Raw genomic sequence first — 288358 nt, 5'->3', positions numbered from 1 at the left:
AATAATGCGTTCACTATGCTGTTTGTAGTAGCTTACCCGCACTCCTATTTTTTTATTCATTATTAAACCTACTCCTGCATTACCCGTATTTGATTTTGTATTTATAACCCTGTATTCACCTGACCAAAAGTCTTGTTCCTCCTGCCACCGAACTTCACTAATTTCCAATATATCTAACTTTAAACTATTTATTTCTCTTTTTAAATTTTCTAACCTAGCTACCCGATTAAGTGGTCTGACATTCCACGCTCCGATCCATAGAACGCGAGTTTTCTTTCTCCTGATAACGACGTCCTCTTAAGTAGTCCCTGCCCGGAGATATGAATTAGGGACTATTTTACCTCCGGAATATTTTACCCAAGAGGACGCCATCATCATTTAACCATACAGTAAAGCTGCATACCTGCGGGAAAAATTATGGCTGTAGTTGCCCCTTGCTTTCAGCCATTCTCAGTACCAGCACAGCAAGGCGATTTTGGTTAGAAGGCCAGATCAGTCAATCATCCAGACTGTTGCCCCTGCAACTTCTGAAAAGGCTGCTGCCCTTCTTCAGGAACCACACGTTTGTCTGGCCTCTCAACAGATACTCCTCCATTGTGGTTGCACCTATGGTACAGCCATCTGTATTGCTGAGGCATGCAAGCCTCCCCACCAATGGCAAGGTCCATGGTTCATGGGCGGAGGTGGGCGGGGACTTCATCCCATCCCATTCCAAATATGTAAGTTCAAATTGCAACACACTTACCAGAGATCCCAACTCAGCGGCCTATTTTCTTTGCTGCTCTCCCACATCTTAAGTATTTAAGTCAGCCACCTGATTGGTTGAATGCGCTAACTGTGCTCGGATCCGACCCAACTGGCTGTCACTAGGTTGAGTTCCTTCTAAGAGTCGAATAGTGTCTTCAGGGCCCTTAAGAGCCTCACCGAGAAACTGGACTGCCGCATTTGTCTCGCCAATCACAGTCAAGGTGAAAAACGTCAAAGCTTTTAATGTTTATAATCAAAGGAGATAATTGCTTTTAAAATCAGTCATTAGTTTATTGCAATATATGAAGTGTGATGGAGGTGAATTATTGCGTCATTAAGCATCGGTAAAGGGCTATGGTTCTTCTCTTTGCAAACTCGGTACACTTTGTGCATGAAAGGAACTCTTCTGATGCTTTCCTAGCTGGGAAGGCCGGCGACCAGGTGGACACAGGTAGTGCCCTCGGGCGAACGGCGGTCGCGCGCCTATGTCGGCACGCTTCACAGAGGGCAGGTCCCCAGAGGATTAGCGACAGGCGAAGACGCCGCATACATCGACACGCTGCCAAGGGAAGCCGTGGACATTCGCACCTGTGCCCTAGGCTACAAACTTAGAACGAAAAACAGCTTTGTCACGATTCTAGGTAACGCGGACAGAGCGGCGAGTTGAATAGCAACAGCACGACTTTTGGGTGTCCAAGAATCTCTAGTGACCCGGGGAATTTTGGCCGTTTCCCGCGAGCAGAACACCTGGGAACGTAGCGGCAATACTCAGGGGGAGAACTCTTAATTTATTTGTATTGTCTCTTTTCCTCGTGGAATGCGATGGCAAGGAGGGAAGAAATTTTGAAAGGGACCTCTTCATTGGCAAGAATCTAATGTTCGCTTTGAAAAATAGTACGAGCTACGTAATTTGCAGAAGGGAGGAGACGAGACGATGGAGGGGAGCGGCTCTCTCTCTCCAGGTGCGAGGAGCACACTAGCATTGGGCATTCCGAATATTGCTTATGAGGAGGCAGGAGTTCACTATTGACTACTTCCGATAACTTGCAAGGATTCTCTTATCGCTTGTCTTGAGACAATGCATTTTGCATTCGTCGCAAACAGTGTAGAGAGCAAAGTTTGTTAGATCTAAGTAGGCGAGCTTCAATCACTGTGCGCGTTATCAAGAGCCTAACTCAGGATCACATTTTTATTTACTACATGTCCGATGACGGTAGTAGTGTTAAAACAGTTTTGAGCTTTGTTTAATACAGCTGCACGTAGGTCTGCACTTGCAGATGGACGCATACCGTCGTCCAGTAATGATAACTTTCAGTAGCAGCTTTCGGTCACTATTTTCAGCGTAGGGCATGTTAGACGCTATCAACTACGTCGCCGGCAGAGCGTTGATGCAGCCGCACTCGATCAGCCGATTCCACCGCCACGCCGAGCACGTTATGAACATGGTAATAAAGAAAACGCCCGCTTTCCTAGCTGCGCATTCTTCTTTCGCTTTTTTCAATTTCTTTGCAATGTGTTAGATGCCCATAAAGACGCAAGGCACAGTATTCACCGTTTGCCCGTTAAGAGAGTCATATGTTCAGCTGTTGTTTTCATTCCTTCCTCATTTATTACACCAGGTCAACCCGTCTCGTGTAATTTATTTATATGTTAAATAAGAATGAGTTCATACAATGTTCATGTTAAAAGACAAATACCTTAGCAGGCAGCTTATATAATTCACTCGTTGTGAGCTCTTGGTGCCAATTCAATTCTATTTGTTGCCTTTTTTTATTCTTTCTACAGTATCTGCCGACCCAAATTTTTAAATTTTTTTTATCATAATTTGAATAATTTGTGAGTGATTGTTAAATGAATTTCATAAAATTTCAATAAATATTGTATATGCAGTTTAATGCAGTTTCATTGAATAAGCCACTTACCTGTTGAACAGCTCTGCTTGCATTTCATTTATAGCATTTAAATAAAATTCACATCTCTTTCTCCCTCCCACACGAGGTATCTTGTATATAAATGTACGATCCTGCCAGGATACGAAATGACGTGGTTCCCTTGTGAAGTAGTCAGATTGCTGTTATACACAATTTTTTTTTTTTTTTACGGGAGTTTTCATTCATTCTAAAGAAATTAATGCAGCGACAACGGTGAATTACTGCACTCTGTTAATCTTTTAGTTTATCTTCACCTAGCACAGTGTACTAACTGTAAAATCTTCTCTTTCAGCTTGGACTATTGTAGGTTCTGACCTACAACACGTTGCTTTCCAGCGTTGAGGTTGTAAGTAAGTTGTTTTACTGTGTGCAAATCAGGCAACTTTTGTACATTCGAGATAGGTTTTGTTTTGTCTTCTGGGGGTAAATTCCTGCGGTAATTAGTCAATGTTCACTAGATGCAAGGCTAAACTTCTGGCTAATAAAGTAACAAATTCTCATTTCGAGATGTCAGAAACGGGCGACGTAAATGAAATCATATTAATAGGTCAGGAGCCGCTAACGCCGGCTGAGCTCGAACAAATGAAAAATCCTGACGTACAAAACACGGATGTCGACATCTCGGCCCCGATAGGCGCTCCGCAACTTCAGAATAAGGTCGTTATAACGGAGGCCCAACAACACGTTAAGGCTGTGGTTAATTTTGTAAATTACTGGGAAGAAGACAGCGAGGACGAAACCGATAGGGCAGTGTCGCCACGACAGTACCACATAGGTGTCCAATTAGACAATCGTGGTGAAGCGCCAGAAAAAACAGAAGCAGATAAATTTATGATACTGATGAAATGTATGCAGGAATTGAAAGGTGAACTAACAAGTCAAATCAAAAACGAATTAAGGACTGTGAGAGAAAGAAGGCCAAATGAAGGAAAATAACGAAAGCCTAGGACGGAAAATCAAAGGCGATATAAAGAACATCCAGGTAGGTACTGAACGTCAAATGAAGGAACATAATGAAAGCATAGAAAGCATGAAGATGGATCTGGAATGTAGGTTAAACAATTCCACAAGGAGATCACGGACTCTCATGAAGATATGTATAACAAACTGCGTGGGGAAATTGAGCAGCTCGACGGTCAGACTAGGAATAATGAGGCAAAGATCTCTAAATTAGCGGTATCCGTAGAGCAACTTCCGGTATTGCAGGGGAGGTAACGGTGATAGTAGGCGAGCTGTCGGCGAAATGGCCAAACTGGTTATTGCAAGCCAAACGTGCAACACGCCACAAGGAAAGGAAACCATTGTAGACAGCGCGAACTCGAATTCGGGAGTGCAAATGATCACCGACATGGATTACAAACACCTGCTCTCTGTGCAGAGTTTTCACCACTATAAAGACAGTGGAAACGTTCTGCATCCTCAGGCCTTTTACAGCAATTTCTAGTGCCAATTCCACCAAACTGGCTCCTCAAATTTAAGCTATCTTTCATTTGCGGATTTCTAGAGGGTAGCGTATCCGAGCGAATGCGAGGTGTCGGAGATAATTTCACCTCCTATGAGGAATTCAAGGAGATCTTTTTGGGCACTTATTGGTCAAAGGCGACCCAAGAACGTATCAAGCAGGAGATTATCCTCTGTAAAGACTTTGACAACTCGGGATTCACAAACCCTTTCAAGTTCTTCGAGGCTCTAATTAAAAAGAATGTCTTCCTCGATGCACCATGTAGTGATACCGAGCTCATCCGTTATTGCTATATGAAACTGCCATTGAATTACCAACAGTCGCCGATAGGACGATGCGGCAGTGATATTGAGGAGTTTAAAAACCTTCTCAGAGAATTAGAGTTTGCATTAGAGAGAGAGATGGGCAGAAACCGCAGAAGGCAACAAGTACAGGCGAACGGTCGGGCTGAGCAAACGGGAAGAGAGCAGCGCAGGGACCGTAGGCATGACAATAACAATTATAACAATTCTGTCGGAGGAGGTCCGCGCCAACAGCCGTACAGGCGTAATAGCAATTACAACGGCAATGGAGGCAATGGTAGAAACGGAACGTCGTATCGGAACAACGGCAGGCAATGGCGTCAGTCGCAAGACGGCGACGACGATACTAATAATAAAATTATACACAGTCGACCAGTTGCAATGGATAAAGAAATTCTTTACCTAGGCTTCGACAAGTATAAATTTGTCTTCTTCAGAAGGTAGCAATTTTACATTAGTAAGGGCTAATGTACCATCGCCGTTTTTACAATTGTCGGCATAGATCCATGTGTCAAAAATAGTCGTTTGTGAGCGCTGCAAGATCCATCAGCTATTTTATATCTACGCGACAAACCCTAATTCTAGGGTTATATTTTATTTTTGACACATGGATCGGATCACGACATACGTGGATGATATCATTATCGCCGAAGCTTCGTGGGAGAACCATAATGAAATACTGAGGAACCTGTTGAGCACTTTGAAAGCATATGGTGTCACGGTAAATTTAGGAAAATCATACTTTGGAAGGTCACAGGTAAAGTTTTTAGGCCACATAATCTCGGCCGAAGGGATCTACCCCGACCCAGAGAAATTAGATGCAATTGAACAGTTATCCACCCCCACCACCAGAAAGAAATTAAGGGGTTTTCTACGTTTATACAATTTCTACAAAAAATTCATAAACCCAGCCTGTCTGGCTACCCCTCGTCTCTGTGCCCTTATGGGAAAGAAAACACCTTGGGTGTGGGAGGAGACAGCTGAGAATGAGTTCCAAAAGCTAAAGGCTGCGTTAGTAGAAGCTCCCCAATACTATGGCATCTGGACCTCACCAGATGTTGTTGTATACCTACAGACTCAGCGAAAACAGGATTGTGCATAGTAGTGTTCCAGGAGTTCGAGTCCGAGAAGGGCACTGAAAGACGGACACTCGGTTTCGGCAGCAGAACCCTGTCGAAATGCGAAAGGAACTACTCGGTAACAGAACTGGAGGCATTGGCGGTTGTATGGGCGTTTGAGAAGATCAGGTATTTCCTGTTCGGGAGAAAAAATCGCGTCTACACTGACCACAAAGCGCTACAATTCCTGTTAACAGCCAAATTAAACCACAGGAGATTAGGAAGATGGGTACTTTATCTGCAACACCACGAATTCTCGATCGTACACATCCCGGGCTCGACTAATATTATCGCCGACGTACTGTCCAGATCCCCTATCGGATTAATCTCCACTGTACAGGACGACCTCGAGGAAAGTAATTTTAGCATCTTCTACATGAGAAAGGTTGCGTTCGAGAATTTCGTAACGGCCTCAATGCAAGATATTGCAAGAGAACAGGATAAGGACCCAGTCTTGCGAAAGATTAAGGAACAATGGAGAGATAAAGAACAGGTCGGAGCTCGACAATTTTATATCGTAAGAAAAAACATCATTTTCTACCGTAGGGAAATCGAGGATGCGCGTTGGGTTTTGTGCATCCCCGAAGAGACGATCAATAAAATAATATGGTACACGCACCTGAGCTATGCACTTTTCGGCGGCAGAAAGTGCTATGTAAAACTAAAAACGCTGTACAATTTTAGGAATATGGAGAGGCGCATTAGGAAGGTGTTCTACGTCTGCAAGTTGTGCCAAAAGTCCACGCACAACAACTAGAATTTCCAAGCTCCCTTGTATCGGATAATCCCACAAAGATCGAAACAATTAGGTGCCGCGGATCATCTCGTTCCATTACCAGGGGCGAGTCGTGGTTATTGTTTTGTGCTCGACGCGGTCGAGCTTACGTCAAAATACGTAACGTTCACCCCATTACGTAAGGCAACAGCAGCGACGGTATCAGAGGCAATCTGCAGGGGCTTCTCATCGCAAGTAGGTAAAGTTGAGAGCATCATTACCGACAGTGGGCCGCAATTCAGGGCGAAGAATTGCGTTGAAACATTGGAACGACGCGGTATAAAGCCGATTTTCATTTCAGCCTTCCACCCGTCTTCGAATCCGCCTGAGCGCGTGATTAAGAATTTAGGAAACCTTTGCCGAATGTACTGCGCTAAGCAGCACGCCTACTGGGAGGTTTTCTTATCTCTGATTTTCAACAGGTTATGAATGAGCTGCCTCACGGGATAACCAAGTTTCCGCCGTCTACGGTTTTAAGAAACAGGCACCCGACAGACCGAGTCAGGGGGCTAGTTGACTTCCCTCATCGAGAGCGGACGCAGCACAGAGCTGTAGTTCAAAAATGGCTCTGAGCACTATGCGACTTAACTTCTGAGGTCATCAGTCGCCTAGAACTTAGAACTACTTAAACCTAACTAACCTAAGGACATCACACATATGCATGCCCGAGGCAGGATTCGAACCTGCGACCGTAGCGGTCGCTCGTCTCCAGACTGTAGCGCCTAGAACCGCACGGCCACTCCGGCCGGCTAGAGCTGTAGTAAACATGGCATTGGAAAATATAAAGGCGGCGGCAGAAAAACGCAAAAGGTTCGCAGACAGAGGGGCGAAGGTCAGACACTTTGAGGTCAGACACTTTGAGTCCTATTGAAATCCCACTGACTGTCATGCAAGCAAATGCTCAGCCAAAATTTTTTTCTGTTTATATGGACCATTCAGAGTAAGAAGGGTGGCCCACCTGAACTCATACGAGTTAGAGTACTCTGCTGGTCAACTTCACTGTGCTTCATGCAACAGGATATTCAAAGCGAAATTCGGATTCGCGAGCCACATCCGAGCCTACCACAAGGACAGAGAAGACTGACGGAGTCGCTGTCGCCGGACACGGCGAGGAGGACATCATACCAATCAGAGAGCGGATAAAATAAGGAGGTTGCAACTGCAGGAGAGTGGAATAATTATAAATGGTACTGTGTGTGAAATTGTGGGCAAGGATTTCAGTCTTCCAGCATCGCATACGGGTGAAACAGCTTTAACTTTGTCACAGGGAATGTTGTTTTATCCGAAGGGGTTTCAGGAGATATTAACAACGCAGAATCTGACATATTTAAACTCCACGTTAAATTCAGAGTTTTCTGTAACGTTGCATTCCTTTATTAATGCACAGGAGGATCTATGGGAATACGTTCGAAAGTTACAACAGCATCAGAGCAACAGGATAATGACAGTGAGCATTTCAGCCACAGGGTCTGTGGTTTTTCTATTTTTCTTGAGTATAGCTGTGTGGAGAGTGTGGAGACGTGCACCAGTAGAGGAGGTGCCTACACTTCGGTTGCCTATGGCATGGGCAACCAGTGTGTATAGGCGTAGAATTAATGTTTTGATGTTCTCGTTAGTTTTATCTGTAGAATGTAAGTTTTGTGAACAAGGTATGTTACGCAGCCACAGGCCACAGGCCACGTCTGTTATATTTCGATTCGGGGCGAATCTTGTTCAGAGGTTGCTAGTCTCAGAGTGTTGTAACAGTCGACAACTAGTGGGCCAGGAAATGCAAACATGGCACTCGCGAGCGCGTTGCTGCGACGACGGTATTGCGCGCACGATTTACTTTCAATGAAGCAACATGAGGTAGCAAACTGTTGTGTTGCTTGAAGTTATGGCGATATGAGGCGAGGAATTAGGCCAGAGCCGAGTGAAGATTTGTAGACGGCTAAAATTTGAGATTTTATCCCTGTCATAGTTTCTGTCTCTCTCTGACACCACATCAGAAGCGAGGGGAAAAATTGTATAAAGAGAAGTGCAATTTGAGCTAGTGACAGTGTGTCCCAGGTCAGTCGAGAGTTGGGTCGCCTGTGCTGGTCTACGATTATAGGGGCCAGTCTGGCAGCGATGTTGTAAATATTCTATGTAAATCTGTAGTTTATTTCTATGTACATGTTCAGGTTGTATTCCACCTCTGGGGACCCAATACTGGGACGGAATGGCAGCCACGTACTTGGTGACTGCATGGTCTGCCTGAAGGAGGGCAGTGACAGCAGTCTGCAGCAGGTCCAGGACAGGCCATGTTAACATCCCACCTGAGGTACCGAGGTCCGGGCGAGGCGTACACTGCGGGAGGTGCAGCAGTGCTGAACAGCATTGGTGACGACGGCGAGTGTTGCCATCTGGCAGTCAGCACTAGCGGAAAGTTGCACCACTGCATCCAGGAGGGCGCGGGTTCGAGTCTGGCCCTGTCTTAGGAGCAGCAGCGGCCAAGGGCCACGGGTGACCAGTACAACCACCTTCATCCCATGGTCAGACAGAGCAGGCCAAATGGGGCAGAGGGCGGCGAGGACCAGGGACTGTAACAGTCTCTGAAAACGTGGGCACCAGCGCGGTGCAAAGCGCAACGCATGCCGGGCGGTGAGTGGACATAGCGTGGCCGACTTACAGCTGAGTGGCCTTGTTGACACCAGCAGCGGCGTCGGTACAGCGTCGGCACACCAGCAGTTGCTGAGCCAGCTGGATTCATGGAACAGCGTGCAGGTGGCACACTGAAGCTCTGCTGTGTTCATCAAAACACTGTAAATCAGGTGAATAAAGATATTCTACCAAATACCTCTGTATCACTCTGAACTGCCCCTGGATGCTATTGAACATGCTCGGCCTCCTGACGAGAAGCGGCGTGGTGGGTCCTGGCTTCAGTTCGGCCATTTAAAGTCCCAGGTTCGACCCCTGCAACCCTGCAACACTACTAACAGTGAATCATATACCTAGACGATATAATCGTGTATTCAAAGAGTATTTCTGAACATTTGGAGCGATAGCGCGAAGTGTTTCATCGTCTGTGTCCAGTATGGTTAATGTTCAGTTTAGAGAAATGTCATTTTGTATTGCAGGATGTTTGGTATTTGGGTCACATTGTAGGGCAGGACGGAATTTGTACCGATCCAAAGCTACTTGAGGCCGTTCAAAATTTTCCAACACCCACCATGGTGAGTTTCATAGGACAGCTAAGCGTGAGGCGTTTTCCAGAAGTTAAAAGATCTGTTGACGTATAGTCCCATCTTTGTCTACCTGGATTCACCAGAGCACAGCGTTATCCCTATAAGAAGTAATTTTTCGGTGCAAGATGCCAACGCCCTTTGAGTTTTGCAAAGCCCCGCCACAACAAGACATCTCATCAGTGAAGAATTTTGTTACGAGAGGGAAACTTAAATGGAGAAAAGTGCAAAATTAAATACAAACGCTTTAGAGAAACTAGTATGACAGCAGTGTTTCCTAAGTACCATGTGAGTCAGTGAGTTACGTTAGAATCCTTATGTGCCGAAGGGAAAAACTAAGAAGTTTGTATCACAGCATAATAGCCTCTACCAATTAACAGAGATGATGTCGCTGGTTAACTCTGAATTGCAGCTGCCCAACTGCCCTTTGATAGTCACAGAATCCGAATTCGGCTGTTTAGGAGGGATATGGACAATTTGCCTAGTCTGAACCTAGATTCCGTAGAATGGGGGAAAGGAACACTGGATGAGGAGAAGAAAAAGGAAAAAGCAAAGTGAAGGAAACAGGATAATATAACGATTTATCAGTATATGCTAAGACCTAGAGCATGGATGTGGGACTAACATTAGGATTTTCTTTTTGCTCACCAGCCGCGATAATGGGAACCATAGCCATAAGTATGATCCATTCTTAAATTTATGTACCTGACCTAATTACCTTCCTCAGTTTGCTCCCCAAAAATCTTTCATTTCTTAATGAGTCCATTCATGAGGATTTGCTCACTCGTCTGGATCAGATGACTGCCACCAATCATGGTCGTGTTAGCATGGAACACCTGTTACATCACATGAAAAGCTACAGAAGTAAGCAGAAGCATCAACAGGTGGTCATCAGTTCATTAACGCCAGCCACTTGTGTATTCCCTGTGGTTATTGGAGTTGTGTGTTTCTATCTCAAAAGAAGAGATGCCCAAATTCAACCCCTACCAACCTTCAGCCTACGATTTTGAACTGAACAGAACAACAGGGGAGTGTAATGAGTGAACATTCATGAAGGGAAGGACTAAGTATGCTCAAGGACCGCAAGGAACAATAGTTTATGTGAGAGAGAACTGTAATGTAGTTAGTAGTGACAAGCCATATTATGTAGTTTCAGAGGAAGTTGACTGTGTAAATATCATACAATTGGTAGACAGTTCAAAATGATGTAAATAGAGTCATGTGTAAATAGATGTAGAAGCGGAATGAGGAGGCGCATTCTTTCCATAGAGGGTGTGGGTGTAGATGGTCAAATGATTAAAGCGATTAAGTTGCATAAAGGTAGGACTTTCACAGTAATGAAGTTAGTGACAACGTGCAGAAATCTTGGGAGCCAGAAGTCATATATGTGCTGCACTCTTTTGCGCAGATTAGTGCTATGATACCACTGTGTAATTGGGTCGGAGGAGAGACGAGTTCAGCAACACAAAGGAGGATGCTGTGTAACCATCCAGCTCGCTGCACACCTGGGTGTCAACATCGAGGGGAGTAATCAGGTCAGTTACGACAGCCCAGCAACACCAAAATATTCCGCCGTTCCATTGGGGAAGAAGAACCGCAGATGTCAGTTGCAGAATGCCATATTTAAGGACAGGCACTCATCTCGTCAACATCGAACATCGTGAAGGGTTGGAATGCGTAGACTCTGTCACTTACTTCAGACACCAGTTCGGTGTCGTCACTGTCAGTGCGATCATCGTAATAGTCACGCCCATAATGCAAGTCGTCACCTAGAAGGCGCCAGAGTGACGCCGCCGGCGTAACTATCGTCAGATGCCGTCAACAGACAGGCACCTGTCATGGGAGTCATCACTTGGGGTACATTGTGGTAACGCACTGCCGACATGGTCCTGGGGCACTGCCACCTCAAACGCCGTGACCGGTGTCGGAGACAGGGACCATTCCCCACCGACACCAGACAGCTGCCACTTGGGATAGTCGCAGAGATGCAGAGATGGGACACTGGGACACTAGAGCACTGATCCATACCACAGCTGCCACGCCCCAGAACCACGATCAAAGAGAGGCCAATGGCATATGGTTCCAGCTGTCGCAAGTACAATCCACCTTGGCCGGAGCGCCGCTGTCGAGGCAGCAGATTCTAGTTACGACAGCGCCGCTACAGACCCAGCGTAGGGCGGCCACGTCAGTGGAAGCAAACCTCGCCCAGACGACCTACAACCAATATGTGGCAGATGACTAATAAATGTTGTTATTTTATCATCAGGAGCAATCTGTGGAGACACCCGATAATCCTCGTCTTTACCCCCAGCAGCAAACCCACGTTCGATCCTGGCAATGGGCAGTGGACTCCCACGCGTGTTAACATGGCCTGTTTACATTGGTATCTGATGTTTCCATTTACAGTGCTATAACCCACAAACATGTAATTTCTTGTGTTTAGGTACCCCACTTGATAATCAGCTGAATGCCTTTAAAATGATAACATAAATTTCATGTGACATGTTTTGTTACTCTTGAAGTGAGTATTGTGAGGTGGGAGGAATGGATAGTGCATTGAAAATTTTATGATGATACTTTTCTTCACGATTTTTTAAGGTTTTATGAAAATTTATGTTGTTTTAGGAGTTTTATAAAATGATGATGCTAACGATATTCAGGAAAGCTTTTAAAATGTTTTATAAATTGTTATCATAATGATGTTAAGATGAGTACATTCAGAAGTTATTGTGATCCTGAGGTAAATGCGAATCTTACACATGACATTACAATGAAACTTTGAAACAATTACAATCATTTCATTAAAAAAGCGATTTCCTGTACTACAGCACTAAATAACAACTATTATACTTGATTCCTTGGTTACAAATCATTTATTATTTAGTTTGCTTTTAAAGAAGTATTTTGTGGGTGTACCTTGGGCCTTTTTTTTAACAAAGATTATTTTGTGCATCTATTTGTGTTGTTATTTCAACTGTGATGGAGAGGAATACATGAGTACACTTTGTTTTTTTGCGCCCTAGTTCCATCTTTCATAGCAACTACCTCCTGCAACCACAGCAATCAAATGATGTCATAGATAGGTGTCTCAAGACCTCTCAAACACAGAGCATGCTGAGGCATGAACAGTTAGCTGGCGCAGTAGAAAACACCTCCCTGAGCCTCTGAAAAGAGGAATCACTACGTGTTATGGCACAGGCGGGGCTTCTGGAGGTACCGAGATGATGCGAAACCTGGGCCAAATAATGTCATGATTGCCCAACAGAAATTCCTGGCACCTCCAGCCTGTTCTGTTGTAGTGGCCAGGACCATTGTGGTTTCAAAAACTCTACCTGGTCAGGCTTGTTATTATACCATTTCAATTCAAACAGACATGTGGTCGTCACTAGCTGTTAGCTGTGAAGGAAGGTCTATTCCAGTCTTCAAATTGATATGAAACAGGGAGCTACCATTGCTGGAATCTGTCTACAATAGCCACATGTCTCTGCTCCTGCTAAATCTGGATGCTGTCCACTTGGTACTTCTCCACTTGTGGGACCCCCACTCGGTATCTGTCAACTGACGTTAGTTGCCTTCCTGGCGGCCTGGGGGTTTGAGACTGGGTCTTCTAGATGTCCTGCCGTCACAGCCTCAGCAGGAAAACAACATCACTGTTCATCATCCTGAGTAGGGACCCACCACTGCCGTCATCCATGCTGGGTGCCATGGTTTGACTCCAGCTGCCCCAGTGTGCTTCGAACTGAACAGCATAAACAGAGCAACTGCTGTGACTGCCTTTTCTGTCCACCACTGCCTGCTGCACATCAGCTGGCGTTAGCACTTCTGCTATTGTGCTGACCGCACCATTCCACTGGATGTCCTCAATGCCTGAGGGAACATGCAGTGCACTGTCTGTGTGATGGGCCACTGATGACACCAGAAGGCCTCTGCAAAATGAAGCACCATACATAACGAAGAATGGTTGCCACCTCTTCAGCACCATCTCTAGCGCACTAGCTCGATAGGAAATATAGGGATTATTCAACCAGTAGTGTTTCCATGATGAACCACCACGACAACCACCACCATCCCACTGGAACCAGGCCCAGGGTAGTGAACTGCAGACATCGTGACCTGTCACAACTAGCCACATGTCCACCATGGTGATCATGCACCCCAGCTGCTACAGTTTCAAGTTATAAATATATTTGAGTGGTGTCTGCTCCGTCAGACACGTCGAACAGGATAGACAGCACTGAGATATATACTTTTCTGTAAAAGCACGACGACTCCTGGACGTTTGCCTCAGTACAGATGCGCTAATATCATCCAAATTACTATGGCTATCCGTAATTTGTGAGTAGATGGTTAATGGAAGGGGGACACTGTGTTGCAGCGTGCGATAAGTCATAAATTTGAGTCGGTCAGCGACTGTGTCCGGATGGCCGAAGCGGTTAAACAACCACTCACACAAAACAGTAAATCTGGGTTCAAGTCCTGGTCCAGCGTAAATTTTCAACATTTCCCATTGCATTACCACAATATGCAGTGCAGCTGAAAGTCAGAAATTCCCACCAACCATTTACCTTTCTTTCCCCGTTCTCTGTTTCATATAAAAGTTTCAAGTTATTTAAGTAGCAACTAAAATACTTGTGCATATGCTTAGAAATCATTGTTTTTTTAGGTTACTCTTGCAGAAGTGTTTTACACATGTAGCCTTTGAACTTTTAAGCGCAAATACTACTTTGTTTATTTAGTTGCCTCCAATTCCATTTCTCGTGGAAGAGAATCCGTCAGTTTATTCTGTTTCAAAATATTTTTAAGAAGTTAACCGATTTTCAGATTCAATTTGCCAAACGCCAGTCACATATCGAATGCACCTCTTGTGCTGCGTTTTGCTGTTTGTTAGTAAGTATTTTACCTTATTGTAAATATCGAGGTGGCACATACCACAGGTAGTCCTTTTTTTCTGCTTTCTATCCTGCTCCTTCTGATAAGATGTTTGCTGAAACTCGTCTTGTGCTGGAAGTCCAATATACACTCCTGGAAATTAAAATAAGAACACCGTGAATTCATTGTCCCAGGAAGAGGAAACTTTATTGACACATTCCTGGGGTCAGATACATCACATGATCACACTGACAGAACCACAGGCACATGGACACAGGCAACAGAGCATGCACAATGTCGGCACTAGTACAGTGTATATCCACCTTTCGCAGCAATGCAGGCTGCTATTCTCCCATGGAGACGATCGTAGAGATGCTGGATGTAGTCCTGTGGAACGGCTTGCCATGCCATTTCCACCTGGCGCCTCAGTTGGACCAGCGTTCGTGCTGGACGTGCAGACCGCGTGAGACGACGCTTCATCCAGTCCCAAACATGCTCAATGGGGGACAGATCCGGAGATCTTGCTGGCCAGGGTAGTTGACTTACACCTTCTAGAGCACGTTGGGTGGCACGGGATACATGCGGACGTGCATTGTCCTGTTGGAACAGCAAGTTCCCTTGCCGGTCTAGGAATGGTAGAACGATGGGTTCGATGACGGTTTGGATGTACCGTGCACTATTCAGTGTCCCCTCGACTATCAACAGTGGTGTACGGCCAGTGTAGGAGATCGCTCCCCACACCATGATGCCAGGTGTTGGCCCTGTGTGCCTCGGTCGTATGCAGTCCTGATTGTGGCGCTCACCTGCACGGCGCCAAACACGCATACGACCATCATTGGCACCAAGGCAGAAGCGACTCTCATCGCTGAAGACGACACGTCTCCATTCGTCCCTCCATTCACGCCTGTCGCGACACCGCTGGAGGCGGGCTGCACGATGTTGGGGCGTAAGCGGAAGACGGCCTAACGGTGTGCGGGACCGTAGCCCAGCTTCATGGAGACGGTTGCGAATGGTCCTCGCCGATACCTCAGGAGCAACAGTGTCCCTAATTTGCTGGGAAGTGGCGGTGCGGTCCCCTACGGCACTGCGTAGGATCCTACGGTCTTGGCGTGCATCCGTGCGTCGCTGCGGTCCGGTCCCAGGTCGACGGGCACGTGCACCTTCCGCCGACCACTGGCGACAACATCGATGTACTGTGGAGACCTCACGCCCCACGTGTTGAGCAATTCGGCGGTACGTCCACCCGGCCTCCCGCATGCCCACTATTCGCCCTCGCTCAAAGTCCGTCAACTGCACATACGGTTCACGTCCACGCTGTCGCGGCATGCTACCAGTGTTAAAGACTGCGATGGAGTTCCGTATGCCACGGCAAACTGTCTGACACTGACGGCGGCGGTGCACAAATGCTGCGCAGCTAGCGCCATTCGACGGCCAACAACGCCGTTCCTGGTGTGTCCGCTGTGCCGTGCGTGTGATCATTGCTTGTACAGCCCTCTCGCAGTGTCCGGAGCAAGTATGGTGGGTCTGACACACCGGTGTCAATGTGTTCTTTTTTGCATTTCCAGGAGTGTATTTATGTCAACCTCTGCAATGCCTGTATACTATTTTCTGAAGTCTCTGTATTGTCAGACTTTTAGTTTGTCTTTTTCTGTTATCCCAAAAACCGTTAGATTTCTAATATTTTACGCATGAAGAGTTCTTATGGAATGAAAAACATGTGTCAAGTTTATCTTGCAAATTATTCCTCTGTGATGTCTGCTATTTATAAGGGATAGTTTTAGAGTGATGGGAATAAGTTTTCATAATTTTGCCTGTCAGAAGAATTTCGACGTTTATCTGCTGGGCTACCATCCCATTTTACATTCATTGTTTCATTTTTTGCCAAGTATCGGAGGTGGAGTCCACATTTCCGAACAGTTATTTTATTTGATTAATATGCAGACTACCAGTGCCTCAAGATAAACTGCAGCAAGCACCCCTTTGTGAACGCAATGCTGCGTTGCTTTGAAGTTAAATCCATTCTGTTTCCTGTTCCTATTTTAAAGCGTCTTGCACTGGAAACGAAAGTATTACACATTGCTTCGCATTTTAAAATCCTCCCAAATAGAAGACTATTTACTGGCAGCTCCAGTGGTTCTTTGTAACATTCACGCCCGTGTCATCTCCGTTCCTGTGCTTAGCGAAATCACGTGGACTCTTGCACTGGTGGCTTTGCCTAAGTGGTCCAATTTTACCTGACGACCAAATTGGTCTTTTCTCTGGCAATCCTTAGCACTTCACTGTATCAAATCATTTTTCTTTCCGATGTGTCTCCACTGTGTTTTAGTTTATGCAACAACTATCGAAAATACGATATTAAAATACCTGAGTTGTTCAGAAATACGATACAAAGCTCCTCTGGACATGTACACAAGTCCGTAGGAACAGGCACAGTAGCGACTAAAGCAGTTATGAAACACACGAAATCCATTCACAGTTGCAAATATGGGCAATCGTCAGCTGTCAGCCCAAATGACAACAGGGAAAATTTGTGACAGACCACGGCTCGAACCCGGATTTCCCGCTTATCGCAAGCAGTCGCCTAACAAATAGGCTATGCACGCACGAGTCATGGCCAGACCCAGGCTTCCATACGTCGTCAACCATGTGCCTACAATATGCACTCGTATATCCATGATGTGTATTCCCACAGAGGAGAGACATTTTTAATTGAAAGTCGCTGGCCCGGTTTCGGTCTGTGTTGTTTACAAGTACAATAGAAAGTGCAGACCACCGTCTTCTTGAATTTCCTGCTCACTGTGATTACCCGCAAAAATTAAGCCAGAATGTGCCTCGTTTCCGTCACATACCACTGCAAATCGTTGTAAAGTTACTAGTCATCGTTTGGCACAAATCTCTCCTGTAATTGGGATTATGCGCTCAAATAACTTATTTCTGTGCTGTAGGAAACCTGATTTTTTCTGTTTTCGTTATTGGCATTTCGATGTTCATTTTTATTTCAAAGAATTTCGTGCTTAATATCCCGTAGGCCTTCAAGCTCGAGAAATAGATAAATATGAAACAAAACATGAAACGCCTGTGCAATTCCTTAAGGTCAGTTTTGGATACAGAATAAGGTAATACTTTAGTTTCCTTTTCTTTTTTTTTATAATACATGACAAACAAATGACAATGGTTTATTCTATGACTACTACTGTAGTCATCTATTTGTTGCTTACTTAATTGGGTTACATTGTTTCTCATGTACCTAAATGTCACTATGTGATATATGATGGTTATGATGATCGATAGAGAGATTTACTGATTTTTCATACTTGTTTACATTTATAATGACATTTGCCTTTTACATAAATGCTCTGTTAAATTGTGCTTGGTCTAGTTTAAGTTGAGTATTAGGTCTTGCCCGTAACAGGGTTTGATAAAATGTTCACAGTGAGGTTAAGCTTTTTTTGTGCTGCCACTGGGCGGGAATAATTCTCTTTTTTCATTTCCAGGGATTTAATTATATGATGGTTATGTAGTGGCAGCTATTAAGGTCAAGAACTTTGGCGATACATACTCGTATACACTTGTTCCTCAGTTTCTGTGAACTCTCAGTAATAATTTCTGCTTTCATGTTAACGTGTTATGCACTAAATACCAGACAAAAAAAAATCTTAAAATTCCACCAATTTTTAAAGGTACTCTATCTTCTGGACAGTGTAAAGTATTCTCTTCACAGCCGCGCCGGATTAGCCTAGCGGTCTAAGGCGCTGCAGTCATGGACTGTGCGCCTGGTCTCGGCAGAGGTTCGAGTCCTCCCTCTGGCATGGGTGTGTGCGTTTGTCCTTCGGGTAATTTAGGTTAAGTAGTGTGTAAGGTTAGTGACTGATGAACTTAGCATTTAAATCCCATAAGATTTCGCACACATTTGGACATTTGTTTTTCTCTTCACAGTACGTGCCCTGATAGTTTTATGTTTGTTGTGTGGGTCCTAATTAGTTTTGATTAATGTTAATTCCCACTCTTAAAATAGAAATTGCTTAATATGCTTATTCATTGGTATTGACAAAGTGTATTTATTTGTCTTACAATTACGAATCTCATTATGATCATCCGAGTGTTTGAGATATTGTACCTTTTGAGCAGCTCACTTTAGAATTCACTTTAGAATATCATATTACCTAAGCCAGCTACTGCAAAGGCCAGGAAATTATTTTATTATGCACATATGTTTTTACATTTCTGTTATTGCAAAGTGAAGTGAACTGTGTCTGATCAAAAACAGTTACACTTTAAATATAAGTTACTTACAGGACCTATTCATCAATGTCTCATATGTCTTTTCGAAAGTGTGAATGATAAACAACTCTAGATGTCAGTCGAAACAGTGATTCCTTAAAGTTAATTTTTATCTTTTCGTTTCTCATTAAGTTTCACCTTCCGTGCCCAGTTGTTGTAGCGAGGAACATATGCCGCTACGTGAGTATTGTTTTGGTGTATCAAAGCTGAAGGGCAGCACTGAGACCTTACAAAGTTACAGCATAGGCCAGTATTTATTCAAGAACTAAACAGAATGGGTAGGGAGAACGCCTCTCATACCTACCTGCACATACTTGTGAGTTCTTCGTTTGTAATTTGATTCAGCTAAAGGGAAGATGTCTTACGCCAAGGGTTTTCAGATTAGCTAGTACCACAAGCCACAGACTCCTCACTGTGACTATGTAAGGGTCGCAGCCAGGGAAGGAAATTCGGTGTCATTTTAGTTGTTTTTTATGGTTTTCTTATTATAATACATGTTCAGTGGGCTAATGATTAGGGTGAAGAAGCTCACTGACACAAAACATGTACTGTAGAATACCCAACCCACTGACGACTAAACAATGTTGTTCGCCACAGACCCACGTGCAGCTCTTGTTACTGGAACTGCTCTGTTGTGGAAGTGTGCCACTTCAGAAATAATTTCCAGTAAAATAAGTTATTATTTCGAATATGGATCCCTCTGCCGTAGTTCCAGCTAGAATGGGGTGACTCAAAAGTTGCTTAAGGGCTGAGCCACTCCTTTCCAGGCAAGAGTGAAAGGTAGGTAAAAAGTTTACTAGAGTGTACAGTGAGCGGCGTGCCACCATCATATGAACTGTGAGAGCTGTGGTTTGTCCATCCCTGGTTTAGGCCATCTGCAACAGCCGCTTTCGTCTTTGTCTCTGTTATAGAGCAGAAGGCACAGCCTTGATGTTCATGAGATGGAGAACACCTTATGGAGTGTCCCAATGTAACCTATATTAGTGCTATAATCACAGACTATAGTGATAACTCTCAACTGCCAATGACACAGAATTCTTTGATTGTAATTATGTCTCAGTGAACCTCGTTATAAACAATAGTTCTGTTCCACCCTCAAGCCACTTGGCATGCTTTACATTGCAGAAACTCGTATGAACACAGGTGACAGCATTTCATGCTGAAGTTTGATGAGTTTTTCCTAAGGATACAATGTTTCATTGTTGGTATCACAATGCTGAAAGTCCGCTACTGTAGTGTCTCTTTCACAAATGATACATATTTCTTCTCCAGAAGTTATTATTTTAGACGAAGCTTTAATTCTGTCTGAAGAGAAAACGGTTACAGGTAGCTATGTAAAAAGCTAATGGATGTTTAACAATTTGCGTTATAACAATATCTGTTGAAAATCAACTGATCAGATGCTACAAAAAGAAGCTTAACTTAAATAACCGCTACAGTGGGATACTCATATACCCTGATCATATATTTTTACATGAAATGACTATATCAGATAGCTCTCTCATGTGCCATGAACTGTAACCAAAGACATAACACTACATAGACGTGCACCTTCACTGCTCGACCTTGCATAAATTTATACAAATAATAAATGCGTGGCCTATGTATGCAGCCTATGCGGTGCACAGCATTATCTTAGCCCTTACAAATGAAACACAATTAATTAATTGAATAATTAATTTAACCTTGTTAAATGGGCAACTACCTCATAAATATCAATAACAGGAGAATTTTAATAACAGGAACAACATTTATACACAAAACGTAAATGAGTAACATGCACCAGAAATTAATTTTCTATTTTTATATTCTAATTAGGAGCTGTGTTTTAACTTTAAGTGACACTTGTATCATCTCCCGGCAAACTTAATTCAATCAAGTAATTCCAAACAAAGCGAACTGCAGTTTTGCAAAGGACACAATGTCCGAGGGTAAGTCAAAATGATCCAAATCTTCCTAAAAAAAAAAAAAATAATTAGAAAAAGTATCTGAATGGTGCGAAAACTGTCAGTTGACCCCTAAAAAACGAAATGTGTGAGGTCGTCCACATGAGTACTGAAAGGAATTTATTAAACTTCGGTTACACGATAAATTAGTCAAATTTAAAGGCCGTAAATTCAACTAAATACCTAGGAATTACAGCTACGAACAACTTAAATTGGAAGGAACACACAGAAAATTTTGTAGGAAAGGCTAACTAGAGACTGCGTTTTATTGGCAGGACACTTAGAATATGTAACAGATCTACTAAGGAGACTGCCTACACTACGCTTGTCTGTCCTCTTTTAGAAAATAGCTGCGCAGTGTGGGATCCTTACCAGGTAGGACTGACAGAGTACATCGAAAAATGTCAAAGAAGGGCAGCACGTTTTGTATTATCGCGAAATACGGAAGAGAGTGTCACTGAAATGATACAGGATTTGGCCTGGACACCATAAAAAGAAAGGCGTTTTTCGTTGCAATGGAATCTTCTCACGAAATTCCAATCACCAACTCACTCCTCCGGATGAGAAAATATTTTGTTGACACCGACCTACATGGGAAGAAACGATCAACACGATAAAATAAGGGAAATCAGAGCTCGTACGGAAAGATATAGGTGTTAGTTCTTTCAAAGCTCTATATGAGACTGGAATAACAGAAAATTGTGAAGGTGGTTCGATGAACCCTCTGCCAGGCACTTAAATGTGGTTTGCAGAGTATCCATGTAGATGTAGATGTAGATGTCGACTCTGCAGTACGCTAGCGGAGGATGGAAGCCTTTCCTTATTTGCAACTATAGAAGAGTCTAGAGTACGTGCTTTAAGCGTTTAAGTCCTCAGCCATTCCCATTCACGTACTAAATGACTCAGCCTAGACCACGAGCCTGTGACACCCAGAGCAACATCCCAGAGTGCAGTATGGGGTCTGCTGTTCGACCACGACACAGGGCAGCCTGCCATGAGTCACAAGGGAGGCGCCAGAGATGTGACTGACAGCAGCATTTGTGTGATGTCATGCTCAGCCGCACTCTCTGCGCATTCAGCAATGATGGACGTCTATTTTTTTACATGAGAAGCAACTGGAGGCCTCCACCAAGCTGTTGCTGATGTACTACGGCCGAGGGCCAGAAAAAAGAAATTAACTGAAAAAATCTACTGTCATACTGATGTCTCATTTCACTCTTCATGGGAGACAATCTTAAGGGTCATTAAGCACTGGTGTCAGAACACTGATGTCACCTTCTCAGGCAATGTATGAACCTGCAATATTTTGTATAGTGATTCAAAAAAAATGAAGAAGAAGTTTGATGTTCATGCATTTTGTAAAGTAGATATTACTGCAAGTGTAAGACACCAAGGATGTGCAGGACTTTGTGGGAAACTTTCGAAATCTGGCTCAGATGGAAGGTTGGCCTGATCAGGAATGATAGAGTGTTGCAAAACTGAGACTAACAGGGGAAGCAAAATCTTATGTAGGGTATACAGAAGCACTTAAGGCAGCCACAACATTCGAAGGATTTCAATAAGGGTCAGTTCAAAGATATACGAAACGAAATAGTGCCAGACACTATAGAGAATAATTAGGGCTGGCAATTAAGAAGAATATGCAAATTGTGGAACAATTTGCATATGGGATACGAAAAATTAATGGATGTACCTATGAACTGGGACAGGATGCTGCACTTAATGAAATTGTTTTCCAAGAAACTGAGCAGACGGCGCTCGACACTTTTTCACGAAAGTTGCATGCAGATATATCAAGACATGTGTAGACAGGAGTAAGACGGATTTGTTCACAGCAGTTCAGTTAGCTATAGAATGTGAAGAGATAGATTTGGTGATTGGAATGCTTGGTAAACGGACAGTGTTGGCAGCAAATATGAAATGTTTCAGGTGTGGACAAATGGGGCATGTAAGGAGGCAATGTTGCCAGCCTCCAGATGATGTGAATAAAGTAAGAGAAAGTAATAGTTTTAGAAGTAGAAAACGAGGCAGCATGCAACACCTCGGTTCAGTTTACAGTGACAAAAGCCATAGAAAGAATAATTTAAAATTAAGAATAGAGTTTCTATAGGGGAAAATAGTGTAGAATCATAGTTCGGTAATTGCAGATGAAAATTATAGTGTATCAGCAAGTAGTTTAACGTCTAAGTACAGCAAAGCCATGGACGCTCCGTCATGGAGAAGGCAGTGACGTTAAATCCTTGTGATGCAAAACCTATAAAAAGGCCTGATCGTCATTATTGCCGCCTTTTTTTCCCTTGATTGTTTCGTTAATGGATGGGGAACCCGTGTCAGTCAGCGGGACAATAATTAGATTGGACTTTATTGTGTTAAGATTCACGATAAACTGTTAGAATATTATGGAGATTAAAAGTGTTGTAGTGTACGATCTCTGACTGTTGGTAGCAACAGAGTATTAAGGGGATTTTAGGACTTCAGTGCCAGATTGGAACTTTCCGGACATATAGACGACAGAAACAAATTATCTGCTGATACGAGTGAATTCAGAGGTACCATTATTCAGATATTAACGTGTGGACGTTTGAAAGTGTCGTGTGCCGTTAATTGCGAATCTGGACGTAGAGCGCGTGCATATCGGCATTTACGGGCTACTTAGATTCCTCCAGGCTAGGAACCTTTTAAATAGGTCATCATCCATCACCATCTTAATCCTTGAATATAGAGTGAAAGTGAAATACAAGAGTGTTGTACTTATTTCATTTACCTAGTACTAATCAGTGAAGGTTTTGCGGAACCAAAGCTATTCAGCAGTAAGTCAGCACCATCTACCGGAAAGCGTAAGCATTAACTGACACGCTAACTGAAGTGAACGTTTACGTGTTTTACAGACTGCTTAATATGAACTTTTGTGACTCTTTGATGTCCCCACTCCCTCCGAAAGGTGGCGCAGGCTGTCTTAATCATAAAAGGGGAGAGTTTTAGCCAGGCAAATTACTAAGTAAAAGCGATATTTACAAGACTCGCAGTAATAGCGAAACACAAGGCCCACGCCTCATCGAAGAGTCTTCGCTGTCACGTCGGGAAGTAAAGCCGGAAAACCTACCAGCGATACGTATCTACGAGCAGACGTCGCGGTGGAGTACCTAAAAAGGGAAACACAAGAGAGTTGGGGATGCTTCAAGGCATAGCCCCAAGCGCACCTACGATGCATCCCAGTAAGATTGAATGCTACGAAATCGTATGCAGAGGGGTAATAGTAGGAAAGACAGGTCGCAGGATATATTGTTGGACACAGGGGCTCATGTGTTGGTCGCCAGTAGTGATCTGGTGAAATGTAAGCGACACAGTACAGACTGAGTGGAATTGGCGTGAAAAGAAGTGACACTATTAGAATCGGTGGACACAGACTTCTGCCTAGATACAGTATAGTTTAAGCAATGTCTAGATACTGTGCCACACATGAGTGAGGGCTATGACAGGATTCTTGGATTAGATTTCTTATTTCAGCATCGCGCCATACCCGATCTCCAGCTACATAGGGTGGAACTTGATCGAAAAAATTTTCAGTTACATGAAGTCATTGTCAGCGTAGCGATGTCACGACAGAATTCTGTCATGAAAGACAAACCGAATAAACCACAGACGATCACACTGAAGCTTGATTAAGACGATTGTTTACCTAATGGTACTGCGAAACCGCTTTGGTTGATTACTGAAACTAGCTTGCCAGTAGGACTTTTGTGTGTGGTGCAACTGTTAGAAGAGAATGAAGTATTAGGTCAGGTGTGGTGCTTAGTCAAAAGAGGTATTGTACGCACTCAAGAAATAAAGCGTGAAGAGAAGAACCTGTTTCTACAGATAATTTCAGCGCATAGGACATAGGATTAACAAAGGGGTTGCTAATCGCTAACATGGATGTCCTGAAGCAAGAAGAATGGGACACGAGGGGTGTCTTCCACGTCGTGCACCACTGAAACTGCACTATGAGAAAAAGTGAAGCACCTAGAGAGCAGCTATGCAGAATGAATGGAAAAATTTCTTTTGGAATTTAAGGCTTTATTTTTTTCAAAAGAGTCATTAGCACTTACGCATATTACACAGCACTGCATACAAATGGGAAATAAATCACCATTCTAGTGAAAATCATTCAGGATAATAGCTGCTTGCAGCCAATTTTGGAGGAATTTATCGACCAACAGCTGAAAGATGGAATAATTGAAGAAACTAATAGTCCATGGGGTCATGAATAGTTGTCATGTCAAAAAAGTCATTGAATGGGTCGCAGAAATACAGGTTTTCCTTTGATTACAGACACCTAAATGCGAAAACCATAATGGACGCCTACCCTTTACCAAGCATTTAAGAAATCTTTGATCATTTAGCGTAATGAAAATTTCTTCAACAATGTATTTGAAGAGTGATTATCACCAGGTATAGGCTTCATCCAAGGATCGACACAAATCAGCATATTCAGCATAGTGTGGACAATACGAATTGAGACAAATGCCATACAGATTAAAAAATGCGCCTGCAACATTTCAGGGATTGTTGGACAGAGCACTCAGAGGTTTCAAACCATGGCGGTGCTTAGTGTATCTTGATGACACAATCGTGTGTGGGAGTAATATGGAACAGCATATTCAGCAACTAAGGGAAGTCTTCCTAAGGTTAAATGCAGCGTACTTAACATTGGGTACAGCAATGTGCAATTTTGTGCTTGAACAGCTGGCATACTTAGGTCACATCATAAATAAAAATGAGTTTCAGACATACCCAACATTAATTACGACTGTATGTGAATTTCCTGCACCAGAATCTGTAAAGGAGCTGCAGTCGTTCTTGCGACTAGCGAACTATTATCGGTGGTTCATAAAAGGATTTGTGGATACTACCATACCATTGACAGAGTTAAATTGTTAAAAATGGTAACTAAATTTATGTGGTAGGAAGAGTGCCAGTGAACTTTGAAGGAGATAAAAGAAGCTGTAACAACGAATCCGATGTTGATATTTCCGGATTTTAATAGAAAGTTTCTTTTATCATGTGATGCATGAAACCATACACTAAACAGTGTGGTGTCACAAGAGGTAGAAGGCGTAGAACATCTGGTAGCCTATGAATCAGGGCAACTAAATTCTGTGCAAAGAAATTATTCCACAAAGTAGAAAGAGATGTTAAGCCTTACTTAAGGAACAACATATTTCAAATGTTATCTGTACCATAAAAAGTTTCCAGTAATAACTGATAATGCGGCATTAAAATGGTTGAAATGGTTGTTGGAATTAAAGGATACTTCCAGTAGATTTTCACAATGGGCAGTAAGACTAAGTGAATTTGATTTTGAAGTTGTGCATAAATGTGGGAAGAACCACAGAAATGTAGAAAAGTAGCAGTATTTCATGTTGGGGGTCATAATCATAAGGATGGGAATCTGCACAAAAAGCGAATGAAGAATTAAGCAGTATTTTAAGCAATCATAGTTTTGTATGGAGGATGGGTTGCTATGCAGAGAAACCAACTTGGGGCTGCATGAGAAGCTGAGGAACAGAGTGCTACAAGAAGCTCATAATCACATATTAGCAGGACATGGAGGTTGCAAATCTACCAACAGAAGAGTAGTGGAGAAGTATTGATGGAGGAACAGGCAAATAGAAGCAAACCAGTACGCACGGAATTGCATACAGGGCACACAGAGAGCGGATTTGTGTCCAATGAGAGTACCATTGCAGGGGTTACCTGAAGCATTAGCACTATTCGTATTTCTGGGGATTGATGTTTTAGGTCCCTTCAATAAAACACCATCAGAGGATAAGTACGTACTCACAATCATACATCATTTTTCACGATACTTAGAAATGTTCACAATGCCAAACTAGCAGGCAGAAACAGTGGCACAAACTCTTTTGGATAATGGGATATTGAATTTTGGATTGCCTGAAACAATAACAACAGACCAGGGAGCGAACTCCATGTCAGACCTATTCAAGGATTTGTGTAAGTTACTGAATGTGAAGAAGTTAAGAATGAGCTCTCTCCATCAACAAGCCAATGGAAGTGAAACAATGCACAGGATGATTAGGAAGATGCCTGGATTCTACACTGACTCACATGAAACCAGCTAGGATTCCTATTTGAAGTACATCGTCTCCACCTACGACTTAAAGCAGCATACAAATCCAGGATTATGGTTATATGAAATAGCATATGGTCGTAAAACTACATCACCATTTTACATACTGGAAGTGAAAAAAGGAAGTCTAGAGTGTCTGTTAAGAAATTTGTCAGAGCGATTAGGGAAATTTGGAATACAGTATAGAGGGCAAATACACGAGCACTGGAAAACCAGGAAGAAGCTGTGGACCATACAGGAAGAATACCACAGTATAAGGTTGATCAGTGGGTGATGCTGTCAACTTCGTATACGCCAAAGGGAAAGATAAAGAAGTTTTTTTGCAAAGTATCAGGGGCTGCACGAAGTGCTACATACTACCTCTTGGAAATCGGGTTTTCTGCCGGATATCAGCGTCTTCCAAACACAATACTTCGATGTCATTACTTGACATCTTCATCAGGTGTTCCCTGAGACTGGCTGCTTGCTGGACCGGGTCGCATATTTATGCCTGCCCGGTGCCTGGTGTTCTGTTTGCCGTTCCCTAGTCAGTCCGCGCCTGCGAGTCGTGCTATCCTGCCGCTCTAGGTGTTCCCTATTCCGTCCGCGCCCCCTCTAGCCGCCTCCAACTGCGGTCGTGGCCTCCTGGTGTTGCCTTTTCGGTACGCGCCCGTGAGTGGCGCTCCCCTGCCACTTTGGACGTTCTCTATTCCGTCCGCGCCCGCTCTGGCCGTCTCTATCTGCGGTGGTGGCCTCCTGGTGTTCCCTTTTCGGTCCGCGCCCGTGAGTGGCGCTCCCCTGCCGCTCTGGACGCCGCCGTGCACCTCCAGTCTGCGCTGAGCCGCCCGCCGTAGCGAGAGGACGCTCTGGCTCATCGCAGCTGCTATTGTATCGCTCGCGCTATTGTTCTCGCGCGTCTTTATCTGCTCGCCTTTATTAATGTGCGTTGGTCAACGGCGTTTGCATGGCAGAAGCAAAGGCATGTCTCTCCTGCTGACCACTCGCAAGCGAGTTTGTTAGCGGCAGAATTGTCATGTAAACTGCTACCGGCTGTGGCACAAATCGATTCAGGAATCGATTTGCGTCATGCCTAGGGAACGTTACGGCACGCCGTGATCTAGGACCCCCTTCACGTGGGACCAGTCCGCGATCACTAGAGTTAGAAACCTCCTTCTATTCTCTCTCTATTACAGGTGCCTCATGGACCCGAAAAATAGCGGCCTAACCGCCATGGAGGATTCTGTCCCAACAGAGCGCGCTCTGACGGCGGTAACATCTGCCACACAAACCGCCTCTGGCGAGACTACGTCCTTAGTCGAAACTTCTTGCGCCCCCCCCCAGGCTACCGCCCCCTCTCTGACATCGAACTGTTTGCGATTATGAATCGCCTGACAAAAGCAACCACAGTTCCAGAACGAGAGGCCGCAGAAAAAGCGTACGAAATGTTCGTGCGCTACGAGCAAGCCGCCGTCAAGGCACAACAGCCGCAAACCGAGTCGCCCATGTTGCCGAGTGAACTGCTGCGCTCGGCCACAGAAGAGGAGTTTGTTCCGCCGGGAGTCCTGCCGGGTGTAGCAACTCAAGATGGTGTTGCGTCACCAGACCTGGCTACCCAAGAAGCCGGTGCGCCGCTGATCGCCCCAACGGACAATTCCAATCAAGAAGCCGCTAGTGCGCCAGTTCTCGCCGCGCAGGGACTGACTGACAGTGACTACCCAAACCCAACAGGGCCCTCAACAACTCCCGTTTCTCTGGAAATTCCGGAAGCCAACCTGGAGACGCTTCTATCGACAGAAGTGCCAATGGAAGTGCAACAGGCATCACGTAAATGGCTGGCCACCTCCGACTCCAACGAACAAACAACAGACGCCCCCACGGCACCTCCAGCAGTCGAGGAAGACGGTTTTACCGTACCGAACTGGCGGCACACCACCAAGCCCAAAAGGCTTGAAAATGTGCTTCCTCCACCTCCAGCCATGTCAAATCGATTCGCAGTGGCAACTGAAGAGGTCATGGAAGCGGAACCCGCCCCCCCCCCCCCCCAGCGCATAAACAAACACGCCCGCCACCGGTAGTCATGAAGTGGTACAACGACTACATGAACTTCCGCTGCATGATTATGGAATTAGCGGATATAAAGTTGTTCAAAGTTACCAGGAATGACCTCTATAAGGTCTTCCCATCATCCATAGACGGGCACAAAAAGCTCATGGAATTTGTTATGGATCAGCGACTCCACTGTTACACCCACAACACCGAGTCCCTGAAGCAACTAAAGGTGGTTATACGTCACCTACCAATCAAGACGGACCCCGCCCACTTTAAGCACGAACTCGCGGAGTCGGGTTATACCGCACGCATGGTAGAACTTATGACATCGCCTCGAATACACAAAAAGATGCCGCTGTTCCTCATCGTCCTAGTGGACAACGAGGACAACAGAAAAAATCTTCCAACTCGATAAAATTGCGGACATCGACGTTTCAGTCGAACTGCTCAAGGCCAAGGGCAAGAGACCTCAATGCTACTCTTGCCAAGGCCTAGACCATGTTGCACACAACTGCACCATGCCCGCATGATGCATGAAGTGTGCAGGTGCACATCAAAGCTGTGAATGTGCAAATAAGCGTGACGAACAATCCAAATGCTGCAACTGCAGTGAGCTCCACGTTGCCAGCTACAGGGGCTGTAGCGCATTCAAATCCCGCAGACGTGGCAAGGTTGCCAAGATAGTGCAGCCTGGAGTTAGTTTTGCGTCCATTGCCAGGGGACGGGCTGCTGAACAGCAGGCCCTGCCTCGCAGTGAATGTCGCCCACCCACCCGCAACCTGCAACTGCCTACCAACCCACAGCCGGAACCCAGTGCCGCTGGGCTACCCCCACCACCCTCCCCGACTCGCACCAAAAATGGACAGGCTGCCCCCACTGCGCAGAGTCCCGTTGCAAAACAGTGCCAGCCTAGTACTGACCCAGCGCCCCCCGCCCCCGCGGCCGTAAGCGCTATCACCGACGATCTGCAGATTCTACTGCAAACACTAAACAAAATCATGACCCAACTCCCCAATTCTAGTCTCCGCAGCTGCAACGGCCCTCCAGGCCATCGCCCAGCCCCCCAGTCATGGATAACGACCATACCCATGGCCTGACTATTTGCGTTTTCAACGCAAACAGTCTTGTACCCCAGCAGGGCGAATTTAGGGAATTTCTACACAGCAAGGCAGTGGACATCTGCCTCGTCTGTGAAATCTTCCTAAAACCTGGTGTACACGTCCAGGTCGCAAACTACAGCTGCTACCGCTCCGACCGGCCGACCCACGGCGGCGGTACGGCGGCATACGTCAGGTCGTCCCTGCAGCACTATCCCGTGCAACTGCCACAACTCGATCACCTTGAAGTCACTGGTGTGACCGTTAACACGTCCGTCGACAAGATCACTTTCGTGGCGGCATACCGGCCGCCGTGGGGTGTTCTGCCAGAAGCTGATTTCAACGACCTACTGTCCATGGAGGGGCGGCTGTTCATCGTGGGGGACTTTAACGCAAAGTCCGCTAGCTGGAACTCCCGCCTTACCAACGTCAGCGGGCGCCGCCCTCAGACACGGCGCCATCATTCTAGGGCCCAACGACCCGACCCACATCCCAGTGCGCGGACAACCTGACGTGCTCGACATTGCTATACTGAGGGGGGTCGATCGGTTTACGACTGCCGAGACGAGGACAGCTTTGTCATCAGACAACTTGCCAGTAATCTTTGACATAGACGTCGTCGGCGCGGCGGTGCGGGCTGGTCGTCCATCCTTCAGGAAAGTCAACGTCGAGCAATTCCAAGACGAGGTACAGGCGTACCTCACAGATGCCCCTGATCCGGAGGAGGCGGGGGCGGAAGCCGTCATCACCTCCCTAACTCAGGCGCTCCTGCGAGCTGCAGAGGCTGCCACACCTGGTCGCACTCGTCAGCCACAAGACAGGTCACGTCGCCTCCCACAAGAAATATGGGAGCTTATAGTGGCGAAAACCAGTCTTTTCCGCAAGTGGCAAATAACGAGCAATAACAGCATGCGTCGAGCCATCACTGCGGCCGTCCGCGAACACCGCAACAAAGTATGGGCCGACCTTGTCGAGTCCCTCGACCCAGATGATGGCAGTGCATCGTGCGTCATGAGGGGCTTCCTGCGCCGCAGGCAGTGCATTCCTCCCCTGCAACTCGGACAGGACCACGTCTGTGAGCCGGATGCCAAGGCAAGTGCCCTAGCGGACACTTTCGAGGCAAACTTCCAGCCCGTACAAGACGACATTGACGAGGCCCACGTCCGGCTCGTGGAAGAACGTCTCCCAGCCTTCCTCGGAGCATGAGAGGAGGGAGACAGCATAGATCCCATCACCGCCGAAGAAATCGCACTGCAACTCAGATCACTTAACTCCCAGAGGACAGGCAGCATCGACAGCATCCCAAACTCACTTCTTAGGAACCTCCCTCTGGAGTATCAGCCATACCTAGCCACAGTCTTCAACCAAATCCTTGCTTCGGGTGTCTATCCCTCGGTGTGGAAACATGCCGAAGTGGTGGCCATCCCGAAGCAGGATAAGGACCTCTGGTCGCCATCCAGCTACAGGCCCATCAGCCTCCTTTCATGTCTCTCGACGGTTTTCGAGAGACTTTACGTGAGGCGACTCCTACAGCACATGGACCAGGATCAAATACTGCCAGACGAGCAGTTTGGTTTTCGCGGAGGTCACTCCACGACCCACCAGCTGCTCTGTCTCGTGGAACCCGCGATGAGGGCGCTGGAGACGAGGGAATACCTTGGGGCGTTATTCCTGGACGTCTCACGCGCCTTCGACTCAGTGTGGCATGACGGCCTCGTCTACAAGCTGTTTGTACTCGGGGTACCAACGTCGCATGCAGTCCTTCTCAGTTCCTACCTCTCTGGCAGATCCTTCCACGTCCGAGCAGAACAGGGAACGTCCACCAACAGACTTATCCGTGAATAATCTATTCCCCCAACAGCATCAGGACATACACTATACCTTAGCATGGACCCCACAACCAGACAGGACGTCGTTCTAAACTTTTTTTTCAGGATCTGCAGGCACAGCATTCAAGTGCTTATCCTGCCCTCACACGTGCTTCAGGAAGGCACGACAGTATCAGAGTCGGAGTCGGACGCCGCCATAGCGTGAGGTAGTCTGCAAGCCGCACCGCTCCGCCACGCAGCAGCTGCAGGCGTTTCGGCCGCCGCCTACACTGCCAGGAACGCCGAAACAAGAGGCAAAATTGTCATGTCCAGTCAGGTCGCAATAGAAGACAGGCGAGATATTCTGGAGAGCCAGAATTATTAGGGACTGGATAGCATAGGGAACGCTGCAAGGTCAGGGCCCCTGCTGTGGCAGGACAAGCCCGCGCTTTGCCAGGCCAGGCTCAGAAAAGTAGGGCAGAAGTGAGTCTCGCGAACAGGGAAAGTAATTCTCCCACACTAACCACAACGATAGGAAAAATGCCCTCCCCGTAAGGTATCACCACCTCTACTAGCCAGGAAAATGGGGAAAATAGGATCCCACACAAAACTGGCAAACAACACCACCACACCAGACGCGGAAAAATGACAAACAGAAGGCACTACCGTGCCAAACTACACACCACCACGACTCCTCTTCCCCGCTGAGCGGCGGGGACGAGAAAAGGAGAGTGAAATACTAGAAAATGAAATGGCGAAAAAGAAAAGCGCCAAACTGATGATAGCCAAATACAGCACAGCTCGACAGAGCCGCCAAAACCGCGCTCTGTCCGCACCACAAAAAAACACTCGCGGCACCCGCGCCAGCACCTCGAAAGTCACACAAAAAAGCCCGACCAACCGCGTCGCGTCGACCTCCGCAACTGCGAGCAGACCGACGACGAACACACCAGAAAACATCACCCCACGACACCAGCAAGGGGCAGGGAAATGGAAGTCTCAGATCCCCACAAGGATACCACACAGCTTTCTAGAATCCCAACAGATTCGACGCCTTAGGGGACTCGGATGAGGAAGGCGAGACTACCGCCCCACTAGATGACAACCCGCCACCACAACGAACACCACCAGGGGATACACCAGCAGTCCTCACCGAGGACACCGCTACGTCACACGACGACAACTCGACTCCCGCCGTCGAGGGTCAACAACAGCCCACCGACAGTGGAGAGGACGAGACAAACCCCAGAAATGTACCACCAATAGCGGTCTGCCAATTAGAGGGGCAAACAAAACTCAACAGAGAGATAAAAAGTAGAATATCAGGCCCCTTAAAGGCCATCTTCCGTGGTGACTCGGTTAAATACAATTTGGAGTCCTTAAGTGACTACTATGCCACAGCATCCTTTCTAAGACAAAGGGATGTACCGCATTTTAACCACCAACCGCCTGAGAAAAAGGAACTAAATGTGGTCATCCAGGGCCTCCCAGCCGAAGTCCTAGAGGAGGAACTAAGAGAGGCCCTTGTAGAAGAAGGTTTCAGACCTTCATACATCCACCAATTTAAAAAACGAGCCCGAATGTCACGATGCCCATCAGAGAGCTAACGTACAAAGTCACCCTTCCCAGGGGCTTGGACGGTGAGAGGATATACGAAGTGCGGTACATCCTGCACACAAAGGTGACGGTAGAAACCTACTGTCCCAAGGAAGGTCACCTGCAGTGTCACCACTGCCAGTGCCTAACGCACACGGCAAACTATTGTAACATGCCGGCGAGGTGCGTAAAGTGTGCGGGCCTCCACGCCACAAAAGACTGCCAAAAACCAGAGAACGAGCCGGCAAAGTGTGTGCTGTGCTCCGGAGTCCACCCAGCATCTTGGAAAGGCTGCCCAGAACACCAAAAGTACATGCACCGCCACAGACAATGACAGAGGGACAGCACAAACAGCGCGCGCCCTCGGGAAACAGAAAACCCCAACAAAACACAATTAAGGGCGAAAGACAGACGAGGACAGACCCCATCCAAGAGTTACAATACACACCACAGACAGAACACGACCAAACAAACAGGGTGAACCCCCAGAAAGAGGCCCCACTCCTGGGAAAACAATACAAAAGGCGACGAATGACGAAACAGGAAGAACGTCATGTGCAACAGACAGACCAGACACACCCAACAGAGGGCGCACGCTCACCACGCTCCCAACAAACACAACCACAGTCAAGACCACAGTTTCCACCCCTCCCTGCACGACGACAAGTCCATCCGGACATTGCCGCAGCCGCACAGGCGGAAGCGGCAGGCACAGACACGAACACACCAACACCTCGCCGCCGCTCCTTCAGAGAGGCATTAACATCACCAACGACCGCTACAAAATCAAACAACAGCCCAACTAACACTACAAAACCAACTCAGATGCAAAAAGAGACCACACAAAACAAACAAACTGCCACACCACTCACAAATGAAAAAGTACTGCTCGTGGACGCCCTCTGGGAGATCAGAAACACGATTCGTACCCTCGAGCAGGACTCAAACATCATCACAACAATATTTAACACAGCAAACACGCTCCGTCAAACATTGGACAGGACGGAAAAAACACACATAATCCTACAGGGTCTGCTTAGTGCGTTCATGTAAAGATGGCGCAACGAGGCAGAGAAAACACTGACACAACACTTTGCATCTGGAATGTAAACGGCATCAGAAACAAGAAAACAGAACTACAGACGTTCATATAGGATCACAATGTGGACGTCCTGTTAGTCTCCGAAACACACCTCCGGCCCTGCTATACATTTAAACCGTGGAACATGACAGGTTACCGCACCGACAGACAAAATCAACGAGGAAGCGGTACGGCCGTGTTCCTAAAATGGACAATTCCGCACGATGTGGTGATCGCACCTCCAGTGCAGGACATCGAGGTCACTCTGGTTACAATAAACATGGAAAGAGGGAAATTGACGGTGGGGGTAGTATATCTAGCCCCAAACAGCCAGATGCTGGAAGAAGACCTCAGAGTGATCTTCGACAGGCACCAAAGGGTGGCGTTGGGAGGGGACCTAAACGCCAAAAATCCAGCGTGGAACTCCCGCGCAACGAACCCGAAAGGAACAAAACTCCTGCAACTGGAGGATGCGTACCACTACATCATCCGCGGCCCAGATGACACGACATACTTCCCAGTTATAGCCGGACACAGACCGGACGTCCTGGATGTACTGCTGACGAAAAACATCGGAGACGACGTCACGCTAGATGCGATCCAGGACCTAACGTCTGACCACAATCCGGTACTAGTGAGGCTCCTCAGGATAAACTCTCTCCCGGACGTCCCGATAAAAGTGATACAGATGAACTGGGAACAGTATCGCAGGGTCCTCATAGACACAATAAACCCAACGCTGACCAGTCGTCAGAGGAAAAGCTGGCTGGACGATGCTGTCGACTACCTGACATCCAAAATACAGGCAGCCATAAGGCAGACCAGGATAACTGCAATACTAGCGAAAGGACACGAGACAGAACTCCCCCCACTACTGTGGGAGCTCTGATGCCAGAAAAACAGACACATAAAACAGTGGCAAAGAAGCAGGGACCCGCGGGAGCAGAGAGAAATGAACAGACTGTCTCGTGAACTCGGAAAGCGTCTGAAAGAATGGCGCGCAGAAACCTGGGAAGACAGGATGAAGACCTTCTGCCTGCAAACCCAGAACGAGTGGCAACTGATCAAAAACATTCGACAGCAGCCACCAGCCAAAAGGGCAATGCTAGGACCCCAGGGAATCGTATTTGATGCCTTGTCGAAAGCCGAACTGCTTGCGGACACGTACAAGGAGCAAAACACCACAGATCGACCTCACAGCCGCTGAGCAGCTTGAGGAAGAGAATACCACACAAAATCTGCGAGATACACCGACACAAACAGCACCAGAACTCACAACACCGACACAAATAAAGAAAATATTAGCCTGCAGAAAGGGCAGATCCGCACCAGGACTAGACAAAACTTCAAACATAAACTTAAAGAACCTCTCTAGGAAACCACTAGTCCTGCTAACACGCATAATAAATAGCTGCATGCTGCTACAGGCAGCAAAAGTTATGACTATCCCGAAGGCAGGGAAAGACCCAAAACTACCAGCGAACCATCGCTCAATCAGCTTACTCTCCACAATGGGGAAAACGCTTGAAAGAGTAGTGTTGGACAGGATCAACAAATGTCTCATAGACGATGAAACTATCAGACCGGAACAATTCGGGTTCCAGAAAAAGGTCTCTGCAGAGCTACAAGTCCTTCGACTAACAGAACACATCACACACCATTTCAACTACACAAATTCCACAGCAGCAGTATTCCTCGACTGGGAAAAGGCTTACGACAAGGTTTGGCATGACAACCTGACCTTCAAGATACATCACAACACAACAATCCCCGATGTGTACACAAAATTGATAGACAGCTTTCTGACAGACCGGAAACTCCTTGTTAAGGTAGACGGAAAACGCAACTCAAGAAAGACCCTGAGGGCCGGCATCCGCCAGGAGTTGGTTTTATCACCCACACTCTTTAACATATATGCAAACGACATCCCCCTGTCACCACATGCCAGGATAGCCCAATTCGCGGATGACACAGCCTTCTACATGAGTGGCAGGCAGCACCACTCAAACATAGCACGCCTCCAAAGGCAGCTAGACGTGGTAGAAGACTGGTGTAGGGGAAAAAATGTCATTAAACGCAGACAAAACTACAGGTGTCTACTTGACAAGAAAGCGGCCAGTACTCAGAAACCAGCTATCTCTAAACGCCCAGGAATTACCGTGGAGAGACTCCGTGAAATACATGGGTGTAACATTAGACAAAAAAATGCTGTTTCACCTCCACATCAGGGAAAAGAGGAAGAGAGGTATATACCTCGCAAAAGCCCTCCTGCTCTTCTTCCTCAGCAGGGAGATGTGGATGGAAACAAAGAGAACACTATACAAGACAACAGTCCTCCCGGCACTAACGTACGGGTGTTCTGCATGGGTAATCACGTGCCAGACCAACCACAAGAAATTGCAAATGGTGCAAAACAAGGTACTAACGTGGATTCTGGACGCCCCACTATGGACACCCTTACGCGAGCTCCATGAAACAGTTGAAATCGAAATGATACAGGATACTGTTAAAAGATTAGTAAACACACTATTTGATAAATTAGAAACACTAAGAGAAAACTGTAGACAACTCAGGGACACAGGTACTGTGATACCCCAAACATGGCACAGGCAGAGAGTGCCATGCCTAATTGTACAAGACCCGGTAGATTAGATGAGTATATTAGTAAGAAATAGTGAATAGCTTAATTGGTTAATATGTTTTTTGTTCTAGTTTAGTCCATTAGTATTCCCCTTTGATATAATATACCCTTGTTTATTTTGTCCTTGCTAATCCTTGCTCCCTTTTTGGAACGAATAGGAAACAGATAAATGTTTAAATTGGTTTTGCTTTGGTTTGTAGTTACTTTGTCTAGCCGATTTTTGCTCCCTTGTTGAGATCCAATAGTGTTTAGATAAATGTTTAAATTGATGTACCTTGTTTACCGCTTTGCTCCCAAGTAATTACTAGCATAGGAACCCAAATTAAAGTAAGACGTAGTGACTAAGCCCACTCCCCCCCCCCCCCCCACTCTCTGTTGGCTGTGCGATCACCTTTAGCATCATAGATTAAACTAGAGTAAACCACACTAGACTAGATGATATAGAGTATATGTTAAAGTGTAGACGCAGACCAGCTGCAGACCTACGACTGCATGACGCCCATCCTCAGTGGGCAAGCAGCGGGAAACACCGTCCACACCAAGGTAGGGAGACCATCATCACGCAACAACCAGCACAGCGACCGCCACGAAACGACGACAACATCTCGCTGAGCGGCCGACTGGCGCAACTGTACAAAAGAAAGCAGTGGGGAAGCAGCACCCACTGCACCCACTGCACCCACTGCACAGAACCCAACAACCATAAACCCACGCCCCATAAATCGAGGATGGTCGGGGGCCACAAGGCCTTATTGTTGCCGACCATGCCCTCCAAAGCGCACGATTTGTTTTTGTCAAATAAAAATATAATCCCAGAGAACAACAACAGAAACCACACACAAGTAAACGTAGATTCGGTGAAGCCGAAGGAACTGTAAACACCACGTGACAAAAAAAAAAAAAAGAATGGACGTTCCCTATTCCGTTCGCGCCCGCTCTGGCTGCCTCCAACTGTGGTCGTGGCCTCCTGGTGTTCCCTTCTCAGTCCGCACCCGAGAGTGGCGCTCCCTTGCCTGAAGCCTCAGCCGCAGTCGGAGGCGGCCAGAGCGGGCGCGGACGGAATAGGGAACGTCCAGAGCGGCAAGGGAGCGCCACTCGCGGGTGCGGACCGAAAAGGGAACACCAGGAGGCCACCACCCCAGATGGAGGCGGCCAGAGCCGGCGCGGACGGAATAGGGAACGTCCAAAATGGCAGGGGAGCGCCACTCACGGGCGCGGACCGAGAAGGCAACACCAGGAGGCCACGACCGCAGTTGCAGGCGGCCAGAGGGGGTGCGAACGGAATAGGGAACACCTAGAGCGGCAGGATAGCGCGACTCGCAGGCGCGGACCGACTAGGGAACGGCAAACAGAACACCAGGCACTGTGTAGGCATAAATATGCGACCCGGTCCAGCAAGCAGCCAGTCTCAGGGAACACCTGATGAAGACGTCAAGTAATGACGTCGAAATATCGTGTTTGGAAGACGCTGATATCCGGCAGAAAACCCGATTTCCACGAGATGTCATCAAATCGCCGGGAAAGTCTAAGAAATTACATGGTACATACTACGTCACCAGGAAATATCTAGATTCAGTTGTTGATGAGACCAATAATTATGTGTGTAGGGCGGTTGAAAGCGTTTCGACTGAGTACGGAAGTTATTCCAGGGATACGAATGTGAACCAGAAAGGAAGAGTGGCGCAAAATGTATCAGAAGAGGAAAAAAGAAGTTGTGAAAGAAACAGTAATGAGGAACCCATATTGATTAACGCCTAGGAAACAGACATTAACATTTTTGCGGTTATGTTTACATTTAATGCATTTAATATAAGCAGCCGTGGAACAGTAAAGAATTAAAGGAGAGGGTAGTAATAGGTACTCCTGCTCATAGGTGAGGTTTAGAGAAGGACGTATTGAATAACACACGACTACTACAGCTCACCTGAGAAGTATATCAGTATGCCGGAGCTGCAGAAGAGGCACTTAATCAGAATACCAGGGAACTACAAACTGAAGTAGAACTCTTAGATACGGAAGTAGTGACGATAAAGTGGTTGCAGTTCGTAGATTTCAGTGTTTGGGAAGCATAAGGGAAAGAGACAGAACTATAGGAGGCTATGTAGCAGGCTGTAAAGGGTGAGCTAGGAGTAAATTTGCTATCGGCAGAGCAGTATTTAAAGGGTCTAATTAATGTACAGAAGGAACTACCACCGGAGTTGAGGTTAGTTTTAGAATCCAAGCGCAAAATGTCACCCTTTTATTTCAAGATAGCCACAGCATCAGTGAGAACTGATGAAGGGAAAGTTTATATTTCCGTTTCTATACCAGTTACCACGAAACAAGCACATTATAAGTGCTACATAGTTCATGCAAGTCCAGTAATGTGGGGGACATTGAAGAAATTTGTATGAGTAAAAACGCACCAACTGCTGTTAATTACAGAAGACAAGGAAAGATATGAACAAATGCAGGAAGGAAAATTACAAAAATGCCACTGACAGGAAATCACAATCTGTCCAAATATGGTAATAAGAGAGGGGCAGGATTCCTGCACAGTGAAATTGCTAATGGGACAAAAGGAAGAAAGAGAATGCAATAAAGAACGACTCGAGTCACAATTGCACTTTTAGCAGGTTGAGGCGCATTGGTTGTACCCTACCTTTAACAAGATGGTAGTAACAGCTAGTTGTTTCGATCAGGGGAAGCTTACACCAGCGAAGAGGCTAGAATTCTGGTGGGAGTGATGTGTCATTAAATTGAACAGCGTGCGAGATAATGGCGCCTACTTTCTGTCTGCCTGACACCATTTCAGGGGTAACTCAGCTGAATATTTCGGAGCCTCACATGTATTGGCCAGAGGAGCTCAAGGAACTGCTACCAGCCGGAAATCTTAGCAGTTCAAATCAAACTCTAGGGTCGGAATTAACGCAGACTATAAACACGTGTATAAACCAGCAGGAGGAACGAGTCTCCCTGGAAACCTTATTGCAGCATGTAAATTCATATCGGGAAAATTAGTACAGGAAAGAGACAATATTTACTATTGTTCTACCATCAACTACAGCAGCTCTTGTTCTGCTGTGTAGTCCTTGTTTTGGTACACGTAAGACGAAGCACAACACTGAGGTTGGACCCAGTGGCTTAGATACCCAGAGCATAAAAACAACAGAATGGAGCTGAACACACAGGAGGATAGTATTAAGAATAATTGGTTTAGTTAAACTTTTAAGTTTGGCATAGAGCATTAGAAGTAATTGTGCAAAAAGCATATGGAAATGTCGTGTGGCTAGGGCCTCCCATCGGGTAGACCGTTTGCCTGGTGCAGGTCTTTCGATTTGACGCCACTCAGGCGACCTGCGCGTCGATGGGGATGAAATGATGATGATTAGGACAACACAACACCCAGTCCCTGAGCGGAGAAAATCTCCGACCCAGCCGGGAATCGAACCCGGGCCCTTAGGATTGACAGTCTGTCACGCTGACCACTCAGCTACCGGGGGCGGACAAAAAGCATATAATGAAACAAGTTCCGAGGTATTTGAGTTAATAGGCAGGACAAGGAACCCTGTGGCAATGTGTAAGATTAAGTGATCGGAATAAAGGAAACAACTGTTAGAATAATTTTTAAGAGACAATACAGGGCTGACAGAATAAGGCGCCAGGAACTCTTGTGTAAAGGATAACCTAGCTTGGTTGGCTTGCGGGACGGGATTTGATAAAAAGGAGGGCAGTCTAGTGTATCACCCGAATTTGGTCAAGAAATAATCTAGAGCGGAAGTCATCTGCAACAGAGACAGCCGCAGGTAGGCGAGAGTGTTATGCGTTGTGTTGTGGCCACATGTAGTAAGCATTGCTTCACGCAGTGGAGAATGGCAAAACAGAGGCACGCTGGCGACTGAGGTGTTGCGAAGTAATCACACAAAGATAGCCTTGCTGACAGCAGCAGTCTACCAACAGGCTGGCGCAAGGACGCACACAGACTGAGTGCCGAGTGAAGCCTGGAGAGTGCTGAGTAAGGGAAGTGAGAGCAGCACGCTAAGTTACACTGCAATATACTGTGGGAGTAATAACAAAAAGCTACCACCGAGGGTAAAAAACGTCCTCCTGCCAGATACACTCCTGGAAATTGAAATAAGAACACCGTGAATTCATTGTCCCAGGAAGGGGAAACTTTATTGACACATTCCTGGGGTCAGATACATCACATGATCACACTGACAGAACCACAGGCACATAGACACAGGCAACAGAGCATGCACAATGTCGGCACAAGTACAGTGTATATCCACCTTTCGCAGCAATGCAGGCTGCTATTCTCCCATGGAGACGATCGTAGAGATGCTGGATGTAGTCCTGTGGAACGGCTTGCCATGCCATTTCCACCTGGCGCCTCAGTTGGACCAACATTCGTGCTGGACGTGCAGACCGCGTGAGACGACGCTTCATCCAGTCTTAAACATGCTCAATGGGGGACAGATCCGGAGATCTTGCTGGCCAGGGTAGTTGACTTACACCTTCTAGAGCACGTTGGGTTGCACGGGATACATGCGGACGTGCATTGTCCTGTTGGAACAGCAAGTTCCCTTGCCGGTCTAGGAATGGTAGAACGATGGGTTCGATGACGGTTTGGATGTACCGTGCACTATTCAGTGTCCCCTCGACGATCACCAGTGCTGTACGGCCAGTGTAGGAGATCGCTCCCCACACCATGATGCCGGGTGTTGGCCCTGTGTGCCTCGGTCGTATGCAGTCCTGATTGTGGCGCTCACCTGCACGGCGCCAAACACGCATACGGACATCATTGGCACCAAGGCAGAAGCGACTCTCATCGCTGAAGACGACACGTCTCCATTCGTCCCTCCATTCACGCCTGTCGCGACACCACTGGAGGCGGGCTGCACGATGTTGGGGCGTGAGCGGAAAACGGCCTAACGGTGTGCGGGACCATAGCCCAGCTTCATGGAGACGGTTGCGAATGGTCCTCGCCGATACCCCAGGAGCAACAGTGTCCCTAATTTGCTGGGAAGTGGCGGTGCGGTCCCCTACGGCACTGCGTAGGATCCTACGGTCTTGACGTGCATCCGTGCGTCGCTGCGGTCCGGTCCCAGGTCGACGGGCACGTGCACCTTCCGCCGACCACTGGCGACAACATCGATGTACTGTGGAGACCTCACGCCCCACGTGTTGAGCAATTCGGCGGTACGTCCACCCGGCCTCCCGCATGCCCACTATACGCCCTCGATCAAAGTCCGTCAACTGCACGTACGGTTCATGTCCACGCTGTCGCGGCATGCTACCAGTGTTAAAGACTGCGATGGAGCTCCGTATGGCACGGCAAACTGGCTGACACTGACGGCGGCGGTGCACAAATGCTGCGCAGCTAGCGCCATTCGACGGCCAACACCGCGGTTCCTGGTGTGTCCGCTGTGCCGTGCGTGTGATCATTGCTTGTACAGCCCTCTCGCAGTGTCCGGAGCAAGTATGGTGGGTCTGACACACCGGTGTCAATGTGTTCTTTTTTCCATTTCCAGGAGTGTATAAATAGTGGAGCGCAGGCAGAAACAGACAGAAGCCATTAGGAAGCAGATTGGATCTGAGGACGGACGTGGTCCATGTCCGAATGTTCAATCTCTGTAGGTGACGATTCCGGAAGTCTGTTCCAGATTGCAGGAGTCATCTGTTCACCGCCAGATGTCAACTTCAGCTCTGGAGGTCGGTCCGAGTTTGGTCGGCACCATGGCTGACTAACTACAGTGAGAACTTCCAGCAGGACCGACCTCAGCGTGGTCTTGGTCACAGGCGCCGCCGGGGACTGACGCCCAGACTTCACGGCAACCCGGCCCATGGTGTGTGGTCCATCCAGGACGGGACCTTGCAGACATCGCGACTGATGGCTTCCCTGCCGCCGGTGCAACAGGCGTCGGCAGCTGACCTCACGACGATGCGGTTCCGTGGGCGTGCCCATACTGGGACGCCAAGCGGCGACAAGTTCATCTCAACCACAGGGCGTCCTGGCTTCAGCGGAGCACTGGTGGCCTGAGGCTCCCGAGTGCGATCAGTGGCGCACGTTGCGTGCATTGTCGGAGAATCTACACAGCAGCAGCCAGGCGGAGGGATTCGCAAGGCTGAGCAGCGACGACGAGGGAGAAATTGTAAAGAAAGTTCAAGAAATAATTGTATGACTCCACGCCGTCTCAGTCTTTGGCGCAGCCACTGTGTCTGCTGCTAAGAAGTGGTGCAGAAGTCGTAACAAGTGGTGTCAGGCACACCCACGCCACGACTTTGACAGCACTGTGCGGAGCAACTGAGAAACACCGAATAGGGTGAGTCCAGCAACTGCCTTCTCTCTCTGTTTTCTGTGTAGCTAGACACGTCGAGGGTAACGTTACGGGATGTGAGAGTGTCATTTTAAAGGCCTAGCAGCCCTGTAGACTTACCGCAGTTTCGTGGGAATGATAGTCACGTTAACTTAGTACCATCTGAATGTGTAGTATGTGGATTAACAGGTCATGTCACTCCTTGCAATGAATTTGTACCAAGCACTTATGATGTGTGTGGCTTCTATGGTAATGTAACGGGGCAATGTGGTAAGTCTAGATGGCTTGCCATTAGATGTGCTACGAATTAACTTGCTTCTGGGTAATACAATTTTTTTTTGTGAGGTATACCACACGGAAAATGCTAGAGACACGTGCAACTGGGACAAGTGACGCCATAGTCGCATTGACAGAGCAAGTTAAGAAACCGATTGAAGAAAATAAGTTGCAAAAGCAGCACATGCAGGGGATGGAGCAACAATTGTTGCAAAATACTCAGTCAGGCTCGGGAAGCAATAATGTAGAATGCAAGGGGTCTTTTCCGGTGTGCAGATTGTTCAGCGGCTAATTTGATACCTTCCTTCTCGGGTGAAACATCAGAGGATGTGAATGTTTTCATTGGTGACGTATGTGCTACGGCTAGACTGTGTGGCTGTTCGGATGAAATGTGTTTGCAAATGGCGAGGTTACGGTTAGTAGGTGACGCGAAGACTTACGTGGCATACCACGAAGGGTTAAAGGATGCTACTACGTTCACAGAGTTGGCTGAGGGATTATTGCAAAGGTTTAGGAAACAAAACAGTGCCAGATTTTTTAGAGAAAAATTGGGGCGATGATGCAAAACACGGGTAAACGGTAGACGAATTTTCAGACAGAATTAGGAAAACGAATGCGCACACGTATGAGTTAACGCAAGATGGGAGTGCAAATTAAGTTCTATTGAAAGAAGCACAGAATAGAGCTTTAGACGCATTTTTGCGAGGGGTCTCGCGGGATTTTTCATGCCGGATACAGATGGAAAATCCAAGTGAGTTAGCAGCAGCATTGTGTGTAGCTAGACATTGGCAGGAAGTGGATAGCGCCACCAGAAGTCGCAATGACAAGATAATTTTTTCGTCTTCCAAAGAGTGTTACCATTGTGGGAAGCAAAGATTTGAGAGGAAACGATCGTTCGGGTATGGAAGCGTTACTACTAAAGTATAAAGCATTGTTTGAAGCACAGCATAAGTTACTTGCTACACCGATAACACATCATTGTATTCCAACAGGGAATCACGCTCCGGTGTATCGTAAGCCATGCAGACTACCGAAACAATTACAACCAGTAGTAGAGCAATTAATAGAGCAACAACTAGAAGATGGGATAATCCAGCACAGTATTAGTCCTTGGTCTAGTAGCGTGGTCCTAGTTCCGAAGAAGACACTGGACGGGGCGAAAAAATTTCACTTTTGTTGCGATTACAGACATTTGAATGAATGGACAGTGGCGGCCGTATATCCGAATATCACAGAAACGTTAGACAACGTAGGGCAGTGTAAATTTTTCTCCACTATGGATTTGCGAAGTCGTTATCACCTGATTGAAATATGTCCAGAGGACAGGCCAAAAACAGCATTTACGACGCGTTGTTGTCACTTCGAGTATAAAAGAATTTGTTTGGACTAAAAAACGCTCCAGCAACATTTCAGAGGTTGTTGGATGGAGTCCGCGCGTTGAAACCGAAAAAATGCATCGTGTATCTGGATGACATTATAGTTTTTTCAAGAGATATAGAGCAGCATGTGGAACGGTTAGAGGAGGTGTTTAAAAGATTAGAGGCAGCACGGCTAACATTAAGTTTGGACAAATGCCATTTTGTGCAAGCACAAGTAAATTATCTCGGGCATGTTATCAGTCAGGACAGGGTATGGACAGATCCTAATCTCACTTCTGCAGTACAGGATTTTCCAGTTCCACAAATGGTTAAACAACTGCAATCGTATATTGGTCTTGCGAGCTACCATCGAAAATTCGTACAGGGGTTTGCAGAAATAGCGAGGCCACTTACTAAGTTGCTAAGAAAAGATGTTACCTTCCAGTGGACGTCAGAATGCGAGAAAGCATTTCAAGAGTTGAAACTGATACCGACATCAGATCAAGTTTTGAAGTTTCCAGACTTTTCGAAGGAGGTCATACTACAATGTCACGCGTCTAATCACGCTCTTGGGGTTGTACTTGGGCAAGAAATTGATGGCAAAGAACATCTGATTGCGTTCGTGTCTCATCAACTTAACAAGGCGGAACAAAATTACTCCACGATGGAGAAGGAATTGTTAGCGTTAATATACGGGATTTCGTACTTTCGATGCTATCTGTATGGTAGAAGGTTTAAGGTTGTGACGGATCATTCAGCTGTGAAATGGGTATTAGGTCTGAAAGACCCAGCGAGTAGGCTAGTGAGATGGGCGCTGAAACTCAGTGAGTTCGAATACGAGGTGATACACAAGCCAGGGGCGAAACATGTCAATGCTGACGCATTGAGCAGGAAAATGGCAGTATTATAAGTAACAGGGGTGACTGAAGATGAGTGGAAAAGGGCACAAGCCATGGATAGTGATTGCCAATTGTTCAGAAAGCAACCGCAGTTCCTAGTACAGGACGGGTTACTTTGCAGGTCTACGAAATGCGACCTGCGCGGCGTCGGACCAGCAGCGTTAAGATCTGAAGTTTTGCAACAGGCGCTTGACCATTTTCTTTCAGGACGTGACGGGAGAAGAGCTACGGATAGGCGGATAGCGGAGAAATTTTGGTGGAGGACTCGACGTCAAGACATGGACAAGTACGTCAGGAATTGTGTGCCATGCGCACAGCATGTGGACTTGAGCCATCAAAAGATTCAGCTTCAAAGATTACCAGAGGCAGACAGACCTTTCCATCAATTCGGAATTGAAGTATTAGGCCCATTTCATAGGAGTGCAGCAGGGAATAAGCATGTGTTAACAGTGATTGACCACTTTTATAGGTATTTAGTCATGGTTGCATTACCAGATCAGAAAGCAAGTATGGTGGCACAAGCTTTAGTTAATAATTGGCTACTCAGGTATGGGATACCTCAGTCCTTAATCTAGGATGAAGGTACTAATTTCACATCTGACCTGATGAAGCAACTGTGTAAGTTACTAAAGGTAAAGAAACTACAAACAAATCCATTCCATCCCCAAGCAAACAGATGAACAGAGAGAGTGCATCGCACTATAGCTAAGAAGTTGAGTCACTATGTAAATAGTCAACACACCGACTGCGATGTGTACTTGCAATTCGTAACCAGTGCATATAATAGTAAGGTACATACGTCGACAGGATTGTCGCCGTGCGAAGTGGTGTATGGGCAGAAGATACCATAACCTTTTGACATGATTCGTCTAAGGCTGGGAGCGGAGGGCGAGCATGTAAGGCAGTTTGCGAAAACCATTAAGGAAGTATGGCAGAGAGTTAGTCGAGCCAACACGAAAGTGTTGGAACGACAAGAACGGATGGGAGGTACAACGAGGAAGTTGGCACAGTACAGAGTAGGCCAACGGGTGCTATTAGGTAATCCGTATGTTCCAAAAAGGAGAACCAAGAAGTTCACAAACAAGTTCCAGGGACCATACCAGGTAGTGGAAATGACATCACCTGTCAATGTAAAATTACAATTGCCTACCAAGACAACGGTGGTTCACGTTAGTAGAGTTAAGCCGTTCCAGGGGGCAGTAGATCCGTGTATATGTACTTCTCCTTCTGGTAGAAAGCGAAAAGAAGCGCCAGAAGCCGTCAGTAAACCGGGTATTAAGTATAAGTTGCGTTCGAGGGATGTGTAGTTTGCAGTAATTATTATGTGTGTATTATTTTTGTGCACGGACTAGAGCTATTTTATTGGTATTAAGGGGGTAGTGATGGAAGTTTTTTCCTTCTCTCTCCATTCTGTAGGTGACACGGGATAGGATACAAGTGGAAAGTATGGGGCGTAGTCCTCTGGCAGCTGACACAAGCTGGCCAGGTACAGGATATGCCGCTGCGAAGTGGGGTGCTGTTCGGGAAACAACCGGATGTGGTCCTCACGAGTCACATGTGGACACTTCGGCTGGAACTCAACAACTTACAGGTAAGGAACAATATGCTGCAGCTACTGTGTATCGACTGTGGAAACGGTTGCATCTAAGAACGGAATATTACGGGACGTGCAAGAAGAGTACGAGGCTTTGAACAGGTCATGTAAGGAAATAAGGGAATAACTGCGCCAAGTCGTGAGCATGATTCCAGGGAGCAGAAAGGGAGTAAAGAAGGCTTGGTTGAATGCAGGTGGGAAGTTGCTGAAAACAATTTTTGGAACAGCAGATAGAGACGATATTGAGGGTTTGAACAATTCTTTAACAGTTATTCGCGACAGGGAGGAAAGCATAGGGAAGTTAGTGGATATACACACAACAGAGATACGGGGATTAGATACAGAGTTGTTTAACGTGACACGCATGATGGAGTCTGAAGCAGCAAGAGGGAGAGTTTCCAGAGGAGGTAGAGCACGTAGTGCCGATAATTGAAGCGAGTATGTCTCTTTTTTATCACATGTCTAGAATTAAGGTAACAACGGATCTAGTTAAGATGTATATAGAGATTAGATTTCCAGTAACTAGTGTGGGGAGACAGTATCACAGTTACACAGTGCATCCTTATGCGGTCAGATGGGAGCGCATGGGGAAGGGTGTACAGTTCAGGACACAGGAGGTTTTATTAATTTCTAAGGAGGGAGACACTCATGCTACTATGTCGAGTTTAGAGTTGAGTAGATGTCTAACAGAGTCAGTTTCCATTTCTCCATCACGGGTTGTTTTCACGGGCAAGGGGTCGTGTGAGATCCAGTTACACGCCTGGAAATTGAAATAAGAACACCGTGAATTCATTGTCCCAGGAAGGGGAAACTTTATTGACACATTCCTGGGGTCAGATACATCACATGATCAAACTGACAGAACCACTGGCACATAGACACAGGCAACAGAGCATGCACAATGTCGGCACTAGTACAGTGTATATCCACCTTTCGCAGCAATGCAGGCTCCTATTCTCCCATGGAGACGATCGTAGAGATGCTGGATGTAGTCCTGTGGAACAGCTTGCCATGCCATTTCCACCTGGCGCCTCAGTTGGACCAGCGTTCGTGCTGGACGTGCAGACCGCGTGAGACGACGCTTCATCCAGTCCCAAACATGCTCAATGGGGGACAGATCCGGAGATCTTGCTGGCCAGGGTAGTTGACTTACACCTTCTAGAGCACGTTGGGTGGCACGGGATACATGCGGACGTGCATTGTCCTGTTGGAACAGCAAGTTCCCTTGCCGGTCCAGGAATGGTAGAACGATGGGTTCGATGACGGTTTGGATGTACCGTGCACTATTCAGTGTCCCCTCGACTATCACCAGTGGTGTACGGCCAGTGTAGGAGATCGCTCCCCACACCATGATGCCGGGTGCTGGCCCTGTGTGCCTCGGTCGTATGCAGTATTGATTGTGGCGCTCACCTGCATGGCGCCAAACACGCATACGACCATCATTGGCACCAAGGCAGAAGCGACTCTCATCGCTGAAGACGACACGTCTCCATTCGTCCCTCCATTCACGCCTGTCGCGACACCACTGGAGGCGGGCTGCACGATGTTGGGGCGTGAGCGGAAGACGGCCTAACGGTGTGCGGGACCGTAGCCCAGATTCATGGACGCGGTTGCGAATGGTCCTCGCCGATACCCCAGGAGCAACAGTGTCCATAATTTGCTGGGAAGTGGCGGTGCGGTCCCCTACGGCACTGCGTAGGATCCTACGGTCTTGGCGTGCATGCGTGCGTCGCTGCGGTCCGGTCCCAGGTCGACGGGCACGTGCACCTTCCGCCAACCACTGGCGACAACATCGATGTACTGTGGAGACCTCACGCCCCACGTGTTGAGCAATTCGGCGGTACGTCCACCCGGCCTCCCGCATGCCCACTATACGCCCTTGCTCAAAGTCCGTCAACTGCACATACGGTTCACGTCCACGCTGTCGCGGCATGCTACCAGTGTTAAAGACTGCGATGGAGCTCCGTATGCCACGGCAAACTGGCTGACACTGACGGCGGCGGTGCACAAATGCTGCGCAGCTAGCGCCATTCGACGGCCAACACCGCGGTTCCTGGTGTGTCCGCTGTGCCGTGCGTGTGATCATTGCTTGTACAGCCCTCTCGCAGTGTCCGGAGCAAGTATGGTGGGTCTGACACACCGGTGTCAATGTGTTCTTTTTTCCATTTCCAGGAGTGTATTTAGGGCAGAAGTAGAAGCTTCGGAGAATAATAGTGAAGACTACACGACATTTCCAGTAAGTTGGGAGGCATAGGTTGTATTCAGTATTCGCTACGGAGAGGATATAAGCCAAGTGTTATGACAATGGGAATTGGACAGCAACCACGGAGATGGAATTACGGGACAGTGTTTTGCTAATCAACGAGACAAATTGTGAAATAGTAGGGGGTCGTTTCAGCTTACCAGCGACAGTCACGGGAGTCAACAAGGTTACTGATACTCATGTGATGTTGTACTGGCCAGATGCGTCATTCAGCATCGCTCCAGGAGGAAATTTGACAGATATTAACAACACCTTGGATGCTACACTGTTGCAAACGATAGATAAACTAGTAGATATGGAGAAAGGTCAAATTTCAATGCAGCAATTATTAAGGCATGTGGAGGAGTACGATACCAGGTGGAAACGTAGCATAGTGACCATTGGTATTTCAATCAGTACCGTGTTGATTGTATTTATCGGTGTGGTATATGTCTTATTAAAATGGAGGATTCAGCATGTTAATGCAAGACTGCTCCATGGGATTCCTGTAGAATGGATTACCAGTAGGGCATGAGCCAGGGCAACCTGGATGTATATAGAAAAGAAGTAGAATATAGGATAGAACTACAGTTAAGGTATAGGGTAAATTCGGGGACGAATTTAATTTTTAGCAGGAGGCAGTGTTGCAGCCACAAGTAGTAAGCATTGCTTCACGCAGTGGAGAATGGCAAAACAGAGGCACGCCGGCGACCAAGGCGTTGCAAAGTAAGCATGCACAGATAGCCTTACTGACAGCAGCAGTCTACCAACAGGCTGACGCAAGGACGCACGCAGACTGAGCGCCGAGTGAAGCCTGGAGAGTGCTGAGTAAGGGAAGTGAGACCAGCACGCTAAGTTACACTGCAATATACTGTGGGAGTAATAACAAAAAGCTACCACCGAGGGTAAAAAACGTCCTCCTACTGGATATAAATAGTGGAGCGCAGGCAGAAACAGACAGAAGCCATTAGGAAGCAGTTTGGATCTGAGGACGGACGTGGTCCATGTCCAAATGTTCAATCTTCGAATGTGACGATTCTGGAAGTCTGTTCCAGCACGCAGGAGTCATCCGTTCGCCGCCAGATGTCAATTTCAGCTCTGGAGGTCGGCCCGAGTTTGGTCGGCACCATGGCTGACTAACTACAGCAAGGCAGGGCCGGCCGCAGCCTGGTCTTCGTCACAGGCGCTGGCGGGGACTGACGCCCGGACTTCACAGCAACCTGGCCCCACGGCGCATGGTCCATCCATGACGGAACCTCGCGGACATCGCGACTGACAGCTTCCCCGCCGCCAGTGCAGCAGGCGTCGGCAGCTGACCTCACAGCGACGTGGCTCCATGGGCGTGCCCGTATTGGGGCGCCGAGTTCATCTCAACCACAGGGCATCCTGGCTTCTGTGGGGCACTGGTGGCCTGTGGCTCCCGAGTGCGATCAACGGCGTGCGTTGCGTGCATTGTCGGAGAATCTACACAGCAGCAGCCAGGCAGAGGGATCCGCAGGGCTGGGCAGCGATGACGAGGGAGAAATTGTAAAGAAAGTTCAATAAATAATTGCAAAACTTCAGGCTGTCTCAGTCTTTGGCGCAGCCTCTGTGTCTGCTGCTAACAAGTGGTGCAGAAGTGGTAACAGTTGCAAAGCAAAACACGGCCAAGTGCCACTGTGCACAGTATAGCAACATGCGACTCTGCAGTACTCTAGCGGAAGGATGGAAGCCTTTCCTCACTTGCCACCACGAAAATGTTTGGAGTACATGCCTTAAGTCTTTAATTAACATAGTCTACAGTATGTAAGTACTCAGCCATTCTTGTCTTAGAATCACAGCCTAAACCACGAGCCTGTGACATCTGGAGCGACATCCTGGAATGCAGTATGGACTCCACTGTTCAACCACAAGACAGGGCAGCACAACCTGAGTCATGAGAAAACCGCCCAGTGACTGGAGGAAGTTCACCGCCATTATCAGCTGCGCTGTCACGCTGTCTTCATTATCACAGCCAGAGATGTCGCTGACAGTGGCTTTGGAGTGACACCAATCTTGGCCCCGTTCTTCATCACGTCAGAGTTGACAGATGTCAATTCTTTTGCATCAGAGCAACTAGACGCCTCCACCAAGCTTTTGCTGATGTATTATGGCCCAGGGCCAGAATAAAGGACATAATATAACAAATCTACTGTCATCCTGATATCTCATTTCACTCTCCACACTCTTAAGGCTCATTTAACATTCCAAAGATGGATTATGCCATGAAGTGCAAGATAAGAGTTTTTGAAAATGTGAACGATATTCCTCCACTTATGACACCTGCTATATATATTCTGAAAGAAAAACATCCAAAAAAGGGCAAGAACATAACCTGATGATGATGTTAGTAATGAACAGCTACTCATAATGAGATTCGTAATAGTATTATTCTCTAAATACCACTGAGGTTGCAAATGGTGGTGGTCTAGGGTCAGTGAAATGCATAATACAGGGCAGCTGGCTCGAAGCTATCAATGAAGTAACCGATTTGTAAATGTTCATTGTGTCAATGTAGTGCTGAATGGTGCTCATATTTCTACTGCAGATGAAGTACGATGGCCCAGAATCATACGCCAAACATGATAGTCTTTTCTCTCATTAGTGCCACATGGTAATCTGGAGCCCAGTCTTCTTATGACCATACATTCCCATGACCACTGATATCAGCAATCATGTCCAGTGGCAACATTCCTGTCAAGTCTTTCAGCAATATCACAGAAGGAACATCCGGCTACTCATAGCCCTGTCACATGACCTTGTTTAAACTCAGTGAGGTGTTGGTAACGGTGTCTTTGTCGCCTTAAAGGCATTCTTGACTAACATCAGCTCACCACATCCATCCTCAAAAGTACGTAACGCTCAAGACCATTACAGCGTGTATTAAAAACAAATTTGATTTTGATTCTCGTAGTGGCGCTACTAACGCCACTCTTTTGTGAGTGGCGTGAAAGGTGAATACACATCATCTTCCTGATGTAGAAACACGCTTACCAAATTTCGTTTATGTCGTACAACTCCTTCTTGGTATTGCGATCATTTTTCAGGCAGTGTACTATGAAACTCTAAGAAAAACGAAAAGAATTGTAGTAATACATTGAAAAGGATACCTCAATACATACATAATATACAAAGAGGTCATCTAAAACGGGGAAATATAGTGATTCTCTTTTATATGTCATGTAAGCAGAAAATAAATCTCATTCATTTCGTGGTTGCACAGAAAACCGTTAAGCGAACTAGGTCAATATAACGCACAACAGAGCCCCATAAATAAAAGATTGTAATCACGCCCACTGATATCATAACATGAACTAATTACGGTCAAACAACCCATAAAACCAATACAAACTTACATGCTCGTGGGTTAGCCTTGTCAGTAATATGTGCTCACACACAGTGAGGTAACCAGACTTCCACACACTAACATTATAAACAGAGACAGTACAATGTGCCTGCACGTGCAGGTATCAGTTCATACATGATAAAGATGTAAGGATTCTGATTTACCAATACTGCATTCATGTGCATACGGAACACCATACCAGCCGAACATCAAAATTAAAATGTCATATGATGGTCAACATACTGGGCCGAGTTCACAATGGCTGGCATCTCTTGAGAAAGCTGTAATCTTGTATCCCTGCTATCATCATATCTAAAACGTTATGGAAAAGCACTATCACTAACACACTAAAACAGCCCATGAACAAGAAATGCACTATTATTACATATAGCAACACCTGCAGTAAGCCAATTGCACTACTAACAGATGTGATAAAAAGTAAGTAAGTGGACATGTCTCCTACAACGCCAATAATAGGATTTGATACCACCACATAACACCAGTAGTAAGGGCAGATACCACCATGTAACACCACTAATAAGGCCAGATACCACAATGTATCATCACAGACAAAAGATTGTCACTGAGCTGTACCCAGTCTGAGCTTTCAGAAAGCTAATACCTCTAGGACACAAACCTTAAATGAAGTTTTTAAAACCACCAATCTATAAAGATCACTGCTACAATGGCAACATCAATAAAAATGCAGTTGACAACCACATATTAGAATCAATGTATGAATAAGAACATATTAACAAAGGAGAACCTTCAAGAAGGAAGCCTGTAAGCAACAAGTGAATAACTGTGCTAATGTGAACAAGTCCCCAACCCACTGTAATACTTACTACACTTGTTTAATTCATGCTAAGGAAAGCACGTGAACTCTACATCATTTGCACAGCTTAAAAAGCCAGTGGCTTTCTCATGTCAATATAATTTCACATCAACATACATGAGTGCCTTAGTGCGAGCTCCAGAGAAAAAAGTCGTGGCGGAAGAAAATGAAAAATATATGATAATGTAAATCTAAACGCAAAACGCTAAGATTCTTTACCCGGCGCTGCAGTCTGGAACCGCAAGACCGCTACGGTCGCAGGTTCGAATCCTGCCTCGGGCATGGATGTTTGTGATGTCTTTAGGTTAGTTAGGTTTAACTAGTTCTAAGTTCTAGAGGACTAATGACCTCAGCAGTTGAGTCCCATAGTGCTCAGAGCCATTTGAACCATTCTTTACCTTTTACAGAAAATAGGGTATGTCTACTGGGATACACTACCTCAAAATTAATACATATAGATATGAAGCATTCCGTAACGCCTTAACGCAGTTTGTTAACATCACTCTATGGACGGTTGATTTTACATTTCATGATTTCAGTTTCTTCCAAGATGCCAGTATTCGGCCTATGGGGCACTCGTGGTAGATATCTGAATCTTCGCTAACATCCTGTAAGTTTTGGTTATTGAGCGCTAGGTGGAAGGAAACGACTGACAGGATTATTCACTGCATCATGCTCCTTATATCTGATATGGAAGCTTGACTCATTTTGTCTGAGAATCTGCAGTCACACTGAGGTCTCTTAATTTTATGAACACCTGTATTGTCATAAGGTTAACCTATCGTTCTTCATGATGTATAAAATGTTGACCATTTTACTTGGATATTAAATATGCAGCTATGACATTTAAGACTCTCAGCCACTTACCCACCTAATCTGAGACTGGTCGACGTGAAGATACTCTGCAACATCTCTTCTTCTTATCGTCCACTTCCTGCTTAAGGAGGAACCACCTTCTGATCCCTTTTTCGTACCCCCTGTTATATTTGTCAACCATCTCCCAATGATAATCTTTTACCTGGGTCACATATCTAATGGTATCTAGTTCTCTCTTTATCTCTCTATCCCTCAACGGAATTTCCTGCATTCTATAGAGGATTCCTCTAAAGGCAACATGTTTAAGGGACATGGGATGTCCAGAAGAACTTTGTGTCAAATTATGTTGTGGTGGTCATATGATAAATACTGAACCGAATTTTTCATTCATTCAGAGAGATGCTTAAATCCAAATAGGGTGGCTTATCTTCCTGTGATAATTCGACAGTAAATTTAATATAAGGATATTGGCTATTAACCGCCTTATACATTTCATCTACCTGATCACTATTACCATAAAAATCGTAATTATATCATTAGTATACCCCTTGTAGCCCATTGTCTTGTCCTTAGACGTGGATGTGCAATAAAGAATCTTTGTTCAAAACGTACCATGTGAGGCAGTGGCTGCGGGGGAGCCCTCAGCCAACCCCATATTTCATTCGTAAGCTTGTTCCCCTAATTATAAATAGGACTACCAATTATAGTTTCATAAGATCAGTAAAGTTTGCAGACATCTTGAAAAGTAGTGCCTCCAATTTTTTTATTCTGTATCAATATCGGTTGATATTTTATATGTCATGCATAGTACTCAGTCAATCTTCCCGCTTTCCTCACACAAGCTGCAACCCTCTGCTAGTAGAGGGTTCCTAATTGTAGCGTGTAGCATGACACCATGTAACACAACTATGTCAATGCGTGAAGATCCCTAAAAAACAGGAAGCACGAATTCCAAGAGTGTGCCCACATATGGAGCATCCTCACATGGACCATTCTCTTCTTCAGCATGACACTCCCAGACCACACACGAGGGCTGTGGCATCTGGAATAATCCGACGCCTTGGGATCACTATCATCAATCATCCTCCATACAGTCCCGACTTGGCCCCATCTGATTTTCATTTGTTTCAAAAGTAAAAATACAGAGAGTATTACACACCTTCGAGGGCACCAATTTGCTAGTGATGAATTGCTGCAAGCATAGTGGGTTTGTGGCCCTGTCAACAAAGTATAACATTCTATAGTGATACAATCAATAAACTGGTCTCTCGTGAGAGAAATGTGTTCATCACCAGGGTGTCTATGTTGAGAAACATGAAGGATAAAGATGCATAATGTTAACAAAGTATGTTTTATTTAAAAAGCTTTAAGAATTTTCACATAAATTATTCTGAGACAATACTCTTCAGCACAACTTTTTAGTGATACACGAGATTACTCTAAGTCCAGAGATTGTTGCAGATTATTGCCTACGATCAAGAACTTCCTAAGTTCAGATGTTTCAGTAAATACTTTCTGTATCATAGGACTGTAGTACCGCTCCTTTAAATATGTTCAGTGCCTCCAGATGCTCAATAACTTCCTTCTGATTTTTAACTATATTCGATTCCAAAAGAAAAAAAATCCTCATTTAAGGATATCATTGAGGTACCTAGCCAGCTCACATCCCAGACTATCGGTGGTCTTAACAATAGGTCTTGAGAGGTGACGTCTTGTGATATACCCATTAATGTGGTTGCACTGATTGCACACTAATTGGATACATTTCATGCTCCATGTCTTTGCCAATAAGACCACATTTAACCAGTTATACATCGTTAGCCACAATAAACGGCTCTGGCTTCTGTTTATACTCAGCTTGAGACAGTACAACAGTGGTTATACCCCCGTCTGACCGAATACCGAGGGCCACGTTCTCACCTAACTTCTCGTTTATAATTTTAGCAAGATGTTGGTTATCGTTAGTACGATGATAAGAAAAGATATTGTAGACTAACGTATTGTAGACCAAATCAGGGTAAAGCAGATAGGTGAATGAGTGCCTTAAAATTCATACCTGCACATTTTATCCACAACAAAAATGGACAACAGTTTATACATAAAGACTGGCCGGTTCAGCCTATGGTAACATACGTGTTTATCAGATTAAGTGCCTACAGCATGATTGCAAATATGTAGACAAATGGGAAGAAGGTTGCGTACCAAATAGAAAGAGCACACTGTGGTGTATAATATTGCAAGCCCTTTCTCTGTACCTAGGATTTAACAACCACAGCTTACATGACATTAGGGAAGAAAACTCTCATATACAACCTAGAGGTCTGATGCTTAGCTTCTTGAAAGAAACTGAAACCATAAAATGCAAAACTATGTATCCAAAGAGTGCTCTTATGGAGCAATCTAAATTACGGCACTGAGCACTATGGGACTTAACTACTGAGGTCATCAGTCCCCTATAACTTAGAACTACTTAAACCTAACTAACCTAAGGACATCACACACATCCCTGCCCAATGCAAGATTCGAACCTACTAGCGTAGCGGTCGCGCGGTTCCAGACTCTAGCGCCTAGAACCACTCGGCCACCCTAGACGGCCGAAATTAAGGCAGTATGGCGTGTTTAATAACTGTATAAACTGTTTTCAGAGTATTGATTTCAAATAGAGAAACCAATACTCTCTATAAAACATAGGGGGTGTCAGTATGCGATTTTTAGATTTATATCAACATATTTTTACTCTTGCTTCTGCCATCTGTCAATTCCCTGGAGCTCACACTAGTTCTCTCTTCCACAATGGGGTGTGATAATATTTAAATTTTTTTAAAGTTTCGTTCTTTATACAACCAAACTGTGTTTCGCTGCAGAGCCATGCTTAGGCAGGGATTGCTGGTTTGGTACCAGTTACCACTGGATATCGTCACCAGTCCACACTTTGGTCACATTCATATCATTCTGACAGCGAGAATTCTGAGAGGATGATGCTTAGGTGAAGCGTTGCTGACAATGGAACTCTTCTAGAAAATCCTCCAGCAGCGAATCAGAGAACTGCAAATGGTAATGTGCGGTCTGACCTAACTCGCTCTTGGCGGCTAGCCTTCGACAGGATCATCTGTCCATCTCTTGAGTAATATGCTCCTCAGTTTGTTAGTCGCCTCCCAAGCGCCACTTGCATCCGTTAGATGTTGATTTCAGAAATAAAAATCAGACAGTAGTTTTGAATCACAATCCACTTGTCATTTTTGAAAAATTCCCTCGGTTTACATGCACTCCCCGACGCCCACATCCTAAAATTGCCTTGATCTCACCAATTCCTGTACGCAGATGACATCTGCAGGATTTGAATACATCGTTGTGGGTGCCAGTCCCGCCCGAGCCACCGCATCCGTCGCTATGCCTTCATTCAGCGAGAGTTCCAGTGAGCACCGCGGGTCGGTGCCACATTTTCGAGGGTCTCAGTCGTCGTCCTGCTGTTGACTTGCCGTTATTGATGTCGATGCCGTCGTTGGCGCACCTTTCCCTGCCGAGAAATCAAAGTAAGTCCCGCTAGCGATGCTTACTTATACTCAGTTGCTGCTTCTCTGTGAGTTGCCGTCGTTGTAAATCGTTGTAGTTACGACCTAATTTTCATTCGAATGTTGTGACATCATTCTTGTCAAAGTTACGTGGTTTTCAAGTAACTGTTTTTCCTTCTGGAGGGATTCGAGTGCAAGAAGCCGCTGCTGGGAATGCCAACACGGACCCTTTCCATACGCCAGCTGAACATATCAATATACTTACCTGGCAGAAGTTAGTGTTACAGAAATAATGTGAAGAACTGGCGCAAAGGGATGAAACTGAGCACAATGCCTGTCGGACAGCTGCAAGTTTTTCAGGAACCCCTACAGCTAGTTCTGCAGCATCTGTAGGAACCATTGCAAGCAGCTTCCCTGCAGTCTCTTTTACGCCTACATTTTCGGAAAAGCAGAATGGAAGTGTTACTGCTTTCTTAAAGAATGTTCACGATCTGTGGCATCTTTGGACTTGGCCGAATGAAATTTTGCTAAACATAGTGAGGTTAAAATTGTCATATGACAGACATAAGTACATGGAATATGTTGATGCATTATAAGATGAAATAAAATTTCAAACAATTCATTTCAATTCAGTTCATTACTACGAATTTTAGATCTGTTTTCTGGAAACTCTACACAGGTCGTACGTATTCGTTAATAATGGTGACACACATTGTTTCATATTATGTATGTAGTAGTAAATAATGTAACCAGCAACCATTGGTAATATTAACGTAGAATTGAAACAGAACAGTTGAAAAATAAGAATTTTTTTTAAAAAAATGAAATTAATGGGAATTAACACAAGATCCAAGCGAATGACTTCTGTCTTAAGAACGTCAGGTTTGCCAACTAACTACAGCTACACCTACTTCTGAATCTATCGTTGCTACACTATTCTACATCACCCGCATTGGTATGTGCATGACTCAACAATCCTCATGTCAATGCATAGCCATGTGGGTGGTCCCTTAATTACATTTGTATGTGCCTATTATTATCTATAATTGAGAAAATGCTTTTTGTCAACTGTTGACATTATTTTGATACTCAGAACGTCCACTTGATCTTGTAGACTGAAAGTTAAGCAGTTGCCTTTTCTATATCTGATGCGCTATCATACTGACTTTAGACCTAAAAATTTTGGTCGCATGCAATTGTTTGCAGATTGCAGTCTAATTTTCTGCAATCTCTCTTTACCTGAAATAGGGGACATCTGAGAACGACATGATCACCATAATCTTCCTTTCTACATTCACAGATTCGTGTGTTTCTACATCCCACACAGTGCAGACGTTTGGGATACAGACCGTGCCCTCAACCTCGACCTCGTGCCCCATACCTCCTCGTGCAATTTGAATATGTTCATGATGCTTGACAATATGCGTTAAACACTCCTTGTAGTGCTCCTAGTGTCCGAATCAGACTGCTATTCATCTAACACTCAGGCTCATAAATGTCTTTTATCAGTAATGTGCATTCCTGCGATCTCACACACATGATCATATTGCTCACACCCTAACCAAAACAGCGCTGCCCTGTAACGTATCACGACACCCATCAGACGTATCCGATTATCGCCAATAAACCCTCTACAGGTGTAGTGCGAAAGACACAGCGAGCTGCAGAAGTATGCTGTACTGAATTCGTCGCAGTATTGTTTTGTTGCTCTCTAGTCTAAGATGATTTGTCAAGATGCTGGCAGTGAAGTCCATAATAGTGCCGAAGTTAGCTTCGTGATATGACCACACCACATGACATGATAATTTATAGTCAGCACTCCAAGCATAGGCAATAATATGCATAATTTTAGCCGCAATCTGAGTAACAGATTTTTAGTGATCTAAACAGTTTCTTTCCTCGACTAGAAGAAAGCGTAAATATCTACTAGCAGTGATGCATTTTGCAGGTATTCCGTCAAGCCTCAGGGAAGGATTCCTGTTAGGAGAAAGCCTTCGTTTCAGAAATATGTATGTGATTTTATGAACAGCTATAGTCAGTTGTTGCTCTTGCACTGACGTTGCATCTGAGCAAGCACATCGCTAGCCTTTGCTTTAAGTCTTGCCCTGGAGTCTGCAGACACACCTACTAGGATGTCACCTGCGTATGCGACAACACCTTCAATAGCATCTGCCCCAGATGTAACGGAGTTCAATACTAAGATCCCAAACCAGTAGACCACTTACGGAACTTTCAGGACAGCCCTTGGTAATCTTTTTAATTACCTTTCTGTGAAGCCCAGGCCTACGACCTGGCAGAGCACTATTCTGACAAATGAGAAGTCAGCTACTACAGAGACCATTTATCCACTTTAAGGCACAAGCTAAATGAAGATTTTGCTGATCAAATACGAGCTGTCTTGGGTGGCACATATGTGTTAGGGTGGGATGCCACATGTAATGACATGTTAATTGAGGTAGCTAGAGCAAGAACAATTGGTGTTTTCATATGTGGAATAAATCTGCAGATATGTAGTGAAGTGAAGGTGGCCTCACCTACTTCACGACATGAAGCAGTAAGATTGACTCTTTTTTGCAAGGTGGCTGCGAAGCTCGTCTCTTCTCTGTCGCAAAGCAATAAGCTGCGCCACATTTTTGTAAATGACACGAATTCCAACCACTGATATACAAGTACTGCCTGCCAAAAACATCAGAGACAGAATCTACAATAGCGGAATTCTCCACGTGATAACAGACAAAATGTGAGTACACGCAGGGGAAATGGTCAGGAATCAGGCCCCACCACCCATCGTCCACGTAACGTGGGTAATGTATCCAGCCCAAGACTAAAGTGTAAATGAGGTGGGTAGCATAATTTTAGAGGCCAATATCAGAGGAAGAGATGTCGAAGTGTCAGTAGATACAGGGACACAAATTAGAGCATTATTTGTTTCTCTTAATGATAAGAGTGCAGTTAAATCGTTGCACTGTTACATTAGTGGATTAAGAGAAGAAGTAACACTGCCACAGGAATATGTTTTGTAAACCTGCAGATGCATGGTAAGAACTATGGTTTTGTTAGGAAAGTTGGGAGAAGACGCAGAAGGGATTTCAGTGTCATTCAGTGTCATTTCAGTGTTGGTAGATTATGGGACGCATATTGTTCGAATCAGCGAGGCAAGTATTTCGGTGGAACTCGCGACCCTCAATCGCTAGGAATTTGTGGAATGAGGCCTCTTCCACAACCTGCAACAGAACCACATACATGGGCATTTGAAATTTAAACAACTGGTAACAATCAGCGGTGGCACAGGACAGACTACCAAATGCTGCCTAGAGTGGACTTTCTCGTTGATACACTCTGTCTAAACAATGTTCTCTACAGGTCATTGATTCATGTGAGAAGTGTAAATAAAATAGAGATACTGGTAAAAAAGTTTTGTGCTCCAGTACTTACTGATGACTTTCGGTAAGGAGATATAGAGATGACACACGGAACAATATTTACTGGTGCTCAGGAAGTTGTAGAGGAAGAATTTCAGAGTGAAAATAAGAAAGTGTTAGAGCAGGAAGCAACTGACAGAAGAAGAGTTTGCACAGTAACGACCTTACTTAAAAATCAGGCTTATGAAAAGTTAGCACATTTGCCAGTGTCAGTGAAATCTTTTGTACTCGGTATTAAAGGAACATGCTTGGTTATTCGAGAAACCGCAGTATATGCCAGTCACTGACGTTGTTCGAATGGTTCAAATGGCTCTGAGCACAATGGGACTTAACATCTATGGTCATCAGTCCCCTAGAACTGAGAACTACTTAAACCTAACTAACCTAAGGACAACACACAACACCCAGTCATCATGAGGCAGAGAAACACTGACATTGTACAACACGAAATTCAAACCGAAGACATTAGGTCAATTGCTTAGAAACTAGACTGGCTCGGAACTGGACGGATTCCTATTTTATCTACAATCTGTTGTTCAGGATGTTGCACAACAACAGTTGGCTGCAGGGATAGATCAATCCTCTGTGAACCCCTGCTTGGTCCCTACCACTGTGGTACCCAAAAACCCTATCGCATATGCATTAACGTACAAGAAGAAAACAAGGTAACTACCATTGATACTTACCCTCTATCACACATCGAAGAAACATTGGACAGACTGGGAAACTATAGGTGTTTTACTACCTTTTACACATATTCTAATTACCACCAAATTCCGATTGCACCAGAATACCTAAAAAAAACGCATTTGTGGTTCCATGAAGGTTGTATGAGTTTTTACACATGCCTTTCAGCCTTATAAATGCGCCTGTCACTTTCCAAAGGTTCGCTGACTTGTTATTAAGATGATTAAAGCCTACAACGTCTTTTGTGTATTTTGCTGGTATCATATTTTCAAGGAGTACTGAGGAACGTTTGGTGAGATGGAGGTACGTTGTATCAAGGTTACAGTACACACATTTGAATTTAAAGCTTTTGTTCTGCACAGTCAAAGGTTAACTTGGGACATATTATCAGTTCAGATGAGGTTAAGACAGATCCACTGCTAACCAAAGCAGTTAAGACTCTTCCAGGCTCACTGTCATTAAAGAGATGCAACCTTTCTTGGCCTCACTAGTTATTACCATCTTTGGTAAAGGATTATGCTATGACAGCCGACGAAGTTGTTAAAGTAAGGTATAGTGCTTAAGTGGACAGAGGGATTTGAAATGGCTATGAGGAAACTTAAATATGATTTGAGAGGTTCACAGTAGTAATATACTGATTATGAAAAGCCTTTTATCCTTTTAACAGACACCTCAAATATGCTATCAGTGCTGTTCTTTGTCAAGAATAGTTGCTAGCACTTAAATTCGGAGTCAATTATTTCAGATGTTATTTCCATAGAAGAAAATTCTCTGTGGTCTCTGATTATACTGCTATTTTGTAGACGCTCAGTTTAAAGGACCCCAACAGTCATTTGACTCGTTGGGCATTAAAAGTATTGAAATAGGATTATGACGTATGCCACAAACCAGGCTGCTCACACCCGAATGCTGATGCACTGAGCCATAAGGTCAAAATGATTCAGACTGACAATGTTTTAATAGAAGAACTGAGACACGTACAGTGTCACTGGTACAATTATGTTCCACATTTTGTCACAGTTCATTATATCCTATGCCACATAAATCCCCCTGAGCAACAGAGTCATCATTGCAGAAAGAGTTGCAAGCATGTATAATAGCTCAGTATCATGACAGTTTGCAGGTGTGTCTTAATGGACAAAAAGCCATGAATGCCAGAAAAGACACACGGTATTGATGGGAAGATAGACAGACTGATGTTCAGAAGGACATAATAAACTACTTGCCTTGTGGCCCTACCATGAACTTAAATTGCCTTGCAAACACGTCTAGGCGCTACAGACATTACAACACCATTTCAGAATGTTGTCTTAGACTTTGTCAGACCGTTGTCACAGACCACATAAAATAATAAATATATCCTACCTATCACTGATCTTTTCCTAAATATGTAATTATAGTACAAGTTGCAAATATGACTACAGAAACAGCAACAAGTGCCTTTGTCAATAGTTAAGTTCTATCATTCAGAAGTTCTGATCATATTTTGACTGAACAGAGGATTAATTTTATGTACATCCTGTTTTTACAAGTGTACAAATTACTACGAACCAAACAACTGAGAAACACTCCTTTCCATCCAACAGGTAATACCCACCTCCAATGTGTACATCAAACAACAGTTAGGATTTTGTCTTACTACATAAACCACTCAGTGACTGGGACAGGTAGGTCGCCTATGTAACTTCTGCGTAAAATAGTCATATACACCAAGCGGTTCTATGCGCTACAGTCTGGAACTGTGCGACCGCTACGGTCGCAGGTTCGAATCCTGCCTCACACATGGATGTGTGTGATGTCCTTAGATTAGTTAGATTTAAGTAGTTCTAAGTTCTAGGGGACTGATGACCTCAGAAGTTAAGTCCCATAGTGCTCAGAGCCATTTTCTTCGAATGTTTTCTTTACAGCAATAAATATTTTTCTTTTGCCGAGCTTCGTACGAAAAAAAACATACACCAAATTTTCACTTATTATCATATTTCCACTTTACTATCAAAATTTTATTTAGAATTCATAGTTCTCTTGTCCACAACAGGCAAGTAAACTTCTTGAATGAGATTTTCACTCTGCAGTGGAGTGTGCGCTGATATGAAACTTTCTGGCAGATTAAAACTGTGTGCCCGACAGAGACTCGAACTCGGGACCTTTGCCTTTCACGGGCAAGTGCTCTACCAACAAATGTCCCGAGTTCGAGTCTCAGTCGAGCACACAGTTTTAATCTGCCAGGAAGTTTCATATCAGCGCACACTCCGCTGCAGAGTGAAAACCTCATTCTGGAAACATCCCCCAGGCTGTGGCTAAGCCAAGTCTCCGCTATATCCTTTCTTTCAGGAGTGCTAGATCTGCAAGGTTCGCGGGAGAGCTTCTGTAAAGTTTGGAAGGTAGGAGACGAGATACTGACAGAAGTAAAGCAGTGGGTACCGGGCGTGAGTCGTGCTTCGGTATCTCAGTTGGTAGAGCACTTGCCCGCGAAAGGCAAAGGTCCCGAGTTCGAGTCTCGGTCGGGCACACAGTTTTAATCTGCCAGGAAGTTTCACGTAAACGTCTTAATTAAATACATGAACAGACAACAGATAAGTGCATTCATTTATATAACAGTTAGGAACCAATCTCCCCCCATGAACCATGGATCTTGCCATTGATGAGGAGGCTTGCGTGCCTCAGCGATACGGATGGCCGTACCGTAGGTGCAACCACAACGGAGGGGTATCTGTTGAGAGGCCAGACAAACGTGTGGTTCCTGAAGATGGGCAGCAGCCTTTTCAGTAACTGCAGGGGCAGCAGTCTGGATGATTGACTGATCTGACCCTGTAACAATAACCAAAACGGCCATGCTGTGCTGGTACTGCGAACGGCTGAAAGCAAGGGGAAACTACAGCCGTTATTCTTCCCGAGGGCATGCAGCTTTACTGTATGGTTAAATGATGATGCCGTCCTGTTGGGTAAAATATTCCAGAGGTAAAATAGTCCCCAATTTCGATCTCTGGGCGGGGACTAATCATGAGGACGTCGTTATCAGGAGAAAGAAAACTGGCGTTCTACGGATCAGAGCGTGGAATGTCGGATCCCTTAATCGAGCAGGTAGGTTAGAAAATTTAAAAAGGGAAATGGATAGGTTGAAGTTAGATATAGTGGGAATTAGTGAAGTTCGGTGGCAGGAGGAACAAGACTTTAGGTCAGGTGAATACAGGGTTATAAATACAAAATCAAATAGGGGTAATCCAGGAGTAGGTTTAATAATGAATAGAAAAATAGGAGTGTGGGTAAGCTACAACAAACAGCACAGTGAACGCATTATTGTGGCCAAGATAGACACGAAGCCCACACCTACTACAATAGTACAAGTTTATAAGCCAACTAGCTCTGCAGATGATGAAGAAATTGAAGAAATGTATGATGAGATAAAAGAAATTATTCAGGTAGTGAAGGGGGACGAAAATTTAATAGTGATGGGTGACTGGAATTCGTCAGTAGGAAAAGGGAGAGAAGGAAACATAGTAGGTGAATATGAATTGGGGGGTAGGAATGAAATAGGAAGCCGCCTTGTAGAATTTTGCACAGAACATAACTTAATCATAACTAACACTTGGTTCAAGAATCATAAAAGAAGGTTGTATACCTGGAAGAATCCTGGAGATACTAAAAGGTATCAGATAGACTATATAATGGTAAGACAGAGATTTAGGAACCAGGTTTTAAAATGTAAGACATTTCCAGGGGAAGATGTGGATTCTGGCCACAATCTATTGGTTAAGAACTGTAGATTAAAACAGAAGAAACTTCAAAAAGGTGGGAATTTAAGGAGATGGGACGTGGAGAAACTGACTAAACCAGAGGTTGTACAGAGTTTCAGGGAGAGCATAAGGGAACAATTGACAGGAATGGGGGAAAGAAGTACAGTAGTAGAAGAATGGGTAGCTTTAGGGATGAAATAGTGAAGGCAGCAGAGGATCAAGTAGGTAAAAAGACGAGGGCTAGTAAAACTCCCTGGGTAACAGAAGAAATTTTGAATTCAATTGATGAAAGGAGAAAATATAAAAATGCAGTAAATGAAGCAGGCAAAAAGGAATACAAACGTCTCAAAAATGAGTGACAGGAAGTGGAAAATGGCTAAGCAGGGATGGCTAGAGGACAAATGTAAGGATGTAGAGGCTTATCTCACCAGGGGTAAGATAGATACTACGTACAGGAAAATTAAAGAGACCTTTGGAGAAAGGAGAACCACTTGCATGAATATCAAGAACTTTGATGGAAACCAAGGTCTAACCAAAGGAGGGAAAGCAGAAAGATGGAAGGAGTATATAGAGGGTCTATGCAAGGGTGATGTACTTGAGGACAATATTATGGAAATGGAAGAGAATGTAGATGAAGATGAAATGGGAGATACGATACGGTGTCAAGAGTTTGACAGAGCACTGAAAGACCTAAGTTGAAACAAGGCCTCGGGAGTAGACAACATTCCATTAGAACAACTGACGGTCTTGGGAGAGCCAGTCCTGACAAAACTCTACCATCTGGTGAGCAAGATGTATGAGACAGGCGAAATACCCTCAGACTTCAAGAAGAATATAATAACTCCAATCCCATAGAAAGCAGGTGTCGACAGATGTGAAAATTACAGAACTATCAGTTTAATAAGTCACACCTGCAAAATACTAACACGAATTCTTTACAGACGAATGGAAAAACTGGTAGAAGCCGAGCTCAGGGAAGATCGGTTTGGATTCCATAGAAATATTGGAACACATGAGGCAATACTGACCTTACGACTTATCTTAGAAGAAAGATTAAGGAAAGGAAAACCTACGTTTCTAGCATTTGTAGACTTAGAGAAAGCTTTTGACAATGTTGACTGGAATACTCTTTTAAATTCTAAAGGTGGCAAGGGTAAAATACAGGGAGCGAAAGCCTATTTACAATTTGTACAGAAACATGATGGCAGTTATAAGAGTGGAGGGACATGAAAGGGAAGCAGTGGTTGGGAAGGGAGTGAGACAGGGTTGTAACCTCTCCCCAATGTTATTCAATCTGGATATTGAGCAAGCAGTAAAGGAAATAAAAGAAAAATTCGGAGTAGGTATTAAAATCCATGGAGAAGAAATAAAAACGTTGAGGTTCGCCGCTGACATTGTAATTCTGTCAGACAGCAAAGGACTTGGAAGAGCAGTTGAACGGAATAGACAGTGTCTTGAAAGGAGGATATAAGATGAACATCAACAAAAGTAAAACGAGGATAATGAAATGTAGCCCAATTTAGTCGGGCGATGCTGAGGGAATTAGATTAGGAAATGAGACACTTAAAGTAGTAAAGGAGTTTTGCTATTTGGGGAGCAAAATAACTGATGATGGTCGAAGTAGAGAAGATATAAAATGTAGACTGGCAATGGCAAGGAAATCGTTTCTCAAGAAGAGAAATTTGTTAACATCGAGTACAGATTTAAGTGTCAGGAAGCCGTTTTTGAAAGTATTCGAATGGAGTGCAGCCATATGGAAGTGAAACATGGACGATAAATGTGGTGCTACAGAAGAATGCTGAAAATGAGATGGGTAGATCACATAACTAATGAGGAGGTATTGAATAGAATTGGGGAGAAGAGGAGTTTGTGGCACAACTTGACGAGAAGAAGGGACAGGTTGGTAGGACATGTTCTGAGGCATCAAGGGATCACAAATTTAGTATTGGAGGGTAGCGTGGAGGGTAAAAATCGTATAGAGAGACCAAGAGATGAATACACTAAGCAGATTCAGAAGGATGTAGGTTGCAGTAGGTACTGGGAGATGAAGAAACTTGCACATGATAGGGTAGCATGGAGAGCTGCATCAAACCAGTCTCAGGACTGAAGACCACAACAACAATAGTAACCAAATTTGCAACAACCAGAGGACCTCTATATCAAGTGTTTGGAGTTAACACTAAAGACTAATTCATGCAATGAGTAACCTACAGATATCATGTACTTGACAAACTCGCCTAAAATATGCGAACCACAGCTATTTGAAATTACCCAAGACTCTCGTAGTATACAGTACTGGGAAGTTATGTTGTATAAAACATTATTATCTGGAAGTTGTGTTAACCACTTGTAGACAAAGAATAACTTGCTCTGCAACATTTTACTGGTAGCCAGGCCAATGCATGCATATAGTGTGGCATACGTTGCTGTTTGGCAGCATCTTTGCACATCACATAATCTATATTCTTTGTATGTAATGTATAACACTACAAGAATAAGTTCTCGTCTTCGTAATAAGCGGTGAAATGTATCATAACTCACGTGGATTGATCTGGTGAAACAAGCGATTTATCGTTACGAATTTGGCCATATGTCATTATAGGAAATGTATTACTCCTTTAAAAACTACACTTTCCTCGATTTTCCACCTAATTTACAATAGACTTCAAATGTGAAGTCCTTAACGTAATAGGTAAGTCCATTGTCAGAAGATACTGTTACATGTCGAGACCCTAAATCCAGCATGTTAAAAATATAGGGAATCTATGGTTGGTACTAGTATGTGGTAGATTATCTTCCTTTAAGCTTCAACACAGTATTTCATTTGAAATACTCTTGATCAGTCAATGTGCATCATTCTTATGCAATAATGATTTTATTTCTTTCTTCTATGGGTAACTCCAGGGAAAACTTATTTATTACGCGCACTGCAGTGATATATGTTATCTCTCCATCCACTTTTGGTATCGTGAACTACACTGCATGAACTCTGGCCAAGTAATATAGTAGTATTTCTTAATTGTAGTTGCGCTTCTACTGCATCTACCACTATTCAGATGTCTAGTCAAAGTTAAAACAAGTTGTTCCCACAAGACCTGGTGGTATCTGCCTGTATTACAAATGGTTAACGTCCAAGTGGACATAATTTTGATACAACCCCGCAGATATGAATAAATTTATGCATGGATCCATGCTTGTACCATTTTGCCGTTAGTCCAATAGTGCTGGCACATCATACTGAGGATTATGCTAGCCTCTTTTAACCTGGTTATCTGTTAAAAAATCCATGTAGAGCCATTGGTTCTCATTCTCAGTAAACAAGGAGGAATAGGGACAACTTTTCAATGACATGGTTTCTTACACTACTGCTAATGCGTGACGAACAGTCATCCTCTACTTCTGGAGAAATTCTGTAGTCACACATCATTGCAGTTAGCTTCTTAACCTTCCCTGTTATTCCTGTCCCTGCTACCATGTCCCTGCTACCATGTCCCTGAATCTGTTCTGTTATCCTTCTTCCATTAAGAAAGGACATGTCTGAAAAAATCTTGCCCATGTCACTCTCTTAGTACCATAGCATTCATAGTTCCGTTTCACTATTCCAGCCAATAGTACAGAGTTTTCACTGCTACCTTGGTACAGTGTCCGCTTTAGCTATTCCCCAGAGATTTACTGCCTGGTATGTGCCGTCTCAATTGGTTAGTTAAGCAAGGAGCCAGTGTTATTTTCTAGAGGAATGATTTGGCACAGTAAGTGTTTGAGCAGTGACAGGAATACCGCTAAGCACTTCGTCTTGGCCCCCACTAATTCTATATATGATTTATTGACATCATCTTGGCAATTGGAATATGTATGCTCTGTTAATTATGGACTTACCACTCCCAAAGAGAACTATCTGGAACCTTGATCATTCTTTTAAGATATTCATACGGCATGTTTCAATTGCAACACCCACAAAGGTAATTCCATCTAGTTTAGAACTGCATCCTGTGTGCATCATAATCTGAAAGATAATAGCACTGCTCTCTCTTACAACCACTTACATTTAACGTAAGGATGTAAGCCCATTAAACAACGATATAGTGTGAGAAATGTGACATGCCTTGCTCGATGTACAGCCCTCCTGTTTATTCCATATTATTAACTGCTCAACAATTTGTATTTGACAGGAACCAATGGGACTCGCTAGACAGGCAGTTAGTGTCTTTTAACATCTACCCCACGCAGATGAGACAGGAGGATGTTGTTGGGCCTTCTGGTTCCTCCAGGGGCATAACATGGAGCGATTAGCGATCAAAGAGACCCTTGTCTAGTCATGTCCCTTATTTCTGATTCGTCTTTGTACTATGGTCCATTCTACCATCTGTCATCTTGATGTCACACAAAAACATGCGTAACCTACTTGCACACTGAGAACTACAGTACCTCAACTAGGGTTGTAGTGGCTCCAATCACTCACACCCAACTCAAACATCTATGAAACACAACGTTCGCTCTTAGACAATTAGCAGTGTGTTCCCTGAGTGCATAACTATCTTCAATTGCTACACTACTGTGTTATTTTGACTCAGTGTTTCACCTACCATTACACTGCTTTGAATACTATGTATACACAGGCAATAATGTTTCATATTGTTTGCAGTTTGAACACTGATCTATATTTTTATAATAATGGAACCTCCATTTGATGCTTATGAACACTTGTCCTACATTACTGGACGCCATTGTGCGAGAAGGGATCTCAGACATTATCTACTTCCTCCACCGAATAAAATGAGGCATTCAGCAGAACAGAACCACATTTCCCAAGCAGTTCCTAGCCGATGCACCTAGCATCACACCAATTTCAGCCTTGCTCACTGCTTCAAGAAGAAATATGAATAATGAAGTCTTTTACCAATGTGGCCACCACCAATGTTATAAATTACGCTCATACTCTAATTAAATACACACTAACCCACAATTTTGTGCATTTGTCCCTCCAGTAAAGTGTTTTACCTGCCAGTTAGGCTCTGCTATTTTGATGACGTAAATGCAAACTCATCTGATGATCACAATTCCGTTTATGGAAAGATTTTGAATGCTTCATGCAAACTGTTCAACTGCTCTGTGCTTCGCCATGTGTCACTAACCAAAATATCTGTGTATCTGGATACATTACTGATACAGGTTAATTTTGTGATCCTTTCATTTCCACTGATACGTACCACATTTTGCATTCACACATAGTACACTCTAAATAGCTATACCGTTGGACCCACCCCAGTGCCTTACACACCTAAAAAGTTAATGTACTATTTGCCAGCACTGCATCACTGAGAAAAACTTTAAATGCTTACCCTCTTTAAACTCACTTATCTCGCGTATCTATAGGCGTTTCTGCTCATTTCACCTTCCTTTACCACCTTTAGCTTTGACATACTTTTATAGCAGCAGAATAATCTTCTATGGCTTCATGACACAAATCGTGTATGCCAGGGGCACACTCACTTCGATTCCTACCACTCGTAGGTTCATTACACCTTGATAGGCTGACGAGATGACGAAAAACGTCCGATTCATCTACTAACAAGCTCCTGCCCTTCCTTTTGCTTCTCTTTATGATTAAATGTAAGTTTCAGTAATTGTAGTGCATGATGTCACCTCTTTTCCTGTTAATGTATTTCTGTTTTCCAATTCATATTGTCATGTTCTGCCATCTGTATTTACCACCTAATTTAATTAGGACTGGTATGGACCAGTTAGCTCCCTCAACAGTCACAAGACTACAGTCCTTTTCAAAAATTGACTATTGTGAACACCTGTTTTCAGTTCATTACATAGGCTATCCTGTGTGGCGCACAACATGCCAGTTTGCTTGAAACATCATGAGCCTAGACAGTTGATTGTGATTCCCTTCCTAGTTCACCTCCTATACTTATTGCACCATCCGTTATATTTTAATTCATTATAATTATAAATGTAACGAATAGTCTCAACTTTAATTTCGTTACAGACAATTGAAGCTGGTTTGGCCATTTCCCTAATAGCTAAGCCCTCTATTCTTTCCCATAGCTCACCAAGGAAGTTATCACTACTGGGTAGGTCTACTGCCTCCTATTGTGATATTCTTGTCCTAAATCTAACATCTCCATATTCATGCCAGTTTACATAATGGACACTTCCAGAATATGGTTTCATTCTCTCTAGATTTTCAGGAAAGTGGGGATAGAAACTCACATTTGGTTTCCTAACAAAGTATAGAATTAGCACAACTACAGTAAATCACACACTTTGGCCAAATGTTGACCTAATTCTGAAATATACCAGGCTATAACGTCTTGTGTTCTTTCTAACACCATGCCAAAAACAACTGGCTGTGTATTCAGTCCTCTCAACATTCAGCCCCACTTAACATAAACCATCACTATTTTTTCGAAAGAATAATAAACGACCAACTTATGCAAAGTTTCAAGATAACTAGCACCTGTGCCAGGCTATAAATACTGCTGATCAATCATTTTGACTGCAAATCCATTGAACCTTTGTACTTTGTTGCAATTGCCTCTACATGAGTGCTAACTCTTGCAGTATGTAAGCAGAAACAACCAGACAATATGTACTACCATCTCTGTATTTTCACTCCGATTTAATGCTCCTTCACTGAATTACACACACTGTTCATTCTGTGAACAACCAGTCACAGTACCACTCCACAATGCTATGCGAGTTTGGTTTTAATGGAAGTGCAGCTGTGCTGAAAACAAATTTGGTATCCCTGCTCGGACTAATGCTTATCGCTGTGATAAAGCTCCTGCGAGCTTCACTCTTTGTTATGCTGTATCACGAAATCCTAGTATGCTGGCATGTGCAGCTCAATCACACTGAAGCCAACATTTTGGCTACCAACTGACAAATTCATAATACAGCCACTGTGCTAATACTGCAATATAAAGAACTTAAAAACGCGACCCTGCGTGACTTAATACATACGGAACTGTGCAAACTGACTGCTACTTTGGAAGTAACCAAAGCCTTACAGATCTTGTTGTGTAACACCCACAAAACAGTTGCATGTTAATACCCTGCACACTACCATTCAGCCAAGACTGCAACAGAGACTCAGCCCTAACTTAGTGCCCACTGAAACCTTCCAGCAAACCATAACTAGTACTTCATTTCATGCATCAGTACACATGCAAATGATGTACTCCATGTAAGTGTCACCCTTGCCGTATTATTGCACTGCTGCTATTGTACAACTGTCATCGTCTATAGATGTGTTAAATATACAGATATCCTTGTCTGTAACTTACACCAGTTGCCGATTTGAGTGTTATCACCTCTTTCCCTGTCACCTGTGTACCTAATTATGAATGCCATGTTTGGCAAACTGACATTCTGATTGTTTGCAAGGGGTGTCCCATCACACTGTCATGTACTTAGAGATTCATCTGTGCTTTAACAATATTACAAGCATCCTACCTTATTACTCTGCGCTAGTGTCATTAAATGTGAAACTGAATTGATTTTAGAGGAAACTAAAGAATTCCCTTGCTCTCACACTGTTGAGGCAATGTACAAATTTTTGTTTAGGCCCATTGGGAACAGATTACCATATTTGATAGCACAGTCAACTATAGTAGGAGTTCTCTGCTGTGACCATGCATTAACACTTCAGACTTATTGAGTTTCTCTGATGGTAGACTTTTATTCAACATTCTTATTACATATGTATCACACCCACCATTAGGTTATCTGATCATTTAACTTACACATGCTACAGCTTTGAACTTTTCTGCTAATTTGCCTGAAACACCTTTCGTGGTGGCACCCAACCAACAGCCTGCCCACACACACACACACACAAACACACACACACACACACACACACTTTCTACAAACCACTCATGAATACTAGCTTTGGAAATTTGCAAGTTACCATTGACCACGGCACTGCACACATCACAGAGGAGTAAGCTGGAATACCTATACAGAGTGGTTGACCCAGTGTCATCTCTCTTCCAGTCACTGTACTTGTCCTCAGAATGGTTGTATGGATCATATGTAATCAAAGATATTGTGAACCATTCAGATCACGTGGTGCACGAGCAGCAGCCGTTGGGTAATTTAATATTTAAGTGGATTTTGGATCCTGGCAAAATTCAGTCATGACTCATTTACAACTAAACATTAGGAGATGAGATGCTGATATGTATTAGTTTGTTTCTATTGTGTAATTTTGTCATTTTGCAACATGTGAGAGCATTACATTCCACTTAGCTAAGGACCGAACCAATGACATTACTTAAAAATCAATATCAATTAAGTACATGAAATAACATTTAATAAAACAACGATAATGTTACAGTTTCTTAAGGATATTAGTTTATTATGAGTATATTATCAGTTTTAATGTATCCTTCAATAACTTTGCAATTTTAACTTTTGTACTACAAACTGCAGATTATAGGAAAAATAATGAATCTTCTAAATATTATTGAGCTAAACCTCCTTTTGTATTGAATCCACATCCTAAAATTGACTTATCCTTGACCATTCTAGTACAATAGTTTATTCTGTGATGATAAGCTTAGGTTATGATTTTATTAGGTGCTGTTACACTCTTAATTTATGGGTATCTATTGTGTTTATGTAGACTCAGTTCTTTGCCTAGTTTTCCACACAACCACTGAAGATGTTCATTTTCTGCTTACATTTCGTGTACCAGACAAATGCTACATGAACCATCTTTAGCTCACACAAATAGATATTCAGTCCATATTGTGTACCTTTTGAAACACGTTACTACAAATTTTACTGTTTTTCTTAGACATTAATGATATGTATACTCGCCACACTTAGTAGTGTATTTTCAGACTCATCAGAATATAAGCCTATTGTCCAGAAACATGGCTTTTCTTTCCTTTCATTGGAAAATAATATTTAATACAATGGTATGTGGATGTTGCCTATTATGAGTAATCTATACAGCAGTTGTGGATGTCCCATCATGAGAAAGATGGAATAAAATGTAATCACATCACTACAAATTGTCACAGCTGAAGTGTAGCAAAACGGAACAGTGCCAATCACTTACTTATAACTATCTCCAGTTGTTACACGTGTAGTTGACATACTAACCCACTTTCACCAATAACAAACAGGTCGGAAATCAAAAATAAAAACAATCGTTCTGAAACTAAAAATAAAGCATGAATACAGATTTCCAAAGACGTCATGTTTATTTACACAAATTAAGGAAACTATCCACATTGAAAACAACTTTGAATGAAATGCAAGAAATATTTAGTACTCATGTTCTGAGCTCTCCCAAGTGTTGTTCTTGTGTATACGAATAACTGGAATCAAATTGTAAGACCTAATGTTTGTTTACCTATTTCATTTTGTGTATAACTTACATGGTATTGAATGCTGAAAAAATAATTAAGAGCTTTGGTGCATAACACCTATCTACATTATCTCTATCACGTACAGAGCTTAGTAAAACAAAAAAATTCGCAAAAAAATATAGCTATTGTGCACTGGTGTACATGGCAACCACGAACAATGAATTTATTAGATTACACATTTTAACATCCGACCCATTTATGTAGAGATGCACTGGTGAGCAAAACTGTCATGAATACTGCCTGCAAGGAGTATGAATGCCCCATGTTGTATGCACATGATGCAATAAGCAGATTACAAGTATATAAGCAGACCAGAAATTAACATTGAATTGTTCTACCAATTAGATGGGTCACAGACATATAAATCCAATGACATAAGTGACTTTAGCAAAGGGCTGGTTACAGTGGGATTGTAGTTGGGAACAAGCACCTCAAAAGTGGTGAAGCTGGTAGGCTAGATCTATGCTACTTTTGTGAACATCTGTGGAAAGTGGCTTAAAGGTGATAAACTGATAAACTTATGAAAACATGTAATACACCTATCCATTACAAATCATGCAGGTCAGAGGCTTGCCTGCTCTGTGAAGCTTGACATGTGGCAATATGTCATATCTAATTAAAGAAAACAATGCTTGAGCAGCCATAGACGTTTTTGAACCCACAAATCAATGTATATTGTTGAACATGGGGCTCCACAAAAATGTTCAATTGCAACTGCAGTGGGCAAGGGATCATTGATGCTGGAATGAAGGTCAATGCTAATGTCAACTGCCAACTGTCAGGATATGTGACATTTCCTGTTACACCAGGTCAGTTGCAACATCCAGATATGCTATCATCTAGGCGAATGGCACTACGTGGTGGGCCCATTATGCTATGGGGACAGTCACTCAGGCTCCTTTGGGACATCTGGTAGTAATTGAAGGCATCATGAGAGTTGCCGACTATGTGGGTTATTGCTACTGCATAGATTCCTTCATGCCTGATATGCTCTCCCACGGTGAAGGCATCTTACAGCAGGATAACTGCCGATGACACATATGCAGAACGACTCTACAGTTGTGTTAGTAGTATGGTACCTAACATCTTGATCACACCATGTAGCTGATCTGAACGTGTGGAATGCAACTGGTACAACATACATCCAGAAACACATAAATGACATGCCAAGTCCATATCGTGTAGAACTGTCGAAGTATTGTGTTCCAAAGGTGGACAAACATGCTATTAAGCAGGTTGCTATATTTGTTGTTACTCTTACTAATACAGGATTAGTACTAACAGAACATAAATGTAAACTCTATTCATTTCACATACAGCAGATCTCTTGCGAAAACATACCTGACTAAAATAATTGTCATAATCATGTTTCTCCAGTGTTGAGTTTACTAGCCTTTGTGAAGGAAGTGCCATGAATATATTTTTGATGTCACTGTTTCTAAAATGCACAGTTACAAGTACTACATGATGACTATGTTTGGAATAATAAGCAGCAAGTCATCACCTATCCTTGGCCTTATACTGAATATTGCATGGTACTTATGATTCCTGACAAACAGGGATTTATCACAATACACAATTTTCTTTTCTCAAGAGCTATAGGAAAAAACAGCAGTGTTATTGACAAAAACACATTTGAGTCATGTTTCTCGAGTATTTAGTAATACAATTTCTTGACATCTCAAGCAGCAGATATGGATTTTTATATTGTCACATTATCTGTTACCACTCTATAGTACACATTGTTTCACAATTATACCATATTTGTATGTTATTTCACGGGCATTACAATTTATTCTCCCCTTGCTTCTTCCATTATTTTACACACCTTGAGGGCATCAACCAGGAAAACCTATTTACAAAAAACTAACACTTACTTGTAGTTTCTTTCTGATGTATCTTGAGAGTGCCCAACTGAGTGAAACTTTTGTCACTGGTATCACATTTGTGAGGTCCCCTTCCAATGTGTCCTAATGCATGTATCTTGAGATAAGCTGATCTAAGAATGATTTGCCACAAACATCACTTTTGTGAGGTCTCTTCCTGGCATGTATGATTCAGTGTCTTGAGATTGCCTGCTCTAGCAAAAGATCTCCCACGAATCTCACATTTGTGAGGTTTCTTTTCAGTGTGAATTAATACATGTTTCTTGAGATAACGTGTGAGGGCAAACGTTTTGTCACAAATCTCACATTTATGAGGTTTCTTTCCAGTGTGAAGTAATACATGTTTCTTGAGACCGTTTGAGAAAGCAAAAGATTTCCCACAAATCTCACATTTATGAGGTTTCTTTCCAGTGTGAGGAAATACATGTGTCTTGAGTTCCCATGAGAAAGCAAAAGATTTCCCACAAATCTCACATTTATGAGGTTTCTTTCCAGTGTGAAGTAACAAATGTTTCTTGAGACTGCTTGAGTAAGCAATAGATTTCCCACAAATCTCACATTTATGAGGTTTCTTCCCAGTGTGAATTAATTTGTGTGCCTTGAGATTGCTTGTCCTGGCAAAAGATTTCCCACAAATCTCGCATTTGTTGGATTTTTTTCCAGTGTGAATTAGTGAATGACTTCTGAGAGCGTCTGTCCTGGCAAAATATTTCCCACAAATCTGGCATTTGTGGGATTTATTTCCAGTGTGTATTAATTTATGTCTATTGAGAGAGCTTCTCCTGGGAAAAGATTGTCCACAAAGCTCACATTTATGAGGTTTCTTTCCAGTGTGAAGAACCATGTGTTTCTTGAGATGGCTTGGGAAAGCAAAAGATTTCCCACAAATCTTACATTTGTGAGGTTTTTTTCTAGTGTGAATTAATCCATGTTTCTTAAGATTGCCTGCACCAGCAAAAGATTTGCCACAAATATCACGTTTGTGGATTCTGTTTGCAGTAAGTAGATCACCCTGGGATCTGACATTAACAGTTGTAGATAGAGATCCATAATGATTTGTTTCCTCTGTATCATTTGTCATGTGTGTGTTACCTATGTCACTAGCAGCTTTCCACATTTCCTTGTATGAATTCAGCTCATTGTATTCTGCGATAGAAACTTCTGGCTCACTATCTGAGAAGATACTGCTTTGATGCTCTTCACTATAGCCATATTTTTCATGGTTTCCAGCAGTTAAGACATGATGATTCTCACTCATTCTCAAATGTTTTTTCAAACTAACATTACTGTGAAATACTTCACCACACCACTTACAAACATACGAAGGTGGTTGCATGCCATCAATGTGCATAAACACATGCTTTATGAATCTGTATTTTGAAGGAAAGCTCTGTTGGCAGAAATTACAGCTATATACATATAATTCCTTTTCCCTCGTACTACAGTTATATTGTGTGGCAACTGAGCAGTTCTTATCAACAGTCATATCTTTTGTATTGGTACCAAACTCATGTGTTGACTTCATGTCTATCACCAACTCATCCTGGACCACTCTATGGCGACTAGTTTCTTCACATGGTATGTCACAGCACCCACCAGCACACTGAGTCAATCTGAAGAGTAATGAGGATAATGTTAAATATTGATATACGTACAACAAAGAAATAATATTTAGGTGTCCATAAATCCAGTACTATAAGCGAGAATTCATAAAATTGCATAAGAAGTTACATATATAGTAACTGTTAGTGATTTAAAATTAAAATATTCCACCACAAGGAAGGAACTGATGAGGTAAAAATAATGATTAATCTGAGTCACTGCCAATTTGATTTGAAATTTTTAGATGGGAATTAAAATAATTCACTTGCAAGTGTTACAAGATCAAGACGCATCCAACACATGGCTAAGAAAAGGTAATATATACAGTGAGACTGAAGGATTCATGATTGCAATACAGGATCAAACAATAAACACCAGATATTACAGCAAGCATATTATTAAAGATCCCGATACCACAACAGATAAATGCAGACTTTGCGAACAACGAATAGAAACAGTAGATCACATCACAAGGGGATGTACAACACTAGCAAATACAGAATACCCCAGAAGACATGACAATGTAGCAAAAATAATACATCAACAACTTACCATACACATAAACTAATAAAACAACACATTCCCACATACAAGTATGCACCACAAAATGTACTGCAGAATGATGAATACAAATTATACTGGAACAGAACCATTATAACAGATAAAACACCACCACATAACAAACCCAACATCATACTCACCAATAAAAAGAAGAAATTAACACAACTAATCGAACTATCCATACCCAATACAACAAATATACAGAAGAAAACAGGAGAAAAAATTGAAAAATACATCCAACTGGCTGAGGAAGTCAAAGACATGTGGCATCAGGATAAAGTTGACATCATAGCAATTATACTATTAAGTACAGGAGTCATACCAAACAATATCCACCAGTACAACAACGCAATACAGCTACAACCAAATGTAGAAAACAGCTACATCCAGAAATCTGTAATTATTGATATATGTTCAATTACCCGAAAGTTCCTAAATGAAATATAATGTATACTGTATAGTTAAAAGGAAGGCATGCTTGATCAAGGCCGACGTCACTTTCCATTTTTAACCAGACATAACGTTTGAGACAGGAAAGAGAAATAATAATAATAATAATACAATTATAGCTATGATAGTAGTAGATGTCGTGAAAATATACTTACAGCAATGGATAAATAATTTGCTCACTTGTGACAAACATCAAAGGATAAGGATGCAAGTCATGCATCCAAAGTCCCTGTTGTGAGCCAGTTTAATTATTAATGCTGATGAACAGAGAAAATGAGCAAATAAGCTTCTAACGAACACTATATGCTTTCCTTGCAGCAAAGGTGAAGTCATTGCAGCAGCAGGCATCTGGTGTCAACAAAATGCTGTTCAATCAAACCTACTGTTTGAATACCAGTGGGTGTAAGCATGTCAGAGTGTGTAATATTGAATAGGGAGTTCTAATAAGTGGAATCAGTTGAAAACCATTGATTTAGTGATGACAAAATAATATTCTCGTTGGACGAATGACGTTGACCACGCAATATGTCAAAGTTAATTTCGGCCTTGTTCCACAGAAAAGTTTGCTCTCCCCTGCTGTTACCACGTGATCATACCATCTCTGTAGGGAGTCAGTTGATATAGTTAAAATATTTCACCACAGAAGGAGCACAGATCTACAGGAGCAGACTTTCAAGTTTAATGAAATGCAGTACAGGATGAGCTAATGTGTTGGCAAAGAAGGCAGTCACATATCCTCCAATTCTACAGCACGTTGTGCACTTATCTACTGTCCATAGCTTGCCAAACTCTCCATTCATTGGAAACTATAATAGCTCGACTCCCTGATGCATTCTGTGCATTGACTGCAGTGGAAATGTATGATTCAACATTACCAGATGTGGGCACTGAATTACAATTGTTTATGTACCCATCTGTAAGTAAGAGTTTATAAAACCTCTCTATTTCAATGTAAATAAACAGTTACCACCATAACCAAGTGGAAGAAACAGTCTCACCACAAGGGTCTTTAAATGACCGGTCCTGCTATGATGAAGGTAGAAACCAGAAGAACAAGGCAAATGGATCATTACTTCCTGATATTAGAAATGCTTTGGTTATTGGGGCTTCATGCTGCGGAAAATAATCTAGTTTTTACACTGTTGACACATCCTGTGGGAGACCACTTAGAGCATGTATATATTTTTCAAAAATTCAGTTTCAGTCAAAATATCAGCTACTGCAGGAAATTTTGCATGGCGTTAAGGGAGTAACATACTGAACAGCCAGCAAAAGCAGCGACATTCTACCACCTGAAAATGTAAAACTAACACCATATTCATATTTGGCAACATCTCAGTGGAAAATCAGGTTATCTGCAGGTATTTCTGATTTGCTCGCCACATGCAAGTCAACGTATTTTATTTCAGTGAGAAATACTTAAGCCTCCCAAAGCTATTTGTATGGGATACATCAATCTTATAACTTTCGAACAGGACTATCTAAATTTAAAGCATATTTTCAAAGTACATGTAGGAAATGACATGCCACTCAATAAATTTGTTACATGTGAGGATTGCTGGAGTAACTCTCAGTATAGCTTGCTGGTTACAGATAAAACTAGTAAATTGAATGAGAGTCAATAGAAACGGAACTTGAACAAATACCTTCAAAAAGGCAATGCACCAAAATGCACATGTGTCAGTATATTGTACACTATGTACAAATTTGAACATGTGTTGTACATTCATTCAGAGGATGCAAAGCACATGCATTTGACAAAAAAAAAAATGGAGGCAGTCAACACTAAATTAAGGGAACTGAAGGTCTTGTCAAGGGAGGTGCTATGAATGTTGAGGTGTTGAATGCTCTAATACAGGAATGTGAACTGTGTGTCAACAAGAAATTAAAGATGTGTGTGTGTGTGAATTCCTATGGGATCAAACTGCTAGGGTCATCGGTCCCTAGACTTACAAACTACTTAAACTAACTTACGCTAAAGACAACACACACACCCATGCCCGAGGGAGGACTCGAACCTCCGGCGGGCAAGAAATTAAAGAAGTCGATGCAAAACTAACGTATGTGTGGAACAAGAATGTGATGGCTAAGGCACTTTACTCCCATCACCACCCATAGTCTCAAAGCACATTTAGATTGTAAATTGTCTCAAAAATGCCTTAGTATACAGCAGGATGTTGCCGAAAAAGTGTAATGCTAAAAATAGAGGTGTGGAAGGCAATGTGATAGAAGTTACTTTTGTGAAAGTTGGGTCAACTGCAACAAGACCAGCATCTCTCAGTAACATTTAAGCCAGGAACTGACAGGCTGGAAGAACTGTCATGCACTGTAGATATAAGCAGAAACAGGAGGAGGAGGAGAAGTAGCAATGATGAGTTAAGACAACATATGGGGTCATCAGGACGAAACCATATTTGGTAGGTAAGCACTCAATATGCTTAACCAAGAAGGCCATAAGAATTGGGAACAAGGAATTTGAAAGATTGCCTAGGCTCTTACAGTTAATAATTCTGAAAATGTCAAATGTCAAAAATATACCCTGAAACTATAAAAACATGTAGTCCACTATTACGAATTACCAACACATGTAAAACCCCAAAAGGATGAATGGAAGTTTCATATAGTGACAAATACAGGATTTTAACTGTACCAGCAGTAGCAGCTCCACATAGTGCAGGTAAAATAACCGAAGTTTAGCCTGAAAGACTGAACAATCTACCTCTAGAGTATACAAATTATGGTAACTAAATGAAATCATAGCTCGATTACGACTGTTTACAACTTCAGCTGGTGAAGAGAATGCTGGTCACATGAGCAAAATATTATCAATCTTACCTGAGCTTTGAAAAATATGCATCGTCGAGTAATTGTGGAGGGAGTTGTTCATGAGCTTTACAGACCTGTATGCAGAATATTTCTGATAATACAAGGAATGGATTATGCGTGGCAGGCTGGTCTCAGATACGCAAGACTACTTAAAATGAAATAATGGTTTCAAGTACATTCTCATGGTCACAGACACACGTTCCAATTTTGCTTGGGCCTCACCTTTGAAAGTAAAGATAGGGAAGGAGGTTTGAGAGGTTTCTAAACAATTGTTGCAGACAGGACTAACTCGACTCCCAACAACCTTGAAGCATGTGATGGAAGTAAATTTTACAATAGGCATATCAAGGTAGAATTGGAATGATGTTGGATAAATCACTACTCAACATTCTCCCATTTGGAAACTAGCACTGCCAAATGGTTAAACTGGACAATCGAAAACCGAATGTGGAAGCAATGTAATCTTCTACGTATGTGCAAATGGCTGAACATACAGCCACAGATCATTGACAAGTATAATCGCATTATTCACCACAGAATTAAGAACAAACCTTATGAACTATGGGAAAGCTTTAAACCCGTTATGTTCCTCATAGAGCAGATCGTAAGATGTCGAGGGAACAGGGCTTTGATGAAATGGTTTAGTTTCTCATCGAAGCTCAACAGCTGGGTGAACAGTCGCAAATTGCTATGCAATACGAAAATCAAAGCTCAAACCATGCAGTAGTGTGGCACGAGTGATAGGAAATGTGTCAACAAATTTGGAGGTGGTATTCTCAAGAGTCTGCCATGCGAACTTTGTATTTCTGGATACAATGTCTGTGGAGCTGGAACAAAATTGAAATAGCACCTAGATTATGGCGATAAGGGCTTTAACACATTGGAAAATGTGTGCAAGAGCACATCATCATCACCTACACTACAAATAAAGATCACCATACTGCACACCAAATACTCATTGATAAGGCTGCGCAGGTATGTCAAGGGACGGATATTCATATAGGACAACCTATTCCCGCATATGATGTTGATAAGGCAATGTTTGCTCGAACTTAAATTGGGTACTGGACTAACCTTCAAGCAATACTGAATACAACTCACTATATGCTAAAGATGAAGAAAAACCGATGCGATATTTACAGAATTGGTGACAGTAGCAAAAGGTGCCTTGAGGCAGAAACATGGAAGGAAATGATGGGTTAAAACGCCCAGGTTCCTACCAATACCAAAGACATCTGGTGAAGTAATTCAGGTTCTGATTCCTACATTTGCTGGGCTGTCAGCCACTGGTTTCATTAGCTAGGAGAGCTGAAATATTTCAAGCAGTACAGAATGCCCAAAAAAGGGAAAAGTAATTACAAGCAACTAAAAGGTGTAATATGGCCATGGAGGCCGTCACTATAGGTAAAGGCCTGTATTTACAATACGGAAAATTGCTTGGGTTGTACATTAAAAAAAACTTCCACAGCAATGGTACTGGAAAGAAGGATTAAAAACATAGATCTGCTTAAACTCATCAGAAAATTTTAAAACACAAGATTTTACAGTGTGTTTATGTAGGATACTTTGCATGAGACAATGTGGAAATCCACAAAAGGTGGAACTGTAAATTTAGATGTTGTTCGGGGTATGAAGCTCTTGGTGATTTAAGGCCACCTGAAGAATTGTGTTGTCACTTCACCAAAAGGAATCAGCTGTTGTACAATGTTTGGTGCTACCATGACTTCAGTTCATACCTCTGAGGATATTTCTGAATGATATTTTTTCTGAAAATTGCTGAAAAACAAGCAGTATGCAAACCTCTGCATCATTTGAAGCTTTGATGTACTGACTTTCACTCTAATCCTAATTGGTCTAAATTTAAAGCAAACTACTTTCCTCCAATACACGAGCAGGGGGCAGTGACGTACAGCGTTGACTGGCTGGAAACACACGAAAGCATACCTAATGTCACTGAATTTAGGAGACAGGTTGATGTAGAACTGAAACTGATTGTAAAATCCTTGATGAAAAGGGAGATGAGATACCTGGTGGGAGAGTCCACATGGTTAATGGGGACAGCAAAGGCAATGATACAACGGGCATTCAGGCATCATGTTTTCCTGCATAAGTGTGTGTGTGTGACAAATCCAAACCATATAAACCTTGAGACAACTTTGTCTTTCAAAATTTCCTCTAGTAAATGTGGCAGATGGCCGCTGAAGCCCCAGATGTATGGACTACAGAGGATACCAGCCCTCCAGCAGATGTATCACGATGATGGTTCAAAATGTGGAGAGCACATCTCCGCAAGCAAACCACATTGCTGCATGCCTCAGTCCACCAGGGAACAGAACATGCTACAGTAAACATGAAGTGCATGGTATGGAACATACTTCGGCGGTAGGGATAACGTTTGGAAGATACTTTAAGTGGTCATCACAGCTGTGTAAATGTAGTGAGGGAGGGGTAAAGCCTGCAGTTGGCCTTGGAAAGCTGCTAATTGGATTTGCACTCAGGTGAGTTAGTAGTCGGCGAATGGATAGCACACAGAAAGTGATCACTTGAGTATGTATCAGAGGGAATGGGTCATTCAACATGATGAGCGAGCTGGACAGTGCAGAATGAGAGGTCCAAATGGTAATAAATGTGCATGGAATCTGAAAGGAACGTGGGTGCTCCAGTGCTAAGAGATTCAGGAAGTCAGCTAAGAGGGAACCTCTTGGACAGGTTCTCCCAGAGCACCAAAGCAGATGGTGTGCATTAAAGTCGCCCAGCAGCAAAAAGGCGTGAGGGAGCTGATCAATGAGCTGGAGTACGTCCAACTTAGTAACAGCAAATGAAAGAGGGGTGTACAAGTTATGAAGAGGAAAGGTGAAATGAGGGAGGAAAATGTAGACGGCAACAGCTAGCAGTCGAGTGTTCAATGAGATGGATGACCAGCATGGCTCCCCATGAGGTGGAATGCTGTCCTTGGGGGAAGATCACAGAGGACCAGAAGGAAACATGAGAGATCAAAGGGGTTGTGAGGACAATTTTTTTTTCTTGGAAGCAGAAAACAAGTGGACACTGCAATTCCAAGAGCAACTGTGACTCCTCCTTGTTAGATCTAATGCCACGAATGTTCCACTGGAGAAGAGTCATAATGGGGAATGGGGATTGGGGAGGAGCGAACACAGGATGGTTAGTCACCTAGGTGGCTGCTGAGTGCCAGCCTTCAAAAATCCACTACTACAGGGGGCAGATGCTGCAGAATACTGTTCCATGAGGTCTACAAACATATTAGCTTCCCCCCTGGGTCAGCCTGTGAATTCCATGGCAGAAAACCAGTAAGCAGTGGGCACCAGCAAAATGGAGGTCAGCCGGGTGAGGGTATATGTGGCAACACCACTGAAGAAGATCTCTAAGTCAGGGAAGGAGAAAACCGTTCGTTTCTGTTTGATTTCTTAGAACTTTCTAGTTGGCAGATGAAGACTATGGTTTTAACTGTAGAAAGTCTTTGCAGGAGTACAGCTTTTATCCTTTCAGCCTGACAGTTGTGTAGCAGGTGATTTCGCTACCAGGGGCAAAGATCTGAAGGCCTGTTGCACAGCTGTAGGAGACGGCTGTGCTACTGTGACCTGGGTGATTTCACTACTGCAATACTGAACTTGAGGTTGCAAGTCTGGGTGGGCATATTCTCCGTTATGCATGGCATAGCAAAATTGGTACTGTAAATGCCAGATGGTAAAATGCATGGATTTTGACTAGCTAACAACTGCAAGTTAAAGTGTGGGGTTTGATGTCCTTCACTCAGATCTCATGGATGGTTCAATCATTAAGACCCATTGGACATTCATGGGATTACGGTTGATACAGCAGAGAGGAGGCAAACAGCTGCCCTCATGAACATCTTTGCTGAGAGTAACGCATTTGGCTATGTTTTGACAGGATACATGTTTTATTATAATGTTGAAACTTGTAAGAGCTCATCTGGTTTGGAGTGCATGGTTGGACCGTGATGACTTCATAGCCTGCCTTAATCTGTGAGGCAATCACTACTTGAGCAGACGGTAGAAAGAGTGCATGTGGGCATTAAGTTCGCATCCATCTTCTTCATTACTCAATGGGTCACAGTGATGCCATGATTAGAGAGGTAAGTGTGGATTTCTCCCTCAGTGAGGCCATCTAGCATCAGAATGTAAAGAACACCATGTGAAGATTTCAGTGAACGATGGTCCTCAACACAAATAGGATAACTCTGGAGGAGTAATGCTGTAAGCAATTGTTGGGCTTGGAAATCACAATACGTCTTCAGAAGCAAAGTTGTATTACATAAATGACAAAAGAATTTCACAGGGTCTGCAACTGCTACAGCAACTTTCAGAATGTATGCATTAACAATAGAAAAGGACTGACCACCTCTGGTACATGATACTGTGAGGACATTTAGTAGACACGAACTACGATGGTGATTGAGTCATTGCTAAATAATAAGCCATGATTGCCAACATCTCCAATGGTATGCTCCTTCCAATTGGGGGTCCCCTCAAAGGAGGATTCACCCACCATAAATGACTTCACTCCTCAGGTCACACCTCCCAAACTCCTGACAGAGGGATCAATTGGCATTTGGGAAGGTAACAGCTTAGGCAGTCACCCCTGTCTGGGCCTGACCTGTATCAGAGGGTATGTGTGAACCCTACCTGTTGATGCAGAGCTGGGAATTAATCATTACCTTCTCACCTGTAATGTGTTTAATGAATGGGTCAGCCTTCAGGGAACACCGGGACAAAGGAGAAACAAAGAGAATCAGGATTCACCAGTTAAGTCTTCACAACCTTACTGAAACTGGCACCAGCTACTTACGGTTCTTCTTGATGGTGGCCCATAAACTGTCACCACTAAAAGCTTGTGTGTTTCCTGAGCACCACTGTGGTACAGCATTGAAAGAGCTGTTCAACACTATATGCATTAATCTGAAAGATTGGGAATCAGCTCCAATTTTTGGATATATAGCCACTCACCCTTTCTTCTTACTTGTTCTACTGCAGTATGACATTAGCTTGTGTCCATCAAGATGAATCTGTTGAATTTCAGTGATTTTCATGTGGTGATGTGCATTAAGCACACCACAGCTGCTGACATATCATCTGAACTTTTATTTTCCTGTACAGATATTAGATATTTGCTCTATTTATCTAGGAACAGCCACATAATGGTTGTTGCAGAGAACAACATTACTGACCATACTGCATTGTAATGAAGTTGCTTATCGGTAATATTGAATAATTACAGTAGTGCATTTTATTCCTTAAGTACTTTCACAAGTAATAAAAATTTATATTTCTCAAAATGTTCTGCAGTGAATTATGAAAACGTACCTTGTACTATCAGATGCATATCCTGTTGAGGTTTCCACCTGAAATATTTGAAGAAATGGCCTGTGACTTACAACTGATGAGACAGTAAATAAATATAATTCTATTAATGCCCACCAACATGTGAGTGGTCCAAAAAATGCTTTAAGTGAGGCTTGAAAATATCATTAAAGAGGACATGATAAATAGTTGCAGTTAATGAAACAGAATGTTAGTAAGAATTCACTCTCCATTTTCTCACTTTGTCTTCAGTACTGTAAATATCTACACAAGCCAGACACTTCACAAAGAAAATTGACCACAAACATCTTTAATCTGACATGCACCTACTACTTGTGTAAAATTTTCGTTCACTTTTCTTTTATTATGAAAAGTGACAGATGAATCTATCATCGCAAGTGACACAATTGGGCCTTTGTTCACTGGGCAGTCCAGACCAACTTGCAGAGATGAGGAGTGACTTCTAAACCCAACCATAAGTTCACTCCCAGAACTACATACACGCTTTGACCATTAAATATACAAACACTAATAAATATTGGCAGACTCAAAATACTTTCAGACATTGTAAATGGACAACAAGTTAAAATTGGCATTATAAAATAGCATGTTCACAGATGAAAAAATACCACATTCAGAGAACTATAGATTTTTCACAAAGAACACAGGGAAGAAAGTCATGAAACTACTCCAGAACTAGGCTCTGCATTCATAAATGGCAAATCTATTTTGCAGTCAGTACCAAATTTTTCATTACCTCCAGAAAGACTCTCTCCCTGCAATAATTCAACATTTAGATGAGAAGTACACAATAATTAATGGTCATGTACCAATAAATCAGGGTAACAAGAACAATGCAGAAAGCAAAACAGTCCTGAGAACAATGTTGAGAAGAATCTGATGAAGTGCTAGAGGAATACATAAAAATTTTATTAAATTTTTATCCTCAGACTGGCACAGGATGGAGATGAGAACATTTTCTGCCTCAACTGCTATTAACTGTATTTATTCACAACTGGAATTTTGACTTATGCCATTCTCCAGTGACATCTTACTACAAGCTACATCGAAGTTATTAAATGTCACACCTAGTGCTTGGGGAGTGGATATTAAGACGTGCAGTATGACATGACTGAAATAAATTAGTACATGAAGTACTACCATTGTCTGGACATACAGATTACGAAGAGTCCTATCTTGTAATGAATATGGAATTTGTGAACATGGTTAACACTAGGAAAGTAGTACCTCAAAAGGATTCAGACGTCACACTGGACTACCACTTGAGAACTGTACAGCTGCCAAATTAATTTTGAATACATACATTCCATAACCGTCCACGGAGAAAATGTTTCCATTTATGTCTGCCTGACTGTGGATGTAAGAAAAAAGGAAAAATGGTAAGAAAAAGACATTTAGCTAAATTGTTGGCAGATAACACCCCACCCACATACACCAGTATAAAGATATGAGGTCAACAATAATATGATTTGAGAATATCAGATAGCTTATGTTCCAACAACAAAGCACAATTCCAAAAAGGTGATGATTTCCAGAGTTGGACAAAGATACCTGTTGAAATTGACTATTATCACCGAATCATAAAAGTAATTTTCCTGGCCTGTAATAACAGATAGCCATGTTCACAGAAGATTAAAAGAAATTCCACAAAAAGTTCGAGGAGAAAACAACACTAACAATTACAAAATAGGAGATTTATCAGAGATAGCTTAGGACAGGATGGTCCTCTGAAGGGCAAATCGATAAAGGACTGAAGGAGCAAAATACTATTGGAATACATCTGTAAACCTTAGAAGGCTTATGACTATGAAGCAAGACTGCTTTTATTCAAAATCCTTACAGAATCTGTAATACAGAAGACAACACAAATCATCTTAAAGAACTACAGCCTCATTTGAGACAAGAACAGACTTTAGCCAAGGCAAAGGACTAACGCCATTCTTCTTTCAGACCATACTAGAAAAGTGAACATTCAACTGATGGAGCAGTTGTCAGAATCCAATACCAGAAGTTGAATACTGGGTGTCAAAATTGTCTGTTCAACTTTTGTACATAATTAAGCAATACTCATGGAGTAGAGAAAGCACAAAACAAAGAGAGAGAAAAACAGTAGGAAAAGCGTGACTACTTGTCTACTCTGGTAAGAAGCAGTAGTGGGTAACAACAGGACTGCAATATCCCAATCAAATAGTAAGTATGGGAGTATCAGGGGAAGACAAATTTAAGGATCTATGAGAAGTCATGTAGCCAAATGGTGGGGAAAATGGAGCCACAAAAGGTAGACTATGAAAGATGGTCTTTGCATTTCTGTTAACAAAAGATGTTTACAGTAAAAATTCTTTCTCCAAAATTACAGAACCTCAGACTTGCAAGGCAGTCATTTGGCCAGGATACACATCTGCATCACAAACACTAATTTTGGAATCAACAAACGATAGTGAAAATTATGAAAAACGGAAAGATATTAGGAAACAGGACACCAGTACAATCATTTAAATTCAGGAACAACAAAGAAGTATAGATAAATATGTAGGAAAATAACTGGAGACAAAATTTGGCAAAGAAGGCTAATGAATTTTATCATACTAAAAAGAAAAACTGTGCAACAGTACTAAAAACTTAAGAAAAGAACTCAATGGCTTACAGAACTGCACCAAGACCTACCAGAAACCAGTATAAATAAGCAAGAAATTTAAAACCAAATACAGAAACAGAATTGAGTTGATAAATTCACCACAGCAAAATAGTTCCGAAAAGACAAGACAGAAACTGGATGTCAATTGAGTGGAAACAAGAAAGCGTACAGATGAAAGAGTAGCATAAAGAAATGTAAAGCCTTAGCTGGCCTGTAGCTGAGAAGGAAAAAAAAATATTGTTCCACATTTCTAGTACCATCTCAATAAAGCACAGCAATTGTATACGTACTGCAAACACATTACAGCAAGGAGGTCAAAGAGTCTCTGCAAATATGCAGGGAACAGTATTTGGAGTGTTTTGTTATGCTACAGCAGTGCTCAGAAATGTTTTGCAGTTGTGTTATGCTGTCAGTACTGTTTGCATGCAGTCAAAAGAGAGCAACATGTATGTGTCACTCCATCAAGAGCTTCATGCTGCTGGGGTTACATATCTAGTGAAAGAGCAAGATCATACAACAATGTAAGTATGTATTTCTTTAGCTCAAAGTATGTAGCTTGCCTTGATGGTATGGTATTCATTAACTACTATGACTCATGTATTCATTCAGTGGTCGTTTACTTGTAGAGAACTAAAAGTATAGCAAAACGAAACACTTGCTTGATGTGAGACAAGCTGTTTTGCATGACTTCAAGATTGGGAGGTAGCAATTTAGCACTGCTAGAGACTATGGCATACCACAACTACTAAGAAGTGTGCAGTCAGCGGCCAGAATAGGAAATAACAGTAACCAGTAAGCCAAGGTCAGGTCATCCTTGAAGAGCAATGAGGAAGGGCAGAATGATTTGTAAGCAATCAGCTGCTGCTCCAAGTGAAAAACATCTCAACAAGTCAGGGATAATAGGAAGCAACATAATGGATTGAGCCAATGCACATCTACTGTAAAAAGTCACTAAGTAACAGATGATTTACATGATAAATGACATAAACCCACTCATAAATTCAAAAAATAAGGACAGGATAGAGTTTGCAAGGAAACCTCGAACTTGGAATGCCAAAGATAAGTCTAAGATATCATGGAAAAACAAAAATTAATTTAACATATTTATTTTCTGATGGTGTCCAGTGTACTGGATGATTCAGTAAGAATTGGCACCAAGAATAACTCTGGAAGTATGGTAGGAGTTGAAAAGTTTGTGGGAAAAAAGTTGCATGATAGAACAGGGGCCATAATATGGTGGTTTTTTTGTTGCTTCAGAGATATAAAGGTCAACTTTTTTTTTTTAATGGGATGCTATAGTTTGCTACACATTTTCTGATAGCGGCTATGGAGACAAATCCAATGATGAGTAACAGTAAGGGCTTTGAAGGTCAATGAAGGTGGCATTAACATCCATTTACAGAAGGTGTTCAAAGTGATGATCATTGGTATCAATGTAGTGCTGCGATTCTCTTATCATGGATTCAGTGGTATTCCGTATCACCTTGGCACATATTGAAGCACATGCGCTGAAAATTATCTCTCGCGAATCTTCAGGTGTAGTTGGAACGTCTTTATAAACAATGTCTTTTATGAATACCCACAAGAAATAATCCAAAGGCATCAAATACGGCAAACCAGCTAGCCACGAAATCACCTCCATGTCCAATGATTTGGGAATTCTCTCTGCAACTCACTTCTAGCCATCAGCGAAAAATATGCCAGACACCCATTGTATTGATACCACATTCTGTTCCTTGTTCCTAAAAGTATTTCTTCCAATAACAGGCCTAATGTTTCTTGCAGGAAATTGGTGTACTTCCTACTATTAAGACTGCCTTTGATGAAATAGGAACCTTTAATTATGTCTTCCAGAATCCCAAACTATACCATCACTGACCACAGTTTTTGGTGTGTAACTTGCAGCAATGAACATGCATTTTCAGTTGCCAAATAATCCATATTATGCAAATTAGTATTTCCATGGCTCACGAATGAAGCCTCGCCACTAAATAAATTAATAAATGTTTCCTCCCTCAATCTGAGCTTGAGCCATCAGCAGAATTTAATGCGATGCATACAATACGTACCAGTTAATTCTTGGTGAAGCCTGATATTGCATGGATGATATTTATGGTCATGCAGAACATGAACAACAGTACTCTGGCTCATCCCAAATTCCCTTGCAATTTGATGCAAACTAGCGCTAGAATCTCTAACCGCAGTACAACAGTACCAGCTCTCACTGAATTTTGTTGGTCTTCTCTGTAAATGAAAAGCATATCGACATTCTTCAAAGGACTACATCATTCACATTCACTTTATTTGATGAGACTAGTCTTTCTGTTCCTGTTAGTGTTGTATTGCAAAACTTGTCAAATGGCGTTTACACATCAATGACACATTAGATGGATATGGCCTATTTGACGGATATTTACTATTTGCACGAGTTATGAGAGAGAATTGTGTGCTTCGATAAGTGCCAATGTGATAAGGAATACCACTCAATGCATGATAAGATGGTTGCAGCATGGCATTGAATGGTCATCACTTCGAACATCATCTGTAAGTGGACGTTCGTGCCACCTTCTTGACCTCCTTTGACCTTCACAGACCTTACTGTAATGCACGATTTGATTCCTCTTGATGACCGCTATCAGAAAATGAGTACTAAACTATAGCATCCCATTAAAAAAAAGAAAAAGAAAAACTAAGTTGACCTTCATATCTGATGCAAACCCATCTAGCAACAAAACACCAACATCATATTATGGCCCCCGTTGTCCCATGTAACATTTGTCCCACAAACTTTTCAGCTACTCTAATACTTTCGCAGTTATTCTAGGTGGCAATAGTTACTTGCCCTATATACATAACAAAAAAGCTGAAGGGGAAAACAAGGATGAGGTATAGGTCACTAAGCTTGGTAGTAGAAGTGTCATGGTGTGGGGATATTTCCTGTAGTCACATTTTAGAAAAGAATATGATTCCATGTAGGAAAAAGAATATGTCACATAATTGCATATTTCAGCAGGTCAATGATTCAAAACACACCTCTGATTATTTTCTAAAAAATTCCTTTCAGACCAAAAACGAACTTGTTGAGTGCTAAGCCATAGCCTGGATCTAAATCCAACTGATTGACACTGAACGTTTCTCATTTAACATTGAAACAGAAACAAATATACATTTAATATTTTGCTCCTGTGAACTATGTTCCTCCCAAGCCAAGAGAAATGCCAATAACCTGCTATCCATTGGGAATACTTTTCTGTGAGAATAAGCTGATGACTGTAAGGCAGTATTTAAATTCACATTCATACAACTTTTGCACTATTATCTTTTAGGAATTTTAGGACTTTTCCAAGGTCAGTGCCATGATAGCAAGTAGAATTTTGGTCACAGATTTAAATATACTCATAAACTTACTGACGACCAAAAGATGAATGTGGTCAAAATAAGTGAGGAACAGCAATAAACAAAGGATTCAACAAATCAAATATTCTAACTCTGCTGACTGTTCTCTCAAAAAATCACATTCATAGCCAACTGCTAATTTGTCACTTTCCAGCTATAAAATATTATTCACAAATATTACATAGAAAAAACACTAAAATTGAATTCAACGCTACTATATCAAATTATGCATCTCAACTTCAGGAGTTAAATATAGCTCTGACTAGTTTTTCATTAATAAATTTTCATAAACACTGATTACAATAACGCTAAATTGTACTACTGGTAAGCCATAACTGCCACAAGCATAAAAAATACATCAAACTGTACAGTGAATACATATTTTGCCTGGAACTCAACTGGATCCAGGGTATTTGACTAAAACTTCTCAATTTGACCAGAGCTAAATATACTCCACACTTCCATACACAAAAAGACAGTATATTTTACACTCTTTATCCTTAGTGAATGTGTCTTAAGTACTTTTTTGACAAATTAACTATTATGCAGTGTGATCAAGATATGTCCACTTCAACTGGTTGTAATTCAAACTTGGTATGTGCTACACAGTAACCTAAAGCACCATGTAAATGAGCAGGAAATTACGATCTCACCTGATATGACACATTTGTCTGTATAGAAATATTTCCTTGTATTTACTTACTGTAACAGTTGCATATGATGGCAGTTAATCATGTTTTCACTGATATTTAATGTAATATTTATCTAAGAATATTTCGTAAGGTTCTAAAGTGACCAGCATGTGGAGGTGCTTATCTCAAGCCAGGCTTCACAAAATCCTCACTAGAGTACCAAGTAATCCAGAAGATATATTGAGGAAGGAGGAGGAGGAGAATATACAAAGACAGCACATGAGACACTGGAACTGCTCCACAAAACTTACTTTCCTCAATATGCTCTGGCTGATAATGTAGATCAGAACATGATCCCTAAAAGACAGTGGTTCTCAGGCACTCAAAGACAGGATGGGGAACCGGCCAAGGAGTGTGTCAATTTCAGTAAAATCCAATGTGCTGTGGGAACATTCTAAGTGGTCAAGTTACCTGCCCCAGATGGAATCTTTCCAGCTCTCTTGAAACAAGCAGAAGAGAATCTTATGAGTCCTCAGCAGGTTATTCAGGGTTAGCCTAGTAGTGGGAGTCATTCCCAATACCTGGAGGGCAGTGAAGGTTGTCTTTATTCCAAATTCAGGGAGAACTGATCATACCAAGGCCAAGGATATGAGACAAATCGGTCTGGTTAATGTACATGTTGGGGAAATGAGGCTAAATAGGGCTCCTCTACATACACACCAACACACATTTCAACCAGGTAAACCATGTGAGACCACTCTCCGTCAATTTGCTGGGAGGGTGGAGAAAGCACTTTGCTTTCAAGAAACAGCGCTCTGCATCTTCCAGGACATCGAGGGGGCTTTTAGTAATTCAACCTTCGATCCCATGGTAAGGGCAGCAGAGGTACATGATCTACTGACCACTATATCTGGGTGAACTAGGGCCACACTTAGTGGAAGGAGGGTAGAGGCCACAATGATGAATGAAATGATGGTAATGAACGCCACTAGAGGTTGTCCACCAGGAGGATTTTTGTCCACTATATTGTGGAATCTAGTGGTGAATGAACTCATTTAGGAACTAAATTCCAGTCAATGTTTTTACTAAGGATAATCAGATGACCTTGTCATTGTAATACTTGGCACAAGGAGTGCTTGACATTGTGCAAGATTGGTGCATTAAACAGGATCTAAGGGTTAATCCTAAGAAGACTGTTGTATCAGTCACAAAGAATCATATCCAATACTCAAGTCGGAATGTAAAGCTTTTCAATGAAACCCTACCTGTGAAGAGGACAGTGAAATATCTAAGGGTAAGTAACATGAATCCCTCACATTAAGATCATCTGCTCCAAGGCGAATTGTACACTAGTGAGTACCAACAGGGCTTATCGCAAAAACTGGGTCCTAAGACCCTGAGGTATGCACTGGATATACATCATGATGGTTTGACTTAGGATCTCCTACGGGGCCGTATTGTCATGGAAGAAGGTAGAACATCAGGTTGCAGCTAAGTATCTTGCTAAGGTGCAGAGACTGGCCTGGTTAGCCATAACACACACTAAAATAGTGAGTGAGGCAAATAGGGGAATGGCTGGGGAAATGCCGGCCGACTGTATAACAACTCCTTACTGCTTCAACAAGCCTTACAATATAGTAAATGGAAGTAGGGAGCAGTGGGAAAAACCAGTTCGACACCATATGGATAGAAATCAGACCAAGGTGCTGGGGTTGTGGTGTATGGGATTCAGCTAAGAGTGGAGGGCATCATCTCTCTAGGAAAACTGGCCTTGGTATTCCAAGCTGAAATTGCTGAAATCAGGGTGTGTGTGGAGGAGAATATACATAGGAGCTACAAGGACTGTAGCCACTATATCTATTCAGCCAGGCAGCCTTGAAATCATTGGCAGCTCTTGCAAGTAGATCTACGATTATTGTAGTATGTCACAGAGCTCTGGTGGAGCTAGGGGAAGCAATAGGGTAAACCTAATGTGGGTCACTGGCCACTCAGGGACTGGTGGCAATGAACAAGCCGAAAGACTGGCCAGGATGGGGGCAAAGACTCCACTCATTGGACTCTAACCTGTCCTTACAATCACCATGACTATGATCAAACTAGAACTACAGAACTGGCTTACAAGACAGTACATAGAATACTGGACCAAGGTCTATAAGCAAAACATGGTAAGGTAATGTTGCCAAAGCCATGTTTTAAAAGAAGCTCTATAATCCTAGAGCTTGAATGGGAAAGAGATTAAACTTAAGATTGGGCTGATGACCAGCCATGAGAATTTCAAAAAACACCTACATACCATGGGCACAACGGAAGAAGACCCTAAATGTAGCATCTGTGACGGGAGTGAAGAAACTGCATCACACCTAATCATCGAATGCATGTCACTGCACAGCAAGAGAGAGAAATTTTGGGGCAACTAGAAGTGGAGAAATTGTGTCTAACAAAGAACTGGTAAAGGGACTCCTTGCACTATCTAAGGACACTGGTTGGCTTTACTAGATACACAGGGAGCAATACCACACAAACTATTTTAGTGCAGGCAGAGTCAGGTTACACCAAAGCTGATATAGTTTCCCTGTCAAAATCAAACCAAATCAATCATCCTTCGTGAATTTGTGTTTAGGTATTTTTTTGACAAATTAACTATTATGCAGTGAGATCAAGATGAGTCCAGTTCAATTGGTCGTAATTCAAACTTGGTATGTGCTACATAGTAACCTAAAGCACCAAGTACATGAGCATAAAATTATGATCTCATCTGATATGACATACTTGTCTGTACAGAAATATTTACTTGGATTTGCTTATTTTTAACAGTTGCATATGATGGCAGTGTATCATGTTTTCACTGATATATAACGCAAAATTAATCTTAGAATGTTTGGTAAGCCTCAAAGTGAACAGCATGGGAAGGTTCTTATTTCAAGTTGTTTAGTTTCAACAAAAACAATGTACTTTTAATCACTGTTATTTCAATTTACTTTTGTAAAATGCTTTGAAGCTGACTAGCATTGTATGGTTTCTTGAGGTTTTAAATAAGCAGTGCTGCTGTGCCTCATGGTTTCTTTGGTAATATATTTGTGTTTCTCACAGTCTGGGCTGGTGAACAGTTTCTGTTAAGTCTGCGTAGGTTTTGACAGCAGTTGAACTGAAGCCTCTGGGCAGTCAACCAGTTGTGTCACTTCAGTTCTCTAAAATTGTATGGACAATATGACTTTGAGCAAAACTTGAGGATTTTCACATTTTCTCATTGTTTTATCTTTTTGTGACTGAAGAACTTTCACTTTGTGCAACTGATAGTTCTGTTTTGTGCTGAACTTTGATCAGACAGTGACACAGCATGAAAGATGAACTTATATTGACCCAAAGTTGGAACTTAGATTTTAGTTCTGATTTCAAAGTAGCCTATGTACTGGAGAATCTGTCAAATATTCTTAATTATTCACATAATTAAATTGCATTATATTCAGTCTGAAGAGTTCAACCTTGCTATGTGAACCTATAAAATTCAATTTAATGATTTTAAGTATGGCTATTTCTACTTTTGTGTCTTACATTGACAGTATACAACATTCAGTTTAACTTTGCCACTGTGTTTATATTTCCTTGTTTAGTTTTCATTGCATTTAAATTCCATTTAAACAACTTGCTTAAGTTTTGCAATATATGCCCAACTTCATACTTTTAGCATCATAGGACCAATTTCAAAACATTAACATTACATATCTTGAATAAAATTTCTCATTAAGGAGTAAGCTCTCAGTCTCAGTAGCTGGACTGAAATCATCATCAATGACCCTACTGGCACACAAACTCAAGGTAACAGATACAAGGCCAAAAAATTCAATTTGATCTTCCAATGTTATTTTACCATGGAATATTGTAATGGAGTTCCTCCTTTCAGTACCAGCATAAACATCAAAATGACAGATTTTGAGATGATCAACAACTGTTGATTTTCTACTAAGTAACCACTTAATAGAAAAAAGGCACCTGGACCATATGAGATGGCTGTACAATACCGCTCATATTAAAATGAACTTGTTCCTTCTCTAACAGCAGCATATCGTAAGTCTCTGAGCCCATGAAAGTGTCCTAGTTACTGGAAGAAGGCACCAATCAATCACATTCTCTATGTGTCACCTGACAGATGCACATAATCATAGCAAAATAAAGCACGTGCACAAATAATGCAGTAGGGCACATTTCGGAGTTTTTAGGAAATCAACAAAAAACATTAATAATAATGTTATAGCAGATATGTGTTGTTTGAAGATGCCGACTGTTGAAAATACCTGCTTGTGCTTTTTAAAATTGCACTAAGGGTCGGTTTTAGAAAATAAATAAATATTGTAACAGAAAAACAGTGTATAGCAACTGATATACAGCATTACTGCAGATCAAACAGATTTTTATTGTAAACTGATTACTTTGGTCTTAAAATAATAGAACATGAGTTTGTTATCAAGTTGAGACCCAAAGCTGGCACATTACCAGATGGTAGACAATGTTTTTATAAAATGCCTGTATTTTGATTCCATGTATTTCGTCACGTCCAATAGATCACTTTTCTGCTCCTTACAAGTTTCAGTACCCATTGTAGAGCAACCAAAAAGCAAAACACAACAGAATTTCTTTTACTTCATGTTCACACCCATGTTTCAAAATGAAATGTCTTCCACATGGATGAAGCATCCTTATGCCTCAAGGCATAACTTCAACCAGAGTACACCAGTAATTTTCAAAGCATGTGGTGTTTTGATAACCAGCTCCACAGATCCTATGCCCTTGAAGTCTTCCATCATCTCCTGAATGGTCAGTTTTGAAGGTTCTACAGAGGCCTAAGCTATGACATGCTTCCATTCTAAAGGAGCCATAACTTTTGATGCTTTCTTTTCTCAATCACTGCAAAGTTCCTGTCACAATGTAGGAAACTAATCCTCTAACATAAAAACCTTTTGTTTTTCTACATAGTACTTGCAGTTGACCAGATAGAAATGAAGTGCTAAAATTCTCCAGTTATTGTTCTGCCCAACATGGTGGTCAGGCCATATAATTAGTTTGCATTCCATACCTTCTTCAAGCATAACAAATTTAATCAGACCAGAAACTATTTTGCTGAACCAAATCTTGCATCAGATCCATCCCCTAAATTTACTGTGTTAGTTAAGTACCAAAGTCATGAACCATGAAATTATATGATGTCAGCTGTCTCTGGCACAATACCATGGAATGTGCCAATGTATGACAAAGTAACACCTGTTGTACGTCAACACATGTAACATACATATTGTTGTTCTTTTGTAGCCATTTCTGGGTTGTTTTTTTAGCAGTCTGTATGCTCAGTCTGCTTTTGCATGACAACTGACCTAAGTTCCATGTTGTGCATTTGTATCTCACCTGAAGCTGCGAGCGTAAACAAGCGACAAATTCTGGACAGATTTAGACTGTGGTACAGACATTCTTTTGAAGATTTATTCCTACTTTGAGAAACTCAAACTGAGTTCCTGAATATGAGACGTGTCTTCATTTGTTATGGCATGTGGCCTACACAAATACTTTCCTCAACCACCTTCAGGAGTTCTAATTCCACTTTCCAGTTTATGTTGAAGAGAGCTTTCATTTCGGGTGATACAGAATATGCCAAACAATGTTTTCTAACACACTTCTTTTGACTGGACTTCATATTTGAAAGTAGCTTGTTTCAATGAAGTACTGTCTTACCTTTCTTTCATCTGCCTGGCACACCTATTTACATGGAGTTTATCAAGTAAATTGACTTCATTGTGCATCAAGGCATGGTATTCTTTGTACAGCTTTAACTTAATTTTCATACTTAAATGTTCTAGAATCCTCCTTTTGTACACACTTCAGTATTGTGTACATGATCCTGAATCATGCTGTCAATATTACTACCCAATATTCAACTGAAGTATCATACCCTACATTGTCTTTTAATAATACAGCAATGTGTATTCAACTTTTACTATAATATTGTCAGAAGATGCACATAACGTATGTTGTTAGAGCCATGTACTCTACAGGGCACATATGCTGTCATTCAGGACATGTTATTCAATAAACATATGTCTTTTTACAAAACCAAAGAAACCAATCCAGCATTATTCCACTCACTTGCATTGGTGGCTGTTTCACAGGAACTACCTTACATTTTGTGATTTCTGTTCCAATCTGCCGTCATGTAGTCTTTCTCTCTTAATATCCTGCCAATTACTCGAAGTTAATTTTCCTTTTCTGTGCATTATTTGCCCTTTTTGGACCACTTACTGTAAGCATTACCTTCCGAAACTATGCAATACTTGTAACACCTTGCAAGCAGACAAGATTGTGGTCATCTCACACTGTGGTCACATTGTGTCCTCCAGTATCTAGTCTCCACTGATTCCACATCTGCCTCACTGTTGATGCAGCTTGCCTCATGTGAGCCACAATGTGACAGAATGACCAATAATTCTGCCCCATTTAAACACACACACACACACACACACACACACACACACACACACACACACACACACACACACACCTATTTCACCTTGTGAAACTGAAAAGAAATAGTGGCACTTGATTACATGTTGCTATTTCATATGACATCTCTGCATCCAGTGCTGTGTAACACTGACCTGTCCTATCACACAAAAGAGGGCAATACTGGGCCTATATGCACACAACCTCTCTGCCAATTAAATCACATATTATGTTTCAACTATTCTACAGTCCTCTTATCGTGGCATGGTGCAGACCACTGCTTCTGAATGTGTTACTTTGTAGGAACAGTAGTGTATTACATGGAGTACATAAAGTCCGGGAAAATTTTCTATTATTTATTGCATAAGAACCAAACATTGTACAGATGTCATACATATGTCATTCTGAAGAGAAACCCCAAAATGTTTTTTGATGTATACCAGCACAGTGCAGTTTGATAATTTGCCAATGATAGCACTACTTGCAAACACTGCAAGTTCAGGTGTGGAGCAAGCTTTCTGTGTGTTGAAGTTTGACAAAAACAAGTATGCTACAGCTCTTCAACAGATGTTTAGAACGAAGTACACTAAGAAGCCACCAACAAGGAAGGCTATTTACCACTGACACAACAAATTTGTTATGACAGGTTGCTTATGCCCAGCAAAGAAAAGTGTAATTCCAGTAAGAGTGGAGTGCATATGAGAGACATGCTGGGATGGATATGGCAAGAATTTGATTACCGCATTGATGTCTGCTGGGTCACTGGGTCACTCATGGTTCGCATATTGAGTGTTTGTAAAAAAAAAAACTTTCAGAGTTTCTTTTCAAACTGCAATATGTATATCTGTCAATGCTTAGTTGCTGTGCAATAAATAACTGAAAGTGTTCTTTGACTTCATGTACACCCTGTATTTTAACAATATTAATGTATCCATATTCTGGAGCTACATATACACACCACAAGATGATAATAAGTAACCTAGCAAACTTCAGAATTATCATGAAATTAAATTACCTATTTTTGATTTACATTTTGATCATGCCAATTATGTTAAGAACAGTGAACCTCCTACAAAATGTACTTCACTTTAATAACGCCAGCTATAAATTTCAAGGAAAAAAAAAAAACACAGAGTGAGACCTATACTACTACTATAACATGACCTTCATTCATTTGCACTGCATTTGTGCATTGCAACATAAGAATATTTGAAGGAGGAGATCTCTGTCTCCAGTTACAGGTTAGAAACCACACACTTACACAATGAACTAAACATAAAAGCAACACCAAAACAGTATTTCACAAACACTTTACCTACTCAACAGTGTAGTATTTGTTGCTCTGGTATTATGTGGCTCCAGTGGAGTGGAGTAACAGACAACTTAAGAATGCCTACCTTTAAAAGCTGTCCTTTCTCATAACTGCAAAATATTAGAATTATGGCCCAAATTTCAATGTCGCATCACCTACAGCACTGATGTCCTGCAAGTATAGAATCAAGTAATGGAAAACCTTGGATGGAATGTAACAATATTATGAAGAGCAAAGTTGATTGGTTGGTTGGAACCAAACTGCAGAGTCATCAGGACCCTTCTCCTGACAAGAAGGGCTCAAGGTACAAAAACACCCAACACCACACCTAAAAATAAAACAAATGGAACAAAAAAATGGGGAACACATATACCACAAGGAAAAGCAGAAGAAGATATTAAAACCACAGAGCATATGGTCTGGGTCAGCTGATCACAATAATAAAAGAGGATGAGCCAGCCACTCTGCAACACATTAAAATTTCCACTCCAAAAAGACAAGGCGAGATGAACACATGTAGGGAAAAGACGACCACAAAGACAAATAAATGCATAGAAAGTGCGACAGAAATAAAAATGGAGGGAGGGTGGCGACCTCAGAGAGATGACTAGACACCCACCCTAGATGGTACGATAAAACACCCCTCACGAATAAAAAGAAGAACTAAATCTGCTGTTGAAGCACTGCTGCCCAATACTGAAGGTAGGGTGCTGGGAACATTAAAAGTCGACCGCAGTGCAGCTAGATGTGGGCAGTCCAGCAAGATGTGCACGACAAGTAATATGTGAGCCACAGTGACACCGACGTGGGTCATCGAGACAGAGGAGGTGTTAGCCGCACGCAGTTTGTTGTGCGTACTGAGATTATGCCATTTCGTCTCCCAAAACTGAAAAACCTTGTGGCATAATAATCATCGCAGGTCAGTTACACGGATGCCAATCTCCAGAAGTGGTTTCCATGTAGCCTGTTTGGCCAGCCTGTTGGAAAGTTCATTACCTGGGATTCCAATGCGGCATGAGGTCCACACAAACAACAGGGATCGACTGGATCGTTCCAGGGCACAGATGGACTCCTGGATGGTCGCTACCAAAGGATGGTGAGGGTACGACTGGTCGATAGGTTGTAGGCTGCTCAAGAGAAGAAACAACTCACCAGGGCATGAGTGGATGTGCTCAAGAGCACAAGAAATGGCCGCCAGCTCTGCAGTCCAAACACTGCAGCTGTCTGACAAGGAGTGCTGTTCAATATGTCCTCCATGAACATATGAGAAGCCAACTTGACCATCATCCATTGAGCTGTCAGTGCCAACCACTTCATGGTTCCGGTGTATGTTAAGAATTGAGAGGAAGTGACAGCAGAGAGCTACAGGGTTAACTGAGTCCTTAGGGCCGTGTGAAATGACCAGGCAAAGATTCAGCCTCAGTGTACACCATGGTGGTGTACGTGAATGGACCTACAGCATAGTTGGTAAAAGCAAGAACTCGAGACAGAAGAGATCGGATGTGAACGCCAATCTTAAGCCCTGACATGGGCCCCCAATGCAGGAGAGAAACGCCATGGATGGGAAAAGGAGATGGTAATTCGGATGCTCAGGAGAACTGAATGTGTGCAAAGTAACTGGAGAGCAGTTAGGCACACCTAACCTTCAATGGAGGAACTCTGGCCTGGTCACTAGACTCATCCTGAAACCTCCTGCTGCCAATCGATCATCACAGTAGTACACTGGGTCGAGTAAACGTAATGCTGAGGGTGCTGCGAAACAATAAACAAGACTCCCATAGTCAAGACAGGATTGAAAAAGGGCTGTGTATAGCTGCAGCAGCGTAGGGTGATCTGCACCCCAGTTGGCGTTGCTCAGGCAGCAGAGGGCATTGAGGTGCTGACAGCTCTTCAGCTTCAGCTGACAAAGATGAGGAAGCCACATCAATCGGGCATCGAAATCCAGTTGTAAGAATTGATATGTCTCCATTATAGTGAGTAGACCATGATTAAGGTGAAGTTTCTGGTTCCGGATGAACAGTACGATGCAGACAAAAGTGCGTGACACATGACTTTGCAGCAGCTGAAAACTGGAAGCCGGGGGCTAGAGCCCATGACTATGCCTTGTGAATGGTTCCCTGTAGGCACTGCTCAGCAACACCAGTATTGGAAGATCAGTACGAAATGCAGAAGTCGTCTGCATACACAGGAGCTGAGACCAATGGCCTGACAGCTGCTGCAAGACAGTTAATGGCCACTAAAAATACAGATACACACAATACAGAGCCCTGCAGGACACCATTCTCCTGGATATGAAGTAAACTGTGGGAGGCACCAACTTGAACATGAAAAGTATGGAGCGATAGGAAATTTTGGATAAAAATCGGGAGTGGGGCCCGGAGACCCCACTCATATAATGTGACAAGGTTATGATGTCACCAGGCCATGTCTTAAGCTCTTCATAAATCAAAAAAGACGGCAACCAGGTGTTGGCGACTGGAAAAGGCTGTTTGGATGGCAGACGCGGGAACCTAGATTATCAATGGTACAGTGACCCTGACAGAAACCACTCTCGCATAGAGCCAATAGGCCACATGACTCCAGGACCCAACACAACCGCTGACTTACCATATGTTCTAACAGCTTACAAATAATGTTAGTGGGGCTGATGGGGCGATAGCTACCCACATCAAGTGGGTTTTTACTGGGATTGAACACTGGAATGCCATTGCGATGGAAAAACACCATTGCATCAGATCCAGTTCAAGATGATGAGGAGATATCACCTGTAGTTGAACAAATATGTTAGATCTGACTGTGGATCCGATCTGGCCCAGGAGATGTGTCAGGGCAATGTGCAAAGATGCTGAGGAACTCCCACTCTAAATGGAGCTTTATAGGTTCAATGTGACATTCATTGAACTAAAGAGCTTTCCTTTCCATTTGCCGTTTGAGGGTGTGAAATGATGGGGGATAGTTCTCTGATGCAGAGGCTCAACCATAGTGCTCAGCAAAGTGCTCAGCAATTGCCTTTGGATTGGTACAAACATGCCATTGACATTAATGCCAGTAACATCTGTCGGGGTGTCGTACCCACAAACACGTCTGATATTCGTCCAGACATGGGAAGGTATGTATGGCACCCAATGGTTGAGACGTACCTCTCCCAACATGCCTGCTTCCGTCTTTTTATAAGCTGGTGAACGTGGGCAGGACCCCTTTAAAAGCTATTAGTTGCTCTAGGGAAGGGTGCTGCTTATGTCGTTGTAGAGCTCTCTGATGCTCTTTAACAGCCTCAGCAATTTCCGGTGACCACAAAGGTACTGACTTTCGTTGGGGGCACCCTAAAGAACGAGGGGTCATGTTTTCTGCCACAGAAACAATCATTCTACTGACCTGCTCAACTACCACATCGATGGTACCATGTGGGGGAGTTTCAATGGTGACAGCAGAGGTGAAAGCTTCCCAGTCTGCCTTGTTTAAAGACCATCTTGGTAGATGTCTGTGGGAATGGTGCTGGGGGAGTGACAGGAAGAAGGAAAAGTGGTCATTACCATACAAGTCATCGTGGACTCTCCAGTTGACAAATAGGATAAGTCCTGGGATGCAGAGGGATAAATCAGTGGCCGAGTAAGTGCCATGAGCCACACTGAAATGTGTGGGGGGCCCTTGTATTTAAGAGGCAGAGGTCGAGGTCGAGGTGAGACACGAAAGTTTCGACATCTCTACCTTGGCCAGTAAGCACAGTACCACCCCACAAGGGGGTTATGGACGTTAAAATCTCCGAAGTAGGAAACGTTTAGGCAGTTGATGAATCAGTGCAGCCAATGTGTTCAGGGGTACTGCACCATCTGGAGGAAGATACACGTTGCAGACAGTTATTTCCTGTGTCATCCTTATCCTGACAGCCACAGCTTTCAGAGCAAAATAGACGAACAGGGATAGGGAAACAATTAAAAATTGCTTAAAAGAGCAAAGGCCGCTGGACCTGATGGGATACCAGTTCGATTTTACACAGAGTACGCGAAGGAACTCACCGCCCTTCTTGCAGCAGTGTACTGTAGGTCTCTAGAAGAGCGTAGCGTTCGAAAGGATTGGAAAAGGGCACAGGTCATCCCCGTTTTCAAGAAGGGACGTCGAACGGATGTGCAGAACTATAGACCTATATCTCTACCATCAATCAGTTATAGAATTTTGGAACACGTATTATGTTCGAGTATAATGACTTTTCTGGAGACTAGAAATCTACTCTGTAGGAATCAGCATGGGTTTCGAAAAAGACGGTCGTGTGAAACCCAGCTCGCACTATTCGTCCACGAGACTCAGAGGCCATAGACACGGGTTCACAGGTAGATGCCGTGTTTCTTGACTTCCGCAAGGCGTTCGATACAGTTCCCCACAGTCGTTTAATGAACAAAGTAAGAGCATATGGACTACCAGACCAGCTGTGTGATTGGATTGAAGAGTTCCTAGATAACAGAACGCAGCATGTCGTTCTCAATGGAGAGACGTCTTCGAAGTAAGATTTCAGGTGTGCCGCAGGGGAGTGTCGTAGGACCGTTGCTATTCACAATACATATAAATGACCTTTTGGATAACATCGGAAGTTCACTGAGGCTTTTTGCAGATGATGCTGTGGTGTATCGAGAGGTTGTAACAATGGAAAATTGTACTGAAACGCAGGAGGATCTGCAGCGAATTGACGCATGGTGCAGGGAATGGCAATTGAATCTCAATGTAGACAAGTGTAATGTGCTGCGAATACATAGAAAGATAGATCCCTTATCATTTAGCTACAAAATAGCAGGTCAGCAACTGGAAGCAGTTAATTCCACAAATTATCTGGGAGTACGCATTAGGAGTGATTTAAAATGGAATGATCATATAAAGTTGATCGTCGATAAAGCAGATGCCAGACAGATTCATTGGAAGAATCCTAAGGAAATGCAATCCGAAAACAAAGGAAGTAGGTTACAGTACACTTGTTCGCCCACTGCTTGAATACTGCTCAGTAGTGTGGGGTCCGTACCAGACAGGGTTGATAGAAGAGATAGAGAAGATCCAACGGAGAGCAGCGCGCTTCGTTACAGGATCATTTAGTAATCGCAAGAGCATTATGGAGATGATAGATAAGCTCCAGTGGAAGACTCTGCAGGAGAGACGCTCAGTAGCTCGGTACGGGCTTTTGATAAAGTTTCGAGAACGTACCTTCACCGAAGAGTCAAGCAGTATATTGCTCCCTCCTACGTATATCTCGTGAAGAGACCATGAGGATAAAATCAGAGAGATTAGAGCCCACACAGAAGCATACCGACAATCCTCCTTTCCACGAACAATATGAGACTGGAATAGAAGGGCGAACCGATAGAGGTACTCAGGGTACCCTCCGCCACACACCGTCAGGTGGCTTGCGGTGTATGGATGTAGATGTAGGTTTGTAGGGGCACAGGTTCACTACATACTGAGTTTGGGACAGACACGAACTCTACCTGACACTATTATAGTCACAACAGTTCTTGGAATATCCCCTACAGCCACAAAGCACAGGGGTCCGCATTACTGGGAACCAGGTTTCCTGGAGTGTAATGCAGAAAGCAAGTGTAAAGCCAAATAGTTGCTGTAGCTCAGGCAGGTGGTGGAAAAAACCACAGCCGTTCCACTGGAGAGCAACATTATCGTAAGGCTGGGAAGGTATGAAGCATGCAAGAAGGCAGGTTACACCTCAGGGTCACCTGTTGCCAATGATTGAGCATTTGTATCCATTCCTATTGTAGATGAGGCATCAGTGACATCTAGGTCCTCAGGAGATGCTGAGATCTCCACCTCATCCACAGGTGTAGATTTGGTACGTAGTGTTGGTGTTGAGGCCACCGGAGGGTTCTTCTTCTTAGCAGTCTTCTTTGTTTGTTTGACCTCTCATTCTTCTTTCGGTGTTTGCTGGGAGGACTTCTCGGAAGTAGCTTTAGGCACGGAGGAAGAATGTGAACCTCCTCATCCAGCAGCTTTTGGCTCCTTTAGCCACTGCCGAGTGCCCACTGTGGAATAAGTGGATACCTTGGAAGAGAGGGTCGCAAGGGACCTCTTCTGCAGGAGATGAGCGAGAGGAGGCTGTTGCTTCTCCCGCTTGGGGCAGGGGACCGATGTCCCCTGTGTTTGGGTGATCCTTGCTCCCAAAGTAGGTACTTGTGATGGCAATGGTAATGTAGCTGCAGCATATGTTGACATCAACTGAGTGGGGTGTAATCTTTTATTTATTTATTTATTGTTCCGTGGGACCACATTTAGGAGAAGTCTCCATGGTCATGGAACGAGTCAATACATGAAATTATAACACGATTGTAGAAACAGATAAAATGAAATATAAGAAACATATTCAGGCGACAAGTCGTTAGTTTAAATAAAGAAAATCAAGAATGTAACACTGGAATTTGCTTAATTTTTTATCTCTTCCAGGAGCTCCTCGACAGAATAGAAGGAGCGAGCCATGAGGAAACTCTTCAGTTCAGACTTAAAAGTGTTTGGGCTACTGCTAAGATTTTTGAGTTCTTGTGGTAGCTTATTGAAAATGGATGCAGCAGAATACTGCACTCCTTTCTGCACAAGAGTCAAGGAAGTGCATTCCACATGCAGATTTGATTTCTGCCTAGTATTAACTGAGTGAAAGCTGCTAACTCTTGGGAATAAGCTAATATTGCTAACAACAAACGACATTAAAGAAAATACATACTGTGAGGGCAATGTCAAAATTCCCAGACTATTGAATAGGGGTCGACAAGAGGTTTTCGAACTTACACCATACATAGCTCGAACAGCCCGTTTTTGAGCCAAAAATACCCTTTTTGAATCAGAAGAATTACCCCAAAAAATAATACCATATGACATAAGCGTATGAAAATATGCGAAGTATACTACTTTTCGTGTTGAAATGTCACTTATTTCAGATACTGTTCTAATGGTAAATAAAGTGGCATTTAGTTTCTGAACAAGATCCTGAACATGGGCTTTCCACAACAGCTTACTATCTATCCGTACGCCTAGGAACTTGAACTGTTCCGTCTCGCTTATAACATGCCCATTCTGTCTGATTAAAATGTCAGTTCTCGTTGAATTGTGGGTTAGAAACTGTAAAAACTGAGTCTTACTGTGATTTAGCATTAAATTATTTTCCACAAGCCACGAACTTATATCATGAACTACATTATTTGATAATGTTTCAATATTACACACAAGATCCTTCACTACCAAGGTGGTGTCATCAGCAAACAGAAATATTTTTGAATCACCTGTAATACTAGAAGGCATATCATTTACATAAATAAGGAACAGCAGTGGCCCCAGCACTGACCCTTGGGGAACGCCCCATTTAACAGTGCCCCATTGGGACTGAACATCATTACCACTCTCAATATTGCGGAGGATTACCTTCTGCTTTCTGTTCTTAAAGTAGGAGGCGAACCAATTGTAAGCTACTCCCCTTACTCCATAATGTTCCAACTTCTGCAGTAATATTTTGTGGTCAACACAGTCAAAAGCCTTCGTTAAATCAAAGAAAACACCTAACGTTCGCAACCTGTTATTTAATCCATCCAAAACCTCACAGAGAAAAGAGACTATAGCATTTTCAGTTGTTAAGCCATTTCTAAAACCAAACTGTACATTTGACAGCAAATTATGTGAATTTAAATGCTGCAGTAACCTTGTATATACAACCCTCTCGATAACTTTAGCAAACACCGATGCCATAGAAATAGGTCTATAATTGTCAACATTATCCCTGTCTCCCTTTTTATAAAGTGGCTTCACTACCGAGTACTTTAATCGGTCAGGAAACCGACCACTCCTACAGGAATAGTTACAGATATGGCTAAGTACTGAGCTAACATACGTGGAACAATACTTCAGTATTCTGCTAGATACCCCGTCATATCCATGAGAGTTCTTGGTCTTTAGTGATTTAATTATTAACTCAATCTCCCTCTTGTCAGTATCATGGAGGAGCATTTCAGGTAACAGTCTCGGAACACTTTTTTCTAAGAGCGCTATATGATTCCCTGTTGGGACTAGGTTTCTATTTAGTTCACCTGCTATATTCAGAAAGTGATTATTAAGTACTGTACATATATGCGACTTATCAGTAACACAGACATCCCCACTACGCACTGATTCTATATTCTCGACCTGTCTCTGCAGACCAGCCACTTCCTTTACGACTGACCATATGGTTTTAATTTTATCCTGAGACTTACAATACTGTTTGTAATAGGCTGCTGCATTTAGATTTTGACTGTTTCTAACGTTTTGATATAATTGCCACTTTGTTCTACAAGATATTCTTATCCCTTTAGTCAGCCACCCAGGCTGCCTGTTTGTGCTAGTACCCTGTTTTGAACGTTCTAACGGAAAGCAACTTTCAAAGAGCACGAGAAAAGTCTTGAGGAAAGCATTATATTTATCGTCTACTGTATCAGCACTATAAACATCTTGGCACTCTTGTTCCTTGATAAGGTTTACAAAAGTCTGTACAGCAACTGGATCAGCTTTCCTAAAAAGTTGGTAACTATATTTAACATGTGTTGCAGCACAAAAATCTTTTAGACTTAAAATTTGTGCATCATGATCTGAAAGGCCATTCACCTTTCTGCTAACAGAATGCCCTTCTAATAATGACGAATGAACAAAAATATTGTCTATGGTTGTTCTACTGTTCCCTTGCACTCTCGTTGGAAAGAATACGGTTTGCATAAGATTATATGAATTAAGGAGGTCTACCAGCATCCCTTTCCTTGCACAATCACTTATACAATTAATATTGAAGTCACCACATATAACTAACTTTTTGTATTTCCTATAAAGTGAACCAAGAACCTCCTCTAGATTTAGCAAAAATGTTGTGAAATCGGAGTCTGGGGATCTATAAATAACAACAGTAAGAAGTTTAGCTCCACTAAATTTAACCACACCTGCACAACATTCAAACACCTTTTCAGTGCAGTACTTTGAAACATCAATTGACTCAAATGGGATACCGTTTTTCACATACATGGCTACTCCCCCACACCGCAAAGAGCTCCTAGAAAAGCTGCTAGCCAACCTGTATCCTGGTAAAGGAAGCCTCTGAATTATCTCCTTATTTAAGAAGTGTTCAGATATACCAATAATTTCAGAGTCAACATCTATAAGCAGTTCACTAACTTTATCTCTAATACCTTGTATATTTTGATGAAATATACTAATTCCCTCATTAATCGGATACCCAAGCTTTGTAGAAAGTGGTTTCTTTGTTAGAGAGACTTCCCTTAAGCAGGAATACCTATCAGGTGATTTCAATCTAAAAAAGGTACAGCTCTAACACCCACAACTACCGGAATTTTCCCATGAGTGATCCCACCACCCCCACCTATGCTGTCACCTATAAGTTTTGCCAACCTCCCCTTCCCATACCTGTTGAGGTGCAGGCCATGTCTAGTGAAACCCGTCCTACTGATAGACTCCACCGACACCACTGAAATGTGACTCATGCCTTCTGTCATCAGCGCACCCCCAAGTCTCATGTTATTACGCCTGACGGCTGTATTAAGATGAGGCCGATCGTGACGCTGAAACAGTTCCACGAAATGCACATTCGTGTTGCCAGTCTGAGTGGCTATCTTTTCCAGGTCACCATCTATGTCATACTCCCCATCCCTATCAATACTATTACCAGCCCCACCCACAATCACTACCTGATCCTCTTTAGTAAAATCCCTACATAACCCCCCTACGTTAAAAGTCACCTGAGCCAATCCTGCATTAGGCTTCACAATGCTGGTGACCTGGTACTCACTCCCCAAAACTTCCTGCAACTGCTGGCCTACACCTCTACCATGAGAACTACCTAACAGCAGAACCTTCTTCTTTCTCTTAGACTTTGCAACTGTCCTAGCCACCGTAACTGCTGAGGTCTGCTGCATACTTCCTACATCTACAGCTACTAGAGATTCCTCTCCACTAGACTCTGACAGTTGGTCATATCTATTGCAAACACCAATAGTAAAACTATCTGAAAATCTCCTTCTCCTAGCAGATCTCTTGCCAACAGCCAGCTCCCATTCCCCATCCCCCTTCTCCCTCCTCATCCTATCTAGCTCCTCCTGTGCATTTTTCAACTGCACCTGAAGGGCACAGATCTTATGCTCCTGCTCCTCTATCAACTTACTCTTGCTACATAACCTGCAGTTCCAGGAGAGGATCTCACCAGAATGCCCACTGGCTTCCCCACTGCATTCCCCCCAGTGAAAATACTTCGAACAAGTCTCACACCGCAATCCACTACTCACGAACCTACGGCAAAGCCCACACTTCTCACTCATGGTAAAATTTTGCAATTATTGAAACAAGAAAACAACTTTATCTAAGTTCCGATACTACAATAAGAAGATGTTAAAAACTGACTACAATTATCACAAACTTGCTCTACAAGGGAAGTAACTACTACTATTGACAGTATTAATCAACAACAAATGAGAATATAACAAAATACTAACACAGAAAGAAAATCAAACGTCTAATGACAGTAACGAAACTGAAAGCAGTTCGCAAAAATTTCTTCTGAAGTTATTTCACCGGAAAACACCAAGAACACCGGTTGAAGACTACTAAAGTTCCTAAATAAACTACTATACACAAACAATTAATTAGTACTTAGCTTTCGATGCGCCGCTACAGCTGCAACTGGTCAGCGCGGAATGTAAACACGGGTAAGAGGTTAAGTTGCTCGATACGCTTGTTTAGCCTCTTGATAAGTCAAATGGTCCAGGGTCTTGTACTCCCATGACTTTCCACTCCTTTTAGAGTACTGTGCAGTCTGGTGAGCTGGGGGAGTGCTGCTCACCGAGTTGATACAAGTGGGAGGAGATGCAGAGACAGTATTTGGATGCAGTGGACATACGCAGTCTCAACATGTGGCATTGGAAGTCCAACAGGAAGACATATGCCCAAATTTCCAGCACTTAAAGCACCGCATAGGAGGAGGGACGTATGGTTTAATATCACAGCAGTAAACCATCACCTTGACCTTCTAAGGCCAAGATGAAGGCACCAGTAGCGACCCTTTTATCTTTGGGTCCCCTATAAACCTGCCAGATAAAATGAACCACCATTCTAGAGTGGCGTGGAGCTTGTCGGACTGAGGAGGTCGTGATGGAAAATAATCCCCTGGATGATGTTGAGGCTTTTATGGGGAGTAACAGAAACAGGAATATCACCCAGCTGGTCACAAGCAAGTAATGTCTGGGATTGGGCTGAGGATGCTGTCTGAATCAAGACTGCACCACTTCTCATCTTTGCCAGTGCTGTCACTTCCTCAAACTTATCCTCAAGATGTTCAACAAAAAATTGAAGCTTCATAGGTAGAAAGGAGTCCCTGACCATTCTGCTACAGACTAAATACCGAGGTGAATATGGCTCTCTTCTTTCTGTAGCACTACATTCATCCCATTGTGTAGCAAGGGAGGGAAATGATTTAGGATCATATCTGTCAGCATTTTACTGGATCTTGCCCTTCTTACAGACTGCTGGCGCCACGGTCACCAGCAAGAGATGACTTAGTCCGCTTCATTGTGGGTCAGCCACCCTGGTACCACCCACGCCAATCGGGCTCCCCCCATGGGCGGCACCCAGCCACAGCAAAAACCACCTGACATGATGGCCATTGCCGGGAGTCCTGATGCCCCAGGAAGACAGGCATCTACTCCTTGGCATATGTGGGCAGTTTACAGCTCAAGCATCAGCCCTGTGTTGTCAGGGGACTACCACTAAATGGGTACATGATGGCTCCACCCCAGCGAACTGGCTACCATACTGGATATTGGGCTCACAGAAATCTAATATTGTCATGGGGGCAAAAGAGTACAGGAGACAACGTAAGAAGATGACATACCCCCGAAAGTGTCCTCGCCCAAATAGTTGAATTGCAGGTGGAGATGCAAAGCCATGACAAGAGGCTCAGGACAGCAAATCAAGGGGCACTATGGATAACTCATGCACCACGTAAGGCGTCATTCCCCATATGGCCCGTGCTTATGTAGAATTTTGGAAGTGGTAGGTCAAACCATAAAACTTATAGGGCTGAAAAGTGAGAGACTTCTTTTAGTCACCTCTTATGACAGGCAGGGATACCTCAAGCATATTCTAATCCCTGGACTAGCAAGAGAAAGCAAAGTTGACACTTTTCATATTGCAGAGATGCCAAGTGGCAGATAGGCACAACAAAGAGTGTCTCACAAATAAAACTCTTGACCCATAAGTCTTTCGTCCAAAAAAAATCACACACACACACACACACACACACACACACACACACACGACTGGAACAACCACACAGTGAGCAGCAGCAGCAGCACTACTGCATGATGGGAGTGGTGATGGGGCAGGGGTAACGAGGAGGCTGGGGTGGGGAGGGATAGTAGTGTAGTGGTGATGTACAGTGCAGTGCTGCTGGGGAGGGTGCAAGAATGAGGTGCAAAGAAGGTAGGGCAGCTATCGGGGTTACATGGTGGGCAGGGGAGAGGTGGGGAGGGGGCTAACGGAAAAGAAGAGAAGTAAATATACTGGGTATGATGGTGGAATGAGGGCTGTATGGTGCTGGAATAAAACAGGAGGCTGAATAGGTGAGGACAATGGCTAATGAAGGATGAGGCCAGGAGGGTTACGTCAATGTAGGAAAATTTCCCACCAGCACAATTCAGAGAAGCTAGTGTTAGTGGGAAGGATCCATATGGCAGAGACTGTGAATCAGTCATTGAAATGTAGGGTCATGTTTGACAGCATTCTCAGCAACCACGTGGTCCACTTTTTTTGTGGCCATTCATGCGGACAGATGGCTTGTTGGGTGTCATGCCCACATAGAATGCAGCACAGTGGCTGCAGCTTAGCTTGTGGATCACATGACTGGTTTCACAGGTAAACTTGTCTTTGATGGGATAGGTGATGCTTGTGATGGTGGTGGAAGAATGTATGGCACAGGTCTTGCATCTACATCTATTACAGGGGTATGAGCCATGAGGTAATTGGTTGGGAGCAGGCGTTGTGTAGGGATGGATGAGTAGATTCTGTAGGTTGGTGGACAGTGGAGTACCACTGTGGGAGGTGTGGAAAGGATAGTGGGCAGAACATTTCTCACTTCAGGGCATGACAAGAGGTAGTCAAAACCCTTGTGGAGAATGTAATTCAGTTGTCCCAGTCCTCGGTGGTACTGAGTTACAAGAGGAATGCTCCTCTGTGGCCAGACAATGGGAGACTCTAAAGATAAGGCATGAGAGATTTGTTTTTGTACAAGATTGGAAGGATAATTATGATCAGTGAAGGCTTCAGTGAGACCCTCAGTATATTTTACAGACTAAGATGCTGCAGGCTATAAAGCATACAATCATTTTAACCACTTTTTAAAAAAGTAACATTGTTACAATTTTTAATATTAGATTGCAAAGCCAGGCTAAACAAAAAATTCTTAGTGTATAAAACCGAACTGACCTAAACGCCCCTGAATATCAAAATTTAACTTCTTCTCGTTCATGACCACTGTCTTCTTCATATAAGAGATGGTCTTCACTGCCCGCCAGAGAACTATTTGTACTGTACTTCTTGAAAGATTTGACCATAATGTCTTCTCTTACTCTACACCATAGCTGTCTTTTCCACTGACACACTAGTTTGACTGTAGGTCCTTTCAATGCTCTCTGGTGCGAGTGTTTGTTGGGTTTTGTCTGTAGCATGTCAACTGAATTTGGTCAGAAAAAACGCAAGAGCAGAACTGAGCCGCAACAGAGCCAGCCGCAGGTGGGTGGGAGTATCACATGCTGCAAAGCAAAACATGATTGAGTCAGTTGGGCATGGTATAGCAACAGCCAACACTGCAGTACATTAGTGGAAGTTCGGGAGCCTTTCCTTACCTGCCAACAGTCATATTAAAATATTTGCCTGAAGCCCTCAATGAACATAGTCAAATGTATAAACATTCAGCCATTCGTGTACTAAATGATTTTTCTCTCAACATCAGAGCGAACAACACCCACAAGCCTGTGACACCCAGAGTGACATCCTAGAATGCAGTATGGGGTCTGCCGTTTGAACACTACACAGGGTAGCCTGCTATGAGGCACGAGGGAGCTGTCTGCTCACTGGAGGAAATTCACGGCCATCATCAGCTGCACCACTGTGGGGTCATCACTGTCGCAGCCAGAGACTGCTGACAGCGGCATTGAGTGACCCCATATTCAACCATGCTCCTTGCACTGTCAGCAATGACAGATGTCTACTATTTCACATGAGAGGCAATTGGAAGCCTCTACCAAGCTGTTCCTGATGTACTATGGCTTAGGGCTGGAAAAACGAAAGGAATTAAACATATCTACAGTTGCCCTGACATCTCATTTCACTCTCCACATGCGACAATCCAAGAGTCATGCAACACTGATGTCAGAACTTTGTCATCTCTTTGTAGGCCTATGTTAGAACCTACACCTTATGTTACAGTAAATCAAAAACCAAAAAAAAGAAAGAAAATTCTTATATTTTGGTCATGGAAAAGGCATCTGACAGTCGTGAATATTATGAAGTAGATTTTATTGCAAATAGAGAACAAGTGGATATTTCTATGCTTAGAGGTAATAGAAGGCATGATTAGTTTGAGACTGTTAGATGTGCACAGTGTAACCTCAAGGGTTACTTAAGTGCAATGTTTGAAGTCACTTCTAGGAAAATGTTACACATGTAATCACTTGGGCCAAACAACTAGGCAGTGCTGGAAGTCAATACGGCTCATAATTACACATAAGAACAAAATTAATGTATTTTGTCTTCTTGTCTTGTGAATGTTAGTTCTCGAAGTGAGTGTTGTCAAGGACGAAGCTTCAATAGAACCAGACACATAAGGTGTGCCGTAACTAGAAGCAGAATGCATTTTGTTACAGAAGGTAGCACAATTACCAGCAGATAGTAAAGAACTTAGTCGCCTGACACGATCACAATCATTCAACAGAGTGTAAATTTGTCAGATAAAAGTTCAACTGTTTAATTGCTCCTTACCCCTGATAAAAAAACCAACAATGAGCAGGTCTTCACCTTCGATATCTGGCTCAGATGCAAGGTTGGTCTAATGAAGTATTATTTACTGTTCCAAAGAGACGAACAGGGGAAGTATAAACATATTTATCGTATACAGGAGCTCTGAAGGGAGCCACAACATTCCAAGAATTTAAAGAAGGGTTATTCAAAGATATATGGAGCAAAATATTGCCAAACACTATAGGGAACAACTAGCGGCAATAATTAAGAAAAATACAAAAACTGTGAAAGAATTTGCAGATAGGATGAGGAAAATTAATGCATTAGGGTAGGATGCTGAGGTCAATGATATTTTGCAAGAAGCAGAGCAGAGGGTCTCCAATTCTTTTTTATGTGGGCTGCATGCGGAAATGTCAGAATGTGTGTGGACAGGGTGTCCGAAAGATTTGCGCACAGCAGTGCGGTTAACTACAGAGTGTGAGGAGATCAATTTGTCGACTGGAATGCAGGGCAAATGGACAGTGTTTGCAGCTAACATAAAACATTTCAAGTTTGGGCAAACAGGCCATGTAACGACAAAGTGTCCCCAGCCTCATGGTGATGTGAATAAGTAACAGTTTTAAAAGTAGAGGAGCAGGGAGAAGTGAGGTATTTAACACTAGCTGGGACCCCTGGTCCACCTATGGTCTTCTTAGTAAGACTAGATGCTACAAAACTGTATGCAGAAGTGGATGCGATAAGAAGAATAGTAGGGAAAAAGGATTCCATGATATTATGAGACACAGGAGAACATGTTTCAGTCACCAGTAGTGATTTGGTGGAATGTAAGCAATTGGACCCACCACAGTACAGACTGCGAGGAGTGGGAATAAAGACATCACACCATTAGGACAGTGGACTTAGGCATCCACCTGGATACGGCTTAACTGAAACAATAATTACAGATTGTGGCACACTAAATTGAGGCCTATGACATGATTCTGGGATTAGATTTCTTTTATCAGCATTGTGCCATAATCAACTTCCAGCTACACAGGGTGGAAAGTGGCAGAAAAATGGTTCAGTTAGGTTAAGTCAAGGTAGAGAGGCGGCAAGGAGAGTGCTGCGAAAGGTGAATCAATTAAACCATGAACACCCATAGAAAGACTTTGTTCGCATGATTATGTATCTAAGGGTCCTGGAAATTACTTTGTGTCACTGTTGAGTCTAGCTTGCCGGTATGAATTTTGTGTGTGATGGAACCATTAGAAGAGAATGAAGTATTAGATCAGGTGGGTTGTTCATTTAACAGAAATATCATGCACATATCTGTTTCTATGTACCATTTCAGCACATAGGGCATATGATTAACAAACCATTTGCTAATTGCTAATATCTTGGAGGAAGAAGGATGGGACATGTGGGGGAGTCAGCCATGGAGAACTGCCAGACATCACTGAAGCTGTATGAGGACCAAAAGTGAAGCCTCTAGAGGGAAGCAATAGGGAACAGATGACAGAACTACTTCTGGAATTCAGTGATTTATTTTCTCCAAAAGGACTATTATCAGGTACGCTTATTACACAACACTACATACCTATAGGAAATAAATCTTCAGTCTACCACAAGCCATACAGAATAGCTAGGTACTTGCACCCACTTTTGGAGTTATTAATCGATCAACAGCTGAAAGATGGAATAATTGAAGAATGTAATGTCAACAGTGGGCAGGAATAGTTCTGCAAAAAATAGAGGTTTTGGTATGATTACAGACACCTAAATGTGAAAACCATAATGGATGCCTACTCTTTCCCAAACATCACAGAAATTATGGATAATTTAGAGCTATGCTAATATTTTTAACAAAGGATTTGACGAGTGAGTATCACCAGATAGAGCCTGCACCGCAGGACTGACAAAACAGAATTTCAGGCACCCTGGGACGACTACCTAATCAGACGGATGCCATCCTCATTAAAAATGCACCTGTAACATTTCAGAGATTGTTGGACGCAATACCCAGAAGTCTGAAACAATGGCAAAGCTCTGTGTATCTTTGTGAAATAATTGTCTATGGAAGTGATATCAAATAGCATATGCAGTGGTTAAGGGAAGTATTCCTAAGGTTAGATAGCATACCGAGGACATACCACAAGATGGAGTTAAGACAGACCCAAGATTAATTAGAGCTGTATGGGAATTTCCTGTACCTTAATCTGTAAAAGAGTTGCAATCATTATCGACTTGTGAACTATTACCAGTGGTTGATAAAAGGATATGCCGATATTGCCAGAAGGTTACACAATTGTTAAAAGAAGGGTACCAAGTTTGTATGGTCAGAACAGTGCCAGCATGCTTTCGAGGAGTTAAAAGAAGCTTTAAAATTGAGTCCAATTGTGCCGTTTCCTGATTTTAATAGCGAATTTGCTTTATTATGTGATGCATGATAACCATGCAACAGGCTGTGTCTCATCAGAAGAGGTGGAATGTGCAGAACATTCAGTAGCTTATGCTCAAGGGAACTGAATTCTGAAGAATGAAATAATTCCACAATGGAGAATGGGATGCTAACCTTATTTGCGGACTCACGTATTTCAAATTTTATCTGTACAGTAAAACATTTAGAGTAATAACAGCTCATGTGGCATTAAAATGGTTGTTGGGGTTAAAGAATCATTCCCAATAGGTTGACATGATGAACAGTAAGGCTAAGCGAATAAGATTTTGAACTTATATATAAAACTGAGAAGATGCATGGAAATGCAGATAGCTGAAGTAGAAAAGCAGCAGTATTCATATTACTCAGAATATCAGGGAACCAGAAACCCAAGTAGAGGTCTTGAATAGGGAAGTAGTTAATAAAACGGCTGCAGTCCATAGAAGATAGTGTTTCAGCTAGGGGTAAATTTGTTGCAAGAAGGGCAGTATTTAAAGGGTCTAAGGAAAGTACAGAAGGAACTGTTACTGAAGATGAGGTTGGTTTCAGAACCTGAGCACAAAGGCTTGCCCTTTAATTTGGAGTAGCTGCAGCATCAGTGAGAACTGATGGAAGAAAAGTTTCCATTTCCATTTCTGTAACAGCAGCAGGGAAACAAGCACATCATGAGTGCTACATAATTTGTGCATAACTCATCACATGGGGAATACTAAAGAAATTTGTAAGAGTAAAAACTCAGCGACTTATTAACTGCAAAAGACAAAGGAAGATATGTAGAAATGGAGGAAGCAAAGTTACAAAAATGCCACTGAGAGAATCATAGTCTGTCCACGTATGGTAATATGAGTGGGGCAGGATTCCTGTGCAGTGAAATTGCTAATGGGACAAAGGAGGAAAGAAAATGCAATTAAAAAGTGGTCCAGCCAGAATCGTACTTGCAGCAGGTCAAGGCACATGGATTGTACCCTAGCTTTGAGAACATGGTAGTAGCAGATAGTTGTTGCAAGAAATGGAGGGGTACATCAAGGAGGGTAGAATGAAAGGTGAATGCTTTCTTATTAAATGGAACAGTATTCAACATAATGGGGCCTACTTTCTGCCTGTCCACCGTGGCTGCACAGAGATAACTCACTTTAGTATTTCCCAGCCACATTTGTACTGGCCAAAGGAGCCCATGGAAGCGCCACATGCCACAAATCTGAGAAGCTTATATCAAACTCTAGAGCCAGAACTAATGTTATCTATAAAAACACTTCTGAATCAGCAGGAGGGACCAATCTCCCTGGAAACCTTATGCAGCGTGTAAATTCATATTGTGAAAATCAGCACTGGAAAGAGACAACACTGACTATTGTCATACTAACCACCACAGCAGCACTCGTTCTGCTGAGCCTGGTGGTGTTCCGGTACATAAAAAACAAAGAACACCACCAAGTTCAGACCCAGCCATAGTTCAGATTCCACCTCATTGGATAATTGAATCATAAAAGCAGCAGAATGAAGCAGAATTCACAGTGATATAATATGAAGAATAACTGATTTATTTTCGCTTTTAAGTGAGGAGTAGAGAGTATGAAATGATTGTGCAAGAAGCACAGTAACGAAATTAGTACCATGGTGTTCCAGTTAAGGTTCAGGGCAAGGGGGTCTATGGAAATGTGTAAGATTCAGTGAAAAGGTTCAGGTAACTAATTGTTAGAACGATTCTTAAGAGGGAAAATAACGCTGGAAATAATGGTCGCCAGTAACACTGATGTAATGGGTAGTTTAGTTTGGTCAACCTGAGAGACAGTCTTAATTAAAAGGTCAATGTAGTGTATCGACCATCAATGGTAAAAGAATACGCCAGAGCAGAAGAGAGTTGAAACAGAGCCAGCTGCAGACGGGTGAGAGTGTTATGCATTGTGAAGCAAAACATGGCCAACTTGCTTTGCAAAGCAGAGCCAGCTGTGCATAGTATAGCAACAGCCAATGCTGCAACATGCTAGTGGAAAGACAGAAGCTTTTCATCACTTGCCACCAGAATACTATTTATAACACATGCCTTAAACCCTAAAGAAACAAACTGGAGTGCCGAAGTACTCAGCAGTTTGTATACTACATGATTCTTGTCCCACTATCACAGCCTATGCCACATGACTGTGACACACAGAGTGACATCCTGGAATGCAGCATGGGTCCAGCAAAAAGAATGCAAGACAGGGCAGCCTGCCCTGAGTCATAAGCAAGCTGTCTGTTCACTCTAGATGCTGACTTCTGTGAAGATGTGTCAGAGCTAGACATACAGCAGTCTCCAACAATGAAGGCCACTCCGCCAAAGCCATATGCACACAGTTTACTTTGATACAACATGTCCCGTGGATGATGCAAGCTCATATGCCAGTTGCCATGCAGTTCTAAGGCAGTCTGTTGTGACCTTGCAGCAAAATAATGGTGCTCTCTTCTGAAGTCGCACATGGTCAGCCCTGCCCTGGACTTTGGGATATAGTTTCAGTCTCTATGAGCTGTCACCCCATCCAAGAAACACTGGAACAATTCACACAAATCCATCAGCCCACATTAACTTTTTACTGTCCTGCTTCCTTTCTTCCTACGGCCCTCCACTGCCGAGTCTGGTAGGCATTTTCTCTGTGTCATACTGCACTGTCTGTAGCTGTGTACACAGTTACTGTGGATGTGGGGTTACCCAAAAAACACTACCTCATTTCATACATGCCCTGACATCATTGGCATAGTTCTCAGTTGACCGGAATGCCATCTTCCATGCAGAACACGATCATACAGACATCTGGTTGACAGTATGTAGGACTGTATCATGAATTAAGCACAGGACAGGGGTGTTGTTTGCTGCTTTAATTTTGGATAACAGTGTAGTTTTGGCCATTTTGCATTCAGTCCTCAATTTGCACATTGAGTCTTCCTCATTATTTTCAGTTCTTCCTTACTAGCAAGCCAATCACGAATGGCTCTTTCTGGTGGAGGAGGACCTAAATGTCACTCAGCTGCTCTGTTTCCATATTGTTCTGCATATGCTATTACCTTCAATTTATAGCTCACATCATATGAAACCTCTCTTTTTTCCATTAGGAAACTACTAAAGAAAATACTCTTCTGTTACCGATAATACAAATGACTTTCAGTTCAAGTTCACTGGCACTGTAGACTGCAGTGACACATCATAGGCTAGACAGTGTTCTGGGTTTGTGATGGTAGGGCAGGAGGGACAGTGTTAGCAAGCTTGTGAAGCTCCACAACTCATGTTCATCGCATCGGTGCACTGCTGCTGCCAGTTGAATCCAGTGTTGCCAGATAGATAGGTTCCCAACAGCATTGAATATATGGCCTGTTTTTTAAGCCTGGCAGGAATTTTACATCAAATAAAGGACATTTTTACATTTTGAGTAAAAGACACACCTGAATGTTGCACGAAATTTTTTGAAGATAAAAGTGTGTCTTACTCCATAAAATATGGAGTGCTTTTGTTCTCTCTAAAATATAAGGCCCAACTGACGATGTTTCCTTGTGAGTGACACTCTTTGGGTCTCAGTGACCTGCCCTTCTTTCCTAACCTTCCTCTTTCCAGATGAAGGAACTAATCATTCCCTGAGCTAGGGAAGTTGCTTGTACTTTTGTGTGCGTGCATTGTCAGTACTAGCTATTCCACCTCCTGAAGTTAAGTCATGGCCAGCCATTTTGTCTGACCAATTTGTAGTTTTGAGTCATTCCAAAATGTAAGCACAAGAGTAAAATATAATTTTCTGAACCTTATCTTTGTTTTTTGCATCATGGTTTAGCTGTAGTATCTATTTTCCTGTCTGGGGAGGAAAAATATAAATAATTTCTCACATCTATTTTTTGAAAGTTACAAGTAGAGGTTACAATGATATGAAGACTGTCATAACATACCATACCTAACTTACTGATCATTATGACACTTCCTGTGTGCTGATTTAAACTGCATACACCATGTTACAAAATACATTTAGTTTGGCTACAGTGTTACAGGCATTTTAAGTTTAAATTCATCATGTTTGCGGCCAGATTTGCAACTAAAAATACTGATTAAGTTGTGATATCCAAAGAAGAATTTAACGTCAATGATTCTTACTACACAGAAGGTAGGTCAGGAACAAAGTTTACATTTTTTGTTAGTTAAATTCAACCTAAACAATTTTTTAAACAAATGTACTGTAAAGAAAAGAATTTATGGGGAAATTATTTTGTGGATGAAACAATAAAAGTTTCATTTGCTGAATAAGTTACAGAGTAATACATCGGTATATGAAGGCTGGTGCATTGTTACACATTATTAATACTAGCTTTTTGTTAAAGATAATGGATAGTAAGTTTGAGAGAGAGAGAGAGGGAGGGAGAGGGAGATATATATATATATCTATATATATTACAAAACTATATTCAAATCAATTACAACTGATTCAATTCAGAGAAAAATATAAGAAAATGTTACAAGACTTCAGAAGAAAGGGAAGAGAGCAACTTAGCAAATGTCTAGTTTTAAAATAAAGGAAAAGAGGAAGAAAGAGTTGTGAAGAGTATGTACAAAGAAAGTAAATGCAAAACCACTCTTGTCACTGGAGTGTAACAATCAGAACCCTATTTAGGTTCATACTAATCCGCATAAACTTCACGAAAATCAGTAAAAAGATAGTTACATCCACGAGCGCAACATGGAAATATGCGGTAACAAACAAATTAATTGTTAAAGTGCAACAACTTCCATAATGTTTAAGGAAACATAAACAACACAAACTGAATAACAAGGTTTAAGAAGGAGAGAAGCTAACAGCTGAATTTTTTACAACAGAGATGACAATCTGTCAAGCACCTGACGGATGGCATACTTAATTATTTAAAGATCCGAAGACTAAGATGCACAAAGTGCTGCAAAAACACTACATAGTATTTTCACCTCAGGGAGCTTATAAACAATGTTATGCAGACAAAGAAATGGGGCAAATAAAAAATACTTTCATTCATTACACATTTTGTTGGTTTTGAATACACCTCGATGTATGTATGTATGTATGTAGGTGTCATGCCAACTATCTGGTGAATGCACTGGCAAGAGCGTTTTTTCTTGAGGTAAGGAGTTACTGGGACATGTGGTTTACTGTTAATTCATGTATACTATGAACTCGTGTAAAAAGTGTAAAAGCTGTAACTCCTAAACTTCACTTCACATTAAATAATGAAGTTCACTGACAAAGAAGTAAAATGGAAAAATTGATTGATGTTGACAGGCAACAAAAATATAAAGAAGTTAATGGTACCATCACTGATGTTGTATCAGAAATTGATAAATTTTATATTTAACATTTCACTGCTTCATGAAAAACTCACAATCTGCTGAATTAGGGATATGTGCAAAATCGATCTCTCAAATCTGGAAATCTACAGACAGACTTTGTAGATAATGTTTCTTTGATTAATGAAGACAAAAGTTGAAGTGCTCATTCATCACATGCACAAGTACAGTCTTCACAGGTTGCGCCTGAATGCTGCAGGAATATTTAATCATGCCACCATCACCAATGAGATCTAACACATGAAACAGTTTCTGTTGCTGTGTTGTCACATAAATAATAGCTGATGTAAAGATGATCTCATGTCTCCAAAAAATTTGATAATTTTTTGAGATGGCTGTACCTACCTATTTGAAAACAAGTACACGATATCCAGTTTGTGATTGAAAGTATTTTAAGTGGAAATGGACTGCTATTCTTTACTGCATGTAATGGTGAAGTTGTGACAGATGCTATTGGTGGTACAATGAGGAGAGGAGTGTGGAACCAGATGAAACAAAGAAAATGGCATGCTGGCTGATTTTTATGAATGTGCACAAACTCAGATTCAAGGAAAAACTACGTTTTATGGTACTGGAAGATGGTTTCTGGACAACTGCGTGAGCATAAATTACATTCAGGTCAAACTTTTTGCTCATATTCAAAACTATTATTATTTTTTACCTTACACTATCATAATACTGTTGACCCAACAACCCTGAAGGTTGAAAAAACCAAACTACTTCTCATATCTAAGGATGCCGGGTATTCCGGTGGAAAGTGGTTCTTGTGGGGATCAAATGCTGCAGATGAAGACAATTGCAACAGATGCTTGCAAAGATCTGCATGTTGATCTGATAAATCCTGGATTGTTTGTCACTGTAGAAATTTTAAATAAAAGAGGTATAAAACAATATCTATGGCATCTCTGGCTATGGAAATGTTTTTGAAACCCATTCCACAGGCTAAAATTTTTTCACACAATACAAAAGTGACAGCACTTTTTGTTAGAACTGAACAAATCTGAACATAAATAAATCAACGAATGATTATTTAAAAAGCAACCGATATTTCTTATGTGTTTAGAATTGGGAAATACGACTGAGTTGCAACATGAATCTTTTAAGAAGAAAATGTAATATAATGAAAAACTGAAAGACTTGTGTGTTTAAATCATATGATTTATGTATAGTTTTAGTTTCTTAGAGTATCCAAAATTGCACTATGAATGACGCTATTTGTGCGAGCCATGTATAGAATCTATGGTGTCCAAAATGCAATTAGTTTTTGACTTTCATCTTCAAGATTACAAGTTTTAGATACAATTACTGCATGCCTAATGTAACCCATTCCGTATGTATTTTTATTTTAAAGGAAGGGTGCAATTCAAACAATTTCTGATTTAAATATAATTTTAAAAAATTCTTTGAGGAGCTACCTTTAATTCCACACAGCCAACTGTGTGAACACATCAATCATTTAGAAAAGGAAATGTTACTATAACAATTAATGAAACTCATTTTTCATGTGTGTGATTGTCCAAGAGGAAACTTGGAATTACTCTTTCCTCAGCTGAATTCTACTTTTGATTCAACTGACCATTAATGAGTAAGTATACTGTTGTACTCCATTAAGAAATAATTGTATCTTTATCCACTGCAATTACCAGGCCTACTGATTATACAACAAATTCAAATTATTTACAACATCCAACATCAATTGGTGGATATTTAGTGCTTCAGTCATTTCTACACTGAAGTAAACAAATTTAATAACTAATTTACAGATTCTGTCAATTCTTCATTGAATTTTTTCATATGTAATTAGTATTAGAAGCTATGCTCATTTTTTGATAATATTTCAATGAACCCTTTGGGTTGTTCATTAAAATTATTTAAACTAATACCGCAGAACAAGAGTAATTAGCTTTGATGTTGGATAACTGTCACAACACAGCTGACCCTGACACCACTACTCAAATGTCCTGAGAAACCACCGTGCATATGTTACATTAACCTCTCAACAGAGCACATCATTTTGTGACAAGAAATTAAAAATCTTCTGTCATTTACTCAGCCATAACCTTACTGGGGGATCAGAATTATTTTGAGAAAATATTAAATTCTTTATAAACTTGACAACTAAAGACAATATGATTCATCATTGAAGACTTAGCACACATCGAGTTAACTGTGTTGCAAAAGATATGTATAATACTAACATCTCTATTGAGACACTGGGCTTAACAGACCAAGTATTATTTTAAACATTATACATACTGGTTAGACAGAGATGAAAGGAAACACAGTTTACCAGTAAAATGAAAAAAGATAAGGCATATGTACCCTTTTGCAGCAATTATTTGGTTGGTATACTGTTCATGGCACTTTCTGTAATTTTAATTTATAACAGATACAAATAAGAGAAACTTAAATAATCAACAAAATATTCTCCTTCACTATTTACAACAGTCTCTGAATGCTGAGATGACTTTCATTCTGTAACTGTAGAAGTCACCTGGTTTTAAGGCGAAGAACTCATTAAGCAAGGCACTGAGCGCATTTTCATCTGGAAAGGAAGTTCCTTTAAGGCTGTTTGATTGAGAGCAGAAAAGGAGAAAATCTGAGGGTGCAATATCAGTTGAATAAGGTGGGTGTGCAATGACCAACCCCTAACTCCTGTGTACAGTTTTTTGTCAGTCTAGCAGATTGTGGGCAGGCATTTTCCTTGAGTACTGTCTTCCTGGTCATTGTTCATGTACAGCATCTGCAACCAGTCTCAGCTGTTGACAGTAAATGTCAGTAGTAATCAGTGGTTACATCTCAAGGATGCAATTCATAGTAAACCACACAGAATGTGCATTATCTTTTGTGGATGCTTTTTGTTGATGCTTTGTTTGGGCTCAACCATTCCTTTCTTTTCCTTATTTTAGCACAAAGCTACCATTTCAGATCAGCATAATGATACAGGGCAGGAATGATTAGTGTTGTTCACATACAACTGATTAAAGGCAAGCAAGAATGTGCATATGGCCTCCATTTTTGTGATTTTGGTTAAGTGCATGTGGTATCCACACACCCTATTTTTGAGCCTTATCCACTGCACACAAATATCAGAAGGTCATGAAATGACCACAGTTCATCGAATTTGCCAGTTCTCAAGTACAGTGACATGGGTCATTGTGAATTAATGCATTTAAACGATCTCCATCAAACCTTGAAGGTAAGTCACTAATGGCAAAAAAATTCTCCCTAGAATGAAAAAACAATTTTCTTGACTAGCTCTGTCCAATGGTATTAAATACAAACAGGATGCAAATGTTTCTGGCTGCCTCCATTGCTTTTACACCTATATAGAACCCAACAATGCTCCTCTTTCTCCACTTGGCACTCCAATATCTAGTGGCCACAGTTCCACTTACTATATTCAAATGACAAAATGACAATATGTAGACTCAAAGAGCAACAGTGAACTACAAATAAAAAATGACAATTGATTATCAACTTGTGCACCAGCCTAATATTTAGGAAAAACTGAGATAATATCAGGTCATGAAAACAATAATTTCTTAACAGTAGCTGAAAAAACTAGGGGGGGGGGGGAGGGGGGAGGTGACCATTGAAATTAGTTACATCAGACTCAGTCAGGAAGTGTATACTTGACCAGACATCAGTTTCATCAGATGAATGGTCAAATCAGTCACAAGAATCATCTGCTGATAGAAGCAGGAACTCTTCTTGTTAAGATTGCAACAATCTAATAACTAAAATATTGTGCTGACTTTACAGCATGACTGAAATATGCAGTAGAAGTGGAGAAACCTTATTGGCATCACATTACAACCTTCATCTCCCTTTAGTCAGGAAATACAGTGTTATGGTGTTAAAAGAATTACACTTACAAGAACGGAATCTTAGCTTAGCAACAAAAACTGGGTCGTAGTAATAAATGATGCCTTGGGAGGAAAACTGAATACAAAATGGGGAAACAATACATACAATGTCCCACAGGGCTCAGCATTTGATTTATCCTGACCTACATATATGTTGTGCTAAAACCATTGGAGATGCCTTCTTCAAAATCTGCAATGCTTGCCAATAAGTACACTGATAATCAGCAAACACACTCATACTAAAAACAGCCAGAAGAATAATGGATCATGCTTGCAACTGGTTTACAGGCAACAGAATAAAAATTCAACCTTTAGACTTACATAAGCACACATGATGCAACTCCAAACAAGTCCAAATGGCTTACAGATACAAGGAGATATCAATTACAGGCACTGGATGAGGATTTATGAGTTAAGTTCTTGGGCATTTGGATGGATATTAAATTAAGGAAGCACCAGCATGAGAATTAGTTAACCAAAAAGCTCATATCTCTCTGCCTTGCAATTAATGAGTGTTCTTCCAGAGTGTCAACTTGCAGAAATGCTTCCTAGCATGCTTTCACTCAGTACTACCCTATAGTATAATCTTATAGGACATGGCAGCTATAAACAAATTAGTATTTATCCTATACAAGCTTATAGTACGAATGATGTGATGTTGACAACTGAACACCTCGCATAAACCTCTTCACTGACCTAGGGGATCTTGCACCTACGTGTCACTATGGAACTACCTATTGGCTTGTACATTAAGTAACAAAAATTTTATTTATTTGCAGTTGGATTTCCCAGAAGATATTTCCAAAAACAAGTCAAAACTCCAAGAGATGCTATCATAATTGCCTCAAGGTGAGCAATGCTGAGGGGATCAACCTGAGAAGTTTACCATTTTCTTGACCCCATTTCAATTGAAACCCAAGCAGACACCAAGGAATTGTACGCAGTATGTATCATTTAGTGTGTGTACAGTAATGTCTACTTCTTCCAGTAGCAGGTTGTTTCTAATTACATTACATGTTATAAAATGAGTCTTCAAGGGATGACCTGAACTGGTAGCTGCAACATTAATAAGGGTAATGTGCTGTGCAACATGGGACAGGAAGTTTGTAGGTAGTGATCATGATTTATTATCAAACTTATGGGATTGGCACTGAACTGAATCTGAAGAGAAGGGAATTCTGTAACAAACTGAAGAGAGTTGACAATATTAGAAAAAAACATAGATCGACCAATCTCTCGATCTCTTTTACTGGCAGGAGTTTGTGAAAGGCTCCACATATGTGCCTCCTCTTCCAACATCATTGGATGAACTATGATACTACATGCCAACAGCAGCGAGTTTCCTAAACTGACACGGTTGCAAATGCATGGATCAAGTCTATAACATGGCTGCTTAAATGTGTTGAAAAGAATTTTGATTTTTGTGATCAGTAAATGATGAATCTGATCCTAAACACAGCTGTGAAAACCACCTTAAACCACATGTGCACACACATGAATTGTAAGCAATGGGAAGATCATATGGTTCCTTTGTAAATAAAGGATTTGCAAGCATATATAGAAGTAAAAATCCGACACCAATTCTGTACCTTTATTTATTACAATATTACAGCTTTGTGAAATCTGATGATTTTAAACATCCTGAAGAATTGCTTATACAGGTATAGTTTCTTTCAGTAAAATATGATAATTTGCCTTGATGGGTTGCGTCTTATTGAACGTTTCAGAAATTTTTCCATAAAATTAAATTTGCTTTCAACACTGTAACCTCTGCTTTGGCTAGAGATGGGATGTGAATGTTATTCATTTGTTCATTCCTTGATTTACACATTGCATTCCATAAATGAAGATGTGGATGGAAGTGGGGTGAGCCAGTCTGCAAATCTTAAGGAAGAAGCTCCCACAGGAAATTTACCTCTGAAGTATACTGACAACCAGCTGTTTGTGACTAGTGCTAATCTACTGACACTGCTAATTATGGAAACTGCTAATGGATTATTTTGTATGTAAATGTACATTTACTACTATGTAAAATATCACTGTTGCTCCTACTACATTAGTCAGCTACTTATTTTACCTAATATCTCCACATACATCGATACTCCGCTATCCAGCTAATGGCGCACTGGGAAGGGTACACCATAACCCTGCTGGTCATTTTCATTCCCATTCCACTCGCAAATATGAGGGAAAAAGACTGTCTATGTGCCTCCATATCAGCCCCGATTTCTCAAATTTTATCATCATAGTCCTTATGTGCAATGTATGTTGGAAACAACGAAATTGTTTAGCAATCGGGTTCAAATGGCAATTCTCTAAATTATCTCCATAGTGTTCCTCCAAAGAACATTACCTTCCTTCTGGAAGTTCTCATTTGAGTTTCTGAAGCATCTCCATAACACCTATGTACTGTTTGAACCTACCAATGACAGATGTGGCAGCCTATCACTTAATTGCTTCTCCAGCAAAGTATTACTTTGCTATCTTGCTAGCTTGCTCTAGCTTCTCATGTATTTACCTAAAAAAGTTCACAATTTCACAATTAATACAGAATATTGCTGACCATGTGCCAGTATCAAAATGGTCAGCCCAATTTATCTGCATCATTAAGCCCTAGCATTTTATGCTCCTGAGACCACAAACACTGCATGTCACTAGCTGACAGAGCTAAGATGTTCACTGCACAACTTCATGTACTTCTCAGGATCACTGTTATCGTCACACATCCTATTTGTAGATTTGCTCAGGTGTCTACCACTATTTAATCTAAGTTACATATTTTCAAAGCAACAAGTGGGGTGGGGGGGGGAGGTACACATCAGTGATTTCAGTGCCAACCACATGACATGGTTTTCCAGACCACACAACCAGAAACACACTGTTCTACACACTTGCTATGGGAGCAGCACTCCATGAAGTGGACACTATCCCTGAACCTCTGGCCCTGGTGCCATGGAGACATCTTGTTTGACCTGTGATCTCTTTGACTGCATACGAAGGCCAGTATGGCCTTTTGTATTTTCACGGTAAGTGGTCACCAACTACAATCCAGCCACTTTGACAACTACAGGTATGCCCTAGGACACTGTACTGTTCATTGTTTTGGCCTAGCTCCTCATTTGCACATCCCTGACTACTATGTGTGGCATTCTCATTTCTGTAAAACCCTACTTGTGGAACAACAGTACTACTGTTTCACTTACTGTCCTGTCTACTTGTGATGCCAATGCATCCCTTTAATTTGTTTAAAATGGCATAACATGAGTCAAAGTCTTGGCCTGTTACCTGTGAATCAGCTACACTCCTTTACATAATGTGAGCTGTCCCTAGCATGATCATTTGGTTCCTTGACCTGTATGCTTGTATCATCACCACACATTTCTGTGTTGAAGAAGCCAACATTTTGTGCCTGAAGAATGCTTTGCAACTGCAACAAGTTTGATTATGAACAATGAGATCAAGAGCAAGCCAGTACCTAACCTTCTGCAATTGTATGTTAAATGTTCCCTAATCATTGTCTAATTTCATTCCTGTGACATATTTATCAATTTGAGCATCTCTTTACCTTACTAAGGTCATAAATCATATGTAAAAAATTTATCTTTCTTCTTTAGATCTGCCAGGACTCTAATGACAAGGTCATACATGGCTTCATCTATGTACTACCATTCACCAAAAGCCATATACAGAGTTATTCTATTACTGAAAATTTTATAACTAATACAACAGGCACCACAGAAGCTGCCACAATATACACAGGTTGTGGCCAAAGTATCAGGGCTGATCTACAACACACGAATTTTATCTCTCTTTTTCATAACCCAAAATTTTTTTAGGTCAAATGTAAGAATAATATTCACACAAAAGATAACAGCCAATGATCTGTTGAATTGCATTTATCAGAAGTTATTGAAAGGAGGAATATTTCTCAAATGACCTACACTATTAGAACTTACACTTCACCTAAATGTGAATTTTGCGACCATCGCACACAGCCATTATACAATATAGTTGATACGAACAAGGGCTACATAAAACAAGATTATACCAGTCACCAATCCCCTTCCATTTCTATTTCTATTTAAAAGAGTTAGCACATAACAGGTGGAATGAAAGTCAAGTGCAGAAGTACAAGAATACTCTACAATTATGAACAGCAACAAGTTCCAAAAAACTGACAATCTGCCAATTTCACTGCAATGCATCTTTTACTCTACAAACTTAACAAAAGACTTATTACTTGACTACAGGCAATATATCAGACATGTAAATACTTACAATATTCTCAGTTACACTCATTTCCAAATTTAATTCAGGATCCTCCTTGATAAAATCAGTGGACCACGATATTCCCAATGGATCTTCAATGGACTGAAAGAAGGAAACATTCTGTGAATTATAACTGCTTGCTAACTTCTGTGTGTATATGACAGCTCTACCTATTCCTTTCTCATGAGTATCATCCAACTTTACAGAGATTCTTATCGATTGGGAAGAGTGAGTGTCAGAATGCATCCAAATCAGTTCTATTGTCTCTAATTTTGCTATCAGCCATTGTGTAGTATTTATTTGGCATACTTTCTCTTTCTATTCCTGTCACATAATCCACTCTGATTTCAAAGGCACTATGGGATGCTTTATCGGGTGGTCGTACTCCAACATACGAACTTTATATATGAGTGCAGCAACATTTCTAAATTAAGCTCAGGTAATAAATAGATGCAAATAATCTTCCAGCTGTAAACCCATAAACAAGAGGACTTTTGTTCATTAATCAAATGAATATGGCATTCCACACATTATCAGCAAAATTTACCAAATTTAATGCTATTTACACCATGTATTTTCAGTGCCTGCTCTTTAGGAAACAATTAAAATTTATATCATTTGTACTGGATGAAAATCATACAGAATTACATACAGCGAAAGCAGGATGTCAGTAATGATGTAAATACAACAGTGAATAATGACTGGGAACTCTACAAAATACCAATCACATATCATAGTTCCACATCATCTGTTATAGCACTGTGACACAGAGGCATGTAACAAGATTAACAATTTCTTCTCCCTGTCGCCGTTGGATAAGCAGCTGCCAGCAGCAAGTCGTATACTCTTAGCTTACTTATTTGTTACATAGTTTAATTCTTAATTTCTTTGCATGTTTTTGGATACTTGCATTGTTTAATTCATAAATTTCGGGCGTATTATAGTATTTGAGAGTTGTAGTATCGCGGTTTAGTATTTACTTCGTAGATTCTTACTTATATTACATGTAAGTTTCGTGTAGGAGGTGTTATTTCGAGTTTTAGTTACTGTAATCATAAATTCAGGCAAATTGTAGCGCAGTCGTTAGGCATTTGTACAGGTTAGTTCATATATTCTTTGCGTGTTTCTTTGTTGTGTCTTTGCGTGTTATCTAGGCACAGACTCGTGTTTCAGTAACTGTTGTTCAACATCAATTAGAATGGACAGGGACTGTGATTGCTGTGTTCGGATGAGGGCTGAGTTGGCATCCCTTCACTCACTGCTGCAAGCGGCGCTGACTACGGTCGCGCAGCTTGAGGCTGTTGCCAATGGGCACCCTTGTGGGGAGCCGGACTTAGGTATCACGGGGATGTCAACCTCGTCCCGTCTGTCCCCAGATCGGTCTGCCGCTGTGGTTGCCCCGGTTGCTGCCTGCAGTGGGACTGAGCCCTCGCCTGTGGTTGATTGGGAGGTTGTTCCAAGGCGTGGCAGGCAGCGAAAGATGTCCCCGGAGGCTGATCAGAAAGCCTCCCCGGTGCGTCTGACAAACAGGTTTCAGGCACTGGCTCTGGCTGAGCCAGATGCAGCTGCCTGCCCTGTTTCAGAGGATGATTCTCGGCCTTCAAGGTCCAGGCAATCGCAGAGGGTGAGTTTATTGGTAGTTGGGAGCTCCAATGTTAGGCGCGTAATGGGGCCCCTTAGGGATATGGCGGCTAAGGAGGGGAAGAAATCCAGTGTGCACTCCGTGTGCATTCCGGATGGAGTCATTCCTGATGTGGAAAGGGTCCTTCCGGACGCCATGAAGAGCACAGGGTGCAGCCAGCTGCAGGTGGTGGCACATGTTGGCACTAATGACGTGTGTCGCTTTGGATCTGCGGAAATTCTCTCTGGATTCCAGCGGCTATCTATTTGGTGAAGGCTGCCAGTCTTGCTTACGAGATGAAGGCAGAGCTCACCATCTGCAGCACCGTTGACAGAACCGACTGCGGACCTTTGGTGCAGAGCCGGGTGGAGGGTCTGAATCAGAGGCTCAGACGGTTTTGTGACCATGTTGGCTGCAGATTCCTTGACTTGCACCATAGGGTGGTGGGGTTTCGGGTTCCGCTGAATAGGTCAGGAGTTCACTACACTCAGCTGACAGCTACACCAGTAGTGGAGGCTGTGTGGCTGGGCGGTTTTTTAGGTTAGAAGGCCTCGGGGAAAGTACGGGGTGGGCTGCAATCTCAAAGGGTGCATGGCAAATACAGGACATGCTTGGATCAAGGAACAGTCAGAATCGTAGTTGTAAATTGTTGTTGTTGTGCTGGGAAAGTCCCTGAGCTACAAGCGCTAATAGAAAGCACAGAAGCTGAAATCTTTATAGGTGCAGAAAGCTGGCTAAAGGCTGAAATAAGTTCGGCAGAAATTTTTACGAAGTCTCAGACGGTGTTCAGGAAAGATACGATTAGGCAGAATTGGTGGTGGAGTGTTTGTGTCTGTCAGTAGTGGTTTATCTTGTAGTGAAGTCGAAGTAGACACTCCATGTGAATTGCTATGGGTGGAGGTTATACTTAACAGCTGAACTAAGTTAATAATTGGCTCCTTCTACCAACCTCCAGACTCCAATGATATAGTTGCTGAACAGTTCAGAGAAAATTTGAGTCTCGTGACAAATAACTACCCCACTCATATGGCTATAGTTGGTGGGGACTTCAACCTTCCCTTGATATGTTGGCAAAAATACTTGTTCAAAACCAGTGGTAGGCAGAAAACATCTTCTGAGATTGTCCTAAATGCTTTCTCTGAAAATTATTTTGAGCAGTTAGTCCACGAACCCACGCGAATTGTAAATGGTTGCGAAAACACACTTGGCCTCTTAGCCACAAACAATTCAGAGCTAATAGAGAGCATCATGACTGATACAGGGATTAGTGATCACAAGGTCGTTGTAGCTAGGCTCAATACCGTTTCTTCCAAATCCACCAGAAACAAACGCAAAATAATTTTATTTAAAAAAGCGGATAAAGTGTCACTAGAAGCCTTCCTAAGAGACAATCTCCATTCCTTCCGAACTGACTACGCAAATGTAGACGAGATGTGGCTCAAATTCAAAAATATAGTAGCAACAGCAACAGAGATTCATACCTCATAAATTGGTAAGAGATGGAACTGATCCCCCATGGTACACAAAACAGGTCTGAATGCTGTTGCAGAGGCAACAGAGAAAGCATGCGAAGTTCAGAAGAATGCGAAATCCCGAAGATTGGCTAAAATTTACAGACGCGCGAAATTTGGCACTGACTTCAATGTGAGATGCCTTTAATAGGTTCCACAACGAAACATTGTCTCGAAATTTGGTAGAAAATCCGAAGAAATTCTGGTCGTATGTAAAGTACACAAGTGGCAAGACGCAGTCAATACCTTCGCTGCGCAGTGCCGATGGTACTGTTACTGACGACTGTGCCGCTAAAGCGGAGTTAATGAACACAGTTTTCCGAAATTCCTTCACCAGGGAAGGCGAATGGAATATTCCAGAATTTGAAACACAAACAGCTGCTAGCATGAGTTTCTTATAAGTAGATACCTTAGGGGTTGCGAATCAACTCAAATCGCTTGATTCGGGCAAGTCTTCAGGTCCAGATTGTATACCGATTGGGTTCCTTTCAGATTACGCTGATACAATAGCTCCCTACTTAGCAATCATATACAACCGCTCGCTCACTGATAGTTCTGTACCTACAGATTGGAAAACTGCACAGGTCACACCAGTGTTTAAGAAGGGTAGTAGGAGTAATCCATCGAACTACAGACCTACATCATTGACGTCGGTTTGCAGTAGGGTTTTGGAGCATATACTGTATTCAAACATTATGAATCACCTCGAAGGGAACAATCTATTGATACGTGATCAGCATGGTTTCAGAAAACATCGTTCTTCTGCAACGTAGCTAGCTCTTTATTCGCACGAAGTAATGGCCGCTATTGACAGGGGATCTCAGGTTGATTCCGTACTTCTGGATTTCCGGAAAGCTTTTGACACCGTTCCTCACAAGCGACTTCTAATCAAGCTGCAGGCCTATGGGGTATCACCTCAGTTGTGCGACTGGAATCGTGATTTCGTGTCAGGAAGGTCGCAGTTCGTAGTAATAGACGGCAAATCGTCGAGTAAAACTGAAGTGATATCAGGTGTTCCCCAGGGATGCGTCCTGGGACCTCTGCTGTTCCTGATCTATATAAATGACCTGGGTGACAATCTGAGCAGTTCTCTTAGCTTGTTCGCAGATGATGCTGTAATTTACCATCTAGTAAGGTCATCCGAAGACCAGTATCAGTTGTAAAGCGATTTAGGAAAGATTGCTGTATGGTGTGGCAGTTGGCAGTTGACGCTAAATAACGAAAAGTGTGAGGTGATCCACATGAGTTACAAAAGAAATCCGTTGGAATTCGATTACTCGATAAACAGTACAATTCTCAAGGCTGTCAATTCAACTAAGTACCTGGGTGTCAACATCACGAACAACTTCTGTTGGAAAGACCACATAGATAAGATTGTGGGGAAGACGAGCCAAAGGTTGCATTTCATTGGCAGGGCACTTAGAAGATGCTACAAGTCCACTAAAGAGACAGCTTGCACTACACTCATTCGTCCTCTGTTAGACTATTGCTGCACGGTGTGGGATCCTTACAAGGTGGGATTGACGGAGGACATCGAAAGGCTGCAAAAAAGGGCAGCTCATTTTGTATTATCACATAATAGGGGAGAGAGTGTGGCAGATATGATACGTGAGTTGGGATGGAAGTCATTCTATTTACGAAATTCCTGTCACCAACTTTCTCTTCCGAATGCGAAAATATTTTGTTGAGCCCAACCTATATAGGGAGGAATGATCATCAAAATAAAAAGAGAAATCAGAGCTCGAACAGAAAGGTTTAGGTGTTTGTTTTTCCTGTGCGCTGTTCGGGAGTGGAATGGTAGAGAGATAGTATGATTGTGGTTCGATGAACCCTCTGCCAAGCACTTAAATGTTAATTGTAGAGTAGTTATGTAGATGTAGAAGGAAGTCCTCCTTGCTCTGTTGGCACCAAATATGTACTTAAGGCATTCATTACATACAATCATTAAAAAAAAATTAATGCAAAGGTAATGGTTTGTAAAGATATGCTTGTTACAAGTGCTGTTAAAATACTATTGGTAATAACCTACAAATAACACAGCTAACTAGAGTCAACTGGAAGACCACAAACATTTTTGAAAATTGCTGGTATCATAGGTTACAATTGTTCACCATCCATGGAAATTTAGCTTTAATACCCCATATTTGTGTCATGACATTCTTACTACACTTCCTGCACAATACAGTGCTTGTGTGAAAACTTACATTATGCTCAGATCCATCAGATCTAGACTAAAATACTAAGAAGGTAAGAAACAGCAACCTCCTATGGAGGTGGGCAGGATGATGTGGAGAAAGGAACAGAAGAAAAACAGACAGAGAGAGAGAGGGGTGGCAGAAACAGATGGACAGAGAGGGGTGGCAGATGGACAGAGGTGGTTGGCTGATTGAACGATTAAAGGCACCAAACTACTGGGTGATACATCCCTTCTTTCTCAAACAGGTAGGCAGGTCTACATGACTGTTGTAAGAGAAAGCCTACCACACACAATCCAGAGGAAGAAAAACCCGATGTCTATGAAACTGATATAAGGGACAAAAAGAAAAACAGGAGACAGAGGACGAAAGGCAGGCCAAGGTGCCCCATTTAGGGAGCAGCCAGAAGCACCAGAGAGCAGAAAGCAATGAGGGGACATATATCCCCCAGTCCCCACCACTTACCAGAGGTACTCCACTCAGAAACTGCCTCGGAAAGACTAGCAACATAGACAGGGCAAGAGAAGTACAGAGACGAAAGATTAATGGGAGAGGGGGGAAGAAGAGTAAAAGAGCAGGTAGGGTGAGAACCGGGCTGGTCAACCAAGTCTAGCCAGCCACAGCCTGGTCTGGGCAGAGGGGGCAACAGAGTGTTCTGCCAACCCCTGAATGTGCCGATAAGGTTAAGTTGCCCTCCCTTGAAGAGAGTGGTAAACGCCCTCCTCATGAATTTATTATATAAAACTAAGTCAGCCACTGAGGCATCAGGGGTAGTAAGTCAGGGAGATTAAGATCATGCCACAGGGAGGCTAGGTTGGACAGTACAGCAAAATGTAGACCACTGTTGAACCGGAATGACGACAGTGGTGTGGTACTGGAGGAGATGACTGTGAGACCACCAGATACAGCTCATGTGGAGCTGGCAGAGTATGGTAGAATGCTTGTGAGGGGCCTGCATGGAGGACCTCCATAGATTCATAGTCTCCTTATCACAGGTTGTTTGAAGTCACAGTGATTCATTCCACATTTCAGGTTCCTAAAACTTGACGGTGTGATACTGATCAGATGTCTGTTTCCAGAATACTGATTACCAGAGCCAGTTTACCGGTAGCCCGTTTGGGCAAGCTATCAGTAACTTTGTTCCTAGGGATCCCAATGTGATCCAGAGTCCAAACAATCATCACTGAGCATCCACAGTGCTGAAGGGCATACTGGGAATACTGGTTAGCAATGACCAAGGTATGCTGAGGGTAATACTGCTTGAAAGCTTTAAAACTGGTCAAGGGGTTGCTGCAGATGAAGGACCCACCAGTGGAGGAAAGCATATACTCAAGAGCATGAGAGATGGCTACAAACTCTACAGCTTCCAGCAGGGAAGACAATTCAGTAGGACCCATGACAGTGTAAGCAAAGCCTATGTGATCAGCAACCATTAAGCAAACAGTATAGACTACTGCTGAACTCCAGGATGTACCAAGGATGGAGAAAAATTGGTGGCAGCGGGCCTCAGGAGGGTCCATGTCTTTTGGACCTCATGATGGGTCAAAACAAAGCTGTTTTTTTTTTTTTGTGGTTTTAGGGCGCAAAACTTCTATGGTCATTAGCGCCCAGCCCGTGACGTAGGAAACAGGAAAAAACGAAATTTAAAACCAGCAGCAATGGGAACAAAGTCATAAAATTTGAGAAACTAAAGGCAGAAGGAATGCTTAAAAAATCCACTATAGAAAGGGGTTGGTTGTCCCCAAAAAAAGCTTCAAATGACTGACGTCATTTCACTGTCACTAATAAACTGGAGAACGCGGTCGGCTGAGCGCGTGTCATCTGCTACAATCGACGATAGATCAGGCGATAGCTGTAGATGGGAGCGTAATGGATTAAAATAGGGGCACTCAATTAAAAGGTGTCTGACCGTCCACAGCTGAGAGCAGTGGGGACAGAGTGAGGGAGGATCGCCACTTAAAAGATGTCGATGGATAAAAAGACAGTGCCCTATCCGGAGTCTAGCTAAAATTACCTCCTCCCGACGACGCGTTCGGGAGAAAGAGGTCCAAGCGCAAGGAAGGGCTTTCACTTCCCGCAATTTATTATGAGGAAGTGTTGACCAATGCGCATGCCATAAATGAGCAACTTGGCGACATAAACCGCTCCGTAGATCGGTAATGGGAAGTGACTGAATAGCTGGCCGAGGAAGAGAGACTGCAGCCTTGGCCGCTATATCGGCCGCCTCATTCCCACAGATACCAGCGTGTCCCGGGAGCCAGACGAACGCCACCGAGACACCCCCCAGGTGGAGCAGGCGCAGAGTCCTGAATCCGGTGGACCAGAGGGTTCACAGGGTAAAGAGCTTGGAGACTTAGGAGAGAGCTGAGAGAATCTGAGCAGATTACGTACTGTATCCGCTGATGGCAGCGGATGTAGTGGACAGCCTGGAGAACAGCGTAAAGCTCCGCAGTATAAACTGAACACTGGTCAGGAAGCCGGAAGTGATTTCGGGTGTCGCCAACAATATAGGCACTCCCTACACCTAACGATGTTTTCGAGCCATCGGTGTAAATAAATGTGACGTCCGTCATTTGTGCACATAGAGCAGCAAATGCCCGACGATAAACAAGTGGAGGGGTACCATCCTTGGGAAATTGACATAGGTCTCGGAGCAAGTCGATCCGGGGACGGAGCCAAGGCGGTGCTGTACCCCAGGTTGTCAAGGTGGTTTTAGGAAAGCGGAAGGAAAGAGAATGGAGCAGTTGACGGAAGCGGACTCCCGGGGGTAGTAGGGAGGAGGAGCGGCCTGCATACCCTACATCAAAGGAGGCGTCGAAAAAAAGGTCATGGGCTGGATTAGCAGGCATGGAAGACAGATGGCTAGCATAACGACTCAGAAGGACTGCCCGCCGATTGGACAGCGGAGGTTCAGCAGTCGCAGCATAAAGGCTTTCCACAGGGCTGGTGTAAAAAGCTCCAGACACTAAACGTAATCCACGGTGGTGGATAGAGTCGAGACGCCGAAGAATAGACGGCCGAGCAGAGGAGTAGACTATGCTTCCATAATCCAATTTCGAGCGCACTAAGGCGCGATAGAGGCGGAGAAGGACCACTCGGTCCGCTCCCCAGGAGGTACCATTCAGGACACAAAGGGTGTTAAGGGAACGCAGACAGCGAGCCGAAAGATAGGAAACGTGGGAGGACCAGCACAGTTTTCTGTCAAACATAAGACCCAAGAATTTAGCGACGTCGGAAAACGGAAGGTTGACAGGACCTAGATGTAAGGAGGGCGGAAGAAACTCCTTACGTCGCCAAAAATTAACACAAACGGTCTTACTAGGTGAGAAACGGAAGCCGGTTTCGATGCTCCACGAGTGGAGGCGATCGAGACATCCTTGAAGACGTCTTTCAAGAAGGCTGGTCCGTTGAGAGCTGTAGTAGATCGCAAAATCGTCCACAAAGAGGGAGCCCGAGACATCAGGAAGGAGACAATCTATAATTGGATTAATGGCGACGGCGAACAGTACAACACTCAGCACGGAGCCCTGGGGTACCCCGTTTTCTTGGGAGAAAGTACGGGAGAGAGTAGTGTTCACCCGCACCCTAAATGTGCGCTCTGCCATAAATTCGCAAAGAAAAAGGGGCAGCCGGCCTCGAAAGCCCCAAGAGAACAGTGTGCGGAGGATGCCTGTCCTCCAACAGGTATCGTATGCTCTCTCCAGATCAAAAAATATTGCTACCGTTTGGCGTTTCCGGAGAAAATTGTTCATGATATACGTGGAGAGAGCAACAAGATGGTCAACAGCAGAACGATGCTTTCGGAATCCGCATTGGGCTGGTGTTAAAAGACTGCGGGATTCCAGCCACCAAGCTAAACGGTAATTCACCATACGCTCCAAAACCTTACAGACACTACTCGTGAGAGAAATGGGGCGATAGCTAGAGGGGAGATGTTTGTCCTTTCCAGGTTTCGGAACGGGAACGACAATAGCTTCCCGCCATTGCCTGGGAAAGGTACTGTCGGTCCAAATTCTATTATAAAGGCAAAGGAGGTAACGCAGACTATGGGTTGATAAATGCAGCAACATTTGGACATGGATACCATCCGGTCCTGGGGCGGAGGAGCGAGAAGAAGAGAGGGCATGTTGGAGTTCCCGCATGGAGAAAACAGTATTGTAGCTTTCGTGATTTTGAGAGGAGAAAGCAAGATGTCGCACTTCCGCTGCACGTTTCTTCAGGAGAAACGCTGGCGGGTAATTTGAAGAGCTCGAAATCTCAGCAAAGTGCTGACCCAATGAGTTGGAAATTGCGACGGGGTCCACTAAGGTATCATGCGCGACAGTGAGCCCAGAGACCGGCGAGAAACTAGGCGCGCCTGAGAACCGTCGAAGCCGACTCCAAACTTCCGAGGAGGGAGTGAAGGTGTTAAATGAGCTAATAAAGAATTTCCAGCTCGCCTTCTTGCTATCGCGGATGACGCGACGGCATCGCGCACGGAGCTGCTTATATCGGATACAGTTGGCCAAAGTTGGATGGTGACGGAAAATGCGAAGAGCACGTCGCCGCTCACGTATTGCGTCACGGCATGCCTCGTTCCACCAAGGAACTGGGGGGCGCCGGGGCAATTCGGAAGTGCGTGGTATTGAACGTTCCGCAGCTGTGAGAATAACGTCGGTAAAATGTGTGACCTCATCGTCGACGCTGGGAAAGCGACGGTCATCGAATGTCGCTAGAGACGAAAAAAGTGTCCAATCGGCTTGGGCAAACTTCCAGCGTCGCGAGCGCATATATGGCAGTTGAGGCTGCAGTCTAAGAACACATGGAAAGTGGTCACTCGAGTGGGTATCATCAAGGGCGAACCATTCGAAGCGCCGAGCTAGCGGAACAGTACCGACCGCAAGGTCCAAATGAGATAAATTTGTCGTGGAGGCAGACAAAAATGTGGGGACTCCAGTGTTGAGGCAGACTAGATCCGCTTGGTGGAAGAAGTCTAGCAATAGTGAGCCACGTGGACAAGGATGCGGAGATCCCCAAAGCGGGTGATGGGCATTGAAATCCCCAACCAGCAAATAGGGGGGTGGAAGCTGATCAAGAAGATGAAGGAGATCAGCTCGTGCCATTGGTGTGGATGATGGAATGTATACCGTACAAAGAGAGAACGTGTATCCGGAAAGGGAAAGACGGACGGCGACAGCTTGGAAGGAACTGTTTAAGGGGATTGGGTGATAATGGAGAGTATCATGGAGCAGAATCATGAGTCCTCCATGGGCTGGAGTGCCTTCAACAGAGGGGAGGTCATATCGGACTGACTGAAAGTGAGGGAGAACAAAGCGGTCATGGGGACGCAGCTTTGTTTCCTGAAGACAAAAGATGACCGGCGAGTAGGATCGTAAGAGGATCGACAATTCATCCCGATTGGCTCGAATGCCGCGGATATTCCAGTGGATAATGGACATAGGGTGAACAGAAAATGGAGGAACGTGACCAAGGGTGCTGTCAACACAACGACTGCTCAGAGCTTGCGACCGACAGCATGGAATGGAATTCAGTCGAAGGCAGAAGATCCTGATCCATAGGTTGGTCAGGAGCAGCTCCTGCCACCAGCGATCGGCCGGTTGACCGGCCACCAGCAGTGCGCCTCGGCGACACAGAAGACGGCCGAGGGCGATTTCCGCCAGGTGGTGCTGTAGATGGGACACGCCTTGGCGGAGAAGGAGAGGAACTGTGTTTCTTCGTAGCCTTCTTGGAAGTATGATGTTTAGATGAAGAAGGAACCGATGGTTGTGAAGTTGCGGTACGTAAAAACTCTTCACGAGAATGCTCTTTTTTTGAAGACTTGGCGTCTGACTTTTGGGCTCGAGATTTAGCAGAACCCGACGAAGGGTGAGCCATAGAGTGGGCAGGCAAAAGTGGTGAGGTTGAACGGGCGATCTTTGCGCTGGCCGATCTGACGACCGTAGTACTAAAAGTGAGGTCGCAAGTCTGCGTGGCAGCCTCCTTTATTGGCCGAGGAGAAGCAAGGACAGTGCTGTATTTTCCTGTCTGAGGCATGGTGGGCTGTCGACTGGCGAATAATTTTTGAGCAGCAAAGGTCAACACCTTTTCCTTCACTCTTATTTCCTGGATGAGGTTTTCATCCTTAAAAACGGGGCAATCTCGAGAGGAAGCAGCGTGGTCACCCATACAGTTGATGCAGCGAGGGGATGGAGGTGGACAAGCACCCTCATGGGCATCCTTGCCATACGTAACACATTTGGCCGGATTGGAACAGGACTGGCTGGTGTGATTGAACCGCTGACACCGATAGCAACGCGTAGAGTTTGGGACGTAAGGGCGAACGGAAATTATCTCATAGCCTGCTTTGATTTTCGATGGGAGTTGAACTTTGTCAAATGGCAAGAAGACAGTGTGGGTTGGAATGATGTTCGTGTCAACCCTTTTCATAACTCTATGAACAGCTGTTACGCCCTGGTCAGACAGGTAGTGCTGAATTTCTTCGTCAGACAATCCATCGAGGGAGCGTGTATAAACGACTCCACGCGAGGAATTTAAGGTACGGTGCGGTTCCACCCAGACAGGGAAGGTGTGGAGCAGAGAAGTACGCAGCAATTTTTGAGCCTGGAGGGCACTGTGTGTTTCTAACAACAGGGTGCCATTCCGTAATCTGGAACAAGAGTTTACAGGACCCGCAATTGCGTCAACACCTTTCTGAATAATGAAAGGGTTTACTGTGGAAAAGTCGTGACCTTCGTCAGACCGAGAAACAACAAGGAACTGTGGCAACGATGGAAGAACTGTCTGTGGCTGAGACTCAGTGAACTTACGTTTGTGAGCAGACATAGTGGAAGGTGAGGAAACCATTGCGGAAGAATCCCCCATGATTACCGGCGTCTCCGATGGCGCGCTCCTCCCTTGTGGGGGCCCTCACCGAGGGCACACCCGCCTTAGGTGATTGTTCACACCTCCCGACAAACGGACGGAGGGACCAATCGGCACTTTCGGAAGGTATCAGCTCGGGTAATCACCCCTCCCTGGGCCTGGCCGTTACCAGGAGGTACGTACGTGTCCTACCTGTCTACCCGGGGCAGGGAATTACGCGTTACCCCATCACCGGCTACGCATGGAAGTGCGTGGGTCGGCCTTCAGACACGCACAGGGAGGAAAAAAGAGAAAGGGAAAGGAAAGAAGAGGGGGTCTCAAACGCCGCAGCGGAGAAAAGGGCAAGGAGAAGAGGGAAGGAAAAGAGAAGGACAGAGGATGGACGAGGACTTGCAAGTTTATAAAACAAGGAATTTGGAACAGTTTCGAGCGTCCGTCTCCGGACGTAGGCACAAACCATACTCCCAGAGGGGGAGAAAGGGAAGGAAAGAGCCAGAGGTGAGGGGGGGGGGGGGCGAAGATGGGGGACGGGGAGGGATGCGGAAAGGAAAGGGAAGGTATGCAGCCCGGAAAGGAAGGAGGGCCACATTAGCTCGGGGTTCCGTGCTCGCTACGCACGTGTCCACAAAAGAGTTGTGGACCCCCTGGGGGGAAAACAAAGCTGTGACCAATGGGTTCCCCACATAGGTGTACATGAGTGGGCCCAGAGGAGAGGTGGAGGAAGAAGTAACTGGAGTTCAGAGGTGAGGGACAGTGTGGAATGTGATCAAAATCCCTTATCCAGGCCGCCATTATGGAAGATGGGTTTCCATGTTTGGAAAGAGGGGATGATAGTTTGGATGCTTAGGAGAGTCGCAAACATAGGTAGCATAACTGAGAAGCTGCTGTTGGCTCTTGATACACAATGAATGGACCCCAGCCTCCATACATAAGCTGTCCACAGGACTAGTTCAAAAGGCTCCTGTTGCAAATCAAACACCACAGTGGTGCATCAGATCCTGTATCCACAATGCTGAGGATGATGCCGAACCATATACCAGACTCCCATAACCAATACAGGGTTGTATCATGGCTTTGTAAAGCTGCAGAAGGGTAGTGCACTATGCACCCCTGCTGGTGTTACTCGCGTGATAAAGTGTACTGAGGTGCAGCAAGCACTTTCACTTACACTGAAAAATACTGGGAACTCATGTCAACTAAGAAACAAAGACCAGCCCTAAAAAGCAGTAAGTTCCTGCCACATTGAGTAGTTTGTCAGGAAGATAAAGTTCTGGTTGTGGATGAACCATACCATGTTGACAGAAAACCATGACATAGGTCTTGGCACCTGAAAACCAAAATCCATGGGTCAGTGCCCATGACAGCATCTTTCATATGGTGCCTTGCAGTCTACATTCAATGACACCCACACTAGAGGAGCAATAGTAAGAGGCCCAAATAGTCAGCATGTAAGGTTGGTGATACTGATGACCTCACAGCTGGAGGTGACCACTGATGGCTTGTAGAAAGACAAGGACACTCAGTACAGAGCCCTGCAGGACTTCATTCTCTTGGATATGTGGAGTTCTGCGGGAAGCACCAACTAGAAGCCAGAACATACACTGTGACAGGAAATTCTACATAAAAATTGGGTGTGGATCCCACAGACCCCACTTGTGTAAGGCAGCAAGGATATAGCATCACCTCCAGCTGTCATACAGCTTTTGCTAGTCAAAGAAGATGGCTATAATGCATTGACATTGGGAAAAAGCTGATTGGCTGGCAGACTGCAGGCAAACCAGATTGTCTGTAGTGGAACAGCCTTGGTGAAAACCACACTGGGATGCAGCCAGAAGACCCCGAGACTCAAGGAGCCACACAGCTGCCAGCTCACTTCGCATTCAAGCAATTTACGGAGAACATTGGTGACACTTACTGGGTGATAACTGCTCATCTCTAAAGGAGCTTACCCAATTTCAGCACTGTGACAACGATACTTTCTAATTGTTACGATGGGAACTGGCCCTCGCTCCAGATCCAGTTACAGATGGCAAGGATATGATGCTGACAATCCACTGATAGGTGCTTGATCATTTGGTTGTGGATGTGACCTGGCCCTGGTGCTGTATCAGCACAGAGGACTAGGACACTGATGAATCCCCACTCAATGAATGGAGCTTTATACAGCTCCAGGTGGCATGTAGTAAAAGATAATTGCTTTTGCTCTACCCACTGCTTGATAACATGAAGAGAGGAGGTACGTGGTCTGATGGTTGAAACATGCTGCTCCCAGCATTCTTCTTTTTATTATTTCATCAGGTGGCAGAACTGGGCATGAAGCCACTTAAAGTAAATAAGATGCTCCACCAATTGGTGCCACTTATGGTACTGGAGAGCCTGCCTACTATCACTAATGGCCTCTGCACTCTCTGATGACCGCCAAGGTAATCTCTCGTCAGAGCAGGCCCAAAGAACAGAGGATTGCTAAATCACTTGCCAAATGAATGGCTGTAATTATATTCTGGGCTGCCTTGTTGATGCCTCCATGCGGCGGGGAGTCAAGGCCGACAGCAAAGGCAAAAGCACTTAAGTCAGCAATGTTGAGACCCCATCTGGTCATGCATCCAGGGCAGTTATGCTGGGGGAGGGACAGGAAGATTGTGGAATGGTCCCTACCTACACAGGTCGTCATGAACTCCCCAGTGGATGGATGGGAGAAGCCAAGCGCTGTATATGAAAAGGTTAATGACCAAGAACACTCGGTGTGCCATGCCAAAAACGTGAGGGGGTATTAGTATTTAAGAGGCAAATCAAGTTGTGCCAGTCAGACTCCGAGGTCCTTATGATGGCCAGTGATCATGGTTAAAGCTCACAAAGGGTTATATGTATTGAAATTGCCCAAGATTAGAGAATATGGGGGCCGGGGGGGGGGGGGGGGGGCTGAGAAATCAATGCAAACAATATCTCATGAGATACTTTATCATCAGGAGGGAGGTAAACACTGCAGATCGTACTATGCCGAATGCACTTACCTGAACAACCACAGCCTCCAAAGTTGTATCAAGAGGCAAAAGTTTGATATACAGAGTATCCAGAACATATGTGTGAACTCCTTTCTGGGTACCATTGTGTGGTTCAAACTAGGGCCTCAGGGGTTGCTGGAATCTCTGCCTTGGCCACAGGAGTTGAACAGGTGGATCTGCTAGTATGGGGGACCACTGGAAGGTCATCCTCCTCCTTAAAACACTTTTCTTGTCTTCTCTCCTTACAGGATTTTGATTATGCCAAGGACTTCTCTGAATCAGTTTCAGGTAAAGATGATGATCATGAAGCTGTGTGACCAACAGTTTGTAGTTCCTTTAGCACTTGCTGGTGTCCAGTTGTAGACCAGTACAACCCAGCGAAGGAAATGACCCCAAGGACCTCTTACTTGCAAGAGAAGCCAGAAGAAGCTTATTCATCTCAGGCTGGGAGGTGGGGACAAATGTCCCTGGTGTATGGGAAGCTATCGATCCCAAAGCAGGTGTGGAAAAAGCAGCAAAAGGGGATCCCCCAAACCAACAGGGGTGCAAGGATGGTTCAGTGGCCCTGAGGGGCCCACTACAGAAAGAGTAACAGGCCAGAGTACCATCAGCAAAGGGGAAATGTCTTTGTAGCTGTAGCATATGACATTGTGTACATGCTGGGGGCAAATGCTTGTACTTCCTTTCGGCCTCTTTGTCAGTAGGTTTGTCCTGAGTCTTGTACTCTTGTACCTTCTTCACTCTCTAGAGAACAGTGTAATCTGGTGAGCAGGGAGTGTGGTGCTCTCCACAGTCAACACAGATGTGGAGAGAGGCACACTGAGCATTTGCAGGCGACACTCATCCACAGTCTCTACAGATGAGGTTAGTGCTGCAATGCAAACATGTGCCCAAATTCCAGACACTAAGCACCACAGGGAGAGGGGTGGGATGGGGGTGGGGGGGGTGGGGGGGGGTGGGGGGGGGGGGAAGAGATCTACGATTTCACATCACATCAGTGTACCACCACCTTGACCTTTTCAGCCAATGAATCACCCTAAAAGGCCCCCGGGGCGGAGGGGTGGGACATGGACAGAGAATGGAGTGAAATGTAATGGCGGTCGAGGAGGTTAGAACTGGAGTAAATGCATACCCAGCTGAAGCCAAGAAGTCCACTAATTTTATTTAAATAAAACTTCTTTCCTTCTGAAAATCAATGCCATATTATTATACAAAATATAAAACATATAAGATATCATGACAACTTTCTGCTTCTCTCCAGTGTCACAGTCACGGTAGTGATGTGAATTATGGATGCTATGTCAGTTACAAATTTAATTATCTTACAATTGAATGTAATTGTGAATTTGTCCTAAATTTTTACAAATAAAAATGAATATAATCGTTTGGCTTGCACCACTAACAATCCTTCAGAAGTCACAGAGAACAATTCACATATATGCCCTTTGGACACCTATGGTATTTGTGCTAGTACCTCAAAACTAAAGATAAATTTTCCACTATAATGAACAGGCACAAGGAATAGCCTTTGATGTAAAAAGCAGTGACCACTTGTTTTATGTGCAGTAGAGTACAAATTCACAGCTGGTTTACTCTCCACCACTTTTCTCAGTCAAGTGGTGTAATTATGCAGTCACACTCTTGGTACTATTACAGCTGTCAGTGAATATCCATGCAAGCCACCAAAGTGAAGTTTACAGCAATTTCCCTCTTGTTACATCCGTATTTGTTCTTCCATGATTTTTGTGAAATCTCCTATCTGATGGGTGGACTTTCTCTGCATCCACAATATCCAGTATCTCAAATGTATCCCTATAAAAGCAGTGGCATAAGAAATTTTGTTTTTGGGCCACTCAACTGAAAGGTTCTCATGGCATGTGTGTGAAAAAAGCTAACTGAGTGGTACAATGTGTGCAGAACAAATACAGCACTTCTGCAGTAGCAATATTAGCAGGTGCATAAATATATTTGTGTTAATTTCCTTTTACTCTGTCTTTCTGTGTGGAAACCAATATTGTAAGCTTTTCTCTATCTGCATTTAGCTTTTCCTTGTTTGTGGTAATGTGAGAGCCTTGCCCTCATTTACTAATTATTTCATTAATCTTAACCCTGCTGTAGCTGCCACTACCACGTGACAGACAAGCATCTGTTGAAAACCTAGCTCAGAGGGCAACATCACCAGTGTGACTTAGAAGTGGCCAAAAGTACATTTGACATTCTGGCAGTGAATGTTCTCAAAACAACCGAGCCACATATGAGAAGCAGGTAGTCAGTTTGAAAGCTACCATCTTCGCCATAACTTCGAAGTGATTAAAAGTGAGCAACTGCAATATTGGCTATTACCATGGACTTCAGTCAGTATTGTGCTTAGTGATATTAGAAATATGGGGAGCGTGACTGAGTGTGTTTCAGTGCTAAGTGTACCAGTGTTGCAATTTTCAGTGCGAATAAAGTGTTTATTCGTGAATAATTTGCATGTAATTTACCTACATCATAACAATATAATAAAATGGATTGGTATGTAATAAAGAAAAAAAAAGTAGACACATCTGATGATTCTGGTCACCATTCAGCCGCAAAAAACACCACCAGATGTAAAGGCACAAACCAGCATTTCGTCGAAACTTCCACAACGAAGTTCATCAACCGATTCCTTTAAACACACAGATATTGGCATTTAATAGGATGTATTACAATCCGTATATTACTGATGATATAAAACACAAGCTTCTCACAGCTCCAATGAAACCTGGAAAAAGTTGTCTTTCCTACTTCTGAGCACAACAATGAAGGGCGAGTTGAACGTAAGCAAGTGCAAGATAATTATTTTAAACAGTATCCATCCACAGCTTGTGTTCTCACAAGTTAAAAAGGGACTTCTCTGCACTAACTGTTCACTTTTTGTGAATAATAAAATGGCTGGAGGAAAGAAATCCATTATCACCAAGAAAATTGTGACTGAACCACAAACAAAGTTTGCCAAACTTACTGATAAATATGGTGACCTCGAGACTCACTCTCAGCTCAAGTACCACATTAAAGCACCAACAGATGCAAAATTAAATCACTACACTAGGAATGCAAACCTGATGTCATAAATCAATTAGAGAAAACAGAGACCATCTTGTACCTATAATAAAAACAATCATATTTCATGGAAATCAAAATATTCCCCTGCGTGGTCATACAGATGATGGAAGTCTATTAGAAAACGATAATGATCGTGAAAGTATAGTGAGTAACATGGGAAACTTTAGAGCTCTTGTAAGATTTAGAATTGACACTGGAGACTTGCAACTAAACCATCACCTTGAGACCACTTAAGCGAATGCCACTTACATATGTAAAACAATGTGTAAGGAACTTAATTCATGCTGTGAAACAGTGATGTTATCGAGATTACTGGAGGAAATCAAAGATTATCATTATAACAGGATACTCTTCGGTGAGGCTATGGACATAGCACACACTGCCCAACTGAATTTAGCTGCAAGATATGTTGATGGTGATGGCAAATTACACGAAAGATTCTTTGAGTTTCATTGATATCAATAAAGACAAGGATTGTAGTGGAAGATGAACCTCAAGTGTGTTAAGATGATGAGCGTAGCATTACTGGTGAAGTATAGGTACTACAATTCTAAGGAGAATGGAAAGCCTTTCTCTGACCCTGGAGAACTGTGTGGGTATAGGCTGTGACAGTTGCTCAGTTAAGATGTCAGAATTGAAAGGAGCTATGACTACAATAAAAAAGAAAGCTATCAACGTGCAAGTAGCACCATGTCGAAGTCGTCATCTCAACCTAACTGCCTCTCGCAGCTGCGAAGTTACAAGTGTGAGAAACTCACCTGCTGCTATTGAAGTAGTAGTATTGTCCTTTACAGTGTCTAACAACACTCCCCATTTATGTAAATTGATGCCGACAGATAACCCATGTCTCTACTTTGTCCCCTGAGTCATTGTGGTTGCAGGATCAAAATACTGTCTGTCCCCTTGGACATGTCCAAAACAATGGACAACACAAGCATATTTGACATGTAGAGATTAGATATGAATAAAAATTTATTTTGCAGTGATAGTTACTCCTTCCATTTATCTTTAACCAAAAATATGTAACTTTACTTCGGGCTAACTTTCATGACCTTGTTTAGTCAAAAATCTCTGCTCCTCGAATGTAGCATTATTGAGCAGCCAAATTCTGGCTGAAACAACACCCATAGATCTTCAAAACCAATTAGCATGTACGCATTACATTTCCGTTACTTGAAACAAAGATTAAGCCTGTATTTTATTCAACTGCTAAGAATACCGTAATTTAATTGGGCTTTTTCAGAATCAAGTTACATATGTAGCACTCCTCTCGCTCTCCTCCTCCCCCTCCCCCTCTCTATTTCTTGATTACATTCCTTCCATGTTGTTCTAGTCAAAAGGTGCAATCCCATATTTTAGTAACTTTAAAGTGTATATGTGGTCTGTTACACAGCTTAATTCTTTTGAATGAACAGCTACACAGCACAGTAATGCATTAGCCTCCACTGGTGAAACATCATAACAATAGCAAGTTAGATATATTGCTTTCTCTGTGTGTTTTATAGTTAATTCTTGAATAGTAGTGCTGGAATGGACATAACATGTGCACGCTGTGTGGAGAGTCACTGCGGAGAAACAGAAATCAGACTGAATAAAATGTAAAGACCATACTACCATCAAACTGTTGAGTAGTAAATTCTTGATGTATTTGTAGTTCCTGAATGTAATGCCCTCCAAGAAAGTTGTCATGTTCAAAATACTCTTGGACCAAAGCTGGCTGAAACCTTGAGCAGAAACCCTCGAAATATTTAGCAAGCCATGGAATGTAGACTGAAGAGAGAAATGATACACCTCTGGGACGGTAGCATCAGAAGAGTGGAGGGGAGACGAAGGGCAAGAATGAATATGGATGAAATTTGTGCAATAAATGAAAGCGCATGCTATTGGTGGTAACCCCCAAACAGTAGTGAAAGTAGGATTCTTCGACTCAATAATATTTTTATATTGCCAACATATAACTATACTTAAAATACTTGTTGCGACAAATAGGTAGGCAGTTATGGGAAGATTCATTTTCATTCCACAGGTTGTGTGTGTTAGCTATGACTGACACCATCACGAGGAAAGGTACTTGTATAGTTTACAATGTGGTAATGGCAGGTACATCACACCTATCCATTTGTACCATTCAGTTCTAATGTATCTTACTGCTTGCATGTAATTTAAGGCATAAGGTAACGACTAACTGCACGGCAGAAGTGCTGAGTCATTGAAAGGCTCATCAACTTAGCTAGCTTTCCCCCCAAATACTACTTCAGAACTATGGTCCCATTTTACAGGCTGACTACATTACAGTAGCACTGTGAATAAGCACACTAAAATGTTTCACATGGCCAGTAATTTTGGGATCCATTTCCATTCTTGCAGATGAATTTATTTTTTTCAAGAGCCATCATACAGAATCACAAAATCATTCAAGAAGATTTTTACACCAACTAGATATGTCTGTAGTCTTGCACATATTTCCTGTGACTTTTCAGAAAACTGCTCAATAGTACTTCACAAGACTGCCTGTCCATAACACCTGCAGTGTCTCTACTCAGTAGGTTAGGATCACCTGTTTTTTTCTGCACAACTTTGTGTAGGTTTTCCTTGAATGTAATTGTCACAGCAGTATCACATGGCAAATAAAAACATACAATGCTGGCGTTCACATACATGGAACCATTAAGGGAACTACTCATTACAACAGGAAATCATAGCTTGAGTCTTGGGACTTGGTACGAATTTTAATATAACTTCATCAATGCAATCTTACGTAATTCTTATTTGTGCTTATAATGTAAAGAAGCAATTCTATGAACTCATAAGCTAAATTACTACACCTGCTCAAAGGCAATGTTTAAATCCATATGGGTATACTATAACAAAATGTTCTATTTTACCTGTTTCCTCGTTTCCAACCTGTGTCATGCTATAATACTGTAATTTAAAGTAAACACAGGACTGCTAAAGTGAATACACACACAATTGATAACCATCTCATTTTTTCACAACAACTCAGCGATGATTAATTCCATGTGGTCATATAAATTCTATAATTACCTCTTTATTCACACCCTCCTCCAACTCTTCTTTTATATTCATGTTGTGTGGGTAAACTTGGGCCTGTGGTAAAAATAACAAACTGTAATAAATACACTTAAGCAGTCACAGTCCTCCCATATTATATAAAATGTATCACATATATAAAGCCCAATTGTCATACTTTTTAATAACTAAATAGTATTTCTGGTTAAGTGTTCTCTTTTGAGTTCAAAATTCTGAGTGACAAGTTCACCATGGTATATTTCAATGGGAGGCAGAAAAAATTTTAAGACTAATTAATGACGACACCTTTGAAAATCCATTATGACCTTCAACTTAAGCCTTCTCCCTATGCTATTGTTTTCAGTCATATTTTCTAACTTCATTATCTTCATATGCATATAATGGTAGTGTAATCAAATAAAATGACACAGCTACTACCTAAAACAATGAAATCAATGTTGTTCATATCAAATGACACAATACAGCGTACATCAACTGTGTTGGGAAGGAGGAACTGGACTGTCAAGTGGCACATCACTCATACTACTATTACGATCAGAATCATAAAATGTCTAGAACAGTTAAATCAAAACCTTTCACTTCAGTAAATGCTTATTTGTGATAAAATTATTTAAAAAACACACACCCTACCTTGGCACACTACTTACTACTTTTCTAACATCATTAGCGCCTTTTGGTGGGGCAAGCATGTTTCTAACAGTACAAAAAGAGTATGAGCTACAGGCTGAAACAGTCCTATTCTTTGGATTTTATATATGGGTTTTACTTGCTGATCTCAAAAGAAGACAAAATTCTAGAAAGATTATTAATGGAGCAGCACCAGCATATCAAGACTGAAAAACTTGTAATGTTGAAGTAAGTGCTGGAATGAGAACAAATGAAACAGTGATAGAATAGAATGAAATTCATTAAACTGATATCGACATCTGTTGAGAATGTTAGATAATTAGCAGCCAAAGAATTTGATTGGAAATCACCTTACTGACAGAAACATAGTAGACCATTTAACTTTAAGAAAAAGCATATCGATACAATAATGAAACAACATGGTGTACAGAAAGAGGATGGCTTGAAGAGAGATGCTGGGCAGGAGATAGAAAGAATACAGCAACATTATGTTATTAATTGATCTTTGTATTAATTAACTGCCTACAGTAATACTAATATACTAGTACAAATAATGATAACAATGATTTTATTATTATTACTATCTGAGCCATGGCAGGCTTCCTCTTTGAATTCATGCCCCACACCTGGTGTATGTCATTTCTTTTCCTTGGAGCTTGTGGCACCATGGGGCACGGTACAGCCGCACAGGGTACGTAAACAGTATTTGCAATTCAGCCGAAATGAACAGATTGAAGAGACTGGTAGCCCTTTAAAAGTTATGTCAATTTAATAGTTGCAGGCAGAACTGTTAACAAAAGACGGAACATTGGTGTGGTCTTGGCTGTCTGTATCTGCTGTCGGTTCTTCTCTGTGGAAGTCACATTATGCAAGGAGCTTTCCCATCCAAACAACTGCCTGATTTGGATTGTGCTGCATGACTTAATACTTCGTGGCGTTGCTTTGGAAGGGGTTGGGGTAATGTCTAGCAACCAGACAAGCTTCTTATTGCTATTCAATTCCCATGTTCAACAGTGGATTCAATGATTTGGTAAACCTGAACACTGTTTTAAGAGTGACCATGTTTAGCATTAGACAAAGTTTTTGAAGAGAATCATCTGACAAGTCCGTTGATCTGTACAACTACTGTGGTCATGTGGCTGTATTAAGTGAGAATGACAGTGGAATTTAGATGCTCCCTGTCTGCTACAGTTTTCTACTATTGTGGCCCACTGTTTTGGACCTCGTCTCTTTTTTTTTTTTTTCCTTTTTTGGTCATCAGTCTACTGACTGGTTTGAAGTGGCCCGCCACGAATTCCTTTCCTGTGCTAACCTCTTCATCTCAGAGTAGCACTTGCAACCTACGTTCTCAATTATTTGCTTGACGTATTCCAATCTCTGTCTTCCTCTACAGTTTTTGCCCTCTACAGCTCCCTCTAGTACCATGGAAGTCATTCCCTCATGTCTTAGCAGATGTCCTATCATCCTGTCCCTTCTCCTTATCAGTGTTTTCCACATATTCCTTTCCTCTCCGATTCTGCGTAGAACCTCCTCATTCCTTACCTGATCAGTCCACCTAATTTTCAACATTCGTCTATAGCACCACATCTCAAATGCTTCGATTCTCTTCTGTTCCGGTTTTCCCACAGTCCATGTTTCACTACCATACAATGCTGTACTCCAGACGTACATCCTCAGAAATTTCTTCCTCAAATTAAGGCCGGTATTGGATATTAGTAGACTTCTCTTAGCCAGAAATGCCTTTCTTGCCATAGCGAGTCTGCTTTTGATGTCCTCCTTGCTCTGTCCGTCATTGGTTATTTTACTGCCTAGGTAGCAGAATTCCTTAACTTCATTGACTTCGTGACCATCAATCCTGATGTTAAGTTTCTCGCTGTTCTCATTTCTACTACTTCTCATTACCTTCGTCTTTCTCCGATTTACTCTCAAACCATACTGTGTACTCATTAGACTGTTCATTCCGTTCAGCAGATCATTTAATTCTTCTTCACTTTCACTCAGGATAGCAATGTCATCAGCGAATCGTATCACTGATATCCTTTCACCTTGTATTTTAATTCCACTCCAGAACCTTTCTTTTATTTCCATCATTGCTTCCTCGATGTACAGATTGAAGAGTAGGGGCGAAAGGCTACAGCCTTGTCTTACACCCTTCTTAATACGAGCACTTTGTTCTTGATCGTCCACTCTCATTATTCCCTCATGGTTGTTGTACATATTGTATATGACCCGTCTCTCCCTATAGCTTACCCCTACTTTTTCAGAATCTCGAACAGCTTGCACCATTTTATATTGTCGAACGCTTTTTCCATGTCGACAAATCCTATGAAAGTGTCTTGATTTTTCTTTAGCCTTGCTTCCATTATTAGCCATAATGTCAGAATTGCCTCTCTCGTCCCTTTACTTTTCCAAAAGCCTAACTGATCATCACCTAGTGCATTCTCAATTTTCTTTTCCATTCTTCTGTATATTATTCTTGTAAGCAGCTTCGATAATTTTCGCACTTGTCAGCTCTTGTCATCTTCGGAATTGTGTGGATGGTGCTTTTCCGATAGTCAGATGCTATATCGCCAGACTCATATATTCTACACACCAACGTGAATAGTCGTTTTGTTGCCACTTCCCCCAATGATTTTAGAAATTCTTATGGAATGTTATCTATCCCTTCTGCCTTATTTGACCGTAAGTCCTCCAAAGTTCTTTTAAATTCCGATTCTAATACTGGATCCCCTATCTCTTCTAAATCGACTCCTGTTTCTTCTTCTATCACATCAGACAAAACTTCACCCGCATAGAGGCTTTCAATGTATTCTTTCCACCTATCTGCTCTCTCCTCTGCATTTAAACAGTGGAATTCCTGTTGCGCTCTTAATGTTACCACCGTTGCTTTTAATGTCACCAAAGGTTGTTTTGTCTTTCCTGTATGCTGAGTCTGTCCTTCCGACAATCATATCTTTTTCGATGTCTTCACATTTTTCCTGCAGCCATTTCGTCTTAGCTTTCCTGCACTTCCTATTTATTTCATTCCTCAGCGACTTGTATTTCTGTATTCCTGATTTTCCCGGAACATGTTTGTACTTCCTCCTTTCATCAATCAACTGAAGTATTTCTTCTGTTACCCATGGTTTCTTTGCAGCTACCTTCTTTGTACCTATGTTTTCCTTCCCAACTTCTGTGATGGCCCTTTTTAGAGATGTCCATTCCTCTTCAACTGTACTGCCTACTGCGCTATTCCTTATTGCTGTATCTATAGCGTTAGAGAACTTCAAACGTATCTCGTCATTCCTTAGTACTTCCGTATCCCACTTCTTTGCGTATTGATTCTTCCTGACTAATGTTTTGAACTTCAGCCTACTCTTCATCACTACTATATTGTGATCTGAGTCTATACCTGCTCCTGGGTACGCCTTACAATCCAGTATCTGATTTCGGAATCTCTGTTTGACCATGATGTAATCTAATTGAAATCTTCCCGTATCTCCCGGCCTTTTCCAAGTATACCTCCTCCTCTTGTGATTCTTGAACAGGGTATTCGCTATTACTTGCTGAAACTTGTTACAGAACTCAATTAGTCTTTCTCCTCTTTCATTCCTTGTCCCAAGCCCATATTCTCCTGTAACCTTTTCTTCTACTCCTTCCCCTACAACTGCGTTCCAGATGCCCATGACTATTAGATTTTCGTCCCCCTTTACATACTGCATTACCCTTTCAATATTCTCATGCACTTTCTCTATCTGTTCATCTTCAGCTTGCGACGTCGGCATGTATACCTGAACTATCGTTGTCGGTGTTAGTCTGCTGTCGATTCTGATTAGAACAACCCGGTCACTGAACTGTTCACAGTAACACACCCTCTGCCCTGCCGTCCTATTCATAATGAATCTTACATCTGTTATACCATTTTCTGCTGCTGTTGCTATTACCCGATACTCATCTGACCAGAAATCCTTGTCTTCCTTCCACTTCACTTCACTGACACCTACTGTATCTTGATGGAGCCTTTGCATTTCCCTTTTCAGATTTTCTAGTTTCCCTACCACGTTCAAGCTTCTGACATTCCATGCCCAGACACTTAGAACATTATCCTTTCGTTGATTATTCAATCTTTTTCTCATGGTAACCTCCCCCTTGGCAGTCCCCTCTCAGATCTCCGAATGGGGGACTATTCCGGAATCTTTTGCCAATGGAGAGATCACCATGACACTTCTTCAATTACAGGACACTTGTCCTGTGGATACACGTTACATGTCTTTAATGCAGTGGTTTCCATTGCCTTCTGCATCCTCATGTCGTTGATCATTGCTGATCCTTCCGCCTTTAGGGGCAATTTCCCACCCCTAGGACAAGAGAGTGCCCTGAACCTCTATCCGCTCCTCCGTCCTCTTTGACAAGGCCGTTGGCAGAATAAGGCTGACTTATTATGCCGGAAGTCTTCGGCCGCCAATGCTGATTATTTATCAAAATTTAGGCAGTGGCGGGGATCGAACACGGGACCCAAGACATTTGATTATGAATCAAAGACGCTACCCCTAGACCACCCTCCTCGACTCTTAGGGCGTGCTCATCATACTGTGGCTGTTAACATTGCCTCTGTACATCAGCTTCATGGAATGCACCACTGCCAGTTACGAATGGGCAGCCTTCACTCAAATTATGTAAATTACTATTTGAAATGTGTACAAAAATTTTGTACCTTTTGATGTTTGGGGGTTTGATGGGATGAGTGCTTTTCTTGTACATACCACTGCGCACTGTTAGAATGGCCACATGCTGATTAGCTCTATGTGAATCATTCACGTCATATTTAGATGTCATCCAGACTTGTGAAAATATAGCCTGTTGGTAAGTAACTGGCACATTAGAGGCTCACGGGCTGGAAGAAGCAAAAGTGTGTAGAACTGTAAGTCTTATTGAGCTCTGAACGTTTTTTGTGTGTTTGTTCACTGGCCATTTGTGAATTGAAGAGTGAAAGAAATTTAATTGTCCAACTGTTTGTTATTTTAAAGTTGTCATGGGGTGACCTTTCCTCACCTTTTATTTATGTACTGCTAAAAGTCTGTTCTGAGTACTAATTACTGGTTTTCCTTTTTAAATAGCATTCTTGAGCTCCTATGCATGCACATTCACTTACTGAAGCACTTGCGCATCTGCTACAGTATAACTTCATAGAATTTTTACCGTGTCTGAAGCCAGTTATATCAATCTGTGCACACTAACTCTCAATTACTTAACTGCTCATTGGGGCAAGATTTAAAGCAACTTGCCCTGTCTGCTGAACGCTGCTCTAGAAATCAGTGCACCTGTTTACTTTATTAAACTACACTCCTGGAAATTGAAATAAGAACACCGTGAATTCATTGTCCCAGGAAAGGGAAACTTTATTGACACATTCCTGGGGTCAGATACATCACATGATCACACTGACAGAACCACAGGCACATAGACACAGGCAACAGAGCATGCACAATGTCGGCACTAGTACAGTGTATATCGACCTTTCGCAGCAATGCAGGCTGCTATTCTCCCATGGAGACGATCGTAGAGATGCTGGATGTAGTCCTGTGGAACGGCTTGCCATGCCATTTCCACCTGGCGCCTCAGTTGGACCAGCTTTCGTGCTGGACGTGCAGACCGCGTGAGACGACGCTTCATCCAGTCCCAAACATGCTCAATGGGGGACAGATCCGGAGATCTTGCTGGCCAGGGTAGTTGACTTACACCTTCTAGAGCACGTTGGGTGGCACGGGATACATGCGGACGTGCATTGTCCTGTTCGAACAGCACGTTCCCTTGCGGGTCTAGGAATGGTAGAACGATGGGTTCGATGACGGTTTGGATGTACCGTGCACTATTCAGTGTCCCCTCGACGATCACCAGTGGTGTACGGCCAGTGTAGGAGATCGTTGCCCACACCATGATGCCGGGTGTTGGCCCTGTGTGCCTCGGTCGTATGCAGTCCTGATTGTGGCGCTCACCTGCACGGCGCCAAACACGCATACGACCATCATTGGCACCAAGGCAGAAGCGACTCTCATCGCTGAAGACGACACGTCTCCATTCGTCCCTCCATTCACGCCTGTCGCGACACCACTGGAGGCGGGCTGCACGATGTTGGGGCGTGAGCGGAAGACGGCCTAACGATGTGCGGGACCGTAGCCCAGCTTCATGGAGACGGTTGCGAATGGTCCTCGCCGGTACCCCAGGATCAAAAGTGTCCCTAATTTGCTGGGAAGTGGCGGTGCGGTCCCCTACGGCACTGCGTAGGATCCTACGGTCTTGGCGTGCATCCGTGCGTCGCTGCGGTCCGGTCCCAGGTCGACTGGCACGTGCACCTTCCGCTGACCACTGGCGACAACATCGATGTACTGTGGAGACCTCACGCCCCACGTGTTGAGCAATTCGGCGGTACGTCCACCCGGCCTCCCGCATGCCCACTGTACGCCCTCGCTCAAAGTCCGTCAACTGCACATACGGTTCACGTCCACGCTGTCGCAGCATGCTACCAGTGTTAAAGACTGCGATGGAGCTCCGTATGCCACGGCAAATTGGCTGACACTGACGGCGGCGGTGCACAAATGCTGCGCAGCTAGCGCCATTCGACGGCCAACACCGCGGTTCCTGGTGTGTCCGCTGTGCCGTGCGTGTGATCATTGCTTGTACAGCCCTCTCGCAGTGTCCGGAGCAAGTATGGTGGGTCTGACACACCGGTGTCAATGTGTTCTTTTTTCCATTTCCAGGAGTGTATCTAGATGCACTTTGAGGTGTATTTTAATAATTTCCTTTTTCTAGTGGTCTCGAGGCAGATATAAATTTCTCTGTCTTCCAGTATAGCTATTCAGTTTTAACCTTTGAGATGAATTATGCTTCTGTGTCATCTTAAAGAGCCATCTCTTTCCAAACAATTATTTGTTCATTTGCTGAAGCATTTTCTGAGCTGCAGTTTGTGAAGCTGAATATTTTGAATGTAAAATCTAAGGACTGATGTCAGACACAGCTTTTCTCTTTCACTATTGCCTCAATTGCATTGTCACTAAACTAGGGTGGGTAATGTCATAAATTTCAAAAGTTCAGAGTGTCAATCTTAAAAAATATATCGGCTCAACCACTTGTTTATAGTGTAAAACACTAAGATTGATGCGTTTCGGAAGTCAAGCTTCCATCATCAGAATAATAAAAAGTAAAGGAACCTGTTAAAACTTGCTAAAATGGAACATGCACCAGGCACAATAAACTGATAATAAAATTAAAACATCGTGGCTACTTCCCTAGTTGCAGCCGTGTCTTCCGAGGTGCATCTCCACATAGTTGTCAAAATATAAAAAATACTCTAAAATGGTGTCGCCTATGGTGTTCAACATCTAACCACATGGCTGTCTCCTCTATCGTCTTAAATCGCCCATGCATCTTCATTGATACCACACACCACGTAGCCAAACACGACACAAATGCGAGTGAGCTCACGCACAAGTAAACAAGGAAGTCACAGATGTCTATACAAACATAATGTATACATGTTCCAAGGACCTCATGAATGATGGTATCCTGCCAATTGCTAAAAATGTAGTTACCAAAAGAAACCAGTGAAATGTTTCAAAAAGTTATTTGTATCATCAGTTAGCTGTTCATTCAGTGTGTTCTGATTATCCATGCTATGTATCAATTTCCAGCTGTCAATCTTAGTGTTTTACACTATAAAGAAGTAGTTGAGCTGATATATTTTTTTAACTTTGACAATCACAACCATGACCTCTCATCCAGTATGGATAAAATCAAAGTTCAGAGTGTCGTTTGTAATCCTGCTAATGTATCTGATTTTAGTTATTTTTCCTAAATAAATACATTTCAATAAACAATGGTGACGCATGTGAACCCCAATCCATCCAGTGCTTCCACTTCATTTCCCTTTCTCCCGCTGGATGTTTGGCTGGTAACAGAGGATGGTTACTTCCCTGCAAGTAAAGGAGAGGTATCCTCATACTGTTCAATTCACCATGAGGTTGTGTGTGTGTGTGTGTGTGTGTGTGTGTGTGTGTGTGTGTGTGTGTAGGTATCCACTGCTGAACATGGGGTCCCATGTCTCACCCAGTTTGTCCTTATTGCAGAAGCAACAGTTAATCTACGAATTGAAAGTGTGTCAGCTTCCATGTAGTAAGGGTAGTGTTGCCGAACTTGTGGCTTGTCTGCATGCCGGTGTGGACAACCCCTTGGTGATTAGAACCAACTGCACCGAGGAGGTATATGTTGTACTAGCTGACTGAGCTCCGATCATGAGACCCTTGTGTCAGAACAGAGTGTTTAGAAAGTTGTCAGCCCCACCATAAGCAAATACATACAATCCAGGCCCAATTGATCCAATGGGATAATCACTTGTGGGATATTCCACAATGTAATCTCTATTCTGAGCAGGATACATTAGCTCTGCAGTTACAGGGGCAGGCGCATTACTTGCTAAGAGGGGTCACCCACATTAATTTAGACAAATTAGGAGCAATAGGTGGTGAACAAGATCCTCCCACTAACAGATAACTGCTGCAATTAGTAGTAATGCTATAGGACACCTTCAAACATGAGAAGGGAATTCATTTGGGAAATTACCTTACCAAATATGTTACTGCTTCAAGCTATAATTGAACTTTCAATTAAGAATTTAAAAACAGGTGAAATCCATCCTGTGGATCACCAAATTTATGATTCATGCTGACACTTTATCTCCAATAATGCTGTTGTTCAGGCATTGTGCCCCGTGTTACGTCAGGTTTTCAGTTGAGTTTTACAGGCCAAGGCCGAGAAGGTAAAGGGCAAGGCAGCAGGGGGGGGGGAAGAGGCATGGCAGGGGGGGGGAGGGAAGAGGCAAGGCAGAGGGGGGGGGGGGGAAGAGGCAAGGCAGAGGGGGGGGAAGAGGCAAGGCAGAGGGGGGGGGGGAAGAGGCAAGGCAGAGGGGGGGGGAAGAGGCAAGGCAGAGGGGGGGAAGAGGCAAGGCAGAGGGGGGGGAAGAGGCAAGGCAGAGGGGGGGGGGGGAGAGGCAAGGCAGAGGAGGGGGGGGAAGAGGCAAGGCAGAGGGGGGGGGGAAGAGGCAAGGCAGAGGGGGGGGGGAAGAGGCAAGGCAGAGGGGGGGGGAAGAGGCAAGGCAGAGGGGGGGGAAGAGGCAAGGCAGAGGGGGGGGGAAGAGGCAAGGCAGAGGGGGGGGAAGAGGCAAGGCAGAGGGGGGGGGAAGAGGCAAGGTAGAGGGGGGGGAAGAGGCAAGGCAGAGGGGGGGGGGGAAGAGGCAAGGCAGAGGGGGGGAAGGGGCAAGGCAGAGGGGGGGGGAAGGGGCAAGGCAGAGGGGGGGGGAAGGGGCAAGGCAGAGGGGGGGGAAGGGGCAAGGCAGAGGGGGGGAAGAGGCAAGGCAGAGGGGGGGGGGGGAAGAGGCAAGGCAGAGGGGGGGGAAGAGGCAAGGCAGAGGGGGGGGGAAGAGGCAAGGCAGAGGGGGGGAAGGGGCAAGGCAGAGGGGGGGAAGGGGCAAGGCAGAGGGGGGGGGGAAGAGGCAAGGCAGAGGGGGGGGGAAGAGGCAAGGCAGAGGGGGGGGGGAAGAGGCAAGGCAGAGGGGGGGGAAGAGGCAAGGCAGAGGGGGGGGGAAGAGGCAAGGCAGAGGGGGGGGAAGAGGCAAGGCAGAGGGGGGGGAAGAGGCACGGCAGAGGGGGGGGGAAGAGGCACGGCAGAGGGGGGGGGGAAGAGGCAAGGCAGAGGGGGGGGGAAGAGGCAAGGCAGAGGGGGGGAGAGGCAAGGCAGAGGGGGGGGGAAGGGGCAAGGCAGAGGGGGGGGGGGAAGGGGCAAGGCAGAGGGGGGGAAGGGGCAAGGCAGAGGGGGGGAAGGGGCAAGGCAGAGGGGGGAAGGGGCAAGGCAGAGGGGGGGAAGGGGCAAGGCAGAGGGGGGGAAGGGGCAAGGCAGAGGGGGGGAAGGGGCAAGGCAGAGGGGGGGAAGGGGCAAGGCAGAGGGGGGGAAGGGGCAAGGCAGAGGGGGGGAAGGGGCAAGGCAGAGGGGGGGAAGGGGCAAGGCAGAGGGGGGGAAGGGGCAAGGCAGAGGGGGGAAGGGGCAAGGCAGAGGGGGGAAGGGGCAAGGCAGAGGGGGGGGAAGGGGCAAGGCAGAGGGGGGGGAAGGGGCAAGGCAGAGGGGGGGAAGGGGCAAGGCAGAGGGGGGAAGGGGCAAGGCAGAGGGGGGGAAGGGGCAAGGCAGAGGGGGGGAAGGGGCAAGGCAGAGGGGGGGGGAAGGGGCAAGGCAGAGGGGGGGGAAGGGGCAAGGCACAGGGGGGGAAGGGGCAAGGCACAGGGGGGGAAGGGGCAAGGCAGAGGGGGGGAAGGGGCAAGGCAGAGGGGGGGAAGGGGCAAGGCAGAGGGGGGGAAGGGGCAAGGCAGAGGGGGGGAAGGGGCAAGGCAGAGGGGGGGAAGGGGCAAGGCAGAGGGGGGGAAGAGGCAAGGCAGAGAGGGGGAAGAGGCAAGGCAGAGAGGGGGAAGAGGCAAGGCAGAGAGGGGGAAGAGGCAAGGCAGAGAGGGGGAAGAGGCAAGGCAGAGAGGGGGAAGAGGCAAGGCAGGGGGGGGGGGAAGAGGCAAGGCAGAGGGGGAAAATTAGTGGGCGGATATGGAATGTGGACAAGGAATGTAAGAGGATGCCATCTGTTAGAATTTTGGACAGGGCATATTTTCATCATACACTATGTGCTCAAAGGTATCCGGTTACCGCCAGAAACACACTTTTTCATATTAGGTGCAATATGCTGCTACATACTGCCTGACACTCCATATCTGCAACCTGAGTAGCCATTAGACAACATAAGAGAGCACAATTGGGTGCTCTGCGGAATTCGTTGACATCAAACGCTGTCAGTGATTGGGTGTCACTTGTGTCGCATCTGTATGTGATTTCCTCAGTCCTGAGCATCCCTAGGTCCACTGATTTCGATGTGATAGTGAAGTGGAAATGTGAAGGGACACAAGCAGTACAAAAACATGCAGGCCAATCTAGTCTCTTGACTGACAGATACGACTGACAGTTGAAGATGGTTTTAATGTGTAATAGGCAGACATCTATGCAGACCTGAATGAACTGCAAAAATTTAGGAATTTTAAGAATGTGATCGGGATAAACTGAAAGAATCAGAGGCTATAGAGAATTTCAGAGAGCACTATGGAACCATTGACAAAAACATGGGAAAGAGACACAGTAGAAAATGAAAGGGTAGCTTTGAGACATGAAATAGTGATGGCAGCAGAGGATCAAGTAGGTAAAAAAATGAAGGTAGTAGAAATCCTTGGATAATGGAGAGATATTGAATTTTATAGATGAAAGGAGAAAATATAAAAATGCAGTAAGTGAATCGGGCAAGAAGGAACACAAACGTCTCAAAAATGAAATCGACAGGAAGTGCATAATGGCTAAGCAGGGATGGCTATAGGACAAATTTAAGGATGTAGAGACATATATGACGAGGTGTAAGATAGATACTGCCTATTGGCATTCTGAAGAGACCTTTGGAGAAAAGAGGACCACCTGTAATAATATCAAGAGCTCAGATGGGAAACCAGTTACAAGCAAAGGGAAGGCATAGGTGAAAGGAGTATACAGAGTGTCTATGCAAGGGCAATGTACTTGTGGGCAATATTACAGAAATGGAAGAGGATGTAGATGAGGATGAAATAGGAGATATGATACTGCGTTTGACAGAGCACTGAAAGACCTAAGTTGAAACAGGGCCCTGGGAGTAGAAAGATCCAATAAGACTACTGACAGCCTTGGTAGACCCAGCCTTGACAAAACTCTGCCATCTGGTGAGCAAGATGTATGAGACAGGTGAAATACCCTCAGACTTCAAGAAGAATATAATTGCAATAAAAAAAAAGTGTGAAAATTACCGAACTATCAGTTTAATACGTCACAGCTGCAGAATACTAACATTCATTCTTTACAGATGAATGGAAAAGCTGGTGGATGCCAACATCAGGGAAGATTAGTTTGGATTCCATAGAAATGCTGGTATACATGAGGCAATACCGACCCTACGACTTATCTTCGAAGATAGATTAAGGAAAGGCAAACCTACATTTCCAGCATTTGTAGACTTAGAGAAAGCTTTTGACAATGTTGACTGGAATACTCTTTCAAATTCTGAAGATGGCAGTCATCAAATACAAGGAGCAAAAGGCTATTTACAATTTGTACAGAAACCAGATGGCAGTTATGAAAGTCGAGGAGCATGGAAGGGAAGCAGTGGTTGGGAACGGAGTGAGACAAGGTTTTAGCCCAACCCCAGTGTTGTTCACTCTGTATATTGAGCAAGCAATAAATGAAACAAAAGAAGAATTTTCAGAAGGCATTGTAATCCACAGAGAACAAATAAAAACTTTGAGGTTTGCCGACAACATTGTAATTCTGACAGAGACAGCAGAGGACCTGGAAGAGCAGTTCAACAGAATGGACAGTGCCTTCAAAGGGGGATATAAGATGAGCATCAAGAAAAGCAAAACGAGGATATTGGAATGTAGTCTAATTAAATCGTGTGATGATGATGGAATTAGATTAAGAAATAAGACACTTAAGGTAGTAGATGAGTTTTGCTATTTGGGTAGAAAAACAACTGATGATGGTCAAAGTAGAGAGGATATAAAATGTAGACTGGCAATGGCAAGGAAAGCATTCCTGAATAAGAGATATTTGTTAAAGTATACATTTAAGTGTCAGGAAGTCTTTTCTGAAAGTATTGGTACGGAGTGTACCCATGTATGGAAGTGAAACGTGGATGATAAATAACTTAGATGAGAAGAGAACAGAAGCTTTTGAAATGTGGTGCTATAGAAGAATGCTGAAGATTAGATGGGTGTATCACATAACTAATAAGGAGATACTGAATAGAATTGGGGAGAAGAGGTATTTGTGGCAGAACTTGACTAGAAGAAGGAATCGGTTGGCAGGACACATTCTGAGTCATCAGGGGATCATTGATTTAGTACTGGAGGAAAGGGCGGAGCATAAAAATCAGAGGGATACCAAGGCATGAATACACTAAACAGATTCGGGAGGATGTGGGTTGCAGTAGTTACTCAGAGATGAAGCAGCTTGCACAGGATAGAGTAGCATGGAGAGCTGCATCAATCCATTCTCAGGACTGAAGATCGCAACAAGAAACACATCCTCCCAAAGGCATGATGAAGGTATCAGGATTCATCAGACCATGCAGTGCTCTCCCATTGCACCAACATCCAACGCCAATAGTTACATGCCTATTTCAGTTGTAGTTGTCGATGTCATGACGTTAACACTGGCACATTCATGGGTCATCAGCTGCACAGACTCATCATTAGGAGTGCTTGGAGCATTGCGCATGCAGACATACTTTTACTCTGCCCAGCATTAATGCTGCATGTTAGTTATGCCACAATTTTCTGCCTGTCTATTTTTACCAGTCTGCCTAGCCTATGATGTGTACCACCTCTCATGAGCGGTACTTGCCCAACCCCCATAATGTCTGGACATGGTTTCACCTGTGTTTTGCCATGTGTTGAAGAAAACTTCCACAGCACTCCTCAAACGCTCATCAAGCTGTGCAGCTTCCAAAATGCTCATTTGCAGCCTTCAGACTATCAAAATCTTCTCTCAGTCAAACTCAGATTGTGTGCATTCCCTATTTTACACCCAGACAGCATGCTCACTGATACTCCATGCACCGTGTGAGTGTGACTAGAAGACAAGGTGAGGTGCTATTCCCTGGATAAGTTTATACTGACAGCAGATCAGTGGTTATAATGTTTTGGCTGATGTTATGGATATAGTATTATGGCTTCCAAATGGATGCTGGGCAATGCCAAGGGAACCATTCTGCAACATTTGAGGCAATTGTCAATTGCATCAAATTACTACAAGGGTGTACCAGAAAATAATGCCTCCTAAGCTTTGATTCTGTTCTTCATGTCAGTTGTCATACATATTACTCTGTTGATGTTACAACTTTGCTGACACAATATGTAGCGTCCTCCTGCTGGAGAGTTCTGAACTGCAGTGTGTAAGGTGTGTGTGTTATTTAACAGTGTCAGCACGTCAGAAAACCCTCAGAAAACAGAACACAAATTCAAATAGTTCACCCACATGTGGAGCACCCTCTCCTTCAGCATGACAATGATAGACCACACACAACTTTTTTTGCACCTGCAACAGGCTGACACCTTTGATTCATTGCTATTGATCATCCTCCATACTGTCCCAGTTTGACCCAATTTTCAACTATTCCCAAAACCTAAAGAACACCTTCAACGACTTCAGTTTGATAGTGGTGAATTGGTGTGAGCAGAGGTGAAGCTGTGGGTCTGCCAACAAAGTCAAACATTCTACAGTGATGACACCAACAACCTGGTGTCTCATTGGGAGAAAGGTGTTCAGTGCCATGGTGACTACGTTTGAAATAAATATTTAAACACTAAGAATAAAGATGTAAAATGTTAATCAAGTTTGTTTTAATTAAAATGCTTTGATAATTTTCAAATAAAAATTGTGTACCATTACTTTCCAGCATGTGCTCATGCCAAAATATACACCACTTAGAAACTAAGCTTTATTAATTTGGTAAAGAAGGTGGCTTTCAACTAATATAATCTCTACATGCATCTCTTAAGGTCATAGGGAAGTTCAGTCCCACTAACACAGCACACAATGTCAGAGGTAGAAGTTACATTCTGGGCACAATTTGGATTTTTTGGTAGACATTAGGCTGTGCTACTGGTCAATTTGTTACCACATCCTTTACTTGGCTTTCACATTTCTTGACTTTGTCAGCTCACAATCACACTGCCACCTTTCAACATAGGCTAGGCCTTGAGCTGGACTATGGAACAGTCTCTCGCCACAACATATATTTCAAGGAGGGAGGGGAGTGGGGGAGGGGGGGGGGGGTGTCTAGCACAACATTTTGACCTAGTCTTTGAATAGTTCTCAGGTTCAGGTCCAAGGTCAATGACTCTTCAAATTGCTTTTGATTCACATGATGTGTGTTGTGCATACATATCATTCTGTATGTCAAACCATCATTACGTCAAGGGTGAAGGCAAAGGCTTTAAGTATGTTGGGTCTAACCACTCTTTTACTGTATTTAATAAAATGTATATTTACTTTCCTATCATTTCCTCACAGTGATGGTTTATGATTACTGTTGTGATACTGCTCGTCAAATGAATTGCAAGCTGATCACGTAGTTCATACGAACTATAATGAAGTACTCACATATATTCAAATGCAAATGCTGCATTAATGCTATCACAGTACTTCTGCAGTTGCACCCAAGACAGGCGTTGAAGCAGACTTATTCAGCACAGATAGTACACAAGTAGTTGTGATTGTGTCAGGAACCTCAATTCTGGTTGGCAGAATAAAAATACTAGTGGCACCAAGTGAATTTGTTTTCCTGCTAATAGCTGAATACCCTACAAATGGCTGCACTGCATCAGATTTCAAGTGACATGTATATGTAAGATTATTTACACCAGTAACTAACATTCTGGCAGTTTCACAAAAGTATGTGTAACAACGTGCAGCAAAGACAGAAAGTGGTTATGAACAAACCTGTTAATATTTAATGTGTAACACCATTGCTTCATGAAAACTACGCTGCCAACATACAAATTCATTCTGCAGATACGGGCTGTGTAAAAATTTATGTTTCATATGGTATTTGTCAGAAATTTAACATTACTATTGGGTCATTCCATGTCAAGTTGGCCGAAATTTAGACAAGTTCCCCACTAGACCATCTCCAATTTTATGAAATTTTTACAGGAGATTATATATATATAAGATGACGTGACTTACCGAACGAAAGCGCTGGCAGGTCGATAGACACACAAACAAAAACAAACACACACACATACACACAAAATTCAAGCTTTCGCAAAAAACTGTTGCCTCATCAGGAAAGAGGGAAGGAAAGGGAAAGACTAAAGGATGTGGGTTTTAAGTGAGAGGGTAAGGAGTCATTCCAATCCCGGGGGCGGAAAGACTTACCTTAGGGGGAAAAAAGGACAGGTATACACTCGCGCACACACACACACACATATACAGACACAAGCAGACATATTTAAGGTCTTTAAATATGTCTACTTGTGTCTGTATATGTGTGGATGGATATGTGTGTGTGTGTGTGTGTGTGTGTGTGTGTGTGTGTGTGTGTGTGTGTGTGTGTGTGTGTGTGTGTGCGCGCGCGCGAGTGTATACCTGTCCTTTTTTCCCCCTAAGGTAAGTCTTTCCGCCCCCGGGATTGGAATGACTCCTTACCCTCTCACTTAAAACCCACATCCTTTAGTCTTTCCCTTTCCTTCCCTCTTTCCTGACGAGGCAACAGTTTTTTGCGAAAGCTTGAATTTTGTGTGTCTATCGACCTGCCAGCGCTTTTGTTTGGTAAGTCTCATCATCTTTCTTTTAGATATATTTTTCCCACGTGGAATGTTTCCCTCTATTATATATATATACCTTACATGAAGCACTGCCAAATTACAGCTTCATAAATAGTATGGTGGGGCCACCAGCCACCTCTCCATAAAGGCTCGTTTTTGACATTGCGACTGAAATGAATAAATGATAAACTTTGTTTTACCACTGTTCAGGATCTAAGATACCTGTTGTGCTCAAACTTTGTGATCCTGTTCAACTTTTTGGGTACAATACCTTCATTTTAGTACAAAAGGTCAAACTACGGTAAATTCATCATAGTGTGCTATCAAAGTGGTTCATAAATCTTGTCATATCAAATAAACTTACATTTATATTACATTAAAAAATACATGTACTCTTTATGGTTTCCAAGCCAAATATTTCAGTTCTTATTAATTCATTTGCTAAAATTTGTTATTAATAGAAATTACAGTTGATTCTAACAAGCTTTCTTGCTGATGGAGCTGGAATGACAGAAATAATGTGTTGGTTTGGAATCCAACAAGCATCCTGCCTAGCTGGCCAATAGAATGAATGTGCATGTCCATTGGGGTGCATGAAAATGAAACATTTTCTTCTTCTGAAACTTCAGACACAGTACCAATCAACCATTTCTGATCATATATACAGGCAATTTATGGGCCCAGTTGTAAGGCTTTAATATTTCTGAATGAAACGCTTGATGTTGGTGAACATTTGCCACAAAGAAGTTTGTATCATTGAATACTCTTCTAAGTTGCTCTTCATTTAATGGCACAAAATGGCGATTCTCTTGTTCCTGATACTGTGCAGCCATTTTTTAACCTTGCTTCCTGCTCAGTTTTTAATGTTTCAATTTGTTCCTAAAAAAAATGAATTGGATTCCTCTGTTATTCTCTGTACGGTATTTAAACAAGTCAGTTGGTGTCAAATCTGGTCCTCAGTTGGTCTTTGAAGGCTTGCTCTTGCTGCCAGGCACTTTAAAGTTCCTCCAATCCCATCACATGGAGATTTTCCATGGCTTGTAGCAGAAAAGTTCCATTCAGCTGAGATTCCAGTCATTTTGATGGTGGCAGAGATTCAGAGAATTTTTGAAGTTTTTGCACTGCACTGCTCACCCATCACTGAAGTAGTAAATGTGTGTCATTTTTCCAAGGAGACACTTTAGATCGTCTATTAATTTTACTATAAAAGCATTTACAGCAATTGCATCATGTTTCAGGCTGTCGCTTATTATACAGTAGCTGATGCTGCTGATGTCCAAGTTATTTCTGAAGTACACAACAAATGGGTGTAAAGTTGCTTGGCTGTTGTTCCAGTGAAAGCCTTTAACTGCATCCTGCACAATGAAGGAATAATTTTCAGCAAAGTCCATTAATATGATCATTTCAGGTGGCTTACAGTTTTCTTTTATAATTTTAGGTGCTTGCTCTGGTGCTTTGCAACAGAATGAGTGGAAAGTTTGTAAATTTTTGAAATCAGATCTTCAATAAAATCCTCAGCAGTCATCTGCTTTGTTTCTAATGTATCTATCAGTGTGCACCCACTGTTTGAACTCAATGGTATCATTTGGATCACTGTCTTATAAACTACTTTCTAAAAACTTTCAAGTAGTTCTTTTCCCGGACAGATTTCAGCGATGAAGCATGCAGTCTGGATTCCAAATTACACACTGTTTTAGCAATCAGAATCTTATAATCTTCTTTAATTGGAGTGCTTGCAAGCATCAGTTTCACAGTTTGGTGTAAAGTGCAGACAGAAACTGAGTGGGTTCTGCAGCACCCACAGCGATGCACCATTTTGGCCTCAATTCACAAAATTGGACAAATCCAATTTCAGGCCCATGCCGAAGTTGATATGCAGCAAACATGTCTTTCAAATTATTCAGGAGAAGGTATTTTTGCATCAAAACTATCTTTCTTTCTATTCTAATTGATACAGTCTTTTTACCTGGACAAATTCGACTAATTCTTCATTCTGAAAAAATGTTACCACTCTTTCTTTTACAGCATCTGGAATCTTCTTGCCACACTTGTTCTTTGGAAGAGTTAGTATACCATTTTCTGCCTGTAACTTCCTAGCTGCTTTTACCATCCTCTCTGCAACACCAAATTCTTGCATTGCCTCTTTTATAGTACAGCTTTGTGGTACTAATGTCAGTATCTGCTATTTTTCAGGCTGCCTTGACAATTGCAACTTCTCTTTCAATTCCTTAATCAGCTGCTTATGATCTTCACAATCTGGACATGTCTTGCTTGTACTAGGTGTTTGAAGATCTTTTGGGGGGAATCCTCCAGCAGCAGCAATGTTATTCACAATTGCCTGTTGAGCTACGCTTATTTTTTGTTTTGTGTAACCTTTCACATCCCTTTTGGATATTCTCTGAAATTTTGGTGGGGAGACCCCAAAAGCAGTTAGAATTGAATCAATTGATACCTCTGAATATGCTTCATCTTCAGACTGGTTTGAAGTTGACTGTGATTTTTCTGCTTTCTTTGCTAAAAATTGTTTCTGCAAGCTGGACATATCTTCCGACCAGGTTTCACATTGCTCTTAGTCACTGCTTGCAATTGTTTTGCTGTTTCCACATTGACAATCTGTAAACCCTTATTAACAGAATGGTTCTTTGCACCAAAAGGGTTACAACAATATCATGGTAGAAAGTCATATTTTTCCACAAGTATTGCTTTGTGATGAAAGCATATTTATGCATTTTCAGTAAGACATACCTCACTTCTTTGGTTTATTAATTCCTATCACTACTTAAAAATCTTTGATTGGAATGGAGTCTCACTGATTGTGTATATTTTCAGCTGATATGCATAATTATCTGCAGGACCAATGACACACCGTACTGAAACCTCATTGATATCCATTACACTACAATTAAATTTATGCTTCTAATTGCTGTTTGTTTCACTATTAGATAAAGTAAAAGTGGTGTATATTTCCAACTGAAAAATATTAAACAATCATAGGTAATGGGAACTTCCTTGAGAATACAACAGAAAAATTAAACAACCTGAAACACTTCTAAAAAGTCACCCCATACCTTGAAATAATTTTTATTTACCGATAAACGATGTTTATTCAGTGATGGCAACACACTTTACATCATTTAAAAAGGCACACACAACATCTGAACACTCTTCGCTACATAACTATGTGGTTCAGACTGATTGTTGAAGCATGTTATTAAACTCAACTGTTGACACTAAACTGGTCTGTCTCTAAAATAAAAACTTTTCTGATCAGACAAGGTGAGCTCAGATAACTCAGTTATTATTTGAGCAATCTGGATGCCACTGGCAGTGCTTTATGACATGCTGACAGGCTGCAGATAACTAAAGTACCAGCTTCAGAAAGTTATTCTTTCAGTAGATACAAGGCAATGAAGTACAGTCAAAATTTGGCTTGAAAAGATTTATGAGCCACATTGATAGCACACTATGATGAATTTACTATAGTTTGACCTTTTCTTTTACAGCTACGAAATTGTACCCAAAAAGTTGAACAGAATCACAAAGTTCCAGAACGACAGGTCTCTCAGATCCTGAACAATGGTAAAACAAAGTTGATAATTTATTCTAGTCAATCACAATGTCAAAAATTGAGCCTTTATGAAAAGGTGGCTAGTAGCCCCACCATACTATTTATGAAGCTTTAATTTGGTAGTGTTTCACGTAAGGTCTATGTACAACCTCTAAAAATTTCATGGAAATTGGAGATGGTCGAGTGAGGATCCTTAGGCCACTTGACATGGAATGACTCTGCTGACAGTTCTTCTTACACTTTGTTCACATATTCAAGGTCAACACCTAATGTTAATAGCACTACGAAATTTACTTCTCGGATTAGTGACGTGAAAATGTCACTTCAACATCACCCATAAATTACATTTCTTATTCAATACCACGATACACTGCAATAATGCATTAACTGCAGCCATACCATTTATAAATTTAATGGCACTGCTAAGACTCACTATGGTCATAGTCATTCTTAAGTTGCACATTAAGGTTGTCATTTAAAAGAAGCGTATCAGAGCAGCATATACCCACTTTATGGCAACCACGTTATCAGTATAATTGAATTGTGCATTAAAAAGTTTTCGTTGTTTACTGAACATTAAATTGAAACTCTTGCTGAATTCTATGTGAGGTTTAATAACAAGCTTATTTCAATGCACTGTGCAAAATGTCATTTAAGAGTGAAAGTTCATCAGTTGTTTAGTAAACAGAATTACCCATGTTTCCAGCAGTATGACATTAATTTTACGTATTCACACACCATACTGTACACATTAATGAAACACTGTTAAGAAATACAAGTAAGCCACTCACCATGAAGTATAACTCTGTTTTCACTTCGGCCGTTCCCTCTTTTTTTATCCACATAGCTGGCTCCTGGTCCATTGCTTTAGTACTACAGTCTGAAAAAAAAAAAAGCAATCAGATAAGAACAGTGGTACTCAGTTTCCGTTGTTACCATGAGGTATAGCTCAAAGGCAGTATTTTCACTCATCTAATGGGTGCAGCAAATGGGTGATTACACAGGAAACAGAATCAGAAAGGATGAGGAAAAGTAGGTTCAGTGATACAAACTCATAAAGTAACATGCACTGGAAACTGAGTATATATAGATGCAACTGCTCGTTTTTAACACTGGCTCATGGATACTTTTCTATTGTGACAATTATGGAAGATGTGTATTTTTTGTGCATGCACTAACTTCAGCATTACAAACAATCAAAGTGGGCAAGAGATTGCAGCGAAATTTCTGAATAACATCAAATATTTCATTCTACACTTTGTTCATTGCGTTAATTTCAGTCTGATAGGGACATGATGAGAATCTAGAAGTACAGATTGTTTGTTTATCAGTTAATATGCATTTTCAACATAGGTATTACCTTGAAACTTCCTTCATCTGTATTCATTCATGGATGTGTATTCAGTTTATAGTAAGCATCATCATTTTGGAATCTCTACCTGCAATTAAAGAAAACCATATACATGTACCATAGATTGCTCACCGCAGTGCGAAAGTTCTCATTCTTCATTACCATCAAGATTAAACAGTGGTTCGTTTTTTCTTAAAAAACTGATTTAATAAAACGACTTCCTACTAACTGTAACTATGATGAATGATCTATTAAGTTCTGATGGCATGTAATGCTTTATGTTAGACGAATTACAGTTAATTTGTATTTTGTATTTCGCCAGCTCCTAAATTGCAGTATTCTTATACAGAACTCCATTAAAACCCACAAACTACAACAAACTGGTATTTACACATGATTAGATGAATACTAACGACATGAGTAATCAAAGCACAGGGAAAACTAGCAAAATGCAACAGAATTACAGCATTTCCTTTCATGCGAACATACTCAAAGCATGAAATGATGTAACTGTGGGAACTTGTAAACATGCTTACGTTAGCTCTAAAATCTGGAGCCGCTATATGTCTACATCACAGCAAATTAACATCACAATCATTATTATATCTAGGTAAGTCAACATAACCGTACTAACATAGCAAATGTGTTGAATTTCACTGTCCGCCTTTTCTCATCAGTCACGAAGTACATGGCGGAGATCATTGCATGGGCAAACTGCTCCTGACAACACATCACAATCTAAGCCATTTCTTTTACTAAGATACACGTAGCGATTTTACCGGACAGGCCAAAAACAAGCTCTAATAACTCTGGTATTTAGTTGTTATGAACATAACCTGAAAATTTATAACACTCTTACACCTTCACCAAACACACTATAGGTGATGTGATCATAAATACAGAATAAAATCTCATCCTTATGTACCCATTAAAAATTAAAACACAACAGCCTCAAACATAGCTACCACAGCGTCATCACAAGATATTCGCGAACTATTACACTCGTCAAACTCAACTGTTATTGTGATAAAAATGAAGTAGCGCACTAACTTACTTACGAAACAGTTTTCTTCACTTACTCTTGCTTGCAGTTTATAAACGCTTAAAATTTACCTGGAGAATGTCACACAGAAAATTCCGCTAAACTATGACGTTGCACCTGCCTACACACACACACACACTGAAAGAATCAAAGAAACCACCTAAACCAAAGATCTTATAGCAAGACAAAGCACTCTGCCGTGGGCTGTGAGATAACCAGTACGGAAAACCGGAAAGATAAAACGCGAAAATTAAATTAGACAGGATACTTCGACCATAGATACTAGTAGACTGGCCATGCTGTGCAAAAGCTATAAAGTGCGTCTCGCAGGCCCCGAGGAATCGCTTCATGACGTCATCAACAAGGCTGAAAGCTTGACAGCGCTGCCTGGTGACTAGACCTGTAAACAACTCTGTTGACGTAAGTGACGTCACACGTTGGCTACAATGTTTATACAGACTTGCCTTCAGCTGTTGTTTTGGAATGTCAAATCAATCCAGATTGTTTGAATGAAGCTTCCATTAACAGAATAAAATGTAGAAAGAAGGTTTAAATGCGAATAATCTGTATTATGGTGACATGATAAATCCGCAGTGTAGTCAAGGTTACACATTAGAGCCGTACGTGATTGATTGAAACCAACTCATTACAAATTATTGGTCGAAAGGCAGAGTGATTTATAGCATAACACATATTACGCATTGCGAACAATGTGTCTAAATGTTTTTAACGCATTAAGTGCTGCTTACTAATGTAGGCTAACTACCACTGAGACGTTTGCAGCTCGAATTTGTCTTTGAACCCATACCAGCAGTAGCAAATGCGGAAAAACGAATCAAATATGGTAAAGGATGCGTAGTGGAACGCCCATTGCATTTTTCCAGTTTGTGTACGATATCTGTACGTAATATGCATCAAAACACGTCGGATGCTTGTTCATTTTCTAATATATGTTTTTTGGGGATGACCTAGTAGTTTTATTTTTTTGTATTATGAGAAATGCGTTAAATGTGGGAAAGTGCATTTAAATATGCCACAAACAAATATTAGGCAAAGACACACGTCTGTCTGTTACCACAACCTTTATTTCTCATTCGCTGTGTTCCACAACTGTCAACGAAATTATCGCTTTTCAACCTAATGTAGACCTCAGACTATGCTACAAATAAAGTTATTACTCCAGTCAAGGTTTCTAGGGAAAAGTGGGCGAAATCCAGAATAGTGCTCTTGCCCAGATATGTGCTCTTGCCCTGTGTGCGTTACCGATATGCTTAAATTTTGGTCGTTGTTTTTCTGTAAATAAACAGCTATATGCCAATCACATCTTCTTGTATGTAGTTTCTCAAAAATCCAGTTTATGTGATCTTAAAATAAAAAGAGCTCAGTGAGGGAATATTAATAGATCGAAGCAATACTGACATCTCCAAATTGTAAGACTGCTATAGATGGAAGTCACTGATTGTCAGAGTGTGTCAGTGGGACAAAACATTTGAAGCTTTAGGTTAGTTCAACTATTACTTCTTAATGTAGTAGGCAGTCACAATTTTCTTCCATATTTTTATGTATATACATACTACACAAGTAACCAAATGGTACCGTTCCACTCGAAAATAGAGAGAGGGAAGAAAGGCTGTCTATCATCCGAGCCCTGATTTCTCATGCCTTCTAAATTTTCTCAATAGTGTTATACAAAATAATACTCGCACATAGTTTGAAACTACTGGTAACCTATCTACCATCCAGCCTCTGAGTTGCTTCAGTGTGTTGCTTAAATCGGACGTGGATCTCAAACTTTGGAGCAGTACTCATGAATGTGTCACGTAAGTGTTCGATACGGGTGGTCTAAGTGATCTTCCCCTCATTTCCAGTCACAAAACATATTCATCTTCCCAAAGGAAGGAAGTAATGACCCTGAAAGCTAGAAATGGTTTTTTTATTCAAGTGCTGTTTCTCTCATACTTTGTACCCAGCATTTCAGAATTTTACAATGAGTACTGGCAGCCCTACATATAACGGTAACATTAAAACCCTGTTAATTTGAACCTTAGTGTTAACTATCATATGCATCCTTGAGTAAGAACATTACGTTTAATTATAATTATAGAAGGAGAGGCTAATAAAATAATTTTTTTACTCTGTATTTTATTAATATCTTAAGATTTTCAGTTTGCTGCCTGATGTCTTGCAGCAACCTCTTAAAGACTTTCAATCAGAATGTGAAATTCCATTTCCTTCCAGTATTTTGCAAGTTCATTTCACTGAACAGAGTAAAATTACCCCTATTATGGACAACAAATACTATTAGGGAGTAAATATGTTGACATGTAAGTGAAAGACTCCGAAGGCCCTGAAGAGACTTCTGTAAGAAGCTGCACTATCGATTTTACACAATAATTTTACTGACATGGATCAAAAGTTCTATTAACTTGCCATATTAGATTCGAATAATATCGCAAGCTTTTCATAACAGCCTCCATCACCGTCACCAGTAATGGTACTGGTATGTAATGGTATGGTGTACTGTAGCAGCACATTAAAAGTGTTTCAATTGAATTGATTCTGCATTATCTCTCTTCCCCATGTCCTTGACATTAATGCTACCAAGTTATGTTCTTGTACGGTAATTAGTTTCCATGTTATTTTACTTATTTATCGTGTCAGAAGCAAACTAAAAAAAAAAAAAAATATTAGATACATTACTACATACATACATACATACATACATTATGGTTTATAAATTAAACTAGTCAAGAATGAAATAAATATTAGACACAGATTGTGTTGTCAAACGTAAGGTAATTTTAATCTATACAGTGGATGCCCAAAAATTTGCAACATCCAGTGCACTTTGTGTAGCGTTTACGAGGTCCTCCATGGTGCACACAGTTGGAGGTAATGTGCATTGTAGTAGATGTGTTGATGTCTGCATGGCAGCTCCGCAGTCACGCTGGAGAGAGTCCACCTGGAAGCCCCACCCCTCCAGATTACTCTTGGATCTTGTGACAGAAGAACGCAGGCGGTTGAGTGATTTCCAAGTGGACCATTTCTCTGTGTGGCCTGGGGGAAATACTTCTTGCGGGATCAGCCACTTCTCCAGATGCTGGCATCTGACCTGCCATCTCTTCTCCCGGTGTTGATGTGGAGTGTCAGCGAGTGGTTCTGTACTGTGAAGGAAGCTCTTTCTAGACACAAGTCTTTGCTGTGCCAGTTGGTGCCCATGTAGTGGATGGGCTTCGGATGTTAATGCCTTCTTCATTTCACTCCGTGCTGCTGTATCTCTTCGGATGTCCGGGGGGGCTATGCCGGATAAGGTGTGGCTCTTAGACAACCAGTAGTGATACGACATGTCTCATTCAGAGCAACATCAACTTTCTTTGTATGTGTAGATCTGCACCATACTGGGCAAGCGTACTCAGCTGCAGAGTAGCAGAGGGCTAATGCGGATGTGCGCACTGTGTCTGGCTGTGCTCCCTATGTTGTTCCAGTCAGCTTCCTAACCACATTGTTCCTGGCAGCCACTTTTTGCTTTGTTTTTAAGCAGTGTTCCTTATATGTAAGAGCACAGTCCAGAGTGACTCCGAGATATTTTGGAGTCTTGCAGTGTTCTAAAGAGGTTCCTTCCCAATCTATCTGCAAGGTTCTACTAGCCTGTCTGTTTCGGTGGTGGAAAGCACAGGTCTGGGTCTTAGAAGGATTTGGTTTCAATTGATTGTCCCTGTAATAGGTAGTTAATTCTTTCAGAGCATCAGTTAGCTTCCGCTCCACCCTCTCAAAGCTGTGACCTTGTGCTGTGATTGCTCGGTCATCTGCATATATGAAGCTTTGTGTTCCTTCTGGTAACAGCTGGTCATTAGTGTATATATTGAAGAGGGTGGGTGCCAGTGCACTGCCCTGTGGAAACCCATTTTTCTGCTGCCTCCATCTGCTTCTTTGTCCTTGATATTCCACAAAATATCTTCGGTTCTGCAGAAGATTTCTAATTAGACAGGTTAGTTTATAGTCCTCGGTGAGGTTGTATAGCTTCAACAACAAGAGTCTGTGGTTGACAGTGTCCTAGGCGGCTGAAAGATCTATAAACACCGCTCCTGTTATCTGCCACCTTTGGAAGCCGTCCTCTATATGCTGTGTCAAATTCAACACCTGTGCCGTACAGCTCTTTCCTTGTCTGAATCCTGCCTGTTGAGGGATCAGTAATGGCTCTATCATACCTGTAATTCTTTGGAGGATCAACCTTTCCAATACCTTATACAGGTGGCATAGGAGGGAGATTGGCCTATAGCTTTCGGGGTCATCCCGGTCTTTCCCTGGTTTATGTACAGCTATAATTTTTGCTTTCCGCCAAGATTTTGGTATCTTGCCACTCTTGACACAATTATTCATTAGCTCAAGTAGCCAGCACTTTGTGCCTGGACCAAAGTTCTTGATCTGTTCACTTCTTATGTCATCTACCCCTGCTGCTTTTCCGACTTTGCACTTATTTAGAGCTGAGTCGAGCTCATTCAAACTGAATGGTCGAGACAGAGTGTTTCCCTCTTGTTCGGGCTCCCTTTCCAGGGTTCATCTCCCGATTTTACTGGTATGATCAGGTTTACCATTTTTCAAAAGCTGGTATGCGATCTGGTCTGCCTTCACATTTGTATGCGTATTGGGTTGGGAGGGATCATTGTTAAGGTGTCGTAACAATCTCCAGGCCTTTTGACTACTTCTACTCATCTCACATTCTGTCATCAGTTTAATCCACTGTTCTCTCTTCACCTCAGAGATTGAGGAGAGAGTATTTTGCGCAGCCAGATAAGTCTCCTCGCTATAAGGGTTTTCTTCATATAGTCGATAGTATCCGTACAGCAGAGAAGCTGTTTCAGGTGTCACACCCTGCCGATACATTGTCCTACACCCTCTTGGAATTGATGCCCGGGAGCAATGTTTGACAGTTTGAACAAAGCTGTCATATTCTTCAGGAATAGGCCGCACAGACTTAATCTCCTTGTCCAGCATCTTAGCAAATTTTTTCCAATCAGCTCTCTTGAAATTGTATCTCCGTTTGAAATTCACCTCCTGTGGCCTTATTGCTGGAAGAACTTGACACAGTAGTGGCCTGTGTTGCGTCTTTGGTATGGGCGAGCACACTGATTTGGAGCAAAGCTGTGTGATGTCTTCACTCACAAAGAGGAGGTCAGGGTTAAATCCACGTTGCCACCTGCCACTGTTGAAGGAAGGGGGGTAGCTTGCTGTCATGTATAAGAGACAACTGGCAGGATTCAGCCCAGGAGAGGACTGCCTCCCCATTTTCGTCATCTTCAGAGTATCCCCACAAATGACTATGGCTGTTAAAGTCACCGAATACTACAGACGTCTTGCTGTTATGGAAGTTCCTGGGTGGTGTGAAGGAAAATGCAGCCGAAGGGGGCTTATACACAGAGGTAGCCACGCAGTTACTCAGCTCCACTGAAATGACTTCGATGTTATTTTCTACGGTGCAGTGAGCACTGATTATCTAAAGCCCTGGTCTTAACAAATATAGCACTTCCATACTGAGAGTGCGGTGTTTCTGCAGCTAGTTTCATGCCCGGTATTTTTGGTCGTCTCTGTCGCTCATCTCTATGCGTCTCTTGTATACACAGGACGTTGCATTTTTTGTCATGGCATAGGTTGGATAACAGATGTTCTTTGGCTGATGATATGCCTTCAATATTTATAGATATGATAGTTAAAGGTGGCTCTAATAAGGACCATTTATTTCCATGTTATAACATGTTAAATATAGAAAGTTTAACTGTAACCAAGCAGCAGTTTTCTTTGCTGACAATATCAGTTCCAGTGCACAACTGAATTTAAAAATCTGTCTTGTGGGGTATGTATCATCAAGGGCGAACCATTCGAAGCGCCGAGCTAGCGGAACAGTACCGACCGCAAGGTCCAAATGAGATAAATTTGTCGTGGAGGCAGATAAAAATGTAGGGACCCCAGTGTTGAGGCAAACTAGACCCGCTTGGTGGAAGACGTCTAGCAATAGTGAGCCACGTGGACAAGGATGTGGAAATCCCCAAAGCGGGTGGTGGGCATTGAAGTCCCCAACCAGCAAATAGGGGGGTGGAAGCTGACCAAGAAGATGAAGGAGATCAGCTCGTGCCATTGGTGTGGACGATGGAATGTATACAGTACAAAGAGAGAACGTGTATCCGGAAAGGGAAAGACGGACGGCGACAGCTTGGAAGGAAGTGTTTAAATGGATTGGGTAATAATGGAGAGTTTCATGGAGAAGAATCATGAGTCCTCCATGTGCTGGAGTGCCTTCAACAGAGGGGAGATCATATCGGACGGACTGAAAATGAGGAAGAACAAAGCGGTCATGGGGACGCAGCTTTGTTTCCTGAAGACAGAAGATGACCGGCGAGTAGGATCGTAAGAGGATCGACAATTCATCCCGGTTGGCACGAATGCCGCGGATATTCCAGTGGATAATGGACATAGGGTGAACCGAAAATGGAAGAATGTGACCAAGGGTGCTGTCAACTCAACGACTGCTCAGAGCTTGCGACCGACAGCATGGAATGGCATTCAGCCGAAGGCAGAAGATCCTGATCCATAGGTTGGTCAGGAGCAGCTCCTGCCACCAGCGATCGGCCGGTTGACCAGCCACCAGCAGTGTGCCTCGGCGACACAGAAGACGGCCGAGGGTGATTTCTGCCAGGTGGTGCTGTAGATGGGACATGCCTTGGCGGAGAAGGAGAGGAACTGGCTTTCTTTGTAGCCTTCTTGGAAGTATGATGTTTAGATGAAGGAGGAACCGATGGTTGGGAAGTTGCGGTACGTAAAAACTCTTCACGAGTATGCTCTTTTTTCGAAGTCGTGGTGTCTGTCTTTTGGGCTCGAGATTTAGCAGAACCCGACGAAGGGTGAGCCATAGAGTGGGCAGGCAAAAGTGGTGAGGTTGAACGGGCGATCTTTGCGCTGGCCGATCTGACGACCGTGGCACTAAAAGTGAGGTCGCAAGTCTGCGTGGCAGCCTCCGTTATTGGCCGAGGAGAAGCAAGGACAGTGCTGTATTTTCCTGTCTGAGGCATGGTGGGCTGTCGACTGGCGAATAATTTTTGAGCAGCAAAGGTCAACACCTTTTCCTTCACTCTTATTTCCTGGGTGAGCTTTTCGTCCTTAAAAACGGGGCAATCTCGAGAGGAAGCAGCGTGGTCACCCATACAGTTGATGCAGCGAGGGGATGGAGGTGGACAAGCACCCTCATGGGCATCCTTGCCACACGTAACACATTTGGCCGGATTGGAACAGGACTGGCTGGTGTGATTGAACCGCTGACACCGATAGCAACGCGTAGGGTTTGGGACGTAAGGGCGAACGGAAATTATCTCATAGCCTGCTTTGATTTTCGATGGGAGTTGAACTTTGTCAAATGGCAAGAAGACAGTGTGGGTTGGAATGATGTTCGTGTCAACCCTTTTCATAACTCTATGAACAGCTGTTACGCCCTGGTCAGACAGGTAGTGCTGAATTTCTTCGTCAGACAATCCATCGAGGGAGCGTGTATAAACGACTCCACGCGAGGAATTTAAGGTACGGTGCGGTTCCACCCGGACAGGGAAGGTGTGGAGCAGAGAAGTACGCAGCAATTTTTGTGCCTGGAGGGCACTGACTGTTTCTAACAACAGGGTGCCATTCCGTAATCTGGAACAAGACTTTACAGGACCTGCAATTGCGTCGACACCTTTCTGAATAATGAAAGGGTTGACCATGGAGAAGTCGTGACCTTCGTCAGACCGAGAAACAACAAGGAACTGTGGCAACGATGGAAGAACTGTCTGTTGCTGAGACTCAGTGAACTTACGTATGTGAGCAGACAGAGTGGAAGGTGGGGAAACCATTGCGGAAGAATCCCCCATGATTACCGGCGTCTCCGATGGCGCGCTCCTCCCTTGTGGGGGCCCTCACTGAGGGCACGCCCGCCTTAGGTGTTTGTTCACACCTCAGGTCACACCTCCCGACAAACGGACGGAGGGACCAATCGGCACTTTCGGAAGGTATCAGCTCGGGTAATCACCCCTCCCTGGGCCTGGCCGTTACCAGGAGGTACGTACGTGTCCTACCTGTCTACCCGGGGCGGGGAATTACGCGTTACCCCATCACCGGCTACGCATGGAAGTGCGTGGGTCGGCCTTCAGACACGCACAGGGAGGAAAAAAGGGAAAGGGAAAGGAAGAGGGGTCTCAAACGCCGCAGCGGAGAAAAGGGCAAAGAGAAGAGGGAAGTAAAAGAGAAGGACAGAGGAAAGACGAAGACTTGCAAGTGTAGAAAGCAAGGAATCTGTAACAGTTTCGAGCGTCCGTCTCCGGACGTAGGCACAAACCATACTCCCAGAGGGGGAGAAAGGGAAGGAAAGAGCCAGAGGTGAGCGGGGGGGGGGGGGGGGGGGGGCCAAGATGGGGGACGTGGAAGGATGCGGAAAGGGAAGGTATGCAGCCCGGAAAGGAAGGAGGGCCACATTAGCTCGGGGTCCTGTGCTCGCTATGCACGTGTCCACAAAAGAGTTGTGGACCCCCTGGGCGGAGAGACTACTGTTTGCTCAGTGGGTGGAGGATAGGGAAGAAACTCTCAACAACGTTTGGTTTCCAGATGAGGCGCATTTTCATTTAGATGGTGTGGTTAACAAACACTTTTGGGCCACTGAAAACCCACAAGTGGTTCATGAACGACATTATGCTCTGAGGATTACAGCGTGGGCAGCAATTTCCAGTCACGGACTTACTGGACCCTTTTACTTTGAAGAAACTAAACAGTGAACGTTATTTGAGCATGCTTCGCAATAGATTCATTCCACAGTTTCTTGCTACTGCCTTGCTGAACAACACACAGTGATTCATGCAAGATGGAGCAAGGCCACATACTGCAAACACTGTGTTGGAGTTTTTACACGAGCATTTCGACATGCGGATCATTTCACTCAGGTTTCCAGGTTGCTTTAATGATGGACAAAATTGGCCCCTCAATAGTCCAGACTTCAATCCATGTGACTCTTTTCTTTGGGGGTACCTAAAGGAAAAAAATTTCCTGAAATGTCCACGTGATTTAATGGAGCTCAGAAGACTTATTCTTTAAGCTTTCAGTGAAATTAAGGAAGACATGTGCTGTAGGTTACTCACTAACTTCAGCGTTCCTTTGAAGAACGTTAGGAAACGAAATGGTGGGCATATTGAGCATGTACTGAGTTCGAACAAATCTCCATGGACGGCTCTTCATTATAGTGTATGTTCCTTTCAGATTGTATCGACAATAAAGTTTATATTCAAAAACAAAATGGTAACACATTTTGTGCGCCACCCTATAGAAGAAGGGACTGGTTGGTAGGACAGGTTCTGAGCCATCAAGGGATCATCGATTTAGTATTGGAGGGAAGGGTGGAGGGTGAAAATCAGAGGGAGACCAAGACATGAATACACTAAACAGATTCAGGAGGATGTGGGTTGCAGTAGTTACTCGGGGATGAAGAAGCTTGCACAGGATAGAGTAGCATGGAGAGCTGCATCAATCCAGTCTTGCCACTGAAGAGCACAACAACAACAGAAGGGGTGGATGTGCTTTGCAACCAGTTTACAATACTTCTTTTGTGACACAGTGCCTCACACGAGCTCCACTGGACCCATGGGTGCCCACGTGTTTGTTTCCCAGAGTATAATGGAGGCCCCAACAGTACAGGAGTCAAGAGGCTGTTCCCTTTGTGGGTGACGGAAATGAACCCTCCCAAAGGCACGATCCCCCCCATGAACCATGGACCTTGCCGTTGGTGGGGAGGCTAACGTGCCTCAGCGATACAGATGGCTGTACCGTAGGTGCAACCACAACGGAGGGGTATCTGTTGAGAGGCCAGACAAACATGTGGTTCCTGAAGAGGGGCAGCAGCCTTTTCAGTAGTTGCAGGGGCAACAGTCTGGATGATTGACTGATCTGGCCTTGTAACATTAACCAAAACAGCTTTGCTGTGCTGGTACTGCGAACGGCTGAAAGCAAGGGGAAACTACAGCCGTAATTTATCCCGAGGACATGCAGCTCTACTGTATGATTAAATGATGATGGCGTCCTCTTCGGTAAAATATTCCGGAGGTAAAATAGTCCCCCATTCGGATCTCCGGGTGGGGGCTACTCAGGAGGACGTCATTATCAGGAGAAAGAAAACTGGCGTTCTACGGATCGGAGCGTGGAATGTCAGATCTCTTAATCGGGCAGGTAGGTTACAAAATTTAAAATTGGAAATGGATAGGTTAAAGTTAGATATAGTGGGAATTAGTGAAGTTCGGTGGCAGGAGGAACAAGACTTCTGGTCAGGTGAATACAGGGTTTTAATACAAAATCAAATAGGTGTAATGCAGGAGTAGGTTTAATAATGAATAAAAAAAATAGGCGTGCGGGTAAGCTACTACAAACAGCATAGTGAACGCATTATTGTGGCCAAGATAGACACAAATCCCATGCCTACTACGGTAGTACAGGTTTATATGCCAACTAGCTCTGCAGATGATGAAGAAATAGGTGAAATGTATGACGAGATAAAAGAAATTATTCAGGTAGTGAAGGGAGACGAAAATTCAATAGTCATGGGTGACTGGAATTCGTCAGTAGGAAAAGGGAGAGAAGGAAACATAGTAGGTGAATATGGATTGGGGGGAAGGAATGAAAGAGGAAGCCGCCTTGTAGAATTTTGCACAGAACATAACTTAATCATAGCTAACACTTGGTTCAAGAATCATAAAAGAAGGTTGTATACCTGGAAGAATCCTGGAGATACTAAAAGGTATCAGATAGATTATATAATGGTAAGACAGAGATTTAGGAACCAGGTTTTAAATTGTAAGACATTTCCTGGGGCAGATGTGGATTCTGACCACAATCTATTGGTTATGAACTGCAGATTGAAACTGAAGAAACTGCAAAAAGGTGGGAATTTAAGGAGATGGGACCTGGATAAACTGACTGTAGAGAGTTTCAGGGAGAGCATAAGGGAACAATTGACAGGAATGGGGGAAAGAAATACAGTAGAAGAAGAATGGGTAGCTCTGAGGGATGAAGTAGTGAAGGCAGCAGACGATCAAGTAGGTAAAAAGACGACGGCTAATAGAAATCCTTGGGTAACAGAAGAAATATTGAATTTAATTGATGAAAGGAGAAAATATAAAAATGCAGTAAATGAAGCAGGCAAAAAGGAATACAAACGTCTCAAAAATGATATCGACAGGAAGTGCAAAATGGCTAAGCAGGGATGGCTAGAGGGCAAATGTAAGGATGTAGAGGCTTGTCTCACTAGGGGTAAGATAGATACTGCCTACAGGAAAATTAAAGAGACCTTTGGAGAAAAGAGAACCACTTGTATGAATATCAAGAGCTCAGATGGCAACCCAGTTCTAAGCAAAGAAGGGAAGGCAGAAAGGTGGAAGGAGTATATAGAGGGTTTATACAAGGGCGATGTACTTGAGGACAATATTATGGAAATAGAAGAGGATGTAGATGAAGACGAAATGGGAGATAAGATACTGCGTGAAGAGTTTGACAGAGCACTGAAAGACCTGAGTCGAAACAAGGCCCCGGGAGTAGACAACATTCCATTAGAACTACTGATGGCCTCGGGAGAGCCAGTCATGACAAAAACTCTACCATCTGGTGAGCACGATGTATGAGACAGGCGAAATTCCCTCAGACTTCAAGAAGAATATAATAATTCCAATCCCAAAGAAACCAGGTGTTGACAGATCTGAAAATAACCGAACTATCTGTTTAATAAGTCACAGCTGCAAAATACTAACGCGAATTCTTTACAGACGAATGGAAAAACTGGTAGAAGCCGACCTCGGGGAAGATCAGTTTGGATTCCGTAGAAATGTTGGAACACGTGAGGCAATACTAACCTTACGACTTATCTTAGAGGAAAGATTAAGAAAAGGCAAACCTACGTTTCTAGCATTTGTAGACTTAGAAAAAGCTTTTGACAATGTTAACTGGAATACTCTCTTTCAAATTCTGAAGGTGGCAGGGGTAAAATACAGGGAGCGAAAGGCTATTTACAATTTGTACAGAAACCAGATGGCAGTTATAAGAGTCGAGGGGCATGAAAGGGAAGCAGTGGTTGGGAAGGGAGTAAGACAGGGTTGTAGCCTCTCCCCGATGTTATTCAATCTGTATATTAAGCAAGCAGTAAAGGAAACAAAAGAAAAATTCGGAGTAGGTATTAAAATCCATGGAGAAGAAATAAAAACTTTGAGGTTCGCCGATGACATTGTAATTCTGTCAGAGACACAAAGGACTTGGAAGATCTGTTGAACGGAATGGACAGTGTCTTGAAAGGAGGATATAAGATGAACATCAACAAAAGCAAAATGAGGATAAAGAAAAGTAGTCAAATTAAGTCAGGTGATGCTGAGGGAATTAGGTTAGGAAATGAGACACTTAAAGTAGTAAAGGAGTTTTGCTATTTAGGGAGTAAAATAACCGATGATGGTCGAAGTAGAGAGGATATAAAATGTAGACTGGCAATGGCAAGGAAAGCGTTTCTCAAGAAGAGAAATTTGTTAACATCAAGTATAGATTTAAGTTTCAGGAAGTCGTTTCTGAAAGTATTTGTATGGAGTGTAGCCATGTATGGAAGTGAAACATGGACGATAACTAGTTTGGACAAGAAGAGAATAGAAGCTTTCGATATGTGGTGCTACAGAAGAATGCTGAAGATAAGGTGGGTAGATCTCGTAACTAATGAGGAGGTACTGAATAGGATTGGGGAGAAGAGAAGTTTGTGGCACAACTTGACTAGAAGAAGGGATTGGTTGGTAGGACATGTTTTGAGGCATCAAGGGATCACAAATTTAGCATTGGAGGGCAGCGTGGAGGGTAAAAATCGTAGAGGGAGACCAAGAGATGAATACACTAAGCTGATTCAGAAGGTTGTAGGTTGCAGTAGGTACTGGGAGATGAAGAAGCTTGCACAGGATAGAGTAGCATGGAGAGCTGCATCAAACCAGTCTCAGGACTGAAGACCACAACAACAAAGGCACGATGAAGGTATCAGGATTCATCAGACCACGCAGTGCTCGGCCATTGTGCCAACATCCAGCGCCAATAGTTATATACCTATTTCAGTTGTTGTCGATGTCATGGCGTGGGTCATCAGCGGCACAGACTTATCATTAGAAGTGTTTGGAGCATTGTGCATTCAGACACAATTGTACTCTGCCCAGCATTAATGTCTGATGTTAGTTACACCACAGTTTGTTGCCTGTCTTGTTTTACCAGTCTGCCCAGCCTATGATGTCTACCGTCTGTGATGAGGAGTACTTGCCCAACCCCATAACGTCTGGCCATGGTCTCACCTTTGTTTTGCCATGTGTTGAAGACAACTGCCATAGTACTACTTCAACACCCGGCAAGCTGTGCAGCTTCCAAAACGCTCATACCAAGCCTTCAGGCCATCAAAATCTGCTCTAGGTGAAACTCAGATTGTGCGCATTTCCTATTTTACAACAAGACAAGATGCTCACTGATACTCCATGCAATGTGTGTGCGTCTGACGAGAAGGCAAGGTGAGATGCTATTGCTTGGATGAGTTTGTACTGATAGTAGATCAGTGATCATAATGTTTTGGCTGCTGTGTATATGGATTTAGTATTATGACTTCCAAGTGGATTCTGGGCAATGCCAACGGAACCATTCTGCAACATTTGAGGCAATTGTAAAATGCATCAATTTATTACAAGGGTGTGCCAGAAAATAATGCCTCTAAAATTTTGATTCTGTTCTTAATATCAGTTGTCATGCATATGACACTGTTGATGTTACCACTTTGCTGACAAAGTATGCAGCACCCTCCTGATGAACAGTTCTGAACTGCAGGGTGTAACATGTGTGTGTGTGTGTGTGTGTGTGTGTGTGTGTGTGTGTGTGTGTGTGTGTGTGTGTGTGTGTGTGTGTAACTGTTTGCAGAACTTAAAGAACACCTTCAGGGACTCAACTTTGATAGTGATGAATTAGTGTGAGCGTAGGTGAGGCTGTGGGTCTGCCAACGAAATCAAGCATTCTACAGTGACGACACCGACAACCTGGTGTCTCACTGGGAGAAAGGTGTTCAGTGCCACGGTGACTATGTTTGAAATAAATATACAAACACGAAGAATAAATATACAAACACGAAGAATAAATATGTTAAATATTAAGTTTGTTTTAATTAAAATGCTTCAATAATTTCCGAATAGAAATTTTGTGTCATTACTTTCCAGCATGTGCTCATGCCCAAAATATACACCAATTAAAAATTAACATTTAATTAATTTGGCAAAGAAGGTGGCTTTCAACTGATACAATGTTAAGGTCATAGGGAAGTTCAGTTCATCAACTAACACAGCACACAGAGTATGAGAAGACTTCTTGTAGGTAAAAAGTTACGTTATGGGCACCATTTGGATGTTTTGGTTAACATTAGGCTGTGATACTGATCAATTTGTTACCATATCCTTTACTTGGCTTTCACATTTCTAGACTTTGTCAGCTCACAGCCACACTGCCACTTTTGAACATAGGCTAAGCCTTGAGATGCACTATGAATCAGACTCCCTCTACAACTAATGTTACAAGGGGGGAGTGGGTCTAGAACCACATTTTAACCTTGTAGCCTTTGAATAGTTCTCCAGTTTAGGTCCAAAGTCAATGGATCTTCAAACTGCTTTTCATTTACATGATGTGTGTTGTGCATACATATCATCCTGAATGCCAAACCATCATTACATCAGGGGTCAAAGCCAAAGCCTGAACTGTGTTGGGTCTAACCACTCTTTTACTGTATTTAATAAAATTTAGTATATTTATTTTCCTATCATTTCCTCACAGTGATTGTTTAGGATTACTGTTGTGATAATGCTTGTCAAATGAATTGCAAGCTGTTCACATAGTTTGTATAATCTATAATGAAGTACTCACATATATTCAAATGCAAATGCTGCATTAATGCTATCCCAGTACTTCTGCAGTTGCACTCAAGATGGATGTTGAAACAGATTTTTTCAGCACAGATAGTTCACAAGTAGTTTGCGTGATTGTATCAGTGTGCTCAATTCTCATTTGCAGGATAAAAATACTAGTGGCACCAAGTGAATTTGTTTGCTGCTGATAGGTGAATACCCTACAACCGGTTGCACTACATCAAATTTCAAGTGACATGTATATGTAAGATTATTTACACCAGTAACTGTAACATTGTGACAGTTTCACAAACAATATGCATAACAATGTGCAGCAAATGCAGAAAGTGGTTATGAACAAACCTGTCAATATTTGATGTGTAGCCCCATGGCTTCATCAAAACTTTGCTGCCAACATACAAATTCATTCTGCTGTGTAACAATTTATGCTTCCATGTGATATTTGTCTGAAATTTAACTTTACTGCTGAGAGTTCTACTTACAAATGTTTCACATATTCAAAGTAAACAAAATGTACTTCTCAGATCAGTGACCATCCGAATGTCACTTCAAAATTTTGTCATTCAAAAGAAGTGTATCAGAGCAGAATATACCCACTTTATGGCAACCAGTTTATCAGTATAATTGGGTTGTGCATTAAAAAAGTTTTCCATGTTTACTAAACATTAAATTGAAACTCTTGCTCAATTCTATGTGAGGTTTAATACAACGCTTATTTCAATGCACTGTGCAAAATGTCATATTTAACACAGTAAGTTCATCATTTTAGTAAACCGAATTATTCATGTTTCCAGCTGTATGACATCAATTGTATGTATTCACACATCACACTGCACACAGAAATTAATGAAACCCTGTTAAGAAATACAAGTAAGCTACTTACTACGAAGTGTAACTCAGTTTGTACTTCATCAGTTTCATCTTTTTTTATCCACTTAGTTGGCTCCTGGTCCATCGCTTCAGTTCTACAGTCTGAAAAGAAAAAGCAATCAGATAAGAAAAGTTTTTGGCCCACTCAGTTTCCGTTTTTACGATGAGGTATAGCTCAAAGGCAGTATTTTCACTCATATATTGCGTATAGTAAACGGGTGATTACACAGGAAACAGATTCAAAGTGGCTGAGGAAAAGTGTGTTCACTGATATAAACTCATTCACATTTTGCAGGTCATGAAGAGTGAGAACAATCATAAAATAACATGCAATGGAAACTGAGCATTTAAAGTTGCTACTGCTTCTTTGTAACACTGGCTCATGGATACCATCCTGTTGTGACAATTATGGAAGATGTGTAATTTTTTGTGCATGCATTAACTTCAGCATTTCAAACAATCACAGCAGTCAATTGATTGCAGCGATATTACTTAATAACATCAAATATTTCATTCTATACTTGGTTCATTGTGTTAATTTCAGTGTGATAGGGACATGAAGAAAATCCGGACATACGGATTGTTTATCAAAGAATATGCATTTTCAACATAGGCATTACCTTGAAACTTACTTCATCTGTATTCATTCACGGATGTATGCTCAGTTTACAGGAAGCGTCATCATTTTAGAATCTTTACCTGCTATTAAAGGAAACCAATACCTGCACTGTAGACTGCACATTGCAATGCGGAGGTTCTCATTTTTGATTACCATCAAGATTAAACATTGGTTAGCATTTTCTAACAAAACTGATTTACTGAAACGACATCATACTAACTGTGAATATGATGAATGATCTATTGAGTTCTGATGACATGTAATGCTTTATGTTAGACAGATTATAGTTAATCTGTACCTTGTATTCCGCCAGTTCGTAATTGATGTTACAGTACTCTTATACAGAACTCCATTAAAACCCACACACTACAACAAACTGGTATTTACATATGATTACACGAATACTAACGACACGAATAATCAAAGCACAGTGAAAACTAACAAAATGCAACAGAATTGCAGCATTTCCTTTCATGCGAACATACTCAAACCATGAAATGATGTAGTAACTGTGGGCACTTGAAAAAATGCTTACGTTAGCCCTAAAATCTGGAGCCGCTGAATGTCTACATCACATCACAGAAAATTATCATCACAATTTTATTACTGCTAAGTATGTCAAAATAACCGTACTAACATTGACAACCTTTGAATTTCACTGTCCGCCTTTTCTCGTTAGCCACGAAGTATATGACGAGATTACTTCGTAGACAAACTGCTCCTGACAGCACGTCACACACTCAGCCGTTTCTTTTACGAAGATACACGTAGCGATTTTACCGGTCAGGCCAAAAACATGCACAAACAACTCAGGTATTTAGTTGTTATGAACATAACCTGAAAAATTACAACATTCACACACCGTCACCAAGCACACTATAGGTGATGTGATCACAATTAAATACAGAATAAAATCTCATCCTTATGTACCCATTAAAAATTAAAACATAAAAAAGACAGCAGCCTCAAACAGCAGAGTCATCACAAGATATTCGCGAACTATTACGCTCATCAAACTCAACTGTTACTGTGATAGAAATTAAGTACCATGTTAATTTACTTCCGAAACACATTTCTTCACTTACTCTTGTTTGCAGTTTATAAACCTGGAGAATATCACACACAAATTTCCACAACACCACGAAGTTGCTGCTGACTACAAGGTACACGAAGGGTGACAGTATCGCAGAACCAGTAGATGCATTCAAAACCAGCGTGAATCTTGTCGCTCGTGTGGCCAACAGCAGAATTTTACGTCTTTTTCAGTGAGTGTTACGAGATATGTAATTAATAGTTTTTTTCTGTATTTTCTATAGTATTTGCGTGCATTAGTGTGAAATAGACTTGATAAATTGAAGGTTTCAGTTTTTATTTGCGTCTGAATAGGAAAAGCGGACAGCTTCGCGTGTACGCAAACGTTTGTTTACATTTAAATTACATTGTTAAATGTGAGGGATCATCAATTAAGTAGTGCACAATACTCAGTATTTACGTTTATTAGTGTCATTTAGACTCGATACATTGAAGATAGCAGTTTTTATACATTTTATTAGGTCATTTTTCGCGTGTACGTGAACGTTTGTTTACATTATAAATACGAGGGTTAATCAGTTTAAGTTAGTGTTGGATGCTCAGTATTCACGCTTATTAGTGTCATTTAGGCTCGTTACATTGAAGGTAGCAGTTTTTATACGTTTTATTAGGAGAAGTGATACTGACGGTGAACTCTAACGCCACTTGCATACGTTTGACTAGCGCAATCTGCGAGCGTTAACGGTTAAGTAGACGTAAAATACGTGGTAAATTAGTGTTACACTAAACTGTCTGAGTAAATCAATGTTACAGTAAAACTTCTGAGCCCTTCTTACATACGGTTTAGTCAGCAGAAAGCTAATACTCTCCTCGCCGTCTGCTTATTTTCCTTAGTTTGTTGTGGGCATTAGTGATCGTGTACTGTGAGCCTATGGGTTCCTATAAAGAAGAGCTCGTATTTGTGCTTTTCATTCTGAACTCTTATTGTTAGCTAAAGGTTTTGTTTTGTACCTGCATCTGTCAGTGTACAATACTCAGAATTTACGTTTATTTGTGTCATTTCGACTCAATACATTGAATGTAGCCGTTTTTATAGTTTTATTAGGTCATTTTCGCGTGTACGTAAACGTTTGTTTACACTGTAAATGCGAGGGATAACCAGTAGGTGCAGTTTACCGCTGGTTACTGTTTAACATTTATAAGTAACATTCACTAGATAGCCCCTAGCAGTATACTGTAGGTCACTGTTTTTTCCTGTAGTATCCACTTGATAGCCCCTAGCAGCAAAATAAGCACCAGATCTAGCTTCTACCATAAATTTTTATTGTTTTTCATTGTTGAGTGTCCTTTCTGCCACCTAGAGTGTAGTTGTTAACCTTGTGTGGCAGTAGGTTTCCTTAAGTTTCTTATAGTAAATCACATATTAGCTAGATGGATAGGGACTGTGTCTGTTGTGTGCGGATGCAGGAGGAGTTAGCCACAGTCCAAATGCAGCTGGAAGCTTTGTTGGCGACAGTCAACTGGCTCCAGAGTGCCACCTCGAGGTGTGGTGGGGATGGGGTGCCTGGGGCAGCCTTTGCTGTACTAGATGTGCGGGGAGGGGGGGCGGGGGAGAGATGTCACAGCTCTCTGTCACTGAGCCGACCTACACTAGTAACATAAAACTGTTTATTTGCTGCCATTAATCATCAATGAGGAAAGAAGTCAACAAAGCTAACTCAAAAACTTCATAAAAATAGCTGAAAGCATTACAAAAACACACACATGGAAAAATATCCTAAATGTAAAACCAAAATGAACTCCCAACACTGAAAAGATAGTCAACAAAAATGTAATAAAGGAGAAATTTTTAAAAAGAAAATCTGAAACTAAATATAATGTGTCATTTCTTATTAATGTGCTCTATTTGTATGTATACAGTCAGTTGAATAAAGTTGAAAAAAGGTTCAAGTCATGGCTGTGATACAAATTTTAATTAATTTCTTCATCTTCTATCATTATTAAAGATAAAGCTGAGACCCATACACCTCAAGGAAACTTTAAAACCATCAGTTCACGAAATGAAAGAAAATGATCTGTTTTATGCTCAATTGTGCAATAAAATCTTCAAAGAAATGTAAATCCAAGTGTATGAAACATCTTTATTGATTTATGAATATTTCAATACCATAAACAGAGGATCATTTATAATTTTTGTCTGTCTGATGCAGTGTATGCGGTACTTTCACTCCTGTGCACTTCACACGTGTAAAACAGACATCAAGGGACTCCAAACCTCCTGTTTGTGTATTAGTCAGTACAGTATCTTCTCTGAAAAATAACATGAAGAATGACAGAGAGCTTGGATCATTCCCTGGCTGATTGCTGTGTCCTCAGGACAAGTCTTCAAATGCATGATTAAGTGGACTAAAATGATTTTTTTTCTAGTCAAATTTGTCACCACCCTTTCTTCCTCGAACAAACTATCAATTACATCTTGTAGACACAAGACTACATGTTACACTTGTTGAGGTACATGACTTCAAGACTGTCATGGTCAGAATCTGTGGAGGAGCTACCACTTGTATCAACATCGAATAATTCATCCCCACTGTCATGCTTCATATCTTCATAATTTCTTCCTCAATAGAATGGAACAACAACAACAACAACATATTCAATAGAAGGGCTGAAGATAAAAACATTTGGATCAACAGAGGCGTCCGATCCCACCCATCGGCTTTGATCCGTGACGTGAGGATGTTGTGATGTGTGACGTCATGACGGTGTGGAGTTTAGTTTATGAGTGTGTTGTGTTTGTAGCTGTCATCTTGTTGCAGTTGGAGGTGTCCTCAAGTGGCGTGTGTATGGTCCGCGTATTATGTGGTGTATTGGGTTCATTTGGTTATCACTGCTTGAAGTGTGCATTTATCGGTCATGACTGTTATAGAAGAACAGAACTTGGTTTCAGTGAGTTAAGAATTAAGTTTGTGTTGTGTTTATGTTATTGTGGTGTCATTTGCTGTTTGTCGAGTGGTAATTCATTTAATTTAATTTGTGGCTTCTTTTGTTTGGTATGGATATGTCTTCTAAGTTTAATTGGGTTAAGGTTGAGGGAGAGGGGGGGCTGGTTTGTTTTGGATGTGTTTTTGTTTGTTTGTTTGCCGGAGGTGGGGGGATTGTGGTTGCTGACCTAGTATGTAGCGCTGGAACTTTTTTGTGGTAAGTAGCCATTTTTTTGGATCTATTGTTTGCATGTTATGATGATTGGTGGGGTATTTGTGTGTTGTTGGGTCAGTGTTATTTACTGCATGTGTTGGTGGTTGGTGTTTTGTTATCAGCACTTGTGGTTGATTTATGTATCTTAGGGAAAGTACTTTATTTCAATTTTTTTGGTATCGTCAGTTGTATTTGAGTTATATAGGTCAAGGGAAGTGTCCGATTCCAATGACTCGTCGTAGCTACGTGTTTTGGTATTGTGAGCTGCTGTTGACCTATATAGGTCAAGTGAAGTGTCCGATTCCCATTTTTGATGGTATGTGTAGTCGCAGTGTTGCAATTTTTCTAGATGTCAATTGTTCTTTTGTGGTATCGGCAATTGTGGTTGAGCTATGTAGATGAAGGGAAGTGGCAGATTCCTGTGAATATTGTGCATGTAGTGGAATTGGGGAAATTTTTATTGGTTTTATGTTGTCGTGTGTGTGTGTGTGTGTGTGTGTGTGTGTGTGTGTGTGTGTGTGTGTGTGTGTGTAGTTTGTCCCCACCCAAAAAACCCCAATTTCCCGTGCTGGTCCCGTTAGTTTGATTATATTTATGGATTTTGTAATCGTGTTTACATAATGACCTCATAGGCGCCATATTGGAGACATTGTGAATAGTCGTGTACGCCATATTGGTGACGTCATTGGTCAAAGCATACGGGTGGAATCGGACATTTCCGTAATCCCAAACATTTTTATTCTAATTTTGATGAACAGTAAGATGAAGTAAAATTGAATGCAGTGAAATAATATCGTAGTAGACACAGTACTACTACCAACTTAGTAGCCAGAACTGTGAGAAACTGCTAAAAAATAGGTTCAAAGAAGCTCTATTGTGCACTTAAATACATGAACAGTACACAGCTGCCTGCGAAGTTGCACATTTGTACTTGTCAATAGTGGTCAGGGGGCAGCAGGATGGCTTAAGTTAACTCATCAATAACGTTCAAGGAAAACCCACAAGCTGTGCTTAAACTCATCAAAAGCACCTGGTGACCGGCAGAACATGAAGACAGCACTCAACAACAACAGTTAAATGACTAAGGACAGATGAGACAGTGGCTGGCCAAGAAATATATTTGGAGGGTAGGCCCTGAAATTGTCATTTTGTATGTAGCTCAGTTGGTCAGTTTCATACTGTGTCATGTCCAAAAACAAATGTGTACATTCATAGTAGTGAATCATATTAAAAAAAAAACTGTGTTAATAAAAACCAAGTTAAGGAAAAACTGTAGTGTCCTACGTTTTCGAACCGAGCATCACAAGAAGTGAACCAAGTATGGCTTATCCCTGGACAATAAGAATAACAATAAAGATGATGATGATGATGTAGTATTCCACATTAATATTAAAGGAAATAATTTTCAACAGACAAAACATCATGCTGCATTAACTGAAGCCTTTGTCATTCGAAGGAATTAATTAATTCATTGTACATGTGCTATGCCAATCAATGATATCAATTCATTTTGAAATGTGAATTGACCACCTAGTATCTGTTAATGAGTAACTTTGGTGGCAACCACTGAACAGTGCAGCTAGCTGATAGTAATAATTTGAATCTAAGCTTGCTTGCTAAAGAGACTTGATTTTGTAACCCCAAATATAGACTCACATAAGTGCCAAGAGCGGACATTATCAACAAATATTGACTGCAATATCAGACAGTTCTGTGTCGCCTCACTTTCACGTAGTGAAGAATTCTGCCTCGGCATAGAAGAAGGACATTACAGTTTCGCTGATCTTGGAAGTGCCAGTAGGTAGCCAGAAACCACACTTTTGAGAGTAGTTGTTCGCTGATGAGACTTGTATTCTGGAATAAGTTCATCAGTCTGTTTCCGTTTGATCTTGCAATTTCTCTTATTTTGTGTAGAGCTGATTGCCAGTTTTTGGCTGCCATTTTCACTGGCATTTGTGTGTCTCAAGTACCATGTGCTCCCTTTGTTAAGTTTGTGGTTTCCAATAAATACGAGTGGAGTTTTGTGTAGATTTATTTTGGGCCTTGCCACTTTTTCAACATTTTGGAGGGCTCTTGTATTCTTGGAAAGTCTGTCTTGTCTTTATGAAGGATCCTATGTTGTCAGTGTAAGCTTTACATTTCACTGTAGTGCCGGGCAACTTGATTCCAGTAATGGTGTTGGTTTTCCGCTGCAGGGGATCCAGGTCCATTGCAAATAATGCCACTGAGAGTGGGCAGCCTTGTCTCACCAACCTCTGAACTTCCATCAGTTTTGTGTCACGGCCGTTTATTTATGGCCTGGAGGTGGTGCTCTTAAGTATATTCGTTATTATTCAGATGAAAGAGTATCCAGGCATAGTTTTTCTAGAATCTTGTAAAGATAGCCGTGGTTCACTCTAGTGAAGGCCTTATCAAAGTCCATCGGCACAATCGCAGCGTCGAATTTGTTTACTGCTGTAATGCCTATGACTTCTCTATATTCGGCTAAAGCCTCATAGGTGGCCCTTCTGGGCATGGCGCATGTCTGGTGAGGGTGTATCATTTCCTTCATCAGCACTTTTAAGTTGTCTGCCATGCATTGTGCTGCTATATTGTAGTCAGTGTGATATGTCTGTAATCCTCTATTTTTCACAATGCTGCTTTCTTCAGCATTAAGATAGTGTGTTACTTTTTGAAATCTTCTGGTATTTTCTGACCACCAATCACATCATTTATGACTGGTGAAGATGTCCCTGACGATATCCCAGTACATATGGTAGAATTAAATGGGAATCCCATGTATCCTGACAATTTTCCAGCTGTGCTGGATTTAACGGTGGTATGGACATCATCTTTTTCCATACTTCTTTCCAGGTTCAATTTGTCTTTGTCCGTCAGAATGATGTGCAAGATCTATAGGAGAACAGTTGGCTGAGGTATTTATGTACCTGCTCCAGGATTTCTGGTGTTGCTGTTGTGTTGTGTGCACCAGAAAGTACTTCTGTTGAAGAGTCTCAATCTAAGATAAAATGTGCTGTACCCTGTTTACATAGAAAACATCAACCCAGTCACATATGTTGTCTGATACCCATATCACCATACTTTTGATAATAAACATTGGTGCAGTATTAAGTCGAATTGTTTTTATAAATCAGGAAATATTCTATCTACCTTATTCCCTCAATCTTTGTCTTTGAGGATGGTATGTGGAGTAAAACAAATAAATAAATACAAAAAAAGTGTAGGGGGGTGTTGTGTGATGGAGGTTTTCAGAATTCGTGCTTGTTGGTTTGGAGGAGGTCATTCTGCTTGAAATAACTGTAAATATTTGTAGAGGTGTTATACCTCAACAGCATCTGAGTGTTGGTCCATAGGTTCAACTGATTGCCACAGTATATCTCTTTTTTTATTTTTAAAACCAGTTTTAATATAATATTTGAGTTTCCTTTAATACCTGTAGTATTTTTAATTTTCTTATTTGCTACAAAGGCTACACTTGTATCTGTAATAAAACATACGGCATGATTTTAATTCCATTTGGTCTGGATTTTTTCAACGCTTCTGATAACCTTTCTACGTATTATTTGGTCTTAATTAACTCCTCTTGCAACTCCACTAACCTAGATCGTGATCCCAGAGTTCTGCAGTTTATTGTCACTGTTTAAGAAGTTGTAGAGACATTTGTGTTTCTAAGGCCCAAGTGATCAAATGCAGAAGTAGCTGTATGTACTCTGTGGTCTGAGGCTATTGCCCGAGTTTCCTAAGTACAATTTTATGTATTCAGCATTAGCCATTCTGTATAAGAGTATAACTCTTGATTCTTTAGATACTTTGGAAAGTTGAGGCGAAATTGACGTAAGATAGCACTTATACTGTGCATGCTTTTAGTGATGACATAGCATCACGCTCAAATCTTAACGACTTTTTTTCCATTTATGGACTTCTTTTTTACTTTCTGCTCTGTTGTGGTTAATATAAAATTAGTACCAGACCTAAAATTTTGACAGAGTTAAGTCTCTTCTTGGAAATTTTTTTATTGAAATTTCAATGCAAGCGAGAAAAAGTTTATTTTCTACCAGTTATAAATTTTCTCTAGATTATTTATTAATGTACCATAAACCTTGTTATAATGTTGTATTTTTTATCTTATCTTGTGTCCTGTCTTACATTTGTAACTTATTTTACATATATACTCCTCTGCTTCATTGTGTGCAGTAGTCTGTTACATAATATCTTACTTATTGATAGTAGTAGTTCCTTTTATCCTATTACTAATTGTTTCACCTCTCCATTCATTTGTTATTTCAAAATAACTTCTTTCTTTTATAATCCCATGTTAAGGGTTTCAGAGTCTTACATGCTTACAGATTTGTTTCGTTACATTATTGATTAACAGAAAATTACTCCTGAAATGTTCACTTTCTGTACAGAATGATTCATATTTTGTGTACATGGTTTGAGTTACACTAAAACAAACAGAGTAGTGTCAGAAATTTGACCCCATGTTACTTCTACAGTAATTGAAAAAAGGTAGATGAAATATCTCATGTATAAAATTTACTCTGTGAGGTATTGATTGATACTGTTTTTGGAGATAGCAATATTATGTAGATCAAAATATGGAGTGACATATGTACCAGGCACATCAATGCTGCCCCTAATGCATTGTGTGCATTCTATGGTGCCAGTGATGAAAATGAAGTAGCGAGGCATGTCATTATTGAGAAATAGCATCTCATATGAAATGGCAGTCAATTAGATACATTGTCATGATGGTTTTTCAGTCTAGTAGGCAACCTGATAAGAAAACTATGAATAATTATGCTGGAAAAATCAAAATGGTTATTATACAGGGTGTTACAAAAAGGTACGGTCAAACTTTCAGGAAATATTCCTCACACACAAAGGAAGAAAATATGTTATGTGGACATGTGTCCGGAAACGCTTAATTTCCATGTTAGAGCTCATTTTATTACTTCTTTTCAAATCACATTAATCATGGAATGGAAACAAACAGCAGCAGAACGTACCAGCATGACTTCAAACACTTTGTTACAGGAAATGTTCAAAATGTCCTCCATTAGCGAGGATATATGCATCCATCCTCCGTCGCATGGAATCCCTGATGCGCTGATGCAGCCCTGGAGAATGGCATATTCTATCACAGCCATCCACAATGCGAGCACAAAGAGTCTCTACATTTGGTACCGGGGTTGCGTAGACAAGAGCTGTCAAATGCCCCCATAAATGAAAGTCAAGAGGGTTGAGGTCAGGAGAGCGTGGAGGCCATGGAATTGGTCCGCCTCTACCAATGCATCGGTCACCGAATCTGTTGTTAAGAAGCGTACGACCACTTCGACTGAAATGTGCGGGAGCTCCAGCGTGCATGAACCACATGTTGTGTCGTACTTGTAAAGGCACATGTTCTAGCAGCACAGGTAGAGTACCCCGTATGAAATCATGGCGGTGAATTGAGGAAGTACAGTACATACTGATGAAACTAAAATGAGCTCAAACATGGAAATTAAGCGCTTCCGGACTCATGTCCACGTAACATCTTTTCTTTATGTGTGTGAGGAATGTTACCTGAAAGTTTGGCCGTACCTTTTTGTAACACCCTGTATAACCTGCTCTCCTATTATAACGCCTTAGTATCATCACTATGGTGATAGTTTTCTGCTTCATACAAAAGGTGAAAAGGAAAGGATTAAAAGGGGAAAAGATAAAAACGAGTCATTCCATGTCAGATAAACACAGAAAAGTACAATTTTCAACCTGACCTATTTCAATATTCATGAAATTTGGTGTGTTCATTGCTTATGACAAGAGAATGAAAAATAACAAATTACAGAATTTTAGCACAAGTAAGACAGGAGTAATGGCCACTTGAAGCTCTAAAAATGTGCTGATAATTCGACAAGTACTGCTGACAAAAACAGCTGAAATTTCCATTCTAATAAAGACGCAAGAGTGAACCAGGTAATTTTGGAAAGGTCTTGAAACAAGCTTTTCAATGATATGTGAGATTGCCATAGTTGAAGAATGTACACAATTAACATCAGTGACCTTGACCTTTGACCTTGAACATTGAAAAACATGCCACCTATGAAACTGATGAAATAATATATTTTCTTCTTCATGTTACACTGTACAACAGTAAAAAGTCAAGTTGGGGTGATAATGGGTTTATGAGGTATTAATTAATACATACAGGAATGTGTTGTTCATGCAAAATAAATTGTGTTCAGAGTCTGACAATATGACACAAAGCATTGAAAAACATGTTTATTGTTAAAAAGGTGGTGGTCTAACAATGCACTGGAAGGTAACATTGTAGGCGGGCCATTAACAACCTAACAAATGTTGGATGGTAGCGTGCCTGCAACGTGTACACAGATAGTTGCTGCAATAGGTCTTGTGTGTTGAAATTACACAAATCCACCTGGAGATGAAGTTTGAGATCATCATGTATTGCTGTAACCCATTCAGAAAAGATGGACACAGCAGATGTAAGAAAAATCTATGTAAAGTGCAAATGCGGATGATTAGTGGCATAATGACAGATTACAAAATATGTGGTAAATGTAGAAAAAAATTAACTCAGGGACAAGGGTGGGTGGGCGACCCAGCTACATTGAAACACGTGGAACCCACAAACCTGTATTGCTCCTCAGATGAATCACACATCTGCAGCCCCAAAAGTTGCTTTAGATGCATTAAATGATAGTTTGTTATCTCTTGGCAAGTCCCCAGTGAAAAAGAACAGACTGGAAAAGAAAACATATGTGCATAAAAACATTGAGCAAGTTCTGAGTTATTGCAAAGTAAATACATACCTAGTGTGGAAAAAATGCAGATTATGAAACAAATGTTGAATCGGAAATGGTAAAGCAATTGAAAGAGAAATTCAGTACCAGCACCGCAGACAGTGAGAAGATGCAGATGCTGACACATCTTCTGAAAAGTTGGAGATTTCGAAGGATTGAAAATGAATTTGGATCCTCTAACTATTTAGTGAGAAAAGCAAAACAAATGTGGTATCTTAGAGAATTCCAAGCCAAGACCTACATGTGTCTTAAGTGAACAATTGTGAATGGTGTCATATTCTACAACAGACATAATAAGCCACTATTTGCCTGGGAAGAAGGATTTTGCTTCTGTTAATGAGCATGGTTTCAGGGATCATACACAAAAATGACTAGTGTTGGGAAACCTGCATTAACTGTATCAGGCATTCAAAGATGAAAACCCAGGACTGAAGATAGGACTATTGAAATTCTGCCAGTTGTGACCCAAGAACTGTGTTTTGGCTGGTGCAGGCAGAGTACCATAGCTGGTAGATGCGCAGACAATGGGGCAAGTGTGGGGAGATCCGTGGTGGTGGGCCTCTGGGCAGGCACTGTAGGGTAAATACTGAGTGCTGGAGGGCAAGTGCTATTCTAAACTGAAGCCTACACTCACATGTTTTGTAAATATTAAGAGAGGCCCCTCATGCCCACATTTGCATGGTGCCTGTTCAAAAAGATTTGTCACCTCTTCTGTGGTTAGTATCCAAAAAGAATTCCACCGAAAATACAATGATTAATTTTCTCCTTGTTTGTTAACCATTTGTAACTTTCAGAGAAGTGTCATGAATGGGGAATTTTGAGGAAAACCTACACATTTCTCTTGTTGCCATGTTAAAATATGCTTCTTTTGCCAAAGAGTTTACACAGTCTAACCTCACTAACGTGTTGTGCAGACGCAGTTGTGAGAGAATCCTTACACAGTGGTTCATTAAATTTATCAAGAGAGGAACTGGTGAAAACTAAGGTGAGCATTTTATGAAAAAGCACATCCACAGTATGAAATAAACATGTAATGAGTTCATTTATGTTGTTCCAAAGCCCATACGATTTCTTGCTTCACCAGCTGTTGATGGCTCTTAAAAATAACATTCCTTCACTGGAAATGTCTGTAGTTAGTGTAACAATATGGTAGATAATGAAGAATTACATAATAACCGTATGGCAAAATACTCTCCTGTTTGTGTACTTTTTCTTTGTCAAACTCTCATTTTGATATCTCAAACCATTTATGAAATATGAGGAATGTTCTGGATATATCACCTTAGCTTTATTGCTGGCACTGTGTGACCACAAATGAGTATGCTACATCAGATCAATTTTCTCGAGATTGGTGACAATTACAGACCTCCACCAAGTTTGAAGAAAATTCAATATGTTAGCTAAATTTCAATGCACAGCAACATATTATGTAACCTGCACCGATCACAAAGTCATAGCGACACCAATTTTTCATTGCAAACTTCCACGTAAATATCATAACAATTATGACCAGTAATGAAATGTTGGGCACCTCATAATGAACCTGACATATAAAGCTGCAAGCTGTAAAATCATTTTAAAAAATTGCAGGGCATGTGCCTCGATTATGTCATCACCGACCGGCTGAAAGATCAACGTAGATTGAAAGTTCTTCCAGTAACTGACTGCTAAGAGCTTGACCTAAGGCTTGTATAAATACTGAAACAAATATATTTAGCCCAAATGGTAATACTTTAAACTGAAAGTTTATTCCATCATATAAAAATGCTGAGTATGGTTTTGAATTGTCATTTAATCTCGTCTGCCAATTGCCAAATCCATCAAACTAAAGTACTTCGCTTCTTCAAAATGTACTAATATTTCATTGGTATACACTGATATACCTCCCTTACTCTCTATATGTCTATGGAAAGTACATGCATGTAGCATGAGGTGAACCCTGTCTGTAACCTTTCGTACTATCAGTAAAGGATTGTTGAAGGCACTTATGCTACATTCTATATCATTATCTGTCATCTTATTAATACCTTCTTGTGCTTAAAGTTTTAAATGTATCAGTACCGGTTAGGATTTGCAGAAAAATAGTCCTTTATTCTTAAATTTAAAATTACATGTATGATTGCCTATGACCCCTAGTTTGTTGGAAACATTTTCTCATGGGTACGTAAAACATGGTACAATGCTTCCTTTTACATATTAGTTAATAAATCAGACTCGTATACAATTTTTATGAATGTAAGTGACGTTTATTGTAGCTGATTAACATTTTCTTTCTCCACTACTTTTGTATTATTTACTAAACGGATGTGATTTAGCCTCACATATTTAGTACTTGCTAAGGTGGTGATGTAAATTGTATTCTGTCATGGTGATTGTCCACATTGCACTTCATTGATGATCCATGGAAATCTAAAATCGCTTCGTACTTCTTCAATCAATCTGCTCCATATAACACCTGAATATTTATATTAAGTCCACTAATAAAATTCATGGAAATGTAAATGGTCCAATTTTGATAGTTGCTCTTGTTTCCCTTTTAATTAATTTACTCTTTATACCTTTCAGTCTGATAATATATACTCCAGTTAATGGTAGTATTGGGAAAAAATCTTTCTCTGTGCTTAAAGATATTAATTCTTGGGTCAATCCATATCAAGTGGTCCAGCGTTGGTAGCTTGACCATCTCAGAAGAAACTGATATTCAGTTGGTGAATTCCGTCATGTTTGGTGGACTCTAAATTTTTTATCCAGAGAAAGAAAACTGGCGTTCTACGGATCGGAGCGTGGAATGTCAGATCCCTTAATCGGGCAGGTAGGTTACAAAATTTAAAAAGGGAAATGGATAGGTTAAAGTTAGATATAGTGGGAATTAGTGAAGTTCGGTGGCAGGAGGAACAAGACTTTTGGTCAGGTGAATACAGGGTTATAAATACAAAATCAAATAGGGGTAATGCAGGAGTAGGTTTAATAATGAATAAAAAGATAGGAGTCCGGGTTAGCTACTACAAACAACATAGTGAACGCATTATTGTGGCCAAGATAGACACGAAGCCCACGACCACTACAGTAGTACAAGTTTATATGCCAACTAGCTCTGCAGATGATGAAGAAATAGGTGAAATGTATGACGAGATAAAAGAAATTATCCAGGTAGTGAAGGGAGACGAAAATTTAATAGTCATGGGTGACTGGAATTCGTCAGTAGGAAAAGGGAGAGAAGGAAACATAGTAGGTGAATATGAATTGGGGGGTAGGAATGAAATAGGAAGCCGCCTTGTAGAATTTTGCACAGAACATAACTTAATCATAACTAACACTTGGTTCAAGAATCATAAAAGAAGGTTGTATACCTGGAAGAATCCTGGAGATACTAAAAGGTATCAGATAGACTATATAATGGTAAGACAGAGATTTAGGAACCAGGTTTTAAATTGTAAGACATTTCCAGGAGCAGATGTGGATTCTGACCACAATCTATTGGTTATGAACTGCAGATTGAAACTGAAGAAACTGCAAAAAGATGGGAATTTAAGGAGATGGGACCTGGATAAACTGACTGTAGAGAGTTTCAGGGAGAGCATAAGGGAACAATTGACAGGAATGGGGGAAAGAAATACAGTAGAAGAAGAATGGGTAGCTCTGAGGGATGAAGTAGTGAAGGCAGCAGACGATCAAGTAGGTAAAAGGACGACGGCTAATAGAAATCCTTGGGTAACAGAAGAAATATTGAATTTAATTGATGAAAGGAGAAAATATAAAAATGCAGTAAATGAAGCAGGCATAAAGGAATACAAACGTCTCAAAAATGAGATCGACAGGAAGTGCAAAATGGCTAATCAGGGATGGCCAGAGGATAAATGTAAGGATGTAGAGGCTTGTCTCACTAGGGGTAAGATAGATACTGCCTACAGGAAAATTAAAGAGACCTTTGGAGAAAAGAGAACCACTTGTATGAATATCAAGAGCTCAGATGGCAACCCAGTTCTAAGCAAAGAAGGGAAGGCAGAAAGGTGGAAGGAGTATATAGAGGGTTTATACAAGGGCAATGTACTTGAGGACAATATTATGGAAATGGAAGAGGATGTAGATGAAGACGAAATGGGAGATAAGATACTGTGTGAAGAGTTTGACAGAGCACTGAAAGACCTGAGTCGAAATAAGGCCCCGGGAGTAGACAACATTCCATTAGAACAACTGATGGCCTTGGGAGAGCCAGTCATGACAAAACTCTACCATCTGCTGAGCAAGATGTATGAGACAGGCGAAATACCCTCAGACTTCAAGAAGAATATGATAATTCCAATCCCAAAGAAAGCAGGTGTTGACAGATGTGAAAATTACCGAACTATCAGTTTAATAAGTCACAGCTGCAAAATACTAATGCAAATTCTATACAGACGAATGGAAAGACTGGTAGAAGCGGACCTCGGGGAAGATCAGTTTGGATTCCGTAGAAATGTTGGAACACGTGAGACAATACTAACCTTACGACTTATCTTAGAAGAAAGATTAAGAAAAGGCAAACCTACGTTTCTAGCATTTGTAGACTTAGAAAAAGCTTTTGACAATGTTAACTGGAATACTCTCTTTCAAATTCTGAAGGTGGCAGGGGTAAAATACAGGGAGCGAAAGGCTATTTACAATTTGTACAGAAACCAGATGGCAACTATAAGAGTCGAGGGGCATGAAAGGGAAGCAGTGGTTGGGAAAGGAGTGAGACAGGGTTGTAGCCTCTCCCCGATGTTATTCAATCTGTGTATTGAGCAAGCAGTAAAGGAAACAAAAGAAAAATTCGGGGTAGGTATTAAAATTCATGGAGAAGAAATAAAAACTTTGAGGTTCGCCAATGACATTGTAATTCTGTCAGAGACAGCAAAGGACTTGGAAGATCTGTTGAACGGAATGGACAGTGTCTTGAAAGGAGGATACAAGATGAACATCAACAAAAGCAAAACGAGGATAATGGAATGTAGTCAAATTAAATCGGGTGATGCTGAGGGAATTAGATTAGGAAATGAGACACTTAAAGTAGTAAAGGAGTTTTGCTATTTAGGGAGTAAAATAACTGATGATGGTCGAAGTAGAGAGGATATAAAATATAGACTGGCAATGGCAAGGAAATCGTTTCTGAAGAAGAAAAATTTGTTAACATCGAGTATAGATTTAAGTGTCAGGAAGTCGTTTCTGAAAGTATTTGTATGGAGTGTAGCCATGTATGGAAGTGAAACATGGACGATAACTAGTTTGGACAAGAAGAGAATAGAAGCTTTCGAAATGTGGTGCTACAGAAGAATGCTGAAGATAAGGTGGGTAGATCACGTAACTAATGAGGAGGTATTGAATAGGATTGGGGAGAAGAGAAGTTTGTGGCACAACTTGACTAGAAGAAGGGATCGGTTGGTAGGGCATGTTTTGAGGCATCAAGGAATCACAAATTTAGCATTGGAGGGCAGCGTGGAGGGTAAAAATCATAGAGGGAGACCAAGAGATGAATACACTAAGCAGATTCAGAAGAATGTAGGTTGCAGTAAGTACTGGGAGATGAAGAAGCTTGCACAGGATAGAGTAGCAATGAGAGCTGCATCAAACCAGTCTCAGGTCTGAAGACCACAACAACAACAAATTTTTAAAAATTTGTTTTCATGTAGAAAGAGCATTCATTTTGTTTCGGGCTGCAACCATTCTTTTGCATTTAGAAGCATCATGTTTTTTAAAAAATTATACAGTAAGCAGTTGCTCCAGACCTTTCAAATAAGCATGTAATTCAACATACACTGGATTATAAATTAAAACCATGGTCATCTAACTAAATGTATTTCTTAATATATTTTTAATGGGTCAGATTTATTGGTTGCAAATTAAAAAAAGCTAAATTTTTGAACAGTATTTCTCCAAAGAAGGAGTAATTTGTTGGTCTTAATATTTTTGGTGCTATACTACATAGTGTAGTTACTTTTAATGGAGTGTCAATTGTGAGAAGCTTACACTTAAAAAAGTTTACTATCTAAAAAAAAAAAAAAAAAAAATTGAATTTGTTCATTCTCTGGCCAGCAGTATCTTCATTGGGGGACCATTTAAAAATCTGAAAATTACACACTTAATAGACCTTTATGATGTAGAACTTCAGTATAAATTTCAACCTTGGGACTCAATGGGAAGCTACTAAAAAAAATTACCCGTATGATTTGGAAAGACTTTTCTTATTGTCGGCAGTATCTGGACTAATAGATAAAGTATATCAGTTACATAATTTAAGCATATCTATGATCACTTTTTTTTAAATAAATGAGCCAGCTAATTACATTGATCTTGTTCTCACCTTATTTGTTTTTACTACATTGTTCATTGAATAACAGATAAGTTTCCTCACTCAGTTTTGGCATTAGGTTAAAAGTTCGGCCAGTCGCAGTCGTAAATTCCAAGGGAGACATGTTCTTCAGTACATTTTTAACAGGTGTCCAGGCAAGATCCTTTTCAACTTTATTAAACACGATCCTTTGTCCTGGTAGGTGTAAAATGAAACATGCACATACTGGTTTTTACAATCAGTATTAACAACTTCACCAATCCATCATTTTTCACCATAAAACCATGCCACTATGTCCTTATTTTTAAGTGTCAGTATTACATCTTTTCCACACTGGGGAAGTTCACTATCAGGGAATGTTGATGTGATCTTACACTTCAGCAAGTTGTTTGACTGAAATATGAAACAATGAAACGATCAGGTGCCTTTAATCTTCTGACAAGTTTTGAATCTTTCCTCCAAGATATTGGTGTAGAGTTCTTGTATTTCCTCACATTTTAAAAACATTGGTAAATCTTTTACCTCTGCTTTACATAATTTAAACATTTCTTGAGGTGTCAAGATTTGGTTCTCTTAGGTCTACGGAAGACTAGATTTTGTTGCACCCCCGACTCAATCACATGCATTTTTCCTGAAGCATAATGCAAAAATGTGCCGTTCTGCATCAAATCCATGTCCTTCTCCTGCAAAGGAGATGTTAATAATTCTTTTGTTTTGTTTTTATATTGACTTGCAGCACAGTCAGAGAAGTAGATCAATTTGTTTATGGAAGTTCTGTCCTGTTTTATCTAGTTTGTTAATTGCAGTTGAAAAGCATGCACTGCTGTAGCATTGTGCTCAGTGTAGTCACTTATGACACAAAAACTGTGATTTTATTTTGACCTTTATAATAGAACACAAATGGATGAATTGTGGGTTCTTTGTTTATCCAGTTGTACTCTTGTACTTCATCTTGAGCAATAAAGGAATTGTTTTCTGAAAAGTCGGCAAGAACTAAGCACTCAGCTGCCAAGGTTTGCTTTTTGTCTTTCAGAAATTTGTCCTGAACTTTGGCAATAAAATGGTGTAATTCAGGTTTTCAAGGTTTGCTGGTTAACACTCCAAAAAACTCTTTGTGTGGTTTTGTAATTGTCACCATTTCCATTCTGTCTTTACCACCCATTGTTTGTATTGTATATTTTCAGGCATCAAATCATCTTCTGATGCTTCACACACGTCAAGGAAAGCTTGTTTGCCTGGACAGTCTTGACATTTTCCCATGATCATACAATTGTAACAGTTAATATTGCAAATGAGAACTTCCAAAAAGTCTTTATGGTCAACTATTTAAGATTAGCGCCATCTATCATGAAATTTGCATTCTGATGATACAAACAAATTCAAACATTATGGTTATTAGATATTGACTCTAATTAGTCCTCTGTGAATTATAAAGTTGACCTTTTAATCAAATACGCAATACACCATATTGCCAGGAACACACATTTTTAGAGACCATTGATTCAACGGTGTACATAACAAAGATCAAGGAGAAAACATAAACTACCATACATATAACACATGAAAGAGTAAAATATGAATGTTCCCAACACCCCCACAAGTTCTCGAGATGTCAATTTGTAAACTCTGAAAGTTTACCTTTAGGCAGTGCCTTTGTCAAAAAATCAGCTTTCTGTTATCGGTACTTACAGGTTTCAACTGAATTTTCCTGTTTTAATTAAATGACGAGTATAGTGGTGCCTCACATCAATGTGTTTTGTTCGAGCGTGATGCACACCATTGTGACTCAGTGCAATGGCACCTCTATTGTCACAGCATACACGTAACTGGTTTTTCACTATGCGAAACACACAATTCACGAAGCAATCCTTGAAGTTATACCGATTCTTTCGCTGCTGCTGATAGAGCCATATACTCAGCTTCTGTAGGTGATAGAGCGACGGTTTGTTGTCGGTTTGAAGTCCAGGAAACTGCTGTCGCATCACACAAACCTTCAGTTTCAGTTGTTCCACTTTTTCGGAAAGTTATTCCTACATTGACTGTGCCTTTAATATATTGCATAATTCGTTTGACCGCTTCCCAGTGGATTTTCCAATAATTAGAATTGAATCTACTTAGAACCTGCACAGCATATGCAATGTCCAGTCTTGTGCTTTGATCTAAATACAGTAGTGATACTACGGCTTGCTGATAAAGAATGCGATGTAACACAAGGTTCTCCTCATCTGTCAATTTAGTTTCACATTTTTGCAGCTTTGAGCCAGGTTCAAATGGATATGCAACCGGATTACAATGTTCCATACCAAATTTCTTGAGTATGTTTGCTGCGTATTTGCTTTGATCAATACTAATCGTCCCGTGTTTCCTGTTACATTTTATTCTCATGCCAAGACACCAACTAAGTTTACCAAGATCTCTCATCTTAAACTGATTCATTAGTCCTTTCTTCAAGTCTTTCTTCCACCTATTATTTCTATTGGAGAAAATGATCAAGTCGTTCACATAAACAGCTATAATGAGTATATTTTGTTTCTCAATTCTGAAGTAAATGCAAGAATCGTATTCTGACTTCTTTAGGTTCATTTTATGTAATGTCACATCTAATTTCATATTCCAAACACGTGACGCCTGTTTTAGACCATAAATTGCCTTCATCAGCTTGCAAACCTTCATCTCCTCCCCGTTCTTCACGTAGCCTTCAGGTTGACGAATGTGAACTTGTTCATCGAGATCACCATATAGGAACGCAGTTTGAACATCCATATGTTCAACGTCAAGATCAAATTCAGCTGATAAAGCTAACAGGATGCGAAGTGAAGAATGACGAACAACAGGCGTGAACGTTTCATCAAAGTCTATTCCTTGTATTTGGGAATAACCTTTCGCTACAAAACGAGCCTTATATTGTTCAATTTCACCATTTGACGTTTCTTTCACCTTGAACACCCATTTCAAATTAATTTCCTTCCTGCCTGGTGGTAAATCAGTCAAAGTCCATGTTTCATTTTCAAGTAAAGATTTATATTCATTATCTAAGGCTTCCTTCCATTTTCCACAGTCACCACAATTCATTGCTTCTTCATACGAATTTGGTTCAGAAATACAGGGAAGACAAGCAAAATCATCATTAAAATATTTAGTATTGGGTTTTCTTTCACATGATGATTTTCTAATTTCTGGTAATGCAACTTCCGTGCGACTATGTACGTTGCTATTTACTGTTTTCTCAGTGTCACTTTGTGTTAATTCAAGATAAACTGCATTTCTGTCAACTCCAGCAGATTTGTGTCAGTTCAGTTGCCCCTTCAGTGATGTTAGTTGCTGGCACTAGTTGATGACTGTCTATACGATTATCGTCAATTGGGTTACTGTTTGGATTACTGTTTCTACAAGTGCACTTTGAGTTTTCGATGAATTGCACATCACAGTCTTTCACAATTGTCTTTGGTGAATTTGGATCAGTCAGACGATATGCTTTAGAATCTTTGCAATATCCAACAGAGATAAGTTCCTTAGATTTGTCTTCTAATTTCGTCCTTTTTTCTTTTAGTATATGTACAAATGCTCGACGTCCAAAGATTCGTAAATGACTCAAATTTATCCGACGACACCACTCCATAATTCCTCAGGAGTGACGTTCTTAACAGCTTTTGTTGGAGATCGATTCTTCAAATAAATTACTATGTTTACAGGTTCAGCCCAAAATTGTCTACTTAGACCTGCATCTGTTAACATTGATCTTGCTTTTTCAATGATTGTCCGATTTAAGCGTTCTGCAACACCATTCTGTTCTGGCGTGAAAGGAGTTGCTGTTTCATGTTGAATTCCATTCGTCTTTAAAAATAACTTCATACGCCGATTGACAAACTCTTTTTCATTGTCTGTTCGAAGTATTTTGATTTTTCGACCAGTTTCATTTTCTACTCGTGCTTTGAATTCGATGAATGTGTCACTGTTGTTGATTTTAACATATAACCAAAAGATTTTCTTGACAGATCATCCGTAAAAGTGAGAAGATACCGTGATCCTCCCCACTATGCCATGCCCATTGGTTCACAAACATCAGAGTGCACAATGTCAAGTAGATCTTTTACTCTTCTACCTGATGTCTTAGGAAAAGGTTGTTACCTTTTATGCAGGGAATATACGGATCTAAATTGACGTTAGACCAGTTCAGTCCATCAGCCATTTTTTTTTTTTTTTTTTTTTAATAAATGCATGCTTACACGATTGAAAAGTCCCAATCTTCCATGCCACAATTCATAACTGTCAATTTCTACAACATTTGCGTAATGGTGCACTTCATACCATTTATTTGAGTTGCTGTGGCTACTGGTGTTCCAGAAACAATTACATCACTTATATTGTATACACCGCACTGCGCATTGTCAAACAATACACACAATACACGTCTTGTCATCTGACTAACCGACAGTAGGTTGTATGCAAGGCTTGGAACATACGCAACATCATTAACAGTTATCTGTTTATTCTTGTCGTCACAAGTAACTCGAAAATGAACATCGCCTTCTCCAATAGCCTGAAGATTGCTATTATTTGCTACTGTCACTTCAGCAGCTGTGGTCCATTGGAAAGTGTTGAACGAGTTTGTTTGATTCGTCATGTGTCGTGAATACCCGAATCCACATACTAGTCATCACTATGATACGAAGATGCAGTTAGAGCCATTAACACAGTTTCGTTTTCAGTACTCACTGCATTCGCAGAATTTGAAAATTTATTTGGTTTATTCTTTGTTCTACACCCATTCGCCTTGTGGCCAGGTTTCTGACAAGCACACTTAAAAGGCTTGATATTTCGAACATCATGTTCGATATTCGTCTTCTGGTGTTTACTATTCTGCTTACTAGCTACCAGCACCGAATCTGTGGTCTCATTTGTGGATGCAATTTGACGTTTCGTCGATTCTTGAATTAATCGCTGACTTACTAAATCACTAGTAATCTTGTCACCCGAATTCTCAATGGCCGTAATCAAGGGTTGGAAATCTGCTGGGAGTCCACTTAGCGTAATTGCAGCTACGAAATTATCGTCCATTTTCTTACCAAATATCAATGCTTCGAATTTGTTGAGAAAGTGACATAATTTTCGACAAATACGCCTCCATATTTTTCTCAGAACCTAATCGTACATTCATTGAGCATTGTAATAGCCCAATATAACTAGATAAACTCCTATTTTCAAATGCAAATTGTAAATTTTACCATGCTTCTTTAGCAGTCGTTGCTCCACGAAGTTTTGGATACACAGATGAATTTACAGATAAACATAATTTTGATAATACTTTCTGTACATTCTTCTCATCTTCCTCAGTGCCAGCAATTGTTTCCCATAGTCCCTCATGTTTCAGGTATATGTCCAATGTGAATTTCCAGTCGTTGTAGTTTGTCGTACTGGTCAACTTCTCAAAATTAAACAGTGATTGTCCACCCAAAGCCATCTTGAATACATTGAGATAGTTAAACAAATAAATCTTGAAAGTTTCTAAGCAAAAAAATACGATAGCAACCTTGATTTATCAGTTTATTCCTTTGGTATGAAAAGTTCACTAATCTCTCCTGGGCCCATAACCTATTAGATATTGACTCTAATTAGTCCTCTGTGAAATTATAAAGTTGACCTTTTAATCAAATACGTGAAACACCATATTGCCAGGAACACACATTTTTAGAGACCATTTATTCAACATTGTACATAACTAAGATAAAGGAGAAAACATAAACTACCATACATATAACACATCAAAGAGTAAATTATGAATGTTCCCAACAATGGGTGCCAGATGCCCCTCCAACAATACACCATTTTGATCTCAACTCAATATTTCGATCTTCCAATTTTAATGTCAGGATGTTCTTTTTTGAGTTCAGTGAATAGTTAATTTAAATTACACAATATCAACCTTTTTTTTATATCTGAACCTTAGTACCATTTTCTTTCACAGAAACAACCTTTTTTGCCATCCATCAAACAGTTGTTGTTGCTTCATTCATAAAATGTAATAGCGTTTTCAGTCGTGTTTTCATCTATGAAATTAGATGCATTTTTATTTTGTAATGCTGGTAAAATTCTGTGTTCTTTTATTAACTGCCGTGTTAATTTAACCAATTATTTTGACACATTAAATTCATTACTAACTTTTGCTCGACTCCAAGAATTTTGTAGTGAACTGATAATCTTAACTTTATCCTCTTTGTCTGAAATACAATTCTTAGTTTTTAGCTTTTCTGTCAAATCATCATATTTGATCAGAGAATTCTTAGAACTTCAATCCGATTTAATGCAACTTTTCTTTTGAAATCAAACTTCCAAATTCTTTGTGACAGTAATTGCCACATTCTCAGTTTTACATTCAAAACGAAAGGTCTTTTTTCTAATTTTACTAGTAAGCAATACATATAGGATTTCACAATCTCGATCCTTTTTTGTAGTCTCTGATAAATCACAAAATTCTTTATCTAGACCATCACCATCCCTTTCTTTGTTAATAACAAATATCTTAGAATAACATGTTGGACGTAACGACTTCCCTGGTATTATATTGATAAAACAGATTTTAAAAAAAAATGATTATCAGATGTTATTTCTCTAGACCTTTTGTTATGATTCTTAAAAGGGTCCAAGCAAGAGTGGTCAAAAAGGTGATTTCATGCTACTTGCAGGTTGAATTAACCTCTGAGCCAATTCGTAAGTAAAGCAACACTTTTTCTTCATCACTATAATCTTCAATTAATGCAATGTCTTTAGGAAACAATCCATACACGCCTTTATGCCAAGCTTCATTAATAAGAACACCAATAGAACACTGAGACTCCACTGGTAAATGCCACACTTCAAGAGCTCATTGCTAACTAAGTTGAGTAAACAGATGATGGTCGAAGGGGAAGACAATGCACAGACTTGTACAGGCTCATCTGTGAGCTTGTACAGACTTTCAGATGCTGTCACCTAGCCTGGTGGAACTGTCTGCAGAGGATTGGGTGAAACTGTCTTCAGAGGATTGATTCAACAAGTAATCATTTATTTTAATTTTATGTGTTATTCTTGTGTGTGAATTATTTAATTGATCTATTTTATTCCATTAGTTCTGATATTGCAGATCTTAAGAAACATATTATTGACTCTTCATGTTCAATTTTTTTCCCCATTCCGTAAGTTTCCATTCAATCAAAGTTGAAATTTGTACTGAAGTTTGATATCATGAAGATCTATCAAGTGTGTAATTTACAGATTTTTATCTGGTCCCGTAACAAAGATATTACTGGCCAAAGAATGAAAAAATTCAAAATCCTTTTTTTTTTTAAATAGTGTATGTTTTATGTGTAAGCTTCTCACCATTGATACTCTATAAAAAGTAACAGTAATGTGTAATGTAATAGCAAAAAAAATATTAAGGCTGAGAAATTCCTCCTTTAGAGGAATACTGTTACAGAAATTGAGGTTTTTCATTTGTGCCCAGTAGCTTTGAGATATTAAAAATTAAGGAATACATTATGCTAGGTGATCACAGTTTTAATTTATAGTCCAGTGTGTGCTGAATTAAATGCTTCTTGTTTGAAAGGTCTGGGGCAACTCATTACAAAATAATTTAAAAAAACCCTATAAGGCATGTTAATGCAAAAAGCCACTTACAGAGTGAAACAAAAATGGCCACAGTTTCCAATTGATAAAAAATAAAAAGAAATTAAATTTTTTTTGAGCCGACTGAACATTAGGGAACTCACACAGTAAATATCAAATTTTTGAGATGGTCGAGCAACCAATTATTTTTTTCCTAGACCGCTTGGTATGGAATGACCCTGTAAGGTGCCATTCAGTAAACCTTTTTGTTCATGCCCCAAGAATTGTTGTGTTGTTTTGGGTCTAATAATTTTAGTATCAATTTCTCTTGAGTGCTTGGAGACCAGTACTTAGATTTAATACTCTCCTGAAAATCATTCCATGACTTAGTCCTCTGAATGGGTGTTACCCCTTCTGCTGAATTTCCCACTAAGTAATCTAGTGTGAAGTCTACCTTTTTCAAGTCATCCCCCTTATTAGGTAGTGAACATCAGAATACACATAAGAAATACATTAGTTGAACAAACCCCCCTCCTCCGACCATCACCCCCAGTTTGCGGTTTAAATTTGGGAAATATGTTTTCACAAATTCATATTATTTCCTAGCTGTAAATCTTCAAATAATTCTTTCAGTACTGCCAGACTTTGATGAAATTTTCTAATTTCTAGAGCTCATTTAGTTTCCTCTAACACATCCCAAATCTTTTCAGATTCATTTTTGTGATCAGTACTGCTTTCCACAAAAGTGGTTTTGCTCTAGTGGATTACACCTCACATTCAACAAACATTTGCAATCTTTCCTCTAAGCCGGTTAACGTAGACTGAGGACTCGACTGTTTCATGTTGCAAGACTCTACGTGCTCTTTCATATTTGAAATATCAGTTTGTACTGTATGAAAACGTGTATTTCCATTGTGAAATAATGACAAAACTCATTACAAGCAATATTGTGCACCCATGATGGTAAGTTCTCCTCTAGTATGTTAACTTTATATTCTAAGTAATCATTCTGTTATTTTGTTTCGACAATTTAGACACAAAGTCAGATTTAATTTTGTCTCCCAGTTTTTAAGGGTCTTGTCTTTTGATACTTCACTGTTATCAGCTAGTAACTTTTTGAAATTTTGTACTTATTCTTTTTTATTATTACTCCTGTAATTTATGACAGTCCTCCTGTGATCTCAGTCACAGATGTGTAATCATGTGCAACACAACAAATAGGAGAAGTAATTGGTCACTTCTCACAGGATTAAGGCGAGAAGTTATGTTGTGTCGGATGTGTTGCCGATAACTAGCAACCACAGTGCCAACATCAGCTCGGTGGCTACCGGTGCAATGAATATTGTGCTAGGCATGTTCGACATGTAGTCTCATAGTCGACGGATGTGCTGAGATGGTAGATGTTTTGTCCATCAGCAGTAAATAAGTCAGGCTGTCTTCTCTGTCACACTCACCAAATTTTCTTCTAAATCATAGTTGTGTTATATCTGTGTTGCATATCTGTAATGCATCCGTCCTGTTGTTATTCGTGGCTGCCAGTTTTCTACCCTCTATTGAAGTATTTTGTTCACGAATGATGTTATTGTGAACTTTTCAATAATCATTTCTCAGTATCCTTCATTAATTGTCAAAATATTTAGCCAGTGTAATGCGTCAAGTAATGTAACTTTGTTAATTCTCAGTTGCCACAGGCAACAAATGTTATCTTCTCAATATTTCTTGAAAATTGGTATACTTTCTTGCGAAACTTGGAATATTTCCAGCATAACAGTTTCATCTCCCCTCATTGTTATCAAGTAAAGTGTAAAATCTGAGAAATGGCTGTGGTAAAAGCTGTGGGTATGCATTACATAGCTTGAGTATTCCTTGAACACCATTTTAGATTGTTGTCTGTTACCTCATACGTCTCTTCTTGATGAATTATTGTCTTGCTAATTCATTCTAGTGGTCTGGATCCTTCAGGCCATGGCCATGCTCAAACATCCAATTCTTTTAGACTTTGTTCCATCTTGCAGGGAACACTAAGTGGAAGATAGCAATCTCTGCTCTGAGCCACAAAATGACTTAAAATGAACTCTCATTTCAACTCTTCTATAGTTTAAAGTGCATTACTTCTTATTAACAGCCACTGAAATAGGATGTGTGGTAACAGACATCAGTCATTAGAACACTTCAGACTTAAAAAGGCTGTACAGACAATCAGTGGTACAGTAAAAACTAATTCATTTGGCATAATGATGAAACTTGTGTTTTCGGTAAGGTGTGTGTTCCAGGTAGTCTGTGACAACTTCAACTGGAGGCATCATAACATGTGCGCCCAGCTGATAGGTGCTGTGTGTTCACTGCCAATGACTGTGCCAAAACAGAGCAGTGCAGAGAGTCTGTAATTTCGCATTACACATTATTTGTGCCTATTTCATCTATTGTGATCATCTTTTGCTCGGCTGATTCTTCATAGTCGACCAGGATACTTGCTAAAACATTCTGATACACTACAAATTGTAGCTGGGAATGTTAGTGTTAAACATAAAAGTGTTCGTTTACTTCAGACTTCAGTTGCTGCCCATGTGCCTGTCTATGCTTCTGTCTTGACACTGAATGTCAGAGTGCCGTGGCACATTTACCTTCATCTACGAGTAACATTTAATAGATTTGAACATCCCGTCTATCTAGATGTGGAATTGAATTTGCGTGGGTTATTTATACATCTCTGAGAAATCTTATCATCTTTCATACTGAACCATCCATGTCCAGCTGATTTTGTTGTGGAGTGATGTAGCAGACTAACACAGAGTTCAATGATTTGACGGTCCTTCAATACAACATGACATATTGACTTATATTGTAAATGTTTTGAAAATGTGAACAGCAACTCCTGCATCAATATAGTTTTGAGTCCGACGTACATATTTTCCTCCTGACAACACCACCCAGCGTACTTCAGTAGGATTATGCCCAGCCACGTGTGACAAGGAATGCAGAAAACCTCTTCGAATAATGTCATATACACAGGGTACTTGACTGCACTTTCACATGACATGTTAACTGGAAAATGTGTCCTGGATATGTTTTGGTTAGCAACTTGTTTGTCATGGATACTTGATTGAACACTGTAAACTATTTGTAGACTCTCATGGAAACTGTATTGAGAGAGAGTCCCCATAACATGTCCAGTGTCTCCTTGAATGTGTTCCGCAGCACTTGTATTTTCTGATTTCAGTGTGTAGGGTCTTCACAATCCTCAAAGCCAGAGATAATATTCAGTGCTGTGATTGTAATCATTTGTGTATAGTAGCGTACATAAATGGTGGTAGAAAATGCAAGCACATGTGACTCTCTTGGGGCTGCAATGATTGCACATGATTTGTGTGCAACAGTTCTTTAATTAAGTAGTGATTCTTAAGGTACCAAATCTTGTTTAGTACATTTCCTATGTATCCATAAAATTAGTTTATTAATCATATCAGTTGTTTTGAATTATCCGCATTTTTCTAGTAGACAATTCTTAAAACCTTTATTGAAATTTTCACTTTTTTGTGGTTTTTTCTTTTGTGATAAATTCTGCTCTGATGTTCTGAGAATTGTGCACTGCAGGAGAATGCATGTTAACAAATTGGTACTACTTTGATTCTGTAAAAGATTAATGATGATGATGTTTGGTTTGTTGGGCGTTCAACTGCGCGGTCATCAGTGCCCGTACAAAGTCCCAATTTTTACACAGTCCAGTTTTTTACACAATCCATTGTAGCCACCGTCACAAATGATGATGATGATGATGATGATGATGATGATACCGATACCACAAACACCCAGTCCCCGGGAAGAGAAAAATCCCCAACCCCACCGGGAATCAAACCCGGGATCCCGTGTAAAACATTAATGAAAATGAGCCAGTAAAACGTGTAAACTTCACTCTTGCTCAGGGCATTGTTTTGTGATTAATTATATTTTCAGCATTAGAAAGGAATGCTGGTATGTAATTTATTACAATTTATTTAATGCTGCCTGTGTAATTAGAAGTAAATCTTGTATCACACAATGCACTGTATGCTTATTCATTCATTTCAGTACCTGCTCCTGATGAACGATTGCCACCTTGAAAAAGCCATAATGGTTTCCACTAAGATTAGCCCACAAGATACACACTACAATGCAAGACTCAAGTCTTCTGTAGCATCTGCTTCCCCATCAACATCACTTTGTTCACAACAGTCTAAATGCAGTAACTGTAGCTATGCTGCAAGTTTATACAAAAGTGTTATAAGTAACGGTATTTTATACAATGACTCAAGAGCTCTGAATTACACAGTTCTGTAAAGAAGTTTGGTGAAACTATATGGCTTGAGTATTTAAATACTGCCATTGAGGTAAGTGCTTTTGTATATAGCTTTATTTTGTGATTTAGAAAAAATAATTTCTGTATTTCTGCATAGTGGCCAGGCATTAATGTCACTAGCATTGCTCAGAAGAGAAGGTTGTTACATATTTTGCTACTACACCTTCTTTATTTGTGAATTATTTTCAACATTCTACAAGTACTGCTAGGACATTTATGCATATGGTATTGAACAATGATGTAGTTGTTAATCCTTGTAAAGTTTGGCGGTATTATTTGTCCTTGGTGCATAGTGAACTACATTGCAAGATCTGATTTAGGTGTGCAGTTTATAATTAAAAGGGTAACATGAAACTTTTCTCAAACAAGTGAAAACATTGGTCTGGACTATGAGTTCATTCCAGGTACCTCTCTGGTATGGACAGATCTTCTCCAATTGTACCGTATAAGTAGGGCCTTAGGATTGATTCAAAATGTCAGCTTACTACAAAGACCTATCCATTCATTTCCAACAAATGCCTGAATTGGAAATGCACTGTTTACAAAATGTGATTCTGGTTCAGGTCTGCACTCTTTAGTAACTTGTAGCAAATATTTGTATCAGTATACACTTAGCATCAAATGCTGTTTCTAGACTATCTGCTTAGGTCATTAGCAAGTACTCTAACATTTTATTAGAGTTTAACATAAATTGTGTATGTTGGCCTCTTTGCTCATGGACCACTGAACCCAGTAAAAGGAAAATATAAGGATCTTCTTAATCCATGATTTTTATTTGCCTTGTGCATCGTATTGCAGGTTTATCACATTGTTAATGGGTGTGGTGTAAAGTCATGCACCAATTTTTACTTAATTTAGAGGTTGTATAAGTGCTATTATGGACTATAAAAAATACATGGTAGTCACAGGTTGTGAGCTGACTACTTTCTGTAACTGTCCATTCCAATTTATACATCATTCTTAATCAAGATTTGGATTAACGTCATACATAGACGTGGAGTCATCTATCTTATCCGTAAAACAATTTATATGACTGGATGCTAGCTTTTACAAGGATGGTCAGTAATCACTTACTTAGTAGTAAACACACTGTGAAATGAGCAACACGTTCTAGTGAAAAGTATGAACATTTAAAACTTAATGTCTTTGTGTACCTAGGGGATAAAAACATAGTGGTGCTGGCAAGCACAAAGAGTTCTTCTCGTGTGTAATCGTAAAATTTGTCATTTTGTTGTACTTTGAAGCAAAATATTTGTGAAATGTAATGAATAATAAAAAAACAAAAATACAAAATATGTGTAGTGGTTCCTCATTCTTGTTACATGCCTCTTCAGAGTGAAATTTCAGATTCAACAATAACATTATTTAACTAGAAAAAACTCATTGCAAATTATCTTAAAATAAAGTACTTATTAAACAATCTAAAATTTTCAAAATCAGTTGCCAGAGACTGCAGTTTGTGTGTGTGTGTGTGTGTGTGTGTGTGTGTGTGTGTGTGTGTGTGTGTGTGTTTTTGGCCATAAGCTTATTTGTGACAGTCTTTCTGTTGTGCCCATCCACGACTCAACATATGGCGAGTAACAACATTCCTTTTCATAATATTGTTACATTCCATCCTGGATTTTCCATTGTTTGATAAATGTTTGAAAAATTATGTATTGATAGAGACAGGAAAATTGCGTGTCAACAATGAAACAAAAACATAACATGAAATCTTTGATTTTTTAGTAACATAATGCAAAATGACTTAAGTAACATAAGTATAAAAAGACAACTGGGAAACCTGATGCTTCTGTGACCTAATGAACAAATAATAAATCATTTACAATAAACAACAAAGGGTGATCCCTTTGATTGTATGACGACAACAGCAAGGTAATCAAGTTCAGTTAAATTTAATGAACAAATTGTGAAAATACCTTAAAACAATATCAAATGAACAAATAAGCACAATAATAAGAGACTGTTGTTTGAAAAAGTAACACAAATAAACACTTTACAAGACAAATACCAAATAATAGTACAAGGTGTACATAAAGTATGGGAACACTTTCAATTATGAAAGTTTTCTTTTTACAAACATTTGATATGCGAACCATAAGTGACCCGGCAGAAGTCAATATGGTAATCAAATTCTTGCCATACCTGTCCCAGCATGACATCTTCGACTGTGGCAGTCGCTTCTCGTATTCTCTCCCGGTGCTTTGCTACATCACATGGTAGAGGTGGTACATAAACCAGATGTGTCCCCACAGGAAAATGTCACACGGAGCGAGATCTGGTGATTGGGGAGGCCATTTCATAAAATTGCTGTCCTCTTCTGTAGCACAGCCGATCCATTGATGCGGCAGCTCCGTGCTCAGGTACCCACGAACTTCACGATGAAAATGGGGTGGAATTTATTGTGCCAGTGGTAAATAGCCTTCCTTATTGGTAGCTTCTTACTGTACTTGGTTCTAAAGATCTTTGAACAGCGGTAGCCCACCTGTTTTCATCGAACTCCGACAGACAGAAAGCTCGCTCTGCACCTGAACTGGCCATGTTTGCGACTAGCACTGACTATCAGCAAAATTACCAAACTATGCTGTGGCCGTATACATGAAAAAAAAAGAAAAAGAAAAAAGAAATCGGGGTTTCTCTTCAAAGTAACACGTGTATGATATCTGTACAATGTTTGGTTCTAATGCTATAAATAATTGAAAGTGTTCCTGAACTTTGTGTACACCATGTAGCTTAATTAAAGACAATCCTAGGTGAAATTACAAGATGGCTGGTCGAGCGGTTCTAGGCGCTATAGTCTGGAACCGCGCGACCGCTATGGTCGCAGGTTCGAATCCTGCCTCTAGGTTAGTTAGGTTTAAGTAGTTCTAAATTCTAGGGGACTGATGACCTCAGAAGTTAAATCCCATAGTGCTCAGAGCAATTTTGAAATTACAAGATGACAGTTTGTGGCAGCAGAAAAATAAATCTTATTAGCTTTGAGGTATTGTGTATCCATCTATTGAATTGATCAGTAAATGGTAGATATTATTGTTTTTGTGGTCGCCTATGATGTGAAGTAATAATGATTTGGACCTGCTGATCAGATCCAAATAAATGTGCTTCTGTCCTTCTTAGTGGACTTCATTTCCTTTGCAGTGTCTTAAGTGCTAGAAGGTGAGAGAGAGATGGAATCTGTGACCAAGAAAATTGAAGCTCCTTTATACATTGAAGATAGCTCCCCTAAGATATGTTTAACACAATCATATTACACTTGTTTGAGTTATAGGTGTCTTGTCTCATTAGACTGCACAACAAAAATACATTTTGACAAAGCAAAATGTCAGATTGAGAAATAATATCAGAATGACAGTTTAAACACACATTTGTTTTTGCTCGTATATTGTCTCTATGGTAATTGTGAGCACCATTCTTTAATGGTCGCAACACATCTCAAAGTTTGACTTCTAAGAAGTAATGGCCCACACCAGGTGGAGACACTGAACTTGTCATCCCATCTTGCAGATATGCTGCGCCCATATACCCCATATTACCTGCAAATATTAATAAACTATTTCTCCCACAATTCGCTGTCTGAAACTTAAGTATTTTTTTAATGAAATATCTCAATCATATTTCATACATTAGGACAGAGAGTGTAACTCACCATTTTCCCTAAAATGATGTGTTATATCTCAACTTTTCCACTCCACCTCACACAATGTGTTGGAACTTGCCATGAAACATGATAAGCTGGAGTGGCTGTGTGTGTTCTGCTACATAACTTCGGGTGTGAAACAGCAGTATAGAGTCATGCTGAGTATCATAATAGCAAGCAGGGTGGAAGTCACTACTGGGCCTGTTATGTTAAATAAAATATTGGGTTGGTGGAATCCATAATACATGTGGCAGCTCTATCTAGTGACTTGTTGCTGCTCCTGTGTCATCAACTATTGTAAGGACTAGAACAGTTCATTGTTGCTAGTATCTGGAAAGAGTGATGAGACAGGATGTGTACTGAGAGATAAGCTAATCTTTGGAATGGATGACAGGAATGGTTCGATAGCGACATTTCAAATTTCTTTCATTTGTGCTGAAAGCAGAAATTCATGTCCCAGAGTATTGCAACAGGATGCTTTGAATAGAAGTCTACTACTATTCAGTGTTACCTGGTACTTGTGGAGAGTGAAATTCCGATTAGAAAACACAAGTGAAACCAGAACGACATAGGGGTTGGCATATATCTAGTTGATACTTATGAAGTGAAACCAACGTTTGGTTAATTCAACTATCAATCTGGGACCATTCAAGTTTGTTGTATAAGAGACAAACTGTCTTCAGTATGTTCCAAGAAGAAATGGAATCTACATAAGGTGCTGAATTGTGCCACTCAAGTGTAAGTAAAGATACTACACTGTATCATCAATGTCTACTTGGAGGCCAGGTGTGTGGAGCAGTGCTGGATTGTGCTTCTTGGGCGGTGGTTTAACAATAGGTGTTTTGGTTCACGGAGAGTGGGATCTTATTTCTGCAGACCTTTCCTAACAACACATTAGTCTTATCCATGATACTGGCTTTTACAATCTGCACTTGTGTGGTAATGCAGATTTTCAAATTTCATAAATTTTAATGTAACTTCGCCACACCAGACAACCTAGACAATTATGTAGTGACAGTGTCTCTACGTAGTGAAATGATGCAAACATGTGACAAAACCATTTAGTTGTAGATGCAGGTAATGAAATATAGAGGAATAAATAAGAGTGAAACGGGGCTGAAGAGGCCACGAGGTGAAAACACAGAGCAGAATCACCAGTTAATTGAAATGGATAGTTTCATCTCCCACGTAAGATAAAAATTGTTTTTAATCCCTAGACTGTAAACTGATGGGGTAACAGAATGTAACTTATACCAAAATCTGTTCTAAATATTTCTGAGATTTGCTGGATCCACTACAGTAGATGCTATATATCTTTATACTTGGTCAAGCGATCAGACTGAGCTCAGTATCTGTAATGGTCTAGTGCAGGGTCATGTAAATTTCTTAGTTCTGCCCAATTTCATGGCAGTTTGTCGTAACATCCCATGATCTCCTAAAGGGTATATCAGCATCCTAGCATCCTTTCAACTATGGAGCTGTCTCCATGTTCAGCTGCATTGTTCTGCTGAACAATCTGTAATGGTCTAGTGCAGGGTCATGTAAATTTCTTAGTTCTGCCCAATTTCATGGCAGTTTGTCATAACATCCCATGATCTCCTAATGGGTATATCAGCATCCTTTCAACTATGGAGCTGTCTCCATGTTCAGCTGCACTGTTCTTCTGAATTCTCTTCAAAATAAATGTTAATCTTTTAGCCAGGTACTTCACTTTGCTGGAATTCATTTCAGGTGACAGCTTATAAGTCTTGAAACAGGAATGGATTTTGTGGTGATAAACAGCCTCAAAGGGAATCGACACTGTGGTTTCATGTATTCTGGTGTTGTATGATGAAATCACATATGGTAATAGACAATCCCAGTCTGAGGGGAAGCTAATCATGTTATAAGATAAGATTCTAGGTACTGTTTTATGAATGTGTTCAACCCTGCCATTACTCTTAGAATGAAATGACGTAGCTCTGAACTTCTTTATTTTAAACAGTCAAGATAACTGTATGATAAGATTGGCCATAACGTTTGTCCCTCGTCTGCTATAATGGCCTCTGGACTTCTAGATTGTAGTGCAAAATAAGTTACCAGTGCTCTCACAACCATCTCAGCGGCCATGTCTGCAGTGGGTCACACAATAAGATGATGAGAGAAACGGTCAGCGACAGATAAAATGGATGTTACTTTTTACTGTTAAGGCAAATGGTCCTGCAATATAGAGTGCTAAGACTTTGAAAGGTCCAGCTACCTCAGATATAGTTTGAAGAGGTACATTTGGTTTTTGTTCTTGCACTCTCTGCAAAAAGACAATTTTGAACATAATATCCTAATTTATTTATTTATTTATTTTCGTTTTATTTTGACCACCAATAATGGCCTGCCCTGTGTGCCTGCATGGCACTTTCCCCATTACGATGTGTCTGTATACACTCATGACTTTGTTGCAGTATATACTTGCCAGTAGTCTCGGGATTCTTGTGCCTTCTTTAATTCCTCAGTAAGCACATCAGCTACTTGCAGGATCTTAATTTTTGTACTCAAGGCACCTGGATTCTGATTTAACTTTCCAGGCTTAAGTCTGGTTATGTAGTCATATTCACAGAGTTTTAAGGCCAATCTAACAAGTCTGCTGCTTTAAACTCAAAAGGCACTGTAAAGCAACACGATCTGCAATTACTGTGAACTGTCATGCCTATAGGTAACACTGACAGTAATGGGTGCCAAAAACAAGAATCAGAAGTTCATTTTGTGTGGTGGTGTAATTTTGCACAGCTGCTACAGCTGACGTGAAGCATAACCAATTGGTTTTTCTTCACCATTTTGTATCTGACTCAAAATACAACCAGCTGAGACATTGCTAGCATCACACAACAAGATTAAAGGTAGAGCAAAATGCCGATAACCCAAGACAGGTGCACTTGTTAAGAATGTCTTTCAGTTTTAACATGGCCCTCCTGCTATCCATTGTCCAGATAGGAGCAACTACCTTCGTTAGTAATTTTGCAAGCCATTTTGTGGTGACCGGATAGTTCTCCACGAAACGGCGATAGTAATTTATTAACCTGAGAAATCAGTTGCAATTGTTTAATGTTCCTCGATGCTGGAAAATCATTCACTGCATTTTTTAATTGTGGTTCCGGTCTTAACCATCTGCTAAAATTATATGGCCTGGATAGTGCAAAATCGCAGTTTTTGAATTTCAAATTTAGATTAGCATCACTAAAATGGGTTAGTACGTTTCTTAGCTACTTTGCATGTTCTCTCACTGAATTTGAAAAGGCAACTGTGTTATCCAGGTATACTAGCCACATGGTTGGCTTTAAACCTCCTAAAAGTAAATCAGCAAAATGTTAAAATGTTGTGGAGGGGAAGAGGCAGGTGTTTGGGGGGGGGGGGGGGGGAAGGGCTTTCTTTGATGTTCATAATGCCCACAGGGTACAACAAAAGCTGTCTTTTTCTCCATATTTAATAGCTACATGAATCTGATAGTAGCTGGAGCATGGTGAAGAATTTGCATTTGACAAGATGATTGAAAATATCATCAATCCTTGCAAAAAATGCTGCAAGCTTTTCCTCTGTAACTGGTTTTGTTGGGGACTACCACTGTAACGAGCGTACATAAACAAGGTGTATACGACCCGGGACAACCGTTTTTTTTTTTTTTTTAGAATTCCAGGTATTTTTCATTGTTTTCAGTTAATTTTTTGTAATTTTGACTGGTAGGAACCGATACTCTAACAAAGGATATTACTGTACCCCACTACTACAGAATAATACTTCAACAATAAAAGATAAACGAGAGAAAAAGAACAAAAATTACTTAAATTGCAAAGGAAATGCGCCATATACAATGACGACACACAGTGCTCGTGCAAGTGTCTGCCAAATGCAAAATGTGTCAAAGGCTTTAGGAAGACTATGCAATGCTTCATAACAACAAATTGCCTCCGATGAGCATGAAGTCACAACTGTTTACATTAGATTCGTTTTAGCAGTTACGAGCGGGCTCATGCGCATATGCAGTTGAGTTGCTTTTGAGTAGTAGATTCTCCTGATTCTGGCTACAGGAATGTGGATGTTGGCTGTGCAAGCAGTCGCATCAAGCAGCTAGATGCTACCGGGGAAAGGGGGCGCCAAATTCATATTCTTGAGGAAAAAAACTTGTATCACAAAGTGCCTAGCATGAAGCGCATGTTTGTCTATTGATTATTCGTATGATTTTGAAACGCATCCCTATTGGATTTTGAACATTTTTGAACACATTTTAAGTTGATTTCTGACTGAATCATAAGTTGATTTTTCAATGCATGCATAGTGTATGTGATGTCTCATCGCATCTAGAAATAAACTTCCCGTAGATGGGACAGGGCTATACGAGCTGAGCGGACTAAAGCCAAACGGATGAATGCCAATTGCTGTCTGATTACGTGGTTGATTGGGTTTGTGAATGATCAGTGTTGTTATAATTACTAGCGAAATCCATAGATTCAGACTACCAGAGCGGAAATAAACGACTGTCAGGAATAACAGGTGAGAAAGATTATGTATTATCTTCTCTGTGTATCCAAGGAAATGAAATTTTGACAGAAAATTTTTGGCCATATCGCTACACTAGTAAGGACCAGTAGCACAGTTCTCGTCTAGCAGCCACTTAAGTTCTATTCTGGAAGTAACATGGAAAAAGTGTTGCACAAAAACGTAAAACGCCTAACCGGAAAATAATTGCGGGATAACCTAACCTGTGATTCTGGCAGGGTTAGTGAAGTTAATCAGCGAACAAATTTTGACAATGGCACGAATAGCTACAGAATTGGTGGTGACAAGATTGTTTGTGGAACGAGGAAGGAGAAGAAACGGGGACAAATTATGGGAGAATAAGACGATCCCAAATTTATATAAAAATTTCGTAATACAACTTTTCGATCTCATGCTTGAGAAACTGGTGCATATGAATGAAAGTGAAACTATTTCCTAACATTAAGTTTTTTTGTTTGTAGTAGGCCTAATAGGCATTTGATATTGGTACATCGTGAATTATATTCTGTAGTGTTATAAAAATGGCCATTGGTGCCAAAACAGTCTTGTTTATTTGGTGTGTGTTACAAAACTGCTGACATATTATAAAGGCCTATTTTGTTTTATCTAGCAGACAGCGACAAAATAGATGTAATCAGATCGAGAAACCACGCCAGTCTTGCGTATTATTTGTGTTAACAGCTTTTTCAGTATTAGATAATGATATTTTGGTTTTTCATGTAGAAAAACATTTCACGAACTTTGATGAGGTAATACCATAGATCCTTTACCAGAAAGGAAAGCACACCATGTAAAGCTGTAGTGAGATTAGAGAGAAAAAAATGCTAGGAGCTAAGGATTGAAGAAATGCATAATTTCTTGATTATCTCTTGTCTTTATTGGTTTTATGTATCCTATATTTAATTTTATGTCACACAAAACAGCAAGTTATTAGCCAATAGGCAATAAAGAGTTCAGATTTCCTGAAGAGTTCTTGGTCTCCTGATTACAAAAAATCCCATCCGCTATTAATTGTGAGATTTTGTTTTTTGAAAAGGGGCAGGCTGTCAAACTTGTTGACTGGGAACAGGCGAGGCCCCACAGGACATTTCAATTTCCACTGTCCTAAATATAGTTTGATGGCATCCATTACAAAATATACACGTTTCAATTCCATGGAGCGAAATACAGTGATATGCGTTAGAAGAATGATTTATCAAGAGGCGTGGCACTGCACTTTGGCGTACTTAAGACCAAATAATATGTCTTACATTTCCTCGAACACACATGTTTTATGTTTCAGACTTTTCAGAAAGATGTGCGCTACAAGATGAACATATTTTTGAAAATTCGATTTTTTTAGTATTGATCTGTTCTGCAAATATCGTAGATCTGGGGCTGATGCGCAGAGCAGTCAGAGTAGAGTTGTAGCGAGTAGTCTCCACGTGATCCGTGTCTACATTTAGTGATTTTGCTGTTTACCCTTCATGTACTCTCACGTCAAATCAAAACAAAACGGATGTCTGTGGCCGGGAGGTATCAAGTGAATTAAAATACATTCACATAATTATGGAAGGCTAAAATATGGCATTAGTTTCAGATTTTATTTTATTTCTACCTTTCTGACAGTCAAGCATTAATCGCCTTGTGGAACAACGAAGTTATTTTTGTCTGTTTGCTAAAGAAATTTGGCTTTTATTAACCTTTTCTGCAGTGGCAGTCAATGTATTTGAAACAAAATATTTAATTCCACAGTGCTGGCTAGTTTCAACTGTTCGCTGCATTTCACGTGCATGGTCCCCCCCCCAGCACATATGGCATTATGCCATAATTAAGAACCAAACATGATATAATACAATACTGGTGCTCCAATAAAATTTACATCGCGAAAACCACACTGAAAAGCTTAATATCAAGTTCAGGTCTATGTCATTGGAAATCTGGACATACGAGTGTGCACTTTAAATGTACTCATTTTAATATGGTTCACGAAATTCCGATGCTCATGGAGTATCTTCTAATGTCTTGTTTCTTTTATGACATAATGTATGATCTTTCAGTGTTTAACACATATGCGCATACGGGCTTCCTATGTTATGATAGCTGTGTCGCCTGTAATTTGCGCTGTCTGGCAACTGCTGAAACAAACCTATTTCTGACAGGTCGCGGGAAAATATTGCAACTAGTGGTTTGAAAAGCATTACTTTCAAAGTAAATATCCTTCTACGTAAGTTGAACTACGTGCAAGAATGTGCCATGAATTTATTAAATTAAAGAGCGTTTGACTCATTTAAAAATCAGCTCTTTGATGATGAGTCATTTAGAAGAATTTTGAACCCTGAAGATCAGACATTTATCTCATTATTGTAAATTTTACTGGCACATTTGTGTGATGTATCTCAAAGTGCAACACACACACAAAAAAGGTCAACATTATATGTGAAAGCTTAGCTTCTCTTGCAGCATATTAACCTTAGAGACCAATATTATATGTGACAGCTTTGCTTTTCTTGTAGCAACACCATATATATTAATTTAAACTATTAACTTTCCCTGTTTGTGTGTTCGTGCTACTTAACAGTGATGTTGCTGCTGGCTGACTACATCACGTATCCTATGCTCTGAATATCGGCTGGCGAGATCACGTGACATGAGCTATGACTGGCTTACAAAAGCGCATCGCAATCTTGATTTCAATGATTTGGAAAGTAACATGTGGTGTTTGGTGGAATTCTAATGTATACTTTTGTAATACGAAAATACGCAGCATGCATGTTGCTGCACATGAAAGATATTTCCAAATCTTGTCTTTTTCCCTGAGTTTCGTTTTCTATAGTGCCAGGAAATTCTATGCCCATGTATAAAACCATAACCATTCAAAGAACTGATAAGGGAAAATACACTGTCACTTAACATGGAGAAAGCTTGTTTTCACCTGGGAGAAAGTGTATTTTTATCCGTGAAAAATCCGGGAATTTTTTTTCCTTGTCCGCGTATACACCCTGATAAAAGTCCAGGAACACTTTCAATTATTTATTGCACAAGGACAAAACATTGTACAGATATCATATGTATGTCGTTTTGAAGAGAAACCCTGAAAGTTCTTTTTTCATGTGTACCGTGCAACGGTTCTTTCACGTTCTCGTCAATACGGTACCAGAACGTATAAGTTCTACCACTGTAAAGATGGAAGATCCACGATTCGGAATGTCAGAACTGTGTAGTAAGTAGTGACAGGCACACTCCAAACCATCAACTCTCGGAGATTGATTTTAACCGTGTTCAACCTAATGGTAAATTATCGAATTATTTTTCTCCGAATCATACAGTTTGTGGGAAAAGCAGTGAGAATAATTACTTTTGGAAACCTTTTATCAGACAAAGCCTGTTATAACAATAAACTGTTTTGCTTAATAAAACGGCCGCCAGCCCAAATCGGGCACAGTGTCCACACAAAAAGATGAAGTCAATTTTCGACACTGAATAAATAACTACTTTCACTTACTATGTAACTGAAACACAACCACTTAATTTCCATTTACTTGGGTCACTTGGCAGTAAGTACTATTAATCCCACTTTCTGTTACTTATGGAATTTATCACTATACTTCAGTAACTATTTAAAGAAGACACACATACGTTTCAACAAGAATACAAAAAAATATTAAACTTATAGCTATTATTCATATGACCAAAACTATTATTTAACACGACTAGATTTCATTTCTTTAGGGCTTTTATTTGTTAACGTTTAACTAACACCAATATTTGTCTAGCTTTCTTTGACATGGAGAAGCGACATGAACAAATACTGTTAAGATTGTTGCAGTTAAACAATTATGTTACCTTACTTTCAAAAATGCTATTGAAAACTTACCCTCATGGTCACGCAAAGCAGTGGTTCAAAACCGATATGTGCAAACTTTAGTATTTAATAATGATTTTCAGAATTTACTACCAAAACAATACTATTGTCAGTAATTTACTATTATTCAAGCTTCAATAAACATCAGAATACTCGGAATAAATTTGTTTAGGTAAGGACCCTACTGAGGTAAATGAAATTGGAAAATTATGGTTAAACACAAAGGTACATTTGACGCTTATATTCCACTGATTGAAGAAGGATGGTTCATACTGCGATACACTTCTAAATAAAGTACTTTGCCTGTTACTGATGTCGAAGGTGGCATGAGGCAGTGCTGCATAATAACATTGCACAGGTACGGCTCTTGGTGTACATTGCTCTATGTTCCTCTAGGTGGCGACGATAAAATTGCAAATTTCTGAGCTATTAATTTATTGCCGTACTGCGCCAATCATGTAGACCACGTCTGAGCGTGTTCACCACTTTCAGGGCAGCTACCGGCTGTGTGTGTCACTTGCGCGCCAATTCTCACTCGCGCGCCCCACCATCTTTCCCATTCCACCACAGAACGGAGTTCCATTCTACCTATGATCCCTACACATTTTCATTTTACACTTCTGCTTACAAAAACCCTAAGTATGAACCATCTACAATTGCATGACAGCACATACATACAAAATTGACATAATTAATTACAGTTGTACTTGAAATATTACATAATTATTTACAAAATATGTTTTAATACATTTATTCCACATACATCAAAGAGGTTATTTTTAACAGATAAACTACACTTAACAAAAGCTTACTCTCGTTATAGTATTTGCTTAATTTTTCAAAATTATTACGGAACTAAAAATTTAAAATATACAGATTAATGGCAGTATTATATTTACAATAGCATTACAACTGCCACAGCGTATTTTGGTAATTTGCCAATAGTCGGTGCTAGTCACAAGCATGGTGAGTTGAGGTATGTTGTAGTTTGACAAATGGGAAAGTGAACAGGCATAAATGTCGAATATGGGATACAAAGCATCCACACAAATGCATTGAATTTGAGCGTGATTCCCCAAAGGTAAATATTTTTTGTGCCTTATCACGTCGAAAACTGTACAGGCCATTCTTCTTTGTCAAAAGCACTGTCACTGGGTATTCCTACTTGGACATGTTTCAGCAGAATGGGGATCCACCCCATTTCCATCTTGAAGTTTGTGGGTACCTGAACACAAAGCTGCTGCATTGGTGGATTGGCTGTGCTACAAAAGGGGACAGCTGTTTCATGAAATGGCCTTCCTGATCACCAGACCTCACTCCATGTGAGTCTTTTCTGTGGGAACACATTAAAGATCTGGTGTATGTACCACCTCTACCATGTGATACAGCAGAGGTCCGGGAGAGAATACGGGAAGTGACTGCCACAGTCGACGATGCCATGCTAGGATGGGTATGGCTAGGTATCAATTACCATACTGACATGTGCTGGGCCTCTCATGGTTCACATATCAAATCTTTGTAAAAAACTAAAACTTTCACAGTCTCTCTTCAAAGTGCAATATGTATGACACCTGTACAATGTTTAGTTCTTTTGCAATAAATAATAATTGAAAGTATTCCCAGACTTTATGTACACCCTGTATGTGACAACCAGGAACTGAAAGAAGGTTTAATTACTCCAGCTTTTAGTAAATCTGAGGCATTTTTGTCTACTGCAGGCTGCAAGTGATAGGATATGCAATATGGTTTCCAGGCTATTGGCTTGGTATCATATGTAGGAATCTTGTGGTACATAAAGAAGTTTGACAGAAGTTGTTTCTTTTCTTCAGATGAAGTTGCAAAGTCAGCTAGAATGGGGTACAGTTGACAGTGCGTATATCTAACAAACAAAACATTTATTTGTATGCCTGTATTGATGAGGAAGGTAGAAGTTCTGCTGTTCATTTATCTTGCAAACTTACATTTACCACTTGAGCAATTCCTATCTCTCTTACCAGATTGGCTTTGCAGAAGGGGAGCAAGGAGCAGTGGCAGAACTCCTCCCATTCACATTTCGAGTATTCACATTCCTTCGAGCACCTCGTTGACCTACTTGGTTAGCTGACCAGTGCTGTAGAGATGGACAGTTTTCTCTCTCGTGTCTGATTTTTCTAAAACAAGCACATGCTGGTGCCAAACACTAAGGAGCCGTGTAACTTTTTGTTATTTGCGAGTGCAACACACTTCGGCAACGAATGCACATCAAGTGGGCTTTATCCCGGTGGATGATTAGACGAATTGTTGCACCTCCTTTGTGAGTTGTATAGCCTATCTTAGTGTACTCGGTGTACTTCACCTTCTCACATACCTGTGGGGTCAATCCTGCGAATGAGAGAATCTGCACAGCAAGTTTCTGATTTCCTCAGTGGTATCTCATTCCTTTCATTACTTTCTGTTAGCACATATGTACGACAAGACACAACTCTTATTCGGTCAGAAAATCACTCGAAACCCTCTCCAGAATTTTGATATTTGATGGAAAGGTTGTCCTTATAGTAGCTGACGGTATTTATCTCTGTACATATCCTCAACGCATTCTGAAAGGATGTCAGATGCCTTGGTATTTCTCAGCCCTTCCTTGAATCTACATAAGTGTGAACCACTCCTTGCAACTTCGTGCTGGTACTCCTATGAACTTTTCGTCAGTCGATGGGGACGGTTTCCCTGTATCCATTACATTTTGTACTACTGTGTCAACGTTTACACCTAGTTTAGAATCGCCTATGGGAACACAGAAATAGGGAAGTTAGGCTAGCTCCAGGCACAGTGCTGTTTCGCAGCATCACTTTTACTAATGCCTCACTAAGGTGGCTTTGCAGATCATCATTTTTCACACGGAGTTGCTCCACCCGTGTTTGCAATATGTTGGATCCATCTCTAGTTGATGGAATTGCTTTAAACTAGACACACACACACACACGCACAGACACACACACACACACACACACACAAAATTTGATCACAGACCTTGATGATGTCAGTGGCAGCATTGGTCCAGAGGCATTTCCCCCTACAAGTGAAGCTTGCACATTTAATATGTAGTAATTGGATAGATAAAAAAAATCCAGTCACCAAGTGATGGCAGGAGAAAGGTTTTACTTATGCAAGCTTTTGAAGCCAGTGGCCCCTCCTTCCAGCATAAAGATTGAACAGGTAGGGAGAGAGGCGAAGGGAAAGGAACTTGAGACTTCTAGGGAAAGGGGTGGGGTTCTGAAAAGTCACCCAGAATGCAAGGTCAGGGGAGACTTAACAGATGGGATGGTAAGCAAAGACGCCAACCATTGCTTGGTGAATGGATTTTTTAGCTATACAATAACAGTATATTGTCAGAAATCGATTATTTTGATTGTTACAATTAAATTGCTCATTGACAATAGATTGGGCAGCAATGCAGTGGCGATGCCCGGTGTCGAGGTGGCATCGGGACATCATAATCATGATGTGGCCTCGTGCGACCACGATAGAGGAGGCAGATGAGGTTGAATTTCCTTACCTAATGGCAGTGATGGCAACGTGGCATTAGGCCTAGGTAGACTGTGGTGGGCAGCTTGGGCTGACTGTGCTAAGCACTTGTCTGTTGCACCGCAGCATGGAGCCGGACTGTCCTGTCCGATGGTTTCTTACATCTGTTCACGGCTTAGTAATTTGTATGGGGCACCTCAAAGCTGAAAGTGGGTCAAATTTGGCATCTCACTTCAGATGGCAGTTCTTACACCCACTTGGGGGTTTAGTCAGGATTGGATAGTGATGTGGACTTGTAATTAATATACGTACTCATGTTGGGAAAAGGAAACCATACCAGTTTATTTGCTCATAGGGATTACATTGTGAGAATGTCAGGAGGACAGCAGAAGGTAGTTCCAGAATGATCTTGGAGCAGAAGGGAAAATGCCAAGGTAAAGAAACTGAGCCATTTAGTGTTTGCTATAGGTGGCGGTTTGGAACATAAGAGAGAGATGCTCTTCAGCTCTGATAGCAGTCAGTGTCTAAAGTCAAGTGATCCTGTGGCGTGATTTGGTTGATAGGTAGGTCTTTACAGTGATGATTTATCTTAGTCCATCATGAACTGGCCCATTGTTGTATCAGCAGCAAGGCGACATACTGAATGGGAGCCCATTTGTAAAATGAAGTAAAAGTAATTACTTGCTTACGGAGACTGGAGTAGCACCTTGCAAACAAACTACTTTCCAATAACAGTTTTAGCCATGGATGTGACATTTCCTGAGCCTTTTACACAACTATTGTGTAAAAATGGGTGTTTGTGAGACTTTAATATGGTGCATCATTTAAACTATATATTTTCAAATTACAAAAGTATAAATATGAAAAACACTGAATGTGACACTTAAGTTTTGCGAATATGTAAATTTACATGGCATCCGGTGTCTTTTAACATAACGTAGATCGCAGCCTAGTTAGGCGATACATGTTATTTGTCCATAAAAATATGTCCGATCTCTTCCTCGTGATCAGATAAAGATGTTAATTTAAAAATATTATTTAGCTAATTAGTATATAAAGAACTCCCCACTGTGTGTACTTCGTGGTGTAATATTTGCTGAAATGACAAAAGAATTGTCGGCTTAGGACATCATCAAAGTGTGACAGATATGGAACATCTTCTCCTGCTACGAAGGGGTTATTTACTTATTAGGGTTGTGGCTTGGCAGTGTTTTGGAAGGCAGAGAGGAAGAGGCACTGTCTGCAATATCAACACCCAGAATAAGCTTAACAAGGCTGAGGAGCAATGTCACTCTCTTCTGTGGTGTTATGAGATTCAATTTGAAAATGTTGTTCTCGTTAATGAGATCTGTTTACTCAATGTATATGAATGTCACATAAGAGTAACAAAATACAAAAGAGTTGCTTAAAAGGCAGTTATGTTATTTTGTGGCTTGAAGACTAGAGAGCTGTCTTACAGCCCTCAATCCTCTGCAAATGGAAACAAAGTCACATGACAAGACATGGTGGCAGTGCATAGCAGGTCCTTAACATGGAGAAACTACAAGAAGGTAACTGACTTGAGGTAAATGTTTATGAGTAGCATCAGGGTGACAGATCATTGAAATGTAATGTGTCATCTCAGCTCAGTACAGCCATCCCTCTCTTTTTCACTGTTAAATTTCACTACCAACAATTCGTGCTTTGACCACAAGCTTCATTCACAAAGTAGTAAAAATAATATGGAATAACTATTAAAATAAATGTGAGGGTTACCCAAAAAGTGAGGCACTACATTTTTTTTCCTTCAGTAATTATTTATTGAACACAACGATAAATACACAAAAGAAAGAATGTTGTTTATTCGACATTCCCTATACTTCCACACAATTGCTGCCTTGTTCTATGGCCTTCCTCCATCGAGACACAAGGGTGTGTGTACCCTGTCAGTGCCCCTCCTTGTTCTGGTACTGAAGCCATTTCTCCACTGTAAGAATCACATCTTTGTCATCCTCAAAATGTCTTCTACAGATGTGATGCTTTAATGAGACAAGCAAATGGAAGTTGGAGGAGCGCTACGTCAGGGCTGTAGGATGGATGAGATAATACTGTCCAACCCTGCTTAATGATGGTTCTGAAGTCCCCAAGCTTGTGTGAGGCCGAGCGTTATCATATAGAATCAGTCAATCACCTGGGTTATTATGGTGACAAAATCATTGGAAGTCCTTTTTGGGTTTGGTTAATCTGTTCACACCTGCTTCAGAAATATTGGTACTGTGTCTTGGCATCACATCAAAGAGTGAGAAGATTTAGTTTCCTTCAGAAATATTGGTACTGTGTCTTGGCATCACATCAAAGAGTGAGAAGATTTAGTTTCCTCATGAGATAGTGCGTAACCCATTGTGCACAAACTTCTGAGTAATTAAGATTATGGACAATTGCATCCACACTTTCCTTCCTGAGTGACAGCTTCATTGCCAAGTGCCAAGTTGTTCTGCATTGGTCTTCATGAATGAGCACATCAGCAAGCTGTGCCTGGTCAAGTTTGAAAGTCACAAATGGCCTCCCTGAATGAAGCAAATCTTGGAGCTTTGCCGAACCAATGTCTCGTAATGGCCTCACTCTCTTTGCCCAGTGACTAACAGAACTTCTGTCTATTGCAGACGCTCCATAAACAGGATGCAAACAATTGGGAATATTCTCAAAGGTTCTATTCTTTGCTGTGAGAAGTTCAATGATGACACGCTGCTTGTAGCTTACATCATATAGAGACACCATTTCAAAACATTGCTACAGGTATGCTACCTTTCCGAATAAATGGGAAATTTGTGTGTGCAATTTGGAAACTTCAAATAATTTATATCTTAACAGTCACATTCATACAATTTTTGCTGATTGAGAAAAAATGTGGTACATTATTTTCCGGGCAGTCTTCGTACTTTCAGTTAGCATGACACCCTCTGTTCGCTGCTGTGTACGGTGGCGAGAACCTGACCAATTGGGTGCAATTTTGATTTACGTGCTAGCTAAAGTGCTATGTGCTATATTTCATGTTGTGTTTGTGTCCTGCAAAAAAATCCAATTTAACTGATGCTCCACTTTACAGATCTCACCAAACTGTCTCATTGTTGGTACAGTTTGTTACGCAAAAATATTGAGAACTCTGATGTCAGTGGATGAAACAGTACCTATATTCCAAGTTACAATTGAAGACTGCTTCATTATTATGAGAAATACAAATTTTTGATGCTAAAGCCAGCCAGCTTTTGTTAAACATGAAAGGAACGAATGCTTCAAGGCGAGGTGAAGAAAACCGAGAAAGGCACTATGTTGCACCTTCATATTAGGCTAACAACTCTTATGGTGAGAGATCTGTATATTTAGTCTTATTCACAGTCCTGGGCTCTTATTTGTAGTGTGATGATGATGAATTATGTCCGTGCTGACACAGCAAATAGTTTGTGTGTGCATAGGATGGCAGGTCTCAATTGTGAAATATTCCGAAGGGGTAGCAATACCTTTATAATTTGATGAGAAGCAACTTCCCATGCAAGCAGGATATGTGGACATTGTCGGATGTCTGGTGTTGTGCTGAAGACATTTGGTCCTCACAAGGGGAAGGTCTCGGAATGGCCAACCAATTTGAGTCATATTTGGCAGGGTGCTTGTATAAACCTAAAAGACAGGACTGAGATATTTTGGCTCAAGAAGCTCCCCCATCCTTATATTTGAGGAAACCACTCCTAAAGTTCATGATATGCGATTGATTCAAATTTGACGAAATCAATAGGAAATTGAAAATTGGGTGTTTTCATCATGGGGGGGGGGGGTGGGGGGGGGATGCTGCATATGCCCATTTCGTAGAATCGAAGAAAGAAACTGATTATGCCTATGGTGAACACTGTTGAAAAGAACTGCCACTGATGTAGCGATCAAGGCATGTGGCTGAGGAGAAGAGAACATATGTTTAATTTCCAAATGCATTCTGCAGTTTTTTCATTAGTATTTTTGCTGTATTGAATCTAGTAGGAATAGGAAAGTCAAAAGGTAATCAGTGAAAAATAATAACAAGGTAGGGAAATAAATTTCTTTAATGACTTGAATTAGAAAGAATTATAATTTTAATCCTGGTTGCCCTACAAAGGCTCTTTCACTCACTGTTACATGCCTTCACTTACCTTTGAACACCTACATGGGTGGTACTTGTCGTATAAACATTTGAAGCAAATATGCTTGTGGCACCAAGAACATGTAATGAAAGCAGCCTTTGCACAACTACATCATTCATTCTGAAGATTTGGCAGAAAACTGGCTTGGCTTACATTTAAAAATATTTCGTTTTTGAGAATTACACTGAAGTGCCAAGGAAACTGGTATAGGCATGTGTATTAAAATACAGAGAGATGTAAACAGACAGAATATGGCGCTGCGGTCATCAATGCCTGTATAAGATAACAAGTGTCTGCCGCAGTTGTTAGCTTGGTTACTACTGCTGCAACGGCAGATTATCAAGATTTAAATGAGTTGGAACGTGTTGCTATAGTCGGTGCATGAGCGATGGGACACAGTATCTCTGAGGTAGTGATGAAGCGAGGTTTTTCCATTTGACCATTCCACAAGTGTACCTTGAATATCAGGAATCTGGTAAAACATCAGATCTCTGACACTGCTGTGGCTGGAAAAAGATTCTGCAAGAAAATGACCAATGACGACTGAAGAGAATTGTTCAATGTGACAGAAGTGCAACCTTTCCTCAGATTGCCATATATTTCAGTACTGGGCTATCAACAAGTATCAGCATGCAAATCACTCAACGATACATCATCAATATGGACTTTTGGAGCTGAGGCCCACTCGTGTACCCTTGATGACTGCATGACACAAAGCTTTATGCCTCATCTGGATCCGTCAACACCGACATTGGACTGTTGATGACTGAAAACATGTTGCCTGGTCAGATGAGTCTCATTTCAAATTGTATCAAGTGTATAGATGTGTATGGGTATGGAACTGACCTCATGAGTCCATGGACACTGCTTGTCAGCAGGGGACTTGTTCAAGCTGGTGGAGGCTCTGTAATGGTGTGGGATGTGTGCAGTTGGACTGATACAGGACCCATGATATGTCTATATACGACTCTGATAGGTAACACTTACGTAACCATCCTTTCTAGATTACCTGTATCCATTCACGGCCATTGTGCATTCTGAAGAACTTGGGCAATTCCAGCAGGACAATGTGACACCCCACACATCCAGAATTGCTACAGAGTGGCTCCAGAAACACTCTTCTGAGTTTAAACACTTCACTGGTCACCAAACTCACCAGACATGAACATTATTGAGTGTATCTGGGATGCCTTGCAATGTGCTGTTCAGATGATGTCTCCACACCCTTGTGTTCTTACTGATTTATGGACAGCCCTGCAGGATTCATGGTGTCAGTTCCCTCTAGCACTATTTCAGACATCAGTCAAGTCCATGCCATGTCATGTTGCAGTACTTCTGCGTGCTTGTGGGCCCCTACATGATATTAGGCAGGTGTACCAGTTTCTTTGGCTCTCCAGTGTAATTCTAGTGCACACCACGCATGCAACATCACCTAAAAAGTTGGTGCTGAAAATTGATCATGAACTACGCCATGAATTGTTGTGGAATGTGGATAGTTGTGAAATTCCTGCTGGATTTCCAGATGTACATTGCAGTTTTGAAACCTCCAAATAAAGTTCTGTATCACAGCTCATTGTAAACTAGCATAGCATATTCAGCTGTCTGTGCTCCCTCGTGACATTTGTTTTCATATGAGGCTTCAAATTTTAATTTTTCACCAATCCAAGTTGTTTGAGAAATTTATTTACCTCCTTGTTATTATTCCTTAATAACTGCCATATTAACCCTCCTATTGTTACTAATTTCAACAAGGAAGAGAAAGATGACAAAAAAATCCAGCAGAATGCATTTCAGAATTGAACACAGGTTCTCTGCTCCCCAGCCAGATGCCTTGATTATTGCATCAGCCAGACTTTCATTGAATAGCATTTACTTTACGGGTACATAAGTGGCAGTTGTAATAGTTTCTTTTGCAAATCCCTAGGAAAAAAGTTTGCTTCTGGACACCACCTATGATGATTAAAAGTGTTCCATTTTCAATTGTATATTGACCTGGTCAGTTTTGAATCAAATTCACATCATGAACTGTAGGGATGGTGTTCTCAAAACTGATCTTCATTTTATGTTGTATAGAAGCAGGCTGCCAAATATGAGCTGAATTGGTTAACTGCATTTGTGGCCTTCTCCTTGCCCATGTTAAAAATTTACACTTTAGGCTGCTATTTTTGCATTGTTGTGAAGTACTGATCAATTGGTGGTAAAAGATTTCAAAGAAACCATTGAAGCTATAATAGTGCTTTAATTTGAAAACCTTTTGACAGTGTATGATTTCTTTAATTGATTACATTTAATGGGTTTCATATAAATGATTTCCTTTTTCTTCTGTGATGCCATATGTAATGTAGTTAAGAGGTATATTTTCGTTTTCATAGTGCTGGAACAGTGATATAAGCCATTTGATACTTCAAAAATAAGCTATTGAAAAGTAATACCAAACTCCTCAAAAAATACCATCAAAACTGGCAGAAAGTAATACCAGAGTTGACAGAAAACAGCAACAATAGGCAAAAAAACTCTGAAATTGGCCATAAAATAAAATGGATTTTTCCTGTCTCTGCTTACTGTTTGTTAGACAGACAGACAGACATTATTTCCACAACATAATACTTATTTCTTTGAGATTGTGTTCTTCACAGTTGTATACCATTATTTACACCTAATTCTCTTATCTTGAATGTGCTGCCATACAGTGTATGTTCAAGTACAGGGTGTACATAAAATCGAGGAACTTTCAATTATTTATTGCACAAGAACTAAACGTTGTACAGATGCCATACGTACTGCATTTCAAAGAGAAACTTTTTGAAAGTTTATTTTTTTCTACAAACATTTGATATGCGAACCATGAGTGATCAGGTAGATGACAATACAGTAATCGAATTCCTGCCATACCCATCCCAGCATGGCATCGTCGACTGTGGCAGTCACTTCCCGTATTCACTCCCGGAGCTCTGCTACATCATATGGTAGAGGTAGTAGATACACAAAAGAGTCACACAGAGTGAGATCTGGTGATCGGGAGGGCCATCTCATGAAACAGATTTACCCTTTTGTAGCATGGCCGAGCCATCGATGTGACAGCTCTGTGTTCAGGTACCCACGAACTTCACGATGAAAATGGGGTGGAGCCTCATCCTGCTGAAAGATGAACAGAGAGTCCAATCTCATTTGAGGCATCAGCCATTGCTGCAACATGTGCAAGTAGGAATTTCCAGTGACAGTGCTCTTGGCAAAGAAGAATGGCCCATACATTTTTTGACGTGACAAGACGCAAAAAACATTTACCTTTGCAGTACAGATTCAGATTCTTTGTTCACCATTGACCACCTGAGGTGGAATAGGCAGTTTAAATGGATATCGTATAACATTTTCCTTGAATAGTACCTTAAAGCGAAATGAGCTTTGCAAATAGTGCCCATAGATCATAACATACACCATAACATAAGATAAATACATTCAGTGACATCACATAATGAAATCCTTAAAAATTAATGTTGATTGATTTTATATTCATAAATTCTGTTACATTGTAAAAAGGATTGATTAGTAGCCAATTTAGTAGCTTGCTCTTGAAGCTACTTATGTGATCCGACCGAGAAGAAAATGGAAGTTTATTAAATATTTTTAGGCTATTGATTCGATGGGAATTCCCTGTTCTTGTCAGCCTGTGCCTAGGTATGTCTAATTTTGGTTTGCCTCTGGTATTATGGTGGTGCATGTTTTCCCCCCATTTCAAAATCTGCTATATTGTTTTTTTCATACAATTCTGAGGCATATATATAAAGTTTTGTGGCGGTGTTCGTAGCGACAAACAATTCGCTGTAGAAACGGCTTACGAAGTCACCGCCACACTTTTAATAGCGGGCCGACCGGTCCGCTGGAACAGTGAACAGAAAGATGAAAACCCAAACACTCTGATTAAATAAAAGTCGGTACTTATCTTTATTAACGAAGATACAGCAACACAATAGTGAACTCGCTGTCTACAGAAATCTGTCTAGTTCGAGTCGGAGCGGCTAGGTCAGCGTCGGCTGACGACAAACAACAACTCTGCTGCGATGAACACACAACTGACTAGCAAGTACACAATTCGGTGGCGAGTATACAACTGAGTGGCGAATACAGAACTGTCCTAGCGCTCGCGACTCCAGCGCTTAGGAACCCAGAAGCCAGCAGTGGCGCGCGCAGACTTGCGGCGATTTCCTGTCTCGCTGGCGCTGCTTATGCGGACGGCGTCCGGACTTTGATGCTGCCAACCTTTTGGCAGCGGGCTCGGGTGGCATTACTGGCTAGGATATAACACTCCTCCCCCCCAAATCGCCGCACCGTCGTTGAATAATGACGTGGCGAGCGTCGATGGCGGGGGAGGGGTCTGGCCGCAGGCGTAGCAGAAGAGACCGGGGTGGAGACTGTTGTTGGTGGCAGTCCCCGGTCCGCACCCCAGCATTGGCTGCGCGGGGCCTCGGGAAACACCGACTGAAAACCGAGGTCAGGGTGCATGCCTGTGACCACGGGCGCAGCTTCTGGTACTGGACGCGACGGGGCGTCGGGACCCACGAAGAGAGGCAGCGTCTCCTGACGCTGCGTTGACGGCTGCTGAGTGGGCGCCGGACAAGGCGCTGGGGTGTCAGACTCCTTGGGGGTGCCCAAGGAAAGCGGCTGCAGGACAGGCTGCACAGCCACCGCTTGGGAGGGCGGCCCGGCTGAGGGGTCGACGTCAATCAGCTCCGAAGGCGGTGGCGACTGAAGAGGGACCGTAGGCGCCGGAGCGACCACCTGGGGCGCTCCCGGATGAAGCTGCGCGGGAGGCATCAACGGGACGGGCTGTCGGCGTGGTAGCGGCGACGGCTGCTGCTGCTGCTGCCGCCCTGGGGGCGGCAGCGAAGTCGGAAGGCGCGGCTGGAACCCGCCGCGGACCAAATCTGTGGACAAAGAACGAGCGGCAGAATCCGGGCGGCCAGTGCGGCGCAACTGGTTCTGATGCCTCCTGTGCACCCCAGTAGCACCTTGAACAGTATAAAAACCGCGAACCTGGACACTTATCACGGTACCACGTTCCCAACGACGGCGACCATGATAAACTCTGAAAAAAACGGCGTCGTTGCGCTGAAAACGCGTGCGATGCTCAGAAGCGGCGGGTCGATCTGGGGGTTGCAACAACCGTAGTAGGGTGCGATGACGACAGCCGTGGAGAAGCTCCGCAGGCGAAGGGCCGTCGCGTGGCGTGGTCCGGTACGACGACAGGAACGTGATGAGGGCCTGCTGACGAGAGTGCGTAGCACGAAGGCGGTCCATGTGATCCTTGAATGTGCGTACAAAACGTTCCGCTGCACCATTCGATTGAGGGTGGAACGGCGGAGTAAGAACATGGCGAATGCCATTGGCAGAACAAAAACTTTCAAATTCAGCAGAGGTAAATTGTGGACCATTATCAGACACTAAAACTTCTGGAAGACCCTCAATACAAAAAATTGAAGTCAACGCCTGTATAGTTTGTGCAGACGTTGTAGACTGCATGGGCACAACAAACGGAAAATTACTAAATGCATCTATCACGATGAGCCAATGAGAATTCCAACATGGACCAGCGAAATCAATATGTACTCGCTGCCAGGGACCGGCAGGGCGTGCCCACTGAAAATAGCGTTGAGGCGGAGCAGCTTGGTGTTCGGCACACGTCGAACAATCCGTAGACATCTGCATAATCTGCTTATCAATGCCGATCCATGTACAATGACGGCGGGCAAGCTGCTTGGTGCGGACCACTCCCCAATGACCTTGATGCAACAAGTCGAGGACCTTGGATTGGAGCACTTGGGGAACCACTACACGAAGCTGGTCATTCTCGGTGCGTAACAGCAAAACTCCGTGCGAAACAGACAACAGATGACGTTGCGGATAATAGCGACGAACCACAGGATCCGATATGTCCTTTGCCTTGGACGGCCAACCACGTTGAACAAAACGTAATAGTAAACTCAGATGAGGATCCGTAGCTGTCTCACGTGCCACCTGACGATAATCAATCGGAAAATCCCGGAGGGATTGATGCTCATCGGCGTCAATCTGATGGCAAGAGTCGTCAGAGGAATCGAAGACATCATCCGCAGCAATCGGCAATCTAGAAAGCGCGTCAGCGTTTGCATGCTGAGCTGTAGGGCGATACAGTATCTCATACTGGTATTGTGATAACAAAAGAGCCCAACGTTGTAGTCTCTGAGCTGTCCGCTGAGGAACTGGTTTAGACGGATGAAACAGTGACGTCAGGGGCTTGTGATCTGTTACTAAATAGAATGGTCTACCATAGAGGTAGTGATGGAATTTTGTGACACCGAACACAATAGCCAACGCTTCCTTGTCCAATTGGCTATAATTACACTGAGCTTTGTTTAGCAATTTAGCTGCGAACGCAATAGGACGTTCGGTGTTACTGACTCGGTGAGACAACACAGCACCGAGGCCGAAAGAAGAGGCATCACAAGCTAACACCAGAGGCTTGTTAGGGTCATAATGGACCAGACAACGATCATTCAATAAAGCCTCTTTAAGCTGCTGAAAGGCTGATTGGCAATCAGCTGACCACACAAACGGAACATTCTTACGGCGGAGACGATGCAACGGTGCAGCAATCTGTGATGCATTAGGTATAAACCTAATATAATATGTCAATTTGCCAAGAACTGCTTGCAATTCCTGCAGATTGCGAGGGGCGGGCAAATCACGAATAGCTGCTAAATGTGACTGGGAGGGATGAATGCCTTGAGCATTAATAACATGTCCCAGATACTCCAACTCCGTAAGGAAAAATGAACATTTATCGATGTTGCAACGTAGGCCCGCCTGAGACAACACTTTAAACAAACACTCCAAATTACGGAAATGTTCAGCAGGCGTCTGACCGGACACAACAATATCGTCTAAATAGTTGCAACACGATGGCACATTAGCCAGAAGTTGTGACAAAAAACGCTGAAAAACAGCTGGAGCTGACGCACAACCAAAAGGCAAACGCAGAAAACGGAACAACCCCAACGACGTGTTGATGACAAAATACTGTTGTGATTGCTCGTCGAGGGGCAATTGCAAATATGCTTCACGGAGATCAATTTTGGAAAAGAAACGAGCTTCCCCTAACTTATCCATCAACTCGTCCGGTCTAGGCAAAGGAAAAGAATCAATGACAGTCTGAGGATTAACTGTCGACTTAAAATCAGCACACAAACGCAACTTGCCAGACGGTTTCTTTATAATAACTAAGGGAGAAGCCCACTGGCTCGCTGAAACGGGTTGAATAACACCGTTGTTTTGCCAACGACGAAGTTCATCTTCTACAGGTGCCCGGAGGGCGTGAGGCACTGGACGAGCACGACAAAATCGAGGCTGAGCATTATCTTTTAACGTAATATGAGCGGCAAAGTTTGCAGCACAACCTAGTTCATCTTTAAATATGTCACTGTACCGTTTACACAAATCGGTTATGTTGTCTTGAGGAACAACAACAGAATTAATTTGCAACACATTGTCTTGGATAGACAGGCCAAACAAGTCAAAACAGTCTAATCCGAATATGTTTACACTGTCTGTAGCGCGGAGCACTGTGAATGAAACTGTTTTTGTATTGCCACGGAATGTGGCTGGCACGCTACATACACCTAACACAGTAATTTGTTCGCCACTGTAAGTAGCCAAAGAATGTTTTGCCGCTGAAAGTTTAGGGCGGCCAATAGCCGCATACGTAGCACTATTTATGAGAGTCACAGATGCTCCAGTGTCTAATTGAAAATTGAAGGTCTTATCCTGGATGCGTAGCTTCACAAATAGTTTATTACACTGTCTCTGGATCGGTGCAGTGGAGGCGGAAGACACAAAATCAGCGCGTTTAGCGCGTGTTCGCTTCTTACGACAACTCGTGGGTTGGGCGGGTGGAACAACAACTCCCGCGTCATTTGCAGTCTGTACATTACGTTTTACAGCGTTTGAATTACGCTTGGGTCGCATAGCAGAGGGCTGGGTGGGTGGCTTATTGCGAACAAGTTTATTACCCACACGAACCGTGGAAGAGTCTTTAAACGCGACCTTCTGGGCGGGCTGGCTTTGAACAACATGAATATCCATGGGCTGGATAGCACTAGAATTGTTCTTGCGTTTACGCAAACAAACAGTCTGGATGTGTCCTTTCCTTTGACAAAAGTGACAAACCGCGTTTCTTAACGGGCAACGTTCACGAGGATGAGCAAGAACACACTTAGGGCAAGACTTAACTCTATCATTTTGCACACGCGGCTGACGAATGTGTTTAACATGACGCAGCCGGCTAGTGTTTACAGTCTGACTCTGCCGGTGGGGCCGCGGGCGTGACATAACTTGCTTAGCACAGGCAATTTGAGAAATACATGGCTGATCTAACTCACACTCAGCATAGTCAAAAGTATCTTGGGCTTCAATGATGTTCATCACAGTCTCTAATGACGGGTCAGGCAACTTTAAGATAGCAGCACGAATATGAGAATCTGCAATGTTTTGAGTAATAGCGTCTCGTAACATGACATCACTGTAGTAAGCTCCACACACACAATTAAATCGGCACTGACGGGTGAGGCCCCGTAAATCTGTTAACCACTGTTTATTAGATTGATGTGGCAGTTTCTTTAATCTGAAGAACTTGAATCTGGCTGCTGCCACATGAACTCGCGACTCGAAATACTCAGCAAGCTTGTTAACAACAATGTCATAGTCTAAAGCTTCTGGCTGGGATTCCGGGAACAACTTACAAAGTAGTCGATAGACTTCCACGCCTGCAGTGGAAATTAAATAAAGCTGCCGCTCAGTACCTGTGATTTTGTAGACTGTCATGTGCACCTGCAACTGCGCGAAATATTCTCGCCATTCTTCTCGTGATGCATCAAAAGCACGGAAAGGTGGTGCTGCCTGTGCTTGTTCCTTTTGTGTTGGTGGATTAGCCGCTTGTTTGGCAATTGCTTCCACCAGACTTTGTATTTGCTGACTCTGTAACAAGATCAACTGTTGTAATTCGGCAGACATAGTGAACACAAATTAAACCAGCCCCCAAAATTTTATCGCTATAATTAGTATAACCAGAAACAAGTTGAACCAGCCCTGCACACGAGTTCGGCAGTCCTCGTCGCCAGTTTTGTGGCGGTGTTCGTAGCGACAAACAATTCGCTGTAGAAACGGCTTACGAAGTCACCGCCACACTTTTAATAGCGGGCCGACCGGTCCGCTGGAACAGTGAACAGAAAGATGAAAACCCAAACACTCTGATTAAATAAAAGTCGGTACTTATCTTTATTAAAGAAGATACAGAAACACAATAGTGAACTCCGTGTCTACAGAGATCTGTCTAGTTCGAGTCGGAGCGGCTAGGTCAGCGTCGGTTGACGACAAACAACAACTCTGCTGCGATGAACACACAACTGACTAGCAAGTACACAATTCGGTGGCGAGTATACAACTGAGTGGCGAATACAGAACTGTCCTAGCGCTCGCGACTCCAGCGCTTAAGAACCCAGAAGCCAGCGGTGGCGCGCGCAGACTTGCGGCGATTTCCTGTATCGCTGGCGCTGCTTATGCGGACGGCGTCCGGACTTTGATGCTGCCAACCTTTTGGCAGCGGGCTCGGGTGGCATTACTGGCTAGGATATAACATAAAGATTATTAACGGTTAATATTTTCAGCTGAATGAACAGTGGTCGGCAGTGCTCTGATCTACCAGTATTGCTCATTGGCCTTATCACTTTCTTCTGAATTTTTAGAACTTCAGTGATGTGAAGAGAGAGTCCCCATATCAGCAGTCCATACTCTATCTGTGACTGAAAGAGTCCAAAATAAATAACTCTTAAATATTCTTTTGTCACCAGGCTCCTCAGTTTCCACATTAAATACGTAACTCGAGACAATTTTGCGCAGGTATGGTTGATGTGTGTTTCCCACATTAACTTAAAGTCTACATGAATTCCTAGAATTTTAACTGCTTTCACCTATACCTCTTTTGACAATCCCAGTATAATCTGTTGGTTTTTATAAGGATTGCAAAGCAGTGTATTTGGTGAGAACCAATTTAGTGCTGCTTCCATGCCATCTTGCATCATATCTTGCAGAACTGATATGTTCTTGTGCTGAGCAAGCAAAGTTGTGGCATCAGCATAACCAAATAACAGTAGTGGGGATACAATGAGGTAAATCATTGACTGCAGTTATAAAAAAGTAGGGCCTAAGGACAGAACCTGTCTTAACTTGTAGCAATTGTGAGTCTCTGTTTCTGACATAGGCAAACTGCTTCCAATTTTTAGGTATGATTCAATTACTGCCAATGCAGAATCTTGTATGCCATAGAATTTGAGTTTAGCAATCAAGATATCATGAGAAATCCAGTCTAATGCCTTACTTAAATCACATAAAAGAAGTGAGGCTTTATTTTTATTCTCAAAGGTTGTTATTACTTCATTCACAATTGAAAGAACAGCAGTGGTGGTATTTTTTCCCTTGCGGAAGCCAAATTGACTATTAGAGAGTAAGCTATGCGACTCAAAGTAGTGGTTGAGTTGGTTATAAATAAGAGATTCAAGTATTTTCAAGAAAATGGGAACTATTGAAACTGGTCGGTAATTTTTGAGATCATGTTTGTCCCCTTTTTTATACACTGGGATAACTTTCGATATTTTTAGAGTTGTAGGATAGACTGCAAACTTTCGACACCTATTAAACAGAAAGGCCAATGGTTCACTAATTATATGCACTGTTTTTTTAATTTTGTAATTGGACAACCAAGAGCAGTCCATGCTCTTGGAGTTTGAGAACTTTGCCACTACCTTTGTAATCTCAGTGGGTGCGATTGTCCTCCATTTAAATGTATTGTTTGCAGGTTGTTGTTGCTTAAGTAGATCACTTGCATTAGTGGTTGTTGTTTCAATTTTGTTCCTTATATAACTTACAGAGTCCATGAAAAAATGATTAACTTTATCCGGGTCAAGTGCTATGCGATGTTCGTCATTCCTGCAATGCTCTTGTCCAACAGCGTTCCATGCAGCTTTGCACTTATTAGGAGCCCCTTCAATGTATCTTTCGTATGCTGTTCTTTTTGCCATTCTAAGCTTAGTTCTGTAGGTTCTCTTACATTCAAGATATGCTTTGTACAAATCATCTTTCTGCTCCGTTCCATCTTTATGAGAATTTTTATACATGTGGTACAACGATAACATATTTTCCCTCTTATTGTAAGTTTATCTGTGTACCACTTAATGTTTTTCTTTATAGGTTGGCTTTTAAGATTGATTTTTATAAGAGGAGAACAAGAATACCACAAATCTAAATAATTTTTAATGAAGTTCTTAAAAGCAGTTTCAGTTTTATTTAATCCCACTTGACAGTTATATATACAGTCCCACTTAATATCTCTGAGTTTCTGAATGAACTGGTTTACTACTTCTTCCTTCTTCCTTCTGCCCTCTAACCCACATTACCTTTTCCTTAGCATTGGCACCTGTGTTTGGGGAATACGCTCAAATTCAGTGCATTTGTGTGGATGCTTCATACCGTAGATTCGACAGTTGTGCCTGTTCACTTTCACAGTACTGCGAAAAGTTACTTGGTCGCTAAAAATGAAGTGTTCAACAATGCCATACCCACCCCATTCACTTGTTACAACTGTGAACAAATCTCAGAATGCTTGTCTTTATCGTTGCCATTGAGCTTCTGCACTAGCTCCAATTTTAATGGTTTCATAGACAGTTCTGTAGCATGTGGCGAAATAAATAAAAAACATTTTACATTTTAAATTCCACGACATTGTTGATTTAATCAGAGTTCTCACCTTAGACGTAGAATTAGTCCTTCTGCCACAATATTAATTCATTAGTCGCCATCGATGTTCTTCTCTTTGTTGACCGTGTGTACCATCATGAGTCGGCATCGGTTCACTTCACGAAGACGGTGGAAACCAAGGAATACTATGCTACGTCGCTATAAATAATTTTCGTAACACTTCGATACTTTTCACTATTTTTTATTCACAACACAATAAGACTTACTGTGCTCGTCGCACAAACCATAATTACCAACCATATGGCTGCCTTTCCGCACAGTCCAAAAATCACGTCCATCCTCCACAAGGCAACAATCGAAAGTGTCCCTTAGCTCCTTGGAGTATCAAACAAAAGAGAATCCAATGTGAACCTTACAAAGATTATAATATACATGCCTCTCAATTTATCTTTGGCGCAGCTTTTAAGATATTGTATGTCTCTGCATAGGAATGTGTCATTACAACTGCCCCCCTACTGTATACTGTCACTAGAAAATTTTATTTGATTGACAGGATACAGTAGTCGACCTTGCAATTGATAGGTTTGGGGGTCTTTTATTTACACACTTCATTTTTATTGTCTCATTTTCATGGCACTGTGAATTCTTTGGTATTTCTGAGTGTGTGTCAGTTTTTTGGTATACTTATGCTAATATTTACAAACCTTAATTCTAATATACAAAGTTCTGGTTAATACTGAGAAAATGACATCATGTAGTAAAGTTTGTACAATAAAATATACACTGAATACAACGTTACATACAAATGTTTCCTTCCTCATCAGAGGTGAAAATTAAGTCCTTGTATTGCTTTCTGTATTTATTCTGGGGCGACGAGCTTTGTTCGCTAGCCCGTGTTGAATATGGGCGGGTGATACGCGCGCCTGATTGTTTGGTCGTCCGTTGGCGGGCGACGTTGGTTGAATGCGCGCGCCAGTGCACTGAATATACACCGACGTGCGGGTACCGTCGAGACTTCCGAACCGACGTGCGGGTACCGTCGAGACTTCCGAACCTCAGTATGCGTGTGCTTTTTGTAGTTCCTTCCAGTACTTAGACTGGATACGACGAGGTACATTGGAATATGTGCCCCGAAGAACACACCACACTATGTGCGAGGCGGAGGACGATCCCGTCGATTCAGCTCCTGGTAAGAAGCGTACCATGTCAAACTTGTTTGGCATTGTCCTTTCCTACTGTGACGCCATGGGTCGTTTGACGATACAAGCTTCAATTTTCGATGTCACTTGTTTAGGCTCGCTGACACTTGCAACGTAGCACTACTTTGCACAATTTTAATTTCTACACACACCACTTTAACCGCGAGTATTGCGATCGAAACTTCCTTTTCACTACACTTTTGTTTTTTTTTCGCATTAACCCCTTTTACCTATTGTACTGAGATTCATTCCCCTCAATACTTCTGGTCAATGCACATAATTTGTAAGTCACGGGACTTGGCATGAAATACAAAATACATCACATACAATGGAATAACATATAATACATTAACTACAGGAAAAAACTATCGACTAAAATTGAAAAAATTTTTGACCACTCCTAGTGGCTTCTTCGTCTTGGATTTTACTGACACACACACACTCGCCTTTTTCCATTAATCTGTTAGAAGGAACAAGTCCTTTGTTTTCCTTCTTGAACTCGAGTATAAGTTAAGGTTTACCTCCATTACGTATTCTTCACACGCAACGACATGCATCAGCATGCAGAGAATACACCTGTAGCCGCTCCACTGAAGCTTGGGAAGGGAATTTTCTACCTTCTAGTTAGGGTAGTGGCAACGACTACGTGTATGCTACGGTTTTTTGCGTATAAAATCTGAAAATTCACGAAATAATCATTTATATGCAGCATAACCCTAATATGTACAGTGTTTTGTGCTTAAGCACGTTCAGGTGTGCTTGTAAATCGTTAACCCTAATAAAATTTCCTACATTAACATAGACATATAAACATACAATCTTGAAGTTCAGGGTCTAGCTACTATTAATATGTACAGTGTTTCATAATAGCGGCACGCCCCTGTGTGCGTGTATCATTTTCAATTAAAGTGCGCTTATAGGCGTCTTGTGTTATCATGGGAGAAAAAATACAGACATTTTAATGCATCGGTTGTCATAAAAATCTATGTACACGAACAATCAGACTTTCATAGCTTCAGTGCAGCATGAAATTCTTTATGACGTTTTGTTCATAATTCATTTTATAGGCGATTCCTTTGCTTACAGGTCGTCGATCACACTACTTACCTGTTTCTCGTATAGCGGCGATATCATTTTCATTCCTTGTCACTGTAAATTGTTATATGTGTGAAAGATATAATTTTAACATGATTTTTCCTTTCATGTTTCAAGTGGGTAAAGTAATTCATACCTTCCTTTTGCATACATGAGTGAAGCATCGCTAATGTTGCACTTTGTATCAGGTTTTTCGTATTTTCTCGTAAACTCGTAGAGTCTTACGGTTTTAATTAAGTTGTATCTTGATGTTAGGTATACATGTTTATACGAGGTTGTCTTACAGTTTAATTTTCCTTAAACACTTCTACGTTGTTTAAGTTCAGTACATGTACAGAGCTTCTTTCGCCTTTCACACATTCATACATACGTTTATACACAAAAAAATATCCACCACTATAATATACACTTTGCTGGTGGGGCCCTTTTTCGGTACCCTGCACCATTCTTTCAATATTCCAAAATAATTCAGGGTGTGCTGAGCATCGTCCCCTATACTAATAATACTTACAACTAAATATTTCTTCTTACATACATAACTGCCTTACAGTCCATTAATGCGCAACATTCCCTATTTTCCTCCTTTACACTTTAGCTTTCATATATGTACCCTCGTGTATAGCTTATATATTCTACAAAGTTGTTTGCTGAGTGCTTCAGGTGTTTCCTAACGTTAATGTGTGTCTCTCTCTCTATAAACCCTAGGTATTTGTTTTGAGAGCGATTCAGTTCAATACTCACGCTGCACAGGTCTGTTTATTATTACCCTATTTTAAAGCTTGTGTCACTCTTTTCCTTAGTCACAAAATTTAACGCGTTTGCCTTGTTGTTCATTCTGAAAATCGCCCGCTACTGTGTAATGTAAATCGCCCGGGTTCCCGGGTTCGATTCCCGGCGGGGTCAGGGATTTTCTCTGCCTCGTGATGGCTGGGTGTTGTGTGCTGTCCTTAGGTTAGTTAGGTTTAAGTAGTTCTAAGTTCTAGGGGACTGATGACCATAGATGTTAAGTCCCATAGTGCTCAGAGCCATTTGAACCATTTTTTTTGTAATGTAAATGCATGCGTTACCTCTTTTCTTTCCTCTTTGCTGCTTTTTCCCTATATGTAATTGTGTGCTGTTCTCGTGTACATAGCCTTTCTTCCGGTTATATATCTGCATTATTTATTTATTTATTTATTTTTCTATTTTCTTTCTCCTTCCGTACAAGCTAAGATTTTACTCAGTATAATATAATATTACAATACCGTCCATGACCAGTATGTACTTGTATGTTCACTTTTATTACGTAATACCAGCTTATAATTAAATTTTCTAAGTTACTATTTACAAGACTTGTGTACCCTTTCCTTTCTTGTTTTTGAATGGCTTTAATCTCTGTGTCTCATAGTAAGAGTGGTCTCCAAACTTTTAAACTTTCCGCGCATGCGCGCTTACGTACCACGACTGGACTGTAGGTGCGGGGAAAACTCTGCATTGTTGGTGAACATTATTCGTGATAGCCACCATCGTGTAATAGTCACGTGACACCTGGACTCGACCGCGCATGCGCCTTTGCGCTTTGTATACGCTCAGCTGATCGGACATGGAAGGGGGGAAGATTTCTCCCCGGCTCGCTGCCTACAGCGCGGCCAATGACCTCGTATTGACATGCAGCTATCGCGTGCTCATGAGCTGAGCGTTGGATTGCAACTTTGACGTGTGGTTTGTTGCTCGTCTCAAGCGAACAAACTCTGACCTTCGCGCTAATTTGTCTTTTTTCCCCTCTCTTAAATAATTGAGTTAGACTACAAAGTACCGTATGGTTTATTTTATAGTGTTAAAGACTCACAGTAACACATGTTTCATTAGGTGTGGTTAACTATGCGTTGTTCAGCTGGCATATGCCCCCAGTTGTTCGCAAGTTTCTTAGGTTAATGACAGCAATTTTACTATGTGATCCAAGGTTGTACAATTTCAATTTTGCTAAAATAACATATAACTTTTAATGAAAAAATTCCTTGATGTCCTTGTGGGGGTATAACCCTTTCACCTTGCCCGTTCGTGTGTTACCTAACAGATAACATCCTGGGTGAGGTTTGTCTATTATAATGAAAGGGCCATCATACAACAACTGCCACTTTTTGTTTAATGCCTTAATTTTAGAGGATTTTGGGTGGGTACGTAATAGTACTTCCTGTCCAGTGTTAAATTCTGTAACCTTTCTTATCTTTTTGTTGAACTGCTTTCTCCTTATTTCTGCTTGTTCTTCCATCTGTAGTAATGCTTGACGTACCTTTTCGCCTAGTGTTATTTCCTTTGTGGCTAATTTAGGTAAAGGTTTAGCCCATTCGTCAAGTTCTGTGCCTTGAAACATTAACTCTGTAGGTGTAAAGCCTGTTGAAGTATGAATTAAATTATTTACAATATGCTGAAATGGAGCTATGTATTCTACCCATTTTGTCTGTTTATTTGGTACATAAGTTCTTATAAAGCGATTAAATTCTTTAAAATTTCTCTCAATCGGGCTCGATTCTGGGTGAAATTTGGATACCAATATATGTTTTATGTTTTGAGATTCGAGAAATGTTTTCCATTTATTACTAGTGAAGTTTGTTGCATTATCAGTTAATATAATTTTCGGTTTTCCCACTAGTGGTATGTAGTCTTCTATCATGCGTTTGATTATTGATCCCGACAGTACTGCTTTTATAGCATACATTTTTAAGTACTTTGTGAAGACATCATAAAATGCGATCACATATCTAACTCCTCCCCTAGCTCGTGGATATGGTCCTGCTGCGTCCACGGAAACTAGTTCTCTTGGTCTAGTTGGAATGATAGGGTGTAATACGTCCAAACAAGATCTATTAAGATGTTTAACCTTCTGACATATTGTACACTTTTTTATTATTTGTTCAATCCTGCGTCTGAGATTCGGGAAGTAACAATACGTTGATATTTTCGCTGTACATTTTGATACCCCATAGTGTCCCCATACTCTATGTGTGTGTCTTATCAAATTGTCTATGTATTCTTCCGGGATGCAGACACACCAGGTGTTGGATTGTGGATTGCGCCTGTAGAAAAGAACATCGTTTGACATTGTGTAATATTGTTTCAATGTACTATTGTCATCTGCCTGCAGTTTTTGCATAACTTGTCTCCATCTATTGTCTTCTTTTTGTAGTTTGCTCATGTCCTTACACATCTTTCTGTAATATGGTTGAAATGTGCCATCATGCATCAGAAAAACTCTAAAATCGGAAGTCTGTTCGATCAATTCATTGAACTCGCTCAAGCCTTGTGGCAAGCGCGATAATGCGTCGGCAATTACATTCTGTTCACCCTTGATATAAACTATCTCGAAATCAAATTCCTGGAGGAATAAACACCAACGTGCAATCCGTTTGTGCAACAATTTGCATGTGAGTAAAAACGATAGTGCTTGATTGTCACAAAACACTCGTGTATGCCTTCCCCAGAGATAGTATTGGAACTTGCGGAAAGCCCACACTACAGCTAACGCTTCAAGTTCAGTTGCCGAATAGGCTCTTTCACATTCCGTTAACGCTCTACTGGCAAAACTAATTATGTTTACTTTCTGTTTTCCATTATCATCTACTAATTGGAACAGACAAGAACCTAATCCCTGACATGAGGCGTCCGTGCTCAAACAAAAGTTGTAGTTCATATTAGGATGCTTCAGAATGGGTGCGTTTATGAGTGCCTGTTTGATTTTTACGAAATCTTCCTCACATTTTTCTGTCCACAGCCATGAGTGGTTTTTCCTTAAAAGGTTGAGTAGGGAATCACTATTCAGTAACTGTTTGGGCACGAATTTTCGAAAAAATGACGTGAGCCCCAGAAAAGCTTTCAATTGTTTACGTGTTTGTGGTGAGGGGAAATATTTTATGGCATCAAGCTTTTTTGGATCTGGTAAAATTCCGCCTGGTGAAATAATGTGGCCTAAAAATTTTATTTGATCCCTTCCGAATTCGGACTTCTTAAAATTTGCTGTGACGTCATATTCTCGGAACTTTTGAAACACCTTGTGTACCAATTCTACATGCTCTTGCCAGGTGTCCGTGGCTATCAAGAGATCGTCTACATACAACGTCACTTTGCTAATCAGTTCTGTACCCAATACTCTGTCCAAAGCCTCTATAAACACCCCAGCACTCACGTTGAGTCCAAATGGCAGTACTTGGAATTGATAGCTTCTGCCAGCATGAATGAACGCAGTATATTTTCTGCTATCACTATGTAGGGCTATTTGCCAATACGAAGCCTTCATGTCAACGGATGTTAAATACTTCACTCCATGAAATTTAAGCAATTGCTCATCTAAGTTCTCCGGCCTAGTGCGTATTGGTACGATGATCTTATTAATTTCCCGCGCATCAAGTACTAATCTGACTGATCCGTCAGGTTTGCTAACAGCTAGGATGGGACTGCAGTACGGTGAATGTGAAGGTTCTATCACCTTCCACAGAACCATTCTATCTATTTCTTTGCGAACCGCTTCCTTCTTTGCCCATGGTATCGCATATGATTTATGGCAGTACGTTTTATGTGGGTAGACTTCCATTTTGTATTCATACGTTTTGATTATTGTCGGCTGTTTTCTAAAAATGTCTCGGTATTCATAAATAAGACCTGCTAGTTCATTTTGTTGAGTTTCTGAAAGACAAGTGGATTTTCCTACCTTCTCGTGGGCGGCCTGTTCGTTAATTATTTCCGTGTCTAATTGTTCGGGGAAAGGAATATCTATCCATAAAACTTGTGGGTAAACTAATTTTACTTCAGCTTGTTTCTGTGATTGGCCATTACGATCTATTGTTGACTTTACAAGATTGACCTTCACACTACGACTGCCCACTCGGAAATAGCAAAGTCCACTGCCTATGTCGATGTTCACTTTATACTGCCGGAAAACTTCCATGCCTAAAATACAATTGACGATTAACTTGTCAACGATTAAGAATGTACAGTTTATCGTGACATCGCTAATGGTAACAGGTATTTGCGTCTGCCATTTAATACTTTTCGACTTGTTACCTATAGCTGTCAAGATTTTACAATTTTCCGTTGGCAACACTGGTACTTTTAATACTTTCGAAACTTCTTTAAATAAACTGTTAGAAATAATATTCGTAGATGCGCCTGTATATAAAATTACGTTGGTAATTATAGTTCCTATCTTTGCTGTTATTACAGCCTGCACGAGGTCACTTACCTTGTCCAGTGCTTTCATCTCTTCTTCACATAGATCATCTTCTACGGTCGCATCCTGATCATATCTTAAAAATAATTGTCTAAGATGTAATGTGTGCTTGTTTGTGCCCCCTGTTGTCAAATCGGTCGGCCGGTGGGGGCTCATTACGACCGATTGTTGTTTACCGGGGGAGACAAAGGCGTTGCTTCAGTACTGTCCGTTACCTCTACAATGTGTACTGAGTGGTTATTCTGTCGCCAATTAGTTTCCGGACCGCTGCGTGCAACATTTTCTTGCGACCGGCCGTCGCTATTCCTCCTTGGTCTATCATTCCTATTACTGTATCTATTGTAATTTTCATTTGTGTGCCGCCTTTCATCACGCGGGCCTGACCAATCATTCACGTGATTTCTATCATTTCCATACCGGCGCGGACCGTAATCTGTACTGTACCTTCGGTCTTCACGTCTCTGTGGCGCCCAATTCCTCCGATTTCCGTAATTCCAGGTTCCATTATTTGGCCTTGTCGCATACGGATGCCAACTGTGTGGGTTTTGTCCACTGCCATTAAAATGATATCCGTTACCGTTGTTTTGATTTGTTCCGGAATATTCATTCCGATTACTTGTGCTCGGCTCTTCGTATATTAGATCAATTGAGTCAAGCACGGAAAGAAAGTAGTCAAGGTCGTTTTCCGGTATGGTTACCAATTTTTCGCGTAAATTCGCGGGTAGTCTGTTTTTCAGAATTTTGAGAACGTCTACGTGCGGTATTGGATTGTTCCAATAGCGCGTCTTATTCAAGTACTTTTCGAAATACTTTCTCAACCCGCCGTTTTTTAGGTTGAACGGTTGTGGGTTGAATACCTCACGTCGCAGTCTTTCTTGGACCCCAGCGGACCAATATTTCTCCAAGAAAGCCCGTTCAAATTGTTCGTAGGTGACGCACTGTTCAGCCATGTCTGTGGCCCACAAAAGTGCGTCGCCTTGTGTGAAGCCTACTACATATCTAATCTTCTGTGCCTCAGTCCAGTTTCTTGGTAAGACATTTTTAAATGCTCTTACAAATACGACTGGATGAGTTTTTCTGGATTCTGTGGAGAAAACTGGAAACTGTCTATGTTTCAACAGGCTCTCATCGACTAGAATCGTCGAGATGCAAGGCGACACGCCTACTGCCTGTTGCAGCACCGCGTTTGGCGAATAGCCATTGTTTGCCTGTGCCGGTGCGTGCACATACGCCGGACAGGGCGCGTGATGTTCTGCGTTATTGACATCGTAATCTGGCACGGGCGAATAAGTGTCGCGCTGCTTGTTGCTTGACGTAGGCAAGTCATTTGAAACGTTTAGTCTACCAGCAATTTCCTTACGTATTCTGTCCTCGGCTACTTTGATTTCATTACCTAATTTTTCAAAAAGTTTTGTTTCCCGGTCAGTTATTGATTCATTTACATTACCGTTTTCTAAAGTTTCATTTATTTTGATAATGTCGGCGTTGATACGTCGAGTCTCCTGTTTCAGAAAACCGACTTCTTCGTTAACTTTATTAACTTGGTCAGGTATTTCTTCACATGCGGACTGTACTCTTGTTAAATTTAATTGAATAGCCTGTACGTTTTCATGTATTTCTTTTTGTACGGTTTGTGTTTGATTGTGTGTTTCTACTATTTCTGACAGTTCCTGTTCCTGTTTGTTTGTAAGATCTGACAATTTCTTTTCTAAGTCATTTGCCAATACATTGTATACACTATTGACGGTTTTGATGACTTTGTCTTCGATCTTTTGATCGATTTCATTGGTGAGTTTATTTAAGCGTTGATCGAAATGTCTGTGCATGTTCGCCAGTTTTGAGTTCGTTGTGTTGTGGCTGACTTCTAGATTCGCCAGTTTTGTGTTCGTTGTGTTGTGACTCATCTTTAAATCAGATAATTGCTCGCTCACGTTTGACATCAGACTATATAATGCCTCAAGCGTAACTGACGAAGCTTGTGTGTTTGTATTTATGCCATTATTTGTTGCCATTGTTTCTCTGCCACGGTCTGATTGAATCGAAACCGGGCTAGGTTCACTGATTTCACGCGAAATATTTTCATCTGATCTGGTAATCGATGCTTCATCGACAGTGCACAAGGTTTCATTTGCAACTGGTTCATTATTGTTAATCCCTGTGGAGTGCAATTGAATCGTATTTACTTCTACATTATGTTGTGCTGAAAAACTAATTGCGTCATCATTTACGTCACTATTGTCAGAATCGGTGACGTGTCCATGAACATTTGTTAAATTAAAGTTCTCCGATTCCATTGTGAAGATATTATTTTTATCTGTACTTTACTGTTAATCTAAATCTTTAAATTCTCTCGCAGTTGAATTAATAAAATATCTCGCGATTGTTATTTGTTGCGCGTCGGAAATTTACAAGATGGCGCACTACGTCTTCTAATTCTGCGATTGTTGAACATAAAAAGTAATTATCAAAGTGTAATTGTGTGTTGCCACAAACACTACCAGGATTTTAATATGGGCAGGAAAAGGTTCTGCTTTAAGTGGAGCTAAGCCAAGGTGCAGCCGCTGCATGCGTTTGCGCTTTCCTACCTTAATTCCGATTGAGCTGCGTCACTCACGATTACGTTAGTTTTGTAAATCCTTGTCCTTGTTCCTTCTGGTTATTGTGCCATCCGTTTATACAGTTAATACTGTTTCACTTTATTCGTTATTTTCCATGTGCGTCATGTAACAGAGAAACAGTAATTAGTACAAGTACATTTGTAGCACAACAATGAACTACTTACTCTTTGTTCCACCAGCACTGTCCCTGTCAGCGGTCGCCAGTGTGGCGAAATAAATAAAAAAAAATTTAAAATTTTAAATTCCACGTCATTGTTGATTTAATCAGAGTTCTCACCTTAGACGTAGAATTAGTCCTTCTGCCACAATATTAATTCATTAGTCGCCATCGATGTTCTTCTCTTTGTTGACCGTGTGTACCATCATGAGTCGGCATCGGTTCACTTCACGAAGACGGTGGAAACCAAGGAATACTATGCTACGTCGCTATAAATAATTTTCGTAACACTTCGATACTTTTCACTATTTTTTATTCACAACACAATAAGACTTGCTGTGCTCGTCGCACAAACCATAATTACCAACCATATGGCTGCCTTCCGCACAGTCCAAAAATCACGTCCATCCTCCACAAGGCAACAATCGAAAGTGTCCCTTAGCTCCTTGGAGTATCAAACAAAAGAGAATCCAATGTGAACCTTACAAAGATTATAATATACATGCCTCTCAATTTATCTTTGGCGCAGCTTTTAAGATATTGTATGTCTCTGCATAGGAATGTGTCATTACAAGCAGGACTTTCCACACTGTCATTGGAGTCATTTCCAGTTCACAGGATGCACGATGCGCTGATTTCCTAGGACTCCTTATGAATATCTCTCGTAAGTGCTCCACATTCACTGCACTCACACTAGGATGTCCGCTTCTCTTCGCCAGGCACAAGCTACCTGTCATAACGAATTTGTTGTGGCAGTGGTACATGGCCTTTCTTGTTGTTGGCTTCTTACCGTACTTGGTTCTAAACATAGGGGGGGGGGGGGAGGGGGGGGGAAAACTTTCAGTGTTTCTCTTCGAAATGACATATGTGTGATATCTGTACAGTGTTTGGTTTCTGTGCAATAAATAATTGAAACTGTTCCTAGACTTTATGTACACCCTGTATTTTGAAATCTCCTGTGTTGGCAAACATATAAGTGTTATATCATATATTGATAGAAACTGCTTACCAAGCATCAAGGAAGACATTAACACAGACGAGGAAAACCTAGTCAAGGAAAACATAATTTTTTTTTTTGAAACTGGAGTTATATTAATCTGCCAAAAGAGAAGAAAGTAACAATATTATGAAAAAGAAAGTTACCACTCACTATAAAGCAGAGATGCAAAGTCATAGATAGGCACAACTAAAAGCCTGTCACAAACAAGAAGGTTTGGCCAGTAAGGCCTTACTGGCCGGAAGCTTCTTATTTGTGACAGTCTTTCTGTTGTGCCTATCTGTGACTCAGCATCTCTACCATATGGTGAGTGGTGACTTTTATTTCCACAATATTGTTATATTCCATCCTGGATTTTCCTTATTTGAAAAGAGAAGACAGGTTGGATGAAAGAATGCATACTGAGATTAAATAGAAAAAGTTCTCAAGAGTTCCTGGAGCAAGGAGGAGGAGAACAACTCAGTAAGAGCACTTGTTTTTCCTTTCATTCTTTCCATTTAATTTCAGTTACTATTCCTGCTTCTGTACTTACTTCATTGGAAAGAACCTGAAAAATGGCACTGTTATACTTCACTGTGTATGCCTGTATCTACAGCTGCTTGGTAAATAAATATTATATCTAATGCTATTTGACTGCAATTCTGTATGGGGTGTAATTTTTGCTAGCAGAAAAATATATAATTCCAGTGATACACTATGGCCGACCACTACTTATATTTAGGAGGTGAAATTGCCAGTGCTGCTGATTGTCACACACAAAATGAGGGGGAATGAGGAAGGGAGATATCTCATAACTTTGTTTGTTCCCCAAGGAGGAAAGATTGATAGCTTGGGGATGATTGGAAGAGGTCCCTCAGACATCAGGAAACTAATGAATTCGAATTTTTTTTTCCACCCCATACACTTACAAGTGTCCATCAGCAGTACTTGAAATTCCACCTTCTAAAGGTAAGTACTGCCCACCCCATCTGTCTCTTTGTAATTTTATACACAGTTCAGTCACATTAATGTGAGCACTACCTATGTTTTATATCAACATGCAGTAACCGCTCACAGACGACAGATGCCAGCATTAGCATTGGAGTATATATAAAGTGGGTCAAGGGGTGATGCGGAAAAGAGTGCAGATGTTGTTGTAATGCTGAAACGGAGCTATTTATCGGACATCATTGGTTTTTGGGCCAAGTGTAGAAGCATTTCCAAGAAGGCTAAGATTGTAAACTCTTTACATGCCACCGTGGTGAAAGTATACCGTGCATGGCGAATTAGTGCCATCCAAAACAGGCATGCAGGCAACTGTGGTGCAAAGATATGTGTGGGTGAATGAATATGCAACTGTTGAGCAACTGACCGGCCAGATGAACCAAGGGGCTACCAACCGTGTCTCCTCAATGACCGTTCAACAAATGTTGATGCATATAGGCCTCTGCAGCAATGGTTTGGTTCATGCATGTATTCTGGCTGCTGTCCATCATCGAGAAAGGCAGGAATTTGCATGCCACTGAGTGGCAAAAGATGGCCTTTTCAAATGAATCGTGTTTTATGCTCCATCAGACAGACGGCTTTTGGCATGTATGGCACTGCAACAATTGTTGAAGGGTTCAGGCCGGTGGAGGGGGTTTATGGTGTTGCGAATATTTTTGTGGTCTTCCCTGGGTGATTTCATCATTCTGGAAAGCACAGTGGTTCAACACAAGTAAGCATCAATCCTTGGGGACCACATCCACTCATACGTGCAATTTATTTTCCCTTGGCAAGATAGCGTCTACCAGCAGAACAGTGGAGTATGTCACACACTTCGTAGTGTAAGTGTGTGGTACCATGAGCACCAGAGGGAGTTCACTGTGCTCATGCTCCCCTGCCTCCCCCTACCCCCTCCCTGCCCCCTCCTCTACCCTAAGGCTGAATTCAAAACCCGGTTGAGAATATGCAGTGACTACTTTGATACTGTTTTTGCCACGAATCTTTGGCCCTCGGCTGTGAAACATAGCACACTTGGCCACGATAGTGGAACTGCAGTGGGTCCACATCCCTGTTGGTATCTTCTGGAACCTCACTGACACTCTCCATGCATGTCCTCACTGTGAAAGATGGCTATTTGGGCTTTTGACAGGTGGTTACAAGTAGTTTTGGACCAAGCAGCTTCCTCAAGTTAATTTTACTATAGATAGAATACTTAAGCAAATTCCTGTGGTTTTGTTCACAACAATTTTCTTTCTTGTTTTGTTCTAGTGGCAGATTGAAGGATTTGTTGAGAAGTACAAGAAAATGAAAGACAGGGCAGCTCTTTTGAAAGGCAGTTTACATAAGGTAAGGTGGCATAAACCATCTTTTTAAACACAAGAACATGATAATGAAAACCTATCACCATTATGCATTACAGTGTGCTATTATACTCCGAAATGTACAAGGTACATCCAAAAAGTTCGATGAATGGTCTCAGAAAATAAAGAAAATGAGAGTTACAAAGTAATTACCATTAGCTACAACACATTTGTGACACTAATTTTAAAGCTATTGAAAACTGTTCATAAACACTTCTTGTGGAATAGTTTTAAGTAACGTGGTCATGCGTTGTTGGATTTATCGCATCATTACAGGAGGTGAGACTGGGTGCTACCAGTACGATCCGGAGACTGAGCGACAGACATTTCCCTCACCTCCCTCAGATAGAAATTTATGATAGATCAAGAATTTGCTTTTGAAAAAAGCAATTGACATCCTTTAATCTTGGATTTTGACAGAAGACACTTTTTGGGAGGTGGGGAAGACAACAAACATTGTGCCACGGACTGTCACTGGGTCTCAGGATCTTATTGGTAGCACCAGGTCTCATCACCTGCTATGCCACAGATATGCAACGGTGTGTGACCACAGTGCTTTGAGCGATTGCACAAGAAAATTTGTTGACAGTTTCCAACAGCTTTACAACTGATGTCGGAAGTGTGTTGTAGCTAACAGTGGTTACTTTGAAGGCCAAGACTTATTTGGTGCAGCACTTCTTGTTTGTCTTTTCTGTACAGATCTTTTTGTCTTCATATAACTACTGCAATCTACATCCATTTGGCTCTGCATGCTGTTGTCAAAAATTGTTCTCCCTTTATAATGTTACCCCTGCCCCCTCCCCTCCAACGTCGCTCCATTACAAGATTGAAATGTTTTTCTGGTGACCTCCTCCTTAGCATTCACCAACTGGGAAATCCAAAAGGGAAAGCATTTCTCCTCCAGAATATTATCCCCAAGGGGATGCCATTATCAAGCCATATAGTATAGGTGGATAACAGTGATGTGTTGTGTTGATTGTAGCAAAATTGGGAGTCGCACATGCTCCTAATTTAGCAAATTAAAAGTATGTGCTCTGCAACACTTGCCATCAGAATAATTCCTAATGTGAATGAAATATTTTCATTTACTTGTGGATTTGTGAATGTTTTCTAAGGCTGTTAATGGGCAATGAAAAATGTCTACACCCAAAATGAGATTATTAAAGAGTTACATGTGTCTCGTCACCCGAGAAATCTCCTGTCTTAGCCTTTTTAAGAAAGTGGGGACATTGACCACAACCAAACATTCTCTCTCTTCAATCATAACTTTCTCACAATCAAATGTACCACAACGATAATATAAGAAGAAAATGTGACCCACATTATGATCTGATGAATTTTTCTGTAGTACAGAAATGTGTGAAATAGAACTAGCACTGAAATCTTTTAACTTGCTTGGAAGTAATAAAGATTCCTAAAAGATAATAACACGTTATTTGAAAGTAAGAAGAAGAAAATTTTGTGTATCAATCGTGTTATTGTCTTAATTAATTTTTAAGGCAGAAAAATTTGGAATGTAGTCTGATTTGTTCAAGTTATGTCTTTCTGGTTTTGTTTGTACATGATTAATAATGCATTCTATGTTATATAATTCATAAAAAAGTTCTTTAAATTTGAGAAATCCAGTGCAATGTTTATGTAATCAGGGAACAGTGTTATATGATTTGTAATAAAGTCTAATTTTATATTTATTTTTGTTTGACGTGTATGCAATACTAAATTAAATTTTTTGGGAGATTCCACCTCTGGATACACAAAAGAGATATGTGACGGTGCGCGCGCGCGCGCACACACACACACACACACACACACACACACACACACACACACACACACACACACACACACACACACACCACAAAAGCAACTATCATCTCCACATGCTAAGACTGATATGTTTATTTCTGGATCTTCAAACTAATCTCACCACTTCTCTTCACCATCATTGTATTTTCCTGCTTCTGCCTGCACCACACATATATTCTCACATATTCAGTGTGGCATAAGTTGCAAGATCCCTTGCCTTTTGATATGCTGAACTGTAAAGTGTCACACAGCATAACAGGAAAGGAGAGACAGTGCTGTCAATGTACTATATGTTTACAACTATATGTCTACACCATAAAACAAGGAAGGAAAAGAGCAATTCACAAGAATCACAGCCAGTAAAAACATTGCTCCTGATGTGCACATTTTTGTATGACATGATGTGGAGTTGTAAATGGATTTAGTAACTGATCTGCAATTTTATTTGTCCCTCCTACAGCGTTTTAAGCTTTTCACAACTGACACTTGCATTTCTACACGCATGTCAAATTAGTATTAGTGAATGGAGATAATACAAACAAGAGTTGAGATGCCACAGTTCGAATGTATTAGACTTTTCTGAGGGATGTTCAGTGAGTCACTAAGGAGCTGAAAATTGCATCTCCAGACAAGGATAAGACAAAAACTGAAAGCATATTTGTTTCTCAGTATTAACATGATTTTATGTCTATATGAGAAATATGTTGTGTATTAAGGTAGTCTTTCTAGCTGCACTAAGATCCATATAATTTTTCCTATTGTTTCCAACTGTCAAACATTTAAGTAAAACAAAAACCACTAACCATTTGGTCTAGTAATAACAGCGTTTCTGTGTTGATGGGCTGGACTAAGGTGATCCTGTTTTACACCCTTTATTACGAAGTACTAGATGCCACTGAGGCCAACCATTCTCGTACCGGCTGTGTGACAGTGTTCACCCACTGGCCCTGCCAGGTGCCAGAAAAGTGACTACTGTTTGGTGGGCATAACACTGATTGTTTTCTTGAGAGGTGAAGATTTCATTCTTTTTGTCACCTCTGCTAGTTTCAAAACTGTGGTAGACATAACAATTAAAATATTATTTTAAATGTAAGATGAATATAAGCTAGCTGTCACGTCATTCCTGCTTTCTGTTTATAGTCCCCGTACATTCATACCAACAACTAAAAATGTTGACAGTGAATAGTGAACCTTTACTGCTGCAGGTAAGTGATAAAAAAATTAAAGTTTTTATCAAAATAATTAATGATAATTATATGATAGAATGTTCAGATGTAATACAAACACGTATGATGATCTGAAGCAACAACTCAGAGCACAGTTTGTGAACAGTTAACAATATAGATCAACAAAAACAAAAGTCAGTTGTTGATGTCCTGTCCTTATCATTCTTATGTTACATTTCCACATATTGCTTACTGTGTGTATGCTACTACAAAGAAAAATGCATTTGTGACCTTAATGTGCTGAATTGAAAGCAAATACTACAAAGATATTATTGTGATCATGTATCATTTAGAATCTTGAAAAAATCTGATTAGAAAGAAAAGAAACAGAACTGTGTAGCACAAAAAGAATTGCTTGAAGCCATCTGCTCACAAATGGCTAATGAATTTCATTTCCTATTTTTTGATAATGACACAGAAACTAAATTTTGTTTCTGACACAGTTTCCAGTTGCTGTGACAACCATCTGGGGACATTGCTTAGCTGCAACTTTGTATTCTGCATTTGCTCTCTCATTGACAGAATATCACACTATTAGTGAACACCAGTTCTGTGGAAAGTTGTCCTGTAATGTATGCCAAAATAAATACTATAATTGATTTTGAGTATCTATTCCTTGAAGTCAAATTGATGACCACTCTCAGATCTTTGATAAATGTTTATTACCGGTAAAAAAAAAACCACAATCTGAAACAGTAGTGTGACAGTGTTGATGTAAACACAGAGGATTTCATCAGATGAAGAGTGACGTATTAACATAACCACAGTATTCCTGGTGCTTACAGTTTGATACATCCAGTTTCCAAGAATGTAACCCATGTACACTGTCTTTCATAATGTTGACACAATTACACAACCCATATGCTGCCTACTGAATGTTTCCAAAAAGTTAAAGGTAATGCATGTCACTGCAAGGACTGTAGAAAAAGAAAAGAACGATGTTAATGAAGATGTTAGGTGGACTGACTTTTGATAATATGAATGCAGATAGGTCAATCGTGTGAGAGATTGCCACTGACTGACCACTTTGGGTAGGATTGGTCTTATAAAGGGTGGTGTAAAGATTTTTGCTGCTTTCGGAATCCTGTAATTATTTGAAAATGGCTAGGTTAAGTTTTACTACTTTTGATGGGCGTATACTCAGACCAAAATTGGGTTTATGAAATATGTTGTGGATTATTACATTAGAAAAATTCATGCAACCACTTCATTCATCCATGTTAGGAACACCCCAGCTAAAAGTTTGGCAGTCATATTTAATTGTATAATGCCTTATCTTAATTTTATTAAATTTTTAATTAATTACTTTACATATTAATAAAGGATGCCATTCAGTCCACAAAAATAATGTCTATGATAGTACACAGGTGAACTTCAGAAGTAAACAGATATTATGACACAAAAGATAATAGTGTGCCTGGTTCCAAACTTTAAGTACGTGTATATTTTAATTGAATTATTTTCCAGCGAATCAAAATATCTTCTCACAGAGAATGGAATGAGTGCTTTCCGGTGAGTGGTGTCACTGCTTCAGATTATTCCACTCAGCTCATTCTAAATTTCCTATCTCGTATAATAGTGAAGTTTTCAGTTGATAACTTTTAATTAGTACAGTACCATGCACCACAGCATCATCAGCAAACAACCCCAGATTGCTGCCCATCCTGTCCTCTAAATCATTTATCTGTATATAGAGAACAACAGTGATCTTATCACATGTACCTGGAGCGCTCCTGATGATACCATTGTCCCTGATACTGGGTTCTATTACTTAAGAAGTCTTCGAGCGATTCACATATCTGTGAACTTATTCCATATGCTTGTACCTTCGTTCAGAGCCTGCAGTGGGGCACCGTATCAAATGTGTTCCAGAAATCTATGGACTCTGCCTGTTGCTGCCCTTCATATGTAGTTCACAGTATGTCATGTGAGAAAAGGTTGATCTGAGTTTCACACGAGCAATGCTCTCTCAAGCTGATTTGTGGACATAATCTTCTCAGTCTCAAGAAAATTTATTTTATTCAGACTGGGAATATGTTCAAGGATTCTGCAACAAACTGAAGTTACTGATATTCCTCTGTAATTTTGCAGGCATGTTCCTTTACCCTTCTGCCACTTGGGACTTTGTGCTGGACGAGAGATTCGCAGTAAATGCAAGCTAAATAAGGGATAATGCTGTGGAGTATTCTTTGTAAAACCAAATTGGGAGTTCATCCGGACCTAGTGCCTTATTTGCTTTTAAATCTTTCAGTTGTTTCTCTGTGCCAGGAGCCTGTCCGATGGTCATATGACTGTATATTTGTATGATTTTGTTGCGTGAATGATTTCTTGGATATGAAATTTAAAACTTTGGCTTTCGTTTTGCTGTCTTCAACTGCCACACCTGACTGTTCAACAAGGGACTGAGCAGAAGCGTAAGACACACTTAGGGATTTTACATAGGACCAGAATTTTCTCAGGTTCTCTGCAAGATCTTTTGCTAAGGTATGCTTTGCGCATAGATCTTTTCGCAAACATACGAATCTCTATTAACCTTTTGTTGTTGTCATTTTTGTGGTCTCTTTTGAACTGAGGGTGCAATAACCTCTGCTTCCTCAGCATCTTCCAAATTTCATTATTAAACCATGGAGAGGCTTTTCCATCCTTTATCCACTTACAAGGTGCATAACTCTCCAGACCATGATTTACAATCTGTTTAAACTTTACCTGTAACTCGTCTACTTGCATCTTACTGGAACTAAGTGACGTTAATTCACTGGCTAAATGAGATGCTAACAACTGCTTATCTACTCTTATCTACAAGAAACACTCTCGTAGCCTTCTTACTTGATGTAATATCTTTCATAACCATGGTTTATTGCTAGTTATGATTGCTAATCCCCATTTCTGTACTGATATTGTCAGTAAGATCTGGCATGTTTGTAGCTACAAGATCTAAGATATTTCCATTACGTATGGGCTGCCAAGCTAACTGCTCAAAAGAGTTTTCAGAAAATTTTTTCAAAATTATTTTGGCCGTCTGTCTGTCAGTATACTCTGCAATGAATCCATAGATATACCGGTCTATACTCAATAGGTGAAAGTCACCTCCAACTAATATTGCATGGTCTGGGAATTTATGCGCAACTGACTGTGGTCTTTCTTTGAAGATTTAAGAACTGTCACAGTGGAATCGGGTCACCACTAAAAACATCGATCTGTTATAAGGGACCAGATAACTTCACTGTCACATTCCACTTCAACCTCAATAGAGGTAATATTTTTGTCAGCTGCAGTAAACACTCCCCCTGCCTTGGAGTCTAATCTGTCTTTACGACATATGTTCCCTGACTTTCTAAATCTCTCAGATCTTTCCACTTTAGGTTTCAGTAAGCTGTTGGTGTCAAGAATACTTTGAGCATGAGAGCTTTGCTGTAGGGCAGGAAATTCAAGAAATTTTGTTATGAATTCTTTGACGGTTTACTGATAAAATTTTGACAGTCGAAGTTTCTTTAGACCTAAAGTGGTCTTACATCCTTTGCTGCGTATTGACTGGGGAGTGTTCTTCAGAGTACTTCAAACTACTGTCTAGTCTAAAAAAACCTCATGTGCACTTCATAAGCACTCTGCTACCTGAGTAGCTGCTTCCTTCATGTAGTCCACCCCCTGACCTGACAAAGGGAGTCTTACAAATCCCCACCAGATAATGCAAGTCTAGAAATCTGCAGTCAAGACTATCACAGAATCAACAAAGCCTTTGGTTGAGATCCTCCACTCGGCTCCAAACCAAAGGACCCAATCACCCCTGGGAACAATGCTGCAAATTGCGAGCTCTGCCTGCACCCCACACCAAGGCTAGCAGTCTTCACCACCACCACTTCTTCTTCCTCCTCCTCCTCCTCCTCCTCCTCCTCCTCCTCCTCCCCCTCCTCCTCCCCCTCCCCTTCCCCCTCCCCCCCCCCCTCCCCTGCCACCTGTATGAACTGAGGATGGCGACAGAAATCATTGGTGCTGATGTGAGCCACAACTTGCAGACTACTGCACCCGGCATGCTCGATAGCTGCAGGCAGAGCTTCCTCCAGATCTTGGATGAGGCTCACCGAGACACTACCGAATGCACATTCTCTTTCTTTCCAGCCCTGAACAGTGTCTGTCTAAGAGGCTCCACAACACACCTAATTTTGGAGTTCCCAATAACTAGTAAACCCCTCCTCCTGTGTGCCTGCCCATATCCTACTGAAGCAGCAGCCACATATTTACTTAAAGGGCGAACGGGTGAGGCCAAGCGACCAGTCTCCTCATTGGCTCTCCGCCTTGACTGATGGAAATGCATTACCTCCCTATACTCACCCTGCTGTGTGGGTGAATCCACCACATCATGTACACTAGGAGGTGCCTGGTTAGCAGAGCCCATGGGCAGAACAAGTGACACCTGAGGTGTCCCATACAGCACGCCAGATTCTCCACTACCACTGTACCCTGAGGCAGCAGTCTGAAGGTGACCGATTGTAGCCAGAAGCGCCTCAAGCTGTTCGCGGACCACAGCCAACTCCTCGTGCATCCGCATACAGGATGCACACACCCTAATCATCCTAGTAAGACCAACTGAGAAGCATACTATAAAAGCAGATAGAATCCCAGGTACACAACTTGTTACCCTCCTGATGTGTCACAAATGGATATTGATGCATTAATTAGCTAGCTGTTCAGTGAGCAATTCTGTGGTACAGGCTGAAGGATTTTTTTCTTACAAAAATGTGAAATTAAACCTTTTAAATAGAGCAGCATATGCTAAATTTAGTAAATGTACTACAAGGAAAAGAAGGAAATTCATGAAGACTTAACTTATTGCTCTGTACGATGACTGGTATGTTGTTGTATTAATAATAAATGAAAAAAGGAAATGACACGACAACTGGCTTTTATTCATCTTATATTGAAATTAAGATTTTAATTGTTAAAAATCAGATAGTGTTGAAACTAGCGAGGGCAAAAATAAGAATGAAACCTTCACTTTCAAGGAAATGTCAGTGTTCTGCCACAGCAACAGTTGTGACCTTCATAGCACCCAACAGACCTGGTGGGCAGAGACTGGTATGCAACCAGTCCAAAAATGATTGGCGTCAGTGGCCTCCAGTGCATTAAAATGCTCTGGGAAAAATAAAACTTCAAATCAGTTACTAAATCAGTTTGTGAATTCCACATTATGTCACACTTAAATACATCCATCCTGAGGAATATTTTTACTGCCGTGATGTGTGTAGATGACTATTTTCATTCTTTGTTTTATGGTAGAAGAAAATGAACCTTTTTGTTAAGCCACTGATTTTAATTGAAATTAGTCTTATGTTAACTCCTAATTCAGGTCAGTTGGTATCTCACTTTTTGTTTGCTATAGGTTACAGTATGGACCTGTGTGAATTGGTAGTACATTGGCAGCACTGTGTCTTCTTACCTTTTAAGCTGTGTGACAGGCTTTACAGTGCATCATAACGAAAAGGCAAAATACTGACCATGCCCAACCCATTTACAACTGCCCTGCTTCACTCATACCTACATACCAACATGCATCTCACACTGTTATTGTATTATTATTTATTTCTATTCCTGTCTTCATGTTAATCTCATCCAGTTTTCTTATTGGTTTTATTTACATCTTGATGTCTTACTACTGTGCTTCATGTAGCTTTATCCTTCCTTCACTATACTTAATCTGGTTTTGTCTTTTTCCAGTTTTCAGAATATTCCCATATGTTTTAATGCTCTGTTACTATTTTTTTTTCTCCACAATCGATTTTTGTTCCTTCCATCTGTGTAAATACAGAAAAGTTTCCCTACCCCTATACCGAACCCACTCCCACATAACTGTTTCTGTGATGCTGCTTAGTTTGTGGAATTGCTCCCAAACAGCTTTCCACAGTGATTCTATCTTATAATTCTGTCATTCCATAGCCCTCACCAACTCAGCCCTACACAATATATAACTGAGTCCTAAACATTTTGTCACTACCTCATCACTGCCTGCAAAATATTTCCACTCTGCTGTACCAATTACCACATCACATTGCCAAATTTGAAACCCACGTACTGCAGGAACATGAGCAGCATGCCCAGTGCCACCTTAAAAACTGTAAAGTCTATTCACTTTGTACACTTATATTGGACTACCACAATCCAGCACCACTACAAAAACCTCTGTCAAACCTCCTTTACATCAGTTAATAGATGCCTGACCCCATCTTGCAGAACTACATATGCTACAATCTCACAAGCTCCCACCCACCATCCTACCGAACCCAGCACCTAAACAGTCCTGTAACATAGTAGTGAACCTCTCCTCCAAAAGCCTCATTTCAAAGGGGCTTATCTTTTGCCACATTCTCAAATTCAGTCATTCTGAGCTTGTTAAAGACCTACTCTCCTCCCTAAAGTGGAAACAATTTTTTGCTACCAACTCAAAACTAGTACTGAACCCAGCCTTACTTGGTATACTCTTCCATCTAACTGTGATCCTACAATACATCCCTCCCCTCCACCTTCACTCCCCCAACCCCACTTCCTGGATCATCCTGTAACCTCAATTCTTGTCTCACCATCATTCCTCTGAACTCACATACGCAGAGAGAAGCACAGTCTGGTGCTTAAAAACTGATTTCCACCTTAAAATCACTTCTAATGGAATACATTTCAGAATAAATAAAGAATATTGTATGTGACTGCAGCGCACTTTCTGCTCCACCTGTACAGTCCTTGTTAGGGTGTGGAGTACATGGACAGTTTGAAAATTGGCTCATTCCATTTCAAGTGTAACGGGAGTCTCTGCTGGACCATTTGTGAATGTAATGAAATTTTGTCAGAAGGTTCCACAATGTCTTGAATGGATATGTACTAATATTCAGCTCCATATCTCCTTTGGTTCATTTCTACAGCCTCTCGTGAAAAGGGTTCCCGAGTTTGCACCACCTACACACGTGCCAAAGTGTGAACTTTGGATAACTTTTGTGAAAGGTACTTTCAGTTTACAAGCCCTTGCTTTTGTACACTTAAACAACTTTTTGTGCTGAATTAGAAGATATTATCATTGACATTTTAAAATGCAAACTGTAAGAGCCGTAAGACTACAATTTAATCAACAGATTTGGCCGACAACTGTGCTGTCTTCTTGTGCTTTTTGTTTGATAGCCTTGGGCCTTTTCTGTCAAATTATATGCTCCTACCAATTTGGTGTAAATGTTTTGGGTGCCAAATTTGTGTAGTTTTTGGAGTCTGTATCTCAACTGTATGTTCTTTAATCTTTATAATCTTTCTGTATCTAAAAAGAGAAGCCTTTCAACTTCAGAGGCACTGTAGTTTAATTTTTGACTCTTGCCTGCTTATGACTGAAAAAAAAATTGCTCACAGTTATTACTTTTCATACACATTTTTATGCTGACACGTGATATTAATGAATAAACAGAAAGAAAAATTAGTGAAACCTTTTTTCTGTCCATAAAAATACAAGTGTAGTTATGTATGAATCAACTTCAAGCAATAAGCAGCAATAAAACAAATGAAAATTCAGAATGTTAGAACTCTAAACACAGCTGGAATAATTCTTTTTCACATCAGAATGAATAAATTGCTATTACCGTCTTGTTCATATTCTGAGTAAATATATTGGATTCCTGATGTTTTGGTGTTTTTATGACTTTTAGACATGTATTGTTCAGGAATTGGTCTTCTCAAAATTTTGTGAACTCAGGCCAAAATAGTGCTGCTGGTACCAGAGTTGTTGTAATTTAACCTTACCCAAAAAGATTGCATTTTTAAACCCATTGTAAAAAAATCAATAAAACCCAACTATATCTAATATGAAAATTCAATTAACATACAAAATGTTACATAGTTAGCCTTACACGAACTAAAGAGAGCCATCATATTTACTGAAGGCAAATATGTAGTGTCACAAGAATTTATTTTATTAATATTGTGTTTTAACTTTTCTTGCAATTTAAGAAATGCAACTAAAATAACGTTTACACTCCCAGCAAAAAGAAACTAACTTGATGTAGGATTGTCATGAGAGTAAAGTACAATTAACTACTTTTTGGAAGCATGCAGAAATCTGTAGATCTTCACTAATTTCTCAGTTTTTTTGTCTCCTAAATTTTTTATTAATTTTGCCCAAATGAACTGGCAGATGGACAAGATTCTTTCAGGTGCATTGCTGGCAGGGCATGAAAAGAGGCACTAATAATGCAGTTGTAAGAATGGGTTATTGTTTTGAATAGAGTAGTAATAGGAATTTATATTGAATTGTTTAATCATCAATCTGAAAAGAAAGCAATAAAATCCAATTTCAACTACTTTTCTTTCATTTTTTAAACCCATTTTTATTTTCTCCCTAATCCTGGCTGGTACACTCAGTTCATGTATGTGTAATACGTAAAAATGGCCAACTGGTGTTGGCTGCAGCAGCTATCAAGGATGGTAACTATGAGGAATTAATCAAGAAAACTGTGTGCCATTTGGAATCAAAGAATGCATGCTGCAATATTGTGAACCATGTCCTGGATAATCTGACCTAGAATCTTATTCAATACATGTTTTTAAAAGCATATGACCCAGAAGAAATTATACAGTACAAACAGGGGTTTATACTAATAAGAATGTTGTAGAGATGCATCAATCAACTGTAGAAGAGTTCATAGAGAAACTGGTACTTTAAAAAAGAAAATAAATAAAAGAAAGTCATGGTCTGACAAGCCACCATTCTCTCTCTCTCTCTCTCTCTCTCTCTCTCTCTCTCTCTCTCTCTCTCTACTGCTCCCCCTGCTGTCCCCCCCCCCTCTCTCTCTCTCTCTCTCTCTCTCTCTCTCTCTCTCTCTACCACTCCCCCTGCTGTCCCCCTCCCTCCCCCTCCCCCCCTCTCCCAGATTGACATCTGGGTATACCGTGTATGCCTCATATGCCTGACTTTTCATTTTTGCTGAGTGCTGGAAACTCTACAGCAGGCTGCTTCTGTGCACCCTACTAAATGAGAGAAATTTCTTCTTTTGTAAACAACAAATATTGTAATGCTTTTTACACACAAGAAAGACTTCAAACAATTCTGTCTGCTTGATAAGCACATTTTGACAACATTTGCAATGAACAGAGTTACAGATTAGAACACACCCTACTCTCAGATTTCTTTTGTTCCGTGACTTTTTTAAGCGCTGTCAAGAATGTCTTCTTCCAAGGAGCCTGTCACAACTCTGAGGTGGGAATCTGCTGCACAGGGAAAACATCAAGTACAGCAAGTGGCCTAATGATCTTCATACCAATTAGTAATCTATTTGAGACCAGTAAATGCTACTCAAGCTACTGTTTGTACGAAATCTGAAGATACTTCCAATATCTGTATGGTATATAAGAATCCCAGAATGTGACAAGCAGTTGTTCGTGTAGCCTAGTACTTTGTTTTTATGTAATATTCTTATTTACAGTGTCAATATTGTAGAGGCCTCCTTTTCCGTTCAAGAGGGTCTTGATTATTATTGGTGCAATCTCTTCTTTGCATAGTTTGTTAATCTGTCCCCAATATTCTGAGTTCCACTTTTCTTGTCACCTGGTATTTTTAAATAACAGATAAATAAATACGTAGTGTGGCTATAATTAATACCAGTGTAAATAAAATCCTTGTATACTCTTATTAACTAAATAATACTACACCAGGCCATGTGAGAGACATTGTGTCAGTAGTGTTTTATGATGCCCTCCAGATGAAATACTAGCACCACCTCCTAGGTTGAGAGTGTAAATAAATCTTAAATCTTCTCCAACTAAATTAATTCTTCCAGTAGTTCTGGTGAAAGGCGATTGCTTTCATAAAATTTCCATTTACTTAATTTATCTCTGGTTTTATTAAGTCCATCCCAGAGCTTACCTAGTTCCTCTTCTGTTTTTCCTAAATCAACTGTGAACCATAGTGTACTGACTGATAAATCTATTGTTTCTTGTACCTTTTGAGTAATTAATTCACTTACTCATGCCTCCAAAGTTCTGAAAGTGGAGCCTGGTAAAGCTGTTATGTCCAAATTTTTACCCTGCTCTAACACATGTAAACACATTTGTGTGTCTTAAGAATTGTTCATTTATTTTTGTAAACATTTGTTTTGTTAATTCTTTCATATATGTTTTACATTCTGACCTACCTCCTTTAATTGTTCAAAACCAGCATTTCTTACAAGATCACATAGTTCATTTATCTTAGTACTTAACTACTCTTGTAAAGTGGGTAAAATGTTAGCAAGTTAGTTATTTTTGTATTTATCTCCTTTTTTTTACCTCTTCATGATATTCCTGAATATGCTGTTGGAGGCTACCATTTGTGATATTTGTGATATCTACTTTTGCACTTAAATCCTCAGTCGGTCTTCCACCATTTGTTGCCTAAAATTTATTAATGTAAAAACGCTAATGAGTTGTCTGTTGACTCAGTATTCTAAGCCCAATAACACACAACTTTTTGGCCAACCACTGACTTCAAATTTCTCACAACACATAGTACCACTTGAAGGCACATTATTTTGATTCAAATACAGCTCACTTACGACTTTCAGTGGCACTAGGCACGGCGAACTGCCAGTGCGAAGTGGGACCGTCATGGTGGGAAGGCTACAATAGAAATTGCTGCAGCAGTGGCCAACTCTGGTGTTTGATATGCCGCCAATGTAACTGCAGTTAACTGGCGTGTGATGACAAGGAACTGAAGACTAGAAAACAGCCACCGGCTCGAATTCTTGATCTTCTGGATTGTAGACATGTATTTTATTCTGTGTTGTAATTATTGTTGAGTATTTTAATATTCTTGTATTGACAACTAAATTCCTTCTGTTCTTTCTGTATCACTGGGAAGTCTATAAAGTTTTCTCCTCAACAGCTCAATTCTTCATAAACTTTTCATGAATAAAGTATTATTAATGATTGCTGCATTGAGTAACCTTCACAGTTGACCACATTTTCATGGACAGTGTCCTTTTCTACTGGAACTCATTATGACAAAAATACTAATTTCTTTCAAGTATCTTAACAAATTTTTGCAGATTCGCCATTCTGTGAGGCATTCACCACAAACGAAATTTTTCCTGGGTACCTACATGACAATTTTCTCTGATCTCCCCCCATCTCACCGCCCAATCTCCAAATCAGTGTACAGCTGTACCCTGTATGCCTTGTATTATTGACTGTGTCTCCTTTTTGGCATGCTACTGAGTGCTGAAGACTCAACAACAGACTACTACTGTGCACACTACTACATGAGAGAATTTTCTTCTTCTGTAAACCACATATATTATTATAGCTTTTTACACACAGGAAAGATATCAAGCTGTTCTGTTTGCTTGGCTAGTATATTTCAATATCATTTGCAACAAACCAAGTTAAAGTCCATAGCATTTCTTGGTTCTGTGTATGTCTGATGCATTGTCACATGTGTCTTCATCCAAGGAGCCTGGCACATATCTGAAGCAGGGATCTGCTGCACAGAGAAAACATTAAGAACAGCAAGTGTGGCCAAACGGAAGCCACTTCCAGTGTTGCTCTGTCCAGTAGCAACATAGTCTACCTCACCATTCAGTCAATATACACATGCAGAAAAACCCAGTGGTCAACATGAATGTCCCACTATCCAAACTACTTTAAATAAATGTGCTCCAGTAGTTGATGGTCATCATTCATCAGTCTTAAATACCCTGTGCAATACATTATTTTAACAAAGTGATAGATTACACTGTAGTCTTGATCTATTTAAATTCAAGGTCAACATTTCAAGCATCATCTTGTCTTACGTTACAGAGAAAGAAATTGAATTTGATCAAGAAAGGTTTGCTGAAGTCCACAGAGTTGCTAGGATAAGAGAAAATCAACAGTTCAAGCCCATTGTTGTAAACAATATTAGGGGAAACAGAGGTTAGAATGATTTTGTAGTATTCAAAGTCAAAGTGTTTAAAGTCGGTGAAGAAATTCCAGCACTTATCAGCTTTCTGCATCCCACTGGCCACGTCTGTTCCTTCCATTGTCCATCTACCTAAGGTACTTAATGGATTCCAGATCATCACATATTTAAAATCAAAAGCACCATCAATAGCATCAGGAAGGCAATATACTTGTTCAGAATCTAAATAAGACAGCATTTGCAATTTATTTAGTCTCAAGTGCAAAGACATTATTCCAGTCATACAGTGTGTTTAAAGTTCTGTCTCTCTGGATTTTCATTTGTTTTATTGCTGCTTATCGCTTGAAGTTGATTGTACATAACTACACCTGTATTTTTGTGGCTTAGAAGCTGTTTTCTCTCATTTTACTTTCTATTTACTCATTAATGCTGCATTTGAGCATATACACTCTTTATGAAAATATACAACTTTGAACAAGGTTTTACAGCTGTAAGCAGACAAGGGTCAGCTGCTGAAGCTGAAAGACTGCTGAACAGGTCCAGAAAAACAGGGACACTTCATTGAAAATATATTTATTGAAATATAAGTTTCAAAACTGGGCAAATTAAAGCTGAAACTACATATTTTATATTGTAATTAGCCCTTTACAAAACATTCATTGTAGAACACACAAATTTGACCATCTGTTATTTCCTTTTCCCTGCTGAACAAAACACTAGAACAGTGTATTATTGCAACCCCGTTTGTAGTCCAGTCGGCCATTCTTGAGAGCACAAGACAGATTCTTAAAAACCAAGTCAAAAAGAAGTATATTTGTGCATTAGAAGTTCATTTGATATGAGTATTGTTTCAAAATTAATTAATTTTAATTTCAATATGAATTGTCCCACCCGTAACACAGAACATCATTAAGTTGTACAAGAGAACACTGTGTAAGCAAGCTAGTTTGCATGTAGGATTCAGCTGGTAAAATTAAAGTATGTTAAGAATAACATTTGCATTTTATGGGTGGGACTTTATGCACTGTATTCTCTCCAATGTTTGAAGCTTTGTCAGAAAATGGGTTAAAAAGAATATTGTTTTAGAATGAAGGTACATGTTTTGGGCACTTATTTTGCCAAATAACATAATAATAGATATTTTTAACTAAATTTCAATTTACAATACATAGCAGTAATGGCATCAAAGACTGGAGTCCAAAAGTTCAGAGAAAAGTTGAAGAACAACGAGGACGCATGTCAGCTACATTTAGCAAACAAAAAGAAGCATGATAAGAAAAGAAACCAAATGATAAGAAAAACAGTGAATGACAATCTAGCACTTCATAAATTAAAGAAAACAAAAGAGAGAACAAAAACAATGCTTTAGAATGAGGAAGAAAGAACAGTCCGGTAACTCATTAGTTCAACCGAACAAGCCAGCAAGTTCACTAGGAAAGGCAGTCAGTGGACAAAGAAGCATTGCCTAAGAGCTGCAATAAAAGAAGTGCTGTGGTGAAGAAGCTGTTATCACAGAAACCACAAACTGAAGGTGCTTCTTCTTCTTCCAGAACGGAAATATCACTGCATGGGCGTAAAATTTATACTAAAGGACTTATTTCAAAAGTCCAAAATTTTTTCTCAAGAAATCTTCCAGGAAAGAGAGATTGTTTGGTTCATAGAGATATAAGTACCAAAAAAGTATAAGGTGCAGCAGTGAATAATGTTGACAACAGTAATGGAAGGATATGAACTTTTTAAATCTGAATTTCCACATTTTACAGCTGTGGTGAAAAAACATAATTTTTTGATCCTATACCCACTAATGTTTTACTGACATCTAAAACGCCACATAATATCTGTACCTGAAGGTACCATGCAAATATGGAGTTTCTTATTAAATGTTTAAGTGATGAATTTCCAAATTTACCAAATAATATCAAAGCATTGGTTTGTAGTACAGGCAAAGAAAAGAGAGTGGCACAAAATTCTATTAATTGTAAGTTAAAGCCAGTGATCTCAGGCTAATTAATCTTATAGATGACAGTGACATGTATGAGGAAGTATGTTGGAAGCAATAGAAAGAATGAGAGGTGTGTGTTTCGGTTGTTAGTGAAAGTGGTAGCGTACGAGATGTGCTGCAGCAAGAGTTTCAGTGTACAAACTACAGGGAACCTTGCTCATTATGCCAGACACTGCATGAAGCCAACTGGAATGATTTATGTTCCCAAGGAAAGAATTGCAGGAAACGTTGAAATGCATTAGTTTTATTTATTATTTTGCAGACAATTTAGTATGTATATCTGACAACTGTATTCGTTAGAATTAAAAGAATTATTTTATTGCTTAAAACAGTAACGTGACTTCAAAAACGTAAGATTCCTAAATGTAAAACACAAAAATACTAGTATAAACTAGGACAAATGTCCAACCTGAAATGTTGGAATTGTTCTGCACTTTGCAGGGACAGCAAGACAAAAAAGATCAAAGAACATACAGCTGAGATATAGACCTCCATAATTATCCAAAATTTGGCACCCAAAATATTTTCATTAAACTGGCAAGTGTATATATTTTCTTTGAGACTTCTCCTAAATGTGGTCCCACGGAACAATAAATAAATAAAAAAAAAAAAAAAAAAAAAAAAGAACTGAGGCTATTGCAGAAAGGCACAAGAAGACAGCATGGTTGTGCATCATATTACCAATTCTTGGCTGAATCCGCCCATTAAATTTTGAATTATGGCTGATTAAAGAGGGACTCTCATAGACGCAAAGTGAATTTTCTACTATTTTTGAAGTTTTACAGCTGTCAACACATGTACAGAGTCTGCCAGAAAAATCTATACCCTCTTTTGTCAGGCTCTATCGCGACATCAATATTGTTGTTCCATTTGAGTTATGAGTGTGTTGTAGTATGTTCTTTGGCTCAACAGATGTTAGCACATTCATCTCAGTATTGATAAAACGAGATGGCTGGAACACACATGACATTCGAGCAATGAAGATTTATTGTGAAATTGTTTTTCAACTTTGAAGTGCGACATCAGTGGAGGCGGTAGTTGGAAACTGAACCACCAACCCACCTAGCAATTAAAAGCATCATTGTCAAGTTTTAATTGCATGGAACAAATTGTGATATTCACAAAGGAAGATCAGGAAGACAGCATACAGCTACAAGTCCTGCTTCGTTGGCATTTGTTAATTCTGCACAGAAGTCTGCTACGCAATGGGCACATGAAGTGGGGGTTAGCAGTACAAGTGTACATTGAATTCTGAAAGTTGCAAAATGGAAAGTCAACACTCCACAATTACTGCACATGATTAATGATGATGATCCTGATCACTGAATGCAATTTTCTGAAACCTATCAGCAATTGGTAACTGATGACGAACAATTTGTGATGAAGGTAGTGTGGACTGATGTGGCACAATTTAAACTTAAGGGAACCATGAATCGGCATAACAGTGTGTACTGGGCACCAGAAAATCTGCATGTTTAAGTGGATAAAGCAGTCAACCTACTAGGGGTTCATGTGCGGTGTGGACTATGGTCTAGGATCTTTGTAGGACCCTTTTTCTTTGATGCTACTGTCACTGGTGAAGTGTACCTGGAAATGTTATGCACATCAATTTTGCCAGATATATGTGTATTTTATAGAGCTGATGAAGAGGTCTTCTACCAACAGGATGGTGCACCACCTAGCCGCATGAGCTTTCCTGGATGACAATTTTCCGGGGCATTGTATTGGATGAAGAAGCCCATTAAGTTCCCTCCTCGGTTGTCAGATCTAACACCTATGGACTTTTACTTGTGGGGAACTGTGAAAGATAACGTCTATTAAAGGAAGCCACACATGCTGGAGGTACTTTGCCAGGAGATTACAGCAACATGTGCAGCGATCTCCACTGCAACATCGACTGATGTAGTTGCGGCAACTGCTCGTCATTCTGTTATGTGCATAGCCGCCAACAGTGAACATTTTGAACATGTACAGTAACCATGGTTCCTTAAAGTGTGTATACATTTTTCTGGCCAACTCTGTATTTAAAGATGTAATTGGTTGTTGTTGTGGTCATCAGTCCTGAGACTGGTTTGATGCAGCTCTCCATGTAATTAGTAATGTATTCTTATTCAGCACAAAATATTGTTTAGTATAGAAAAGCAGGATCTTATAAGCTAAGAGCACATTTCGTGAACGTTATCCAGTTAACGTTCTGGCATGCATGTAGGTTGTGGAAACTGAGACCCCTGTCTATGGGAAGCTGAAGAACTGGAACGAAAAGAAATATCAAATTGAAACTTTGTACATGTTCATCCAAGACATCGTTGAACCTACTCCAAAAAAGCCATTGGATTCAGAAATGGTCAAGTGAGGACCATCTTTAAATCTGATAAATTTGAAATGGAATGACTCTAGTGCTTGATTAATGTCCTGTCTCAGGATCCAACACCATCTCTTCAAATTCTACTCTGTAAACAAATCTTTGTTGAGAACATTTACCGACTGTCTGTGGCATGAATAATCCAATTTCCTGTAATTTTCTGCCTGTGATGATAATTTTTTTCCAATTGACAAGATATGTACTATGAATCTTTTCTCGCTACATTTGTATGTCTTTCTGGGCACTGCATGCTGCAACATCATACATTAAATGCACGCCTTTAGTTTGTTGTAATGAGAAATGTTATACCTTTTACAATCAGTCAACTCCTCTGTGAACAGAGTGTAGGCAATAGTGTATTATTTTTCAAGATAAGTGTTACGGTTGTCAGTTTGAAGGCAGTTGCTTTACTACTAAGCATAAGCAGTTTACACACATTTACTTCAAAAATGTTGTACATTCAAGACCTTATTGTTGTGGCGTAGCAAGACAGCCACGCCACTCGGAAG

The 288358-nt window shown here is 41.4% G+C and overlaps 1 protein-coding gene and 1 long non-coding RNA gene across 9 annotated transcripts; one reads left to right on the top strand and one right to left on the bottom strand.

Moving 5' to 3' along the window:
• Positions 1–75381: 75381 nt before the first annotated feature.
• On the bottom strand, positions 75382–195506 carry LOC124719913 (zinc finger protein 708-like). 8 transcript variants are annotated; one of them, XM_047245099.1, is made up of 8 exons: positions 195352–195506; positions 193685–193749; positions 176785–176863; positions 176216–176304; positions 154818–154880; positions 133502–133594; positions 88113–88150; positions 75382–78944 (listed from the first exon to the last, which is right to left on the bottom strand). In XM_047245099.1, the coding sequence occupies exons 4-8, from the start codon at positions 176285–176287 to the stop codon at positions 77468–77470; spliced, it is 1743 nt and encodes a 580-aa protein (XP_047101055.1). In that variant the 5' UTR covers positions 176288–176304; positions 176785–176863; positions 193685–193749; positions 195352–195506; the 3' UTR covers positions 75382–77467. The 8 variants fall into 8 exon arrangements, with proteins under 8 accessions (XP_047101055.1, XP_047101059.1, XP_047101060.1 ...); XM_047245103.1 differs by lacking the exon at positions 176785–176863 and having other exon boundaries at positions 193661–193749; XM_047245104.1 differs by lacking the exon at positions 176785–176863.
• Positions 195298–223288, top strand: LOC124719914. Its single transcript, XR_007006016.1, has 3 exons — positions 195298–195531; positions 206217–206287; positions 223259–223288. It is a non-coding gene; the product is annotated as an uncharacterized LOC124719914 (long non-coding RNA).
• Positions 223289–288358: the final 65070 nt, after the last annotated feature.

This window comes from Schistocerca piceifrons, chromosome 11 (genome assembly GCF_021461385.2).
Source record: "Schistocerca piceifrons isolate TAMUIC-IGC-003096 chromosome 11, iqSchPice1.1, whole genome shotgun sequence".
NCBI classification, from domain to species: Eukaryota; Metazoa; Arthropoda; class Insecta; order Orthoptera; family Acrididae; genus Schistocerca; species Schistocerca piceifrons.
This window is presented reverse-complemented; position numbering and strand designations above follow the sequence as displayed.

Excerpts from the sequence above, each read along its gene's own strand:
- LOC124719913 (XM_047245103.1), bottom strand. The coding sequence starts at position 176,287 with ATGGACCAGGAGCCAGCTATGTGGATAAAAAAAGAGGGAACGGCCGAA. Across the intron at positions 154,881-176,215 it reads AAACAGAGTTATACTTCATG|GCCCAAGTTTACCCACACAA; the intron begins GTGAGTGGCTTA and ends TTTTTACCACAG. Across the intron at positions 88,151-133,501 it reads TGAGTGTAACTGAGAATATT|GTGGAAACCTCAACAGGATA; the intron begins GTAAGTATTTAC and ends CAAATATTTCAG.